The 249019-nt window shown below is 39.1% G+C and overlaps 2 protein-coding genes across 7 annotated transcripts; one reads left to right on the top strand and one right to left on the bottom strand.

Annotated features, from left to right (window-relative positions):
- The first annotated feature begins 18875 nt into the window (after nt 1–18875).
- SLC5A9 (solute carrier family 5 member 9) lies at nt 18876–39299 on the top strand. 3 transcript variants are annotated; one of them, XM_007164496.3, is made up of 15 exons: nt 18954–19038; nt 19209–19461; nt 21035–21106; nt 24014–24118; nt 24420–24584; nt 25739–25844; nt 26656–26736; nt 27063–27268; nt 27466–27601; nt 28430–28537; nt 31116–31266; nt 32805–32973; nt 34336–34551; nt 36911–37070; nt 37626–39299. In XM_007164496.3, exons 3-15 carry the CDS (start codon nt 21092–21094, stop codon nt 37832–37834), a joined length of 1827 nt encoding a protein of 608 aa, XP_007164558.1. In that variant the 5' UTR covers nt 18954–19038; nt 19209–19461; nt 21035–21091; the 3' UTR covers nt 37835–39299. The 3 variants fall into 3 exon arrangements, with proteins under 3 accessions (XP_007164556.1, XP_007164557.1, XP_007164558.1); XM_007164494.3 differs by lacking the exon at nt 19209–19461 and having other exon boundaries at nt 18876–19038; XM_007164495.3 differs by lacking the exons at nt 19209–19461; nt 26656–26736 and having other exon boundaries at nt 18876–19038.
- Nucleotides 39300–48971: 9672 nt separating this feature from the next.
- Nucleotides 48972–212198, bottom strand: SPATA6 (spermatogenesis associated 6). Of its 4 annotated transcripts, XM_057548122.1 has the most exons (14): nt 211949–212198; nt 189956–190076; nt 186974–187111; nt 185811–185859; nt 154211–154252; nt 153036–153160; nt 143009–143089; nt 138119–138412; nt 133634–133721; nt 127075–127115; nt 110265–110449; nt 106509–106608; nt 71156–71247; nt 48972–61821 (listed from the first exon to the last, which is right to left on the bottom strand). In XM_057548122.1, the coding sequence occupies exons 3-14, from the start codon at nt 186986–186988 to the stop codon at nt 61641–61643; spliced, it is 1293 nt and encodes a 430-aa protein (XP_057404105.1). In that variant the 5' UTR covers nt 186989–187111; nt 189956–190076; nt 211949–212198; the 3' UTR covers nt 48972–61640. The 4 variants fall into 4 exon arrangements, with proteins under 4 accessions (XP_057404105.1, XP_007164553.1, XP_057404103.1 ...); XM_007164491.2 differs by lacking the exon at nt 189956–190076 and having other exon boundaries at nt 106557–106608; XM_057548120.1 differs by lacking the exon at nt 189956–190076.
- Nucleotides 212199–249019: the final 36821 nt, after the last annotated feature.

Below are 249019 nucleotides of genomic sequence, written 5' to 3' on the forward strand. Positions count from 1 at the left end.
AAGAATATGAATCTATGAGAGCACAAAGCAAGGGGTGTGCACAGGAAAGTTCACTGGACAAAAGCAGCAGCATGTGCAAAGGCCCAGCAGTGGAGAGCCATAGCGTGTTGCCAGGAAACAAAAGACTACAGTGAGTGGAGAGCAAAAAGGAGGGAGTTTTGGGGCAAATGAAGCTGCAGAGTAAACCACATAGGCACCAGTGAACTGTGCTGACATTCCTGGAAAAACACTGGTAGGTTCTAAGCAGAGAGTAGGTTGCATGACATGCTCAGAGTTACATTTGGAAAGGTCTTTCTGGCTTTAGTGTGGAGAACAGATTGGAGGAGGGAGGAAAGGCCAGGTCAGTGGAACTGCAAACACTTAAGTCACTTAAAAACACTCCCTCTGGCCTGCTCCAGGACACACCCTTCGGCAGGACATAGCTGAGGTGAGGACTTGACCTCACACTCAAGCAGCTCTAGGTCTTTCCCTCTGTCCACGTGTGTCTTTGGCCCATCTATTGCTGCTTTGGGGAGACACCCCTTGGGATTGAGCCTGATAAATAAACCCTGGCTTTCATAATCGTCTGTTCATTTCTCTAAGCAGCGATCTGCCTTTAGGGGGAAAATAGTACAGGACAATCACCTCCCCCCCACACGCCCCCTTCACATTTTATTATTTTAACTTAAAAATCCTAAACCAGTTTTTAAAGAAACATTCTATATTTCCAGCAGAAAAGTCAGGCTACCACTGGGTTTATTCACAGCCAGGACTCCACTTCACACCATAAGTCACTATAGATTTTGTAGTCCCCATTTAAGTAGCAAGTGTAAAAGTGATTCTATCGGCTCTGATGTGGGGAATGTATGACCAGTGAGAGCAGTGGTTTATTCACCATAAAATCCCTACAGCAAGCACTAAAAAAGTTTGACTGAGACTGACATTATCAAATCAAACATTCCTTTCCTTTTCAACTTGGTTTTCCTGAGGCTAAATGCTACACTTTATAGCTCTCATAATTAAATACAATCTTGATAGAGTCAAATCAATTACAGAAGACAATAACTTCTTGGCTTTTGATTCTCTGAATAGCAATTTAGTTCTCTTTACCAAATAGGATAACCCTTTAGCCAATGTCTTTATTTAGATCATGCAGTACATTTGTTAGGAACATGGCCAAGAAGAGAGCTGAATGGTTAAGTTGCTAGAGACCTGCCTCTAGGTTGTCATAGTAGCATCAACTATCACAAGTCCACCAAACATACCATCGTGTCTCCAAGAGATTATGGAAAATGCCTTTTTGAAATCCCAACATGAAAAACTTTGTCTGCTGATCCCACCACATAATTGATGCCAAAGAACTTGATTGTTCCATCAATAGATTCTCTTACATCTGTTGAAAATACAGGCAAAAGAGTGAATCTAACATGACTTGAACTTCATGGTTCCCATCATTCCCCATGTCTCTCTCCCAGTGTCCACAGTTCATCTTTAAGAAGCTGGGAGTCTCCTTTGATGTTTAAGTGTACATGGGTATATGCTTGCACTCCATGAATTTTCCCACCTCGAAGGGAGACACCCTCTCTCCCTCCCCTCCTGCCCTCCACCGTGGGCTCCACATCCCTCCAGCCCTGTTTCGGGCTCTCTAGTCTCCCTCCCAGACCAGTGGTTTTAGATGATGTTGTTCCATGGATCACACCCTCTCAATTATCCCATAAGCACAGACTCCTCTAGTCAGGGACCAATCCCCTCTTCTTGGACTCAGCCAAACCTGTTACAAAGGAGAGGCCAAACCCACATTTTGGTTAATTACAATGTTAATGAGCAGAAAAAGCCCCCAAGATTTCTTGCCTCGCTGATTAATGCTATCCTTTTGCTTGGACTCTGTCTTCTCTCCTTTTCTACTAAAACCCTACTTATTCTTCCTGGGAGCTGAAACCCAAACTCCTTTAGAAAGCTTGAATAGTATCCTCACTCGATGTGATGTAGTCCTCTTTTAAGTTCCTCATAAGCATTATACAAAGATTTTAGAGTAAGACATCCATCTAGGTTGGCACCTAAATTGTCATAAACAAACCATTTGGTCACTCTGCACCTTGGTTTCCTCATCTGCAAAATCTCATAGGGATGCCCTGAGACCTAAATCACACTATAAAGTGTTTTGCCCCTGGTTAGGCACTCAAAAGTGGAAGCAACCATCAGTATGATTTATATCTCTTACTGTAGTAATTAGGCTTGCTTATATTATGGTGTTTATGAATTCATCTTTGCTTCCTCACCCACTTCCCACCCCTCCTCCACTGTGAGCCCCTTGGTGGACAACGTCACTAATTAATCTTAGCTCAGCCTCAGAAAGAGGCTGGGATGGAGAGTGTTCATTCATTCCTAGATAAACTGAAGTTGTCTGGAATTCTGTGCTGTCCAACCCAGAACCCTCTACCCATATGTAGCTAAATATTTATATTCAAATTAATTACCATTAAATTAAGTTAAAAAATTTTGTTCCTCAGTTGTACTAGTCACATTTCAAGTGTTCAATAGTCCTATGTGGTTAATAGCTACCATTTTGGACAGCACAGGTTTGGAATATTTCCTTCATAGCTGAAAGTTCTATTGGAACACACTAGTTTAAATGCTAAATACAGAGACATATTGTCAAAAAACAGCTCAGATTTCCAGCTGCCCACACAATCCCCACCAATGCCAAACACTGCAGGCAGATGGGGTCACACATAAGATGGTGTATGAAGTGCCACCAAAGGCTTTACTCCTCATCACTAAAGGTAAACTACAGTGCAAGATGCTGAAATCTGCTCTATTGCCCCAGCTTGTGTCCAACTCTTGATATTGCACATTCAAAGTAAGTGATTCATAGTGATAAATGCCTACGTTAAGAAAAAGATCTCAAATAAAGAATCTAACATTATACCTCAAGTAACTAGAAAAAGAAGAACAAAATCAGCCCAAAGTTATTATAAGGAAGGAAATAACAAAGATTAGAGCAGAAATAAATGAAATAGAGACTAGAAAGGCAATAGAAAAATCAACAAAACTGAGAGTTGGCTTTTTGAAAAGATAACAGAATTGATAAATCTTTAGCTAGGATAACTAAGAAAAAGAGAGAGAAGACTCATATAAATAACATCATAAGTGAAAGAGGAAACATTACAACAGATACCACAGAAATACCAGATCATAAGAGGCTTCAATGAACAATTATATGTTAACAAATTGGATAACCTGGAAGAAATGAATAAAATCCTAGAAACATACAACCTACAAAGCCTGAATCTGGAAGAAATAAAAAAATTAGAATAGACCAATAATGAGTAAGGAGATTGAATCAATAATCAAAAATCTCCCAACAAAGAAAACACCAGAATCAAATGACTTCACTGGTGAACTCTACCAAATATTTAAAGAAGAATTAGTACCAATCCTTCTCAAACTCTTCCCAAAAATCAAAGAGAAAGGGACACTTCCAGACTCATTTTTCAAGGCTTGCATTACCCTAATACCAGAGCCAGACGAGGTCACTACGATAACAGAAAATTACAGGCTGATATCCCTGATGAACATAAATGCAAAAATCCTCAACAAAATACTAGCAAACCAAATTCAAAAGCACATTAAAAGGACCACACACCATGATCAAGTGAGATTTATCCCTGGGATGCAAGGATGATCCAATATATGCAAATCAATAAAAGTGATCCATCACATTAACAAAATAAAGGATAAAAGTTATATGATTATCTCAACAGGTGCAGGGAAAGCATTTGACTAAATTCAACACCCTTTCATGATTAAAAAAAAAAAAACTCAGCAAATTAAGTCTAGATAAAAATGTACCTCAACATCTTTTTGTGATAAAAATTCTCAACAAGTTAGATATAAATGAAATGCACCTCAAAAAATCAGGTAAAGATGGAATGTATTGTACCTTAACATAATAAAGACCTTGAACTTAGCCCACAGCTAACAGAAGTATTCAACAGTGAAAAGCTCAAAGCTTTTCCTCTAAGGTTAGGAACAAGACAGGGATGCCCACTCTCACCACTTCTACTCAACATAGTACTGGAGTCCTAGCCAGAGCAACTAGACAGGAAAAAGAAATAAAAGACACCCAAATCAGAAAGGAAGAAGTAAAATGCCTCTGTTTGCCGATAACATGATCTTATATATGGAATACCCTAAAGACTCCACCAAAAAGTTGTAAGAATAATAGATGCATTTTGTAGAGTTTCAGGTTACAAAGTCAACATACAAAAATCCGTTGCATTTCTCTACACTAAAAACGAATTATCTGAAAAAATAAATTAAGAAAAAACTCCCATTTATAATAGTATCAAAAAGAATAAAATACTTAGGAATAAACTTAACCAAGGACGTGAAAGATCTGTACACTGGAAACTATAAAACGTTGACAGAAGAAATTGAAGAAGACACAAATGGGAAAATATGCCATGTTAATAGATTGGAAGAATTAATATTGTTAAAATGTCCATACTACCCAAAGCAGTCTCTAGATTAAATGCAATTGCTATAAAAATTCTAATGGCATTTTTCACAGAAATTTTAAAAATCCTAAAATTCTTATGGAACCACAAAAGAGCCCAAATAGTTAAAGTTTTGTTCTTGAGCAAGAAGAACAAAACTAGAGGTATCACACGTCCTGATTTCAAACCATACTACAAAGCTATAGTAATGAAAACAGTGTGGTACTGGCATTAAAACAGACACACAAATCAATGGAACAGAATAGGGAGCCCAGAAATAAACCCACACATATACAGTCAATTAATTTTTGACAAACACCAAGAACACAAGTTGGGAAAGGATAGTCTCTTCAACAGAAGGTGTTTGGAAAATTGGATATTCACATGCAAAAGAGTGTGAACCCTTATCTTACATCATGCCCCTCCCAAATCAATTCAAAATTGGTTAAAGCCTTAAGGGATAGATTTAAAATTGTAAAACTCTAGAAGAAAACAGAGACAATCTCCTTGACATTTGTCTTGGCAATTTTTGAATCTTGTTGGCAAAAGCACAGGCAATGAAAGCAAAAATAAATAATCAGGATTATATCAAAACCATTATATCCATTAAAGGGTTAATATCCAAAATATATAAGGAAACCTTACAACTCAACAGCAAAAAACAAAAAAAAACAAAACCAAAGAAACCCAAAAAACCACAAAAACCCAATTTAAAAATGGGCAAAAGACCTCAATAGACATTTCCCCCCTCCCCCCCCAAAATGGGCAAAGTACCTGAATAGACATTTTTCAAAAAAAGACATACGAAGACCAACAGGTTTATGAAAAGATCCTCAACATCACTGATCGGAGAAATGCAAATCAAAACCACAATGAGATATCACATTACACCTGATGGGATGTCTATTATCAAAAAGACATGAGATGGTGTTGTTGAAGATGTTGAGGATATACACCATTAGTGGGAATGTAAATTGGTACAACCATTATGGAAAACAGTGTTGAGGTACCTCAAAAAATTAAAATTAGAGCTCCCATATGACCTAACAATCCTACTTTGGGTATATATCTGAAGGAAACAAAATCAGTATCTCAAAAAGATATCTACACTCACGTGTTCCCTGCAGCATTATTCACAATAGCCAAGATATGGAAACAACCTAAGTGTCCACCAGTGGATGAATGGGTAAAGAAAATGTGATATATAGATGCACCCACACACACACACACACACACACACACACATGGGAATATTGTTCTTCAAGAAAGAAGAGACTCCTACCATTTGTGACAACATGGATGAACTTGAAGGGCATTATGTTCAGTGTAATAAGCCATACAGAGAAAGACAAGTACCATAAGCTATCACTTGTATGTGGAACCAAAAAGAAGTTGAACTCATAGAAACAGAGAATAGAATGGCGGTTCCCAGAGACTGGGGGATGGAGGAAATGGAGAGAGGTTTGTCAAGGCTACACACTTTCAGTTGTAAGATGCATGAGTTCTGAGTGTCTAACATAAAGTATAATGACTATAGCTAATAATACTGTGTTGTATACCTGAAGTTTGCTAAGAGAGTAGATATTAAGCGTTCTCACCAAAACAAAAGGGTAACTATGTGAGGTGATAGTTGTGTTAATTAACTTGACTGTGGGACTAATTTCACAATGTATACGTATATGAAATCATTGCTCTGTACACTTTAAATATAGTACAAGTTTATTTGTCAATTATACATCAATAAAGTTGGGGGGGGGGGAAGTACGACTAATCCTTGCAGGTCCACAGCCCCACAGAATCTGTAAAGGAAGCAATAATGTGGGCTTACACAAAGCGACTTCTTAAATGCAGCGGACTCTGAATACTTCCTTTCCATGTCAAGGGCTAATGAAACAAACGCATGAATCTCTCCATCCTCCGGACTCACATCTCACTTAAAGTCAGGGGTCATGGGCGTTCACCAGGCATTTTACACTTACTACCTTATACAGCCGCTAGTCCTCATAACAGTCTCGAAGGCTGCAGGATTATTTTTACTAGATTAGAAAAGAGAGACTTGGAGAGGGAAAAGCAATTTGCCAAGGTCACACAGTAAGATGAGGAATAGAGAATCAGACCCAGGTTTGACTGACTCCAAACGCCTGGCTCTTTTCTCTGTCTCCAGTTCTAGCTGAAACTTCCTGTGGGAAGGGCTCTGATCTCCACCTTCTTCGGAACCAAGACAGCTGCAGTCCGGAACTAGGAGGTGCAAATTCCTGGAGTTTAGCACAGATAGCACCTGTCTTTGTCCGATATCCACTTGCAAAATGATAACAAGCTGTTGTAGACAGATGGACTGAGAGTGTCTGAGATTCAGAGAGAATGTGTGCTGTCAAAGGGTAGAGAGGGTCAGAAAAAGACATCCACATAGAGACTTATAATTTTAGAGATTTATAGAAAGTCAGCATTTCAAGGAGTTTCAGAATATTTCAGCGAGATAGTTGGTGTCCCAAAAGTTTCAGAGAGATACAGAAAACTATAGATATTTGCATATTTCAGAGATATATTGGGAGACTTGATCAGAGAATGTGAAAAAAAAAATCAGAGCAAGATTGAAAGACTTTTCTGACACACTGACTCCTCTGTGCCAGGAATGTCTCAGAGAACTTTTGACATATTACTGCAGTTGAAAAGGCCCGTGAATCCCTCATCTATCTACAGATATTGTGTGTGGAAGTTTAGCTCTGATTATAACATGGGTGTGGAGGGAGTGAAGAAAGGATAGTCACCTACTGGATTCTCTGCCCAGAGGGACGGTGAAATGGAAGATGCTAAAATTTGTCCTATGTCCTCCCCCTGTGGCCATCCATTGTACTGCACATTCTGAAAAGTAGGATCTTTCAGGGCCCTAGTCCCAGACCCGCCAGGGTCCAAATTACCTGCTCTACAAGTCTAGGCCTTAAAAGATAATTCACACATGAATATCTCCCGTCTCTGAATTCCTATCTCAATTAAATAGTTATAGCTGTGTGCATTCATCCTGCATTTGACACTTAACCACCAACAGAGCATTTCCCGTGGATCCAGTAGTGAGCAAAGTGTTTTCTATTCTCTCCTTTAATATTCACAACAAGCAAGCCAGGTATCCTGAGCACTGAGCCTAAAAGAGGTGAGGTCACTTGCCTACAGTCACACAGTTAATAAGCTGAAGTGCTGTCATTCAAACCTACCTCTGTCTTACTTCAAGTCCCTCATTCTTTTCTTTGTTTCCACCTCTAATCTCTCAGCTGAATGCCCTTAAAGGAAGGCATCCAGGCTCCACTTTATTTCTGCCAGTCACAGGCCAAGCACAGGGTTGGATAGACAGTATAAACTTGGTGAACGCTGATAATTTAAAACTAACTGGTGGACTTCCCTGGTGCGCAGTGGTTAGGAATCCGCCTGCCAGTGCAGGGGACAGGTGTTCAAGCCCTGGTCCAGGAAGATCCCACATGCCACAGAGCAACTAAGCCTGTGCACCACAACTACTGAGCCTGTGCTCTAGAGCCCGTGAGCCACAACTACTGAAACCCGCAACAAGAGAAGCCACCTCAATGAGAAGCCCGTGCGCCACAACGAAGAGTAGCCCCCGCTCACCACAACTAGAGAAAGCCCGCGTGCAACAACGAAGACCCAACACAGTCAATATTAAATAAATAAATAAATATTTTAAAAAAAACCTAATTGATCATCGATTGATTGATCATTTATTGATCATTATTGATCAATGCCTAATTGAGGTCAGTGACTGCTTAGAAAGCCATCCTAAGACAAGCCAGATGGTTTCCCTGAAACCTAACAGGCTCGGTGAGGCTGCTGAGATATGGTATACCTCCATTTGCTGCATGATACGAAGGCAATTTTTTCCCCATCCCATTTGCCGCCATCAGGATACAGAGGAGCCAGGAGCCCTACAGAAGTGGGTAAACTTCCAGAGATAATTCCTGCAGAGAAAGGAGAGGAGGGATGAATGCCACAGACTAGCCAGAGCAGAGTCTTGGCTTCATGCAATGCAGTCTAACAGAGCAAGCATTACACACCTTACAAGGGGCAAATCTCTCCCTCGGTGAGACTCCCTCTCTCCAGTTGTTGAGACACGATGCCGACAGATCCTCACAGGTGATCAGGCTTCTAGCTGCAGAATAAAATCCAGGTGGGGGGGCCTGGTCTAACCTGGCAGGTAGTGGGGCCCAGCCAGGGTTTGGAGCAGTGGGAGTGGTCTGGAGGGCCTCCCAAAACCCTGTGCAGGAGGAGGCCCAGCTTAGACATCAGGAGACTGCGCTCAAGTCTCGCTCCGACACACACTTGCCTTGGACAGAGACTGGAACTCGCTGAGCCTCAGTTTTCTCACATGAAAAATAGGACTGTACCTTGCTTTCCATGAAAAGAGAAGTAACACTTTCTGATCTCAGAGCCTACACTTTTAGCTGTGCTACCACATCCCATCAAACATAAACACCAATGTCCTTTGTCTGAGGTTTGAACTCAGCCCGCATTCTCCAACCCCATCTCTGGTTCCGGACAGAAAACTGGAGGCTGGAAGAACCTGAGATGGAACGTCACACACCTTGAAGAACTGGCTGCCCGGGCTCTGGGGTCAGAGAGCTGCTTGTGCTGGCAACCCTCCAGCCATCACACTGTATTCTAAGCCTTGTGTAAAGACAGACCATGAGGTCCTCAAGAGGGATTGGATCTGGTTTCTCTCTGAGTGCCCCGTGCTTTCTGCACACACAGCAGGTGTCTGCTGGATGCTTCTTGAGGGAATTGTGAGGAAGGAGCCCAAGCTCTACCATTTCCAAGAAGCCCTGGGGCAAGATGATGAAGAGGAAAGAGCACTAACCTTGTAGCTGGCAACCTTGGGTGCCCATCTCAGCCCTGCCGTAACTCACTCTGCGGCCTCGGAAAACTTGCTGACTTCCCAGAGCCTCTGTTCCTTCCATTGTGAAGTGGGGACAATGCCTCTTATCCCCAAGTACCACGCAGGGCTAGTGGGTGAAGATAGTAAGAGACGGGTGTGCGATTTAGACTATAAAGTGTGGCATGGCCGGGACTCCTAATGTCCCCCCAGCATCCATTCTTCTCTGTTAATGAGAAAAAAAAGCTAGAATCTTGACAGGGCACAGGCCACCCCAAATAATGATAGCATTTCCTGTCTTTCCCTGCAGCTAGGTGTGATCACATGACTAAGTTCTGGGCAACAGGATATTAGCAGAAGTGCTGTGTGCCGTTTCCAGGAAATGTACACTGGAATATAGAGGCAATGGTTGGAATACAGAGGCAATGGCTGGAATTCCATTTTAAACAATGAGATGGAAGATGGTAGAACAGCAAGAAAAAAGCAGTTGAGGTCTCTTAAAAAATTATGAACCACCTTACCGGTCCTGTTTTGTGTATCTCTAGACATGAACGTGAAAAAAAACTTTCTTATTTAAGCAACTTTTAAGTTGCATGTATATCACAGCCAAACTCAACCCTAGCTGATACATGTGGTGCGGCTAGTGACAACTGGCATGGTTTTGAGTTTTTGAGTTTATGAAGAGCTTGCATGGGAAAGGAGGAAACGGATGTAATATGCATCCATTCATTTATTTGATGAAAATGTAATGAGGGTCTATGGTGTGTCAGGCCCTGCACCGTGTGCTAGAGACAGAAGTGAACCCGATAAAGCCCCTGCTTTCCAGGAGTCCCCCACCAGCAGGGGGAACAGACAAGCAATTATAGCACAGTTGGTAGGAGTTATAATGGAGGGGGGGACAGGCAACCGTGGGTACCAAGTAACCCAGAATCCAGAAGAGGACATGGCGGGGGCGGGGACGGGCCGGTGGAAGGAGCATGAGCCCGGGTGCCAGGCTCTGCCTCCAGTTGCTAATCCCAGGATCCTCTGAATCTCCTTGGCCTGTTTCTCGCGTGAGGCAGCAGAGAACTCACCGCCTGTTTAGTTTCTCCCCAGCAAGATCCGGATGCTTGCTGACGAGCGCTCCAGAGCCTTGCTTGGGTGGCTGCAGGCTCTGCTTTCTGAGGAGGATGCAGCAAGGTGGGTGACAGTGGCTCAGGCATGAAGCCACCCCCCGACCCCACTTGGGGCCTCTTGGGGCTCTGGAATTTGTCAGGACCAAGGACATCTCCAGGGGCCTGCCTGCTCTAGGTGAACACCAGGGCAGAGTCCCACAGAGCCATCTCGCCACACAGAGCCCAGTGCCAGAGACAGCGCTCGTGATAGAGCAGCCCTGCGCCGGCCGAGGGCTCTGTGCCTTGCACACGCTCCTGAGGCTGTATACCTCAGGATGCCTCTGCGAGGTGAACTTCGTTATCCCCGCTCTGCATACAAGGACATGGAGGCTGAGAGCACAACTCATGAGTACCAGGGCCGGGCGGGGTCCAGGGGTGCCTGGCCTAAAGCTATGGACCCAAGCCCTCACTGTTCTCCCACTTTTCAATCACAGCTCCAGCTGGATCCCACTTCCCGCAGGACTCTTAGAACCGAAAGACTAGAGGAGACCAGGTCAATAATTTGCTTTGTAGCACTTTAGCGCTCCAAGGTCATTACAAGCGATTCCAGACATCTTGTTTCACAGGTGAGGAAAGGCGCTCGCAGTGACGTGTGCCACGTGCATCCATGCATCAGGGGTCACCAACATGCTGGTGGCAGAAGCAAAGCTCTCCGGCTCCCGGGCCACACCTGTTTCCTCTGCGTCACTGCTGCCTTCTGCCACTCGGGCTCTGCTGTTTGCTCTTGGATTGAGCTCCGGTTCCTCATAAAAGTGACGTCTGCAGAGAAGACAGCCGATGTCAGGCACTCACCACCCTCCCGCGGTCCTTTCCCTGAATCCTCAGGGAGCGCCCAGGCTGCTCGGGGTCTTAGCTCACAGGGACCCATCAGAGCCACTGCCGCCCTAGCTGGGGACACAGCCAGGAACAGCCCAGTGTGGTCAGCACTGTGAAGGGGAGCACATGGCCCCCCAGCCTGGGCACCAGGAAAGGCAGCAGAGAGCAGCCAGAGGAGAGGAGGGGAGGCAAGAAATGATGTCTTGGTCAGCGGCCCCCCAGCAGCAGCAGGAAGGGCAAGGGCAGTGCAGCCAGGGCGTCTCGTGTGCCGGAGCAGGGACCCTCTCTGCAGCCGCCCGGCGGGCGCTGTCCAGCTTCCACGCTCCAGACCTTGGCCTAACCCTCTGCTGGTGTCACGCCCCCTTTTGAGATGTCCCCAGCCTAGACCATTGTTTTCCTTAAGTCACCAGGCCCTTGGACACACATAAAATTCTGCCATAGACCCTCTGACACTCTTCTCTCTTGGCTTCACTAGAGGGTGAAAGGGGCCGCCTCCTCACCCTGCAGATGGGGAAGAAGAGGGGTCGCCAGGTCACTCCAACAACTTTTTGCAAAGCAATTGCCACGGGGTTCTAGTGCAGTTCTAAGAAAGTTTCGGCTGGTCCAAGGAGTGTCCTCCAGCCAAAAATGCCCGCTATGTGAGCCACACGTCCTGCAGGAAAGGGCATGCACGGTGTCAGCTGGGCTCAGCTACAGGCTCAGAGCAGCCAGGTAAGTGAGTGAGACCTCAGGGCGAGTGTTCAATACCTACGGGGTCAGCTGGGGCAGCAGGGGCCCTGGGCTTAGCCACTGCCACGGCCTCTGTGGCGTGGCTCCCGAGTGTCCTGACTCACTTTTAGAATTGGGGTAAGGGTACCAGGCACCTGTTATATTGTCCTCACCCGTTCGACCTCAGCCAAAACTGAGACAGAAAATGTCCCATTTCAACATCTCGTTGCATATACTTGATCTCACTTAATAATCCCAACTCTTTAAGAGGTATGTATTATTTCCTCATTTTACAGATGCAAAATCTTGGCATTGGTGGGTTAAATGATTTTCCCATCACAGCGTAGCTAGTGAACAGGAGGAGAACCGGGACTCAAATTCCGACTCCAGGTCATGGCTCTGCTACTTCACGGACGCTGGCCTCCTCCTGGGAGCTCAGGGAACAGGGATGCCTCCTGGGTTCATTGTAACTTGCATTGTATAAAACATGTTCACAGCCACTGTTTTATCCCGTCTTCCTAACTACCTATGAGATAGTCATTGTCTCCCTTTTATAGAAGAGAAAAAAGGGCCTGAGAAATGGAAAATGCTTTGCCCCCATCACCCTGCTGGTGGGCGTAGGCGCCTACATGAGCCTGGGCTTGCCTGGCTCAAAGTTCTGTGTGTTCATCCTCACTACCCCACAGCGCTTCCTAGATAAGCTACTAGTCTTTTGTGTGTGCCTGCATGTGCGTGTGCCGGTCACACCTGTGCCTGAGCTGTGGCCCAACGCCAAGAGCTTCTGCCAAGCTCCAGACCATGCCCAAGTTTCCAGTGCCAACCCCACCCTTCCTCTTGTCTTGAGAAATGTGTTTGCCAGGTATGTGGGGACAATGGCATAGAAGCCACAGCAACTAACTCTGAGCTGTGGGCTTCACATTTGCCCCCGGGGGCCTGGAGAGCCCTGAGCCCAGAACAAGATCTCTTTCCCAAGGACAACATCAGCTAGCAAGGACAGGTGCTGTCCCTCAGAACCTTGGGCCCAGTGGGCTGGAGTGTGATTTCCGAGCCTCCCCACCCCCTCACCTGGGAGAGGAGCCAGGCTGGTCCACATCCTTGACTTGAGCTGTCAGAGGCCAGGCCAGAGTCACACCAGGCTGGGGAGCTGCTGCCCGGAGCTGAGGCCGAGACGCCAGGCCCCGGAGGTTTCGTCCAAGCCAGGCTGCCCAGGTAGGGGTCTGGCAGGGCTCTTTTAATAAGGAATGTGTTTGACTTCCTTCCTTTTCTTTCCTCTCCTTTCTCCATTTCCCGGATCTCCGTCACCATCTTTCTCAGTCTTACCCTCCTATATAGCAATCCCTTCCTCTTGGAATTAAGCCTCCAGCCTGCCCACATGAGCCCCCATCCTACCATACAGTGTGATCTGGACCTGGGAGCAGTCCAGATGCCTTGGCCCTTTGGTGGCTGGGGCAGGAGGCCCCATGAAGAAGTGAGTGCCTCTCCTGGCCTGTGCAGACGGAGTGGTTTTCTCCTCCAGCACAGCCCCTCCTCCAGGACCAGACCTTGCTTTCCTCTCGCTGCCCAATGCAGAGAGCACAGCCACTGCTTCCCACGATGCTGGGCACAACTGACGTTATATTCTTGGGAATGGTGCCCCCTGGAGTTGTGCAACGGGACAGGCATGAAAAAGGGCCCGGCCCAGAGTGTGCTCAGTGAGTGACTGGCATCAGTTAAATGGAACTGCGTTTGGATTTGACTTGAGAGGAGTATGTGAAAAAATAGCATTACCAGGCCACGTGGGCTGAGAGCTAGAGCAGTGGCAGGAATGGGACAGAGGTGGCCAGGGAAGGAAGGGTGGCTGAGGAAGGGCAGGAGAGGGGGCTGACAGGTCTCTGGAACCAGGACCCAGACCCAGTAGGGCTCTTGTCCCCAGTCCAGCCATCTCTGCGCTCTCGCAGAGCCCCCACTGGAAGGAGCAAAATGGAGCAGATTCCTACCCACCACTGGAAGGGATATACGTCCATCTCTCTCCCTGTAGACATAGGACTAGGAGAAAAGGGACGTGTGGTGTAGCACAGCTTTTGGAGTGAGTCAGGCCTGAATTCAGAACCCAAACAAGCCATAGTTATGGGATATCACCAATGAGCCTCAGCTTTTCACCTGCAAAATGGGAATGAGAAAACCAACTCGGGGACTCCCCTGGTGGCGCAGTGGTTAAGAATCCACCTGCCAATGCAGGGGACACGGGTTCAATCCCTAGTCCGGGAAGATCCCACATGCTGCGGAGCAACAAAGCCCATGCACCACAACTACTGAAGCCCGCGTGCTGCAGCTACAGAAGCCCGCACACCTAGAGCCGGTGCTCCACAACAAGAGAAGCCACCGCAATGAGAAGCCCATGCATCACAACGAGGAGTAGCCCCCGCTCGCCACAACTAGAGAAAGCCCGTGTGCAGCAACGAAGACCCAACGTAGCCAAAAAATAAATTAAATTAAAAAAAAAAAAAGTAAGACTACCAAATAAGAAAAAAAAAAACCCCAACTCATTCAATTAAATAATATAACAATTGTGATTGTATTTGGGATGTGACCTACCCAAATCCTCTGCCACATACTGGTAAATATCCCTCCTTACCCCTCATTGTTCTGGGAGAGGAAGTTCTCAGCAGGAAGGCTGGCTGCTGAGAGTGGTTTTTCAGGACGAACTTGCAAGTAGCCAGGGTGGGGCCAGCCAGAGGAACGACCCAACCTGAGCTGGTTTCTTCCTGGGGCTGGGAGTACCCCAAGGAGGAGGGAATGCCCAGGCGGCGGTGTGAAAGGGGGCTCCCCTCCACATGGAAAACTCAGGTTCCATGGCATGGGTGGGTGCACTCCGGGGACTGAGGTCCCCCTATGTATTGTCAGCGTTTCATCCTCATGCTCAAGAGCTCATCTTTAGGGGCTTCCCTGGTGGCGCAGTGGTTGAGAATCTGCCTGCCAGTGCAGGGGACACGGGTTCGAGCCCTGGTCCGGGAAGATCCCACATGCCGCGGAGCAACTAGGCCCGTGAGCCACAACTACTGAGCCTGCGCGTCTGGAGCCCGTGCTCCGCAACAAGAGAGGCCGCGATAGTGAGAGGCCCGCGCACCGCGATGAGGAGTGGCCCAGAGTCAGTCCCTTTGGGATTGGAAAAGACCCAGGACTGCTTCTCACTCACGGCTCCGTGTCAGGGATGAGTATTTGCAGGTACTGGGAGCTGAGTGGAAGGACTGCCAAGTGCTGGGGGCCCCCAACATGGAGGACTCTGGACCTTGGCATCACAGTCAGGGCAGGGGCCCCAGGGAGAGGAAGCCATAAAGGTCTGCATGTTTCCTGTTCAGTAAGAACAGCCTGGACCCTGTCCTCTCCATCCTTTCAACTAGGTCCCCGTCTCTGCCTAAACCTCTGTGCCAGCGTCATGCATGTGGCCCACACCTAGTACTCACACACACACACACACACACACACACACACACCAGGAAAACATCCACACATTCTTTGCCCAACCCCCCGGGTGCAAGCCAATCCCACACCGACAACTCCCGTCCACCCCCATGTGGAAGACTGCGGTGGCCACAGGCTCCTGCCCTCTATGTGATCCAGCCTGAGGCAGACCCCGTCCTCAGTGACCCCAGCTGCAGGAACGCTTACCAAACTCTCCAAGTTTCCCTGCCAAAGCCCCTCTCTCCAAAATCTTGGGACAAGTGGCAAGCAACCCCCTACACCCTTTCCCCTTCTTGTTGGGAAAAAACAACAAAGATTTATCCAAAGAAATATTCACAAAATCCTTTTATATCCTCCTCATGGAGCCTTTAGAATTGTCAGTCCAGTATTTCCTATGCAGATCGGCCCCTCACTTAGCAATTTTTATGTGTGTTGTGTCTTGGTGCCTCAGTGGGAACTTCCATTTTGCTGGCCTGTTACACTTCTGTTACACATTTTTTAAGGCCTAACTCAAACCACCCTCTTCCCTAGAAGCCAGGCCCAACCTCCTCCACTGGACTTTGTTGGGGACTCTTCAGCTAAGAGGAGAGGGGTGGGTGAATGGTGACCTGCGTTGTGCAGAGGGCTGCCGGGCTGGGAAGCACTGCATGTGTGTGCTGGTGCCCGGGGCCTCCCAGGACACCCACCTCCGGTAAGAATGACAACATGACACACCCTTCCATCTCGGGGGTTCTCTGAGAGGATTTCCTGGGTAAATGAGGCTGCTTCCTTGAATGCCAACACCTGCCTGAAACGTTAAACCGTTTTGAATGAAACTCTTCCTGCCTGGATTCATAATCTACGTCTTGAAACCCGTGGTGGGTGACTCTGGGTCATCACCATGTGAGTGAAACCTCAGCTGCCGTCAAAGAATGCCCTTGATTGAGGGTTGATTTGCCCTATTTTCTAGGTCTGTTCACCCCAGTTTGGCCTGTGTTTTGTGGCATCCTTTCTGCTTTGCCTGTTTTTTTTTTTTGTTTTTTTTTTTTTAAATAAGGCTGAACTCTCGGAGATGTTTTTTAAATTTATTTATGGCTGGTTTTAATGACATCTGGTGCACCGTGTGGCCATCAGTGGCCATTCTCCTGGCTGTCGCTGTGCAGCTCTGCCCACCTCGGGCAGCCCCTCTCCCGCTAAATTGTTGTTTCCTCTTTGCTGTGAGCTGGCGCACAAATGCCAAAGCTCTGCTGTAAAGTCGCCGGGCCCCAGGATGGGGGCTCGGGGCTCAGGCTCAGCGATACAGCAAAGTCTTGAGCTTTGAGCAGAGGCTTTACGATATCTTTTTAGGTGGTTTCACAGACTTTTGCCCCCTCTCCTGGCACTCTCTAGGCTCTGGAGGGCCATGTTGCCTGAGGAGCTAACAGATGGGTCACAGATGCCTTGGGGAGTGGCTGAAGTGAGCCCAAACCTGCTGGTTTGGGGTTGGGTAAAACGCGCAGGGGTTTGGGGCTCAGCCTCGGGCGTCTGCGATGGGTGGTTGGGGGACAGGGCACGTGGACAGCAGAACCCTGAGGGCCAGGGTGGGCCCTTTGGGAGGTGGGTGTAGGAGGAAGTGCAGGCTTAGGTCATCTCCCCGTCTACACTCACCTTCCCTTCTCTGGAGGAGTGATCAGTCCAGGAGCCCTCACTGTGGTCTAGGAGCCTGAGCTCAGGCCTTTGCCTCTCTCCCTGATTAACACCCAAGGATGTGGCCAGCTCCGTAGCCACAGCCCCTCCACACAGCTCACCCCCAGAGAACACGACGCCAACCACCTAAGGCTCCTGGTCCTTCCCATTTTCCCAATGATGCTAATGCTGTTCCCACTTCTCTTGCCCCTTTGGCTGATCTGAAAAACTCTCCTTCATCTTTAAATATGAGCATGAAAGACCCTTCCTCTGTAAAGACTTGGAGCTGATGCATCTCTGCCTTTCTGGCATCTGATGCTAATGGGCGCTGGACCCCCCTGAGCGCCCCCCCCCCCCAAGCTGGGATTACCCTGGCCTTCCTCTGGGGCTCAGCATGGCCTGTGCCTGATGTTCTGGGTCAGGGGAGCCAGGGGCCTGGGAGAGAGGCGTCCCAGAGCCTACGTTTCACTTGCCTTTCTCCAAAAGGGGAGGGAAGAGGGCCTGGCCCCCCACACCCAAGCCTGGACTCCTCATAGGAGGCTGGGTGGGGTGGGGAGTGGCAGTCAGCAGGGCCCCCTGACCTGCTGCCCTGCCTGGACCCCTGGCCTGTGTGTGTGCAGCCGGATGCAGAGCAGACGCTCACAAGACTGAAATGCCCCAAATTCAGCAATTTTAGAAGGACAGTATGAGCACGTCTGTGTGCCTGGTGCCTCAGGCCCTTGGTGGTTGGTGCCCATTTCTCGGTGTGAACCCCAAGAGCGTGCAGTCTCTCAGGGTTTGCAGAGGGTCTCAGGAGTGCATCCCAACCTCAATGGCACTTGAGGCCTCGCTCAGGAGGACACCAGGCTCAGAGTCACTTAGCAATCTGCCCACGGTCAGCCTGCTGTTGGGCGAGATGTGCAGGTGGAACTTAAAAGCAGGCTGCCCGGGTTTCAGGCCAGGCCTGAACCCCCGTCTCCCGTCTCCCTCCTCCCTGACTCAGGGCATCTGCATCTCAGGGCGGATGGTCTTCCCTGGGCCCAGGATGTCCTCTGTCCTTTTCGGGAGCACTCCTTTATCACAGCACAGGGCAGGAGTGTGGACCCAGCAGATGTGAATTCTAGCCTTGCTCTGTAGCTTGGAATAAACCATGTCTCTGCCCAGGCCTCAGTTTCCTACATTGTAAAAAACAGGGCAAATGACACCTGGGTGGGTTGGAGGTGGGAGCACGTGACATAGTGGACCCTTTGCGAGGGTCAGATCAGACCCCCCCTTCTCCCTGTGTCCCTTCCACTGGGCATAAGGAAAGTGCATGGATCTGCCCATTAAGAAACCCCGACTCCAGGCCCAGCTCTGCCTTTACTTCCCTGCATCCCTTCCTTCCCTCCCTGGGCCTCAGTTTCCCCTCCACACTGGCAGGAGCTTGAGCACCTTGGTTCTGAAGTCCCTCCCAGTCCGGGCTGCCAAGACTCTGCTCCTTTCTTTCTGCCCTTCCCCCTGTTCCTGCTCCTCTCCGGGGTGGCAGCGTGCATGCGTGCACATGCGTACATGTGCATGTGTGTGTGAGTGTGCAAAGGTGTGTGTAGTGGGGTCAGGGAAGGGGAGAGAGGCCTGCAGAAGATGGAGCTGGCAGTAAGGGTAAAAGGGGGGCCAGGACTTTACGTGCCAGTGGGGCTCAGAGCTTTCTCATTGGCCAGTGGCGCTTGGGGCTGTTTAATCATTAAAGGAAAGGAATGAAACCAGGAGCGCCTCAAAGTCCAGCCTGGTGGTGACTGACTGGCAGATGAGCACGGGGCTGGCAGCAATGGGGCCTGGAGCTTCGGGAACTGGGGTCAGCACGGCGACAGTTCCACGCTCAGCACTGGGTCCTGGAGTCAGCCTGCATGCCTACGACATCGCGGTCCTGGTCGTCTACTTTGTCTTCGTCATTGGCGTGGGGGTCTGGGTGAGTAGCCCGGAGGTTGGGGGTGGGCAGGGGAGGCAAAGGCAGGCTCTCATCAATGGCTGGTCATGGAGCTGGGGGCAGGGGTGGGCAGAAGGAAGGCGTGTCCAGGAAGCACAGGGGCTGATGTGGAAGGACCTTAAGGGATCATCCTCTCCAACCCCTCCTTTTAGAGATGGACAACTGAGGCCCAGAGAGGGCTGTGACCTGCCAGAGCTCACACAGCGAGCCCCAATCTGCCGCCCGACTCCCTGACCCTGTACATCTGCTCCTTTGGCCCCACGCATCCCTGGCCTCCCCGCGTCCCATTCCTGCCCTCCTCCACACGCCAGCATCCCCAGTTCTGCGAATGCTTGACTCCTGGACCCACCACACCTTCCACCAGATGGTGCCTTGACAAGGAGCCGTGCTTTCTAAAGAGCTGGGGTGCGTGTCTCACGGGAAGGGAGCCAGGAGGATCCCAACATGCTTCTGTTCTCCACCGCTCACCAGAGCCCCCATGCCCTGGACGGGCGCCAGGCTTGCAGGTCGGGGAGCTCTGAGTTCAGATGTCAACTCCAACAGGTAGGGCCGCATGGCCCTGGGAACATACGGAGCCGTAGTTTTCTTATCTGGACAATGAGAGTATAAAGGTCTATGAGGTAAAGTGACCCTGACCATTTAGGAGCATGACACATTTAAGGATCTGGCACAGTGCCCAGCACACAGCCTGCAGCAATAAATGACCGCTGTTATCTCTGCAGCAGTTGAGGGAAATGCCAGCACCTTTAGACTCCACTGTGAGGCAGAGAGTGATTTGAGCCCCAGGTGGTCACTTAGGAGGCTGTGGCAAGGTCAAGAACCATCTCTGGGCCTCAGTCTCCTCATCTGTAAAGTGGGATGAACTGTCCCTGCTTCCCAGGGTGTGTGAGGAGGAGATGGGCAAACAGAGGCTCGCTGGCTCCCGGGAGGTGGCCAGCCGTGAAAAGCAGAAACTCCTCTGTGACTTTGGACAAGGTGCTTCCCATTAGGGGACCTCCATTTCTTCACCTGTAACATACATTCTTTCTGTTCTTCTGTCCTCCCCAAGGACCAGAGGTGGCACAGGAAAGTCCAAGCAAAGGCTTGACAAGCAGCAAGCCCTGCACACCAGTCACGTCCTAGTGACTAATCTGTCACTTTCTCTTGGGGGAAGAGAAGCTTCTTTCAATTTCCCTCTCCCTTCCCCTCCTTCAGGTATTTCTCTTGTCTGCAGACCCAATCAGATGCCTGACTTCAGCATCTAATAAGGGCTTTAAATTTATCTTCCCCAACCCACTGCCCTGTACTCACCCCCTGCATCCGAGAGAAAGTTCTTTCATTCCCCACCCCCTTTCAGTCTTCAGAGTAATTCCTCAAACAGGCCACTACTGACCACCTCCCAGTGCAGGATAGGGCTTGCTCCAGGGTCATGGGTGGACCTCAGTGGTGTGGTCTGACATCAGGCTGGAGCAGGAGACGCCCCCCAGAAGAGTCCTGCCTCTGTCTGGGGCCCGAGTGCTTTGCATCCTCCCAGCCCCCCGAGTGGGAGTCTGGCTGGGTGGAGGGGACAAGGCAGTCTCCCTGCCACGGTAGCCTGAGGATGAGACCCCAACTCATTTCCTGAAGCAACGTTTGGACGGGGACGGGGGAACAGGATAGGACACAAGGGTGCGCAATGGCAATAATCTGTGCACATGAACAGCACCGTACATTCATGAGGGCGTTTCACTCACATACACACACACACACACACACACACACACACACACACCATTAGCTCCTTTGTTCTTCACACCAGCCCCGGGCGATGAGCACGGAGGCCGAGAGAGGAGAGCTGACGCCCCCAAAGCCACGTAGCTTAAAGATGGCGAACGCTTCAGCCTCAGTTCCCACCCCCTGTGTCCCCACAGTGCCTGCCTCGAGGGGCAGGGAATCTGGGGCAGAGGGCAGAGCCTGGGGGAGGCTCAGGAAATCCTCACTCTTGTCATTTCCTTTCCAGTCTTCCATCCGTGCCACCCGAGGGACCATTGGCGGCTACTTCCTGGCGGGAAGGTCCATGAGCTGGTGGCCAGTGAGTTGACCTTCCTCCCTCCCCTCCCCCCATCTCCCAGTTCCCGCCTCACCTACTCCTGCCTGGACCAAGGCTACAGCCCCCAAGGGGGTTCCTGGCTCTGGGCTCCTTCTCTCTGGTCCAGAGGCACCAGGCAACCTGAGAGATCTTGCAAACCCACAGCTGGGACCTGCGTGCCCTGGGCGCCTCCTAAGTGTGGGTCCCAGGCCGGACACTGGACCTACAGAGCCCACTCAGAGTGTTCCCGTCCTAGAGGAACTCAGAGCTGAGCGGGGCAGACAGACTCATAAATAACTTGATGGCTGCTGAGCTGGAGGGGAGCATGGGGCCTGTGAACGTTTGGGGGAGGCCTCTAACCTGCAGACAGTGGCAGTGGGATTAGGAAAGATTTTCTTGGGAAAGTGACACATAAATACTGAAGAGCAGTTAAATGAGGGAAATCCTAGAGGTAAAATCCCACCCACCACAGGAACTGATCTTTTGAACCCCAGTCCCTCCCATCAGGCCTCCCCGCTTGCTCCTTTTGGTCCTCAAAGCTAACTTCCTCTTCCTGAAATAGGACGGAGGGAGGTGAGCCCTGCTTCCAAACCAACAGCGGAGTCCTCAGCCCCAGGGGCCACTGAAGCTGGGCGCAAGCCCAGGCACGCACACCTCACACATGGCGTGTGAGTGCACACACACACACGCACACGCACACGCACACCACCGGCCCTCTGCACGTCCCTGTCTTTGTTCTCGCCTCCCTCCCTGCCCACCGCTGGCCACAGACTCACCAAAGAGCGGAGGAACCCAGGAAGCCTGCAGGGTTCTCTGGGAGGTTCAGGTGTCTGGGACAGGGAGAGGTGAGGACAAAAGGAGCATGACAGAATCCCCAGGGATGCGGGAGGCTGTGGGCCTGGCAGCTCACAGGGGCGGGGACAGGGTCGCTGGTGCCGTCAGACACCCCTCATCAGAAGAATGAAAACCCCTCGGAGGCCTTTCTGATCATCTGGTCCCCCCACCCCACCCCCAAATCACAGCCCTGGAAACGAGTCAGTGGGAGGCACAGAACTGGGACAGATCAGGTCTCCTCTGGTCCATCCAGGAGAACCAGTAGGGGGCCGTCCTGGACTGTCAGTCCTGCGGAGAGCAGAGCTCTGGGGTGTGAGGAAACCCTCGGCCTCCGAGCAGGAGGGGGTGCCCCAGAGATGGTGACGGAGCGGGACGTGGGCACGTGCACGTGGGAAGGAGGATGTGGCGGTGCCCTCCTCAGGGGGACGGGGCTGTGAGCTGAGCCGCCTGCGCTGAGAGCAGCTTCAGCCCAAGGCCGGGGCAGAACCAGCTGTGGGCGAGGGAGTCTCAGTCCCACTGCCCCGCTGGAACGTGTGTGTCTGGGGTCTGTGATGATCGTCCAATAGCTTTGCACGCTTGCCTACTCAGCCAGTCCTGAGAGGTGCCTCGTTCCCCTCCCTGTGCCCCGAGAGGAGTATGGCTGGGGGCTGAGAGCAGAAGGAACAGCAGCACCCCCGTCTCAGAGGGGCCCGTGGGGTCCCCTGCCGACCTTGTTGATGGCTCCCGGAGTGATGCACTGGGAGCCCTGGGCAGCGTCCTCGAGAGCAGCCTGGGGACCCTCTTCTTCCAGAGTAGGAGGTCCGGTGCTCTCTGCTGCGACTGAGTGATCCGGCCCAGGCTGCAGCATCCCCAGGAGCACCTAAGAGAGGGAGGGAGTGTGTGTGTGCATGAGTTGTGTGCGCACGGGGCGGAGGGGGGGCTCCAAGTCCTCAGCAACTTCCGGCCAATTATTATCTCTCTGCCTTTGCCCTGTGCTGCCCCTTCTCTGAATGTCTCGGTGCTTTTCCTCTTCTCACTTTCTACTGCCCAGCACCACAATTTTATTAAGGTGACACAGGATACAAGACTGGCTCTTCCCCTCCAGCTCCCACTCCCACACCCCTCCCAATTAAGGATCCCATCTAACAATAAAAGATAACACTAATGAATGCTGACTAAGGCCTAGCACCCATCAAGCAGTGATTACAGGAGGCAGATGGCCAGAGTCGAAATCCTCATTTCGACTGTCACTTATCAGTTCTGGAACTTGAGCAAGTTATTTGCCTGTGCCTCAGTTTCCCCGAGTAGATCGGGGATAATAGCAGAACTTTCCTCATGGGGTTGTCGTGAGGAGTTGGTGAGTTAATGTATTTAGAACAGAAGCAGGCGCTTGGCCATGCCGTTCAAGTACTGACTGCTGTGACTGTGGGCATCATCTGTCTAACTGGCACTGCCTCCTATTGCCTCAGAGTAGTTGGCTGCCTCCTGGAGAAAAATTAACTGGGGGGCTGGCCTGGGCTGTGCTCAAACCCGCAGCTCCTCCCGCTGCCTGGCCCTGCCCTGGGACCTGCCGGAACCGGGTGGCAGAGGGCCTCCCCCAGCCCTCTCGTGGGGGACTCCCCTTCTCCCTTCAGCTTCCTTCTCTCTGGAGGCCCTTAGATCCATGGCCCCAGAGCAGAGTTTTATCCTCCCTACACGGACCCTGCTTCCTATGGCTTCTCTTCTTTCCCAGTTTGCCTCTCACTCACTGGGTGGCCTGGAGCCAGTGACTTCATTTCTCCTAACATTAACTCTTTCCTCTGTAAAGTGGAAAGATTAATACCCATCCCTCCAAATATTTGTGGAGATTAAGTGTATTAGTGCCTATAAAATGCCTAGCACATTGCCTGGCATACAGTAAGTGCCTAATAAATATCAGTTCCATTCCTCTTCTCATTGCTCCCCCACTGCATCTCCTCCCTCTGATCTCACGTTTCCTGAGTTCAGGTTCTGCTCTCTCTCTGCCTCTTTCCCAGGTCCTGAAGCTCGTAGTCCTGACTACAGATCGATTCAGATGAAAACTGACCTCTGACCCTTGGCCCCACTTGTGCCTTGCAGATCGGAGCATCTCTGATGTCCAGCAATGTGGGCAGCGGTTTGTTCATCGGCCTGGCTGGGACAGGGGCCGCTGGAGGCCTTGCTGTGGGTGGCTTTGAGTGGAATGTAAGGAAGTTGGCATGGAGGATTCTCACGGATAAAGGAGGGCCTTAACCCACCCCACCCCACCCCATCCCCAGCCTTAGTGCTAAGAGGAACCTCAGAGGTGCTTGGGGAAGCTGCATGGTGAATCGAGAACCCATTTTACAGATGAGGAAACCAAAGCCTGGAGGACCTCATCAGAGGTCACACAGGACTGAGATCAGGCCTCTGGTCCCTTACCTCCCTGCCCAGGGCTCTCCTCTGCACAGACCACCCCTCCATCTGCATCTAGAACATGGATCCCTTTTTCTCCCCACTCTCCCAGGCAACCTGGCTGCTTCTGGCCCTCGGCTGGATCTTCGTCCCCGTGTACATAGCAGCCGGTGTGGTCACAATGCCGCAGTACCTGAAGAAGCGATTCGGGGGCCAGAGGATCCAGGTGTATATGTCTGTCCTTTCCCTCATCCTCTACATCTTCACCAAGATTTCAGTGAGTACCTGCTCCCGTGTGGCCATCATGTCTCTCTGAAAATGCTTAGGAGAGGGCACAGCTTGTTGCTGGATGGATGGATGGATGGATGAACGCATGGATGGTTAGAAGAGGAAGGATGATAGAAAGGGAGGATAAATCCACACCCTTCCTCACATGCTCCCCCTCAGCAGTAGGGTAATTAGAGATGAAGGATAAATGTTTGTTGAGTGAATGAGAGTCCCTCTATCCAAAGAACTCACAATCTAGAATTCATTCACTCATTTATCTTCCCATTAATTGATTCTTCATTCAGCACTGAGCATTAACTGCCTAGAATGTTGCCATTAGAAAGGGCCTATTCTTCCTCTGTTGGCCTAAACTCAGAAGGCAAACCCAAGTCAAGCAATTTGCCCAGGTCCACACAGAGCACTAGTTCTGGGGCTGGAACTAACATTTGGGTTCTGTGGCCCAGTTGTGGCCTCCTGAGGCTCTGTCATGTAGTAGCCCTTGTCATGGGTCACAAAACACTCATGCAAAGGGACCAGCAAGCATGCCCTGAAGGGAACTGAATCATTCAGGTTTGCCAGGTCCAGGGCTGGAAAAATTACAGCCTCTTGTTCCATCAATGCTTGTAAATAACCCTAAATCAGCTCAGGCAAAGACTGCAACCCCAAGTCCTCCAATAAACCCAAACATGTGGGTATCCAGGACCTGTGTCATCTGCACTGGGGCGCCTGCCCGTCAGGTCAGCCACGGGCCCATCAGGCAGCTGAGTGGGCCGGTGCTCCTTCAGGGAGCAGTCAGGGACCCTCTAGGTTCCCACCCTCTCCCCCAGTGGCCTCTTCCCCCAACCCCCCGACCACAGCTCCTGTCTCACTTCCTCAGTGTGCCACTTCATCCCTTCCCCGCCAGCACATGACCTTGGCAGTGCTGCCAGATCACACGGTTGTCAGGCTCAGAGCTGTCTTCGGCGCTCCTCTGCTTTACAGTCTCCACAGCTCCTCGGTGTTTGTAGGCCAAGCCCATCCTCCTGAGCATGGCACGTAAGGCTCATCTTCATCACACCAGGAGGGCCGACAGCACCTGGTATTGCTGAGCAGGAAGGTGACATACCCCGGTGACCACACAGAGGGCCTTGGGTGACCTGGACTCCTGGGTCGCTGTCTCTGCAGACTGACATCTTCTCTGGAGCCCTCTTCATCCAGATGGCCTTGGGCTGGAACCTTTACCTCTCCACTGTGATCCTGCTGGTGGTGACGGCCGTCTATACCATCACAGGTAGGGCCGAGGGGAGGTCATGTCGGGTGCAGGTGCCAGGAGCAGAGACAGGGACAGGTGGATAGGGAAGCGCCGGATGGCAGGGACACAGAGGCCCAGGGAGGGACAGAGCGAAAACTGACCGGGAGAGTGAGAAAGAGAAACTGGAGGGAACAGAGAGAGGCAGACAGAGATGCAGAATCAGAGGAAAAGGCGGAAAGACTCAGTGCAACAGAGGAAAGGGGAGACAGGAAGGGCAGAAACAGGAGGAAACAGAGCCAGCCCGAGAGAGCCAGGGAAGGAGATACAGAGAAAGACCGACAGCAGGGAATAAGGTGGAGGTCGGGGGACTGTCACCCGGGCTAGAGTCACCACGGGGTGCTCCAGACAAGAGCCACAAGCATGCCTTCTCCCGTCTCCTCCAGAGCCCCTCACACAGCCCTGGGCTCCCGGGACTCGGGCTCCGGCAGACTTACTCCTGGCTGAGGTGGCCTGGAAAGAAGGGGGAGTTTAAATGGGCATTAGGGTGGGGAGGGAGGGAGGCTTCCTGGTGGAGCTAACAGCACAGTAAAGGAAAAGACTTGGGATATTACCAAACAACAGCCGGAGGCCGTCGGGACAGAAAGAGAGGGACCTGGGGGCCTGCGACTGTACCAGCCCCTACCCCCTGGGCGGGCCCATGGAGGACGAGGGGCGGGGAAGGCAGCGGCCAGAGTCCATCCGCTGAGGGCTCCATGTGTTCTCTGGTCTCCCCAGTGTGGCCCAGCCCAGGGCGGGCACCCTGAGAGAAACCCCCTGCTGGTGCTGATGAGCCCTCTCCTTGGGTCCCCAGGGGGCCTCACGGCCGTGATCTACACAGACACTCTGCAGACGGTGATCATGGTGGGGGGAGCCCTGGTCCTCATGTTTCTGGGTAAGGAAGAGTCCTGAATACGTCCCACCCTCCCCTGTAAACTCCTCTCTGATCTCTCTCTGGCTGTCACCATCTCGGTCTGATCAGAACTTTGCAGAGCACAGGGCCATGTCCCCCCTCCAGGCCAAGGCTCCCAAGGAGCAGGATTCTCTCTACTCCAAACCAGGGGTCTTGAGCCTGAGTGCCACTCCGTCTCTCATTCCCAAGTCCCATATGAGTTCCAAGCTCAGCGGTCCCACACAGGACTGGGATCCAGGGAGCTGGGGCAAGTGACAGACCCAGTGGGGCCTCAGGGCTGTTTCACTCGCAGTGGTCTCTCCCTGCAGGCTTTCAAGAGGTGGGCTGGTACCCAGGCCTGGAGCAGAGGTACAGGCAGGCCATCCCTAATGTCACAGTTCCCAACACCACCTGTCACCTCCCCAAGCCCGACGCCTTCCACATGCTCCGGGACCCTGTGAGCGGGGACATCCCTTGGCCAGGCCTCATTTTCGGGCTCACGGTGCTGGCCACATGGTGCTGGTGCACCGACCAGGTGATGCCCTAACCAAGCTTGGCCCAGCCCACCACAAACTGGGGTGGGTCCTGTGGGCAAACTGGGCATGTGGATGCACAGAGGGCTGGGACTGGTTCGGGAACAGGTATGGGGCACGGTCACCACGCTGGGGCTCGCTGGAGCTGAGCGGAACCCGAGCAGGCCTGACTGGCGCTCCTGCACTGCTGTCTTTTCAGGTCATTGTGCAGAGGTCTCTCTCCGCCAAGAGTCTGTCCCACGCCAAGGGGGGCTCCGTGCTGGGGGGCTACCTGAAGATCCTTCCCATGTTCTTCATCGTCATGCCTGGCATGATCAGCCGGGCCCTGTACCCAGGTAAGAGCTAGTCTCCCTCGGGGCAAAGTTGGACCAGAGCAAGGGCCACACTCTATTAAGAACACATAGTAAGGACTTCCATGGTGGCGCAGTGGTTAAGAATCCACCTGCCAATGCAGGGGACACGGGTTCGAGCCCTGGTCTGGGAAGATCCCACACGCCACAGAGCAACTAAGCCCGTGCACCACAATTACTGAGCCAGTGAGCCATAGCTACTGAGCCCGTACACCACAACTACTGAAGCCCGCGCGCCTAGAGCCCATGCTCCACAACAGGAGAAGCCACCACAATGAGAAGCTCGTGCACTGCAACGAAGATTAGCCCCTGCTCACCTGCAACTAAAAAGAAAGCCTGCGCGCAGCAACGAATACCCACCGCAGCCAAAAATAAATAAATAAATAAATGTATATTAAAAAAAAAGAACACACAGTAAGTTCGTTAGGCTTTGTGGGCCAAACATACAGTATGTATATCAGTAGGAAAAATTTGTATCTGAATATCATTTTAACATCCTGCTTTCTCTCTATAAGGGAAAAACCAACTGAGGCATTCATGGTGCCTTGCAAGGATATTTGCCTTTTATTAAGATATAAGGCCTAAAACCCAAAGGAGTCTATCAGGTTTTGCAGGGTAGTTTGTGGTTGAGAAGTCTATCAGACACTCCTAAATCACAGGACCCAACATCCACCTGCCCTTTGGCCCTCTAGACGCTGACCCCTGCCAGAGTCACCAGTGAACACTTTCCCTATGGGGTCAGAAAGCAGGTATTGGGCCAGCCAGAGAAGGTATGGGATGATTTAGCTCTGACCGCCATCACTTCTTCTGCAGATGAAGTGGGCTGCGTGGACCCTGACATCTGCCAAAGAATCTGCGGGGCCCGTGTGGGATGTTCCAACATCGCCTACCCCAAGCTGGTCATGGCTCTCATGCCCGTGGGTAAGTCCCGTCCCCCCACACCACGCTGCACACCAGCTTTCCAGCCTCATCCAATTCCCACTGCCCAAGAGGGATTGCATTAGGATGGTCGTGGATGGGAAGAGAAAATGAAAACATTCACCTCCGCACCCCTGTTCCTAATACACATACACACACACACACACACTTTTCACTAGCATCTGTAGCGCACTACTCTGTGCCCTGGTTCTGGAGATGCAGAGATAAAAGGCAGGTCCCTGCTCCCGGGCTCAGTGCAGTCTGCAGGGTACCCAAGCAGAGGCACAATACAATGTGACCAGTGTGGGGACACGGTGGGGCTGAGGGCACCCTAAGGAGGCACCTGACCCACTTTGGAGGAATGTGGAGGAAGGTTTCCCAGAGGAGAGGAAATGGAGCTGAGTCCCAGGGAACGTCTTAGGCAGACAAAGGTGGAGGGACGTGGGAAATGTCATTCCGGGGATGAGGGCCCGCATGTGCAAAGGCCCAGGGATGAGAGAGTGTGAAGTCTGAACTGAAAGTCGCCAGTGTGGGCTCAGATGCAGCAGGAATGAAGACCGCCTTTGTGGGGAGGACTTGGCGGCCATGCCCCACTGTGCAGCGTGGCCTTTACTCTGAGGGCAGTGGAGGGTCACTGGGGGTTTCAGGCCAGTGTGCATGATTGGATGTGTGCTTTAGAAGGATCGCTCTGCACGGAGCGTTCAGCTTAGGGGGAGGCAGGGAGATAGCTCCTGAGGGGTTTTCAGTGGTCAAGGCAGTAGTGGTGGCTTGGACCAGGTCAGGGTCTTTAGGGATGGACAGAAAGGGTTTAGATGATATTTGTGAGATAGAATTGGCAGGACTTGATGACTGATTGTATTTGAGGGACAAGAAAGACAGAGGGATCCAAACAGGGCTTGCAGGTCTTGAGTTTACAATGATATTGAGACTGGGGATGTAGAAAGAAAGGCAGGTATATGGAGGGAAGTTGACTTATTCCCTCCCTCCAGTAGAACAAGAAATGAATCAAAGAAATAGTGGAGATGGGGGTGGAGGCCCAGCTATGACAGAGCAGCCACAGAGGAACTGGCTGAGGGAGGTGGGGTGGGAGGAAGGCAGAGGACGGGGTCCAGAATAACTTGGAGGTGTCTTGTTAGGGACCAGAAACATATCATTAACCAAAGGAAGAAGCAGGGGCCCCAGAGGAAGATGCTGGCCTAGATTTGGGACACTTTGAGTCATCCAGGGAGGCATGTAGGAGGTGGTTAAATATTTGGACTGAGGGGAAAGAGGACTGAGGTGAGGCTGGCCAGGGAGCCGTGTTTCTAGATGCTTCCTCATCAGAATCATAGAGACTTGAGATATCAGTGGGCCCCACCCTCCCTTGTTACAGGTTGAAAACAGGCCCAGAAAGGGTCAGAACTAATCCAAAGATCACACAGCTAGTTCCTTGCAGAACCAGGAAACAAACCCATGGCTTCTGACTGTGGAAAACAGTATGGAGGTTTCTCAAAAAACTAAAAGTATAACTACCATAAGACCCAGCAATGACACTCCTGTGAGTATATATCCAAAAAAACCCAAAAATACTAATTCAAAAAGATACACACACTCCAATGTTTATAGCAGCACTATTTATAATTGCCAAGATATGGAAGTAACCTAAGTGTCCATCAACAGATGAATGAATAAAGATGGTGTATTTATATGCAATGGAATATTACTCCGCCATAAAAAAGAATGAAATTTTGCTATTTGCAGCAACGTGGATGGACTTGGAGGGCATTATGCTAAATGAAATAAGTCAGACAGAGAAAGACAAATACTGTATAATATCACTTATATGTGGACTCTAAAAAAACCCAACAAACTAGTGAATATAACAAAAAAAGAAGCAGACTCAGATATAGGGAAGGAACTAGTGGTTCCTGGAGGGGGAGGACATTGGGGTAGGGGACTGAGAGGCACAAATTATTGGGTGTAAGATCGGCTCAAAGATGTACTGTACAAAATGGGGAATATGGCCAACGTGTTGTAGTAACTGAAAATGGAAAGTAACCTTTAAAATTTGTATTAAACATTAAAATAAATAATTAATTAATTAAAGTAAAACCTTCAAAAAATTCCAGGGCTTCTGCCTCACAGGCTGGGGCTTTAGCCTGGTATCAGAGCATCAATGAAAAAGGTACAAAACACTGAAAAAAACCACTCAATAATTAATAGTCACCCTCCTCCCTACCAGGGCCCACTAACCAAGTGTCTACAAGGTTTAAAACCCAGACCGAGATGTCCAGTCTGCAGAGAACCTTAAAGATCAGCTAGTCTCACATCCCTTAATGGTGCAGACGAGGAAACTGAGGCTCAGGGAGGACAGATGACTCGGCCAAGGCCACAGGGGGCGGCAGAGGTAGAGTGTGGCCAGAACCCGGCCTCTAGTGCTATGGGTCTCCAGGATTCCTGGTTGGGCACCTCATTCAACACCGCCCCCATCCCTTCCCCTCCCCTAAACTCCTGATTCTGCTGGATGCTGGCAGCCTCCGTGGTTGCTGGCAGAGCTGGCCTTAACGGGCCAGCTGTCCACAGAGACTTCATCTCTCCCCAGGTCTGCGGGGCCTGATGATCGCAGTGATCATGGCCGCCCTCATGAGCTCACTCACCTCCATCTTCAACAGCAGCAGTACCCTGTTTGCCATTGACGTGTGGCAGCGCTTCCGCAGACAGGCAACAGAGCAGGAGCTGATGGTGGTGGGCAGGTGCGCTGGCCCATCCTTCCGGAGCACCCCCCTCCCTGTAGGCAAAACCCCTCTCCCCTCTCCTCCCTGCCCTGGGCTACCCCAAGGAGATGCGGCTGGGTCTGGGCCCTGCACTGGCAGTCAGAGCCCCTGGTTCCTAGCGCCAACTTTCTACATGACCTCAGGTGAGTTCCTCCCCAGCTCTGGACCACTCCCCTCCCTCCAGAATAAGGAGAAAAAAATCTCTTCCCAGCCTGTTCAACTTTATCTTGGAACTGATTAAGAGGGTAAATGAGAGAAGCTGACAAAGCATTGAATCAATGAAAGATGAACTGTATAGATGGAAAGAAGTTAGCAAGCAGCTCGCCCCCAATGTCTTCCAGACCAGCTCTGGATGTCATCCCAGGATAACAGAAAGACTATTTACTCCCTCAGTCTCACCCCGAGCATGCATCCTGCATCATACCTTTGTGCTGGTGACACAGGGGCGACTCATATGGTCCTGCCCTGAGGGTGCACACAGTTTAATGAGAAAAGCAGAAACATGTAATGCAGTGAGGGGCCCGCATCGATGGAGGTGTTCATAGGAAGGTTGTCTCCAGAGGATGCAGGGCTTTGAACACTCAGCTGAAAATTTTGAACTTTATCTCATAGGTATTCATTTTATGCCTTTCAAAATATAACTTGGTGGCTATTTTTTCTTTTTCTCCCTGGGTTGGGCATTTATAGTTTACACAAAGTTAAGAGGCCCTTTCTGAAATCTTTGCTTCATAATTTAAGGCTCTATAACTCAGGTTTCTGGACTAACGTGTTCATTCTCTACTTGAGTTTAGATAACTTGCTCTTTTCCATCTCCCTGCCTTTGCATTCACTGTTCCTTCCATCACGATGCCTTCTGCCCATGGCTGCCATAGATCCCTACGGCCCCCTCATCTGTGCATCCCAGCCCTACGCACAGGGACTGACCATCAAAGGATCTGAGCGCAGGACAGATTGTACAAAGAGGTGGAGGATAAGAGGGGAGTGAACGGCAGGTAGCTCCTGCCGTTTGGCTGCTGCTCTGGTGTGGCCTGAGAGAGAGAAAATGGGAGGGAAAGGAGGGAAGAGGACAGGTGTGCAGAATCCTTTTATCTCTTTGCTCACCTGCCAAGTCTTACTGCCCCTGATTTCATCAGTCAGTGAGGTTTGGGCACCATCTCCTGGCAATATGCATCATTGCACCCAACACACCCAAGAAAAGTTTTTCCACCAGAGGCCATTTACTCAGGTGGGTGGTGAAGGGGAAAGGAATGGATTTCTTCCTGAAAGCAGATGGGCTACACACCTTCAAAGGGATCTAATTTAAAAAATTGGGGTTTTTTGGATTCTGTAATTCTGGTATTCTGGGATTTTAAGAGTCTAACTTTCTGGAATCTTTGCATTTGTGATCCTGTCTTCTCTGATTCAGCGACCATGCGTTCCCCTCCTTTCTCCCTTCATGGTTCCCGTACATCACCTTCACCTGCCCCCTGCCATGCCGCTCTGAGCGCTCTTCACAGTGCCCTGTCCTCTCCTGGCAGAGTGTTTGTGGTGTTCCTGGTCGTCATCAGCATCCTCTGGGTCCCCATCATCCAAATCTCCAACAGCGGGCAGCTCTTCGACTACATCCAGTCTGTCACCAGCTACCTGGCCCCGCCCATCACTGCCCTCTTCCTGCTGGCCATCTTCTGCAAGAGGGTCACAGAACCTGTGAGTGTGGCAGTGCACCTGTCTCTCCCAGAACACCAGAGGGTCAGGAGAGCCAGTCTGTCCATAACCTGGACTGCCCCCTCCAGGCTTCCGTCTCCCCAGCCATACATAGCATCGGGTCTAGATTTATTCATTCACTCAGCAGACATTAATCAATCCCACTATGGAGGCTCCAGGGATGCGATGGTTTACAAAGTTCACATAGGTCTGCCATCACTGGGCCGGCGGGAGGAAAGAGGTTTCGATATGCAATAATAGCAAAGTATGGTAGCTGCCATGAGAGCAAAAAGCAGGAGCACCTAACCTATGGGACGCCTGGGAGGGGGGGGGGTCACACAGTGACATCTGAGCTGAGATCTGAAGGATTAATGGGAGAGGAAAGAGTCTTCCAGACATGAGGAACAGTGTGTGTAAAAGCCCAAGCAGACGGGAAGCTCTCTAACACGGTAGGGTTCTACATGTCGGCAAAATCACAGCAAAGAGGTTGATGAAACAAAGTGTGAGCTTACAGGGGTGCGTGCACATGTGCCATTCATGAAACTGCACTGAAATCTAACAGACCCTGGGAGATACCAGGAGGGTAACCTTGGCCACTCTCCAGGATGGCCTAGAAAGGACAGGCCCAAATTGCTGGCTGTACCCTGGGGAGGTAAGGCGCGTCATGGACATGATTGCACAGGGGCCACGTGAGAGCCCAGGGCCATCATCAGGGAGACCGTAGAAACCCCTCCTCCAGTGGAGTAGTTAAGCGGGGCCTCTGCTGGGTCTACCGTTTGCAGAGCTCGAGTCCCCCCTGATAACTAGAGTGCACGCCAGGACTCGGTTGAATTCTGGAGGTTTCTATTCATTCCAGAATTTTTGAAAATATAAGCCTTCTGCCCCTTATACATGGGGAACAGGTAGAGGTTAGGGTCCAACAGTGCTACAGAGAAGATATAGGAGGTGCCAGAGCTTTTCTTTAAAACTAAAAAAGGAAGAGTTCTAATTCTGATTTCTGATTTATCCTAACAGAAAGCTGGGGAGGAAGATCCTGGCTTTCCCTGCTGATTACAAAAGCTAATTCCATGCTAGTTGAACATTAAGCACCTATCCTTAGTACTTATTAATTTGCTTATCATTGCATGTGAGTGAGGTCGAGTCACTGCTTCAGTCATTGTTCTGCAGTGGAGTCTAGTCTGACTCTGGAACCCACGCCTTTTCCAATAAACTGCTCTGCCTGCCTTTAGGTTAAGACAAAGCCTCGGCATTCATGGGCAACTTACTCAGGCAGACTTGCAGACACGGTGACAAACCAGACCGTGGCTTTTAGCTTCCTAGGGTTTCCCCGCTGGATCCCAGCCCTGGACCGCCCTCTCTCCGCAGGGAGCCTTTTGGGGCCTCATATTTGGCCTGGTGGTGGGGCTTCTGCGCATGATCCTGGAGTTCTCGTACCCAGCCCCAGCCTGTGGGGAGGCAGACCCGAGGCCGGCCGTGCTGAAAGACTTCCACTACCTCTACTTTGCACTCCTCCTCTGTGGGCTCACGGCCATCGTCATCGTTACTGTCAGCCTCTGCACAACCCCCATCCCTGAGGAAAAGGCAAGTGGAGTGTTCGGAACGAGGCCCCCCCCAAGTGTTCCCCTACCCACAGTGCCTGGAATTCCACCATCGACTTTCACTCCACTGAGTTGTGGTCACAGATGGCTGGGGACGGTGAGCTCCTTGGGCTGCTAATTCCCAAGTGAAAAGTAATTCATTCAATTGGAAAATTACTCAGCGGGCACCTACTCTGTGCCAGGCACTGTATTGGGCTTACGAAGATGAATGGTCCCTGCCAGCAACTGCCCATGGGGAGCAGGGATGGGGAGGGGGAGGAGGAAGACCCCAACACCAACAGTTACTCCCCCAAGAGAAAGCACAGAAGGACCAAGCTCAAAGGGAGCGGCCAAGGGCAGAAGGAGAGGTAGTCACCCCTGGGGGGAGGGCGAGGGTCCCCGACAATGTCACTTGAGTTGGACCTGGAAGAAACAGGTTTATGAGAAAAGAAACAGTCTAGCAGAGTAAGAGCTCGATTTGAAGCCCTCACCGCTCCCATGCTGATGGATTTACCAGTCCTCAGACACTGATGCTCAGTCTTTTGAAAGCTTTTTTCTTTAGAGCAGAAGGGTATTAGTTTGCTCAGGCTGCCATAACAAAGTACAACAGGGTGAGTGGCTTAAATGACAGGAATTTATTTCCTCGCAGGTCTGGAGGCCAGAAGTCAAGGGGTTGGTCAGGTTGCTTCCTCTGAGGCCTCTCTCCTTGGCTCATAGATGGCCGTCTTCTCTCTGTCTTCACGTGGTCTTTCCCCTGTGCCTGTCTGTGTCCAAATCTCCTCTTCTAAGGGCACCAGTCATATTGGTGTCTTTAGGGCCCACTCATCAGACCTCATTTAACCTTAATCACCTCTTTAAAGACCCTCTCTCCGAATACAGTTACACTCTGAAGTGGGGTGGGGGTAGGACTTCAACATATGAATTTGGGGGGAACAGTATTCAGCCCGTAAGAGAGCCCATGCCAGAAGCTGGTCCCTGAAACACTGGGTGGAAATAATTAATAACACTCCTTACCTTTAGAGTTCGCAAAATGACCTATACCCTTAGTGCCACGAATTCCTACAAACAAGCAGCGTGTTCACAGGTGAGCCAAGAGACTGACTTCCCCAGGGGCTCACTCCTGAAATGATCTCCCCCCACCGCTTGATCTTTCAGCTTCCCCGTTGTCTGCTGTCTCATTCCCACACTGAAATCCTTCCCAGTTAAAAATCCCCTCCCTGGCTCCTGTTCTCCTCCAGGTACAATTGTCTCCCTCTCTGACCCTCAACAGCACACTTTGTGAAGAGTGGTGTCCATTGCCAGCCTGCACTTCCCTCTCATCTACTCCTCAACCCACTGAGTGGGCCTGGTGTCCCAGTGCCCTCTGGCATTGCTCACACCAACATTCCCAACAACCTTGTTACTGGTCACTTCTCCGTCTTCATCTTAAGCGAATTCTGAAGAGAACCAGACACTACTGCCCACATCCTGCACCTTGGAGACCTCTCTTCTGCTCACTGTATTTTTTTCTACCCTTCTGGCTGCTCCTCTGTCATCTTCATGGGATTTTCTTCCTGCCCCTTAAATACCATTGTTCCGTAGGGACCCGTGGACGTCTCCACTCTGAGGTCCTACAGGCTCTTCAAGCTCCTGTTGTGTGTGTGTGTGAATGACCACTCCCCCGCCCCCAGGCTTTATCCTCTCACTCCCGCCATCACCAAGCTCACTTCTCCTCCTGCCGGCTCTAGCTCCGTGAGGGGCACCCCTACCCACCTAAAGGTCCAGGGCGGCCCTGAGAGCCACGGCGGCTGCTTCCAATCAGTCACCACGGCCTGCAGATCTCACTCCTCAACCTTGGGACTGCCCCCTCCTGTGACCTCAAATGCTCATTTTTTCTGGTTTCACTTTTGCAACTGTCTCCAGGCTGGATCTCATCAGTTCGCTCCGAGAGATCTTCCTAAAGCCCAGAACTTAGCCTCTTCCCTCTGCTTCCCGCCTGCGGTGACTCTCCACTGCCTACTAGTTTCACGTAGTCTCAGCTCCTCAGCCTGACCTCGGGAGCTGCTGTTGTGGGCCGCCTGCCTCCCTGTGTCCGGCCTTGCTTCTCCCTGTCCTGTCCGTGAGCTCTGGGAGGTCAGGGGCCCAGCCTGACCCGCGGTGTTTTCAGCCCCCCGCATGAGTCCTGTATGGAACAGGTGCAGGGAGTTCAGATTCTCCAAGGGCAGGGCAGTCAGGCCTCAGAGGCAGGCCTCGTCCTCCAGCCCTGTGCTCCTTCCTTGTTCTCCTCGCTGCTCTGCCGGCCTCCTGGGAAGGGGCGTTCTCTCTCTCTACAGCCCGACTTCCTTCCAAAGGTCCCTGAGCCGAGGCTGTTTGCTCTCCTCCAGCTCGCTCGCCTGACGTGGTGGACACGGCACTGTCCTCCCTCTGAGCTGGAGAAGGAGGTGCAGGAGAGCACAGCAGGGACAGCAGACATGCCATCTGGGGAGGGTCCTACAGGGGCCGGAGGGACAGAGAACCCCAGGCACGGCCAGGAACAGCCTGCAGGTAGGCTGGGGGCACATGGGGGGAGCGGTGGGGACGGACACCAGGTCATGGGTCCCAAAGACCCCATCTGGGGGGTTCCCAAGATATCACCCCTCCTCCCTTCCCAGATGGCTATTAAACGAGTAAGGCAGATGAGAGCTGAAATATTGCCCTCATTACTGATATAAAGCACAGTGCAAGGATTTGGTTTATATCACTGTGAAGTGCGCTTCCTCATGTGGAGTTGCTTGGTCCTCACGCGGGGCACGCGCTCTGAACTGGGTTGAACTCTGTTCGTTATCCTCGCCCCTTAACACCCCTCTCCCTGCAACACGGGGATGCTTCCGCTAGACGACGGTTTGGGGGTTCAGCGTGGCGCCCCAGCTCAGCGCCCAGCCTGCGGCTTGCACCCGGGCTAAGCTGACTGTTCCCCCGCCTCTGCCCCCTTCCGTGCGCCTCATTCCTTTCTTGGGTTTCTCACCAACTCTGTCCCGGCCCTGCTCTCTCATCATCTCCTTTCTCCAAGCTTGCCCTGCCGCTCCCCTGCCTTCCTCCCCTCTGACTTCTGTCCCTCAGCCCCACGCAGGTCCTGGGGACAGCTGCTCTGGGGCTGGCTGTGCGGGCTCTCGCGGGCCCCGGAGCAAGCGCTGAGCCCCGCGGAGAAGGCCGCGCTGGAGCAGAAACTGACCAGCATCGAGGAGGAGCCGCTCTGGAGAAGCGTCTGCAATGTCAACGCCATCCTCCTGCTGGCCGTCAACATCTTCCTCTGGGGCTATTTTGCGTGACTCTGCAGGCCTGCTATCAGCCAAGGCAGGTTAAACACAGCCAGGCCTGGCCGGCTAGAAACAGTCTCCCTTCCCACCTCGCTGCCCACACTGAGCCCTCAGAGGCTGAGACTGCAGGAGCCCCTAAAGGGCACCCCATCCAGCCAGTACACTGACGGGTGGAGCCAGGAGGCCCAGAGAGGGCCCTGGGTCTGCTCAGGCCACACAGTAGGACTCGCACTGGGTCGCCTGACTCCAACTCTTCTCCACTACCGTACCTTTCACTCCTACGTCAAAAACACTATTTCTGCCCTCTGGTGAGTCTGTCCAGGAGCTTTTATTCTACATGTGTCATGAGGTCAAAAAAGTGGAAGATACAAGAAAAAGAATGGCAAGAAAGTTGCAAAAATCCTCATGCATCTTTGCTCACCCGTATCCCTTCCTTGTCCTCCTTCTCCCTCCTTTACTCTCTGGCTCCCAATCCCCGGTCACCTATTTGCAGCGAGAATCTCCCCAGAAAGGCCTTATACTTTCACTGATGGCTCTGCACTGGTGGCTGTCAGACCCGAAGGAGCGAGAGACCAGGGTGGAGGGTAAACATGGTGGCAGACGGCATTTGGGCAGGGAGCTCTCCTTGGCACCCCTCAAATCTGCCTCTTCCTACCCTCACATCCAAACATGCACCAAGTCTCCAGGCCTCGAGGAACTTAGAGGCCAGCTGGAAAGACATGACTTGTTGGAGACAAGAGGAATCAGGCCGGGCTGCTTGGTGCTATGAGCAAGCCCTGCGGAGGGGCAACACGGACAGCCTAGGAGGCCCCACAGCTGCGCCTGTGCCCGCTCCCTCTGCCTGCCAGGCATCTGGCTACTCTGGAAAACACCATGACCTTGCCTGGGTGTCCCTCCTCCAGGAAGCCGCCCGATGCCCACAACTGGATCAAAGTCCCATTCCTGGTCGCACAGCCTCTGGACCTGCTTCTGCGGCAGCACCGATCACTGCGCTGTGAGGTTTGCCTCCCGGACCAGACTGAGCACTCCAAGGGGCAGGGACCAAGGACCACATCCCAAGTGACTTTGTACCCAGAAAGTAACAGGTGTTGCTTTAGTAACAGTAAACGTTGAATTGGTAATTCTCCAAAGTCCTGGTAGGCTTTGCACTGCAGCTGGCTGGGTGGTGAGCTGGGGAACCAGTGGTGGGGAGGAATCTCCTTCAGCTGGAGTTTACACGCTGAGCCTCAGATGTCTAGAACAAAACCGCAGCTTCATCCCATTGCCAAAGTCATCCGTGAGAATGTCCCTTCCTTTTTCTATCTTCCTGTCTAGGCTGTCCCGACTCTCATGGGATCCTCTTTAACGCTGCCTTTGATCATCACTTTATGCTAATCACTCATCATAATTGAATACAAATAAAATTCTTGTTTTGAGGGTTTCAATACATCTGAGTCTATGAATACCTCCTATTGCTGCTGCCCCCTCCACATTTCTGTGTCCACTGACCTTTTCTTGTTCTGTGTCAACTCACATGGCTGTGCGGTCCTCACTGTTTCCCAGTGACCCTTAATGGGAACTCAGCTATTTCCTCCAAACCATCTACACAAGGCATTTGTGTGCAACCGATTATTCTGAAGGTCTGGGGAGGGGAAGAATTGTAAACCACAGAAGCACAATTTAAGATTAAACATTGAACTCCCCTATTTCCCAGAGCTCCTCAGCAGCCTGCTCTGAGAACTTCCCACGGGTCTCACAGTGTCCAGCCTCCCGCTGCTCCTCGCCACGGTCCCCAGCGCCCTCTCCCTGCAGCTTCTTCTCTCACTGAGTCCCTCTACTCCTTTCTCTGTCGGGTGCCTCCCCCTCGGTTCCCCCTCCCTTTGTCATGCTGAGTCTCCTCTGGGCTCCAGACCTATCTGCTTTAACCCAAAGATTCACGAGCACGCTGTTAAACACAGTAGGACTTCAGGAAGGGTGGCCACTCTCCTTCCCTACACTCTTTGCCTGGTTAATTCCTACTCACTCCTCACATCTCAGCATAAAAGTCATGTCTCTGCAAAGGGAAGCTATGTCATCCCAGTTATGACCTTAGCTTGGCCACCTGCATCCCAGAGTGGATAAGTCTCCAGCACCCAACATATAGTCTCATGGTCCCCTGACTTTACCTTCAAAGAAAGTGTCAGAGTGACATATTTGTATAATTATTACATTAACATTTATCTCATCCTCTAGACTGTAAAGCCCCCATCACCTAGAAAGGTGCCTGGCCCATGTTGGGTGCTAAAAAAATGTGTTGTGAATAAGTGAAAGAATGAATTAATGAATGAGTGAAAGAGCATCCTTAGCAGAGGAACTCAAATATTCAAAACAGAGGTGGGGAAAATCATGGCGTAAGTAGGAAACAGAAAGTTGTTTAAAATGTCTGGATTGGAGGGAAGATTGGGCAGGGCCACCCCTAGTCCACATGGCTTCTCTGTGCAAGCAAGCAAAAGGCACCGCCCTTCCTTTTTGTATCTGTGACTCCTCACCAGGGCTCATGGTGGTAGCCAGAGCCCAGGCTGCATTTCTGCCCCGACTTGACCCTTGGCCAGGTGCGGTAGTAGCAGCCCTGCCATGTTGGGGAGTGGCTGGGGAGGTGAGTGGGGATTCGTCCAGGGAGCAGGATCCCTGCTAAACTTGGGACTTCATCATCTCTTCCCTGGATTATTGCACCAGTCAAAATACTGTTATCTCTGTTCTCAATCTCTCCTCCTCCAATTCACCCTATGCACGGTGGTGAGAGTGATCTTTGTAAAACGCAAATCTTGTGTCACCTACCTGTTCAAGATCCTCTACAATGTTTCCTAGCCTAGCATGAGGCCCTACCAAAACTGCCAGAAATACCCCCAGGGTTCAGTCCTTGGTCCCCCTTCTCTATTCCAGTGAAAGAGAGCTTATTCTGTGCAGTAGTTAAGAGCAGGGACTTGGAAGCCTGACCTTCTGGAACCAAATCCCAGCTATGCCATTTGCTAACTACGTGATACTGGGAAAGTTGCTAATCTCTATCCTAGTTTCCGTTCTACAAAATGGAGATGGTGATTGTAGCTACTTCATAGAGTTGTTGAAAGGATTAAATGAGTTAATTCACATAAATTATTTAAAACAGTGCCTGGAACAAAATTAAAGTCAATAAACATTAGCTATTATTACCACGATTAGTAGTAGGTGAGCTGGGCACTGCACAGTCATGTTAGAGCTGGCACGACATGCTGTCAGAGCAAAGTGGGAGAGCAATTAATTCTTCCTGAGGAATCAGGAGAGGACATAACAGAAAGTTCTTATTGGAGCTGGAGTTTGTAGGATGAATAGGAGTTTTCTAGGAGGTCATACAAGGTAGAGGGACAGCATGTGCAAAGCGGGTAACATGCAAAAGTGCATGCTGGGTTCTGTAAAATAGGGATAATATTTACTCATTTGCAAATACGAACCTGAACATTTCATCTCTCCTTATAAATCATGTTTTGTTTCAGCCTCTCACCTCTAAGGCAATCAAAGTTTATTGACCGGGGACAGGAGAGAATGAGCCGTTGGCCGGTGCAGCAGAGGGTGTCACTGCCCCACGCATATCCCCTTAGGCATGTTTGCTGGGTGACTTCCATTGAAAGACCCTGCAACTCTGCTGAGGGCTTTCCCAGCTGCAGAAAAATGCTTGACCCCCTGCATAGAACAGGCTGGAAGTGCTGGGGAATTAAGAACCTGGGAGTAGGCTTCAACCAACGACAAACAAGAGTTGGTGGGTAACTGTGGAACCACCAGTTCTTTGCCCCTCCAGTGGGACAACCCTGAGGCTTGTTTTAAAGCATCTCCAGAGGTTCTCAGGGGGATTGAGCCCCAGGTGCCCACAGAGTTAACGTGCTCATTACCACATCCCAAAAAGTTGCCTTCCCTTCCCTGTCCCATTTCCCCACTCCCCTGCTGTGTTTCCTGGGATCACCTCCTAAATAAACGACTTGCACTTGGTTTCATGTACTACTTCCGGGGAGACCAAGCTAAGAGAGTCTTTAGGTACTAGAAGGTACTTGTGTCCTGGCTCAATTTTGCTACTTGCTTTGGGACGCCCCATACCTCAGCTTCTTTGTCCTTAATAAGGGAGGTGCAAGGGTTTGAATCAGTTGAGATGAAATCTTGGGAGCCCTCTAATGCTGACATTGTGTGCTTCTGATTCAGTTTCACAGGGGTCTCCTCGGGGCGGGGGCGGAGGGGTGAGCGGCAGTGGAGGGGGTACAGGGAAAGCAAGTCACGAGCTGGCACACTTGAGTGGAAACAGCACAAAGAGAAAAACTGAAAAGCAGTTTTCAGAGAATTGAAATGGGTTTGTCATGAGCAATAATAACATTAAGAAGCAGCTTTGGACGGTGAAAGGACGATGTTTAAAAACAGGTGTTAAAAATACCATGAAGAAATGTTTCTTCAAGTGATTTGCAATGGAGCTTAGATCCCAAAAGCACTCAACTTAATATGTGAGACTATTAACTATGTCCCTGGGTGTAAGAGTTCACATCAGTTAGAAGGGGGTGGAAACTGCCAGAAGCCCAGGCAAAACAGTGTCAGTTTTCCATCAACCTAAGTGTCTCTCTAGACTTCCAGCCCTAAGTAAGATGACTGTAATTTCTTCTTTTCTCCAGGGTGAAAAGTTGGGAGAACTTCAAAAGCTGATATAACTATAAATCCTAGAGACCTTAATTGAGGTAGTTAAGTTTACTTTCATATTTCAAGATCAAATCTCAGCTTTAGCCAGGACTCACAAAGCAGAAATGTCAGATTTTTTTACTGTGATCTCACATAAACTCTACAACTTTCACTTAAAGAGGAAAGGGAAAAAAACACCATTATATCTTCCCCAGAATAGAATACAAAATCCTTGGTCCAGCTCTCAGGATAGTTTGTACGTAAAGTGTAGGATAATATACATCCAGAATGGGAAGGACCCTCAGGAGTCAGCTAGTTTAGCCTCTTTCTCTCCTCAGTCCAGGTCAGAATATCTCTGACAGCTTCCCTGACAGGCAAGGTTAGCCGGCATCTGCTCGCCCGCCTCCAGTGAAGAGAAACTGACGGCTCCCAGAGACAAGAGTGTCCACTGTCAGGTGACACCGACAATAAGAAAGTTCTTTCTTTTGCTGCCTAAGCTTTGCATCCCTGAATTTCCACCATTTATACCCCAAACCAAACAATGTTAAATGAATCGTTTACTCTAAAATTACACCCCCACTAGTTGTGATTTATTCTTTTTTTTTAATTATAAATATATTTTTTAAAAATATTTATTTATTTATTTATTTATTTATTTATTTATTTATTTATGGCTGTGTTGGGTCTTCGTTTCTGTGCGAGGGCTTTCTCTAGTTGCGGCAAGCGGGGACCACTCTTCATCGCGGTGCGCGGGCCTCTCACTATCGCGACCTCTCTTGTTGCGGAGCACAGGCTCCAGACGCGCAGGCTCAGTAGTTGTGGCTCACGGGCCTAGTTGCTCCGCGGCATGTGGGATCTTCCCAGACCAGGGCTCGAACCCGTGTCCCCTGCATTGGCAGGCAGATTCCCAACCACTGCGCCACCAGGGAAGCCCCTGTGATTTATTCTTAAACAAATAATTCGCACAACTGGGAACACCCTGCAGAAGTTCACATTTTATCTGGGAAGGGAAGTACACGAAGACTAATAAAATAGGTCATTTTAAAAACCCTCATAACTATCTGGTAAAGAGCACTTTCATTTCAATCGTCTCATTTAGCCCTAATCCCACTCTAGGATGCTGAACTATTTACAACTGAAGAAACAACTCAGAGAGGTGAAGAGATGTGGCCGAGGCCTGCCGCTCAGCAGCTGCGTCGGTCCTTGAAACCAGAATTCCGTCTCCACCTTCAGGCCTCTGCCCCTTGCACTACTCACGTAGGCAGCATTCTTTGGAAATGTCACTCTAGGTTCTGGGTACGTGAAATAAATGTGTAAAAAATCTACAGCCCCAGCAGAGGTCAAACTAATAAAAAAGGCAGACAAGTAAGTAAGTTACTGCAGTCCATTGCAATAAGGACTGAGATTAGAGGTAGGAAACAAGTACTTTGGGAGAACAGAGAAAGGAGCAACCAACTGCCTGGCAGAGTCGGGAGGGCTTCACAGACATGACACTGAACTTGGATTTTGAAGGGTGAATAGAGATTTCCGTGTGGAGAAATGGAATCAATTCTATTCCAAGCAGAAGAAACAGCACAAAGCAAGACAAGGAGGTCAAAGGGCATGGCGTATTTGGGGGAGACTGAGGTACATGGTGTGACTGAAGCATCTGGCGTGTAAGAGAATAAAGCAGATCAGCTCGGAGAAATAGGTAGATGTGATCCTGAGGACACAGAATGTCACTGTGAATTGGGCGCGTGGTGTAGCCAAGAATGGGATAGGGTCAGGGAGGGCGAGTAAAGGCAATGAATAGATCCAAGGAGCATCTTATTATTTGTTTTAGAAAGAGCATTATGGCCACAGAAAGAGAATAACTTAAAGGGTGAGAGGCTGCTAAGGGAGGGAAATTTATGAGGTTATTGCAATATCACTGAAAAGAAATAAGGAAAAGTCCATCGACAGATGAATGGACAAACAAAATGTGGTGTACACATACCCTAAAACACTATTCAGCCATAAAAAGTATGACATTTTGATGTATGCTATAACCTGGATGGGCCTTGAAAACATTATACTTGGTGACATAAGCCAGACACAGAAGGACAAATGTTGTATGATTCCACTTTATGAGGTACATAGAATAAGCAAATTCACAGAGACACCACATAGAATAGAGGTTACAGGGTTGGGGGAAAGGCAGGAATGGGGAGATATCGTTTAATGGGTACAGAGTTTATGTTGGGGATGATGAAAAAGTTGGCATAGATAGTGGTGATGGCTACCCACAGTATGTGAATGTATGTAATGCCACTGAATGGTACACTTACAAATGGTTAAAATTATGTTATCTATTTTACCACAATTAAAATAATAAGGATTGGTGGATGGATATCCTAAAGCAAGTATAGTAAAATGATGGGTTTAGATTTGAGCACACTGACGTTGAGGTATCTGCAGGATAGCCCACCGGAATTGTCAAAGAACTTTTTGTATCTGTGGATCTGGAGCTTGGTGAAGAGATCAGGGCTTAAAACTTCCTTAAAATTCTTGCTTGGGAAAAATGTAACCTACCGCATAGAACTAGTATTAGATCTGTGCTTCTGTGTTGGGGGTGATAGTACTGCCTAGCGGTGTGAAATAATTTTAGGACTGTGAGTTACTTGAGACTTTATTTTGTGGGGGGAACTGGGAAAGGGAGGGGGTGGAACCTCTCTCTGTCCAGTTGGCTTCCGGGAACTGGTTGGTTCACATATGTTAGAACGTGGAGGTGGGGGGTGGGGGACAAGGACAGCGCTTGTTGCCCAGCGGCTAGCAGTTCTGGGGGCAGGCAGCCCCAGCAGGGATGGCCTCAGCTGCACAGCTACCTGGCCCGGGGTCCCACCCTTCCAAGGGCAGCCCGTACCCAGTGACTAATAAGTATAAAGGCACAGCTATTTCAGCCACGTCAGCCTAACGTGAGGCAACTCTGATGGGTCATGTTGTTCCAGAGCCCCGCGCTGGGCTTGGCCAAGGCTGCTATCAGGTCTGCATCACAGCTCAACCACCCCTCCCTTCCACTGGTACGGATCCAGGGCACTCCCTCCTAAACACCCTGCACGTTAAACTCCGGTCTCAGAGCGTGAACCTCACCTGCAGCAGAGGTCCAAATGTCTAACCCAGCTCCTTTGACTTTACCTAGTATGGTACTCACTATAATCCCAAACTATGCTGACTAGATCCCTGAAGGCAGCCCCTAACTCTGGATTCTCCACATTTACTGGTGAGCAGCTAATGGCTGTTTTCTGTTTTATAAGATAGTGTTAACAGGCTTCAATTAATCCAGTTGGACAAGTAACAAAAAGACCATCATGTGTTCAGCAAATAATTCTATCCTGGCTGCCCCAAAGACTCCCCATAGCAAAAGCCATTAAACCTTAATGTGTTTTATTTTCTCTCCTGCAACCCTGAAGTGTTTGCTGACATTTGAAGTCTGGTAATAATCCTTGTCCCCCAGCCATGTTTCTGAATCTTCAGGCCAATTCATGGCTGTCCCATTTTCTGAATCAGATGCTCTAATCAACATTCTAAACAGCCTTGCTCCTGGATATAAAGAAGGAAGAAAAAATAAACCTCTTTAAACTTCAGGGTCACAAAATTGCACTAGAAAAAGTCCCCAGTGGAAACACTGGATAGTCACAGATTATAGGTTTTATTAATAAAAATCAATATAGTTGAGATGTTCATGCATTTGGCATGAATCAAATGAACCAAGACTGAAGACAAAAAAAAATTGTTCATTCAAAACCTCTTAGAGGGATTTAATTTTTGGGGTTTTGTTTTGCTTTGGTCTTTGTTTACTTCTTTCACAATACATTTTAAAGCCCAGTAAGTGAAGCAAAGTAAATCTTGCATTGTATTTAAAATAATCTCAGGAACACATAGATTGATTAACAAGGATACATATATATATAACCTTATAAAAAAAGGGATTTCAAATGCATTCATTCTTTAAAATTGTAGCTGCCTGATTAACAGTAGCAAATGTTTATTGAGCATTGACTATGTGCAGCTACCATGCTAAATGTTATATATGTATTGTCTTGTTTAATTCCCCTACCCACCTGAGACAGGTAGGGCGTCTGGGTACAATGTGAATGATGCCACCTGCAGTTGTACAACATGGTAGCCCTGGGGATAGGTTCATTTTCTCTTTTTCTGATGAGGAAGTGAGGCATGGAAGCACAGAATGATTCAGCATCTTGCCGCCAACTCACACAATTGGTGCATGATACTGATAGGACTCAAAACTAGGCTGATTTAACTAAGCCAGGGCTCTTACTTACTACATTACACTGTACCTTGTCCTCTGCTATAAGATACAAGAGCTCATTGTGGCAAAAGAGACAGTGTCATCTCTGTTATCACGACTTGCTCTTTGTCCTAGCTGTTCCCTTTGCCTACACTGTCCTTTTGCGCATCTCTGCCTCCCAAGATCCCATGCATCCATTAGGGTCCACAGAAAATGTCTGTAAAAATTTCCTGGACCCCCTTTTCCTGTAGCAGAATTAATGACACCTTCCCTTTGTCCCCAGAGTACTCTGTACCTGAATATTTTCTGGTTTTCCAAGATAGAGTAGTAACAGCAGTCAAAAATGTTTAATGAATGCAACTCTGGTATTTGTAGCACTGAGTTATTTATCTTGTTCCTTGAGACAAGAAAGGAGCATTTTCTCTTGTCCCTTTACCCACCCGCCACCCCCCACCTCTCTCTTAACTCTTCCTTTAGCCTCTAGAGTTCACAACTGGACTTGTTTATACTTACTATAGTATCTTCCTTGTTGAAGTGTAACCCACCTGTCTGTCCCTTTCTCCTTAGGACTCAATAAATCTTGCATCATAGGTTGTGTGATACCATAGTTAAAAACATGAATTCGAATCCATCTGAGGGTGGAAGGTGTATGATATAGTAAATCATCATATAAAGGAACCTCAGTGTGGTCTAAATGCACTTATGCTTCTCTCATATTAAAATTTATGTGAAATTAGAACATTAGGCCAAAGTAATTTTATCCTTAGACATTCAACTGGATTTGGAGAGACTGTTAACATTTACACTAACACCTATACTCTGGACACAGCAGTTCATCCATGTGAGGATGGAGCAAGAAGCAAACAACTCCTCGTAATAGTCAAAGTTGATGACATGAGATCAGTACCTAAAAGCTCCCGAACAGGACATTTTCATTCTTGTTTGATACAATCATATCAAACTGGTAACCTGGTCCCCAAGCCCACTCTACATCATAAATAGAAAGTTTGAGGAGGAAAGAAATTCTAAAATAATGAGACAAAGTTTCAACAAGGGAAGGACTAACACCAAAGCAGCATAAATGCTAAAAACTAAACAAAACAAGAGTCAGAATAGTGTGGAGGCGGTCATTGCTGGCACAAATGGCTCTCCTCTACCTTCATAGCCCTGCATTTACATTGGCTGATACAATAACTGATGCTCAGATTGGGAAGCCAAAATCATCAAGAATGCAATGAAATATATCCAGGATCCTTTGTTTTACGGAGGTTAGGAAATAATGTGAAAAATTTAGAAGATGTTCCAGTCAATAGTTAGAAGAATATTATAATTAAAGTATAACAGAACTATTGGAAAAATTCAGATATTCAGAAACCACTCATTAGGATTCAAATAGTAGAGGTTTCCACTTTGAGGACTTTGTACCATGGAGAATGTAAAGCCTATCCTGACCAATAGTTTTCTTTAAAGGCAAAGCGAACTTTCTAATGCCATCAGAGCTAATCCCTTTTCCAATTCGGATTCAACTTGAAACATCACTGCTTTTTAACTTAGTTCATCTCTGACTACACCTACTTTCAAGTGTAACACCAGTCATCTCAAAAACCACTTATATGGTGCAGACAATCCTGCAAAGAGACTTTCAGATGAGAGCATGATGGTGTGTGGCTGAAAAATAATCTGATTTTTATGCTTCCTGCCCCCTCCACACAATCTTCACATTTGGTTTAAAAAATCAATACTAAAGAATTGCAGTTTATATAATGTGTGCTCTTGCCAAGCAGCATCGATAGTATCTTAATTGTAATTATTCACATCTGGCAAGACTTCAGATCTCACTGGACACATTTTCTTTCCATATCTTATAAACATTAGGAACTTAAGGAAGGCTACATCCTTTAGCATCATGTATAACCTAACATGTCAGAGAATATTCGGTGTTTCCAGTTTGCTAGTTTACCTTCTGACAAGTTTTGTGAAAGAGACGGGAATAAAACTAACTTGCATTACATACAAGATGCTGCCCACACAAATACCAGAAAGGGAAGCAAAATGAACAGCCAGAACATATGGCATGAGCTGACAGCATAAAGAAACTAGTTCTGCATGAGTAACGAGGAACATCTTGAAATGTACAAGACATATGTGTTTTAGGAAGAAGGCTGAAGTGTTTCATAATAAAAACAGGACAAAGTGAACCACGAGTGCTGAATAAAGTTTTAATTAAAAATGGGTTTTTAGCCTTCAATGTGAATATACAATATGCTTCGCAGATGGATTTTATATTTAAGTCTTATCCAAACCAAAAAGTAAGTGAGAAAAATAAAGCTTCTGAAAATGACACAGAGGCTAAAATGTATGTAAACAATAGAGAATTCTGGTACAAACAAACAAGAATGGAAGAACAATCCTTCTGTCACCCATTTTCTGCTTGCACATTGCATAAGTAGATCATATAACCTACCTTTGGTGCAAACATGTTTCTTCTCGGTTTAAATACATAATAGACACACACACTTGGGAAACAGCTGAAATGTCCAACCACAGAGGAATGATTAAATTAATTCATAGCACATCAGTGCAATATTAGATAACTATTAAACATACATTTATGCATCATTTTAGAAAAATGAAGAAATGTGTATGTGTTACCATTAAACTAGTAAGATATGAAATCTGTTTAAAGAAACAAATGACTTTGTAGAAATGCACAGAATATTGCAATAAAATGTACAAAAATATTGCAAGTTACCTCAAGTTTTTATTGATACTTTCACATGAGTACTTCATAAATCTTCTAATTTTTATGCAGTATTGTTTTTTAAGATCATAAAATAATTAACATTTGAAAAGTCCAATTAAAGTTGCAATATTTTCCTAGAAAAATTGATATAAAAACAATGATTATAAGTTTATTGGAAAATGTTTTTATATTAATCTTTGATGTCTGACTTGTGGAACTTATCTATAGTTTTGTTCTGGTCCAAGGCAAGAAAGAATTATCCCTAAGGTTCACTGGCTATGGGCAAACAATGAATGAAATGCAGATATCTAGCAGACAAAGACATGACAATTATGCTCTTTGTGTACACAGGGCCAATGGCTACACTTTTCTGTTTTTTCCTTGAAAAAAAAAGTCTAAACCAAACATAAAAAGCTATCTAAAGCTCTTTCCAATGCATTTAAACAGCTGAGTTTAAGCTGGAAAATCTCTGGCAATGATTTTAGTGTTTGAAAGTATCTTAATGCCAGGAAATACTCTTCTATTACAAAATATTTATTTTTTAAAGTTCAGCTGCGGTTTGAGTTTTATGTGATATCTTTAAGATGGATCAAAAGCAAATTCAGGAATAGCCTTTCTTAGGAGGTTTTCTAAAGGTTTCATTTCATTTTGAAGCTGTATTTACTTATCGTCAATGCTCCTTCCCTACATGAAACTCTATCCAGGCAAGTGATCAACTTGCTGTCCTCAAACACACTTCCTGAACCCTTATTTCCACACCTTTATGCCACTGCTCAATTTTTTTCCACTTAAAGTACTTTTCTCTTTTCCTAGCTATTCTAATCCAACCCATGCTGCCGACTGAACTCATATCCTTCCTCTGTATTCATGAAGCCTTTTCAGACAAATGACTAGTTCTCTCCATCTTTTGAACCCTTATTACTCACTGACTCTTCAGTAATTATAGATTCCTATCTCTTTACTGTGGTCTTTTCAAGTATTTATGTCATCTGCTAAATTAGACTGAAAATTCCGTGAGAACATTTAAGAAGTATTTTTTATGTCATCGAAAGTGTTTGACATGCAAGTGCTCAATAAATATGCTGAAAGATGAAAAATGGCTGGAGAAACATAGGCTACAAAACTCTTTACCTTTGGTCTTAATATGACCTTTGGGATGTCAAATATATCTGCTAATGATATTATGAGGACAAAATGGCATTACTTGAGCCCCTAAATATTTTTTTTGGTTTGAGGACAGAATTCAAATTCTATAGTAAGGCATATGAAGAAGTGCCTTGATGTAATTTCAACATACATTTCCCCCTTATCTTGGGCCCCCATTTCACCCTACACCCTTGTACTCTAACCACAGTGAACTCCTTGCAGTTCCCTGAAGATGTGGTGCTTCTTTCATGCCCACACCAGCTCCGATGCCCTGCCCCTCCTCTTCTGATAAAATCATCCATTAAGATCAAGATGAGAGACTGATTCCTTTGTGACGCCTTCCTTCACTCATTAAGGACGTGGTTGCTTCCCTCTTCCATGCTCCTAAAGAACCCACCCAAACATCTCCTTCATATATTTACTTGTATTATATATTTATAATATATATATTTGTTTATATATATATATATCCACAATAAACATTTTATAACAGACCGTATTATAATGTGTCTGTGAGAGGTCAGGACATATTTATTTTTTATTTGCCCAATGCCACTCACAATATTTAGTTCATAATAGGTACTTGATGTTTGCTTAATGAATGCATAAATAAATGTATGAGCTTGATAACTGTTTAGATGAAGGGAGAAAAAACCCTGGTATTTAAAGGTTAGCCACGGATACCCCCCAAGGTATATAATTCACATGGAAATCAAGAGACAGCCATAAACCTTCTTGGAGCTCAAGGTATTTTGTGCCTACAATACAAAAACATTCAGATGATGAAGAGGTTAACAAAATGATAACATTTTAAAAGAAGGAGAAATTTAAACCAGCTGAAAAAAGGCCTTCTTGGGCTTCCCTGGTGGCGCAGTGGTTGAGAATCCGCCTGCCAATACAGGGGACACGGGTTCGAGCCCTGGTCTGGGAAGATCCCACATGCCACGGAGCAACTGGGCCCGTGAGCCACAACTGCTGAGCCTGCGCACCTGGAGCCTGTGCTCCGCAACAAGAGAGGCCGCGATAGTGAGAGGCCCGTGCACCGCGATGAAGAGTGGCCCCTGCTTGCCACAACTAGAGAAAAGCCCTCGCACAGAAACGAAGACCCAACACAGCCAAAAATAAATAAATAAATAAATAAATTTTAAAAATAAAAAAAAAATAAAAAAATAAAGGCCTTCTTTCTCCTTAATAGAGAGGAAGCCATGAAGAGGTGACAGACTCATGGTTCACCAACCTGGACAAACATCACAATCATCTAGAGAGGCTCAAAAACTCTTAAAGACTCTTTAAAAAAGTTAAATTTACTGCATCAGGATCTCCAGAGGCTGAGATGAGGAAACTATTTCTAACTGCTTCCTAAGTGATTCTCATCAGTCAGGATTTGGAAATACTGAACTGGAACACAACCAAAATCTTTACCAGCTTTAGATCTGGATGCTACATAGTCATGCCTGTTCCACTAATGAGATGAACGTTACATGCGTCTCAGATACTCTACATTTGCATCCTATGCCTGGGGAAAGGTTACGTCCAAATTATGACAATTTCCAATGATTTGTGGTAACCAGATCACTGAATTCTTTAAACCCCATGGAACTCTTTATTACTAAACCTTTCTAGTAGAGCTGCTAACTAGTTATAAGCTGGATAGTTTAATTTCCCTCACTGTTCAATGGACTGGAGGTGTGTTCCTAAGTGGGTGAATTGGCCAACAAGTAGGGACAGAGCAGGGAGAAGGAAAAACAAATGGCTGGAGCTATTTACAAACATATCAAAAAGTCTGAATAATGGAAAATAAGCCTCCTCCATATATAGTAGTGATCAATCACTGAGAATCAAGTATCGTCTCTTAAAATCCAATATGAAATCCAATACTTAAGGAAAATCAAGCAATAGTAGGAAAAAGTTCAACAGAATATTTATGAGGAAATACTAATATATGGGTTTAAGTCCTCATTCAGCCACTCATACCCCCCACTGTGTGACCTGCAAGAGACATTTAACCCAAATTTGAGTTTTCTCATTTGTAAAAGTGTAGATTATAACCCCTGCCCTACCTAATTCATAAACATGTACGGAGAAATACAAGGTATTATATTTATCATAAAGTTTAGTGGAAATAGTTTTTCTAAGGCTTTAAATGTTTGGTGGATAAAAATTCACTGAAGTCAAATGTTCTTTTTCTTCCATTTTCCCAACATAAACACTTGAAATTACTTTTAATTCAAAAGCTGGTATCTTTTCTCTCATTTAGCAAAAACAATTACCCCCCTGGGTTTCCAGTGGAACTGAAATTAGTTTGACAGTTTTTTGTTTAAGATAATCAACTAAAACCTCTCCAAATTATGCAGTTTCTATGCCAAAACACATTCTTTATGCTGCATAGCTGTAGGAATGTATCATAAGTGAACAACTGCTGGGCCACAAAGGAGAGTCAAGATAGAATATTTTTTCTATCCTCCAGGATAATGTGAAATATTTTTAACACGTTCTTCTTGAGTGGTAGATTCCTTTCAAATATAGTTTTTTATTTAGCAACAGAATATTATTATAAACAAGGGGAAAAGGGGGCTATACTAAATAACTGTTTCAGAAAACATACATGTTTCAGATGAGTCCAATAGATAGTCAGCTATGTAACAATAACAACAACAATAATAATTGTAGTAAATCATATCATTTATACAGCCCTTACCATGTTCAAGGCCTTGTTTTAAGCACTTTCTATTTGTTAACTAATTTAATATTCATAATGACCCCATGGGATTGGTAATAGTATCTTCATTTTACAGATGACAAAACTAGAAACAAAGAAATCAGGTAATTCGTCTAAGGTCACACAGTTATTAAGTGGTTGAAGTGTGATTGGAATCTAGCAGTGTGACTCCAGAGGCTGTGTATTTAACCACTAGGCTATTTTTCTGAGCAGTGAATAATTTATATGCAGTAAGATGCAATAACTAAAATATAACACTCATTAGCCAGCAATTTCCAAAAACATGTAAATATATTTTTAAATTTATTTTACGTATATCTTAGGTTGAGATCGCTAAAGAAAATTTTTGTAATTAACATTTTTTAAATTTAAGACTTCTAAAAAATTACCTGGTAAACATTAGTTTATTTAAAAAAAGTTTTGTGTGCATGTGTATATGTACGTAAGTGCACGCGCACACACACACACACACACACACACACATACATATATCTCTGTGACTAGTGTCAAACAGTATAGTTTTCTGAAACACGTGATTGCTCAATCACATTATTATAAATTCTTAAGACTTGCAGGGACGTGCATCTGGCTGAGATGATCCAGGGTTACTTCTATTGAATTAGGGTGATTTACTTTAACTTCTACCTCTAACATCCCCCAAATCAAAAGGATATGGTTAATTTACAAAACATAACTGTGCTAAATCCAAAATAAACAAAGGACAAAATAAACTTCCTACTATCAAAACTGGTTAATAGGACATACCCTCAAATTAAATTTATTTTTGTTTTAAAAATAATACCTTGACAAGTGAGAGAAGTCACATATAAAGTTGAAGTGGACAATATTCTCAAAGACTAAAGTCATGCGTTTAGTTTCACTTGCAAAATCTATGTAAAACCTCTACCAAAGTGCACAACATATACAAGGTTAACAGGATTTTAAATATTATAGTAAAAATAATGACGCTAAGGTAGCTGTCTATGCCTGGGTGGATTTATGCACAAAATGATGAAACTAATGAAAGGGAAAGGGTATTAAATCAATTTTAAGCATCTACTATTTTTCAGGTACAATGCTAGTCACTTTGCATCATTTACCTAATATGTTCTTCATAGTAACCATTCTAGGTAGGTATCATTCTCATTTTATAAATAAAAAAATTAAGGTCTAATATCTCCAGACAGCACCACAGTGTAGAATACAAACCCAGGTATATGACTCTTCTCATAATACTATACAACCTACATAAACTAAATAACTAGTAAATATAAGAGCCATACCAAAAAAATCTGAATAATTTGGTCTTGGGTCTTAAAATAATTTTGAAAAAATTTTTACATTTATTCCATTTTTTTTCTCCAATCAAATCTTCAAGATCGTTCAGAATACCACCTCTATATTGACTTGGAATTTTAGTTTTTACAGTTATACTTTATTGAGCACCATGCATTGTACAACATGTTCCACATGCATTAACTCTTTAAATGATCACAAGAAACCTATGAAAATAGCTTCCATTTTACAAGTGAGAAAACAAGTTCAGAAAAGTTAAGTAACACAGAGGTGACAAGGAAACAGAGAAAGAAATCTGAGGTCTCTTCAACTCTACAAACAACAGTATTGCTATTATGCCAGATGGAATATTTTTCAAACTGCAAATTTCTTTTCCCAGATCACTTCCAAAAAGTAATTAGGATAGTGCCTAATATATGTAGAAGAATGTCCACATTTACTTTCCTATTTAATCCTAATGCTCTATGAGAAATGGAGGGCAGTGTTTATTAATATCCTTTTTCACAGGTAAAACAAATGAAGTTCAGAAAAGTTGTGAAGAAAGTGCTTTTTCTACTATTCAGTGTTGTTGTCAATGCCCTAGAAATAGAACTTTCTGAAAACATATATACATAAATCCTTCTTCAACATTTTATTTGCATGTATCACTAATTTTACTAAAAAACAAACAAAAACTCCAGTGAAAAATGACTTTCACTGATAAAAGTAAGCCTCTAATAGGATACACTTAATCTCAATTCTATTACATATATTCAAAGGCATTAAAGATTTTCTCTCACCTTATTTCTGAACTATATCATAAACTCAGAAAGCTAAACTTCTTTAAACTTATACTGCAACAGAAATGTAGTGATGCTTCTGACAGTTAATGTCTATTTTTTCTGATATTAATATAGGCACCTATGCTCTCTTGTTTACTATTTGCATGGAATAGTGTTTTTCCATTCCTTCACTTTTAGCCTATGTGTGTTCTTAAATATAAAGTGAGTTTCCTGTAGACAGCATATAGTTGGATCTTGTTTTATTATCCATTCAGCTACTCTATGTCTTTTGATTGGAGAGTTTAATTAATTTATGTTTAAGGTAACCATTGATAGGAAAGGACTTACTTTTGCCATTTTGTTGTTTTCTGTTTTACATTTACTTTGTTCCTCTATTCCTCTCTTGCTGTATTCCTTTGTGCTTTGTTGATTTTTTTATAGCGACATTCTTTGATTCCTTTCTTTTTTTATTTTCTGTATCTTCTTTATGTTTTTGTTTTTGTTTTTTTTTTTTGTGGTTACCATGTGGCTTGTTAGAATGTCCACTACCCAAAGTGATATACAGATTCATTGTTATGCCCATCAAAATCCAATGACATTTTTTATAGAAATAGAAAAAACAATCATAAAATCATATAGAACCACAAAAGACTCAGAATAACCAAAGTGATCTTAAGAAAGAACAAAAAAGCTGGAGGCATCACACTCCTGATTTCAAACTAAATTACAAACCCATAGTAATTAAAACAGTATGGTACTGGCATAAAGACAGACAAATAGCAATTGAACAGAATAGAGAGCTCAGAAATAAAGTAACACATACAGTCAGCTGATCTTTGACAAGGGTGCCAAGAACATACAATGGGGAAAAATTGTCTCTTCAACAAGTGGTGTTTGGAAAACTGTAGTATCCACGTGCAAAAAAAAGAAAAAAAAAAAAGAAATTGGACCCTTACCTTATACCATGCATAAAAATCAAGTCAATATGGATTAAAGATTTAAACATAAGACCTGAAACTGTAAAACTCCCATAGAAAATATAGGTGTACATCTTCTTGACATTGGTCTTGGCAATGATTTCTTGGATATGACACCAAAAGCAAAGGTAACAAAAGCAAAAATAGACAAAGTGGAACTACATCAAAGTAAAAAGGTTCTGCACAGCAAAGAAAACAATCAACAGAATGAAAAGATGACCAATGGAATAGGAGAAAATATTTGCAAACCTTATAGCATTTCTATCTATTATAGTACTTCTCTCACCGTTAATAAGTAAATGTCAGTCTCCTCCCACAAACTAGGGTCAGGAACTAGGTTTATGTTTATCTCTAGATGTCAGTCAGTACCTTGCAGATTGCCTGAAACTGAGTAGACCTTCAATAATATTTGTTAAATGGGAGAATAGTCACAAGTTCTGGCTGTCTAAGGAACTTCATATAATTAAGCTCAAAGTATATCATTCAGAGATAAATAATACTCTCATAACTCAATAACAGAAAGTTGGCTTTTCCCTCTTACCTCTTCATTTTGTACATAAATTTCTAGCTAGTTAGACAATCTGGGATTGGGAGGAAAATATCTTTCTTAATTTCTAAAAGGGTGGCCCTCAAACTAACTCACTACCACGATGGCCTCAGTAGTAAGTAAAAAGCACAATTACTTGGTTTCCATTACTCTCAGGGCGCCTATTATGGTCACATACAAATTAGGACATGAACAACATAGAGCTTTTGTTCATTTTGATCTGAATTCATTATTTTGATCTGATTTCAAAAATCCATTTTGTATTCTTGAGTTCTCCCAAGTTCTAGATCTTTAACTGATTACTGGACATTTTCCTCAACCCCACCTCCACCCTCATAAAAGCTGATCAATATTGAGTTTATTCCATCTTGGTTTCCTGTTCACAAAAGTCCTTCCCATCTTTCAATGTCCAGCTCAAAGGTTACCACATCTAATGCTGCTCCAGGCCTGTTGTTCTCTTTGTGGTCCTCTTAACTGTCCCACCAAAGTGTTTGCAACCTTGTACACAATCTCTAGCTAAAGCACTTGGAGTTTCCTGAACAATCATGCTCTCTCCCATTTTCACACTTTTGCAGGTTCTGTTGCATCAAGCTAGCATGCCCTATCCTCATTCGTGCATTCTTATATCATAGAAGTTACCAAACCACTGTAAATGTTGAAATACACTGTTATTTGTCTCTCTCAATAGAATCTGCATGCTTGTGGAAAGATACATCTAAAAATTTTATACTCTATATCTAACACAGTGCTCAATAAATATGTGATAAATGGGTGAATGAGTGCTTGAATGTGTAACTAGCCTAAGTTCCTAAGGTAAGATAAAAATAAACCTAATAATTGTAAAATGGTTGAGTCACTTTGGAAAACAGTTTGGCAGTTCTTCAAAATGTTAAACATAGAGTTTCCATATGATCCAACAATTCCATTCCTAAGTGTATACTCAAGAGAAATAAAAAGATATGTCCTCACAAACTTCACAAATGTTAATAGTACCAGCATTTTTCATAATATCCCCAAAGTGGAAACAATGAAATGCCCACCAACTGAATGGATAAATAAAATGTGATATATCCATACAATGGATTACTTTTTAGTAATAAAAAGAAATGAAGTACTGATACATGTTACAACAGGGATGAGTCCTGAAGACATTATGCTATGTGAAAGAAGCCAGACACAAAAGTCACATATTATATAATCCCATTTATATGAAATGTCCAGAATAAGCATAGAAACAGAAAGCAGATTAGTGGTTGCCAGGAGCTGAGGGGAGAAGGGAATGAGGAGTGATTGCTAATGGGTACAGGATTTCTTTCTGTAGTGATGAAATATTTTATAAATAGCTAGTGGTTACAGTTGCACAACTCTGCGAATATATTAAAAACCACTCAACTGTATACTTTTAAAGGGTGAATTTTGTAGTATATTAACTATCTCAAAAAACCTATTATTAGAAAATGAACACGATAATGAGAATTCTCCATTTGGTCCAGATTTTTAATCAAGGGCATAATCTTTGAAATCACAACACAACTCTGCTGCCTAGAACTTCCTAATCTTCTATATTGATCAATTACAGAATTAGAAAAATGTTGGAACATTAAAAGGTCATTCTAAATTAACCCCTTCCTCACCTTACAGGTAAGAAAACTGAGCTCCAAGAAGGATAAATGACTTAAAGTTATACAAATAGTAGTGAAACCAGGGAGAACTCATTCTCAGTCCAATGACTCATCTTTTTTCTTAGTTGAATTAACATTTTCCTTCCTAAAATCCCAGGTTCTTTTTTTTTTTTTTAACTTAAAGGAAAAGTTACATTAAAAAGAAGAAGACAGACCTATTTATCTTTCATATTAAGCCTACTAACTATTACTAGATTTTAGGGGATATTAAAAAAGATTAAAAGAAAAAACTACTGCACCTTTCTGATTCTTTCAATGAGAAAAGGCAACTATTAGTACTTAAAGGTTTTACTCTTAAAAGATAATACAACATAAGAATTCGCAGTAACAGTTAAGGATAGCAACAAAAACCACTCTTTCCCCTAGGGAATGGAAATAGACACTTAGCAAAGATGCTACATATGTGGAAATTTACATCCGATCCTTCAGAGAGATGTCAAATTTAATCCATAGGAAAATGTCTTTCAAAATATCACTTTCTAAAGTTCCCCTTTGAGACCCATTTTTTGGTGGCCTTTGTATGACAATGGCAAATATACGTGCAAGAAGTAATTTTTGTGATACTTATTCACTCAGGAGATTTTCTATGAGAGCAAATATTTTCTTTAAAGTTCATATTTGTTCTTTTCACCAGAAGCAACTTTTAAATGGAGGAATTTTTCATTTGTTTCTACCAAAGGGGAAAAAATACTAAGTTTCATTGAACATATGATTTTTTTAAAAAACCATCATTCAATGACCTTCAAAAGCTTATACAAAACATCAACATATAACTTATAGCCAGAGGGTAGCTCAGTGATTGTGTAGTCCAGTATTTCCCTGACTGTGTCCACATGTACCTGCAGATGGCATTTCAGAGGAAGTATGCGGAGTTGGGGGAGCAGAATGGGAGGGGAAAGATAACCATAACAACAAATATTGTTACACACTCAATTTAGTTTAGGAAATTCTGGGTTAATTCAATAAATATGTAATGAGCACCAACTATGTGTCAGACTTTCTTCTAGATGCTAGAGCGAAACATATTTATGCCAGGATTTCTTGGAGCCTCTAACGTGCTACTGTTTACTATGACTAAGATGACCATATGTAGTTTGTCCGGACAGCTCCAGTTTACCACTATTTTTTCAGCATCAGTAGCACCCCTTTTCACTCCTGTTATCATACGCACGACTCTCTAAGTTTGAGGGGTGTGAATATAATGCATAGATTTTTCCTAAACTTACATGACCAATGAAATACTTGTATTTCCTATAGCCATCTCCTAGAACAGTGGTCTACAGAACATGGTTCAGGAAATGCTGACCTACTCCATTCTCTCCATTTGATAACTGAGGAAACTAAGGACCAGAGATCTAAAGCCTAGGACACCTGGCTCCTATCTCTGATGTGCTTTCCAATACCTTGCAGATTGCCACAGATAAAACACTCAAACACACAGTAAAAAAGTCTTATAACAAGTATTACGTATTTTCTCCTATTACAAAAATAAATCACCCAATTTTACATGCTGATTCCAATTTAAATAGAGTTTAACTCAAGTTTTTTCTTTTAAGATCATAACTATAAAATTAACCAAAGATGGAGTCAATGAGAAAACATTACCTTGTAGTCAACTCTTTAAGTTTATAAGCCAAGTTTACCATTTCCTATTCTCTGCTTTTCTTCCACTCACTCTGGTAAATACAAGGTAACTGATTTCTTCATATCTTCAAAGCCTCACTTGCCTCACAGGTGTGTTTGGGGCATGGGGGAGAAGCTAATTTTATCAACTAACAACCTTCTAGTACCAAGAGTTACGCTCTAATATTTTCCTCCCCTTTATGGTTCCAAGTGTCCTTTAAAGTAAGGATGCTACTTTCTTGGGCTATTTGATACCTATGAAAGCTCTAAAGAGATGAAATTACAATATAAGTCCCTTATTCTTTCTGAGTCTCTACAGGCTTATTAACAAAGGCTATTTTCTGATTCTGGATGCACCAAAGATATGGCTCTAGAAGAAAAGCATGCAAAAAATTCTGTCTTTAAAAATCAGTTATTTGGGCTTCCCTGGTGGCGCAGTGGTTGAGAATCTGCCTGCTAATGCAGGGGACACGGGTTCGAGCCCTGGTCTGGGAAGATCCCACATGCTGCGGAGCAACTGGGCCCGTGAGCCACAATTACTGAGCCTGCACGTCTGGAGCCTGTGCTCCGCAACAAGAGAGGCCGCGATGGTGAGAGGCCCGCGCACCGCGATGAAGAGTGGCCCCCGCTTGCCACAACTAGAGAAAGCCCTCGCACAGAAACGAAGACCCAACACAGCCATAAATAAATAAATTAAAAAAAAAAAAAAAGAACATTGTTTTAAAAAAAAAAAAATCAGTTATTCACATTGTGGATCACCCATGGCCATTCCTATTTCTAGATAACTGTTAAGCATTTTAAGTAACTTAGGTAGTTCTTTTTAAAAAGAGGGAGTGAATGATTATAGAAACTTTAAAAAGAAAGCTGTATCTTAGGAGCTAAGACATATCAATAACATTTTCTGAGGGAGCAAATGGTAGAAAATACTAGTTAAAACAGGGTTTAAACTCCTGGGAAATTCATCTTTGTACAGTATATCTTTTTGCTCATGACCAAGAAAAGGGAGTTAATAATAATAATTAAATCTTAGACAAGATAACCGGTCAAGTAGGTGAAAAGAAAATTACAAGGTGATTAAGGCAGAAGAACATTTCTAGAGAGAATCTGTGTTTGGATTTGTAGCTGGTGATATGAGAGAGATGTGACAGAACAGCCTTCTCAGAATCAGAATGGAGGTTGTGATTGTGTTGCAGAGCTTTGACTTTTAGAATATAGCATTCTTTACTGTGATTGGAAAAAGAAGGCTTGCCCATGATAATTTATCATTTGAAGTAATAAACTTATTCAAGTCTAACTACTGTACTCAATTAGAACCACCTGCTTAAAAGAAAAGGAATACAGATACTGATCACATCAAATGTTTTCATTGAGAAGTTGACAGGACACTCATACAGGTTATCACCACTGGTCTCAGCAGCTTTCCTGTGTATGAGAAACAGAACTACCGGCCTTTTTGTATAAGTTCCTGTACATCTTGTCCATGCTGTTCTCAAAGATGGGTCGGTGGGATTTTCCTTTATAAGAGGCTGCCTTGTTGGACCAGTATTCGCCATCATCCAAATGGACAGTGCCACGTGGCTGCTGACATGAGCTATAAAAAAGGATATAAAAGATTAAAACAATGGGGAAACAAAATGAGAGGTAGTACTATAGAAATCAAATATTTACTAAGTACTTTATAGGTGTGTGGTACTCTGGGCTTTGAGATATAAAATATGACAAGGCTTATGCCTTCAAAGAGTGACACTATTTGCATGCAACAATTACAAAACAATAAAATGAAAATGGTATGTGAGAGTTAGAAAGAAATTCTGAGAAGAGAGAGGTGCGGCAAGGTAAAAGCAGGGCACAGATGGTATGGTATGGCCAGTTATGAGAGTGCTTGGTCTCTGAAGTCAGGCAGACCTGGAACTGAATTCCAGCTCCGTCTTTGTAAGCTGTGGGAACCTGGGCGATTTATTCAATTGTCCAGGGTCTCAGCTTCCTTTACTGTATTTTTGCAGTATTGTTGTAAAAATCAAAGAGAATATATGTAAAGTGCATAGTACAGTGCTTACCTGGCACACAAAAGTTATTAAATATAAGGCATTAAACTACTAGGTACTTTATATATATTTATACATATTTATAAAAAATCTTACAACCCTCTGAAGTTGGTAACTGTGGAAACTGAGACTCAGTGAAGTCAAGTGACTTGCCTAAGACTATTCAGGTAGTAAGCGGCAGAATGGAAAAGGATACCATTTCTGTGGCTCTAATACCCTTTCCACTGTGGCATGCTATTGTCCTCAAGGAGCAGTAGAAAATTAGACTGAATATGAATCACTTTTAGAAAACGGAAGACAAGGTGGAAGAGTCTGTATTTGAAGCGATAGAGAAATACTGTTATTTTGAGGGTGTTGAAGAAAAAAGAGAGAGAACAGATAGAAGCTATAAAATAGACCAGGACTTGGCTCGTTGTAAGGGGAATGGAGAAGAAAAGGCAACTCTTTCTGAAGGCTTGATAGTGCTTTTTTTTATTTGCTAGAAATAAAACATTGACTTTTTAAAAGACTGAGTTTATTTTATTTTTTAAACAAATAATGAACCCACCTTAATAAATTAAGTGCTTGTTATAGATAAGACCTCTCAGGCATGTTAGAGATTATGGAGTTTGTGACATATAAAACTGTATGTCCTTGCCATTAAATGTTACAAATATTGTCTTCATATATTTGGAATCTCACTCCACACAAAACAAACAATTTCCTCCCTGACTTATCAGTCCCATGATGTTACTTGCGAATTGTGAAATAGGAACTCTCGGAGCTGGATATCTGTAAAAAGAATTTGCTATTTCACCTGAAGTCAATCTACCACCTGAACTCAATAAAAGTGGTCACAAAAAAAGGCACAAAGTGGCTGTGTTATCATTCTTAGAGCTTGCCACAGTGTCGATGAGGATGTAAAGTAATGAGAACACTTACATACTTACTTTGTAAAACCGTTTGGCATGAGTCAGTAAGGTTAAATATGCAACTTCGACCCAACCACTTGGCTCCTAGGTACCCTGGCAAAATTCTTGCATATGTGTACCAGGAGACATGTACAAACATGTTCATAATCACACTCTTCATAATAGAGCTAAGAATTGCAAGCAACCTAAATATCCATCTACATTAGAACAAATAAATCAAGTTGTAGTGAATGCATACAACGGTATAGTATACAGAAGAGAAAATTAACGATCTATAGCTACATGCATCAATATAGATGAAACTGAAAAATCAACTGAGTGGAATAAAAGGAAACACAATACACAGTTATAATTACATTTATATAGAATAGTTTAAAACAAGGAAAATTAAATAATTTATTGCTTAAGGATAGAAACATGTGTGGTGTAACTATAAAGAAAAAAAAGAGAAGGGTTATCAGAAAAGTCACAATAACAGTTATCTCTGTGGAAAGGGATGCAATTGGTTAGGGGCATAGGTGGCTTTATTGGTATAGGTTATGTTCTATTTCTTAAACTGGATGATGAGTAAATGGATATTCATTTTATTGTTGTTATTTAGGACACACAAATCTTAAGTATATTCCTCTGTTACAGTTGATATATTTTATAATAATATTAAAAAATTCACTTCTGTGAATCATGACAATAGGTCTATTTCCTGATGGCTTTGCTAAAATGGGATTCTACTTCATACTTTCCAGCAATATTACTAGATTCTATCAAACTTTCTTTACACCTGGTACCATCTCTTTCACACTGGAAAATTCTGAAAATAACAAACATGATTATCCTTACTTTTACTTTGTTCATTCAGCTTCAGAGAGGTAATTAACACAATTTCTAATAATGTTAGTATAATCTTTAAAATTTTTCAAAAGGCCTTAGCCAAGTCTCAAGGCTATTGTTTTCATATAGTTTCCACCTTTCTTTCATTAGCTTTGCTTAAGAAATAGTCTAGCCAACTGAATACAATTTCTTTCATACAATTTCTCACCAAGCCCTACTCCTGCCTAAAACAGTCACTCAAAACAGTTTTTTGGACAATTTGAGTCAAGTGATAGAGAAATCACACACACAAATACATTAATAGAACTTCTTCTGCATGTACTTTGTACTTCTGCAAGTATATCTACCAGCCTAAGTCCCCACATTTGCCTCTGTTCCCTCATACTACTTCAGGAGTCCCACACCTTGTGTTTTGTTTGTTTAGCTGTATTTGGTTTATTTGTTGCTTTCTTCGTTTTATGTCAAGTCATGCACTAATTAATATTTCACAAAACACAGATCTGTCCCTAATCTCCCTGTTGTCCACAGTCATCAACTTTACTGCATACTGATGGTCAGATGATAATATTCTTTTCTGAACTCTATATTTTCCTGGGCTAGTTCTACCACAATAAACCTAGACAACAGAAATTTGAATTTTTATTAAGCTACTACCCAAATCTCAGAAAGGTAAGCAATAGTAGGGCTGCTAACTTTAAAAATCATTGTGTAGGTTTTTCTGAGATTGTAAATCAAATTCCTAATCCCTATCATAAATTATCATATGAATGAATAAATGAATAAATAAAATTCAGAAATCTTTTTAGGAGCAACTGTGAACCTGATAAGGATCTGTAAAAAAGAGCTAAAGTGGCCAAAACAGACATCCTAATGCTTTTAAAATCTTGCAAATTTTGACAGGAAGTTTATTTCTATTTAAAATTGCAAAATTTTCAATTTAGTAAACAGTACTGTAGTTCTCTGGAGAGAATTTGGGAATTGGCTCATCCTAGAAGTCTGAATTACAAAATAGAGGTGTTTGCAAAACAGAGGTGTTTGCAGAACAGGTTCTAATACACATGGACAGGTGCAAACAACGAGTAGTAGAATCTTAAAAGCAACATTTACTTCTAGACATGGAAGTATTTGGCTATCTAACTAATAAACTGTGAACATATTGAGTCAGTTCTGATTTTCCATTATTGGGAATATTAATAAGTTTACAATGTGTAAGCAACACTTAAAAAGTCTTATTATAGTAATAGACTTCTAAAGACTACACTTCTGTATTTTACCATGAGTATCTCCAGCATTCATTCATTCAAAGCATTCAAAGTTCCTACTCTACAAAACACTGCATTAGTGCTATATAACATAAAATGGTTATCTTTAAAGCAGGGATAAAGTTGCTATTTTATTAAATGCAGTACATTTTTTGGCAATTTACTCTTGCTACTTGAATAGAGAGCCCTCTATTTAATAATGACAAAGCTATTAAGAAAAAAAAAGACAAAAAAGAACAGAGACCAGGATAATATCTGAGAACCGAGCACTTTCAAATCTTAAATGTTGCTAAGGTATAAATTATAAATTTATTTTTTAAGGCCTAGAAGGTCTCAGGCAGCTTAACATGGAGTAGGATACTAGTATTTTGCTTACAGAAGGGTAAACTCACTTGAAACCCTGACAGTGTTTTCTATATCAGTATGAAATGAAGACCAGGTACATACTACTTTACACATAGTTTTCAGATAAAATATCTATAAGGTGATATACATGAAAACGAAGGTCAGAGGGTAAGATGGATATGCCACGCAAATAATATTAATTCTAATAAATAACTGGAAGGTCATGAGAATAAAAAAGTTGGCCATTTGCCATTTGTACTCAAATAACCAGAGTTGAAAGTGACATTAAAAGATGATGATGCATATTCTATACTTTAAACTTGTGATCTAAGATTCAATACAAAGACATAATATGAGATGAATTCCTTCCCATAATACTCTATAAAGGTTCCTATCAAGCAAAACTTTGACAAAACATGTAGAATAGTATTGAGGATGTGATGTATGCTCTATAGACATTGAATGGATGGATGATGGATAGATTGATGGATGGATGGATGGATGGAATGTAGGAAGGAATATACTCAAAATCTTGGAGTTCAGAATAGATGATAGGGAGAGACTATACTATGGTCTAATAAAATCTGTAAAGCATTTTGTATCTTTAAATATACCACACAAAGATAAAATGTCATTAAAGACATCAAAATTTACTGATAAATTATAGCAGTAGTTCTCAAACTTTAATACACATCAGAGTCATCTGGAGGGATTATTACAACTCGCATTACTGAGCCTCAGCCCCCAGAGTTACTAATTGAGGATGTCTGAGATGGGGTCCAAGAATTTGGATTTCTAACAAGTACCAGGGTCAAGCTGATGCTGCTGGTCTAGGAACTACACATTAGAAAGCACTAAATTAGTGGCTTTTCTATAAAATTTTAAAAGCTTTGGGAAAAAAATTGCATGTTGCCATTCATCTTCTTCTATTATTTGCAGAAACTATACAGTAAACATTAATAGAAGTCTATTCAAATGAATATACTGAAGACTGGTTACTTATACGTTATTTACTTCCCTTCTCTGAGTAAGTATGTGCAGAAATGAGCCACTGACAACAAATAAGGTCTAACAGCTTTCATCATTATTAATTCCACTGTTGATTCCTTATCTAGAGATGTTATTAAATATCACAACCATAATATGTGATATTTAATAATAAAGAGTTTCAGCAAATGCAACTGATCATTATTAATAAAAGACTCAATTTTAATATTTGAACTGTTTTTTTTAAATTGAGCTCCTAGTACATGTCAGAGACGTTGATGGGCAGTCAAAAAACAAAGGTAAGCAAAACATCTGTGCCTCACACTTAACAGAAGGGGGCAAAACAGACATATAATGAAATGATCACTGTGAGATAAATATTGCTAATTGAAATTATATATGTGAGAGGAAGTGGCAGAATAAAGGAGAAAATGACTAACAGTCTGCTGAGGTCATAAAAGGTATCTCAGAAGAGGGAATAACTTAAATTTAGTCCTAAAGAATGAGTAGGCATTCACTAGATAAACAAGAAAACATTGGTTATTCCAGACATCATACTGTAACAGAACCAAGGCACAAATTAGTCTGAAATATCAATAAAAACACCAGGTAACACAAAATCCAAAGAATTCAAATTAGATTTGAGCAACATTTTCTCACTTAAAACTGAAAGCTTCTTCTTAGTTATTCAAGAGACTTTAAGTCTATATATTATTTAGACTTTTTTTCTTTCATTTATTAGTACTAAAGACATCTTGGTAAATTCATCAAGTTAATCAGATAGTGAGCAATGGGCTGGAAATGAAAACTATAGTCAATCTGTGTTATTCAAAAATATACAGTCAAAGTTTAAATTACTCAGTTTGAGATTCTGTTATAAACAATTTCATAATTAAAGCATTTATATTGAGCATATTCCTACTGTTAATAACCTGCAAAACATGCACAATAGAAAACAGTTTATATCAATAGCTAGTTCCATAAAAGAACAACACAGCTAAAAATTTGGGGCAATAGTCATAAACGGCCAAGTCATGTTCTAAACATGAAATTAAAATTATTTTTATCTTCTCCTCTCTTTTTGTAGCCAACTCCCATCTACATGAAGCATCATCTCATGTCTGGTCTTTAGTTAGGACTAATGCTCAAATTGAATAATGATGCCAGAAGTGTACTACAATATAGAGAAATTTCAACATCCTGAAAACTGAAGAAATTTGAAAAATATATAGAAGGTACTAAAAGGAGAAAGAGCATCCCAGGGCCCTGGAAACTGGCAAGGCTACCATAGCAAATGTCTAAAATTTTCTGAAACATAGGCAATATGAAAGTTGAAAAGGACGTCTTCATGGGTAGTAAATTCTTTCCCCAATCCAGCTCTCAAATCCCAAATTATTGGACGTAAAAGGTCACTTAATAACTCCTTGATAAGAGATTTCTTTCAAGTGAATTTCATTCCCAAAGGTGATGGAAGACACAGGACAGCTAGCATGGATAGGCTGATGCCGGGAAGATGAAATAACAAGCACTCTAATTTGCCATTCTGCTCTTCCCGCAGAAAACATGGAACATCTGCTGTACTCCATGGCTGATAGTCACAATGTATATCTAGATCATAAGATAAAGGATTGAGTCCTGGGCATAGTTTTTCCTGGGAAAAATATGAAAGAAAATCATTTCTATCTCTTCATGAATATTCTCTATTTGACTGTCATTATACTTCTCTTTAGTTCTTTAAACATAGCTGCTACATCCCCAGGGCTGCCTCAGGAGGTTTCTAGTAACTCATTTTTCATGTGTATGGATCACACTTTATGGTTTCTTTGTATGTCTCATAATTTTTTGTTGAAAACAACAATTTAGATAAAAATTGTAGCAACTCTGGGTTTTCACTCCTTACCAAGTTGTTTTTGATTATTTGTTTAGTGACTTGCCTGGACCTATGCTGTGAAGTCTGTTTCCCTTGCACTGTGTAGTTGCTGGTGTCTCTTCATTATTTTTCAATTACTGTTTCTATTTTTAAGCCTGGCCTTCTAGGGGTTGCCCCTGCGTCAACATAGCTTGATGACCAACAAATGATTGGTCAGAGTCAATAATCCTATAACGTTTCCATCTTTTGCCCGTGGACCTATGTGTGGCTTAGGGAATACATTCGAACTTTATCTGGTTGATAAATCTGCCCTGGAATTTGCTTTCTGCCTTCATAAGGCCTCACGCTCAGCCATGGAGTAGTGGCTCCCTAACATGCTCTCTGGTCTCTCCTGAACATGTTTACAGCCTTACACATACACATAATGTTCTAGACTGCCAGGGATACGTAGAACTTTATCAAGGACAACTGTGGCTATCTTGTCCTAGGATTTTTGTTGTCTGCCCCAGTAAGCAGTAAGTAAGACCTCAAGCCCTCCCTTATTGTTTGCCAGTGGGATCATTATTGTTTCCATTAATCCCCCCACACATGAAATTTCCTATGCTATGCACCATATAAAGTCAGTCCCCTCTGGCAGCAGAGCTGCCTGTCCTTTGGCGTGACTGCCCCGGTAGAACTTCTGTGCTGAGGAGCTGGGGGTTGGGGGGTGGGGACTGGAGCTCCAGGCAAGATGCCACAGACTCCTACTGCTCTTATTGAGCTTCAGGAGATTTTCTTGATAAACGCTTCTCAATTTGTTGTATTCCTTTGGTCAATTTCCAGAGTCCTTAAATTGTTGTTTTTGACAACTCTGTTCAATTTTGTTGCTTTCGGAGGAGAGGATTTGTTGAGCTCCTCACTCAGCCATTCCAGAGGTCCGTGCAGACTTCCTCTTGACCCTGTGTCAATGGATGTCTGCAGAGGGGTAATTTTTAGCCAAAATCTCAAGTTCCCTCTTGATTTCTGCTGATAGAAGCCTTAAGGCAAGCAAGTGGGTGACCACTTTGAAGGTGGGTTCTCTCATCTTTGAGATGGAAAGTAGAATGGGGTGACTTCTTGGCCTACTATATAATATGACTTGGGGATAAAACTAAAATAATACCCTGATCAGTTCAGTAGCTTCTGGGGCTAATATCAAAGATACTCTTATAAAATGTCTTGAAGCACTGACCACTGTGTCCTATTGGTCCAAGTATGTCCTACTGGTCCAAGAGAAGCAGCAAGGAATATAAAGGAATCTCAGAAATGTGTAAGCAGAACTTTCCTGATGCTCTGCTTAACTCTCTCACTTGAGAGGTACTAAAACAGTCTCAGGTGACCAAAAGCTTAGCCATTAACATTGCTTGGTGAACTGGAAAAAGAACCAATACTAAGGTTTATGGCAAACTTTAAATAGAAACCAGTGTTTTTCAAAATATGGTCCTTATATTACCTTCACTAGAATCATTCATGATATTTTTTAAAACGCAGATTTCTAGGTCACACCTCTGTATGTTAGGAACCAGAATCTATGGAGGTAGAAAGTAGAAATCCATATTTTTAAGAAGCATATTATACATAAAAAAGTTTGAAAATCAGACCCTTTGCTTTATCAACCCTACTCACTTCTCATCCCAATTAGAATTAATTACGTGGATACAGAACCCAAAATTGGGATGCTAATCCACATAACAGAAATCTAAGAATTAGAAGTTTAAGTAACAACAATAAAGGGTACAAATTCTTCCTCAAGGTATGCACTTTCTTGGCCCTTCCTTTTCCCATTTGGATTGCTTCTTCTTCAAACTCATTTAAAATACACTACTTTCCTTCATGAGAGACCCAGGTTTCCTCAAGGATGGGAAGCAGTAACTTTGGACAGGAGTTCACACTTAAACTCTGTGTAAGGGACAAAAGGAAAAGTCCTCACATGTTCACGGAATGCCTAGCCTAGCTTACCAGGGCAAAGATCAGAGATTTCAGTCCAAAACACCAGTTAGCAATAAAACATATTCCATTATCTGGAGCTTTTTTCTTACACTTGTTTTTCAGGAAACTCAGGAAGGTGGAAGCCATATAGTAATTAGTGGTAGAGCATCAAAGGCCTCAGAGAAACTTTAGTTATATAAACTCACAATTTACATTCAGTTTTTAATACCATACTTAATGGCAATTAACACAAAGTTTTCAAAAGCCTTCACGAGATTTGCTAGTATAATTTTGCAAAAATTGTATTATTACTAACATTTCTGAAATTTTAGGGTAGAAGAACTGAATTTCTCTTATGTTATTAAAAAAGGCTTACTCATGATCTAAATTATGAAACCTGCTGTTTCCTCATTTATTCAGGATGAGAATAAATACACCCTGAAATAAGTCCTGAATATGTGGATTTGCAAGGCAGCCAAATACACTAGAAATCTTAAGTAGGATGAAAGGCACCACCATTAATTGACTATATTTGTTTTCACTGAAAATTTTCAGTAAGGCAAACATTAAAATACTATAATAGGATTTTATATAGTTAAAATAAAATATAAATAAATAAATAAATAAATATTGAGTCTAAATTTGCCACAAATCCTGCAGATTAAAAACCAGGTTATTTTTATACTAACTATGAGAAGATCTCTATACACTGCATTAATCAAGTTCATACCTATACTCTGGGTCACTGTCATAGGCAGAGTCTCTATGTAAAAGACCTCTTTTCAGTTCCAGTTCATCTTCTTTCTCTGGGTCTCTCTCATCCTGAAAAATTTAAAGATTTCCATTAATTTACTTTATAATTAAAATGACACCCATGTTTCTGTGGTAATTGTTCTCCCCCTCCCCCAATGTAAGGAATGGAATTAAATGCTGGATTTCTTAGGAAAGAAACAAAAGGGTAAGTGAGAATTTACTATTCTGTTCAATAAAACTAATACAGTTTTATTATAGTATCACTAAAACTGCTTATCAAAGACTAGACACACAGTAGATGTTTCTTGAATCAATGAATAAATAGGAATGGATACTGTGTCAAGATATGTAATAAGATGTGTAGTAAGTAATAGCTTACACATTGTTATGTGGACTCCTAAAAGATTATACCTGCACTCTGAAAAATAAGTATTTGGGAAAACTATGTAAATCTAAGCATTTTAACACATACCTATGACTTACAAAGGAAGTGATTTAGAATTATTACTCGTATACCAAAATGCAGTAACAAGCCACAAGAAGTAAAAATGAAAGGCAGGGTAGTTGGAATCAAAACACATGGCTCCTCTTCCTTCTATGGGCAGCCTGTTCTTTACTTCTGAGAGATCAACTCAAGGGCATAAGAAATAGAATTCTAAAGATAGCTTTGTAAACTATGTCATTCACAGTAAGGATGTTCTTACATATGGTAATTTTATATAATTTAGTATCAAATATCTTTCTCAACTACTAGCTAATACCCTTGTTCTGCAGTCAAACAGGAACAGAAATAAAGAGAACTGATGGTAAAAGGAACCAGTAAGCCCAAACAGATTGCTGTAGGGATTAGTATTAATAAGGTGGTCATTCACTTTATGTAAGAAATCAGCTGAACAAAGATTATCAAGAAAAATGATGTTAAAAATTTGGTGATGGCATGAAATTAGGAAGAGAGCACTCAGTTAAAAAATGTAAGCAATAAATAATAGAGCAAGTTTAAAAATCACAGAAAATGTGAATATATATTTAGAATTATTATAACTTCTAGGTGAATTGAGCCCTTTTACCATTATGAAGAAACTCCATTTATTTCTATTAATGCTTTTTCCCTTAACATTTTTTTGGTCTGCTATTAATATAGCTACAATAACTTTCCTTTAGTCAGTGCTTGGATGATATATATTTGTACTTTTATTTTTAACTTTTCCTTATTATTATGTTTACATCTTTTTCTTAAATAGGATATAGATGGATGTTGCTTATTTTTGTTCAGTCTGATAAGCCAATGAAGTAGAACATTTACTCTATTAATATCACAGAAAATGTAATCACCTGTAATGAGTACAAAAGACACTGCAAAGGAAAGTGTAAGAAATAAGACACTATGTTAATATGTTTTCAATCTTCAGAAATAGAATATATTGCAAGAAAAACTGAATGAAAGAGATGTAAATGACGTTGAATTTTAAAATTCTATCTTTGGAAGAAATATTAATTTCTAGATTATATGATAAGTGATATCAGACATAAACATAAATCAATATTCCTTGTTTAATTTTGTCAATACAGTTGAAAAAAATAAGTTTTGACTGGGAGTAATAAAAAATATAGACTAAATTTTAAAAGTTTATATATGAAAAAAATACAAAAGGGCCTTAAAAATCTGAACCTCAATTATTCATTGAATAATACCCCTATTTTGAGCTGGGTACTTACTATCCTAGACTCTGAGGATAGAAAGATGACTAAGACATGATTCCTGCACACATGTGGAATAAAGTTTGTCTATTCTGTGAATCTCTATGAGTAGAATGGATCAACAGGTAGAATTATTATGAGATCTAATAAAGGACAAAATGAGGAAGAACTTCCTAATTAATAGAGCATTCTAAAAACAGAATGACTGTCTTAAGAGGGAGTAAGATCACAATCACTAAAGCCATTCATATAGAGCACTAATATCTATCTAGAATCAAGGAGTTTAGGGAGGAGAATTCCGCCCCAAGAAACAAAAAGGACTATATGGCCTTCATGGTTATTCTCTTCAAATTTTAAGACTATTTTGTGATATTTATATATATTCAAACACATACATATCTCTTATAAGCATCCTTGTATAAGCTTTTTTTTAAAAGATCAAGTTATACAAAAACAGAGAGGCAACAAACATCATACCTTATCATAAGCCATTAACTATGACTAAAACAAGTATTAGAAGAGATATATCGTTCCCATTAGTGCCAGAAAAATATATTTCCGGAGCATAGGGAAGTGATTCCCCTCTTATTTCTCACCAACATTCCCATTTGTCCACATGTAGATACAGGAAAAGATGGATGACACCAATATTTGTTCAGTTCCTTCAAGGTATCTAGGACTGAGTTAGGTACTTCTTAAATGAATATCTTGTAAGCCTTCAATAACCTTATGAAAAAGGCACTGCAACTTGGAAAAATTAACAACATGCCCAAAGATACAAGTTATTAAGTGGCAGAGCTGGAACTTAAACCCAGATCTAACTTTATTTACATTATACTGCCTCCTGCAATGCAAATAAGCTGGACTATAAAATCAAAATCTCCATTCCAAACCATTAGATTATTCTCCAGTATGAAAATTAAGCTCAAACTCTTTCAGCTAATATCTATTCAGTTAGTTTTTTATGAGGGTATTCTGAAATAATTTAGCCCAGAAGAAACTTTTTCAGGATTTCCATGAAGAAACATTTTTCTTTCGGTGAAAGTCATTAATAAAATGACGTATTATTAAAAGAAGCTGTGGGCTCTCCTTCCCTGAAAGTGGCAGTAAGTTAAATGTTCTCTTAAGATTCCTGTCATCAACGATCACCATCTTATACATGTAACTGACATCATTCTTAGAACATCCCTGGAACAAAGAAATAAAAGATACCCATACATGCTTGCAAACTGAAAAATTTAGGACAAAAGTGATTCAGTAGTCTATGATAAAGCAAGAACTAAAAGGTAGTCATCTCACTAATTAAATAGTAGTACTTAATAAAACATACACCTGTCATTCTCAAATGAAATTCTCATACATAGTTAAAAAACCTATAAGATGTGTTTCATTGCTATCAAATTCAAAACTTTATAATGAAGTGTGTACAAGAACAAGAATTCCAATAGAATTTAACCACTAGTTCTAATTTGCATTATCACCCTGGACAATTAATGCTTCAGTTTCCTAAATCATAATGTAGAGAAAATTTAGAGTTGTTCAAAGTCACAAAGATAAGAAGTTGCAGAGCTGGCCTTGAACCAGGTTTTTCTAATTCTATAAACTGATTTATATTGTAAGTATAATAGAGGATAATAAAGTTTAAAGGGAAGACCACTTAAAGAACACTTAAATGTTAATTTTTACAAACTTCTGGAGGCAGAGTGTGGAAAAGCATGTGTGATGGTTAATTTTATGTGTCAGCTTGGCTTAGCCATGGTACCCAGACATTTAGTTAAACATTATAATGGATAGTTCTGAGGCGCTTTTATGGATGAGATTAACATTTAGTGACTGGATTCTGAATAAAGCAGATTGCCTTCCATAATGTGGGTGGGCCTCATCTAGTCAGTTGAAGGCCTTAATAGAACAAAGACTGATCTCTCCCCAGGAAGAAGGAATTCTGCCAGCAGACTGCCTTTTTTTTTTTTTTTTAACTTTTTATTTTATATTGGAGTATAGTTGACTAACAATGTTGTGATAGTTTCAGGTGTAGAGCAAAGTGATTCAGTTATACATATACATGTATCTATTCTTTTTCAAATTCTTTTCCTGTTTAGGTTTTACATAATATTGAGCAGAGTTCCCTGTGCTATACAGTAGGTCCTTGTTGGTTATCCATTTTAAATATAGCAGTGTGTACATGTCAATCCCCAACTCCCCAAACTATCCCTTCCCCCCACTCTTCCCCCCTGGTAACTATAAGTTTGTTCTCTAAGTCTGTGTTCGTTTTCAGTTTCTGTTTTGTAAATGTTCATTTGAATCATTTCTTTTTAGATCTCACATATAAGGGACATTATACTATATTTCTCTTTTTCTGTCTGACCTACCTCACTCAGTATGACAATCTCTAGGTCCATCCATGTTGCTGCAAATGGCATTATTTCATTCTTTTTAATGGCTGAGTAGTATTCCATTGTACATATGTACCACCTCTTCTTTATCCATTCCTCTGTCGATTGCATTTAGGTTGCTTCCATGTCCTGTCTATTGTAAACAGTGCTGCAATGAACACTGGGGTGCATGTATCATTTTGGACCATGTTTTTCTCCAGATATATGCCCAGGAGTGGGATTGCAAGATAATATGGTAGCTCAATTTTTAGTTTTTTAAGGAATCTCCATACTGTTCTCCATAGTGGCTGTACCAATTTACATTCCAACCAACAGTGTAGGAGGGTTCCCTTCTCTCCACACACTCTCCAGCATTTATTGTTCATGGATTTTTTGATGATAGCCATTTTGACTGGTGTGAAGTGATATCTCATTGTAGTTTTGATTTGTGTTTCTCTAATAATTAGGCATGTTGAACATCTTTTCATGTGCCTCTTGGTTATCTGTATGTCTTCTTTGGAGAAATGTCTATTTAGGTCTTCTGCCCATTTTTTGATTTGGTTGTTTGTTTTGAAGATATTAAGCTGTATGAGCTGTTTGTAAATTTTGGAGACTAATCCCTTGTTGGTCACTTCATTTGCAAATATTTTCTCCTAATCTGTGGGTTGTCTTTTCGTTTTGTTTATGATTTCCCTTGCTGTGCAAAAGCTTTTGAGTTTAATTAGGTCCAATTTGTTTTATTTTGTTTTTATTTCCATTACTCTGGGAGACAGATCAAAAAAGATACTGCTGCAATTTATGTCAGAGAGTATTCTGCCTATGTTTTCCTCTCTTGACACTTTTATTCAACATAGTTTTGGAAGTCCTAGCTATGGCAAACAGAAGAAAAAGGAAAAAAAGGAATCCAAATTGGAAAAGAAGAAGTTGAACTGTCACTGGAGATGATATGATACTATACATAGAAAATCCTAAAGACACTACCAGAAAACTACTAGAGCTCATCAGTGAATTTGGTAAAGGTGCAGGTTATAAAATTAATACACAGAAATCTGTTGCATTTCTATACACTAGCAATGAAAGATCAGAAAGAGAAATTTAAGAAACAATCCCATTTACCATCGCATCAAAAATAATAAAATACCTAGGAATACACCTACCTAAGGAGACAAAAGACCTGTATTCCAAAAACTATAAGACACTGATGAAAGAAATCGAAAACAACACAAACAGATGGAGAGATATACCATGTTCTTGGATTGGAAGAATCAATATTGTCAAAATGACTATAATACCCAAAGCAACCTACAGATTCAATGCAATCCCTATCAAATTACCAATGGCATTTTTCACAGAACTAGAACAAAAAATCTTAAAAATTTGTATGGAGACATAAAAGACCCCGAATAGCCAAAGCAATCTTGAGAAAGAAAAACGGAGCTAGAAGAATCAGGCTCCCTGACTTCAGACTATACTACAAAGCTATAGTCATCAAAATACTATGGCACTGGCACAAAAATAGAAATATAGATCAATGGAACAGGATAGAAAGCCCATAAATAAACCCACGCACCTATGGTTAATTAATCTACAACAAAGGAGGCAAGACTATACATGGTGGAAAGACAGTCTCTTCAACAAATGGTGCTGGGAAAACTGGACAGCTACATGTAAAAAAATGAAATTAGAACATTCTTTAATACCATACACAAAAATAAGCTCAAAATGGATTAAAGACCTAAATGTGAGACAGGACACTGTAAAACGCTTAGCAGACTGCCTTTGGATTTGAACTACAACTCTCTCCTGAATAACCAGCCTGAATATCAGATTTTGGACTCACTAAGCCTCTGCAATCACATAAGCCAGTTCTTTAAAATTTCTTTCTCTCTGTCTCTGTTATACACATGCACACACACACACACACACACATCCTGTTTCTTCTGTTTCTCTGGAGAACTCTAATACAGCATGAGAATGAGAAACTCCTGACACATATTAGTTAGAGCCTTCAGTACCTCACTTTCACCAATGGATAGAACAATCAGAAGATCAACAAATAAACAGAAGACTTGAACAACACTATAGACCAATGAGACCTAACAGGCACCTACTGAACACTCTATCAGACAACAGCAGAATATACATTCTTCTCAAATATACATGGGAAACTCTCCAGAAGAGACCATATTATGTTAGATCATAAAATGAGGCTCAATAAATTTAAAAGGACTAAAATCATACAAAGGTGTTTCCTGGACACAATAAAATGAAATTAGCAAATTAAATCCATTATTGAAAACTGTCAAAGATGGGCTTATTTAAAACATTTAAGAAATAAATACTCTTATACAAACTCTTGCAGAGAATAATTGGGAATATTTTCCAACTCATTTGTATGAGGCCAGCCAAAACCTGAGAAGGACATCACAAGATAGGAAACTTATGTACCAATCACTATCATTAACTTAGATGTAAAAATCCTAGGAAAAATATTAGCAAATTGAAACCAGTGATATATTTTTAAAAAATTATGACCAAGAATTTTGTTCTAAGTATGCAAGTATGGTTTAACATTTGAAAATTAAGTAATTTACCACATTAAAATAAGGAGAAAAAGCACATAATCACCTCAATAGATGCAATGTGATAAAACTGATACATTTATAATTTTTTAAAAATGCTTAGACGATAAGGAATATAAGGAACTTCTGTAATCAGGAAAAGAATACCCACAAAAAATCTACAGAAATCATCATACTTAATGTTGAATTATAAAAAGCTTTCTTCTTTGGATGGCAAACAAGACAAGATGTCCTTTCTATAACCACTTCTATTGGATATTGGAAACCCTGGATAGTGTAATAAGGCAAAATAAATAAATAAATAAAAGGCATAAAGATTAAAGAGGAAGAAATAAAAATGTCATTATTTACAGATGTTATGATTACATATGTAAATACCCCAAAATTAACATTAATATGTGAATATAAGGAGGTCACTGGATACAAGGTCACTATACAAAAATCTATTCTAAGAAGTCATCATACCAAGAACAAACAGACGACAGAATTTTAAAAGATACAATTTATAATAGCATAACAAATATCAAACATCTAGGATTAAATCTACTGAAATACATGCAAGCCTTCCAAAATAAAAACTGTGACATAATTGGAAGAAATTAAAGATCTAAATTAATTTTAAAAGTCACCATTTTTATGGATTGAAAGACTCAATGCTGGTAAGATATCAGTTCTCCCCTAATCAAAGTACAGATTTAATGTAATCCCAATCAAAATCCTAGCAGGGTTTTTAAAACTGAAAAGTTGACTCTGGAATGCAGATAAAAATACAAAGAACCAAGAATAATCACAGCAATCTGCAAGCAAGAATAAAGTTGAAGGACTTATGCCATGGTATAAGAAGAGTTATTATAAACCTACAGCAATTGAGAAAGTATGGTATTAATACAAAATTAAACAATTAAACCAATGAAATAGAAGAAAATTCAGAAACAGACTCATGTATCTAAACTCCCAATCGAACAGAACAGAATCCAGGACTATCTCCATGTAAATACAGTGAGGAAAAGAACGGCTGTTTGGAGAAAGATGCTGGATCTTAATCATATGGGGATAAAATGAATCTTGATCCAAATCTCACATTATATATACAAATCAAATCCACATGCATTGTTGATTTAATGCGAAAGGCAACACGATTAAAGATTTTTTTGAGAATATTTTTAGAACCATGGTTAGCCAAAGTTTTCTTACATGGGGCAAAGAAAGTGCTAACCAAAGTACTAACCAAAAGAACCAAAGTAACCAAAGAACCAAAATAACCAAAAGTAACTGAGTTACATTAAATTAAGAACTTGTATTCACAAAAGGACTCTTGTTAAAAAAACAAATATGCAAGTCACAGTTTGAAATATATTCGTAATATAAAACATGCCCATCAGAAAATGCCCAGGAATGAAAATAAAAGACCTTAAGAGACATATGGCACACAGAGACCAAGTCTAATGTGTGCTTTTTGAGAAGCACTATAAATGTCAAACTGAATAAATACAAAGAAAACCACACCTAAGCGTATAATATTTAACTGCTGAAAATACATGACAAAGAAAAAAAAATCTTTTAACAATTGCCAGAGAAGGGTATTCCAGGAAGATGTTAGTGGCATTGTGGTGGGCAGAATAATGGTTCTCAATGGTGCCCATGCCTTAATTCCCAGAACAGTGACTATGTTACCTCACGTGGCAGCAGGGGATTTAGCAGATTTGATTAAGGTTAAGGATATTGATAAGAAGAGACTACCTTGGATTATTTGGGTGGGCCCAATCTAATCAAATGAATTCTTTAAGGCAGAGAAACCTTTTGTGGCTGTGGTTAGACAGAGGGAGATGTGACTAAGAATAAGAGTTAGGGAGATGCAATGTTGCTGTCTTTGCAAATGGAGGAAAGTGGCCACAAGCCAAGAAATGTGGGCGGTTGCCAGAAGCTGGAAAAAGCAAGGAAATGGATCCGCCCCTGGAAACACTAAGTAGAAAACAGACACCTTGATTTTAGCCCAGTGAGACACAGGTTGAAACTCAGGTCTACCGAAATGTAAGATAATTAATTTGAGTCACCAAATTTATGGTAATTTGTTATGGCAGCAATAAAAAACAAACACATAGAGGTACAAATCTCCTCATAAAACATACAGAAATTTTTTTTAGGTTAGGTGAAATAATTCAAGGCAGACCAATGCTCTTGCTAAAAACTAGAAAAGCCAGAAAAAAATAAAAAGTTTATATTGTTTAAGTTATTAGAAAGGTGCAGACAAGTGGGCTAATGATATGTACTTTTGTTTTTCCTCAACGCATTTGTACATTCTGAGCGTGGACAAGAGGCTGAGAACCAGGGCTTGGATTAGGACAAGGGTCACTGCTGTGATACAGAGAAACTAACAAAGCTTTTGATGGTTGTAGGAGAGTGGGGTGATGAAACTAGAGTTTTATGAGGCCTTAGATATACAACCAGTCTCTCAATCATGACATTTATTGATTTATGAAGCTGCGTGGGACTAACTCAAAAGTATCTGAAAAGTAGTGCAGATATTAGCATTATGGTGCTTAAGAAATAAAGATCTGCCAGGGCAAGAGGCCTTGAAAACACAAGAAGCAAAAACCCTAGAAGTAATATTGACACTTAAGGAACTGTATTTTTAAACTGAAGACTCTTAACAATCTGGACTAGCTAAGCTAAAAAACTTGGTCTTGACTCAGGCAAAGGTTATTTCTGGGGACAGAGCACCCAGCAGAATTTTTTTGTGGATCACACTAGGCTAGAGAGGTAAAACTGAAGACTAGAAGAGCCTCAAACACATAAAAAGTCCTTATCAAGATATTTGCTAAATTTTGAAGGTGTGCCAGGTTGGGGCCAAAAAGTTAATCCAAAAATGACTGAAAAGCAAAAGAACTATCTCACATAATCAGATGGTACTTAAAAGACAAACATCCATCAGGAAGAAAGACTTTGATAACATAGCAGGTGAGAGTTGAAAGCCCTGGAAAGTAGCGAATTGACAGTTGACCATTTGCGATCACATTTTCCCTGAGGACACCTATTTCTGAGAATAGCTGGAACTAGCCATAAAGCTGGTGCTGGTGGACAGAGAAACCAGCAGACATCTTGGTGACTATGCAGAACTGGTGTCACAAAAACAGAGACTAGAGGAGACTCAAATACATTAATAATTTCTGAAGCTCCCTGCTGTGGAAATGTAAGGAACTAAGCCTAAAACCTCTGACAAGCAGGATGGAAACTATCTCAGCTTCTTGGTACTGAGAAGACAAAGACATGAAAGGCTCTAAATTGAAAACACTGGAGGCTCATGCCTAAAAAAGAAGGCTGAACTGAGATTCAGAAAAAGTTTGATTAAAGGTAAACTGAGATTTACCAAAACATCAACATAGCCTCAACCCAATTCAGTCTCTTTTAAATCAAGGTTATCGGTCTATGATGCTACCTGCCTAGTAGAGGAAAGAGGGAACCATTTCATCACCTGGAAAAATCTGAACTTGTTTTAAACATAATATCTAAAATTAATTATAAAATAAGTGGTACATAAAGAGTCAGAACAACGTGACTTGTAAGCAAAAGTAAAAAGACAAAGGAAGCAGATCACAAATTTAATCCAGGTATTGGAGTCAGGAAACAAGCACTTTAAAATAATTATGATCAACATGTTTAAGAAAATAAATGAAAATTTGGACAAAATAGAAATAAAAATTAAGGAGTTCAATAAATTGGCATCTATAAAAATATATCAGAGCCATTTTATATCTAAAAATTAAGTAGCTGAAATTTAAAAAACTTAATAGATGGGTGAACAGCATATTGGAAACAGCAGAAGACAACATCAGTGAACTAGAAGATAGGTTCACAGGAAACATTCACAATAAACGACAAAACAGAATGATAAATACAGAAAGGAATGCAAAACACATGTGGGAGACAATCAAAAGGTATAACAGATGTAACCGGACACACAAAAAGTAAGGAATAAAGGAGCAGTCATACAAGATATATGAAGAGATAACAGACTAGAATTTCCCAAACTAATTTATGTCAGGAATTTGTGTATTCAAAAAGCTCTGAGCATCCTGAGCAGAGTTAATACATAAAACCAAATTTTTGAAAACAAAGGCAAGAGAAAATATTAAAAGAAGCCAGAGATAAAGGACATTACCTTCAACGTAGCAGGGGTGAGACTGACAACTGACTTCTCAAGGAAATGATAAAGCCATAAGATAACAGAATGACATTTTTAAAGTACAGGAAGAAAAACATCTGCCAACAATCTTTCACAGATTTAGTAGATATGTAAATAAATAATTAATAAATAATAAGTAAATGGAAATAAGCAAATTTTCCAACAGTAGGCCTGCATCAAAAACACTAAAGAGAATTCTTCAGGCAAATGGGAAATGATCCAAATTAAAAAAAGAATCCAAAAATAAAGAGCAACAAAAAAGATGAGTATGTAGATCAATACAAATATTACTATAGAAAACAATATAGAGACAAATATAAATGAACATAACTGTATATCAATACTACCAATGCATTGTGGGATCTAAAATGCATGGCAACAATAACTTTAAAGGGGAAAGTGATGTAAATGGGGTGTAAGTGTTCTATAATTCTAGCATTATCAGAAAACTGGAAAAATAAAAAACAGACTATAATAAAGGATAGATGTATTTTATAGTACAACTATTAAAATAATAATAAGCAAATATATACCCTAAAATTAAAGGGAAAAAAGGGAATAAAAAATCTGCTTGTTAAAGGAGGCACGAAGGAGATAAAAGCCCAACAATATCAGTAAATTAAATGATGACACCAAATAAAGCAGGGGAAAACTGAATAATAGAAAACCCAACTATATAAGACACATACCTTAAATGTAAGGACAGAGAAAGGGTGAAAGTAAAAGGATGAAAAATACTAAGCAACATTAACAAAAAGAAACTTGGTTGGCTATAATAAGTCAGATAAACTCTATTTGAAGGCAAAAGCTTTCCTAGAGATAAAGACATTTTACAACAATGAATAGGTCTATCAGTCAGAGCAAAAACACACTCTAAACCTGTATGCACCCAATAATAGTTTTAGAATATGCAAAACAAAACCATGAAACATTATCAATTCATACCCTCAGGAATAGCTATAATGACAACAAACAAACAAACAAAAAAAACCTAGAAAGTACAGTGAATTAGCAAGGATATGTAGAAATTAGAACTCTCAATCACTGATACTGGAACACTTTGAAAATCTCTTTGTCAGTGTCTTCTAGAGAAGAATATGCACATTCCTTATGATTTAGCAATTCCATTTCAGGTATATAATGAACAGGAATATGTACACATATGTTCATCAAAGAACATATACAATAATGTTGATAACAGCACTGTTAGTATTAGCCCCAAATAAAAAGTAGAATAAATTGATAAATTATGGTATTCTTATTAGAATACTATTAAAACAGGGGCTGACAAACTATCTTGTGAAGGGCCAGATAGTATATATGTTTTGTATGTTATGTGGTCTCTATCACAATTACTCAACTCTGCTGTTGTAGCTTAAGAACAGCCACAGATAACATATAAATAAATGAGCCTACCAATGTTCCAATAAAATTTTAAATGAAATTTAAAACTTTGAAATTTGCCTATAGGCCATAGTTTGCTGACTCCTGCTATATAGCAATAAAAATGAAGTATATGCATGTCACAAACATAATGATCAACCAAAGAAACCAGATCCAAAAGAAAAAATACTGTGTGATTCCATTTACGAAATGTTCAAAACCACACAAAACTAATCTATATGTGGTTGGATATTAGAACAGTGGGGCACATAATGACTGAAACAAGGCACCAGAGGCACTTCTGGGGTGTTAGTAATGTCGTGTCTCTGACTCAGATGCTGTTCACACATGGGTTCACTTTGTGAGAACCTATGCTGTAGAATTTAGGATTAAAGTATGTTATACTGAAATTTTTAAAAAGTTAAGGACCTAGAATATAGTACTTTAAAAAAATCCATGGAAAACATCTGCAACAAAATGAAGTGACAAGATATTCACATGAACCCCAAAATATGAGATGAGAACAAACCACAGTTATTAAAAGAGACATTTTGGTAACATTATCTCTGGAGGAGAAATCAGAGGAAAGCACTGAGGCATCTGATAAATCAGGTAACTTCAAAATAACAAAAGAGTTTCACTCAAAAGCTCAGAAGTGGGGAAAAAAACCCTCAGTAGGCCAATTTAAGAAGAGCAACGGGAAGAAGTTTTCCTACTTCCATAGTGATGAGTATGAAGGGTTTACAGGAAATTCTGAAGGAGCTAGAGCAGTCTGGGACCCATTAACTCTCAAAACTAACATACCAAACTCACCTTTCAAGATAAAACTTTACACTGAATAAAAACATCTGAGAAAAGAATCCAAATTCATCAGGGAAGCAAAATTAAAAGAAGAAAAATTCTATATAAAAGTTGGGAAGAAAAAGCAAGCCAGGAAATCTCTAAGTTGCCATATTTAGGAACAAATGACAAAAACAGAAGAAAAGAGCTCTCAAGCTACAAAGTTAGAAAAGTAAATCTAAATCATATGTCCCTTCTAAAAGTTCAGGAAAAAAAAAAAATTCACACACACACAAATCATCATACGTGGGTAAACTTCATAAAAAGTTTTAGGAGGGGAAAAAAAGACAAAAAATCTTCATTATGAAAACTAGAAAAGAGATCATTTATTTTATTTCTCAAATATGGACGGTGTCACAGAGAAAACAAACAGATGAAGCAGTTTCTCTTTTTAGAAGTATTCTAGAAAATAAAGAATGGACGTCAAAGCTGTAATAGTACCAGTTTTGTAAGTCCTATGCAATGCATCTTGGAATTGGAATTGCTATGAAGAGACAGAGAGACATAGAGATAGAAACAGAGATACAGAGAGAGAGAGAATATGAATGAATATGAATGGATCAGGCATTATATGGTCAATGATGAAAGACACAGCATGACTCTTGAAAATAAAAACTGAATCTGATTAAGCTTCTAGATACCCTGACCAATTTAAAGGTAATACTGAAGACAAAAGAACATGTTTAACAACACAAAGGGAATGATATCAGCAAAATCTTATGGGAAATTCAACAGGACAAATGATACAGTTCTTTCAATAAATAAAATATGCCAGAGAAAAATACAGTGCAGAACAAAAGAGAAATAGAGAAGGAGCTTATGGACTAACAGAAAATTAAAAGATACATTAAAAGAGGAACCAAGATGGTGGAGTAGAAGGACGTGCTCTCACTTCTTCTTGTGAGAACACCAGAATCACAACTAGCTGCTGGACAATCATCGACAGGAAGACACTGGAACTCACCAAAAAAGATACCCCACATCCAAAGACAAAGGAGAAGCTACAATGAGATGGTAGGAGGGGCGCAATCACAGTAAAATCAAATCCCATAACTGCTGGGTGGGTGACTCACAGACTGGAGAACACTTACACCACAGAAGTCCACCCACTGGAGTGAAGGTTCTGAGCCACACGTCAGGCTTCCCAACCAGGGGGTCAGGCAACGGGAGGAGGAATTCCTAGAGAATCAGACTTTGAAGCCTGATGGGATTTGATTGCAGGACTTCGACAGGACTGGGGGAAACAGAGACTCCACTCTTGGAGGGCACACACAAAGTAGTGTGCGCATCGGGACCCAGGGGAAGGAGCAGTGACCCCAGGGGAGACTGAACCAGACCTACCTGCTAGTGTTGGAGGGTCTCCTGCAGAGACGGGGGGATGGCTGTGGCTCACCGTGGGGACAAGGACACTGGCAGCAGGAGTTCTGGGAAATATTCCTTGGCGTGTGCCCTCCCAGAGTCTGTCATTAGCCCCACCAAAGAGCCCAGGTAGGCTCCAGTGTTGGGTTGCCTCAGGCCAAACAACCAACAGGGAGGGAACCCAGCCCCACCCATCAACAGTCAAGCAGATTAAAGTTATACTGAGCTCTGCCCACCAGAGCAACAGTCAGCTCTGCCCACCACCAGTCCCTCCCATCAGGAAACTTGCACAAGCTTCTTAGATAGCCTCATCCACCAGAGGGCAGACGGCAGAAGCAAGAACTACAATCCTGCAACCTGTGGAACAAAAACCACATTCACAGAAAGATAGACAAGATGAAAAGGCAGAGGGCTATGTACGAGATGAAGGAAAGAGATAAAACCACAGAAAAACAACTTAATGAAGTGGAGATAGGCAACCTTCCAGAAAAAGAATTCAGAATAATGATAGTGAAGATGATCCAGGACCTCGGAAAAAGAATGGAGGCAAAGATGGAGAAGATGCAAGAAATGTTAAACAAAGACCTAGAAGAATTAAAGAACAAACAAACAGAGATGAACAATACAATAACTGAAATGAAAACTACACTAGAAGGAATCAATAGCAGAATAACTGAGGCAGAAGAACGGATAAGCGACCTGGAAGACAGAATGGTGGAATACACTGCTGTGGATCAGAATAAAGAAAAAAGAATGAAAAGAAATGAAGACAGCCTAAGAGACCACTGGGACAACATTAAACACAACAACATCCACATTATAGGGGTACCAAAAGGCAAAGAGAGAGAGAAAGGACCTGAGAAAATATTTGAAGAGATTATAGTCGAAAACTTCCCTAACATCGGAAAGGAAATAGCCATCCAAATCCAGGAAGGGCATCGAGTCCCATACAGAATAAACCGAAGGAGAAACACGCCAAGACACATAGTAATCAAACTGGCAAAAATTAAAGACAAAGAAAAATTATTGAAAGCAGCAAAGGAAAAACAACAAATAACATACAAGGGAACTCCCATAAGGTTAGCAGCTGAAACTCTACAAGCCAGAAGGGAGTGGCATGATATACTTAAAGTGATGAAAGGGAAGAACCTACAACCAAGATTACTCTACCTGGCAAGGAACTCATTCAGATTCGAAGGAGAAATCAAAAGCTTTACAGACAAGAAAAACTAAGAGAATTCAGCACCACAAAACTAGCTCGACAACAAATGCTAAAGGAACTTCTCTAAGTGGGAAACACAAAAGAAGAAAAGGAACTACAATAACAAACCCAAAACAATTAAGAAAATGGTAATAGAAACATACATATCGATAATTACCTTAAACACGAATGGATTAAATGCTCCAACCAAAAGACACAGGCTCGCTGAATGGATACAAAAACAAGGCCCATATATATGCTGTCTACAAGAGACCCACTTCAGACCTAGGGACACATACAGACTGAAAGTGAGGGGCTAGAAAAAGATATTACATGCAAATGGAAATCAAAAGAAAGCTGGAGTAGCAATACTCATATCAGATAAAATAGACTTTAAAATAAAGAATGTTACAAGAGACAAGGAAGGACACTACATAATGATCAAGGGATCGATCCAAGAAGAAGAGATGACAATTATAAATATATATACACCCAACATAGGAGCGCCTCAATACATAAGGCAACTGCTAACAGCTATAAAAGAGGAAATCGACAGTAACACAATAATAGTGGGGGACTTTAACACCTCACTTACACCAATGGACAGATCATCCAAAATGAAAATAAATAAGGAAACAGAAGCTCTAAATGACACAATAGACCAGATAGATATAACTGATATTTATAGGACATTCCATCCAAAAACAGCAGATTACACTTTCTTCTCAAGTGCACACAGACATTCTCCAGGATAGATAGCATCTTGGGTCACAAATCAAGCCTCAGTAAATTTAAGAAAATTGAAATCATATCAAGCATCTTTTCTGACCACAACGCTATGAGATTAGAAGTGAATTACAGGGGAAAAAAACGTAAAAAACACAAACACATGGAGGCTACACAATACGTTATTAAATAACCAAGAGATCACTGAAGAAATCAAAGAGGAAATCAAAAAATACCTAGAGACAAATGACAGTGAAAACACGATGATACAAAACCTATGGGATGCAGCAAAAGCAGTTCTAAGAGGGAAGTTTATAGCTATACAAGCCTACCTCAAGAAACAAGAAAAATCTGAAATAAACAATCTAACCTTACACCTAAAGGAACTAGAGAAAGAAGAACAAACAAAACCCAAAGTTAACAGAAGGAAAGAAATCATAAACATCAGAGCAGAAATAAATGAAATAGAAACAAAGAAAACAATAGCAAAGATCAATCAAACTAAAATCTGGTTCTTTGAGAAGATAAACCATTAGCCAGACTCATCAAGAAAAAGAGGGCGAGGACTCAAATCAATAAAATTAGAAATGAAAAAGGAGAAGTTACAACAGACACTGCAGAAATACAAAGCATCCTAAGAGACTACAACAAGCAACTCTACGCCAATAAAATGGACAAACTGGAAGAAATGGACAAATTCTTAGAAAGGTATAACCTTCCAAGACTGAACCAGGAAGAAATAGAAAATATGAACAGACCAATCACAAGTAATGAAATTGAAACTGTGATTAAAAATCTTCCAACAAACAACAGTCCAGGACCAGATGGCTTCACGGGTGAATTCTATCAAACATTTAGAGAAGAGCTAACACCCATCCTTCTCAAACTCTTCCAAAAATTGCAGAGGAAGGAACACTTCCAAACTCATTCTATGAGGCCACCATCATCCTGATACCAAAACCAGACAAAGATACTACCAAAAAAAAAAAAATTACAGACCAATATCACTGATGAATATAGATGCAGAAATCCTCAACAAAATACTAGCAAACAGAATCCAACAACACATTAAAAGGATCATACACCATGATCTAGTGGCATTTATCCCAGAGATGCAAGGATTCTTCAATATAAGTAAATCAATGAATGTGATACACTATATTAACAAATTGAAGAATAAAAACCATATGATCATCTCAATAGATGCAGAAAAAGCTTTTGACAAAATTCAACACCCATTTATGATAAAAACTCTCCAGAAAGTGGGCATAGAGGGAACCTACCTGAACATAATAAAGGCCATATATGACAAACCCACAGGAAACATCATTCTCAATGGTGAAAAACTAAAAGCATTTCCTCTAAGATCAGGAACAAGACAAGGATGTCCACTCTCACCAGTATTATTCATAGTTTTGGAAGTTCTAGCCACGGAAATCAGAGAAGAAAAATAAATAAAAGGAATACAAATTGGAAAAGAAGTAAAACTGTCACTGTTTGCAGATGACATGATACTATTCAAAGAGAATCCTAAAAATGCCACCAGAAAACTACTAGAGCTAATCAATGAATTTGGTAAAGTTGCAGGATACAAAATTAACGCACAGAAATCTCTTGAATTCCTGTACACTAATGATGAAAAATCTGAAAGAGAAATTAAGGAAACACTCCCATTTACCATTGCAACAAAAAGAATAAAATATCTAGGAATAAACCTACCTAGGGAGACAAAAGACCTGTATGCAGAAAACTATAAGATACTGATGAAAGAAATTAAAGATGATACCAACAGATGGAGAGATATACCGTGTTCTTAGTTTGGAAGAATCAATATTGTGAAAATGACTATACTACCCAAAGCAATCTACAGATTCAATGCAATCCCTATCAAATTACCAATGGCATTTTTTATGGAACTAGAACAAAAAATCTTAAAATTTGTATGGAGACACAAAAGACCCCGAATCGCCAAAGCAGTTTTGAGGGAAAAAAATGGAGATGGAGGAATCAGACTCCCTGACTTTAGACTATACTACAAAGTTACAGTAATCAAGACAATATGGTACTGGCAAAAAAACAGAAACATAGATCAATGGAACAAGATAGAAAGCCCAGAGATAAACCCATGCACCTATGGTCAACTAATCTATGACAAAGGAGGCAAGGATATACATTGGAGAAAAGACAGTCTCTTCAATAAGTGGTGCTGGGAAAACTGGACAGCTACATGTAAAAGAATGAAATTAGAACACTCCCTAACACCATACACAAAAATAAACTCAAAATGGATTCGAGACCTAAATCTAAGACCGGACACTATAAAACTCTTAGAGGAAAACATAGGAAGAACACTCTTTGACATAAATCACAGCAAGATCTTTTTTAATCCACCTCCTAGAGTAATGGAAATAAAAACAAAAATAAACAAATGGGACCTAATGAAACTTAAAAGCTTTTTCACAGCAAAGGAAATCATAAACAAGATGAAAAGACAGCCCTCAGAATGGGAGAAAATATTTCCAAACGAATCAACGGACAAAGGATTAATCTCCAAAATATATAAATAGCTCATGCAGCTCAGTATTAAACAAACAAACAACCCAATCCAAAAATGGGCAGAAGACCTAAATAGACATTTCTCCAAAGAAGACATACAGATGGCCAAGAAGCACATGAAAAGCTGTGCAACATCACTAATTATTAGAGAAATGTAAATCAAAACTACAATGAGGTATCACCTCACACCAGTTAGAATGGGCATCATCAGGAAATCTACAAACAACAAATGCTGGAGAGGGTGTGGAGAAAAGGGAACCCTCTTGCACTGTTGGTGGGAATGTACATTATTGATACAGCCACTATGGAGAATAGTATGGAGGTTCTTCAAAAACCTAAAAATAGAATTACTATATGACCCAGCAATCCCACTACTGGGCATATACCCAGAGAAAACCATAATTCAAAAAGATACATGTACCCCAATGTTCATTACAGCACTATTTACAATAGCCAGGTCATGGAAGCAACATACATGCCCATCGACAGACGAATGGATAAAGAAGTTGTGGTACATATACACAATGGAATATTACTCAGCCATAAAAAGGAAAGAAATTGAGTCATTTGTTGAGATGTGGATGGATCTAGAGACTGTCATACAGAGTGAAGTAAGTCAGAAAGAGAAAAACAAATATCGTATATTAATGCATAGATGTGGAACCTAGAAAAATGGTACAGATGAACCGGTTTGCAGGGCAGAAATTGAGACACAGATGTAGAGAACAAACGTATGGACACCAAGGGGGGAAAGCTGCAGGTGGGGGGGCATGGTGGTGTGCTGAATTGGACGATTGGGATTGACATGTATACACTGATGTGTATAAAACTGATGACTAATAAGAACCTGCTGTATAAAAAAATAAATTAAATTAAATTAAAAATTTTTTAAAAAACCTAATACTTAACTTTCTTTGGGTTATTTGTATGGAAATATGTTAATATAAATGTTTCAGACATTACATGAAATTCCTACAAATCTTATATGTTCTGGTATAATGTTATAAGTCATAATTGTAGTTATTACTTTAAAATGTATATCTCAGAAATAACAAAATTTCCTTGTCATTTGCATTATTATGCACTTTCATCAAATCTTTAACCGTGGTCATTTTAAACTTAAAAGCTTCTGCACAGCAAAGGAAACCATCAGCAAAACAACAAGACAACCTACTGAATGGGAGGAGAAAATATTTGCAAATGATATGACGGATAAGGGATTAATATCCAACATATATAAACAGCTCATACAACTCAACACACACACACACAAATCCAATTTAAAAATGGGCAGAAGAACTGAATAGACATTTTTCCAAAGAGGAAATACAGATGGCCAACATGCACATGTCAACATCGCTAATCATCAGAAAATGCAAATCAAAACCACAATGAGTTATCACCTCACAACTGTCAGAATGCCTATCATCAAAAAGAACACAAATAACAAGTGTTGGTGAGGATGTGGAGAAAAGGGAACCTTCTACACTGGTGGTGGGTATGTAAATTGGTGTAGCCACTGTGGAAAACAGTACGGAGGTTTCTCAAAAAACTAAAAATAGAACTACCATATGACCCAGCAATTCCACTCCTGGGTATAAATCTGAAAGAAAAAGGAAAATCAAAAAGATACATGCACCACAATATTCATAGCAGCATTATTTACAATTGCCAAGATCTGGAAGCAACGTAAGTAGTCATCAAGAAGTGGCCATAAAGAAGATGTGGTATAGATATATACAATGGAATACTACTCAGCCATAAAAAAGAATGAAATTTTGCCATTTGCAACAACATGGATGGACTTGGAGGGCATTATGCTAAGTGAAATAAGTCAGACAGAGAAAGACTAACACTATATGATATCACTTACATGTGGAACCTAAAAAATACAACAAACCAGTGACTATAACAAAAAAGAAGCAGACTCGCAGATATAGAGAACAAACTAGTGATTTCCAATGAGGGGAAGGGCAATATAGGGATGGGAGAGAGGGATGTACAAACTACTGGGTGTAAGATAGGATACAAGGATGTATTGTACAATACAGGGAATATAGCCAATATTTTATAATAACTGTAAATGAAGTGTAGCCTTTAAAAACTGTATTAAAAATTTTTTTAAAAAGAAAGAAATGCTCACTTGGGGGATAATATTATAAAAGTAAATAAATAATTTCCATAAAAATCAGGATACTGGATTGTTCTTATGGATGAGGGAGGGTTGTGATTTTAAGGGACTACAGAGAGGGCTATTGGGATGGCTGGCTAGATTCTATATCCTGATGGGGCAGGTGGTTAAGAATGCTCATCTTGGAAAAAATCATCTAGCAACATATATCTTATGCAATTTTCTGTATTTGAGTTATAGTTATCAGTTTTAAAAGCATAAAAATTAAAAATGACGTGTTCAGGACTTCCCTGGTGGTCCACTGGCTAAGACTCTGTGCTTCCAATGCAGGGGACCCGGGTTCGATCCCTGGTCACAGAACGAGATCTCACATGCCGCAACTAAGAGTTCGCATGCTGCAACTAAAAGATCCCGTGTGCTGCAACTAAGACTCGGAACAGCCAAATAAATAAATGTTTTCTAAAAAAAATGACATGATCAAAGTAGCAACAATATGACCGATAACTTTACCAAAACAATAGAATGATAGCTTGAAAGTGCTGAAAGAAAATAACTGCCAACTTATAATTCCATAACCAGAAAAAAGCATCTTCCATAAACTGAGTTTAAAATAAACTTTCAAACAAAAGAAAAAACAAAACAATAAACCTGGGAGAATTCATCTGCAATAATGAATTGCAGGCTAAAGGAAATACTAGAATTCAATAATGAATTGCACACTAAAGGAAATAACTAGAGTATTATGAAAGAGGAAGCCTGGAGACGCCGTGCAGAATGAAGAGCCACAAAATGGTAAAATATGATTACATCTAAGTGAGCATCACCTATATAAAATATAATGATGCAATATGATGCTTAAAATATACAAACAATAAAAACAGGATAATAACAGTATGTTAAGTGAGGAGGGAAATAATAAAATTAATATGTTCATTTATATTCAACTTTAAAAAAATACTTGTTTTAATCTTTAATGTAACCATCAAAAGAATAAAAAAAGAAAGTAGCACAAGTTAATGTGGTAGAAAATTAAATAATACATGCTCAAGCCAAAAGGAGGCAAAATAGAAGGAAATACAGAATGTAGAATGAATAGAAAACAGTAGATTTATATCCAAATATATCAGTAGGTATGTTTAATATGAACAGACTAAAAACTACAATTAAAACACAATGATTGCCACATTGTATAAAAATGTCAATATATGCTATTTAAATTTATTTATTTATTTTTATTTATTTTATTTTTTGGCTGTGTTGGGTCTTTGTTTCTGTGCGAGGGTTTTCTCTAGTTGCGACAAGTGGGGGCCACTCTTCATCGCAGTGCACGGGCCTCTCACTATTGCGGCATCTCTTGTTGCAGAGCACAGGCTCCAGATGCGCAGGCTCAGTAGTTGTGGCTCACGGGCCTAGTTGCTCCGCGGCATGTGGGATCTTCCCAGACCAGGGTTCGAACCCGTGTCCCCTGCACTGGCAGGCAGATTCTCAACCACTGCACCACCAGGGAAGCCCCAGTATATGCTATTAAAAAATCCCCTTAAATATCAACAGAAAGGTTCAAAGTGTAAGAATGAAAAAATATATTTTCATTCCTCTAAAACACTAAACATATAAAGCTATTTTAGCTATAGCAATATCAAATAAAGCAGACCTAAAGAAACATTATTACTAGAAATAAAGACTTAAATAAATACTATAATTCCATTTATATGCATCTAATCACATAGCTCCAAAATATACAAAGCTTAAACTGTTAGCACAGGGAAATTAAAACAGGCAAATTATATTGGGAGATTTTAAAGAACTGTCTCTCAGTATCCAATAGAATTGGCAGACAAGAAAAAGTCAGTAAGGATAAAGAAAAACTGCACCACATTAGCAAACGTGACCTAGTTGTCAAGCACACTAAACTAAACAAAAACAGATATCATGTGTTTTTTCTTAAGTGTACTTGGAATAAAAAATGACCATATCCTGGGCATAAATAAGGTCTCAAAAATTTCAGAAGACTGAAAAATCAAGTGTTCTCAAGACACAGCAGAATAAAGCAAAAAATTTTTTAAAAAAGAAAAAATAAAATTCCCCCACCCAAAGAATGTTTGGAAATCTACCAATACACTTTTAAATAACCCAAAGGTAAAAGAAAAATTACAATGGAAATTAGAAATAGTAGTGAAAACATGACACTACTTAGAAAGAAATCTATAGTCTTAAATACATGTATACACTAGGAGAAAGCCTAAATTTAATGATGTGAATAGTCACCAAAAGTTTTTAAGAGAAAGATCAGCAAATTAATTCCAAAGAAAGGAGAAGAAAAGAAATGATATAGACCAAAAATTAATAATGTAGGAAAAATACATACAACAGAGAAATAAAACCAAAAGTTGTTTTTTCAGGGGAAAAAAGTAATAAATCTCATAATTCCTTTGTGAGACTTATAATAATCTCCCTTTTATTACCATCATAGATAAGTGATTTAAAAAAAAAAAAACAAGAGCAAACATTTATTAAACAGTTTCTATATGCCAGTGTCATTCTAAGTATGTTACATATACTAATTCTACTAATACAAGAAACCTATCAGGAAACTGTTAACAGAGAAGTAATTTGTTGAACAAACTGGTTCCAGACAGAGCCTTCATAAAACAGCACACAGCTGGTATGTAGTAGCAACTCAATACATCTCAGCTAAACTTACTAATCAACTTCAAACTATTAAAATTTAAACCATACTATTCCCTGGCAAATCACGTACCCTACCCTTCCTGATTTATTCTTTCATTATATTATTTTGGCAAATTTATATAAAAATCAGTACTTTTAAAAATAATTGGAAGATCTGGCAACATTGTGCCTGAATTCCTATATGGCAACACTTAACTAGGGCTGAGTAGTAGCTTTCTCCTCCAGAGAGGTCATCGACTTTCTCTATTGGTCACAGTACTCAACACCTCCCCTAACTTTTGAATGCATCTGACTTCGTGACTTCCTGGATTTCAGGATAAAGTCTATGCTTCCTATTCTGTTTTTTCCACGATTTGGCCCAACAAAAACCTTCTGCTTTAACTGGATTATACCTAACAATTTCCAGAATGAGTTTTATATAAAAACATGAATTTCTAGACAGTATAGGCTTATAGGATTAAGTCACATTCTCTTTATTTCAAAAGGCACCAGAAACTGGGGTTCAGATGTGATAGCAAAAGGACTGGGGTCTTTGTTGAAATGATCTTAGATTTTCTTGAATTAAGTCAAAATGCTGAGTGTTTTCTCCTCATTCAACTGGGTTTTATTTTCAATAGGATCTTTTGTGATCACTGACTTCCATTAGCTTGTTTGAGGTGGGTTCTCTTCATTTATAAATGATTGTCAAACTATGTTTTACACTTCTCTGTACTAATCAAATATTTAATGATTTTTGAAGGACTTTTTCACTGTCCCAGAAGAGGCTGATATTTAAATTCTTTGCGAAATAAAAATACTTTTTTACTTTTAAAAATTCTTTGTGACATAATTTAAAAAAACCTAATGTTTATATTTAATAAGGTCTACCTTTGTCTGTGAGTATCCTTCAAGTAGGACCAACATGGACTTTGGTCTGACCTGTGTCTAGGGAGTGTGTTTCAGTGTACAGCTCACAATGTGTGTCTCTGGTATGTTACTGTTTGTTTCTGAACATGGATCTTGTTTTCACATGTTTAGGTTTAGGCATATTATTAGGCTTATATGTATCAGATTGTACTTTTTGGGTTTATCTCTGTAGAGCTTAGTGGTTAAGATCAAAGAGTATTAATCTGGATTCAAATCTTGGCTCCAACCAACCTAAGTAGCCATGTGACCTTATATAGAAGTCACAACTTTTCTGAGGCTCAGTTCCTCATCTTTGAAATAGTACTTCTTAATAGTACTTACTTTGTAAGATTATTGTGAGGATAAAATGGAATAATAAATACATGCATAGTGCCTGGCCTATAGTGAATGTTTAATAAAGTTATTATTCCTATATAATCAATTTCAGTTTTTCTCTGGAAGAACAATAACATTTCCTGCTTATGCTTTTTATTCTTATACTTAATCGTATACTGTGCCACACTGTTTTAATCTTTCACACTCATTTTTTAGTTTATAAAATAATCATTGGATTATACAAGCTCCTTATGGAAAATCTGATTTCATGAAAATATCCCCAGTGCTTTGCATAGCGCAAGGTACAGAGCATGTAGATATTTGATGAAAAATGTTCAATATATACTTAATGAAAGAACATAGGCAAAAAAAAAAAAAAAGACTAATTTGAAGAGTTTGTGTTCAGGCTGCTCTTAATGTAAAACCATTTAAGATACTGAGATTTAGTGTCCAGTGTAAGCCAACATGAGCCACCTTACTGCCTTCCATTCGAGAAAGGCAGGTCAGGGACAAAACAAATTAAGGTAATTAAAAGAAGTGATGTGAATGTCTTTCACTTCTGAGTAGGACGGGGTTGTTTGTGTGTGTGTGTGTACATGTATACTTATATCTGTATTGGTTTTTTGTTTTTGTTTTTTTAAGGCATTAGAAAGCTGCTTAAACAACAGTACTAGTGATGCCAAGATTCTTGAGGGGAGAGGTGAGTTAATAGGCTGCAGCTGTTATTTTCCTGGGGTCATTTGTGGATTCTGAGAATAGAACAAAATGTTGAGAATCTATGCTTTGTCACAGGTCCACTGCCGGAGGACAGATAAACCAGCAGTGTTTTGGCAGTCTTACTATGCTAGGTGGACAAAATTAAAAATCTGAGAGGCCAAAACCCAATGAGACACGATGGGTGCAAAACTGAGCTGATGGGTCCCTCAAGACACTCGCAGAATGTCTGAAACTATGCACGGTGAAGGCACAGAAAAAAGCTCAGCAAAAGCCTCTGAAAAGCAGAAGGGATTTTCAGCTATGAGAAGGAAGGGGCCTAGAACCACACCAACTCTCAGGTAAAAGCCCAAAGGGCTGAAAATTAAGAACTCGACAGTTTTGGGGTTTTTTTTTTTTTTTTTTTTTTAATATTTAGGATTTAGAGAAAAGCTGCAAAGATAAAGAGTTCCTGTACACAGGAACTTCGCCCTTCACCCCGCTTCTCTTAATGTTAACATCTCATATAACCACAGTAAATTTTGCAAAACCAAGAAATTAACATTGGTACAATACTATTACCTAAACTGCAGACTTTATTTGGATTTCACCAGTTTTTCCAATAATGTACTTTTTCTGTTCCAGGATCCAATACAGGATACCATGTTGCATTTAGTCATCATTTCTCCTTAGTCTCCTCCAATCTGTGACAAGTTTCTGTTCTCCCTGTTTCTCATGATCTTGACATATTGGTCAGGTATTTTGTAAAAAGTTTCTCCATTTGGTTTTGTCTGATGTATTCTCATGTTTAGACTAAGGTTATGGGTTTGGGGGAACAATATGACACAGACGTGCCCTTCACATCCCCTGATATCAAAGGATACATGCTATCAACATGAGTTATCACTAGTGATGTTAATCTTGATCACTTTGATAATAAGGTGGTGTCATTTGTCAGATCTCTCCAGCTAAATTACTATTTCTTTTTTCCATGCTCTATTCTTAGACATAAATCAAGTCCAGCCCACACTCAAGAGGAGAAGAATTAAGCTCTATCTCCTGGAGTGGGCAATATCAACAATTATTATTTAGGATTCTTCTGTAAGGAAGATTGGTCCATTCTCACCGTTAGTCATTCATTGTTTCGCTTACATCAGTGTGGACTCATGGATATTTATTTTATTGTTCAGATTATAATCGATACTAATGCTATTTATTTTGTTGCTCAAATTATTCCAGAAATGGCCACTGGGGCTCATTCAGGTTGCTCCTGTATCCTTTTTTTTTTTGAATTTTAATTTATTTTTTATACAGCAGGTTCTTATTAGTTATCTATTTTATACATTAGTGTATAGATGTCAATCCCAATCTCCCAATTCAGCCCACCACCACCACCACCACCCCCACCGCTTTCCCCTCTTGGGGTCCATACGTTTGTTCTCTACATCTATGTCTCTATTTTGATATGCCCCTATTCCCCTCACCTTTTTTGAACAATTCCTCACTTTCCACACTACAAGATGTTCTGTGCTAATCTTCTGTTTTCCCTGCTCCACCCCGAGAATTAGCTATTGCTCCAAGAAAAAAGATATTATTATTATTATGATGATGAAGGGTTGTCACTCCTTCTAGGCCCTTTCAGAGGACAAAGACAGGAAATACGTGTGTATACTAACCCACGTATATTAATATATCTATATCTCTGAACTAATCTATCTATATATTAAAATAAACATGATTTAAAACTGTCATCTCAGACTCTAATCCAACTTCACAGGGTTCATTCTAGCTTTTTCCCATCTTGTCTCTTTATAACTTCTTTTTCTGACAATAAGAAACCTGGTTGTTTTATCCACAATTTATTTACTTATTTATCCAACTCTCATATACATGTATTTTCAGAATTGTTAATCCATATCCCTGTGTGAAACACATTTATCTACTAGAGCAGGGGTTGGCAAACAGCTCCCAGGGCAATTCTGGCCCTTTGCCTGTTTTGGTACGGCTGATAGCTGAGAGTAATTTTTACATTTTTAAATGACTGGGGGGGAAAAATCAGATATTTCATGAAAATTACATGAAATTCACATTTTAGTGCACATGGATTAAAGTTTTATTGAAACACAGTCATGCTCATTTGTTTATGTGTTGTCTATGACTGCTTTCGTGCCCTATCAACAGAGCTGAGTAGTTGTGACAGGGACCTTGTGGCACACAGACACACGAAATATTTACTATCTGGCTCTTTCCAGAAAAAGTTTGGTGATCCCTAAACAAGAATATAGTGATCATGTAGTTCTTTTTGGCTTTAGTGTTACAGTATCCAGCCAAAATAACATATTCCAAAGTAATTTAGATAAACTAATTTAAAGTCTTGTATTTTTAATACTGCTAGTTTATTATAATCTACATTAAATCTTCAGAAGACCCAACATCACACTTTTAATCTTTAATACAATAAATTTAACTCTTTCTAATGTACATTTTTCTAGGAGTTTTGACAAATGCATAAAATTATATATCAGTCACACCAGTATATCAGGCAGTTCCTGTACCCTAAAAATTCTCCTGTGAGGCTGGTTTCTTTGTAGTCGACAGCTTCTGCATCTCCTAACTTTTGCTATTTTAACAATGTCATATAAATAAAATCATACAATGTGTAGCTTTGGGGTTCTGGCTTCTTTCATTTAGCAAACTAAATTTAAGATTCATCATGTTGTAGCATACATTAATAGCTCATTCTTTTTTATTGCTGAATTATATTCGATTGAATGGCTATACCATAGTTTGTTCACCATTCACAAAGTGCATCTTGTTTGCTTCTAGTTTTTGGTAATGATGAATAAAGTTTCTATAAACATTCATGTACAGGTTTCTGTGTGAAGATATGCTTTCAATTCACTTGGGTAAACAGCTAAGAAAAGGATTGCTGGGTCATATAAGTGTATGTTTAAACTTATACAAAACTACCTTCAAACTGTCCTCAGAAGTGGCTGTACCTCTGAGCATTCCCACCAGCATTGAATGAGAATTCCTGTTGTTCCATATCCTTGACAGCATTTGCTACTGCAAGTTTTGCAGGGTTTCTTTGAGGGGTGGGGGGATGTTTTTGTTTAACAAATTCTAATATGTGTGTAGTGGCATCTCAGGTAGTTTTAATTTGCATTTCTGTAATGACTATTGAGCATCTTTTCATATGTTAATTGGATAAAAATATCTGTTCAGATCATGTGCCCATTTTTAATTGGGTTATTTATTTTCTTGTTGTTGAGTCCGAAGAGTTGTTTTTATATATTTTAATTATGCATATAAGTCCTTAATTATATATGTGATTTGCAAATATTTTCATTCAGAGAAGGGCTCCTCTTTCTATTCTCTTAACAGTGTCTTTCACAGAGCAAAAGTTTTTAATTTCAATGAAGTTTAATTTATCAATAATTTTGCTTTTCCTTTATGGATCATGTGTTTGGTGTCATATCTAAAGTCATTGCTCAATATAAATTAAATGGATTTTCCACTATGTTTTAGGTCTATGATATATTTTGAATTATTTGTCAAGGAGTTTGTTTTTGTTTTCGTTCATCGACAACCATGTGTTAAAAAGACAACAAATGCAAAGACTCCATTTAATTGACTTTGTACTTTTTTAAAAAATCAATATTTGTGTGGGTCTATTTCCAGAGTATCTCTTCTATTCCTTTATATCTGTGTCTATAATTTAGTCAATATCACAGTCTTCACTGTTATGCTTTACAGTAAGTCTTAACATTAGGTAGTGGGTCCTCCAACTTTGTTCTTTTCAGAACTGTTTTGGTTTTTCAAGTTCCTGTGCTTTTCTATACGTCCTAGAATCAGCTTGTCAAAATCTATTTAAAAGCTTGATGGAGTTTTATTATTTCATTGAATCTAGAGTTCAAACTGGGGAAAATTGACATCTTAATATGGAGTCCTCCAATCCATGCATATGGTATATCTCTGTTTAGTTCTATCTTCTTTGATTTCTTTCAACGGTGTTTTGTAGTTCTCAGAATGCAGATCCTGCATTAGGTATAATCCTGTTACAATTATACCTAAGCACTTCAGTTTCTGGTGCTATTGTAAACTGTATGGGTTTTCTAAATTAAAATTCCAATTGTTCAGTGCTGGTATATAGGAAATATTACTTTCTTTGTATTTTGTGACATTGCTAAACTCACTTATTAGGAACTTTTCTGTAGGTTGTTTGGAATTTTCTACATAGATAACCATATCCTTTGCAAATACAGTTTTGTTTCTTCCCTTCTAACCTTTATGCCTTTTATTTATTTTTCTTGCCTGTCTGCATTATCTAAGACTCTCAGTATGATGTTAAAGGAATGGTGAGAGAGGGCATGCTTGCCTTGCTTCTGAGCTTAGGGGGAAAGCATTCAGTCTTTCACCACTAAGTATAATGTTAGCTGTAGGTTTTTCAAAGATGGTCTTTATTAGGTTAAGGAAGTATCCTTCTACCGCAACTTTACTAAGAGTGTTTAACATGAATAGAGTTGAATTTTGTTGGATACTTTTTCTGCCTATTGAAATGACACTGAGAACAAATATGTATTTAATCTGTTAATAGGATGAATTTACACTGCATTTCTGGAATAAGCCCACATGATTATGATGTATTTTCATTTTTATATACTGCTGGTTCTAATTTGCTAATATGTTGTTAGGGATTTTTACATATATGTTCATGAAGGATTTTGGTCTGTATTTTTCATTGTCTGGTTTTGGCATCGGAAGAAATGTTGATATCATAAGATGAACTGGGAAGTATTCTTTCTTCTATTTTCAGGAATGTGTAAAACTGGCATTATGTTTTCCATAAAGGTTTGGTAGAATTCACTAGAGAAAGCCTCTGGGCTTAGGGTTTTCTTTTATGGAAGATTCCTAACTTTAAATTAAATTTCTTTAATAGATATACAACCATTGCAATTATCTATTTCTTTTTGAGTTAGCCTTGGTAGTTTATGTCTTTCAAGATGTTCTTGAAAGTTATGTCTTTCAAGAAGTTTCAAATAGTTTTAACAGCAATGTAAACAGAGCAGAAGACAGGATTAGCAAACTAGAGGACATTTCAAAAGAAAGTATCTAAACTAGAAAGAGAGAGAAAAAAAGAATTAAAAACATCAAAATAAGCATAAGATACATATGATATACAGTCTAAAGACCTTATATAAATGTAATTGGAAATTCCAGAGGGACAGTAAATAGATACTGGGGCAGAAGCAATGTTTAAAGAAAGCATGAGTGGGTTTTCCAAAACTGATGAAAGATATCAACCTAAAAATTTAAGAAGCTCTGCAAACTTAATGTAGAATTGATCCAAGAAAATTACATCTAGGTATATCACAGTACAATTACTAAACACAAAGTTGAAGAGCAAATCTTAATTGCAACAGAGGGGGGAAACCCCACATTACTGCAAAGGAATGACAGCTGACTTTTCAACTGACACAAATGAATGGCTTCTTTAAAGTGCCCAAGGAGGGAATTCCCTGGCAGTGCAGTGGTTAGGACTCCACTTTCACTGCTTTCACTGCCGAGGGCACAGGTTCAATCCCTGGTCAGAAAACTAGGATCCCATAAGCCATGCGGTGTGGCCAAAAAAAAAAAAAAAAAAAAAGTGCCAAAGGAAATAACCACCAACCTAGAACTTTATAACTTTATATCTAGTACACCCTACATAGAAGTAAAACCATGATGTTTTCAAACAAACAAAACTGGAATTCAAAGCCAGGATAATAACATGAAAGAAAGTACTAAAGGGAGTTTTTGGGCAGGAGGAAAATGACTCAAAAATCCAAATGGGAATATCGAATTGCAGGAAAGGATGAAGAATAATAGAAAGGGTAAATATGTGATTAAAATGAATAAACATTACTATGCAAACAAAATTTATTTCTTGTGTTTTATATATGTAGAATTAAAATTCATGATAATAGATGTTCAAAAGAAGATGTGGGTTAAAAAAAGAGTTAAATGTTTTTAGGTCCCAACATTACTGGGGAGGTCAACAAAGAAATAATTTGTTATATATGCAAGTTGAAATCTCTAGGGAAATGAATAACAGAATAGTAAAAAAATGAATAACAAGTTAATAAAAAGGAAATGGATAATTAAAAAGTTACTAATCCAAATAAAAGCTGCATCAATCTACATAAAAATTCTAGATGTTCATTATTGGAAAAAAAATCTCATGTGCTATTCACAAGATACGTACTTTAAATATATTGCTAAAAAGCAAAGGATGGAAAAATATACACCATGCACATACTAGGGAAAAGAAAGCTGCTATAACTATACAACTAGTAGACAAAACATACTGTGAAACAAGAAATACTACTAGAAACAAAAAGGGAACCTTGGGGCTTCCCTGGTGGCGCAGTGGTTGAGAGTCTGCCTGCCAATGCAGGGGACACGGGTTCGAGCCCTGGTCTGGGAGGAGCCCACATGCCGCGGAGCGGCTAGGCCCGTGAGCCACAATTTACTGAGCCTGCGCGTCTGGAGCCTGTGCTCCGCAACGAGAGGCCACGACAGTGAGAGGCCCGCGCACCGCGATGAAGAGTGGCCCCCGCTTGCCGCAACTAGAGAAAGCCCTCGCACAGAAACGAAGACCCAACACAGCCATAAATAAATAAATAAACCCAAAAGTTAAAAAAAAAAAAAAAAAAGGGAACCTTTACATAAGAGGTTTATATCGTAGTCTGAAATGTGTATCCAACTAACAATTTGGCTTCAAAATACATAAAATAAAATTAACAGAACTAGAAAGAAAAACAGACATATTCACAATCATAAAACCTGAAACTTTCATGAAATTTGACACCTACCTATCACTATACAGAAAAAAATAATTCCAACAAAAAGCCTTTAGAAGAAAACGTATGATAGACTCTTGAACTAGACTGATGGAAGAAATTTTCACATATTGAGGTATGGGGAATCATTCTGGCTTGAACTTTATGCTAACTAGAGTCAGTAGTCTTATGGTCTGTCAAATGTACATTGTACAATTGCTTTAACTAAAAACAACAACAAAAATGCACTTTGCACTTACCAGACTGTTTAGAATGTCCACTTGGAAGATAGGGATAAATGTGGGCCCTTTCTATGACACTAATGCTAGTACTCCTTCGAAGATGCGGTTCCCTTCTCAGACACTGTGGTCATGCTGACTCGCTGTGTATGTGCTAATCAGTCTCTTTTGAAACTTTAAGGACTGTACCCCTGTCATGTCTGATGTTTGTTCTTTGTTCTGACAAGCTATGAAATTGCGGTTCAGGCATCGAAAATGGAGCCAGGTGGTCACTGTGGATGTGGTTTCAGACATGTTCCTGCATTACTAAGACCTTGAAATTTTCTTAACTGTATCAAACTCAAGGATACCAGCCAGCTGCAACCTTAAGGTCTCAAGGTCTCCCCCATGACTCTACAGCCATTTCGGACCCTAACCAATCCTTACTTAACTCATCTATCTAACTGTAACTCTCCGGTTTTTGCTGATATAAGCCTCCTCCTCCACTTTGTAGTCTGGCAGAGCACAATTCAAGTGCTTCTCCTTCACAATTCAAGTGTCTTCAGCTATAGTCCTCAGTCTGGCTCTAATAAAACTCTTTTCTATTCCTATTTTGGATTGTTTATTATTTCTGTTGACAAGACAAAAATTGTAAAAATGTTAATAAAAAGAGATAAATTTGATTCATCGTACTTAAGAACTTCTTTTCATCAAAAGATACCATTAAGAGAATGAAAAGGCAAGGCACAGAGTGGAAAAAGAAAATTGCAAAACATATATCTGACATATCAAAAATCAATATGGAACTTTAACAAAACAAAAAAAGAGACAACTCAGTACAAAAATGGGCAAATAACTTGAACAAGTACTCACAAAAGAGGATATCCAAATAGCCAATAAACATATGTACTAGTCATCAGGAAACAGCAAATTAAAACCATGATGTGATAAAACTACTTCTCACTATCAAAATGCCAAAATTAAAATACACACACACACACACACAACCTATCAGTAGTAGTGAGGACAAACTGAACTCACACACGCTGGTAGTGGGGGTGTAAACTGTTAAAATCACTTGGAAAAGTCTTTGGCGGTATCTAGTAAAGCTTAATGTTTACATGCTCTATGAGCAATTCCACTGGTAGGGACATACCCAAATAAAATGTATACAATGTTACCCAAGGATACATAAGCTGTTCATAGCAGTTCTAAAATAGCTCAAACCAGAAACAACCCAAATGTCCATAAATAGAGGAATGCATAAATCAATGGTAGTATTTTCACACAATGAAACACCACGCAGCAGCAAGAGTGCAGAACTATATAACAAGATGTCTGTATTGCAAAAATGCCTGAATTGAAAAAACAAAATAAAATAACTAAGAAAAAAAGGGAAAAGACATGGTTGGATGTCATTTGCATAAAGATCAAAAATATACAATACTAATCCTGCTATTAGAAGTTAGGATGTTAACCCTGGGAGTGAGTCACTGGGACTATCTATATTACACTTTGAAAACAAATTTAATTTAAAATCAATATGCATACAGAAACTTTCAACAGTACAAACTGATGTCAATGTCACATAATCCAGTTATATCCCCAGGACTAAGCTTGGTGTCCAACATGACTCATGATAAACAACTGTTTTGGGCTTCCCTGGTGGCGCAGTGGTTGAGAATCTGCCTGCTAATGCAGGGGACACGGGTTCGAGCCCTGGCCTGGGAAGATCCCACATGCCGCAGAGCGGCTGGGCCCGTGAGCCACAACTGCTGAGCCTGCGCGTCTGGAGCCTGTGCTCCGCAACGAGAGAGGCCCGCGCATCGCGATGAAGAGTGGCCCCCGCTTGCCACAGCTGGAGAAAGCCCTCGCACAGAAGCGAAGACCCAACACAGCCAAAATCAATCAATCAATCAATCAATCAAACATACGCATCTGATTCAAGATCCTCATTAAAAAAAAAAAAAAAAAAAAAAAAAAAAAAAAAAAGGTCCACATCAAAAAATAAAAATAAAAAAAAAAAAAAAAAAAAAAAAAACAACTGTTTTTAAATTAATGACTGAAACAGGAAATCAAACACAAAAAGAATAATATACTGTAATTATTTCCCAGCTGTTGTTCATATATATGTTTATTTGCCTTATGTCAGAAAGTATTCTCATACTGATCTTCTCTAATATTAAACCTGATAAACCTGACCTCTTCTTTTCCTCTTTTAAGCTTTAATTAACATAAAAATCAGCTGGGAAACTTCTCGAAAATACATATGTCTCATCCCATCTCTCGTTCTACCATTTAATCAAATCTGTTTGCAGGAAATGGAATTGCTTTATTCTGGGCCACAAAACAAGGGTTCCCATATTTTGAAGGCTGTGAAAAAATGATCATAAAGTCACTACTTACTGACTCTTATGAGATAGTTATCACTAACATTTTTTATAGTTCACATGATCTGTGTCAAACATTTTGCATAATGACTCAGGTCAAGCAGGAAGTTAGATACATTGCCTTTAGCAAAACCACTGACTTCCATTAAATGGAGGTTGTATCTTTTCTATCCCTTCCCAGTGATTAAACTTTGCGAGCTTTAAGCATCTCGGGTGGTTTTCATGCCTAATTATAAAAAGCCTTCAAAAGAAAAATTTAGAAACTAACATATAAATGTCTCTGATGAGCTTGATGTGATTTCAAGACATTCTTTACCCGGTCATGGATCTCATCACAGTTTGAAGGTGAACACCAATCAGAATGGAATCTGTAGGCATAAAAAACAAAGGTGACTTGTAGCCAGAGGGAGAGAAAAGTAAATCTTTCCAAATGCCAGACACGAAAAGTTATTTTTTCTTATCTCTATGTGATAACATAAAAAGATTAAAATAACATATTTTCTTTCTTTGACCGGGGACGAGAGGCAGATATAAAATCAGGTACTAATTCTCAACTGTAGTATTAAGTCCTCACAATATGTTCAATTAACAGTCTTAATAATAAAGTTTGACATGTTTTGGGGAGAGCATATCTATATATCTGACCATTTTAACAATTTCCATACATAATTTTTTAGAGGTTTATCTTTAAATAAAGATATAAATTTTTATATTAGAGCAATAACTCCACCTATAGTGCCTTTAAAATTAGTTCTTATTTTCCAGTCTTGGAATTAAACATGTCAAAGAAGAAGGAAGCAACTATTCCTCTTTCTCATGCCCTTCCCAAACTCAAAACTGGCACTTGTATAATTAAGCTACTTTATTTGTTTTATACAAGTAATAATGAAAATTTCCACATCCATCTGATTATAATGCATCTATATGACATATTCTTGAAAATTCCTTTATAAAGGAATGAGTACTAAAATGTTAATAGGTTGCTTAAAACTTTCTAGCTCCCAGTTTGTTCTTACAAAGTTATAATTTTATGTGTTTACACAAAGTTTAAACTGTTAAGCAGGATAAATGATTTACATAATCTGTTTTAAAGAATGCAATCAATAATGGATGATCAACTATATATAAATTTTAATCTCCTGCATTTGTAATAGGAAGTGTTGCTGCATTTATGGAAATATATTGGCAGACCTTGCTATTTGCTACATATGTAACACATCTTGAAAATCAGAGACCCAAATATGCAGCTCCAAGATGATCTCTTCAATGATGCTATGAGAGGATCCACTAGTCTGTGCTGTGGTATAGGAAATGATTACCTAGCAATCTAACTCCATCTACAAAAAGCAAAACCTTTAGCATGATTAAAAAGAATATCAGCTCCTTTTAAATTAGATTTGCTATTATTTCTTAGTCTGATTTTAGCAATAACTCTACAAGCTAATAGAAATTATAAGTCATAATACTAATATTTATACTTTAAGGAGAAAACTGCTTCTGAAATGTAACACTTATAATCAAAATTGAAACCCTTGTATGGTGTGCTAACCCTATTGGAGATATTCTTTAAATAGGCTTAAAGCAAAAAGGACTTTCACTATAAATAAATTCATTTGCTTAGAGTCACTGATAAAGTTTTCAAAAGTCTGTTTATACATATACATGATTAAGGAGTCAGCTTTTTACAGCAAGCTTAGAGGAAAACTTATTTAATTTTAATGAATATTTACCCAGATAAACTAGAGTTGTATGTTCTGTCATATTCCCAATTTTGCCTGGGACATAAAATCTACATTTACATCAGTTTAAATTGTTTATTGATTCCAATGGATTGTATAACCATAGTATATTTCTCGGTGACCTAAAAGCCAGATCAGAGAATGTCTTATATTTAAAGATGTGGTACTGAGTGTGCTAAAAAGAACAAAATGTTTTTGTTCCTAGTAATGTCTTAAAGACATATTGTTTGACATATTTTACTTTCTTCTATGGACTAGATCTAGATCTTTTTTAGAAAATACACTCAAAGTAGAGGTGTTCTACGTTAGTGAAAGTAAAAAAGTTTATTTACCCTAGAAAGTACCCCAATAAAATTTTATTAACTTATTTAGATGTATTCAAACTAAATTGCCATTATATTCTTTTATTTTAAAAGTACCTCAAATTTCCTCAAGTCATAAGTAAAATACGTAATGTTTAATATTTGAATCACTGGTATCCTTCTGGCAAAGAACTTATTTATCTATATCTACCCTCCAACATCAACATAAATGTATAAATGCTGTTACCTACTCTAAACCATCCCCTGCATTGAAATATGAAAAAGGGACAGTTGACTTTAGCTATCTTCAATAAAGAATTTTTGAAAATAGCCTCAGTGAAGAATTTATCAACCTGGCTTCAAAAGCTGGGACAATTATATACAAGGATAAAATAACACAAGACTAAAATTGATATTTTACTATAGTAGTAGACAACTGGAGAGTTCTGCAAAATATGCAAAAAGGTAGAAAAATAAATCAATATTTATAAAAACATATCCAAGGAAATACAGGTAAAAAAATTCTTGAAAACCTATAGATATGGCAAAGAACCTAATCAAGAAAACCACAAGTGCTTAATTCTAAAAGTAGGGGAAAAGAGTGTAGCACCAACTGAATATCTGAACATCTGAGAAGACATGGAAATCAAAGAAAGTCCCTGATAACTTGAGACGCAAGTTACCAGACTTCAGTAGAAAAACCTCTCTTCAAGAGCTTCTCTTGAACTTTTAAAGCCTATAGATACACAGACATATATCTCCCTATGTAAATATACAGATGTATCTATCTATCTATCTATCTATCTATCTATCTATCTATCTATCTATGTATCTATCTATCTATTTATCTATCTATCTACCTGCCTACCTACCTACCTATCTATCTGAACTTGATCTCCATAGGCATAATTCTAATACACTTGAAGCAACATTCATCAAAATTCCCTATCTCAGGATGAGGGTCTCTAGCATACCTTCATATACCCATTTCGAATGCTTACAGGGCTAATGAGGAAACAGATAAATCTATCTGTTCAAGACAGAGATGTTTTAATACAGTTTCCAAACTGATATACTCTTGTTTGAATCATCAGTTTTGAGATGAACTTTTGATAGACTCTCTACAGCTAATTTAAACTTTCTTATTTATGCCTGATAGCCCTAAGTACGCTGTAGGAATTTGGTGTGCTACTTTAGCTTTTTGATACCATTTGTAAAGATAGGTTTTATTTCTATGTGTTGAAGGTATATCTCTTAGGTTTTCAAATTTCTATAAAATTTCTTAAATACCCAGGGTTGGGTTTTTGGTTTTGTTTTTTTAATTTATGACAACTCTTGTTTTCTATGTTACCGTGAGGGAGGCAAGGAATTTCCAATTTGGATTCAACAACAACAAAAACAGATGAAGAGGAATTATTTCTTTCACATTCAAATTATAACAAGTATCTAACTTTGTTTGCCAAAGCATTTTTAGAGGGAGAACTAGAATCTTTACATAAGGTTAAGATAGATAGATGATTAAGATTCTCTTGGCAAGTTGGGGGTAGGTAATTTGAGGAAAATAGGCGCCATGTACCAATAATATATAGTATCATCATTATCACTAAAAGGAAAATATAACCTATGCTATTTTTGTACATAAGCCATGACTATAATATTAAATCTCTATGAATCTACTAAAAACAAACTATCATATACTCTATTTTTCACTTTGGGAACTACAAAATTTAATTAGGGTTAAAGTGACCCTAATTAATAAACTCACTAATAGTTAATAAACTCACTTTGAGAGAACTGGGCTGGGGAGGAGTATCTAACATTGTATAATATGCAATATGTTGTAAACAAAAACAATTTAAAGTAAGTCTCTTAAAATCAGATTATCCCTTTACGAATAATCACATCACATACATAATTACTGCCTGCTCTTTTCTAATGATGATTATTCAAAAATTTAGTACAGAAATAGAGACCAAGCATTACCTTTCCCTGAGAGAAGCACGATTTAACACAGGGCTTGGAGAATGCTTCGGCATTGTAGAGGGTGCTGAATGAACGAGTAAGGTCCTGGATGAATGCTGGGGCTTGCTACATGACCTTGAACTCAAATAGTCATCACATCTTTCCAAAGAGTCATCGAAGTCTCTCCCATGAGGTGTTCTGATGACCTGTTTAAAATTTTTTTATATATATACATATATATAGATACACATACACACAGGATATATATAGTGACATTATACACACACACACACACACACATACCCTTTGTAAAAGTAAAAAAATCAAATATAATGCCACAGCTATATTTGAAGGTAAATTTCAGAATGTAGCAATCATTATTACCACTATATGACTAGACATTAACTACATCTGATTATTCATTCCACATGTCCAAAATCTACAGAACTTTATCAATTCCAATGGCTTTTGAGTAGGAATAGGGTAAAGGTAGGGATGTATATATAAAACAAAGGACAAATACACATGAACTAATGATAGTCTAGTTTATCTATGAGGCCAAACAAAACAGAATTCTAGTCCTCATACTCATTCATTGCTTCATAATAAATCAGGGTAGATAAATGAATAAATTTCTACCCTTGTAGAACTTACATTCTAGTAAAATTTACATTCTAGTAAGGAGAGAGAGATTTAAAAACACACACCTGGAGTCTGTCATACAGAGTAAAGTAAGTCAGAAAGAGAAAAACAAATACCGTATGCTAACACATATGTATGGAATCTAAAAAAAGTAAAATAAAATAAAAATGGTTCTGAAGAACCTAGGGGCAGGACAGGAATAAAGACGGAGAAGTAGAGAATGGACTTGAGGACGTGGGGAGGGGGAAGGGTAAGCTGGGACGAAGTGAGAGTGGCATGGACTTATACATACTACCAAATGTAAAATAGATAGCTAGTGGAAAGCAGCCGCATAGCACAGGGAGATCAGCTGGGTGCTTTGTGACCACATAGAGTGGTGGGATAGGGAGGGTGGGAGGGAGATGCAAGAGGGAGGAGATATGGGGATATATGTATATGTATAGCTGATTCACTTTGTTATACAGCAGAAACTAACACACCATTGTAAAGCAATTATACTCCAATAAAGGTGTTAAAACACACACACACACACACACACACACACACCTGCCCACCCAAAATAAATAGGTAAAATATACAGTATATCGAAAGATGGTAAATACCATGGGAAGAAAATAAAGTAGATAAGAAGTGCTGCTGGGTGGAGTGGCATGGGTATGTAGGGCAGGAGCTGTAATTTTAAATAGAGTAGTCAATGGGGACCTCACAGAGAAGACTGTCCTAGTAAAGATCTAGGGAGTAAAGGCCTGAAGACCCTAGTGAAGCCATAAGTCAGGGCGACATTTGTGAGAAGAACATTCCAGAAAGAGAGAAAAATAAACACAAAGATCCTGTGGATGGGGTAGGGTGCATGCCTGATAGTTAGAAATAGCAAGGAAGCCAACAGGGCTAGACAGAATAGTAGGAAATAAAGTAAAAAAGGTAAATTTTAAGGATTTAGCCTTCCATTCTAAACAGAGGAAAAATAAGCTCTTTTTTTTTTTTTTTTTTTTTTGTAAATAAGATCTCCTCGGCTACTGTATCGAGAAGAGTCTATAGTGGGCCCAAGGGCAGAGGCAAGGAAATCAGTTAAGAAACTATTACAACAAAGTATGGAAAGAATGCTGGCTTGATTCTGAGTGCTAGCAGTGGAGGCAAAAAGCGATCAGATTCAGAAGTCATCTGGAAGATACAGCCAACAGGATTTGCACAGACTGACTATCAATGATAACATCAAAGTTTTCTGGTGAAATCAACTGGAAGAGTTGAGTTTGTATGAATTAGCTATACCCTTCCAACTGGACAGGTGGAAGAGTAAGATATTAGGAGTCTGGTTTTGGACACGTTGAGCTTCACACATCTATTAATCATGCAAACTATTAGAGCAGAGGTTCAGGAGAAGAGGTCAGGATAAACGTACAAGCTGATAATTTCCAGAGTCTAAATGGCATTTAAAAGTATGGCACTAGGTGATATAACCAAGGAAGTGAGCATAAATAGGAAACACCTGAAAACTGAGCCCTGGGAAGACTCCATTGTTTAGAGGCTGGGAAGATGAGAAGGAAATAAACTGAGGAATGGCCAGGGAAGAAGTCGAAGAAAAAGGAGAATGTGTTATTCTGGAAGTCAATTAAATAATGTATTTCAAGGAAGAGGAGTAACTAGCTCAGTCAAGTACTGCTGAAAGGTCAAGGCAGAAAAGGCTAGGAATGAACTTCTGGATTTTAGCAGCAGGGGTGTCATAAATAATATTAGTAAGAGTAGCTTTGGTGGGGGCTTCCCTGGTGGCGCAGTATAACTGATATAACTGTATAACTGATGCACTTTGTTATAAAGCAGAAACTAACACACCATTGTAAAGCAATTATACTCCAATAAAGATGTTAAAAAAAAAATAAGACATTAGGTAAATACCAAGGAAATCTGAGTAAATTAAGGACTTTAGTTAATAATAATATATCTATATTGATCCATTAATTATAACAAATGTACCATACTAAATAAGATGATAATAATATGAGAAACTGGGTATGGAGTATATGAGAACTCTCTGTACTATCTTTGTGTTTTTTATGTAAATATAAAACTGCTCTAAAAAAAAAAAAAAAAAAAAGAACTGCCATTTAAAAACAAAATTAGAATTAAGCTATGCCAGGTAAAATTTTAAAATTTTAACTTGCCCTTTTTCTTACATTTATTTTCTTTATGCTTCCAATCCACCAATGTTCTTTTTGTTACATTTTTGTCTTATGGTTTTATCCCATAGTTCAGGTATTGTTTTATAATGCACATCCCTACTATATCATGTACATATCACAGAGAAAGTGGATTAGTTGTGTTGTAACACACAAAAACATCACCCTTGGGCAGACTTTTCATACCAGGCACATCTCATAGCCCCATCCTTTGTTGGTTGCCTTTGGGTTCCTATTCCTGACCCAATGGTGTCTGGATGATAGTGTTGATGTAACTCAAAACATGGTGACACATGGCTGCATTTTGACTAGAGGCCCCAGAGATATGGCAGTTATCTGGTAAACCTAACCATCCTAGATCCTGATTAGGGTAGACTTCAAACCCTCTTTTGTATCGACCCAGCTTTCTTATCTCTTCTCTGGCATATATTCCCTGCAAATACTATGCCAATGTATCCAAGACACTAAATGCTTCTAGAAAAAAAAATTAAATTAACCATATAGATTGGTTAGTTTTATTATGAATTTATTATTGTCAGTATGATATGGACACTCAAATTACTTTGACATTCTCTAATGCCAGCATCCTCATTGGAATTAATACATCCTTCCCATAATGTTCTTTAAATCCTCTGACACACTGTCACACAGATGTTTCTAACATGCTACCTCTGCTCTCCTGTGAATCTACTGAGTCCACACATGTATGCTCCCTTCTATCTAATCTCAGAAGTTTCTTCGATCCAAGAATAATACCTACCTCCATCTGTGCTTCATCCCCATTCTTTTTCACATCCTTTGAACTTCCCTCCATTAATTATTAGCATGCTATCTGTATTTCCAGCTTCTTCACTTCAACTGGCTCCCAACTTTTAATGCAATTCATGCCTGATCTCTCCCATTTTTATCTCCCTTCTTTTGTACATTAAAAAAAACTCATTGAAGGTGCAAACTAAACATATTGCTGCTATTTTTCTACCTTTCCTGTACTTATAATGTTTCATCAAAACCTACTCTTCCACAACTTATTTTATAAATCTTGTCCTTTCCTCCCAGTTCTCATACTACTTGGCCTCTGCAGCGTTTGTCACTGGTCAGTCCTCTTTTAGTCTTCTCTCCTGAATTTCTCCTCCTCTGTTTCCTTAGTCACCTCTTTTCATGGTCCAGTGGACATTCTTCATCCTTCATCTCATCACTGAAATCAGTGGCTGTTCTCCAATGTCACACTTTCTGCCCCTGTCTCATGTACCTTCTCTTTGGTTGATTTCCTTTGCTTCTATTATCAAGTGTATAGTAATCTCTGAAACACTTATCTCTGGACAAGACTTAGCTTTCCAAGACTTATCTCTGGAAATCCAGATCTGAATACCCATTTCTCTGTTAGGCAGCTCTATTTGGATTTTCCACATATAACCAAAACTCAGTAAATTTAAAATTTTTATCTCCACCATGCTCTTACCTCTGCTATTCCAGATTTCATCATTATCTTAGACCTAAGCTAAAAATCCATAATTCATATTTCCACAACACCAAGTATGGTCCACCTCTTTATTCACTCTAGAGCAAGCTATTTATGGGCAACATACATTTTAGAATTCTGCTGTCTTGAAATCTTAAATAAATTTAAGAAAATGTCAATTCTATCAATGAAAAAAAAAAGAAAACTGAGATGACTGATTGAAAATTTAGGGGACTTGTCAGATCAAATGAAAGAATTGAATAAATTAATAACTCTATAATATCATTTAAATGGAATTAGACATAGGAAAAAGTAGAATTGGCACTGGCTTTATCAAATTGACAACGTAACGTGCATAGTTTTGAACTTTCCCAAAATATAGTGAAAGAGTTAAAAATTCTCAGAGTAGAAAAATTATTGAAAGACAAAATAGAAGAAAAACTTTCCTGAACTAATGAGATACATCACGGGTGCTATTATGAACTAGCAACATCAATTAAAAGAACAAAAACACCACAAAAAAAAAAAAAAAAAGAGAGAGAGAGAATGAGAGAGAGGAACTGAGTTTATTTAATGAATATTTAACTTCCAGTCACCATGTTAAATGTTGGGATTACAACAGTGAACACAACGAAGTCCCTGCCTTTATGAGCTTATGTCCTAGCAGTTACTATCAAGGAAATATTTGACCTTTTAAGAAGGTCAATTTGACCTTTAATCTTTCTCAGACTCATTTCCCTTGTATGTAAAACAGGGTTAATAACAGCTACTTTATAGATCTTCAGTCATTTATTTAAAGTATCTTGCAGAATGCCTAGGTGTGTGAATTAGTTATACAACAAATATAAGTCCTTTATTATTAAGATACCACTCCAACACGGCTTCTTACTTCAACACTACCACAATTTTCACTGTTTTCCAGAATTACAGCAACATATGGTGAGCCAGCAGACAGCTGAATCAAGCTTTCATCCCAGAACCAAACAGCATGTAATTCAAATGACTCATTCACAGTCCCAAATAACTGACCAAGAAATATGTGATCCAGATTGAATAAAATAAAAAACTGAAAAGTGCTCTATTGTTAGCTGTTCACAGAGACAAAGTAAAAACACAGTGAATGTCAAAAACAAGATCAAAGAGGTCCATGACCAACAAATACAAGTATATATATTAAGAGACTGATAGAAAGTGCTATAATGCTATTTCTAGAATTATATCCAAATATGAGCCACTTGGCTTATAGTAGAGAGATTATTTTCTCTTCATTAATTTCAATGCCATTTGAGGCATGCTGGCTGGCAGACCATTTCATTTTTTGTTTACTAAAATTTCTCCACAAACTAGTCAGCAACGCTTTAAATAAAGCCTCTTCTAGGTGACTACAACTGACTTTTTTTCTCTTTATCAGAATATTCACTGAGAATCTCTTGAACAACATGTTAGCTAACACACAGATCTAGAGAGGTACAGGGATTTGAACTCACAAACCAGATGAGACAGGGTATTAACACAAAGAAAACTGACAGTGAGATATGCTAGGTGGCAAATACATCCTAACGACAATATCTGTAGAAGGACATTTATAGACTTCTAATGGTCTAAATGGTGGAGGTCTCATGGAGGAGGTGAATTGGAATCAAGACCGTAAGTAGAGAAAAGGGGGAAATAGGGCATTCCAAGTAGAGGAAAAGGCACAAGGAAAGATAAACAATGAGTACAGTCACTTGGCTAGTTCTGTAGGAAAGTAATCAGAGAGAATATCACAGAGGTGGAGAGGGGCCCACTGTAGAGAACCTTGAACGCTGCAACTCAATACTATCCGACATTTATTAAGCATCTTCTATGTATCAAGTACTGAACAAGGTAGGAGACAGTAGTCACAGGTAAATATAACAGGAGACTTGAAAGATATTACAATCCAGAATGAGAGACATGAAAAAACAAGTAATGATAAAACAATGAGGAAGGAAATTAGAACTAAATAGGTATACAATAAGTAATTGTGCAGTAGGGACACAGCTGGGATGTATTCCTTCCATGGAATTAGAATAAATATTTGTTTTGGAAAATTATTTATCTAAATGGGGAATGGAAGGTATAATAAGGGGGTAAATCTTTGATACAAATCCACTTCAAATCTTCAACCTTAAAACTCAGCTTAAGAAACGTTTTCGTAGCTCTTGTGAGTTTTCCATAGGTTGCTTATTCACTTCCAAAAACCAAATGGAATGTTATCTCTTTGGCTCATAACAGAAGAGTTACATTTCTTGATGACTCTTCAAGAACCCTGCCTTAGAGTGTTCAAAGAACAGGGTTCAAATCCCTGCTTGTTATGTGACCCTGAGCAAGTCACGTACTCTAAGTTTTCATTTCCTTCTCTATAAACTGGGGAAATCATCTTACAGGTTTGCTACAGAAAATAAAGGAGACAAAATTAGTACAAACACAAAGCAGAGGGCTCGAGTTATGAAAGACAACAGTATTTATTTCCTCTGTTTACAGCAACCTTCATATTTCAGCATAAACAGTTTTTTTTTGTTGTTTTACATTTACGGAAATAGTTCTTTAAATGCCATTTCTAAGATCTCAGAAATGTAATAATTCCAATATTGCAAATGTTGCAATGTATCAAGATAAAATCTAATATTTTTAAACCAATCTGAAATTGTTACAGGTAAAAAAAAAATTTCATACACCAAACTCGTAATTATATAAATGTAATGTAATTAAATGACATACTTTTCAAATATGTAATACATAATGGTTTGGTTATACCATACTTATGAAATAAGGTTCCTGAAAAGTTGTTTACACAATAAGTTCATAAGTTAAATAATATTTATGCCCATGAAAATTTTATATTTATAGGAACTTCAAGGTCAAATTAATGGAAGAGAGAACTACTAAGTATAAATAGGAACCAGGAAATTCACTTATCCAACAAATATTTGTTGAAAGCCCATTTAGTGCCTGGTACTACACACCATGCTTTAAAATTTCTCCTTTGTCATGGGACATAAAACTTAAGAAATAAATAAAAATAATTCTAATGGAATTTGCTGGGAAGTAGTTGAGAATGAAGACTATAGGAAAGAAGTGCAGTTGAGGTACTATTTTCAGGATAGTAAGAACAAAGCACAGTTCTGATTCAAAAGGGAGAGAAGCAGATATTGGCAACTGAGACCAGTTTCTCAATTTTGCTGAAAACATTCCTTCTGAATCCTACTGAAGGGAATGATCCATTCCTACCTTATCCAATTTAAAAATACATATGCTCAACTATCTGGTTTGGTTTAAAGAAAATCATTTCTTTACACTGAAGAAAAATTTAGAAGAAATTCCAAAATAATGCAATGAAAATAAGTAATTCCTAAGTATGTCCATCTTTAGGGGGTAGGGGGAAATTCCTCCCTTCTTAGAACACTCTTCAATGCACTTATATAAATAACTTGTTTAATCCTCACAACGACCCTATGTGGTATTTTTATTACCTACACTTTACAAGAGAGGAAACTGAAGCAAAGTCAAACAGCTATTAAGTGGTAGGGGTCCCAGGCCAGTGAACTATGAGAGATCCACGGCAGAAAAAAGTGGAAAATTCCCACAGCCCAGGCCTCACAGGATGCCTATGAGGGAAGTTCCACAGAAGATGCGCTAACAATCTGATTTACTAACAACCCAATGAAAAGAGCCAAGGAACAAACCGACAAACTATTCCCAAGGAAGAAATAAAATATCCCCCAATTAATTTTATGATGTGATCATAACATTGCTACCAAACCACTCAAGAAAAGTAGAAGAAAGGTAATTAGAGACCACTCTCACTAGTGAGCATATGTGAGAAAATATCTTAAATAAAATATTAACAAATTAAATTTAGTGATGTTCAAAAAAAGAATACAACATGATTACATGACACATTTGTACATTCAAAGAATACAAGAATGGGTTATCAATAGAAAATCTATTAATTCACTATAGAAAAATCATTATCAACTCAATAGATGCTGAAAAAATTATTCAATAACATCCAACATCCACTCATAATTAAAAAATATACATACTTTGCAAACAAGGAATTTCAAAGGGAACTTCCTTAACTTGCTAAAGCATATCTAACAAAAATCTACTGCAAATAACATTCATAGGTGTGAAAGCTTCGACATGATCTTATCAAAGACAGGATCAAGACAACACAGTATTAGTTCATGCTGCAGCATATCAGGCTGCATTGCAAGAGCAAATTAAGTTTGAAATTTAGTGGCTTAACATAATAAAGGTTCATTTTTCCCTGTGCTTTATGGTAATATAAGTTAGCAAGAGAATCACACTTCACAAAATTGCCCAAGGACCCGGGCTGATGAGACAGGCTGAACAACTTATAGCTGTACCATCTAGAACATGAGACCTCATTATCACTATAACAAGAGAGGGTTCATATCAATTCTTCTATGCTGCACCCTGGAAGGGATCCACAGAATTTACATGTAGAGTCCATTGGCTGGAACTAGTAGGCCCCATACACCTGCAAGAGGGCTTGAAAATATGGGAGAGGACATGAATAGCCAATAAGCAATAAATGTCTCTGCCACATCCTGATCACCACTTTTATTTAAGACTGTATTGAAAATCCTAGTAAGTCAAGACAAATAAATAATTTGAAAGGCAGAAATAAAATTCATTGTTTGTTGAGGATATGGTTTCCTCTATTAAAAAAATTCAAGAATATCTAAGACAAGAATGTTATACAAAAATGTATTGCAGACCCATACATCAGTAAAACACATAAAAATGTAATTTTACATAAAAGACCACTTACAATGGAAACCAAAACTATAAGGTTTCTCGGAATAAATCTACCAAAGTGTTAACACATTAGTGGAAAAGTGTATGTAACCTTAGTAAGACATGTAAGAACTGAGACCACCTACATTCACATGGCTTAGCTAACAGAACAAAAAACTGAGGCCCACCCACCTCAACATGACTTTATCATGAGTTCCGGGAAATTCTTGCCAGGAAAATAGTGCTATAAACCAGTAAATAGCTTCATTATTTGCTTCAGGACCTTCCCATAAATCATTTGCCTGAACAGCAGTCTGCTCAGTCATCAATCAGCTCCCTTCTCAAAACAACAGATTCTTAATCTGGGCAAACAGTCCCCTTCTCAGGACAAATCACTCAATAGGACAAATCCCTTCCCTATCAAATACCTGTTTATTTACCAAGACTTGCTTTAAGACTCTAACCTCTGTGTCCATTAATCCTAGACTTTTATATCACAAACTCTGCTAATTAGATTCCCTCATTAAAAGCCCTACCTTAAACTACTGAAGCCCAGACCCCAAAACTCTATAAATATCTACCGTTAACCTTTCAGAGATACTACAAAGACTGTAAAGGTGGTGCTCTCCCTTACTGCATCATCATAAGCTCTGCTTTGCTTGGTATCAACAGATCATTCAGTTATCATGGTGGTCCTTTGGTGAGTTGGCAGTTGACAACCCTGGAAGTCCAATAAGATCCAAACAGACCCTCCTGGCTGCCACATCTAAGACGTTCAACTTAAATAGAAATAGCTTTTTCCTCCGAGACACTTGGGCCTCCCTCCTGGGGATCTCTCTAACTACAATGGTGTTGTAAGTGAATCTTCCTGTTGAAGCTGGACTCTGCTCTCCTTTTGTTAAAGTTCCCAAATGCTGAGTTACTTTGTCTTGTAGGAATGCAGAGCCCTTGTCATTATCTGGTCAAATTTGAAAACTTGTAACCCAGGCGGAAATCTATCTTATTACTAACAATACTAATATGTCTCTCTCTCTTTGCCACTTTTTGCTCTGAGTCTGTAAGAGGAAGTTCATAGAGAAGTAACAGGCATTAGCTACTAAAGCTATCCTGGAGCCAGACCCAATGATTGACAGGTTCACATGTTCTCATTATACCATTTTAACATCCTTAGTAGAAACTTTGCCCTGGGCCACTTGTCAGAATATCATAAAAACTTTCCTCAGTTTCATCTTCTTTTTTTTTTTTTGCCATGGGAGAAAACGCTTCTTAGAGAAATCACTACCAAACCTTCCATCCTCCTAGAATTACAGATTTATCAGGTCTCCAATTTAAGAAACCAACCACTAAGTTGGGGCCCAAGACATAAGGTGTACAAGCAACATACTGACCGACACTGCCAGACTCTTATACCTGTGTTTCAGGTTAGGCCTATGCCCCCTCCAAGTTAGATTCAAACTTTCCATCATCTTACATATATTTATACTATAATTTAAAATTTTACACTTACTGTTCCAAATAGCATAATTTCACTAAGCATATTTTAGAATTACAGTGGCCACTTTGGACGGTTTTTTATATGAACAAAACTGTTCATGTGAAAGATGCATTAGAATAAAAAGGAGCAAAATCCTACACATCCAATGGTCTGCACTTCTTAACTGGCCTAACAAAAATTCCAAAATATTTTTGAGTCCACGAATTGCTTCCATAAAAGATTTGCTGGCCAAGGTAAATTTTTAAAAATGTGAAAATGTAAAACTATGTCTTGTTTAGATACCCTCACATCCCATTGAGAGAAATGGCTTTTATCCCACTATTTCTTATTTCCTGTCCTATCCTCCTCCATTACCTCAGATCTCTATCCTTCTTTCTGTCTGCTTTCATTCCCATCTGACCTGCCAGAAACAAAAGCTCAATGACTTCTTAAAATTAAATCCCTTTCAGAATACATCAAGTGCCATATGGTTGATTTTTAAGCTCTGGTCTGTTTCTGAGCTGAATAGTCAGACACTCTCCAGCATCTAAACAAGATAACCAGGAATTTGCAGCAGAATTTAGAGTTCTGTGAACTTTAAACTAGCCTTTGCACGCTTCCTATCCCAATAAATGGTGTCATCAAACACTGAGTTGTGAAAATTAGAAACATAAGAGTCATTCTTAACATTGCATGGCTAAGCCCCTTCCAATGCTCTCTGCTTTCAAAGTTTTCCTGCCTATTTTTACCTAGTTCCTGAAATTAAAAAAAAAAAAGCCTGGAGATATTTTTATTGAGATTTTGTTAATTTTTGAATTATCCTACATAGAAGAATATCTTTATGATATTGACACTCTTTCTCTAGGAGAACATAGTATATCTTTTCCATTTGTCAAGTCTACTTTTCTGTCAACATTAATCCTAAATATCTGTGTAATATCTCCACTGCAATCGACCTCCATTACTATCACCCCAATCCAATTCATCAGCATTTCTCACATTGACTATTCAATAGCCTACTAACTTGTATATTACTATCCATTCTTTTCCTAGTCCATACTACAATCAAGAGTAATATTTGCAAGGTACAAATCCAACTGTATCATCTTGTTGTTTAAAATAATTTCATTTGCTTTCCATTGTACCTAGGATAACTATCAAAATTCCTAACATGGCGAAAAGATGTGATCCCTATCTACTACTCCAGCCTCAATTTGTATCATGCACCTACCCATGTCTTTCACTCCTAGCAACACTGGTCTTTTAGTTGCCTAGCCACTGAACCTTTATAAATGCTACTTCCCCTTTTCCCTTGCACATGTCCTTCCCTCCTTTTCACACAGTAAATTCTTATTCACTTTCAGAGCTCAAGAGCAATCACCAGTCCTCAAGATCCTTTTTCCATTCTCCTTCACCAGATCAAATCCTCCTAATATATAACTAGTCCAAGCTAGCATGCATGTCCCCCATGATATTTATCACAGTTCCAAGTATATATTGATTTTTGTGATTTTATTATTACCTATCTCCCTCATCATCATGAAATATCCATGAATTCAGGCAGAGATAGTTTCTAGTTTTGCTAATTTTTTTATTTCTAGCATAATAGAGTTTCAGTCATATCATCTTTCCTAACGGTAAGAGAGAAGTTGGGAGTGGAGAGGGACAAGGCATTCTAGATGTGACAGAAGAAATGACTAGCTTTCCATCACAATTCATCTTTCCCTCCTCCAGAGCAGAATTACTGCTGAGAAGCAATCCTTGCATCTAGGTGTGGCCATCTGATTAGTTCTTGGCAAACGGAGTGTAGGTAAAAATGTTATGTGTCAATTCCAGGCCAAGGTTTTTAAGAAAGAGATATGCCTCTTCAGGTTCTCCTTCATTTTCCACCATGTGAAGAGGACAGCAAAGCTCTAGAGTAAGGCAAAGGCACAGAATGGGGTCACTGCACAGAAAAATAGTATGCAGATTAGAGGCACCCTAAATTAACTATTATGTGAATAAAAACTAAATTTCTATTATATTAACCTTCTGAAGTTTGTAGGTTTATTTCTATAGCAAATAGCATTACCCCAAACAATTCAGAAATCAGTATCTTACTGTACTGGTCTTAACATAGACCTAAATATGCATTGGCCTGTAAGTCAGGAGCAGGAAGCAAGGGAATGGATACTTGAGGATTGAAAATTTAAGATCCAATAATGCAGTAGCAAAATAAAACTGTGGCCTGCAACAGCTTGGAAGATAGACCACATAACTTTCAAGCTTATTACCTCTAGGAAAATAGCTGCAAAGGGCAAGAGATGTAGTGTGTGTTGACTTTTACTTATACTGAGCAAGGGATTTCAAGAATGACGAGCTCAGGAGAGATTGATTTGAGAGCAGAAATGAAATAGTATAGAAAAATTTTAGTAATCGAGGGCCTCTCAGGGCCAGGAAAAGTGAGTGTCAACTGCGTGTGGACACAAAATGTAGAAGGTTAAGACAGAAAAAGGCTTTGAGCTTTGAACAAAGGGCCATTAAAACTTTTTAAACAGAGAAACGAAATCCTAAGACAAAAATCAAATTGAGGAGGTTGCTTCCCATCTCAGCCTACTTCAAAGGGCCTCAAGGTAAGCCATTAAAAGGCATAAGAACTAAAGAAATAAATCAGACTTTAGAATTATATTTAGAGGGAAAAAAACAACTTTGTGTGTATTTACTGAAACATTAAACTGACTGGAAGCAAATAAATGAGAAGTTGATACTTGCCTAAGTCTATATTGCCTAAGAAATCAAGAACCTGGCCTTTAAGAGCCTAAGTCTATAAAATAGCTCTCAGGCCCCAAAACTTTTAACAGCAGGAAGTGGGCTAGAAAACTATGCAGTCCCAAGAGATCAAATCCTCCCAACCCATTTCAGAGAGGATAGGTCACTGCCATGTAGGATAATAAATGGACATGGAAAAACCAGCTGCAGGGTAGAGTCAGGGCCCATGGAGAGTAAGGTCTAAGAAAGGACATTCCTCTACTATCAGGGCAGCGGGGCACCTGCCTGTTAGGTTCACAAAGCTTGCCCAGCAGCATTTATCATTGCTGTAGACTAGTAACTGCTCTTCATTCTCTATTTCTCCCTTTTGCAAATAAGAGCACCATTTTTTTCCAGTTATCCTATCCCTGCTCTAACAAAAGACACCAGAAATGAGGTTCCGGTAGAGTGAGAAGGTGAGGGAGGGGAGAAGTAACTTGTCTTGGTTCACAGGTCACTGGATCACAGGGAGTCTATCTGGATCTGGCTTATCCAACACTCAAAGATCCTGAACTTCAAGCTAGATTCAAGTGGAACTTGAATGATGGAACTTCAAGTGATTTTCCTGGAAGAGGACAAGAGTATGTTCTGTGTGAGGGAAGAAAGGGATATTTGGTGGCCAGACGGGCAGATTATGACAGATATGGTCAGTGGTCTACTAAAATCTATGGCCCCTCTTCAGCGGGAAACAGCTGCCTAACTAGGATCCCTATTTGCTAGCCACCTTCCTCATCTTGCTTCTAGATGTGACTAGTTCTTGTCAATGGAATATAAGAAGTGACTTAATTCACTTCCAGGCTTTTTTTTTTTTTTTTTTTAACTAATTAATTTTTGGCTGCGTTGGGTCATTCATTTGAATGTCTAGCAATGAAAGGACAAAGAAACAGGGAACAATAAAGATATAGGGAGGCAGGTTGAGACGTGTGCTCTTTTTCTGGGAACTTTGTATTTATAGAACAGCTGATTATAATGCATCCAGGGTGAAGAGAGGTGACTTTGGCCAAAAGAACAGCTAATGACTAAGTAACTAGAAATCTTAAAGAGGGAGGCGGTAGATATAATAGGTATGAAGGAGTAGGAAAAATAGAAAATAAATATGTTAAATAGCCATTATCTCTCAATATATGCCCTCCACTCAAGCCAGACCAGTAGTTTCCCCCCTGCCGCCAGGACAGTGTACTTATTGTAAACTCCAAGGCTTTTTCATGTTGTTTTCCTTCTAAGACATTCTTCTCTCTCTTCCCTTGCCTCTGCAGAATATATTTCTCAACAGAACTCAGGCCAAGTCCCACTTTTCTAAAAAATTTTTGCAAGCACTCCTAGTTTCATAACTCTTCTCCTTGTAGAAATCCTATAGTGTTCCACTACCAGTTATTATATGCCTATAAGAAAATAGCCGTTTATTTTTTTCATAGAAAAGGCAGCGCTGTTCAATGTTGCATATGTATTGCTGTGAAAATCTACCTCTTCGATACAGAAATAATCCTGTGAGCTCACTTACCACCCACAGCCTTACAAAGGTAGTATGAATGATCAACTTCTACTCTAACTCTAAAAGTGAAGAATACAGAGGTGAGGGTGGGTGGGTATTAAAGATGAATAGAAGTGAAGCTCTTTTAAAGAATTCATTTAGAAAAGAGGATTCTAAATATATCACCTACCTTTAAATGGACCAGTCAATGTAGAATTGGATTATAGTTACCTTAGGATAAAGATTAGTGTCCTAAAAACTTTATACCTTTCTCTCCATTCTATACTTTTGTATATTTGGTTTACTTGTTTTCTCTTCATAATCCACTCACACAACACACATATTTTAGGAATCCACACTGTATATCAGACAATATCTAGCAATTGTCAATAAGCAAGATCAATAAGATCCTTGCCATTCTGGAACTTACAGATTAGTAAAAAAAACAAAGATGCAAATAAAGAAGAAAATAAATAAAACTGTGAAACATGACTTGAAGATAGGCTTGTCCTGTAGGTATTACAACTAAGGTAGCTTCCCTGAGCCCCATGCAAGACAACAAACATTATGCTTCTTGACACGTGTGTGTGCATGCGCATGCATGCACATATATATTACACAGATCAGTATCCATGTATGTGTTTGAATAAATTCCACATAATAGGGTAGGTCTGCACCAGGGGAATTATGCCAGGCCCACACTCCTCTAGGGACAGCCTTAAGCAAGGGCACGACCCTATACAAACGCTAAACAAGGAACGGTTCTATTCAAGTGCTATATCCACATCTATACTAGTAGTTCTCAAATGCCAATCCTTGGATAGACGGCAAAAGAGTTGCATAAGAATCACCTGGAAACTTGTTTAAAATAAAAATTTCTAGTCTACAGTCTCAACAATTTTAATTTAGTAGGCCTGGAATAAACTTTTATAAAGTTCCACCTCGATGATTCTGACACTCTGGTAGATCTGGCCCCTTAGTCACATGGTGCCTTGGCTTGTTACTTAACTGTTCCATATTTCTTTTATCACAATCAAAGCATGGCAAAGAGCTATGCTGTTCAGTGCCAGTAAGCATGCGATAAATTGTCTCCAAGTAAATAAACAAAGGTATTATAAGGAAAGCTATGTTTTTTGTTTTGTTTTGTTTTCCCAACTATGATGCCTCTTCTTATTAAGAAGCTTACACTTAGGGGCAGAAAAGAAAAACTCTGGGGCAGTACTTCTCAAAATGTAGAACATGAACTACTAGTGGTATAGCAGATAACTTAGTATGGTACCCAAAATGAATTTAGATGATACACAAGGTTATTTTACATAGCACATGGACATACACTAAAAGGTACTGAATCCCAAAAGAAAAAAAAATATATTTTCTTTTCAATTCTCTTTCAATCAGAAATCTTCAGTTAGCTATTGGTATGTCTCCTATACCTGTCTATCATTGCTTATCTCATTTTAAGAAAAAGAGAACATGTCTCAGAGCCTTTGGAAAACAATAGTTTTCTAGCCAGAATTTAGTAACGTTGTTTTGTTTTTGCTGTATTTTTAAGGCTATCATCCATTTAAAGTATATGATACTGATTTTTCATTTACACTGGTGAAATAAATAAAAACAAGGTGAATTTTTAAAAGACAGCATAAATTACATGCAGGTATTGTAAAACTTATGAGGATGCTCTATGAATGACTGAAATTTAGAAACACTACTGTGTGAGGTATCACTAAAAGTAGCAACCAATTTCTCTCTGTCTCTGTCTCTCTCTCACAGACACACAGATACACATATACACATACACAAACAAGTAATGAACAACCAAAAGTCACAAAACATTTGTAGCAAGACACTCAATGAAAAGTCTATCCTACCACCTGACAACATAGACAAAATAATGACATTCCATAATATGACAATTATTGTTTATAAATTTCTTGACTAAATGAATATGATAATATCTGACCATACATATAACAAATTTACTAATGTTCTAATCTGAAAGCCAGGATAATTATTGTTCTGCAATTTATACTACATACCTTATAATCCTTGGGTCGGTAGCAGCCAAGATGAGAATGATCTAAAAAAGGATGTACAAAAGAAACTATAAATATTTCCTATCAAAAAGAAGAAATTTGTCTTCATCTTTGACTTTTCCTACAATCACTCTGTTTCTACGATTATAATTCATACAGCAGTTTTCAGAAATATCTTAAAAATCCTTCAATAATGTTACAAAGATGATAAGCAACAAGTTAAAATCTGTATCAGTTCTTCAGCAATTAAGTGATTTCAAATAGTATTTTCATTAGAGTAGGAGATAACTGATACAGGTCAGATTAATTATTAGTTGATAAACCAATTTGTCTACATGAAATGGATAATTTTTAGTTGACAAACCAGTTTATGATGAAATGTAATTTGCATATATAGATTTAGATAGATACTGCCAAACTACACGTGTTCCTAATCTTGGAGTCCATGCTTGACTTAAGTGAGTGTAATGGAAACAGGACCAGCTTTAGAGGGCGGGAGCATACTGTCCTGTAGTGTACAGATCTTGCTGACAAATAGATGTGCATTACAGTTCAGGCTCCAGCACTTCCAATATGGCCCTGGGCACATTATCTAATCTTTCTAAGTCTCAGATTCCTCAATTTTCTAATGCAGGTGTCCCCAAGCCCCCAGGCCACAGACTGGTACCAGTCCTTGGCCTGTTAGGAACCAGGCCGCACAGCAGGAGGGGTGAGCAGCGGGTGAGTGAGCAAAGCTTCATCTGCCACTCCCTATTGCTCCCCATTACCGCCTGAACCATCCCCCTTCCCCACCCCCCCCCACCCCGCCACCCGGTGGAAAAACTGTCTTCCACGAAACCAGTCCCTGGTGCCAAAAAGGCTGGGGACCACTGGTCTAATGTACCTCTTTCGTAATATTGTTTTAAAGATTACATTAGATATTACATGTAAGGCAATACAATAAATGTTAACTATTATTACTAACAGCATTATCAACATCATTACTATTGAAATCTAAGTCAAACAAGGCCAGGTTCAACTTCCACCACTTATCATACATGTTAGTTTGGTCAAGTTATACAATTAATCTGTTTTTCATTCCTCATTTTAAGAGTATGAAGACAATGCTTACCTTACCTCAGAGAGTTATAGTGATGATTAAATTATACAATTTATAAAAGTACCTAGCATAGCATCTACAACAGTGGACTATAAAGCTATTCCAAATCTCTCCCTAAGACAAAGACCACTACATTGTAGATGCAGATTTGGGGTTTTACTCATTACTTGAAGGAGTCAAGTTTTAAGTATTATAATCTCTGTTATATTGATAGATAAGAAAATCAGAACCATAATTTGCAATTCTACTTCTTTACTAATACATTCCAGTCAAAAACATTCTAACATTCTATATTTTACCTTCCCAAACCGCCTTGTACAGAAAAAAAAAAATGCTATATGGATAGAGACCCAGGATAGTCTATATTTAGTCAATTAGCTTTCATTTATAGCACAAGATGTTTGTTCTCCAAGTGTCCTGAGCCATTATAAGAGGGTAGCTGAAATGTTAATGTCTTTTGCACAAGGTCAACTTCACCATTTAACTCAGTAAGATTCAACTTACTTCAACTGCTTTTCGAAATTCAAAATAAAATTAACTCCCAACCTAACTCCTCTTCTGTAAAGTCTAATGTACAACATGGCCACAAGTAGCAGAAGAAATAAAAGAATGATAAGGACACACTGAGTCTAATTCTCCAAACATGTTAACTTTGAAAATTAAGGTAATAATTTCTATACATAATATATATTCTTTCTGGTAGCTAATGTAATATGCAAAATATCAATATATTAAAACACAGGAATGTCTTCTGCTCTCCACAAACCATTTATAAACTTATCCTAATTCAGACAAATATATATAATTTTCTTTCACTTTTATAAATTAAGCTATTACTTTGATCTGAGGTTTCCTAATGTTCACATTTAATCACCTTCACCAACAATTAGGTACTTAACTATATTCTAAATGCAGGAGATAGAGGAGATAAAAGTCACGGCCCATGGTTGTGAAGTGCTTATAATTTACTTTAGTTAAGTTATACGAAGTTGAATAACAGCAGCATAAAAGAACAGGCTAAATCAGAATGGTATAGGCAATTAACGCTATTAAAAAGTCATATCAGAGACTGATCTCTCAAAGTTGAAGGTCATCAGGAAAAACTTCCTAAAGGAGGAAAAAGTTGAGCTGGGCCTAATGAATGGGTCACACTTAAGAAAAGTATGAAGATAAAGAGCTAATTTAGATCGTGTGTGTGTGTGTGTGTGTGTGTGTGTGCGCACGCACGCGTGCGCGCGTGCACGACCTTGAACAACTTACTCTACTTCCTTAAATCTCAGATTTCTTCATCTGTAAAATGAGGATAAACAATAGCATCTAAAATTCTTGAGGTTACTATGAATAATTAATCAATGAAATATTAAGCATTTAGAATAGTGGCTAGCAGAAAACACAATAATATTAGTTATTATTTGATTCTCCAATAATCTCATGAAATCAGTGTTACAAACTGAATATTTGTGTCCTCCCAAAATTCATATGTTGAGGCCCTACCCCTCAAAGTGATGGTGTTTGGAAATGAGACCCTTAGGTGGTAATTAGGGTTAGATGAGGTCATGAGGGTGGGGCCGCATAATGGAAAGAGTGCCCTTATAAGAAGAGACAGTCAGATCTTGCACTTGAGCTCTGGTGTGCTCACTCATTCACTCATGCTCTCTCTCCTCTTTTATTCTAAAAATAGATATTAGTGATTTCACAACTGTGCAAATTTATTAAAAATTATTTAATTGTAAACTTATAACAAGTGAATTTTATGATATATAAATTATAACTCAATAAAGCTGTTAAAAATGTTTTATAAATAATAGAGAATTAAAGAAACTAAAAAAGGAGTTCCTAAAAATGACACTCTGTAAAACAAGGAGGCACACAAACAAATGAGATATTTTGCTGGTAAGTATATACATGATGACTACATGCATTTTATTCAGAAAAGATTAAAATATTACCATTTATTGTTATCTACTCAAGATATGACCTATTAGGATTTGGGATGTTATTTCCAATTTATTTGACATAAAAATAATAACCATCAAACAAAGGGACTAGTGGAAGCTCATAAAAGATTACAGTCTTGTGTAGAATTGAAACTCACGACAGAATCTTCAAATGAAGAGAATAAGAGACGCTTCCTCCAAGGGGGAGACAGAGTCTAATATCTTTCCTAAATCCTAAGCGAATTTTAAAAAGGCCAGGATGTTGCTACTGATTTCCTCTTTAAAATGCACAAATGACTGGATAAAGCTTCCATATATTCTTGAGGTGTAAGAGATACTGAGTTTCTTCAAAAGGACTGCACAAATTACAGTTAAAATTATATATCAAGGAAATTCCAGACAGAGAAAATTTGAAAATTTTATTTAAAAAAATACACCTAAATGAAAGTAGGAAAAGTGGTAGGAGAGTGGTGGAAAAGAAAGGAAGTTGGGGTTAGAAGACCTGGGTTCTACACTGTACACGGCTATTCTGTAGCTCTCCAACATATCACGTAACCTCTCTAAGCCTCTGTCACTCTTCCTGATCAAATATAGTTACCTCCATCTTCACATTATTATGAGGACTAAATAAATCAATGCTGGTGAAAATGGTAACCTATAGGAACTTAAGAATTATTAGGCAAGATAATTTGGTAAGAAAATGTTCAAGAAGAATTTTCATTAAAGATAGTCATAAGTGAAAATTCACTATGTGTAAGAGATTCTATCATAAGAAAGTCACATATGTATTTAAATAGCTGATAAGAACCCAAAGCACAATTGCTCAACTGCCAACCAGAAAAAGAAAAAAAAACAAAAAAGTAGTCCAAAGAATAGGGGCATTAAAATTAGAGAAATGAGAAGGGAAAACTCTTTATAGCAAAAGGCAAATAATAAATGTATAAAGAAAAATGGAATTTTAAAAAATATTTGGTAAACATCACTGTAATAAATTGTTTCAGGCAAGAATCATCAATGTATGCTAAAGGGGTTGAAGTTGAAGAGTATTACATAGTCTCAACCTTCCCATAATTACAAAGGGAAGGAAGAAAATAGCACCTTCATGCTGGAGAAACTGAGCAGACCCCATCTTAATCAAGTGAGCAAATTAACATCACCAGTAACAAAGCAACATCACATACATCCTGACATGATGCACTGAGAGTAATACATCACTTCTGTTGTATTCTGGGGGAAAATGAATAAATCTAATCATGAGGGGAAAAAAATCAAACAAACCCAAATTGAGGGAGATCTATTTAAAAACTGGCCTTTATTCTTCAAAATTATCACATCATTAAACACAAAGAAAGACTAAGAAACTGATCCATATTAAAGAAAACTAAAGAGACATGGCAACTGAACCTTATGTATGTTGTGGAATTTCTTTTGCTATAAAGATATTATTAGAACAAGTGGCAAAATATGACTTAGGTTTATAGCTTAGTTAACATTGTATCATTAATTTCCTGTTTTGATACTTGCATCACATTAAGAAAACAACTGTATTAGTTTCCTCAGGCTGTCATCTACCATATACTAGGTGGCTTAAACCACAGACATTTATTTCTCATAGTTCTAGAGGCTGGAAGTCTGAGATGTGGGTGCCAGCACAGCCAGGTTCCAGTGAGAGCTCTCATTCTGGCTTGAGGATGGCTGCCTTTTGGCTGTGTCCTTACATGACAGAGAGAGAAAGCAAGACCTGTGGTGTCTCTTCTTATAAGGGCACTAATCCTATCGTGAGGACCCCACTCCATAAACTCATCTACACCTAACTACCTCCCAAAAGTAATGACCTGTCTCCAGATACCATCACTGGGGGGTTAGAGTTTCAACATATGAACTTTGAGGGACACAATTCAGCCCATGGCAATGTCCTTGTCAAGAAAAGTTTATACACAGACACTCATACAGAGATGGAGGCAGGGAGGAGAAAGAGAGAGAGGAAGAGGGAAAAGCAAATATTGATATTTGTGGACTCTGAGTAAAAGGTGTAGGGGAATTCTTTGTACTATATCAACTTCCTGTAAGTCTGAAATTATGTCAAATTAAAAAGAAAAAAAAGCACCTCATTATTGACCTCTCTGATTGTACCTCTACACAGGCAGCTGGCTGTTTTGATTAGAAGTTACTAGAAACTATAACAGTTCTGCTGGCAAATACATAATAATTGTCAAGGGAAATCAGACATTTAAGTGCATTCTAAAAACATCTTCCTAAGAAATGTCTATACTGAAGCTATTTTCAATTTTCTGGTTCTGAAAGCTTATTTACTCTATGTCTATAAATTTAGTCCAAGAGGGGAAACATCTGTTGGATGGGGAACATCCCTTGGAGGGGAAAGTCCAAGAGTATAACATCTGTTCCTAATTTCATATAATCTGCTATTCTGAGTATGAAAGACTTATTGATCACCCCATTTATCTCCCAGTTAGGGCTAAAAAAGCAAAATAAGCGAGTACAAACTGTTCATGTTCTCAGATAAGAATGTTTCATATCCCAATTTTTAAAAACAGACAGATTATACACTAGCGTTTAGAAACAAAAAGAGACAGAGCTCGCTACATGTTGATTGTATTTTTTCACTCTCACTTTTCTATACCTTTTTTTTAGTGTGCAGTAAATTAACTTAAAGGCTGCTGGTGAATACTTGGTGAACTGACTAGCTAATGTCTACAGATATTAACACTTACATATCTCTAATTATAAAACATTATTTAATCTTCTTCATAAAAATCATCTTCATATTGAACTTAAGAAACAACTTATCTAACCATCAGGACCAGGCCTAAAAATGAAAAAAAAATATTATAAACTAAACCTAAAGGATGTTATCTTTCCAGAAATATAAATAATAAGTATTTTGACAGCTGATATTTATTAAGTATCCTGTGTGCTAGAGCATTTTACATGGTAATATTTATCATGTTATCTTCATTCTTCAATAAATTAACTGATTATCAGAGTAGTTAAAGTGATTTGTTCAAGAATGCCCAGTTAAAAAAAAAAAAAAATGAATGCCCAGTTTATAAATAAGTGGTAGAGAAGGTATTCAAATATATGTGTAAATGTATGTCCAAAACCTATAAACGTGAACTCTTTTTACAACGGTGTTTCCCAAAGCCTGTTCCATAAACTAAGTAATGTATGTTAAGGAGAGGAAAAGGTTTCATGGTCAAATAAAATTAGAAATTGTTGAGCAAAACAAAATAAAACTTTTTTTTTTTTTTTACTAAAAGGTATCATAGTCTCTAATATGCTAATATGTGCTTTGAATCTCAAAGATGAAGATGGTTTATAGCAGCACAGAAATTCTATTATTTTTAGAGAGTACCGACATGGGTGTCCCACAAGTTGTAAAAAGGTGGCATTATACCATATTTTCCAATGCAGCAAAGATTCTGTTTTTATTAATTGATGCCAAGATAAAGACTTGCATGCAGCCAAGAGAACTAAAACAGATGAAGAGAGATAACTTGTAGCTTACCATTGTGCAGCCTGGACCATCCATCTCTTTCACAGTCTCTGCCAGAAGATCCAAATAAAGCATCAGCCCTGGGACTTGGGGGATCAACCTAGAGTTAGGAAGATTTCAATGTAAAAAAGAGCTTAAATATTTTTTTCAGTCTCATGGTGTCAGAAAATCAATTGAAGTACGTAGATCACATATCATCAAGTTAACATGATACTGCCTATACAGTTCAAGGATGTTCCAAGATCAGAGCTTAGCCGAGTATTTTGCTGTTTGTTTTCAAATAAAATTTAAGGTAAACTCCTGAAATTTTTAATTATATTTTGAATCCACTCTAAAATGAACAGATTTACAGTTGAAATGTCCATTATTTTATTGCCTAGTTTGCTTCCTATTACAAAGTTAAAAAAAGGGAAATCTTACTTTGCCACATTTAAAAAACAAGTTTAGCCATTTACTAATTATCTCCTTAGCATATAGATTTTGAATTTAGTGTCTTTACTTGGCTGTGTTCAGGAGTCAGCATTCTGAGTATAGTAATAAAAGATATTAACAGTTATCCACATTTTCTAACAAAAAAAAAAGTCAGAATGATATAAATCTGTGCAAAAAAGACAGCTCTACTTACCAAAATTAAAAACTTTGTACATAAAAGGACAATATCAAAAAAGTGAAAAGGCCACCCATGTAGTAGGAGAAAATATTTGCAAATCATTATCAGAAAAGGCATTAATATCCATAATATATAAAGAAACATCTAAAACTCAATCTAAAAAACTCAATTAAAAGTTGGGCAAAGGACTTAAGAAGACATTTCTCCAAAAGATATACAAATGACCAATAAGCACATGGAAAACCATTCAACATCACTAATCATAAAGGAAGTACAAATCAAAATTCTAGTTTACCCCCATCAGGATGGCCATTATCAAAAAGCAGAAAATAACAAGTGTTGACGAGGATATGGAGAAACTGAACCACTTGTGCACTCTTGGTAGGAATGTAAATTGGTGCAGCCACTATGGAAAACAGCATAGTGGCTCCTCAAAAAACTCAAAATAGGATTGTCATATGATCCGGCAATTCCACTCCTGGGTATATACCCAAAAGAATTGAAAGCAGGGCCCTGAATAGATATTTCTATACTATTTTCACAGTAGTATTATTCACAACAGCCAAAAGGTAGAAGCAACCTGTGTCCATCAACAGATGAATTAATAAACAAAATATGGTATATACATGTAAAAGATTATGCAGCCGTAATAAGGAAGAAAATTCTGACACATGCTGTAACATGAGTTAACCTTGATGACTTTATGCTAAGTGAAACAAGCAATTCACAAATTGACAAATATTGTATATATTAGGTAGCACTTATATGAGGTACCCCAAATAGTCAAATTCATAGAGACAAAAAGTAGAATGGTAGTTGCCAGGGGCTGAAGGGAAAGAGGAATGGGGAGTTATTGTTTAACAGGTACAGAGTTTCAGTTTAGCAAGATGAAAAATGTTCTGGAGATAGACGGTGGTGATGATTACACAACGTGAATGTACTTAATGTGTACACTTTAAAATGTACACTTACAAATGGTTAAAATAGTAAGTTTTATATTGTGCATATTTTACCACAATTTTTTAAAATTCAACTTTAAAAAAAGGAATGTGAAAAGACAAGCCACAGAATGAGAAAAAAATATTTGCATATCATATAACTGATAAGGATCTAGAATCCTAAATATATAACAGAAAACTTACAACTGAATTCAACAAAAAGGCAAACAACTCAATTAAAAATGGGCAAAGGACTTGAATAGACATTTCTCCAAAGAAGATATGCAAATGGCAACAAGCACGTGAAAAGATGCTCAGCATCATTAGTCATTAGGGAAATGCAAATCAAAACCATAATGAGATACCACTCCACACCCCTCAGGATGGCTACAATAAAAATAAAACAAAACAAAATGCGAATGTGGTGAGAATGTTAGCGAGAACGTGGATAAATTGGAACCACCACACATTGCTGGTGGAAACAAAATGGAGCAACCACTGTGGGAAACAGTTTGGCAATTCCTCAAGAAGTTAAACACAGAATCACCATATGGCCCAGCAATTCCACTCCTAGGTATTAAAGCAGTTGGGAATTAAAACAGGTATTCAAACAAAAACTTGTGTATGAATGTTCATAGAAGTACTATTCACATAACTAAAAGTTGAAAACCCAAATGTCCATCAACAGATTAATGGATAAACAAAATGTACAATGGATTATTCAGTCATAAAAAGAATCAAGTACTGATACATGCTACAACATGGATGAAACTAGAAAACACTGTGCTAAATGAAAAAAGACACAAAAAGCCAAACACTGTACGTCCATAGAGATAGTGAGCAGATTAGTGGCTGCCAGGGGCTGGGGAAAGAAATGGGGAGTGAATGCTTAATGAGCATGGGGTTTCCACTTAGGGTGATGAAAAAGTTCTGGAACTAGATAGTGGTGACAGTTGCACCACAATATGAATATACTTGATGTCACTGAATCATACACTTTAAAATGGTTGAAATGGTAAATTTTATGTTATGAGTATTTTACCACAATAGAAAAAAATCCTATTCTGCATAAATAAAAAAGCAAAGAATGCAGTTTAACTCTTATAGGATGGTTGTGCCAGTTTGGGAGACTACTAGTTAGATTCTTGAAACGGCTTCTTATTCTTTAAGATTACTTTTTATACAGTGTTTGTAAAATTAGAATGTCTTTCCTAAACGTATTACATTTTGCATATTCATGTATCAAATTAAAATTTTGTTTGGTTACCAATTTTGTTAAGTGCTTTTAAAATCATGAATGCCTATGGGGCCAAGAGAGGCATACATTTATAAATACAGTTGGAAAAAATCTAGTCCTATACAATAACGTAAGCAATTTTCTAACTATAAGCTTAGAAGTATGTATTTCTTTCTGTTCAATGGAAAGCTGAAGGGGAAATCATTTAAATAAAAATGTGAAGATTTATACCAAGCATTATTAAAATTATTCTATTTTGAACAGTGACATGAAAATAATAATAAACATTTTAAGAGCAGTTATTTCCCTAAGCAACTTTTATGTGGCTAACACTCAAAATATTCCTGGTTATCTTTGTACATAGGCATTTTAATTAAAATGCTAATATTCCTTCAGATTAGAATTTAGCATGTCCTTTCTTTTCAATTTAATTTGCAATTATGAGCAAACAGAATTAAAGGCATTCTGAAACTGCCGTCAAACAAGCAAGTAAACATATCTGGATGTTGTTCAAACAACAAAAAAATGTGACCAGAACCTATAAACAAGTTCTATAGGAATAAGACAAGTATAATCACAATAATCTCAATAAAATATTATCATTTAAAAGTGTCCATTATATTATAAATTTTCTTTTTTACAATAAAAAATCTATTACTTAGGCAAAAATAATAAAGGATTCATAGTCGAAATATGAAAATGGAATGAAATATTGCTTAAGGCACAGCTAAATTTTTTAAAAAAGGTATCACAAAGAAAATCTGAACTTTTAGGTGGTGTATGTTAAAAAAGCTATTCGACCATCAAAGGAGCATGTTTACATGTTTGTATTGATATTTACGTTTTAAAATTTGGAAAAAAATGCATTAGAGACATTAAAGTCAGAAAGTGTTTTATAGACATCCCAAAAAGTTGTTTTGCTTCTATAGGCACTTAAATCTTCAAGTTCATTATTATATAAAGCAATTTTATTAATTTGCAAGCTTTTCTTAAAGAAATACTTTTAAGGTAAAATATTTTGATAAAAATTAAAGAAATTATGAAGATTCTGAGAAAGTCTTTTATTAAATATTCTGATTATAGACCCTTAAAATTAGCCAGAGTCTATTTGACTATCATATGGACACAAGCTCTAAACTCAAACCATATCAAAACAGGCTTCCATATAGAAAGATTAGAAACTATGTTACCCTTGAAGTTAACTTGCTTTCAAAGGCCTTCCTCTTCCTATCAAATAAAGATTTACTTCAAAGATCCATTATATAAGGTTTATCCAAGGGACATAATTTCAAGAGAAACTGACTTTTCCATTATAATTTTTTAAAAGGCTGGGGGAGGAGGGTGTCTTCCTTTCCCCAAAGAAAACTTGGTCTTCTTTTAATTCCCTACTCTGCCATTTTAGAACTAATGTCAATTACATCTCAGTTCAATTTGTAAAGTTATTACACGGTCCACTGTATGAGAGGAAAGGAAATGGCTACTGAGAGGATTTAACATGGCATTCATAATGGAGCTTGATCTCTGTCAGGTTTAAAGGCTGCAAAAGAATGTTCTTTTATCAAGTTAATTTTCCATTTTAGATTGCTAGGCTAACAGTTCAGGAAAGAAAATTATTAATATAAGCTAGAAGTTGAAAGAAATTTGAGAATAATATTTTAGTGGAAGAACAGATTAGATCAGTTTCAAATGGAAATGTTTCAGAGAACACATACATGTCTAATCACAAATGGAGGTTTATCTGTTTCTTTTTTGAATTCATAGGGGCCCAGATTTAAATGGGCCAGCCGCTGCCTAGTGTCTTCAGATAGCTCACACATGCGTCTTTTTGTGTAAGGAGATGGAGAGTGTGATTTTGAAGAAATTGTAGGCTGTTCGTAGTTTTTTGCATTTATGCAATATTTATTTCTCTCAGGTGACTTGGATTTTTTCTTTTGTGACCTTGGTGTTCTGGTTTGCAGTCTGCCGTGTGATTTTTCAACTGGAGCCGTATGGTGAATAAATTTATCCTAAACATAAAAAATAAAAATTCATTTGGTCAGGAGAAATATATTTTATACATATTATGACCCTTGGGTAAACCATATACATATATATATATCTATATATGTAACTACAGGTAGAAAAAAACCTTAAAAAGTAATTTAAGGCACATATCTATCAAAGCCAACTAGATCAGTCTCTCTTATCCATGTAGATCCTGAGGAAAGTCAAATCCATATCCTCCTAAATAACTCTGTCTAGTAGTTAATAAAATATACTGTACCATACTTCTTAAGTATAACAAGTACTTTAAGAAAGTTAAAGCCCAATATTTAATCATTTGAAAAATCTAAGAAAAAAGTAAAAAAAATTATTTTTCAGTATACTAAAAAACTAATGCAAACATTGGTTTATCATTTATAATTATGTATTGAAATAATTGGCTATATAATTTAAGAGGGTTTGTTTAGTAATCTTAGCAACACACATGTGTAATTAGTTGATTATAAAATCTTTATGGATGGGGCTTCCCTGGTGGTGCAGTGGTTGAGAGTCTGCCTGCCGATGCAGGGAACACGGGTTCGAGCCCTGGTCTGGGAAGATCCCACATGCCGCGGAGCAACTGGGCCCGTGAGCCACAATTACTGAGCCTGCGCGTCTGGAGCCTGTGCTCCGCAACAAGAGAGGCCGCGATAGTGAGAGGCCCGCGCACCGTGATGAAGAGTGGCCCCCGCTTGCCACGGCTGGAGAGGGCCCTCGCACAGAAGCGAAGACCCAACACAGCCATGAATAGATAAATAAATAATAAAATAATAATTAAAAAAAAAAAAAAATCTTTATGGAGAAAACTATACGTTTCAGTCATGCTATTATGATTACATACATTTGCACAATGTGAAAATCTGAAGAAAAGCTTTATACGTATTTTCATAAAATGTATAATTTGGATTATACAAGGTGATTAGGATTTTTTTTACGATCTCTTCCAAACCAAAACTTTACAATTCAATGACAGATAACCATAACATCTTAATTCTGTATTTTTATAAAAGTAAAAATGTACAAAAGACATGTTACAAACTTTAATGACTAGTACTGTCTTCTAGTAAAACTGGCTAACACTCTAAAATTTTAAAAACAAATGATATTTCTAATTTTTTTGTGTTATTAGGATATTTTATTCAAATAGTCTCTGCCTTAAAAAAGTTGGATTACAAGTAAATAATTTAAGACCTCTTCAAGCTTTGTCTAGATTTATAAGCTTTCCAATATTAGAGAAAATGGACAGTTGAGAATCTTTGAATGTCCTCCTAACTTTATCACATTAAAAACCCACCAATCTTACCTCCCCTCTTCTCTACTTTCTCAATCCCCCTCCCTACTTGCTAAGGGTATCTATTTCTAAGTAAATAAAATACAAATGTGAAATAGGAGAAGAGTCAGGTATTTTTTAAAGTAGATAAACAGGAAAGAAAATAGGAAAACAAGAAAACATATTTTCCTGATTAGAAAAATAAGTCCACAAGTTTCATACAGACCAGCAGCATCAGATTATTTCATCATCTTTCTTTCTTCTCTAGCTCTTGTTATGCTCCTGGACCTTCTCCCACCTTGTTCAATGACTTCAACAAGTAATTCAGAATTTTTCATCCCATTTCACCCATCTCTATGACATCACACTGACTCACAGAAGCAGCATTATTAACACATGAAAAGAACCTTTGAGGTTTAATAAAATGTTCAAGCAATGACTCTTTCCAAGAACTTAGACTTAGACTTTCTATTTCTGAGCTTTAACTGTCTTTTTCTACTTCATCTTAGATTTTATCACTATACAGATCCATTGCACCCTAAACTCTGAAAACCCCTTGCTGACCAAACCTTTTCCTCAACCTACTTCTTTTATTTTCACTGAATTTGTTACTTGTCCTCCTCATCTCCCCCAGCCCCTAGATCTTTTTCCCACAGATCTTCATACATTTTTAGGATCTCTTACCTTTAGACCCGGATGAACCCATCATCACCTATTTCAGCAATGCTGTAAAGTTCCTTCTTGCCCACCTCTTGTTTATACCAAACTGAAAGGAACTCCATCTTCTTTTTTGATTACAGGTTTTGAATGCTGAATACCACTAGAGGAAGTTAGAAACGGTGCTGTATCTACCACAGATTGATACTTTCTAACCTAATCAATCCTTAATGCATCCTATTAATGCCCAATAAAACTTAAAATAGTGGCTGTTTCATACTGTTTTATACAAAATGGCTCCCTACATCGGCCACGAGGACAATAGCACTTGTGACAAAAGGAGACTTGAAAAGTGCTAGTCTTCTTTTACTCCAGAAAACCTTCCTGCCACATGTGAATGAGCTGAAATTAGCCTGCTAGATGATGAGAGTCTGTGGCCATCACCCCAGCTGAAATCAAGCCAAACACCAGGAATGTAAAGTCCCTCTCACACCAAGAAGTCAGCCAGCTGCCAGACATGCAAATGAAGCCCTCCTAGACCACTCAGCCCTAGCCTAGGCAGCCCAGACCAAAAGAATCACCCAGCCAATCCACACAACTGTGAGAAACATCTTATTTTAAGTTACTAAGCTAGTGTGGCTTGTTACACAGCAAAAGCTACCTGATATAGATTATCAAACATATTAATAAAGTTACTAGTAATATTTAACTATTTACTAATAAATTCTACTTTGCAGTAGGTAAAAGAGACTACATAGAAAACTAGATATATTCCAGAAAATCCCAATAATATATTTATTTTTTTCAGTCCATTCAATTGGTGGCAAAACATCAATTGTGACAAAAAATTTGAAAATAATGTGCCAAAAGGAATAAAGATCATTATAAATATTTATAAACCTGAATGATTTTAAAGAGTTTATTTCACTCACTCCTCTCTTAAAAACCAAAAATGGTTTGTCTAATTCTTAAACTGTATTTGAACCTGAAAATGCTGTTTTATAGCCATTAAATTTTAATTGTAACTAATATCCACTTGGAAAAAAAGTGGATTTAGCATGTTCTCAAATAAGATCACATAAGATTAAAATCCTGGCTGTTACCATTCAGAATTTTAATGTGAAAGTGTATACTCTTATATTTCATCTATGCCTTCTATATCTCAGTTACCTTAATTAAAAAACTAATAACCTAACAGCCACAAAATGTATTAATTATATGTTATGTGCAGACACATATATTCTCTAGTTTAATCTTTAAACCAGTCTTTTGAGGAACTTGAACCCAAATCTGTCTGATTCTCAAGAATGTTTTCTTAATAACACCAAAGCCTATTCTCTCACATCTCTGTTCAACAAAAAACAAATGACAAACATTGAAGTAGCAAGTTAGCCAAAAGCTTACAGTGGAAAATGCTAGTCCAATGAAACTACTAGTGGGGTGGCAGTTCTACATTTAGTAAGGAATCTTCCACCAAGCTGTACACTTAGAATGTGTGTACTCTTCTGTGTGTATGCTACACTCCTGACAAAAAAAAAATTTCTACCCACCCAGTAAAGGCATACCCCAGTGTGGAGAGGAAACTTCTGTGAGTCCAGAGGAAGCATTTCTGACAATTCACAAATGTGCACAGTGCATATCTCCAAACAAGTCAGTAACCCAGCTCTGCATTTGGCAAGTATGGGTCATTAGATCTCTAGTAGCAGTGTTTCGGCTTGCATTTAAAAGGTAAATAATTAGGCCAAACTCTAACATACCAAATGTCTTGCTAAACAAAATAAGAAAGATCCCCTTGATAATCTTACAATTATATTTTACCTTTGTTAGCTTGTCAAGTTACCACCCTGAGCAAATTCACTCTGAAGCTGATAATGCAGGAGATTAACATTCTACTTTTTCCACCATAGGTCCAGTTCTGCCCTGTTTGGGTCCTCTAGGATTTATATATTACTGGCTCATCATCACAGGATGGCCATTGTTACCTGGTCATAATGCAGTCACATATGTATGAGTGATGCCTAGACATTATTAGATAACCTGTGGTCAGGGTAGCAAGATGATCCTGGTGACTCAGTAGGAAGTTAGACCAGAATGTAATATTAGATCCAGATATCTGAGTTTACTGAAGGCAGTTTTTACAAACATAGAAGGTACTTCTTAGGCTGAAGTATCGAAGCTTCTCTTGATCTGATAACACTAGAACAGCCACCAAACTAAGCAATAGTCCCTTAAGGAATTACAGACACTCAAGAAGCTATACCCACTAACCACCTATATCCCAGCCTGAGAACCTCTGGTCCCATTTGCTAAAAAGGTATCCTTTGAACTTTAACTTCTTTAAGATTCATAGAAGCCTCCAATTAAGTTCTCTGTGGAACTTCTTGAAACCAACATCTTTCAGGAAGCCTGATTTCTTTCCATTAAAAAAAAAAAAGTACCATCTACCATGTATACCAAGCTTTTCACTTCCACACTTATTAACATGTAACCAAACTGCTAAATACATATGATAATTGTTTTACTTAAACTAGAGATTGATCAAAAAAATATGAAAAGAGTTGTAGGCAAAATAAAAGAATAATGCTTGCCAAATGCCCAGTAAATACAAACAAATAAATTAAACCATTAGATATTTTAAATAAATGATTTTAACCTGAGTGTGGCACTTCCTTGAACTTATCAGACATTCGGTAATCACTGAGGTTGTAGAAAATTCCAGCTTTGGAGCAATTCCCTGAGGAAGAAAGAGAGGGTATTAGACATTTTAATTTTTAAAAAGCTAATTATTACTGGTGAAAACACGACCTACAGTAACAAACACTTACCAAGGTTCAGCTGCTTTATTTGTTAGTTTGAATTTCTTATTAAGGATAAAGACAACAAACGAATGTTAAATGTTATCAAGAAACAGTTTCATTGCTGATGATTCACTTACAAGTGATTATATCACTTTTATGGAAAAATTCAGATATTTTTCATTTTCAAGTATTTCCCTGTCAATTTTTTAAAGATTTTTAATAATATTAAAGTCCTAAATATATGAAAATACTTAATGGATTCTGGCTCTTTTTACTTTTACAGATTAAGATGTACTTAACTACATAATCCAGAAATACTTTGCATAGTCTCCACATGTCAAAAAAAAAAAAAAAAATCACAGCTCCTGGGTATGCAGTTCTTGAAAACAGAAGAGAGATAAGTCTCTACCAATTCTTCCAACAGTTTTTCCCATAATGTAGCTTACATTCAGATATATGAATGAATGAATCTGGTTTCTATTTCTTGCAACATTTCAATCATCAGCTTAAACACTGTTTTGAGATAAGCAGAGACAAATAGTAAAATCCAAAGGAACAGTCAGAAAGCACCTGAGAAAATATTTGGAAGCACACAAGTTACATACTCACCAAAACACTAAAAGATACAGTATTGTCTGTGCCCAGGGCAGCTTCACTCTAATATATTGGAGGTCAGATATCTTACCCAGTCTTTGACCTACTAACTTTAAAGTTTCAAATATTACACACTACAAAAAGGTTAAATATGAGTTACCTATGAATTAAATGGACGACTGTTTTTCTGCAAACATACTTTTATTGATAATGTCCTCTATGCTTACTTGTTAGTTATCCATTGCTGCATAGCATATTACTTAGCAGTTTAAAACATCAGTACATACTATCTCACCTAGTTCCTAAAGGTCAGGAATCTGGCAGAGGCTGAACTAGTTGGTTCTGGCTTGAAATCTCTCATGAGATTGCAGTCAACATGTTGTTTGGGCTGTAGTTTTCTGAAAGCTTGACTGAGGCTGGAGGATCTGCTTCCTGAGATTCACACAGCTGTTGGCTGGAGGACTCAGTTCTTTTCTATCTTTTAGCAAGAGAACTCAGCTCTTTATTACACAAACCTCTCCATAGGACTGCCTGAGTGTCCTCATGACATGGTAACTAGTTCTCCCAAAGCAAAGCAAGGAGGAAGACATAATCCTTTTTATGACTTATTTCAGAAGTCTAACACTGTCACTTCTGTCACATTCTATTCATTAGAGTCCCTAAGTACAGCCCATGTTCTAGGACAAAGGAAACTACCTTTTTAGCAGAGGAGCATCAAAAATTTGGGGGACATGTTTTTAAAGCCCACAGTTCACTCTCTGACCACAAATTAAATTCCTCTCATGTGTAAACTAAGCTCATGCCCTACTGAAGAAAAAGGAAAAGGAAAGGAAAAGGGAAAAGTCTCATCCTTTTATAACTTCAGCTTGAAATCCAGGATATTGGCATCTAAATCAAATTGTTATTCAGCTGTCTCAGGTATGGTTCTTTAAATACAGTTTCCAGGATACGGTTCCTCACAATTAGAAGACCTATGAACTAAAGAAGCAAGTTATGTGCCCCACATATATTCAAAGTACACATGTGCAGCAGGCAGAGGATAATCACTATAGACATTCCTATTCAAAAAAAGAGAATACAAGAGGCAAATAGAAATCACTGGTCCACAGCAATTCTGAAATCAGCCAGGAAAATGTTAGAAGTTTCCCACTTAGAAGTGTAGTCCTATTTCTGCTCAGAAATAACTATCCATAGTTTTTGGCTCTACTCTCTGGGCTCTTGCTTCCATCCTTTGAATTATCATTCCTTTGCAACAAGAGGTAGACAATGTTTAGAGCTATACAGTGTTCTGAGCTTGGGTCCTGTCAATAGAATTTTGGGGGTCCAAAAGCCTTTTCATTTTGTAAGGTCTCTCTCAATTTCAGACCACGCTGGTGGTGTTTCTGCCAATATAATGCTCTTAAAAATTTATTTGGTTCTCATGTGAACATAATTGGAGTTCACTTCCTTAGACAAAAGCCACACCCACCTCTACAGGGCTTCTGCTGGTCTTCAATCATCTTCAAGAACATATGTTGAAGCAGCATTATTTACAACTGCCAAGATATGGAAGCAACCTAAGGGTCCATCAACAGATGAATGGATAAAAAACATGTGGTATATACATATATATATACACACACACACAATACACTACTACTCAGCCATAAAAAAGAACAAAACTTTGCTATTAGCAGCAACATGGATGGACTTGTAGGGCATTATGCTAAGTGAAATAAGTCAGACAGAGAAAGACAAATATTGTATGATATCACTTATATGTGGAATCTAAAAAATACAACAAACTAGTGAATATAACAAAAAAGAAGCAGACTCACAGATACAGAGAATAAACTAGTGGTTACCACGGAAAGGGGGGAGGGCCAATATAGGGGTGGGGAAGTGGGAAGTACAAACTACTAGGTGTAAGATAGGCTCAAGGATGTATTATACAACACGGGGAATATACCCAATATTTTGTAATAACTATAAGTGGAAAGTAACCTTTAAAAATGTGATAAAATTCTACATCTTTTTATGATAAAAACTCTGCCAGAAAGTGGGCATAGAGGGAACATACCTCGACATAATAAAGGTCATATATGACAAACCCACAGCTAACATCATCCTCAACGGTGAAAAGGAATGCTGAAAGCATTCCCCCTAAGATCAGGAATAAAACAAGGATGCCCACTCTCATCACTTTTATTCAACATAGTTTTGGAAGTAAGTCCTAGCCACAGCAATCAGAGAAGAAAAACAAATAAAAGGAATCCAAATTGGAAGGAAGAAGTAAAACTCTCACTATTTGCAGATAACATGATACTATACATAGAAAATCTTAAAGACACATGAGAAAACTACTAGAGCCCATCAATAAATTTGGTAAAGTTGCAGGATACAAAATTAATATACAAAAATCTGATGCATTTCTATACATGAACAACAAACTATCAGAGAGGGAAATTAAGGAACCAATCCCATTTACCATTGCGTGAAAAAGAATAAAACACCTAGGAATAAAACCTACCTAAGGAGGCAAAAGACCTGTACTCTGAAAACTATAAAACACTCTTGAAAGAAACTGAAGACAACACAAACAGATGGAAATGTATACCATGTTCTTGGATTGGAAGAATCAATATTGCTAAAATGACCATACTACCAAGGCAATCTACAGATTCGATGCAATCCCTATCAAATTACCATTGGCATTTTTCACAGAACTATAACAAATAATTTTAAAATTTGTATGGAAACACAAAAGACCCAGAATAACCAAAACATTCTTGAGAAAGAAGAATGGAGCTGGAGGAATCACACTCTCTGACTTTTGACTATCCTACAAAGCTACAGTAATCAGCACAGTGTGATACTGGCATAAAAACAGACATATAGATCAATGGAACAGGATAGAAAGCCCAGAAATAAACCCATGCACTCAAGGTCAATTAATCTATGACAAAGGAGGCAAAAATATACAATGGAGAAAAGAGTGTCTTCAATAAGTGGTGCTAGGAAAAATGGACAGCTACATGTAAAAGAATGAAATTATAACATTCTCTAACACCATATACAAAAATAAACTCAAAATGGATTAAAGACCTAAATGTAAGACCAGATACTATAAAACTCCTATAGGAAAAACATAGGCAGAACACTCTTACATAAATCATAGCAATTATTTTTTTGGATCCATCTCCTAGAGTAATGGAAATAAAGGCAAAAAAAAACCACAAATGAGACCCAATTAAACTTAAAAGCTTTTGTATGGCAAAGGAAACCATAAACAAATGAAAAGACAATGTACAGAACGGGATAAAACATTTGCAAACAATGTGACCAACAAGGGCTCATACAGCTCAATATAGCTCAATATCAAAAAACAAACAACCCAATCAAAAAATTGGCATAAGATCTAAACAGACAAACTGCCATCTGTATGTCATCCAAAGATGACACAGATGGCCATCAGGCACATGAAAATATGCACAATATCACTAATTATTAGAGAAATGCAAATCAAAACTACAATGAGGTATCACCTCACACTGGTCAGAACTCCCAAATTAGGAGTTTGGGATTAGCAGATACACACTACTATACATATAATAGATAAACAACAAGGACCTACTGTATAGTACACGGAACCTATAATAATCTATAATGGAAAAGAATCTGAAATAGATATATATATATATGTAGATATATAACTAAATCACATTGCTGTACACCTGAAACTAACACAACACTGTAAATCAACTATACTTCAATTATTAAAATTGTATGAAAATTTTTTAAAATTAAAAATTTTTTTTTAATGTAAAAAATAAAGTAAAATAAAACCTATGGGGGCTTCCCTGGTGGCGCAGTGGTTGAGAATCTGCCTGCTAATGCAGGGGACACGGGTTCGAGCCCTGGTCTGGGAAGATCCCACATGCCACGGAGCAGCTGGGCCCGTGAGCCACAGCTACTGAGCCTGCGCGTCTGGAGCCTGTGCCCCGCAACGGGAGGGGCCGCGATAGTGAAAGGCCCGCGCACCGCGATGAAGAGCGGTCCCCGCACCGCGATGAGGAGTGGCCCCCACTTGCCGTAACCAGAGAAAGCCCTCGCACGAACCGAAGACCCAACACAGCCAAAAAATAAATAAATAAATAAATAAAGTAGCTATAAAAAAAAAAATAAAATAAAACCTATGTTTAATTAAATTATTTTCTGAGGCAACATCTTGGATCTTTTGGAGATCTTAATAAAGGATTTTACAGTCACACCCTTGGTTTCAACATCAGACCAAAATTTCCTGAACATACCCTAGAATGATTTTTGCTCATAAGTCATTCTTTAATTTCAACATTATTTGCCATTGGGGAAGGCTGAGAATTCTCAAAAACAGTAAGTTCCAACTCCTTTTTGTGTTATTAACAGGCTTTCCTTTTGCTTCTCTCTCCTCTTCTATTTTGCTATAAGCAGCAAAAAGAAACCAGACAGCCCCTCTAATACTCTGTCTGAAAGTCTCCTTACAAAGACCACCCGTTTCATCAGGTATTTTTTTTCTATATCCCACATTCCAGCTAAACTTTACACCATTACATAACAAGGGCTCCTTTCTCCCCTAATTTCCAATAACATTTGCCTCATTTTCCTCCAAACACTCATCTGACAGTTTCTTCAAGGCTCTTCAAGCTTTCATACACACTCCAGCAAAGCTGTCCCAGCTTCTGCCCTCTCCAGAGGCTTGAGTGTCCTCACACATGGCAGTTGGCTTCCCCAGGAGTGAGTGATATAAGAGTGAGAACAAGGAGGAAGCCACAGTGCATTTAATGACCTGGTCTCAAAAGTCTAAAACTGTCACTTCACCACAGTGTATCTGTTAGAGTCACTAAGTAGAGTCTATACTTAAGAAACTCTGCCTTTGGAAGAGAGGAGTGTCAAATCATCTGTGGACATATTTTATAAGTACCACAGCCTGGACTGCAACTTATCACTTTACCCCTCCCCATATATTGCTGGTCATATAGTAAATACTCAGAGCTTTAGCCATTATTTTTAGATCTTTCAAAACCCATGTGTATCAATTGGGGTTTCAGGGAAACAGAACTAACAGAATATGTACACAGAGAGATATTTCTTTTAAGGAATTGGTACATGCAATTGTGAGAGTGACAAGTCCAAAATCCACAAGGAAAGCTGGCAGGCTGGAAACTCAGGCAAAGTTGATACTGTAGTCTTGAGTGTGAAATACGTAAGCAAGCCAGCAGGCTGGAAACTCAGGATTTCTATATTACGGTCTTGAGGCAGAATTCCTTATTCTTTTGGAAACTTCAGTTTTTGCTCTTCAGGTCTTCAATTAATTGGATGAGGTCTACCTACATTATCAAGGGTAATCTCCTACACTTAAAGTCAAGTGATTGTAAATATTAGTCAAATCTACACAATACCTTCGCAGTAACATCTAGCCACAACCTAACCAAAATAAATTTAACCATCACACATCAGAAATGTCAGTTTCCTCTATGAAGTCTACAATAAGATGTAATTCATTCAATTCAATCAAGAGTCATTTAAGTACATACAAAGATCTGTGCTAAGAGGTAAGATCAAAGATGAGAAAGTCACAGATTCTGATTAACATCACTGCCACCAACAACAGCCCCTTGTCATGACCTCCACGGCCATCATCGTATCACTAACATTTACTGATCATTCTCTATGTGCCAGGTACTAAAATAACCATTTACAAGTTTTCATTAATCCACCAAACAACGTTATCTCCATAGTACAGTGATAGTAGTAGTCTGTGATAGTGCCAGGATTTAACCCCAGATGTGACTTGAATCCTTGCCACAGTGATGGGTTCAGGAAGACAGCCTAAGACTCAGATGTCTATGCAGAATCATCAGAATTCTGAGGAAGGGTGCATTGTTGCCTGCCAGGACAGCAAACTACTGATTGGAGTGTGTTGTCCACTCACATTTAAATACAATAACTGATATGATTGAATTTACAACTGCTATTTTGCTGTTCAATTTATATATATGCCATGTCTTTTTATTCTTGTATTCGTTCTAGTGGTCTCATTTGAGTATGCATAGCTTAGTGGTCATCCAATGAAACTGTCAGGGTTCTACTCTTTGTTGATTATCTGTGTGTGGGTTGGGGAATGCACTCAAAGGTACAGCAGGTCTCTAGTCTCCCTTGGCTTTCACTTTTTGCTGGACTCCCACTGTCTCCCCTGAACGTGCATAGTTTCAGTCAGCCAGGAATGAGTGGAAAGCTCATCTCAGCCCTTTTATTGCTCCCTTACTTCCAGGGTCTCTTGTCAACTTTCTGGCAGGTGTGCTGCTCACTCTGATTGGAACTGCAATCGGCCTAGCAAAGCTGTGGGTTTTTCTCATGCGCTTCTAACTGAATCCACCACATTTAGCTGGCAAAGACACAATATTTGCCCCTATGATTGTGACACCAATTCCAATGTGTGGGTTTTCCAACACCACCAAGAAAAGTCTCTGTGACACCATTTGGGTGTCCTGCAATTTAACTCAGCTCTGACACTACCTGGAGATAGTGTCAGATCCCACAGGTTAAGGGCTCAGTTCCACAAGACTGCTCCTATCTGACTTCAGATGCTAATCACAAGTACAGGTTGTTACCCACAGGCTACAAATAAGAGGTTCCCACGACCCCTTCCTTGGGTTTGATCAATTTGCTACAGCTGCTCAAAGAATTCAGGAGACAGTTCACTTAGTTTACCAGTTTATATAAAAGGATATGATGACATCCAGATGGAAGGGATGTCTAGGGTGAGATATGTGGGAAGCGGGAGAAGTTTCTGTGCCCTCAACCAGGTGAGCCACTCTCCCAGTACCTCCACGTGTTCACCAACATGAGCTCTCCAAACCCCATCCTTTGGGTTTTATAGCCGCTTCATTACACAGAAGTGACATTAAGTCACTGGTCATTAGTGACTGAACTCAATCTCCAGCCCCTCTACTTCTCAGGGGTGGGGCTGAAAGTTCCAACCCTCTAATCACCTGGTTCGTTCCCCTGGCATCAAGCCCCCATCCTTAGGTTCCCAAGGAGTTTTCCAAAAGTCTCCTCATTAACATAACAAAAGACACCTTTATAGCTTTTAAACACAGGAACTTCCAAAGGTTTTATGAGCTCTGTGCCAAGAATGGGGCACGAAGACCAAATGTATGTTTCTTATTACAAATCACAGTATCACTGCCCAAAATTGATTCTGACCTCTCTGGTAGCAAAGCTACTAATTTTTGCAACTTGCCCCAGGCTTAGTGAAGCTACAATTCTCACTGGCTATGCAGGGTATGAGAGTTGTCCTAGGCAAGATGACCACATACTTCTGCCATTTTTACCCAAAGTTTTAGCAGCTATTCAAGCACGTATACTTCTTAATTTGTCTTAATTGTCTTAACTGTGATCAGTTTCCAGTGCCCTAAAACTGCGGCTTGTGACAATTTTGTCCAGTTTTATACTTGTGTGGAGAGAGTAATTGACAGCCCCTTCACACCATCATCACCAGAAGTCTCACTTTTTATATTGTTAAAAACAACAGGCCCAAAATTGAGTTGCTTACGCTAAGCTCCATGAAACCAAACAGATTTAAATTAATTACAGTTTCGGCTCTCCCAGAAATGGAATTTTAAACCAGTCAATCAGGAATTGCCTGACTAGCACTCACTAGGTAATCCATCTGATTAGACCCTCTGCCATCCCCTAAATGAAAGGAACCTTGCAATAATCAACACACTTTTTGGTCTAGTATAATTTCCTTGTTCCTGCTCCCTTCTGGATATAAAAATCTTTCATTTTGCACAGCTCCTTGGAGCTTCTTTCTGTCTGCTAGATTGGATGCTGTTTGAATCAAATCAATTTTTGCTCAAATAAACTCAAAATTTTTAATATGTCCCAATTTATCTTTTAACAATATATATAGACTTTTTGCCTTAGTAATCCAAACTTTTTTGATACATGTGAAAGTAACTCAAATTCAATAAAGAAAAATACCTGTTAATGGTCCATATTCTTATGTTTATATTGCCAATTTGGTATAATACAGCATTTTAAATTACTTTTAAAAAAACTTTAATTTTAAAATCAGATTTTTTTTCATTGCAGGCTTCTAGAAAGTCCCTGAAACATTCTTGGAAGACTTTTTGGGCTAATGGACACTGAAAATATCCCAAAGGAGGTATATTTTAATAGATTTACTAGTCAACTTTTATACTTTCAGCAAGCTGAAATTTGCTATTTCCTACAGGAAATAGAGGAGAAGTTACTTAATTCACCATATTGGCTCATGTAGCACCCCAATTTCCTTACTGCTCTAATATCTCCTAAAGTTAGTGAAAAATATTTGTCCAAATAATTTCAACCTAGACAACTTTTACTTTTTTCTTCTTTGAAACAGCAGGGGCTTCACTCAGTCTCTCTAGGCAGAAGGCATTTTCAGGAATAAAAATATTATTAATTATCCAATAAAACTGAAGAAGTTGCAGGAAAAGATGAGAGTTGGCTATCACTTAATGCAGCTTTCACTTTTAGGTGTATGGATACGTATTTCCATTACATGAACATATAATAATTATTCTATCCAAACTCCTACTAATGGACATTTCAATTATTTCCATTTTTCATTATTATGAACAATGCTACAAACGAACATTCCTAAGAAGGCTCTTAGTATGCCAGACAGAATATATCTTAAAGCTATATACCTAGAAGGTCATAGGCTATGAGAATCTTGGCCTTCACTAGATAATCCTGGATTGTGGTTGTTCCAATTTACATGACATAGCAACATATACAAGCTTCCATTTTTCCATGCTTTTGACATTTGTCAGATTTATTAAATTTTACCAATCTTATGGCTATAAAAATGAAATCATATGATTGTTTTAATCTGAATTTTCCTAAATGCTAATGGGATTGTGCATGTTTTCAAATATTTATTGGCCATTCTTTTGGGAGAAAAATAAAGAGAAGAGAGACAAAGACATAGGGACAGTGGGGAGGGGAGGAAAGGGGGAGAAGAAGAGGAGAGAAATCTGAAGAATATAAGGCAAAATAATGCTTGTTAATTTTGGAAGGTAGATGCATGCATTTTGGTAAAGTATTTTCATTTAGGTTTCAGTAAGTTTAAAATAACATCATAATTTCATAAAGCAATTATGTTTTAAACTAAATTAAACTTTGAATTAGGTCTTCACATTTCAGATATTGAGGGCTATGTGGTGGTTTTTGACAATGATCCTGCATCACGATTTGATTCAGAAAATAGTAAGCACTTACGCGAAGGCAAGAAATCCTCCTCATGGTAACCTGGCGGTTTGAGTCATGGTGTCCAGAAATTTGATTTGGACCCGGGAACATGAAATCTCGTGTATTCTCATCATATGTAGACAGTGTTTCACCCACTACAAGAAAGATATCCTATGATTCAAATTATAACAAAATATGCTATTTAGAAACAATATCATCAAGTACAAATATATAATGCCTGATGCCTTAATGAAATACCTGCTTCAGGGTCATGGACTTAATTTTTTTTCTATGAAAGGGAAATTAAAATAAAGTTATGTTAAACGAATTAACACATTTCCTTATTCAGAAATGTCATACATACTACTAATTCTCCCTCCCCCTTTTGTAGAAAGGGGATGTTCATGTAAACTTTTTAAGTACATATGAGTTCCTAGAAAAGAAAATCCTTTTAAACATATCAAACTGACATAACATTTATACATATAAAACTTAATTACCATCTCCAGAATTTTTTTTTTCTATCTTCCATTCTTTTCTACCTGCCATTATGAGATATTAGGTTACATATTAAAAAAAATATAGACATTTTATAGAATTTGTGGTTACCGGAATTAGGTATATACGTGATATTCAAAAATTTTAGACTACTAGCTTTCAACAAAATATAGTTCCCTATTTCTCACATAAAATAAGGATTTAAGATAGAGTCTTCTATAATCATAGAAATCAATAATAAAAATAAAACTATCCTTCAGATTTTAACTCTACCTACTGCAGGGAGCTGTACTGTTTATTAAATAGGTACAGTTTTAATTCCCCTACATTCCCAATAAAAGTTAATACACAAAAACAAAGATAATGAACTACTTTATCAGCAAAAGCATATTGGTTTAGAAAAACCACAAAAACTTAAAGAAGTTAATTTTTATGAATGTCACAAAATATGCTAGGATCATATCAGGTTATTTCCCACTTTAAATTATGACTATTCAATTTTAGAACAATGTGTTCAAATATAATTTATGTCAATCTTTCTGTATATATTATTTTGGCCTACTGACATTTTACACATAGTAGACCAATGCTAGAGACTCAACATTGCTCTTAATTTGGGAAGAAGGGGAAAACATGAGATTTTTTAAAAAGCATTTCATTGAAATGAGTTCAGATGTCAATTACCTTATCAAAATACAATACAGTACCTGGCGGAACTAGCTGAATCAACTCAAACAATGCCGTATCATCTGAAAGTTTAAAGAAAAATTTCCTTAAACAAATTTATAATAAACAATAACTAATTACTTTACCACAGAAGTACCTAAAAGCCAAAGTAATTGCTCAGTAGACTACATATATGTTTATATCTTAGTATACTGTGTATATTTTTTGGTTGCTATGTATCTTGTGGATTTATTAATCTCTGGTAGAAATTAATCTTTATAGGTTTTTTTCTGATTTTTTTAAGACCTTGTTTTTTTAGAGCAGTTTTATTTACATTGACAACAAAATTGAGAGGGAGGTACGGAGATTTCCCCTATGTCTCCTGCCCCCCAAAACATGCATAGCCTCCCCACTATCAACATCATTCACAGGAATGGTACATTTTTTCCCAAGGATGAACCTACACTGACAAATCATAATCACCCAAAGTCCACAGTTTACCTTAGGGTTCACTCTTGGTGATGTACATTCTGTGGGTTTAGACGAATGTATAATGACATTGTCCATCTTTACAGTATCATATAAAGTATTTTCACTGCCCTGCTCCTCTGCTCTCTGGTTATTTATCTCTCTCCTCCCTACAACCCACCCTCTGCCCACCACAACCACTGTCTTTTTATTGTCTCCATAGTTTTGCCTTCTCCAGAATGTCATATACTTGAAATCATACAGTATATAGCCTTTTCAGATTGGCTTCTTTCACTCAGTAATATGCATTTAAGTTTCCTCCATGTGTTTTTATGGCTTGATAGCTCATTTCTTTTTAGTGCTGAATAATATTCCATTGTCTGGTTATTCCACAGTTTATTTATCCATTTACCTACTGAAAGACATTGGTTGCTTCCAAGTTTTGGCAATTATGAACAGAGCTGCTATAAACATCCACGTGCAGGTTTTTGTGTAGACATAAATTTTCAACTCTTTGCATAAATACCAAAGAGCAGTATTGCTGGATCATATGGAGAGGGTATGTTCAGTTTTGGAAGAAACCGCCAAACTGTCTTCCAAAGCGGCTGTGCCATTTCGCATTCCCGCCAGCAATAAGTGAGAGTTCCTGTTGCTCTGCATCCTCACCAGCATTTGATTCTGTCACTGCTCCAGATTGTGGCAATTCTAGGAATGTACAGGTATCTCCTTTTAATTTGCGTTTCCCTAGTGACATATGATGTGAAGTATCTTTTCATGTGCTTATCTGCCATCTGTATATCTTCTTTGGTGAGGTGTCTGTTAAGGTCTTTAGCCCATTTTTTAAAAGGGCTGTTTGTTTTCTTATGGTTGAATTTTAAGAGTTCTTTTCATATTTTAGATAATAGTCCTTTATCAGATATGATTTTGCAAATACTTTTTTTCCAACCTGTGGCTGGTCTTCTAATTCTCTTGATTTTGTCTTTCACAGAGCAAAAGTTTTTAACTTAACTGCAATCCAGCTTATCAATTATTTTTTTCATAGTTTCTTTCAAAGACGACACTATGGTGTCTTTGGTGTTGTATCGAAAAAGGCATCACCATACCCAAGATCATCTAGGTTTTCTCCTATGCCATCTTCTAGGAGTTTTACAGTTTTGCATTTTCCAGTTAGGTCTATGATCCATTTAGAGTTAATTTTTGTGAAGGGTGTATGGTCTGCATCTGGATTCACTTTTTTTTTTTTTTTTTTTTTGCATGTGGATGTTCAATTGTTCTAGCACCATTTACTGAAGAAACTATCTTTGTTCCATTGTATTGCCTTTGCTCCTTTGTCAAAGATCAGTTGACTATATTTATAGAGGTATATTTCTGGGCTCTCTGTATATTTTTATAAAAATAAATGATGTCTATTTCTTAAGCAGAGTGGTGAGTACAGCTAGGTAGATTACATAACTCACACTTTTAATATATCTGAAGTACTTTATAATAAATTTTTAAAATAAAAATAAAATATAAATTATGCCCTTTCTACCTTCTAAGAACCCATGAATATAATTTTTTTCTTTCTTTAAATTCTGCTGGGCTTCCCTGGTGGCGCAGTGGTTGAGAGTCCGCCTGCCAATGCAGGGGACGCGGGTTCGAGCCCTGGTCTGGGAGGATCCCACATGCCACGGAGCAGCTGGGCCCGTGAGCCACAATTGCTGAGCCTGCGCGTCTGGAGCCTGTGCTCCGCAACAAGAGAGGCCACGATGGTGAGAGGCCCGCGCACGGCGATGAAGAGTGGCCCCCGCTTGCCACAACTGGAGAAAGCCCTCGCACAGAAACGGGGACCCAACACAGCCATAAATAAATAAATAAATAAATAAATAAATATTAAATTCTGCTATTTTCATCCAAGGGAAATCTCAGTCATTTAACCCAATACTTATATGTCCAGTTTTTGAAGAAATATTAAATATTCCTTGTAGCTTACCATTCGGGGCTGTAATAAGAAAAAAAAAAAACTGATAACAGTCCTATTCCTCAAGCACCTGACATTGCGTTGAAAAGGCAAACATTAAATGAAATAAAGACACAAATAAATATATAATTATAAACTACAAGTACAATAAAGGCATTCAGGTAGTGCTATAAGAGAGTATAACAAGATAATCTTGTCAGGGAGTCAGTGAAGGCTGAGGAAGAGCTCTTCAGGACTTGACCCATAGCATGAAAAGGTGTAAACTAGGAGTTAGGGGGGTGGGAAACTAGAGGTTTTCAAGCAGGAGGAACAAGATGTATGAAGGCTCTAAATGGAACATAGCAGGGTAATCTGAGAGATTAGAAGGTTCAAAAACAAACCTTCTGCTAAAATCGACTTGAAAAGGTAGATAACTAAAAAATCTGCTTGAAGGCAGGAGAAACCTAACAAGGTAGTAAAAAAATTACAAGTCTGAAACTCAGTATATGAAGTAAACACAGGACTTCCCTGGTGACGGAGTGGTTAAGAATCTGCCTGCCAATGCAGGGGACATGGGTTCGATCCCTGGTCTGGGAAGATCCCACATGCCATGGGGCAACTAAGCCCATGCGCCACAAGTACTGAGCCCGCGTACCGCAACTACTGAAGCCCCCGCACTCTAGGGCCCACATGCCGCAACTACTGAGCCTGTGTGCTGCAACTACTGAAGCCCGTGTGCCCAGAGCCCATGCTCCGCAACAAGAGAAGCCGCTGCAATGAGAAGCCCGCACACCGCAATGAAGAGTAGCCCGTGCACCACAATGAAGAGTAGCCCCCGCTCGCCACAACTAGAGAAAGCCCACGTGCAGCAACAAAGACCAAACGCAGCCAAAAATATATATATAAAATTTAAAAAAAAAAATCTGTATTATTTAAAAAAAAAGAAGTACACAGAGAGATAAGCCTGGTATTTGAGGTTACTTTTCCTTTTGGGTATCTGACAGTTCTGACAGAGGTAGCTAAGAGGCTAAGAAGCTGAGTATAGCTTTTGATAAGCTCATACAAAAATTGGAGTATCATGACCTTGGGAAGAGATGAGAAGGGAGGTCTGCAGGTAAGAGAAAATGGCCTGATAAAATGGCTAGGCTATAGGACTGAATCTTGAAAAGGTAAACCAATTCAAAAAGATACATGCGGGCTTCCTTGGTGGCGCAGTGGTTGAGAATCTGCCTGCCAATGCAGGGGACACGGGTTCGAGCCCTGGTCTGGGAAGATCCCACATGCCGCAGAGCAACTGGGCCCGTGAGCCACAACTGCTAAGCCTGCGCGTCTGGAGCCTGTGCTCCGCAACAAGAGAGGCCGCGATAGTGAGAGGCCCGCGCACCGCGATGAAGAGTGGCCCCCACTTGCCGCAACTGGAGAAAGCCCTCGCACAGAAACGAAGACCCGGCACAGCCAAAAATAAATAAATAAATAAATAAAATTTAAAAAAAAAAAGAAAAAAAAAAAAGATACATGCACCCCATGTTCATTACAGCACTATTTACAATAGCCAGGACATGGAAGCAACCTAAATATCTGGTGACAGAGGAATGGATAAAGAAGATGTGGTACATATATACAATGGAATATTAGCCATAAAAAGGAATGAAATTGGGTCATTTGTAGAGACATGGATGGACCTAGAGACTGTCATACAGAGTAAGTCAGAAACAGAAAAACAAATATCATATATTAATGCATATATGTGGAATCTGAAAAAATTGGTATAGACAATCTTATTTACAAAGCAGAAATAGAGACACAGACGTAGAGAACAAACATATGGATACCAAGGGAGAAAGGGGGATGTGGGATGAATTGGGAGATTGGGATTGACATATATACACTACTGACACTATGTATAAAATAGATAACTAATATGAACCTACTGTATAGCACAGGGAACTCTACTCAGTGCTCTATGGTGACCTAAATGAGAAGGAAATTCAAAAAAGAGGGGAAATATGTATACATATAGCTGATTCACTTTGCTGTACAGTATAAACTAACACAATATTGTAAAGCAACTATACTCTAATAAAAAAAAGTTAAAAAAAAGAGAGTAAAGAGTAAACTAAAAATAGATAACCAATGCTATACACTGAATATCTGTATCCCCTCAAAATTCATATGTTGAAATCATAACCCCCAATGTGATATTTAGAGTTAGGGCTTTTGGGAGGTTATTAGGGCAAAGCCTTCATTAAAGAGATTAGTGTCCATTAGTGCCACTGGCCCAAAAGACCCCAGAGAACTTCCTTGCCCTTTCTGCCACATGAGGACACAGAGAGAAAATGGTATTCTATGAACAGAAAGGGGACCCTCACCAGACACCAAATCTGCTGGCTCCTTGATCTGGGATTTCCCAGCCTTCAGAAGTATGAGAAATAAACTTCTATTATTTATAAGCCACCCAGTCTATGGTATTTTGTTATACCAGCCCAAATGGACTAATAAGACAGCCAACTAAGAACTTAGGCTTAAATCTGAATCATCCCAAATCCTGTCTAAATTAAGTTGATCCAGAATTGCTAGTGCCCTCTAGAAACAATCATAAATCTTGTCTGAAGGAAAATATCTTCATCTAAGGTTTCAAATTATTTCTAAAATTCTTACATACAAAATCTGACATTTAATGAAAATCGACCAGGTATATAGGAAAAAAAGGCCATTGGGATCAAAACACAAGAGAAATACAGGAAATAAAAACAGATCAACAAGAGATCCAGAAAAATTAGTTATCAGACTGCAACTTAAAATATGCTTAATATGCTCAAGAAAATAAAATATAAGATTGAGAATGTCAGCAGAGAACTAGAAACTGTTACAAAGAACCAAGTGGAATTTTTTTAGCTAAAAAATAACCAAAAATTAACCACAACAAACGGATTTACCAGCAGATTACAAATGACCCAAGAGAGAATTATGGAATTGGAAGACAAAAATAAATATCTTGAGAGAGGCACAGAAAGCCCAAAGGTTGGAGTAACAAAAAAAAGAAGAAAAAAAAAAAAAAAAGGATAGAGTAAGAGGATCTAACAATGTGCAACTGGATTTGTAAAAGGAGAGAAGAGAAAAGGGCAAAAGAAATATTTGAAAAGTTAATATCTCAGAATTTATCTGAAGAAAGATACCAAGATACAAACATCAGCAGAACAAATTTTTAAAACACACACACACACACAGAGTTGGGCACATCAAAGTTAAACTACAGGAAAACAAAGACATAAGAGAATATGCTAAAAGAAGCCAGCAGAAAATGACAAAATACCTTCAAAGAAGTAACAATAAGATTAACAGATGATTTCTCAACAGAAACTAAGGGAGCAAAAAGACAATGGAATAGTATTTTCTAAGGGCTGGAAGATAGTCATACCAATATTCAGCAAAAATATACTTCAAAAAAGGTAAAATAAAGACATTTTCAGATAAATAAAAATCAAGATATCTATCATCAAAAGACTATAAGAAAGGAATTATGAAAGGATATTCTTCAGAAAGACACAATAAACTGAGAAGCTCAAAAAATGAAAGGAAATAAAGAGCAACCAAAAAGGTAAAATACAGTTGTAAAGTGAAATGAATGATGCCTATACAATAATAGCAATAATATTCTCTGTAGTCTCATTGCACACTAAGTTAAAATGCATAACAAAAAATAACATATAATCTAGAAGTTAAGTACTTGTAGGTTCTTCACTGTCCTAGAAGAGGTTAAAATAAAAATATGTACACAACTCTGAAAACTCAAGCATGCATGCTGTAATCTCTATACTAACCACTAAAAAAACAAAATAAAGAACATGTACCCTCAAGCTAATAAAAGTGTAGAAATGAAAAAGCAAAAAAATAGTTAATTCAAAGAAAAGTAGAGGACTTCCCTGGTGGTCCAGTGGCTAAGACTCCGTGCTCAGGTTCTTTCCCTAGTCAGGGAACTAAATTCCACATGCTGCAACTAAGAGTTTGCATGCCACAACTGAAGATCCCGCATGCTGCAACTAAGGATCACAAGTGCCACAACTAAGACCTGGCGCAGCCAAATAAATAAATAAATATTTTTTTAAAACTATTAAAAAAAACCAAAGAAAAATAGAAAAAGAAAAGCACTAATATTCAACAATCCAAACAAATAAAAAGTAGATATCAATATGGTAGATTTACACCAAAATATATCAGTAAAAACATTTTTTTAATTTAACATTTTTAGATAATGAGGATTCACAACAAATTGTCAGAATACGGAGATCCCATATACCCTTTATCCAGCTTCCCCCAGTGGTAACACCTTGCAAAACTATAATAAAATATATCACAACCACTGTGACACTGATACAATCTACTTATTTTATCCAGATTAAAAGTTTTAATTGTACTCATTTGTATGTGAATGTGTATGTCTATATTTAGTTCTATACACTTTTATCGGGTGTGTAGGTTTGTGTATTCACCACCACAGCCAGGATACAGAATAGCTCCACCACCACATAATCTCTTATGTTGCCCTTTTGTAACCACATCTATCTCCCTCCCCAACCCATCCCTAATCCCTGATAACCACTAATCCCTATAATTATATCATGCATTTTTAGAAATACTCTAAATGGTCCAATTAAAAGACAGATTAGATTAAAACAAAACAAAACAAAACAAAAACCTCTCTCCAAGTACCACTCATAAGATACATGTAAAATGTAAGAATACAGAAAAACAGAAAACAAAAATATAGACAAATATATAACATGTGACAACTAAAAGAAAGCTGGTTTGGCTATACTATAAAAGATAAAGTCATCATTAAAGCAAAGGCATCAAAATAATAAAAGGTTCAATTCACCAGTTGATAAATGCCTGGCAAGACTGGTCAAGAGAAAAGACACAAACTACTAATATCAGGAATGAAAAGAAAGACATAGAGATATTTTAAAATCTTAAGGCATTACAAATAATTTCATGCTACAAATGTATTGAATGTGTCTTATCTGAATCACTGTCAAACAAACTATTATTAAACAATTATAGAACAATTGGGGAAATGTGAACTGAGTGGATATTTGATGATGCTAAGAAACTGTTAATTTTTAGGTGTTCCTTTATTTTAGATATCCATATCTATAAATGAAAGGATATATGATATCTGAGATTTACTTCAAAATAATCTGATATATTAAAAAGATCAAGTTCCTACAAAAAGGAAACTTAAAACTTATGCAGATATAGAAAAAACTGAATAGTTGTGTATATATGTGTGTATATACAGATATATGTGTAGATGCACACACACATACACAATCCATTATTTAAAACCTTACAACAAAGAAAACACTAAGACAGATGACTTCATTGGTGAATTTTCAAACTTTTAAGGAAGGAAATAATGTTGATTACATGCATACTCTTTTGCAGACCAGTAAAAGAAGGAACACTTCTCAACTTACTTTATAAGCCCAGCAAAACCTTGATACTAAAACCTGACAAGAACCTTACAAGAAAGGAAAATGACAGGCAATCTATTTCATAAACAGAAATGTAAAAATCCTATATAAAATATTATCTAATCAAATCCATCAATATATTAATATGGTTTAATATTAAAAACTAAAGCAACATAATTCACCACCTGAACAGAATAAAGAAGTATTTCATAAAAGTTAATAATCATTCATTTTCAAATAAAAACTTAGCAAACTAGAAATAGAAAAGAACTTTTTTAATCTAATAAAGGCTGTCTACCAAAAACCTAAAGCAAACATCATACCAAGTGATGAAATGTTGAAGCTGTCTCTGAGATCAGGAATGAGACATTCACTTCATTCACTGCTATCACTACTATCATTCACTTCAACATTTTATTGGAGTTCTGAACCAGTGAAAGCATAATAAAGCAATAAAAAGAAATAAAAAATATAACTATAACAAAAGAGAAACTATAATTCTCATCATTTACAATGTGATTGTGTACATAAAAAGTCCAAAGGAATCTAAAGACATTTTTTAAATCAATACATATAGCGAGGTTGCTGGAAACAAGGTAAATATGCCAAATAATATATTTTTTTATATATCAGCAACAGTTAGAAATGACATTATAATCTTGTTTAAAAGTGTGAAATACCTAGAAAAATAATGAATTAAAGATATTAAAGATGGCTACACAAAAGAAAAAAATTAACAGAGGAATACATGCTTGAGAGACATCAACCAATCATAATGCATGGACCTTATCTTTATCCCAATTCAAACAAAAGACTTATTTTTTAAGTTATAAGATAGTTGAGGAAATGTGAACTGAATTGATATTTAATATTAAAAAATTGTTCATTTTTAGGTATGATATGGTACTGTTCCTATATTTTAGATATTGATATCTAATAGATAAAAGCATATGATGTCTGAGAGTTGCTTCAAAATAATCTGGAAAAGGGTGATGAAGTAGAGAGGTACAGTTAAAACAACATTAGCCATGAGTTGGTAATTATTGAGCTGAGTGATGAGTACAAGGGGGTTCATTATTCTCTTTTAGTGTCCACTTTTGTATATTTATAAAATTTTCTCTAAAAAAGATTTTTTTGTGTTTTTGGTTAGAGAAAGTTGTGTGCGTGTGCTCTAATAGCATCACCGTGAGAGCTCCCATTATGCTGTTTTTTGTTAAAGTTCTCTTCTGCCTTTTCCATCAGAAATTCTAAAATAAGAGAACACACATTCTACATGTTCAACTTCACATTCCTCCTTCAAATGTTATTTAGTTATCTAAATAAAATCAGTTTAAAATTTTCAGAATTCCTCCATATTTCCTATAATTTGTAAACTGAACATATATTAATTTTTCTTTAAAATAACAATAATAAAAGTTTTAAAAAGAGGATAGTAGAAGCACTAGGCTCTTAAGAAGTTAATCCTCTCCTTTTAGTCTCATGCCATCTGATTTTGTCAACTGCTCATCCTCCTTCTTGCTACAATCTCTTAACTTCAAGTCCCTACCACTTTTTCACTGAAGATAAAACAGGCTTATTTTCCTCTCAAACCTAAGACTTGCCATAATTTTGAACAACGTCAACTTCCATGTGAATGTTGTATCCAACAGTTCTCTGACCTCCTCAAATCCAGTGCACATATACAAGGATTCTGATTATTTATTTACATGTCTGATCCTTATTTTATTAAGATGGATACTCATTTGAACAAACGGCCTATATTTTATTAACTTCTGAATCCCCTATATTCTCTCACAGTGACTGAATCTGCACAGGCAATCAAAAAGTTTAAAAAAACAAATTTTATCATAAGCCAGTGGATAAGCAACTTTTGTTTTGGAAGACTTTTCTATCACCCCTTGAATCACACAGCATATTCCATGAATACATCATGCTGTTTCTCATCCTATTATCAACAAATGGAAGAACAGAAAAGAACTAATGCTAAAGATGATACTGAAATAAGAGACTGGCATTTAAGAAACTTGGTCTATTGCACTTACAATAATTATAATATCTGATCACAAAGTAAAACCCTATCCTTTAGAAAATATCTGAACATAAAATTTTATTAGAAATCAAACAAATTAAGCAAACTTAGGATAAACATACTAACACTATATTTTTTCTGATGTCACTTATTCTGTAATCTCAACTATTTGAAAAACATTATTACAAAGCAGAAAACTACATTTTTTAAAAAAGGATATGGGTAGTCAAAATAATAGTATTTACTACCATTTAGAGAACATCTTCTGTGTGTCAGGACTGACTGAGTTCCTATGAGCTTCAAACAAATCCCTAAAACAACCCTAACAAGCCATTATTTCCATTTTACAGATAAGAAATAGAGACTAACAGTTAAGGTTACCAAACATAAATTCCTGAGCTGAGATTTGAGCTCAGCCTGCACTGTTTTCATTAACAACTCTACTAGAACTAGAAAGCAGTAATTTACAAAATATACAGTGAGGTAAGGAAGTTATATTTTGAATGAGGAGTAGAATAAAGAGATAGGATAGTAGCTAAATGAGGGTGAGGATGAAGACAGGAAATATTTTTTTTAAGATGTAAACATACAACATATTTATACAGTGTGAGGGTTAGCAAGAGAGACACTGCAAACACAGAGGGAAAAAAATCTAATGATCAAGATACTAGAGATGGCACAAGGAGATGAATAAGAGGGACAAGTAGAATAATCTTGAGCAGAATGAAGAAACCTCATCCTCCAGGACCAGGAGAAAGGCGATAAGAATGAGAAACGATGTAGATGACTTTTAGGACAAGGAAGCAGTAAACTGAAGTGATTCACTAACATGGCCTCAATTTTAGTCAGTGAAGTAAGAAGTAGTCATCTGTTCATCTTAAGAAGGCTGGAGTTTAAACAGAGACATCCAATAAGAGAAATGAATATGTTTAAAATATCTACAAGATAAATTAAAAAGGAAGTTCTCCAAGAAGTAAAAGGACTGAAAGGCAGCACTGAGAAATAACTTGTGTTAGCATCAATCTGAAGGTTATGAGAGCCCATCAGCAATACCAAATTAACCTAGTATAAAAAGCCAAGAAGGCAAGTTGTAGCACCGACCCACGAATGGACATTTATTAAGAATCTCCTATATGTCAGCTTTGATGTAATACCTGACATAATGAAATAAATAAGTTAAAGTACGATATAGAAAGTTTCAAATGTTTTTACCAACACAAAAAGGATATACCTTTCTAAGCAACCATGTCATGATCATATTTGATTCCTATCCCAGATGCTCAGGGAAAACATCAATAAATTCCAAGAAGCAGTAATATTATAGGCTACATGCTCTGATTGAAAGACAAATTAACAATATTTTTTAATATTTAAACTAATCATGGATAAATATTTGAAATACACTGAAAAGACATTAGCAGTCTTCAATATGAAGGTTCAGCAAAATGACTGGATACACAATAAATATTTTTATCACTTTCTTGTGTATCAACCATAAAAAAAGGGAAAAAAGGAAAATTAGGTGAAGAACCTTATTCTCTAAAGCCACAAAATATATAACAGTTAGAAATAAACATAATAAGAAATATATGGCAAGTATACGTATACACAGACACACACACACACACACTCACACACATACTCCAAAACCTTGGTAATATGTTGAAAGAAAGCATAACTTTAGTAATTCAATATACATCACCTATCTACATGGGAAGAATGAATAATGTAAAAATGCCAATTCTCCCAAAATATAATTAAAATTAAAATTCAAAGAGGTTCATCTTAGACCTTAAAAAATGATTTTAAGTTCATCTAGAAAAATAAACATGTAGGAATATAAATGTGTGTTTACTAAATGAAAAGAACATAGATTATATAAAGCTGTAATAATTAACTGTGCACTACTAGCCCAAATACAGATACTTAGAATAATTAAACAGATATAATGGGGGTGGGGGACAAATGGGAGAGTACACAGAGACAGGATGAGGGTAGAAAGGATATTAAGGGGAAACAGATTTCTGCCTCAGATAATGGCAATTTACATAAAGCAGACCAATCGTCTTACTAGGAAGACTAAGAAAATCAGGTCAAGTTATTTTTTAAAATCTGCTTGAAGGCACAGAGAAGATAATACAGCAGTGAAGAATTACAGGGCCAAGTTCTAGGAGAAGAAAGAAAAGCCAGGGAGATGAGCCAAACATTGGAGCTGCTTTCTCCCCAAGGGCATCTGCTAATTCCAGAAATGGCAAATGAAGGATTGATAAACTTAGCTGAGATTTTGATGGTCTCACAGACCTAGAAGCAAAATATCACTACAGGGGCTATACCAAGAAGGACAGGTCTTCATAAATTCTCCACAGTTTGTATAGAGCCCGTAAAAGACAACATCACAGGAATAAGGATGAACTGGAAATACCCTGGTGTTGTACACGGATTGAAACCCAGCGTGAAATCATCTTAATCTCTGACATTAGATTGACATGTTTGAGGATTCTTAGTGTCACTAGCAGCCTACCGAAGGGAAATAAAAGTCAAACATAAAGCCTACCTGGAGAATGATAGCATGATGTTATGCCTCCAATTACTTCTATAATTTTTCACATACAATGTTCAGTACTCAAAAGGAATTGTACAATTATTTTTAGGGAACTGTTCAGCAGTATCAACAAAAGCTAAGTATACACCTATTCTATGACCCAGAAATTCCACTCCAAGAGAACTAGTATAAATGTTTACCAAAAGATATTTATAAGAATATTCATAATAAGCCAAGACTAAAAACCATCCTCATTAACAAGAAATGAATAAATTACAGTACATTGATATAATGGAATACTAAAGAGCAATAAAAAAGAATGGACTACTGAAATACAACAACATAGGTGACTCTCACAGACATCTGGCTGAGTGAAAAAAAGCCATATTCAAAGGAATACATATTTATGATTTAATTTATATGAAGTCCAAAACCAGACAAAAGTAATCAATGCTGACAAAAGTCAGAATAGTGATTATCTTGAGGGGGGTTGTGACTGGTAGAGGCACAAGGAAACCTTTTTGGATGCTGGAAATGTTCTCTATCTTGATGAATGGTGCTCATGGATGGACACAAATGTGAATAATCATTGAAGGGTACACTAAGGATTAAAATCAGTATACTTTAGACACTAAGAACAGCTAAGAAAATCTTCAAAAAGAATAAACCTGGGATAAACAGCAAAGTCCTAACGTATAGCACAGGGAACTATATTCAATATCTTGTGATAAACCACAATGGAAAAGAATATTTTAAAAAAAGAATGTATATATGTGTATAACTGAGTCACTCTGCTGTACAGCAGAGATTGGCACACCAATGTAAATCAACTATACTTCAATAAAAAAATAATAAATAAGTAAAAGTGAAAAAAAAAAAAGAATAAACCTGGAGGGCTTAAACTACCAGATACTAAAACTAAAGCTCCAGTAATTAAGAAAGCATAATATTTATGCAAGAACCATGAAACAAAATAGAAGATCTATTTTAAAAAATCCACATGTATGTAGGCACTTAATTTGTGATAAAGTAAACATTACAGAGCAATGGGAATAAAAGTTTCTTCACCAAACGGTATTGCTCAATTAGATATACATAAAATAAAAATAAAATGTTATCCCTTCTTCATACCATATATAAAAATAAGAGCCAAGGGGACTGTAAATCTGAATGTACATGGTAAAGAAATAAGGTTTCTAGAAAATTATATAGAATATCTTCATAACTTGGGGTAGGGAAAAAAAATTCTTCAACATGACCCAAGAAAAGCACTAAACATAAAGGAAAAGATTAATAAATCAAACTACATTATTAAGTCAGACTATATTAAAAATAAACTTGTTCACCAAAAGAACAAGAATCACTAATGGATTAAAAATGCAAACCACAGAGTGAGAAGCTACTTGCAACACATATAACTGACATAAAGCTTATTAACTAGAAAATATAGAGAAGTCCTACAAATTACTAAGAAAGTAATAAACAACCAAAAGGAGAAATGAGCAAAAGACAAGCATTTCACACACAAATACAAAAAGATGTCCAAAAAAGATGATGTCATGTATCTTCACGGAAATGCAAAATGAAACCACTGTTCACTCACCATAATGACTAAAATGAAAAAGTCTGGCAATGCCAGGAGTTGGCAAGGATGTGGAGAACAGAACTTTCATCAATGGCAGAGTGTATATTGATAGAGAAACACTGGAAAACTGTTTGGCATTGTCTACTCATACTGACCCTAAGACTCAGCAATTCCGCTTCTATATATATATAACAAATAGGCATGCATGCTCATGAACATCAAGGCATGTAATCAAGAATGTTCATAGCAACTTTATTCATAACAGCAAAAACTAGAAATAACCTAAATGCCCATTAATATCTGTAAATAACAGAATAAATGAATTGGAGTAGAGTCACATAATGAAGATACTATATAGCAATAAAGATAAATGAATTACTTATCAAAACACAAATCAATTTCTCAGCAAAATGCTGAGCAAAAGAAGCCAGGAACAAAAGAATTTGCACATTACAATTCCATTTATTTAGTGTTCAAAAATAGGCAAAACTAAACGACAATATTAGACATTAAAATGGAAATTCCTTTGTGGAACACAGAGGAAATAGAGATTAGGAGGTGGTATAAGGAAGGCTTTCTGAAGTTTTGGCAATGTTCTAATTCTTGACCTAGGTTGTAGTTACATGGGTATTCACACTGTAATATTTCAGTGAGCTACAAATGAATGCTTCCAGTTAGAGATAATAGGTTAAATGTATGCATTAGCTTTTGTTCCCTTCTGAACCCTCACTAAAAGAATAAAAGGATTAAACACACACACATACCAACTCACAATGACAAAACTAAAGAGAAAACAGTTTGAACAAAAGTGGTAACTGAGTTAACAGCCTGGAGAAAGAATCTTAAGCCAATAGAGAGGAAAGCTTAGAAGCAAACCATTTTATACTAAGGAACTCCTAAGAGATGTAGCAATTGGTGGTGCTAGGTACCTCTGGAAATGACAGAATCAGTGGGGCTAAAAATCAGAGTAATAATTGAAAGTTGAAGAAGCAGTCAAACCCCAGATCCTTCTTCCAATTTACACTGCTAGGAAACTGCTCTTCCCCATTCCCAGGCAGGTGACTGGAAGTTATTCTCTAGAGAGCTGGAGGAGAGGCGGGAGGGAGGGGGGGAATGGAAGTTGATTAGGGGAAGGAGAGGGAAGAAGAGGGTTAGGAGGAAGAGAAGGAGGGAGAAGGAGTAGTAGTAGTAGTAGTAGTTGTTGTCTTCACTGGAATGGAAACAGCAGGTACAACTGACAGCAGGGGTAATACTATATGAAAACAGGTAGATTAAGAGTCTGGGCTATACAACGAGATTTTACTACAGCTTCTTCCACTACAAGGTTCTATAAACAGGTCGCCAAGTATATAGCCTCTAGGAGAAATATGTGAATGATTCTTCTACTGAATATGACCAGCTGAAGAGAAAAGACATAAAAAGATAGTGACATAGGGCTTCCCTGGCGGCGCAGTGGTTGAGAATCTGCCTGCTAATGCAGGGCACACGGGTTCGAGCCCTGGTCTGGGAAGATTCCCACATGCCGCGGAGCAACTAGGCCCGTGAGCCACAGCTGCTGAGCCTGCGCGTCTGGAGCCTGTGCTCCGCAACAGGAGAGGCCGCGATAGTGAGAGGCCCGCACACCGCGATGAAGAGAGGCCCCCGCTTGCCGCAACTAGAGAAAGCCCTTGCACAGAAACAAAGACCCAACACAGCCATAAATAAATAAATTAATTAATTAATTAAAAAAAAAAAAGATAGTGACATAATTTCCAATAAAATGACCCAGAGAAATCACCTACAATAAAGTACACATTGACAATCTGCATCCAGGAGGAACCCCAACAGACTTAGCAATTAGTGGTACCAGGCACCTCTGGCACATAACTTCCAAAAGCATTTCAGTCTTCTACTCTTAAATATGAACAGATGGCCAATAATTTGATGAAATATGAAAGGCAGAATATGAAAGGCAGAAGCAAAAACACAAAACACAAAATAAAAGCGAAGACAAGAGTTTTCAAGTCTCTCCAAACCTCCCTTCCATAAAAACATATGCAGCAATTACACAGCAGAAAACTACAGACAACATTTACAATAAAATAAGATGACAAGATATCTCCACAAACCCCAAGATAAAGCAGATGATGACAAACCACCAACAACCACAAAACCTGTGAGGCATCAGCATCTATCTATGCAGCAGAAGCAGAAGAAAGTAAGGGAGTACCTAAAGGACCTGGGAAGAGATACCCTAAATACCCAACTGGTACTCAGTAGGAAGCAGTAGATCAATCTGAGAAAAGCAGTGGAAATTGGAAGGGTGTTTGCCCATTCCAATAGCAGGTGAGTTCAAAAGAGTACAGTAAGGTCCAAAGGTGGTAAAGTAGTCTGGTAGCCTGTAAGAACTATAGAAACTGAACACCCAGGGTTCCTGGACAAGATGGGGCACAAGAAACCAGGAAAAACTGTAGAGAACAGAATGCAAAATAGACAGGATAAAAACGTAGAAAGAGAAAACCCAGAAAAAGAAACAACAGCAGAAGAAAACTAACAAAAGTGGAATGGAACAAAGGCAGAAAATTCCAGAAAGCAAGCCACCATACTTTGAACACTACATAAGGGAGCTTGGTGAAGCTATAAAAAATTGTCCTAAATCACGCTTCCTTCTAAGAATTCACGGGAAAAAATCTAAATTAAGAATGAGCAAAGAAAAGGATCACAGTCAAACACATACCAAGTTCTTGTTTAAAAGATAATAATAGTGAGCAAAAGAAAAAAGTTCCTACAGTGAAAGCATCCAAAAGACATGCTTGCAAAATAAATAAAAACTATAATCTACTACTTGAAAATGAAGGAAGTAATATAAGATATTAAGTAACTACATAAATCAAATTTAGAAAAACACAGAAGAAAGATGGTATAACTTAGGAAAGAAGCAGAAATAGAGAAGGAAGTTGTTTCAGAAATGAAGATTAAACTAAAACAAAAGCAAATAATCACAACAGATAGTATCTTAAAAGAAATAAAAGAACAAAAAGTTTTTTTAATCAAAAAGAAACAAAAAGATTTTAAAATACAAGTAAAAATAACAAATACTAAACATGCAAAAAATATCCAACATAGACCCTGATGAAAAACACTAAGGCAAAGAAAGAAAATAAATATTAAATGGTATATATAGTTCATGAAACTTTACAGAAATGAAAAAAGATTACAAACTACAAATGAAGGAGAATGCACTGTACCTAAGAGTACCAAGCCATAAAAAGCAACTTCAGGACATATTCTAGTAAAATTTCTAGACTTTAAAAATAAATAAAAAAATTTTAGGCCTCTAGGCAAAAAAACAAAAATGATTCATAAGTGAAAGAACATTAAACTGTGAGAAAATAATATAAATACCTGAGGGAGAATTGGGGTTAAGTTAAGCAAAAACAAAAAAACTAAAACTATAAAACTAAGCAAAGGAGAGAAAGTAATTATTAGTTCAAGAGAAAACAAAATCCTTGTAGAAAAAGTATGATAGTATATATACCACATGGTTCAGCTATAATACTTTTTTATATGATCTTAACAATATAATCTAAAATTATGATATAACTATTAAGAGAAGAGAAAGACAGAAAATGGGCATGTATATATTTTGAGAGCAAAGAGAGAACATATGAAAAGTATTTAAATCCTCATTTTCCATAAAGGAAAGTAGAAATAATGTCCAATATTTAAAAATCAAACGTTTCAAATTCAGTATAAGCATGTTGGGAGACACGGAGGTGAATACAAAGAAAAACAATTTTTAAAAAAAAGAAAAGTAGTCCTCAGGGGAGTAGGAAATGATGGAGGATAGGGATGTTACAGGACTGCTGTTTGCAATCAGCTCTGTAGACTATATGTAACTCTGCTATGAAGAAAAATAAAATAATTCTATAACCAATTAAAAATATAATTTCAATATAAGTAAAAACCAGACTTAAGGTAAGACATTAATATTTACATATATGCATATATATGTATGTATATACCTTGTCTGAGAGCAAGTCCTACAGAATAATAAAATTAATTGCCTGGTAGTTCTCTGGGTGAAAAGTTCTAACACCATGCGCACAATATGCTTACCCTTTCCAGTCTGAAGAACTTGCCTTGCTTTGACACTGCAAATTCAGTACTTGTAAATTGGACAGAAGAAAAAGTTCCACTTTCTTTTCAAATAAATAAATAAATATTAAAAACAAAAACCACTTCATAAAGGAAAGTAAAAGGCTAAAAATAAAGCCAAAGAAGGAAATAGCCCTTTTAGAAGGGATACAAGTGAAACAAAAGTACCCCACACTAGCCAGAATCATTCTGGAAGGGGCCAAACACAAGCAGAATATAGCCAATAAAACGTCCATCAAAATATTACATGGGTGTTTAGTATTGCCAGGTATTATTTCTGTGAACAATTTACAGTGAAGAAAGAAAAATAAACACAGCTGCTAACAAAATATATTTCCAAATATAGTTTTTAATTCCAATAAGTTTGCTAAAGGTATCAGTGGTCTCAGAAGTATCAGTGATCTCAAGAAGAGTATAAAGTTTAAAAACAAAGGGTTTAAATAGAAAACAAATTTAAGATTTGTGTCAATATACTATATACCTTCTGAATCTACCATTGACACAATGAATCACTGCCACACAAAGTGAAGTAATGAAATAAACAATACAGGTAGAATTGTTACTGAAATTCCTCAACTGTAAAGAAGTGGCCTGGACGGAACCAAGATGGCGGAGTAGAAGGACGTGCTCTCACTCCCTCTTGCGAGAGCACCAGAATCACAACTGGCTGCTGGACAATCATTGACAGGAAGACCCTGGACTTCACCAAGGAGGATACCCCACGTCCAAGGACAGAGGAGAAGCCGCAGTGAGACGGTAGGAGGGGCGCAATCAGAGTAAAATCAAATCCCATAACTACTGGGTGGGTGACTCACAGACTGGCGAACACTTATACCACAGAAGTCCACCCACTGGAGTGAAGGTTCTGAGCCCCACGTCAGGCTTCCCAACCTGGGGGTCTGGCAACGGGAGGAGGAATTCCTAGAGAATCAGACTTTGAAGCCTAGTGGGAATTGATTGCAGGACTTTGACAGGATTGGGGGAAACAGAGACCCCACTCTTGGAGGGCACACACAAAGTAATGTGTGCATTGGGACCCAGGGGAAGGAGCAGTGACCCTGGGGGAGACTGAACCAGACCTACCTGCTGGTGTTGGGGGGTCTCCTGCAGAGACAAGTGGTGGCTCTGTTTCACCGTGGGGATAAGGACACTGGCAGCAGAGGTTCTGTGAAGTTCTCCTTGGCGTGAGCCCTCCCAGAGTCTGCCATTAATCCCACCAAAGAGCACGGGTAGGCTCCAGTGTTGGGTTGCCTCAGGCAAAACAACCAACAGGGAGGGAACCCAGCCCCACCCATCAACAGTCAAGTGGATTAAGGTTTTACTGAGCTCTGACCACCACAGCAAGAGGGAGGGAACCCGGCCCCACCCATCAACAGTCAAGTGGATTAAGGTTTTACTGAGTTCTGACTGCCACAGCAACAGTCAGCTCTACCCACCACCAGAGCCTCCCATCAAGCCTCTTAGATAGCCTCAACCACCAGAGGGCAGACAGCAGAAGCAAGAAAAACTACAATCCTGCAGCCTGTGGACCAAAAACCACAGTTACAGAAAGATAGAGAAGATGAAAAGTCAGAGGGCTATGTACCAGATGAAGGAACAAGAAAAAACCCCAGAAAAACAACTAAATGAAGTGGAGATAGGCAACCTTCCAGAAAAAGAATTCAGAATAATGATAGTGAAGATGATCCAGGACCTCGGAATAAGAATGGAGGCAAAGATTGAGAAGATGCAAGAAATGATTAACAAAGACCTAGAAGAATTAAAGAACAAACAAACAGAGATGACCAATACAATAACTGAAATGAAAACTACACTAGAAGGAATCAATAGCAGAATAACTGAGGCAGAAGAACGGATAAGTGACCTGGAAGACAGAATGGTGGAATTCACTGCTGCGGAAGAGACTAAAGAAAGAAGAATGAAAAGAAATGAAGACAGCCTAAGAGACCTCTGGGACAACATTAAACGCAACAACATTCGCATTATAGGGGTCCCAGAAGGAGAAGAGAGAGAGAAAGGACCAGAGAAAATATTTGAAGAGATTATAGTCGAAAACTTCCCTAACATGGGAAAGGAAATAGCCACCCAAGTCCAGGAAGCGCAGAGAGTCCCATACAGAATAAACCCAAGGAGAAACACACCGAGACACATAGTAATCAAAGTGGCAAAAATTAAAGACAAAGAAAAATTATTGAAAGCAGCAAGGGAAAAACGACAAATAACATACAAGCGAACTCCCATAAGGTTAACAGCTGATTTCTCAGCAGAAACTCTGCAAGCCAGAAGGGAGTGGCATGATATACTTAAAGTAATGAAAGGGAAGAACCTACAACCAAGATTACTCTACCCAGCAAGGATCTCATTTAGATTTGATGGAGAAATCAAAAGCTTTACAGACAAGCAAAAGCTAAGAGAATTCAGCACCACCAAACCAGCTCTACAACAAATGCTAAAGGAACTTCTCTAAGTGGGAAACACAAGAGAAGAAAAGGACCTACAAAAACAAACCCAAAACAATTAAGAAAATGGTAATAGGAACATACAGAGCGATAATTACCTTAAACGTGAATGGATTAAATGCCCCAACCAAAAGATATAGACTGGCTGAATGGGTACAAAAACAAGACCCATATATATGCTGTCTACAAGAGACCCACTTTAGACCTAGGGACACATACAGACTGAAAGTGAGGGGATGGAAAAAGATATTCCATGCAAATGGAAATCAAAGGAAAGCTGGAGTAGCTATACTCATATCAGATAAAATAGACTGTAAAATAAAGAATGTTACAAGAGACAAGGAAGGACACTACATAATGATCCAGGGATCAATCTAAGAAGAAGATATAACAATTATAAATATATATGCACCCAACATAGGAGCACCTCAACACATAAGGCAACTGCTAACAGCTATAAAAGAGGAAATCGACAGTAACACAATAATAGTGGGGGACTTTAACACCTCACTTACACCAATGGACAGATCATCCAAAATGAAAATAAATAAGGAAACAGAAGCTTTAAATGACACAATAGACCAGATAGATTTAATTGATATATATAGGACATTCCATCCAAAAACAGCAGATTACACGTTCTTCTCAAGTGCGCACGGAACATTCTCCAGGATAGATCACATCTTGGGTCACAAATCAAGCCTCAGTAAATTTATGAAAATTGAAATCATATCAAGCATCTTTTCGGGCCACAACGCTATGAGATTAGAAATGAATTACAGGGAAAAAAACGTAAAAGAGACAAACACATGGAGGCTAAACAATACGTTACTAAATAACCAAGAGATCACTGAAGGAATCAAAGAGGAAATAAAAAAATACCTAGAGACAAATGACAATGAAAACACGACGACCCAAAACCTAGGGGATGCAGCAAAAGCAGTTCTAAGAGGGAAGTTTATAGCTATACAAGCCTACCTAAAGAAACAAGAAAAATCTCAAGTAAACAATCTAACCTTACACCTAAAGAAACTAGAGAAAGAAGAACAAACAAAACCCGAAGTTAGCAGAAGGAAAGAAATCATAAAGATCAGAGCAGAAATAAATGAAATAGAAACAAAGAAAACAATAGCAAAGATCAATAAAACTAAAAGTTGGTTCTTTGAGAAGATAAACAAAATTGATAAGCCATTAGCCAGACTCATCAAGAAAAAGAGGGAGAGGACTCAAATCAATAAAATCAGAAATGAAAAAGGAGAAGTTACAACAGACACCGCAGAAATACAAAGCAACCTAAGAGACTATTACAAGCAACTTTATGCCAATAAAATAGACAACCTGGAAGAAATGGACAAATTCTTAGAAAGGTATAACCTTCCAAGACTGAACCAGGAAGAAACAGAAAATATGAACAGACCAATCACAAGTAATGAAATTGAAACTGTGATTAAAAATCTTCCAACAAACAAAAGTCCAGGACCAGATGGCTTCACAGGTGAATTCTATCAAACATTTAGAGAAGAGCTAACACCCATCCTTCTCAAACTCTTCCAAAAAATTGCAGAGGAAGGAACACTCCCAAACTCATTCTATGAGGCCACCATCACCCTGATACCCAAACCAGACAAAGACACTACAAAAAAAGAAAATTACAGACCAATATCACTGATGAATATAGATGCAAAAATCCTCAACAAAATACTAGCAAACAGAATCCAACAACAAATTAAAAGGATCATACACCACGATCAAGTGGGATTTATCCCAGGGATGCAAGGATTCTTCAATATACGCAAATCAATCAATGTGATACACCATATTAACAAATTGAAGAATAAAAACCATATGATCATCTCAATAGATGCAGAAAAAGCTTTTGACAAAATTCAACACCGATTTATGATAAAAACTCTCCAGAAAGTGGGCATAGAGGGAACCTACCTCAACATAATAAAGGCCATATATGACAAACCCACAGCAAACATCATTCTCAATGGTGAAAAACTGAAAGCATTTCCTCTAAGATCAGGAACAAGACAAGGATGTCCACTCTCACCACTATTATTCAACATAGTTCTGGAAGTCCTAGCCACGGCGATCAGAGAAGAAAAAGAAATAAAAGGAATACAAATTGGAAAAGAAAAAGTTAAACTGTCACTGTTTGCGGATGACATGATACTATACATAGAGAATCCTAAAACTGCCACCAGAAAACTGCTAGAGCTAATGAATGAATATGGTAAAGTTGCAGGATACAAAATGAATGCACAGAAATCTCTTGCATTCCTATACACTAATGATGAAAAATCTGAAAGAGAAATTATGTAAACACTCCCATTTACCATTGCAACAAAAAGAATAAAATACCTAGGAATAAACCTACCTAGGGAGACAAAAGACCTGTATGCAGAAAACTCTAAGACACTGATGAAAGAAATTAAAGATGATACCAACAGATGGAGAGATATCCCATGTTCTTGGATTGGAAGAATCAACATTGTGAAAATGAGTATACTACCCAAAGCAATCTACAGATTCAATGCAATCCCTATCAAATTACCAATGGCATTTTTTACGGAGCTAGAACAAATCATCTTAAAATTTGTATGGAGACACAAAAGACCCCGAATAGCCAAAGCAGTCTTGAGGCAAAAAAATGGAGCTGGAGGAATCAGACTCCCTGACTTCAGACTATACTACAAAGCTACAGTAATCAAGACAATATGGTACTGGCACAAAAACAGAAACACAGATCAATGGAACAAGATAGAAAGCCCAGAGATTAACCCACGCACCTATGGTCAACTAATCTATGACAAAGGAGGCAAGGATATACATTGGAGAAAAGACAGTCTCTTCAATAAGTGGTGCTGGGAAAACTGGACAGCTACATGTAAAAGAATGAAATTAGAATACTCCCTAACACCATACACAAAAATAAACTCAAAATGGATTAGAGACCTAAATATAAGACTGGACACTATAAAACTCTTAGAGGAAAACATAGGAAGAACACTCTTTGACATAAATCACAGCAAGATCTTTTGTGAGCCACCTCCTAGAGTAATGGAAATAAAAACAAAAATAAACAAGTGGGACCTAATGAAACTTCAAAGCTTTTGCACAGCAAAGGAAACCATAAACAAGACGAAAAGACAACCCTCAGAATGGGAGAAAATATTTCCAAACGAATCAACGGACAAAGGATTAATCTCCAAAATATATAAACAGCTCATTCAGCTCAATATTAAAGAAACAAACACCCCAATCCAAAAATGGGCAGAAGACCTAAATAGACATTTCTCCAAAGAAGACATACAGACGGCCACGAAGCACATGAAAAGATGCTCAACATCACTAATTATTAGAGAAATGCAAATCAAAACTACAATGAGGTATCACCTCACTCCTGTTAGAATGGGCATCATCAGAAAATCTACAAACAACAAATGCTGGAGAGGATGTGGAGAAAAGGGAACCCTCTTGCACTGTTGGTGGGAATGTAAATTGATACAGCCACTATGGAGAACAATATGGAGGTTCCTTAAAAAACTAAAAACAGAATTACCATATGACCCAGCAATCCCACTACTGGGCATATACCCAGAGAAAACCATAATTCAAAAAGACACATGCACCCGAATGTTCATTGCAGCACTATTTACAATAGCCAGGTCATGGAAGCAACCTAAATGCCCATCAACAGACGAATGGATAAAGAAGTTTTCGTACATATATACAATGGAATATTACTCAGCCATAAAAAGGAACGAAATTGAGTCATTTGTTGAGACGTGGATGGATCTAGAGACTGTCATACAGAGTGAAGTAAGTCAGAAAGAGAAAAACGAATATCGTATATTAATTCATGTATGTGGAACCTAGAAAAATGGTACAGATGAGCCAGTTTTCAGGGCAGAAGTTGAGACACAGATGTAGAGAATGGACATATGGACACCAAGGGGGGAAAACTGTGGTGGGGTGGGGATGGTGGTGTGCTGAATTGGGCAATTGGGATTGACATGTATACACTGATGTGTATAAAACTGATGCCTAATAAGAACCTGCAGTATAAAAAAACAAACAGAACAACTAATACTAAACTTTCATTGGGCTATTTGTATGGAAATATGTTAATATAAATGTTTCAAACATTACATGAAATTTCTAAAAATCTTATATTTGTATTTGTATGGAAATATGTATGGAAATATGTTAATATAAATGTTTCAGACATTACATGAAATTTCTAAAAATCTTATATTTGTATTTGTATGGAAATATGTATGGAAATATGTTAATATAAATGTTTCAGACATTACATGAAATTTCTAAAAATCTTATATGTTCTGGTATAATGTTATAAGTAATAATCCTAGTTATTACTTTAAAATGTATATCTCAGAAATAACTAATTTTCTTGTCAACTGCATTATTATGAACTTTCATCAAATCTTTAACCGTGGTCATTTTTAAGTCTTTTGTCATTTACAGACAGTTCTGGGTGTACTCTGATGATTTTGCAAATATGTTCCTATAAAAGGGTTTCATCTTCAAGAAAGTCATGGAAAAGACTGACAAGTACAGGTTTCTGGTAACTGACTGTACTGCTGAACTGAATGAATAAGCATTTTCAGAACTCTAATGAAAAACTGATGAACTCATAAAAGTGCTAACAAAAGATCAAGATAAAAAAAAATTAATTACATGGGACTGAGTGAACTAATGAGGATGAGTATAATTTTTGTGACTTTCTGTCTGAATTCAAAAAAAAAAAATCCCACAAGGACTCAGAGGCAAAGAATATACAAATCAATTTTCACTGCAAAGTAAAGGAGCTGTTACAGTAGAGGATTACTGGACTGAATGTCAATATTATGACATAGTATGAGTGTGTTTCACGTTTGGTAATTGCAATCATTGTTGCTTTTGTTGTGGTCATCCATGTACAATACTTGGTGTAAGTCTATATATCTCTTGTAAAAATAAAATACAGTGTGTGTGTGTGAAAAAAAAAAAAGAGAGAAAAATAACCACTGAAAAAGAAAAAAAGAAAAAAAAAAAAACTTTTACCACTAAAGGCTGGGTCTGGAACAACCTAAATAAATGTTCCATTGTTAAAATAAAAAAAAATAAAGAAGTGGCCTGAAAAGTAATTGCTTGGGTTTAATTAGTTTATATTTTATCACAAGAACATAGATTAACTTCTAAATAGAAAACTATTTCCTAACTTCTATAAACAATTTTCTATTCTTTTATATTTAAAAATATATATTTTGGCAAAAATACTTCAAAAAGAAAAGACCTTAAATTATTAATGGAAAAGTTTTTAGAGAACTAATGTTCCTGGAAACCAAATAGTAGGTTCATGTAAATTACATCTCCTGAAACATACAGTATAATTAATCCAATTTTACAGTTGTTCCTTCTTATAACTAAATAATGACAATTTCCCTCCTTCTTCTGTAAAAATTGTCATTTTCACATGTACTTTCAACGCAAGTTACGAAGTAAATGTACTACAGTACTCCAGAAATCTTAGTCACATGGAGCAAATCAAAAGCTACCATAAACACCTTGAGAGAGAGTGCCAGAATGCCATTAACACTCTGTACCAGCAAGAGTAATTGCTATAACAATTTCCAATAAATGCCTATTTACCTGCCCTAACTGCAAGGGCGAACTGCTGGGAATGCATTTGCCATCATGGATTTAAAATATGAATCCTGAGTCCTACAAGCTCTCCTGACCACTGAGGCAGGGACTCTCTCATTCATAGACACTGAAGGATTTATTCTCAGCCTTCAAATCTTCACCTGAAAGCATTTTGAATACCCCAGACACCAGGTAAGCACTAATTCCCAGAAGCTGAAAAGCAGGGGCTATAATGAAACTGTTATTTTTCCCTACAGGCGAGAGAAAACAACAGGGACAGCTAGTAATCTACTGCAATATAAATAAAGATCGTATCTTCTCTTTATCCAAACGTTGAAGAGAATGAAGCCAGAGCAGCTATTATTATATTACAAATTTTCAAATACAAAATACATTTCCTAATCAAAGGATTATATACTACAGACAGGTATCTCTCAGTAGGACAGTTCCAACACTCATGAAAACAGTAATGAGAGGCAGTTATAGGATGCATTTATGATATTTTATTTAACTCCTTGAACATCAAATACCTAGTATGTGCCAAGTATTGTCATATGCACACAGCAGCTACAAAAAAGGAAAAGTCAATGCTCTTATGAAATTATCATTCTAATGAGAGAGAAAGTAAAAAATAAATAATATATCAGTGCTAGGAAGAAAAACAGGAGGACCGTTCATCCCTATTTGCCCTGAGCAGTACCCTTTTCACAGCTGTTGTCTTGGTGGAAATACTAAAAACACACTCTTTTACTCCCAAAGTATTCTGGTGTAGAAGATATAATAACCTTAAAGATAATGGGATAGAGATTGAGATATTGACCAAAAGGGGGAGCTATTTTTAAATACTTTGGTGAGAAAAGATCTCTCATAATGATAAATTTGAGGAGTGACTTGGAGAGAAGTGAGGGAGCAGGCAAATCCATATCTGTAGGAAGAGCTTTTCAGGTAGTGTATTTGTGGCAGTATGTAGCTGACCCCTGAACAATGCAGAAGCTAGGGGTGACCATCCTCCTGCAGTTGAAATCCGCATATAGATTATAGTCTGCCCTCCATATCAGTTCCTCCATATAAATGGTTCCTCCATATCTGCAGTTCCTCCGAATCTGCAGTTCAGCATCCACGGGTTCAACCAACCACAGATCATGTACTGTAGTATTTACTATTGAAAAAAATCCATGTATAAGTGGACCTGCACAGCTCAAACCCACATTGTTCAAGGGTCGAGTGTACTGTGTACGTGTGACAGAGTATGTTTGTGTGTGTGTGTGTGTGTGTGTGTGTGTGTGTCTGTAGAAGAAAATCTACAAACCTTCAGTGAGAAAGGATGAAAATCCAGTTTCAATAGAGTAGTCTATAAAGTAGAAAACTTTTCATTCTCTTTCTTGCCTAAAAATGGTTCCCAGGAAATGGCTTTAGTCATAATTAATTTTAGTCTGGTAGATTCCAGGATTAAAACCATTTCCCTAAAAAGAATGCCTTCTCTATGAATGTAAAATAGCTCTATTTGGCTTTTAATGTCATTGGCCCTTAATATCACTTTATATTTATATATTTCCCCAGAAGCTTGGTGATTCTGGGGTGCAGATACGGTATGAATGGAACTTGGCAGTTCCCCAATATTAAGAGTAATAATAATAACACACCACCAATAAAAATAAACAAGGGACATTTTAAGTGTTTACTGTGTGCCAAGGACTGTTGTAAGCATTTTATCTGAGGTTACTCAAGTATCTGACCATTTATCAGACTGCCCAATTAAGGGGGTCCTTGAATCTCCTTGAGCATTTGTACCATCTACCAAAGAAAAAATAGATTCTTACCTCTCAACATACACAAAAATTAACTCAAAGTGGACCATTGGCCTAAATGTAAGGGATAAAACTATAAAATTTGTAGAAGAAAAGAGAAAAATTTTGTGACCTTGGGTAAGGCAAAGACTTCGCCAAAAACATGATACATAAAAGAAAAAAACTGATAACCTGGACTTTATAACTTTTGTTCTTCAGAACACACCATTAAAAGAATGAAAAAAACAAGCCACAGACTGGGAGAAAATATTTACTAATCATATATCTGATAAAGAACTTATATTTAGAATATTTTTAAAAACAAAAAAAACTTACAACTCAGTAAGAAGACAAACTACCCAGTTCAAAAATGGGCAAAATATCTGTACAAGCATTTTGTAAGAAAAAGTTACATGAATAGCTCATCTGCACTTGGAAAGATGCTCAACATTATTAGTCAGTATTAAAATGCAAATTAAAAATACATTGAGATACCACTACACATCTATATATTCCAAAAAGACTAACAATATCAAGCCTTGGGGATGATATGGAAAATCTTCATACGTTGCTGGTGGTAATGTAAAATGGTACAGTAACTTTAGAAAACAGGCTGACAGTTTCTTAAAAAGTTAAACATATACTTAGGATACAACCCAGCATGTATCCATATACTCATAGCAACATTGCTCATAATAGCCAAAAACTTGAAACAATCCAAATGTTCATCAAATGGTGAATGGAAGGGGAAAAAAATTTCCATACAAGATGAATATTATTCATAAACAAAAAGGAATGAACTACTAATATGTAGAACAACATGGATAAACCTCAAAAACATTATTCCAAGTAAAAGAAGCCAGGCACAAAGGACTAAATGTTATAAGAATCCATTTATATACCATTTCTAGAAAAGAAAAATATACAAAGATAGAAAATAGATCAGTGGTTGTGGGGCCTGGAAGTGGGCATAGAGATTGAGTACAAGTAGGCGTCAGAACTTTTGGGGTGATGGAAACATGCTAAATTGGATTGTGATGACGGCTCATAACTATATACATTTTCTAGAAATCACTTAACTACAGTTACAATGGGTAAATTTTGTGATATGTAAGATATACCTCACTAAAGCTTTTAAAGTAAGGAAAGGAAAGATGGCACTACCTTTCCTATAAGAACAGTATTTCAGGGTCATCACGTTGCTGATAAGGAAAATATCTTTTATGGAAGAATTCCAGCTAACACATATAGAAAAAATTAACAGCATTAGAAAAATCACATTTGGTAACCCCTAATGAAAAGACGGGTCTCAAGGAATGCTGAAGCTGTTCGATGAAAGGCTGTAGAGGAGGTTAGGTTTATCATGGACGAATCAGGCTGATGCTGCCTGGAGCCAAAAGATAAATCTTAATATCACTAAACTTAAGACAATCAGACATTATATGCCACTTGATATGATGCAATAATAAGTACAGAGCACCAATTATGAAGGATTCTTGCCAAAAAAATAAAATAAGCCTGAATCGAACCAAACCTTTAGGTCTAATTATCAGTTTACATAATATAAGTGATGAATAAGCTAAACAACACTTTAAGGAAGTAGCAGCCAAATCCAAACTGTAGGACATTCTAAAGGACCTGATTTTTCTAACAAATTCACAGCATTAGGAAAAAAAAGTGAGGGACACTACTACAGAAAAAAATAAACTTAAAAGCTAAACAGCCATATACATATGTGAACCACACCTTGATGGGATCCTGATTTTTAACAAACCAACTGTATAAAGACATTTTGGTGGCAACTGGAGAAACCTGCATAATGACTAAGTATTCGATGTTATTAAGGAATTATTATTAATTTTGTTAGGTATGATACCAATGTAGTGGTTATATTTTTTTCAAAAAAGCCTTTATCAATTAGAGGTCATGTCAGAATATTTGCAGTGAAATAATGTATGTATAGAATTTGCTTTTAAATATTCCAACATTTTTTTAAGTGGCAGGGTAAACATATAATACAATGGGCAAAATGTCAAAAACTGTTGAAGCTGACAGGTATATGAGGCTTCATCATTCCATCTTTTCCACTTTTAGTATAGTTTTAATTTTTCATATTAATAAGGTTAGGGGACAACAAAAAACTGCAAAGCTGAGAGGAAAATAAAAGTAAAAGAAAAGGGGCCCAAAGCTTACAAGAGAGATCAGGGATAAAGACTGCTGTGGAAGTCATCAGAAGATAGGTAAAACATGAAGCCAAGTTTTTGGAGAATATATAAGGAGAAAGTAGAAACTAAGTAAAAAGAGATCAGAGAAGTGAAGCCAGAGGAATTTGAGAAAGATACCAAAAAGTGGAATGCCAGTGATGAAGGAGGAAACCTAAGAGAAAAACTGAATCAGGGAAATCAAGACAAGAAAGATTACAAATAATAATAACCACCAAGTACTCTTAGAGACCCTAAATTTCAAATAAAATAGGAAAAATTATGTTTTTTAACAAAAGAATTTCAGAATGATAAGGGAAATAATTATCTTCATATTTTCTAAGATACACAATTTCCCAGATACTGAACAAGATGTTCAAGAAATTAAAAGTCATTACGCACTGGTACCAAGTTGCCACCTCACTAGTCTGCCATAGTGGAAGACAGAATACCAAGTGCAAGAACAGCTATAAAAAATAAATACGATATTGACATTAGTCATAAAGAATTCTTTAAACTATTAACTCCCTGAAGGTAAAACAATGAGCCAGCCTTATTTCTACCCATATGCCCAGATTCTAGCATGGTTCCAGGCTGCACGTTTCTATATTGCTAGAGTCCCAACGGGGTGCAAAAGGTATGGAAGGGACAGTTGACATTGACGATGCTCAATATTGTTGGCGTTTTGAGCCACAATTATATATTAGACCAATATGGTAATCCCTAATCCCTTTCTGATTACAAGGATAAATAACAGAGCTTTTCATTTCATACTCAGAGCTCGAATAACGTATTCCCAAACGTATACCTTTGCATTGCTGCTCCTACAAAAAACTGGATCTTTTTATAGTTGATCCCTAGTACTTTGAAGAATTTACTGTTAACCACAGCCTTGAATACGTCACTTTCAAACAATTTATTAACATATTGCATATAATACAAAATGCAAAAGCATATATATTTTAAGCTACTATTACTTCCATCTTCTATTATTTACTCTCTTGATTTGCAACACAGTGAGGTTAAAGACATATTTTTGTTTGCAGGGCCAAGTCCCACCTAACATGAATCTCAGTTCTTACATCATTAACAGCCCATATCATTTTAATCAATAAATAGTTCAGATAAGTCTTTTTGTTATTCACAGATCAAACACAGAAAAAGGAAAAATCCCCCATCTCTCGCCAGCACATGTATTTTTTATTATTTCCACGTATATTCCAAAATTCTAAAAAGTGTAAGAAAATTCTCACCTCAAGATGTTTGAAGTTCTTGTTAGACCCTTTTTGACTTTTATCTAACTCAGGATTAAAGAGTATGATTCTAAAATCTCTTAGAATCAGAAATTAAAAGTTAAAAACTTACATTCAAGTTGTGCAACCACATCTCCAGGGTCTACTGCTTCAGGGAACACCTATAGTGAGAGAAGGCAGAGGGAAGCAGGATAGAGAAGAGAACATAAAAGGAAGACATATATGAAATAGTTTTCGTGTTTTCCTTCTCATTCCCAAAATATTCCTTTCCCAACCAAAGAAACTTCTGACATTATTGAGAACTGTCACTTCCTCTCTGCTTCCCATGATCACTATACAAGATTTTACCAACAAACAAAAATTACAGCTGGCTCTGCCTCCCTCTCCAATTTGATCTGCTAGCAGTCCTCCCTTTGTTACCATGGTCATACTTGCCTTCTTGGTGTTCCTCCAGCTCATCAAGCTTATTCCCAACAAGACACCTTTATATTTTCTGTTCCTCTGCTTAGAATGTTTTTATCCTAGACCTTTAAATAACTGATACTGTCTCATAATTCAGGCTCAGTTTCAATGTTATTGCCTTCTCTGACCACCCTTTAAAATAAACAATCCCCTTAATCCTTCTGTCCCCTTACCCTCCCTTTATTCTCTTCATGACACTTACTATTTACTTGATTATTGTCTGTTTCACCTATTACAACGAAAGCTCCAAGAGGGGAGCATGTTTGTTTTGTTTACCCAGTGCCTAGAACAGTGCATGGAACAGAGCAGGTACTCAGTAATTATCTGTGGAGAAGAGGAAGGAGAAAAAGGAAGGAAAGAGGGAAGTAGACAAGGAGAGAAGGAAAGAAAAAAGTGAGAAATACAATTGGTAATAATTACCCAAAAGCACCAGATGATTCGGGGGAAAAAAGAAAAGAGACTTACAGAAAGAAGCACCATATGACAGCCATAAGCAAAATATGACCTATTCTTACCTATTAATATCTCCCCCCTCTCTTTTATGAAAATGATTACTTAGAATTCAAGGTGCTATATTTTACATAAAGACCACTAAGACAATTTTAGAAGTAAACTGATCCATCCTGAAAAAGAGGCAACTGATTCAATGTGTAATATAATGCATATTTATCTTCAAGCTTCCAGATTTAAGTTACAAATCTCCTTTTGAATTAAATCAAAGTGCATAGTCAACAACAGTAATATGTGTTATTCAAAATTTGGAACCACTTTGATTTTTTATTTGTTAACATTTGATTGGATATTTGAACTCACCTTTTCAAACACCATTCTGGCATTGAAGACCAGTGGAAAATTGGCTGGGACACATTGTGTCTTTTTGTATTGGCCAAACACACAGATGCTAAGATAGATGTCCTCCTTGTCTTTCAGCACCACTCCTGGGCAAGTTACCTGAAAGAAATTAGACAGATGAATGTGACTGCTTCATGAATTCCCTGAACTACTGTACTAAAATAAACTTACCAAACATTACATAAAAACACTAGTCTGCTAAGCTAATAAAAATATGCACAGGTTAAAAAAAAAAAGAGAGATTCTAGTGTTTACAGAGTTAAATGAAATGCCTTTATAACTTCCATCCCTCTGAGAAATCTATGATTTTCCACTTGGTTCTTTGTGCCACATTGGAAGCTCTATGTACTGGCTCTTGGGACAGACACTAATAGTTTTAAACAGTAAGCCTCAGGCTCCCACTTTATGTAGAATGCTGACATAAACTTTTCAGCATCATTTAATCACAAAGGATTAAGACTCAGCAGAAATAAAGCACTATACTAGAGGACAAAAAAAATACCAAAAAAAGCACAAATCTGACCTGTATCACCCTAAGTCGCAGCCCATACACACCCTCATCAAAAGAAATATGACAAACTTTCAAAGCAAGCGAACTGTAAGTTTCTAGCCCAATGAAATATTTTTTAAATATAAAACTGCACTTAACTATTCTCAGGACTGACACAAAGTATAGGCATAAGATGTAGGGTTTCTAAAAAATACATAGCGCAGTCTCTCCAGTTCCTGCCATATTTCATTGTCAGTGATCAACCATATCCTTAGTAGGCTATTGAAGATTCTCCAAGATTTGAATCCAACTTATCACATAGCAATATTACTTGACACCTCCTAAAAATACAATCAAAGTATATTTGTTATTGTTTTCTGAACACACACATTACTTTCTTGCCTGGCATTCTTCCACTATCCAGAGTACTACTCATTTCTACTCCATGCCATCTCCTCCTCATCTACTTCTACCTCCCAAGGCTTACATTAACTGCCATCCCATATACAAAACTTCTCTTGTTCACCAACTATCACTATTCAATTCAATCTAATTCAAACATTTATTGTGAATTTATTATATTCAAGTAAATAGTTTTAAATTCTCACAGCATTTTATAGTTCTCTTAAGGCCCTAATTATTGTCTCTATGCATTTTAATGAAGTGGGTACACCTCACCTCTTTTATTTGATTATAAATTCTCTGAGAACAGAAATTCTAATTTCCTCATCAATGTATCCAGAAACACAGACTTTCCATATTAAGAAGCAGCTTAGAAATTATCTAGTACAGCTTCGAATTTTTTATATAGGGAAACAATAGAGCCCCAATAAAGTGAAGGTGATTTACTTACTTAGAGTCACGCAATAAATGAGTCAATACAATACATTCAAAGTGCTTAGAACAGTGCCTGACAGTGCATTAAATAAATACTAGTGGGCTTCCCTGGTGGCGCACAGGTTAAGAATCCACCTGCCAATGAAGGGGATATGGGTTCGGGCCCTGGTCCGGGAAGATCCTACATGCCACAGAGCAACTAAGCCCGTGCACCACAACTACTGAAGCCTGCACGCCTAGAGCCCATGCTCTGCAACAAGAGAAACCACTGCAACGAGAAGCCCGTGCACCGCAAAGAGGAGTAACCCCCACTCGCCACAACTAGAGAAAGCCCACGCACAGCAACAAAGACCCAACGTAGCCAAAAATAAATAAATAAATAAATAAAAATGTATAAAAAAAATAAAATAAAAAAATAAATACTAGCTATAGTTATTATCAGAATGAAAACCACTATCATCTACCATCTTAATATAGACTATTGCACTGAATAAATGACTAAGACTTCATGTCCCTCTGTATACAGCAGTTAAGGTTATTTTCTATGCTAGCTATTTTGACTCCATCTACCCCTTATTCTATTTCCTACTTTTGTCCTAATAATTCACTATTGATTATTAAAATCAAGGCCCTCAGAAATCTCATTCTGTCCATCAGCTTCATTTCCTACTCTGCCTCATTTAAACCAAACCTGTTAGAGTCCCTCTAAGTCTGTGTTATGTCTACAGATGTGGCTGGTCCAAATTGAGTTGGACAGTTAGTGTAAAATACAAGATTTTGAAGATTTTTGAAGACTTGTTCAAAAATATTTTAAAGAATTTTTACAAAAAAAGTGTAAAAATCTCATTAACAACTTTTACATTAATTACATGTTGAAAGGACAGTACTTATACTGACAAATAAAATTACTGTTAAAATTAATTTTATCACTTCTTTTAATTATTTAATGTAGCTAGGGGAAATTTTTAAATTATATCCTTGGCTCAAATTATACTTCTATAGGACAGCACAGCTCTAACTGTCCTCAATGGAAAATACTGAGTCTCTTTCCAATTTGTAGTATATTTAAGAAGACATGACATTTTTCCTTATCCACAGTTCTATAAATTCTGCCATTCCTTAAAGGAATACCATGGAAAGTTCCAAAAAGAAGGCATTAAAAGAAGGGTTAAAGAAAATGTGACGGAACAAATATAAAATAAATAGCAAACTGGTTGGCTTAAACCAATCATATGGATAATTACATGAATGTAAATGTCTTAAGTAATGTAACTAGAAGGCAGAAATTATTAGACTGGATAAAAAAGCAAAACACAATATGCTAGTCTGCAAAAATACAATTTTAAAGATTAAGACATACATAGAAAAAGTATTTTCATAATAGCAAATATCTCCAAAATCAGCCCCTCCACAGAGAAGCTGAATAGACATTTTTCCAAAGAAGATATATAGATGGCCAACAGGCACATGAAAAGATGTTCAACATCACTAATTGTCAGAGAAATGCAAATCAAGACGACAATGAGATACCACCTCACACTCCACAGAATGGTTATTACCAAAAAGACAAGAAACAACAAGTGTTGGTGAAGATGTGGAAAAAAGGGAACTCTCACACACTGTTGGTGGGAATGTCAACTGGTGCAGCCATTATGGAAAACAGTATATCGGAGGTTCCTCACAGAACTAAAATAGAACCACTTATAGGATCCAGCAATTCCACTCCTGGGTATTTATCTGAAAAAAAAAAGAAAATACTAATTTGAAAAGATATATGGGGACTTCCCTGGTGGCGCAGTGGTTAAGAATCCTCCTGCCAGTGCAGGGGACACGGGTTCAAGCCCTGGTCCAGGAAGATTCCACATGCCATGGAGCAACTAAGCCCATGAGCCACAACTACTGAGCCTGTGCTCTGGAACCTGTGAGCCACAACTACTGAGCCCATGTGCCACAACTACTGAAGCCTGCGCACCTAGACCCATGCTCCACAACAAGAAAAGCCACCGCAATGAGAAGCCTGTGCACCACAACGAAGAGTAGCCCCCCCATCACAACTAGAGAAAGCCCATGCACAACAACGAAGACCCAACGCAGCCACAAATAAATAAATATAAATAAATAAATAAAAATTGTTTTTAAATAAATATTTTTTAAAAAGAAAAGATATATGTACCATGTTCATTGCAGCACTATTTATAATAGCAAGATATGAAAGCAACCTAAATATCCATCAATAGATGAATGCATAAAGAAGGTGTGATACACACAAACACATCCCCCCACCCCCCCACACACACAGGGATATTACTCAGCCATAAAAAAGAATACAACATTGCCATTTGCAAGAACATGGATGGACCTAGAGGATATTATGCTAAGTGAAATAAGTCAGATACAGAAGGAAAAATACCATAAAAATAACAAAACAAATGAACAAAACAGAGACACACAGATACAGAACTGAACTGGTGGTTGCCAGAGGGGAGGCGGGGGTGGGGGGACAGACAAAGTGGGTGAAGGGGATTAAGAGGTACAAACTTCCAGCTATTAAGTAAATAAGTAATGGAATTAATGTGCAGCATAGGGAATATAGTCAATAATATTATAATAACTCCATATGGTGACAGATGGTAACTAGACTTACCCTGGTGATCATTTCATAATGTATAAAAATATTGAATCACTATGTTATACACCAAAAACTAATATTGTATGTCAATTATAATAAAAAAATTATTGTAACAAATGGTGAATATTTACTATGAGCCCTAAATTAGACACTATTGTTGTATAAATGCTAAATTTATTGTGTGGGGGAATTGTATTATAATTTATATAGGAGAATGTCCTTGTTCTTAGGAGATTTACCCTAAAATATTTAGTGGTAAAGTGTCTGAATGTAAGCAACTTCAAATGTTTCATCAATATATTTTTATGTCTATATCTCTACTTGTATCATAGAGAGATAAATAAATCAGATGTGAAACAAACAAAAAATCAGCCCTCTGTAAAAGCTATGAGAACATCAACAAAAACTGTCAAAATCAACTTTTTAGAGGTCTAGAAATTAACGAGAAGTTTGCAACGATCTGAGGAGCATTTATTCAAGAAAAATAGCTGAATTTTGGTAAAAACAGTGATATTGTGGTGTTTTAACATACTTTATTCCCAATCTCCTCTACTCAGGTCTGCTATAGCCTTGACAACCAAGACCCTTACAATCATGGTAGCCATGAAAACTAGCAGCCCTACAGCCACTGTAGGAAATCAGGTATAAAGCTACCCAAGAGCCCTACGCCTAAGGAATTGTCAACCCCCATTCACAGGGCTTCTCTTTATTTGACTTGAACCAGAGCTTAGTCACAACAAACATCCTTTACCTCCAAGGCATTTGTCAAAAAAAAAAAAAAAAGCAGCTATTGTTTAACATCATGGATGCCTGAGGCAGTGCCAGTTGGAGCAAACAATAAGTGACCAAAACACTTAAAAGGCAAAGCTGGAGAACTGTGTGTGTCTGTGTGTGTGTGTGTGTGTGTGTGTGTGTGTGTGTGTGTTGGGGGGCTGTCTTTGACAAGCTATGATACATTCTTGGCAATTTAGAAGGTCATGCACATGTGCAGGGCTATGAGCAAACCTAGAAATTACTTAAGGAAGCCCTAATCTCTCACCTCTGGTTGACCTTGAGGCTTTGAAAATGTTGGAAGTGAAGACTAAGACAGAGTTGTACATTACCTGCAGGGCATAGAAAGCATGTCCCAACATACACAGCAATAGAGATACTCAGCAAAGACTGGGGGACTCACTGGTTCAAAGCATTTAAGGAAATACAAGTCCTGTCATTAGAGGGCCATAAAGCTAACTGAGCAGAGACTTCAGTGGCCACACACAACAAAGAACACAGACTTTACAGAATATAGACATTGCCTCAGGAAAGTAAATAAACAAACAAAAAGCAACAACAACAGCAAGAAAACAATAAACTCTGGGAAATAGAGTAAGTCTGATTTACACAGTTCCATATTATATTATTTCAAATGTCCAGTTTTCAACAAAAATTATGACATGTAAAGAAACAAGAGTATGACGTATACATGGAGGAAAAGGCAGTCAGCAGAAAATGTCCTTCAGGAAGCCCAGAAGTTGGGCTTACTAAACAAGAGCTTTAAATCATCTATTATAAATATGTACAAAGGACTACAGGAAAACTTATCTAAAGATCTAAAGAAAAGTATGGCGATGTGGCAAAGACGTCTCATCAAATAAGGAATATCAATAGATAGACATTATTTTAAAAAATAGAAATTTTAGAGTTGAAAAGTACAAAACAAATGAAAATTTCACTAGAGAAACTCAAGAGCAGATATAAGGTAGCAGAAGAAAGAATAAGTGAACCTGAAAATTTGTCAATTGAGATTATCCAGTCTGAGGTACAGAAAGAAAAAAGAAAAATGAATAGTCTCAGAGACTTGTAGGAAACCATCAAGCACAGCAACATAGATATAATGGGAGCCCTAAAGTAGAGGAGAAACGGCCAGAAAGAATGTTTGCAGAAATAATGGATGAAAACTTCTGAAATTTAAAGAAAAACAATCTATACATCCAACAAACTCCAATAACTCCAAATCACACACATTGTAAACAGACTGTTCAAAGACAAAGATGAAGACAGAATCTTGAAAGCAGCAAAAGTAAAATGATTCAGTAGGTACCAGAAATCCTCAACAGGAATAACAGCCAATTTCTCATCAGAAATATGAAGCCAAAAGAAAGTGGAATGACTTATCCAAAGTACTTGAAGAAGACTTTCAATAGTTCAATATCCAGGCAATTCTCCTTCAAAGAGACGGAAAATTAAGACTTTCTCAAACAAAAACAGATAATCCATCACTAACAGAACTTCCCTGTAAGAATTATTAAAGAGAATCCTTCGGAGACCTTCAAAATGGCGGAGGAGTAAGATATGGAGATCACCTTCCGCCCCACAAATACATCAGAAATACATCTACATGTGGAAGAACTCCTACAGAACACCTACAGAACGCTGGCAGAAGACCTCAGACTTCCCAAAACGCAAGAAACTCCCCCACGTACCTGGGTATGGCAAAAGAAAAAAGAAAAAACAGAGACAAAAGAATAAGGATGGGACCAGCACCTCTGGGAGGGAGCTGTGAAGGAGGAAAAGTTTCCACACAATAGGAAGCCCCTTCACTGGCAGAGATGGGGGTGGCAGCAGGGAAGCTTCAGAGCCACGGAGGAGAGCACAGCAACAGGGGTGCAAAGGGCAAAGCAGAGAGATTTCCGCACAGAGGATCAGTGCCAATCAGTACTCACCAGCCTGAGAGGCTTGTCTGCTCTCAGTGGGTGGGGGCTGAGAGCTGAGGCCTCAGCTTCGGAGGTCAGATCCCAGGGAGAGGACTGGGGATGGCCACGAGAACACAGCCTGAAGGGGGCTAGTGTGCCACAGCTAGCTGGGAGGGAGTCCAAAAAAGTCTGGAACTGGATAAGAGGCAAGAGACCACTGTTTCGGGGTGCGTGAGGAGAGGCGATTCAGAGTACCGCCTAAGTGAGCTCCAGAGACAGGTGCGAGCCGTGGCTATCAGCGTGGACACCAGAGACAGGCATGAAATGCTAAGGCTACTGCTGCAGCCACCAAGAAGCCCGTGTGTAAGCACAGGTCACTATCCACACCTCCCCTCCTGGGAACCTGTGCAGCCCGCCACTGCCAGTCCCGTGACCCAGGGACAACTTCCCCGGGAGAACACACAGCACACCTCAGGCTCTTGCAACGTCACTGTGGCCTCTGCCGCCGCAGGCTGGCCCTGCATTCCATGCCCCTCCCTCCCTCCCCATGGCCTGAGTGAGCCAAAGCCCCCTAATCAGCTGCTACTTTAACCCCGTCCTGTCTGAGCGAAGAACAGACACCCTCAGGCGACCTACACGCAGAGGCAGGGCCAAATCCAAAGCTGAACCCCATGAGCTGTGCAAACAAGGAAGAGAAAGGGAAATTTCTCCCAGAGCCTCAGGAGGAGCAGATTAAATCTCCACAATCAACTTGATGTACCCTGCATCTCTGGAATACCTGAACAGAAAACGAATCATCCCAAAGTTGAGGAGATGGACCTTGTGTGATTTTCTCTGTATAGCTTTGCTTTTACCAATTGTCGAAGGGTTCTGTCTGTCCATTTTTTAGTTTTTTAGTATACTTTTTTAGCTCTTGTTATCATTGGTGGATTTGTTTTTTGGTTTGCTTGCTCTTTCTTTTTTTAAAACTATTTTTCAATATATTTTTTATTTTTAATAATTTTTTAATTTTTTAATTTTAATAACTTTATTTAATTTCCCTACCTTCCTCTCTCTCTCTCTCTCTCTCTCTCTCTCTCTCTCTCTCTCTCTTTCTCTCTTTCTTTCTTTCTCCCTTTTCTTCTGACCCTTGTGGCTGACAGGGGTCTAGAGCTCTGGCCGGGTGTCAGGTCTGTGCCTCTGAGGTGGGAGAGCTGAGTTTAGGACATTGGTCCACCAGAGACCTCCCGGCTCCATGTAATATCAAACAGCGAGAGCTCTCCCACAGATCTCCATCTCAATGCTAAGACCCAGCTCCACTCAACGACCAGCAAGCTACAGTGCTGGACACCTGATGCCAAACACCTAGCAAGACAGAAACACAACACCACCCATTAGAATATAGGCTGCCTAAAATCATAATAAGGTCACTGACACCCCAAAACATACCACCAGATGCTGTCCTGCCCACCAGAAAGACAAGATCCACCCTCACCCACCAGAAAACAGGCACCAGTCCCCTCCACCAGGAAGCCTACACAACGCACTGAACCAACCTTACGCACTGGGGGCAGACACCAAAAACAGTGGGAACTACGAACCTGCAGCCTGTGAAAAGGAGACCCCAACCACAGTAAGTTAAGCAAAATGAGAAAACAGAGAAACATACAGCAGATGAAGGAGCAAGGTAAAAACCCACCAGACCAAACAAATGAAGAAGAAATAGGCAATCTACCTGAAAAAGAATTCAGAATAATAATAGTAAAGATGATCCAAAATCTTGGAAATAGAATGGAGAAACATACAAGAATCTTTTAACAAGGACCTAGAAGAACTAAAGAACAAACAAACAACGATGAACAACACAATAAATGAAATTAGAAGTTCTCTAGAAGGAATCAATGGCAGAATAACTGAGGCAGAAGAACGGATAAGTGACCTGGAAGATAAAATAGTGGAAATAACTACTGCAGAGCAGAATAAAGAAAAAAGAATGAAAAGAATTAAGGACAGTCTCAGAGACCTCTGGGACAACATGAAATGCACCAACATTTGAATTATAGGGGTCCCAGAAGAAGAAGAGAAACAGAAAGGGAGTGAGAAAATATTTGAAGAGATTATAGTTGAAAATTTCCCAAATATGGGAAAGGAAATAGTTAATCAAGTCCAGGAAGCACAGAGAGTCCCATACAGGATAAATCCAAGGAGAAACATGCCAAGACACATATTAATCAAACTGTCAAAAATTAAATACAAAGAAAAAATATTAAAAGCAGCAAGGGAAAAACAAGAAATAACATACAAGGGAATCCCCATAAGGTTAACAGCTGATCTTTCAGCAAAACTCTGCAAGCCAGAAGGGAATGGCAGGACATATTTAAAGTGATGAAAGGGAAAACCCTACAACAAAGATTACTCTATCCAGCAAGGATCTCATTCAGATTTGATGGAGAAATCAAAACCTTTACAGACAAACAAAAGCTAAGAGAATTCAGCACCAACAAACCAGCTTTACAACAAATGCTAAAGGAACTTCTCTAGGCAGGAAACACAAGAGAAGGAAAAGACCTACAATAACAAACCCAAAACAATTTAGTAAATGGTAATAGGAACAAACATATTGATAACTACCTTAAATGTAAATGGATTAAATGCTCCAACCAAAAGACACAGACTGGCTGAATGGATACAAAAAAAAGACCCATACATATGCTGTCTACAAAAGACCCACTTCAGACCTAGGTACACATACAGACTGAAAATGAGGGGATGGAAAAAGATATTCCATGCAAATGGAAATCAAAAGAAACCTGGAGTAGCAATTCTTATATCAGACAAAATAGGCTTTAAAATAAAGACTATTACAAGAGACAAAGAAGGACACTACATAATGATCAAGGGATCAATCCAAGAAGAAGATATAACAATTGCAAATATTTATGCACCCAAAATAGGAGCACCGCAATACATAAGGCAAATGCTAATAGCCATAAAAGGGGAAATCAACAGTTATACAATCATAGTAGGCGGCTTTAACACCCCACTTTCCCCAATGGACAGATCAACCATCATGAAAATAAATAAGGAAACACAAGCTTTAAATGATACATTAAACAAGATGGAATTAATTGATATTTATAGGACATTCCATCCAAAAACAACAGAAAACACTTTCTTCTCAAGTGCTCATGGAACATTTTCCAGGATAGATCATATCTTGGGTCACAAATCAAGCCTCAGTAAATTTAAGAAAATTGAAATTGTATCAATTATCTTTTCCGACCACAACCCTATGAGACTAGATATCAATTACAGGAAAAAAATATGTAAAAAATACAAACACATGGAGGCTAAACAATACACTACTAAATAACCAAGAGATCTCTGAAGATATCAAAGAGGAAATAAAAAAATACCTACAAACAAATGACAATGAAAACACGTTGACTCAAAACCTATGAGATGCAGCAAAAGCAGCTCTAAGAAGGAAGTTTATAGCAATGCACTCCTACCTCAAGAAACAAGAAACATCTTAAATAAACAACCTAACCTTACACCTAAAGCAATTAGAGAAAGGAGAACAAAATACCCAAAGTTAGCAGAAGAAATCATAAAGATCAGATCAGAAATAAATGGGAAAAAAATGAAGGAAATGATAGCAAAGATCAATAAAACTAAAAGCTGGTTCTTTGAGAAGGTAAACAAAATTGATAATAACCATTAGCCAGACTCATCAAGAAAAAAAAAGGGAGAGGACTCAAAACAACTGAATTAGAAATAAAAAAGGAGAAGTAACAACTGACACTGCAGAAATACAAAGGATCATGAGAGATTACTACAAGCAACTATATGCCAATAAAATGGACAACCTGCAAGAAATGGACAAATTCTTAGAAAAGCACAACCTTCTGTGACTGAACCAGGAAGGAATAGAAAATATAAACAGACCAATCACAAGCACTGATATTGAAACTGTGATTAAAAATCTTCCAACAAACAAAAGCCCAGGACCAGATGGCTTCACAGGTGAATTCTGTCAAATATTTAGAGAACAGCTAACACCAATCCTTCTCAAACTCTTCCAAAACAGAGCAGAGGGAGGAACACTCCCAAACTCATTCTACGAGGCCACCATCACACTTATACCAAAACCAGACAAAGATGTCACAAAAAAAGGAAAAACTACAGGAAACACAAAAGACCCCGAATAGCCAAAACAATCTTGAGAAAGAAAAACGGAGCTGGAGGAATCAGGTGCCCAGACTTCAGACTATACTACAAAGCTACAGTAATCAAGACAGTATGGTACTGGCACAACAACAGAAATGTAGATCAATGGAACAGGATAGAAAGCCCAGAGATAAACCTACACACATGTGGTCATCTTAGTTTTGATAAAGGAGGCAAGTACATACAATGGAGAAAAGAGAGCCTCTTCAATAAGTGGTGCTGGGAAAACTGGACAGCTACAGGTAAAAGAATGAAATTAGAACATTCCCTAACACCATACACACAAAAAAACTCAGAATGGATTAAAGACCTAAATGTAAGGCCAGACACTATCAAACTCTTAGAGGAAAACATAGGCAGAACACTCTATGACATAAATCACAGCAAGATCCTTTTTGACCCACCTCCTAGAGAGATGGAAATAAAAACAAAAATAAACAAATGGGACCTAATGAAACGTAAAAGCTTTTGCACAGCAAAGGAAAAAAATAAACAAGATGAAAAGACAACCCTCAGAATGGGAGAAAATATTTGCAAATGAAGCAACTGACAAAGGATTAATCTCCAAAATTGACTAGCAGCTCATGCAGCTCCATATAAAAAAGGAAACAACCCAATCCAAAAATGGGCAGAAGTCCTACATAGACATTTCTCCAAAGAAGATATACGGATTGCCAACAAACACATGAAAGGATGCTCATCTTCACTAATCATTAGAGAAATGCAAATCAAAACTACAATGAGGTATCACCTCACACTGGTCAGAATGGCCATCATCAAAAAATCTACAAACAATAAATGCTGGAGAGGGTGTGGAGGAAAGGGAACCCTCTTGCACTGTTGGTGGGAATGTAAATTGATATAGCCATTATGGAGAACAGTATGGAGGTTCCTTAAGAAACTAAAAATGGAACTACCATATGACCCAGCAGTCCCACTACTGGGCATATACCCTGACAAAGCCGTAATTCAAAAGGGTCATGTACCACAATGTTCACTGCAGCTCTATTTACAATAGCCAGGACATGGAAGCAACCTAAGTGTCCATTGACAGATGAATGGATAAAGAAGATGTGGCACATAGATACAATGGAATATTACTCAGCCATAAGAAGAAACGAAATTGAGTTATCTGTAGTGAGGTGGATGGACCTAGAGTCTCTCATACAGTGTGAAGTAAGTCAGAAAGAGGAAAACAAATACCATATGCTAACACATATATATGGAATATTAAAAAAAAAAATGGTTCTGAAGAACCTAGGGGCAGGACAGGAATAAAGACGCAGACATAGAGAATGGACTTGAGGACACGGGGAGGGGGAAGGGTAAGCGGGGACGAAGTGAGAGAGTGGCACTGACATATATACACTATGAAATGTAAAATAGATAGCTAGTGGGAAGCAGCCACATAGCACAGGGAGATCAGCTCAGGGCTTTGTGACCACCTAGAGGGGTGGGATAGGGAGGGTGGGAGGGAGACACAAGAGGGAGGAGATATGGGGGTATATATATGTGTATAGCTGATTCATTTTGTTATAAAGCAGAAACTAACACACCATTGTAAAGCAATTATACTCCAATAAAGATGTTAAAACAAACAAAAAAAGAGAATTCTTCATATTAAAATAAAAGGACACTAGACAGTAGCTAAAATACACATGAAAAAATAAAGAACACCAATAAGGGAACTACACTGGTAAACCTAAGACAGTGTAAATGTATTTTCTCTCATTTAACCATTCTTATTTAAAATAAAATTACATAAAGCAACAATTATTAAACTGTGTTGAAGGGTGTATATGTATAAAGATGTCATCTGTATGATAATAAAATTATAAAGAAGAGGAGAGAGAACAGAACTAAATAAAAGCAAAGTTTTATGTATTATTCAAATTAAATTGGTATTAATCCATACTATACTGTTAAAAATTAAAATGTTAATTGTGAACCCCAGAACCATTACTAAGAAAATAACTCAAAAAATATAGTAATAGAAACAAGGGAATTAAAATGGTCCACTTGATAATAGTTAACACAAAAGAAGTCACTAATGCAGAAACAGAGAAACAAAAAGGACATTAAGACAGAGAAGACAGCAAAATGACAGAGGTAAATCCTACTTTATCTTACATTAAATGTAAATTGACTAAACACTCCAATCAAAAGGTAGAGTTTAGGAGAATGGATTACAAACTATAATCCAATTATATGTTGTCTACAAGAGACACACTTTAGATTCAAAGACACACATGGGAAAAAAATAATCTATGCAAGAAGTAACCAAAGGAGAGTTGCAGTGGTTATCCTAACATCAGACACACTAGACATTAAAACAAAAATTGATACTAGAAGCAAAGAAGGACATTTTATAATGATGTAACAATTAAAAACATAGGTAAATATATTCCAAGAAGACACAACAATATAACCATATATGTACTTAAATGAGCCCCAAAATACATGATGCAAAAACAAACAGGCATCTCTCTAAAGAAGATTCACAAATGGCCAAAAAGCACATGAAAATACGTTCAACATCATTAGTCATTATGGAAATATAAATCAAAATCACAATGAGATAGCTCTTCATACTCACTAGGATGGCTATAAATAAAAAGATGGACAAAACAAGTGTTGGGGAGGATGCCAAAAAATTGGAACCCTCCTACTGTGCTGGTGGAAATGTAAAATGGTGTAGTCACTGTGGTAAAAAGTTTGGTGTTCCTCAAGAAAAGTAAACAGTTACCACAAGAACCAGCAACTTGCTAGGTATATACCCAAGAGCACTGAAAACATACGTTCACACAAAAATAGGTACAAGAGTATAACAGCGTTATTCATAATAACCAAAAAGTGGATACAACCCAAATGTCCATCAACTGATGAATAAGCAAGATATGGTATATCCATACAATGGAATATTACTTGGCCATAAAAAGAAATAAAGTACTGATGTATACTATAACATGGATGAATTTTAAAAACATTATGCTAAGTGAAAGAAGCCAGACACGGAAGGCCACATATTGCATAATTCCACTTATAGAAATGTCCAGAGTAGGCAAATCCATAGACCTAGAAACTAGATTAGTGGTAGCCAGGGGCTGGGGGGAGAGGGAGATGACAGTAATAGGTATGGGATTTCTTCATGGGGTGATGAAAATGTTCTGGAATTACTGGTGATTGTTGCACAACTTTGTGAATATATAAAAATTTATTGAACTGTACACTTTAAAAGAGTGGATTTTATGATATGTGAATTATATCTCAATTTTTTTAAAACTTAAAAATTCAGGACTAAAGTAAACTTAGAGAAAAAGATACACCATGCATTCACTAATCATAAGAAAGCTGGGGTGGCTATCTTGATATAAAGTAGACTTCAGAAAAAGAAAGATTACCAAGGTTAATGTGGAACATTTCATATCGATTAAAAATTTGATTTATGAAAAGATATATAAAATTAAATTGTATGCACCTAATAATACAATGTCAAAGTAATGAAGCAAAAAAATATATAACTGAATTTTGACACTTCCCTGTCAATAACTGATAAAATAAGCAGTCAAAAATCATAAAGGGTATAGATGTGGACAACAGCATTCAAGTAATTTGACCTAACTGACATTTACATAATACTCCATCCAACAACAGAAGGATACACATTTTTTTCCAAGTGCACATGAAAACATTCATCAAGATAGATGATATCATGAACCATAAAACAAGTCTCAATAAACAAAAGGATATAGGGTCAATAGGCAAAAAAATCAACTTTATTTCTATATATTAGCACATTTTAAAACATTTAATACCATTTATAATATCATTAAAATCTTAGACATGTACTACCTAGGTATAAATTTAACAAAATATGTGTAAGACATGTATTCTGAAAACTACAAACATCATTGAAAGAACCGGAAAACCTAAACAGATGGAAAAATATACCAGTTAATGAATTGAAAGGTTCATTGTTAATTCTCCCAAAAGTGGTCCATAATCTCAGTGAAATCCCAAACACTAAGAAAACCAACAAAATTGACAATCAGGAGATAAATCCACTTTACGTGAAAATTAATTTACACAATCTGAAAATAATTTTAAAATAAGTATTTAGAGTCTTTCATCTAATAAGGGGAGAAAACTCCATAAAAAACAAAATTTATGAAATTAAAACAGGTAAAAATGTAAATATTTGGCATATGTTTAAAAAGAGACACTAAATGAGAAATCTTGGAATATGTAGTCAATGAAGTTAAAAATCTCAATAGAGAAAATTTAAAAATTTAATTTAATAAGTAAATTAGAATATAATACTGAAGAATTCTCCCAGAACAGGAGGATATAAAAATATTACACAAAAAAAAGCACTTAAGAAAGCAGAATAGATAAAAGTTCCAATATATGTCTAATAGCACTGTCAGAAGAAAAGAAAGAACAGCAGAAAAACAATATTCAAAGATATAAAAGCTAAGAATTTCCCCAAACTGCAGAATTCCATAAATTCTCAGATGGAAAGTACAAACTCAGTGGAAAACAACAAACAGAAATGAATCTATAGTTCTATAATCATAGTGTACTAGAATACAACAAGGATAAAATGAAAATACATTATGATAGTAAAGATTTTAATATCTCCATTACAATCTGGTAGAGGTTGCATGCAGACAAAAAATTTAATACGGAACTGAAGATATTTCAGAGAAAATAAATTTGATCTCATAATGGCAGATAGAGCCCTACAGCCAACAAATAAATTTATATATTATTTTCAAGTAAATAGAGAACATTCACAATAATTGGATTATTCATAAATATATTATATATATAATAATTGGATAATAACACATAGGAAATCACCAACAAAAATAATCAATATCACACAGACTTCATTCAATACCCCTAATGCAATTAAATTAAAATACTACAATAAAAGAGTGTATGTATGTGTATGTATGTATGTATGGCGGGAAGGCGAGGGGGAAAAAGAGTATATACACACATATAAATCCTATATATCTTGAAATTAAAACAAACTCCTAAATAGCTCATAAGGTAAAGTAAAAAGCATAAAATAAATTTTATAAAAATTATAAAATATCTAGAACCAAATAATTTTAAAACAGTTTCATCAATCCCCTTAGAATGCCAGTTAAGCAGCACTTGCAAGTAAATCCAATGCCTTAAAGACAGATATTAAAACGAGAAAAGCAATGAAAAATAGGGAGAATAACACAAAATTCAGAGTAGTGACTAGCCAAAGGAAGAAGGGAGGAGGGATTCTATTAGAAAGAGAGATACAGGAGACATAATTTTTTGTATGTCTGAAATATTTCAAAATAAATGTTTTAATAATAAAAAACAAAAGCTAAATAAGTATTTGACTTATAGAGCTAATATCTCATCTATGAACACAAATGAAAGATGCTAAATATAAAATTATGAATCAAATCCAACAAAATATAGTAAAAATAATACATCCTGACTAAAAAGAATCTATCATAGGAATGGAGAATGTGCAACATCACAAAATGTGTCCCTTCTCTAGAACATGGGAACAATGTTATATAATAATCTCATTAGACTGAGGGAAAAGCATTCAATATAATTCAAAGCTCAGGATATTTTAAAAATTAGGGGGAATTCTCTGGCAGTCCAGTGGTTAAGGCTCCGCACTCTCACTGCCGAGGGCCCAGGTTCAATCCCTGGGCGGGAACTGAGATCCCACGTCCCACAAGCCACGGGTGCAGCCATTAAAAAAAAAAAGGAAAAAAAAAAAAAAAAAAAGGAATAGAAGGGGACTTTCTTAACTCAATAAATGAAAATCCTACAGCCAATATTATATTAGGTTGAAATATATGAAATTGTCATTTTTTTTTTTGTCAAAAAATGGCCCATTGTTAGCAATTTCATAAGATTCAATCTAATACTGGTGAAACTTCAGCGGGATAACTTAAAATAATGACAAGTATATGTACTATTATTCCCACTATTTAACATTATACTGGGATTCTAATCAAGGACATAAGTAATAAAAAGGAGAAAAAAAGAAAAAACATTGTACAAGAGAAGTCAAAACTGACTTTATTTACAAACATGATTTCCCACATAGAAAATCCAAATAACTTATATGAGATTTCAGCAATGTTGCTGAATACAAAATATGCAACAAAGACATGTACAAAAATGTTCACAGGAGCACAATTTGTAATATCCCAATACTGGGAAAAAAATGAAAATGTCATCAACAATAGAAATGGATACAGAGGAACAGAATAGTTTTCCAAGGAAGACATACAAATAGCCAACAGGTACATGAAAAGATGCTCAACATCGCTAATCATCAGGGAAATGCAAAGCAAACCCACAATTAGATATCACCTCACACAAGTCAGAGTAACTATCATGCAAAGACAAGAGATAACAAGTGTTGGTGAGGATCTGAAGAAAAGGGAACCCTAAGACATTTCTGGTGGGAATGTAAATTGAGCATAGCCACTATGGAAAACAGTATGGAGGTTCCTCGAAAAATCTGAAATAGAATGACCATATGCTCCAGCAATCCCACTTCTGGATATACATCCAAAGGAATTGAAATCAGGATCTCATATCTGCACTCCCATGTTCACAATGGCATTACTCACAACAGCCAAGATATGAAAACAACCTAAGTGTCCGTCAATGGATAATGGATGAATGGATAAAGAGCATGTGATATATATGTACCAATATTATTCAGCCATCAGGAAAAAGGAAATCCTGCCATTTGTGACAACTTGGATGGACCCTGAGGGCATCACGTTAAGTGAAACAAGTCAGAGAAAAACAAATAACTGTAAGATATCACTTATATGTGGAATCTACAAAAGATAAACTCAGAGAAACAGAGAGTAGGATGGTGTTTACCAAGGATTCAGGAGGTGGGGGAAATGGGGAGATATTTGTGAAAGGGTATAAACTTCCAGTTATAAGATTAACAAGTCTGGGTACTTAATGTACAGCACGGTGACGATAACTAATAACACTGTATATATACTTGAATGTTGCTGAGAGAGTAGATCTTAATTGTTTTCACCACAAAAAAGAAATGGCAACTATGTGACAGGATGGAGATGGTAGCTAATACTATGGTAGTAATCATTTTGCGATTTATAAACCTATCAAATCAACATACTGTACACTTTAAACTTATACAATGCTATCTGTCAATTATGTATCAGTAAAGCTGGGGGGGAACAATAGAAAGGATAAAGAATTACTGCTTCACATAACAGCATGGATGAATTCTCACAAAGAAGTTATACGTAAAAGTGGAAGGAGGGAGGGAGGGGACGGAGGAAGGGAGGGAGAAAGAAAGAGGCTGACTTCAAAAGTTCAAAATTTGCTGTGATAGAAGTCAAGATAGTGGTTACCTCTGGGAGGGGAAGGGGGCCCGGTGGGGTGGCTGGAAGGGATGGAGCACAAGGAAGCAACCTGGGGTGCTGATAATATTCTAATTATCCATTTGGGTGGTAATTACACACTTTGGATTTGTGCACTTTCTGAATATATGCTATAGTTCTGTAAAAAGTTAACTTAAAGACTCAGCATTCTTTGTTTACCAGCAACAATAACAACAAAAAATAGAAAATAAAAACAAAAGGCATGACTAAAAAGAGCAAAAACAAAGTGAAAAAATAAGCTTCAACTAGAAGATCTTTGACATTTACATTACATATAACCAACAAAGGTTGGTGGTGTTCAAAATATATTTAACAAGAAAAAAATACTCTTATGTTCCTAAAGGGCAAAGGATATGAACTGGCTATTCACAGAAAAGGAAACCTCTAGGATTGGAGTTTGGAGTTATACAGCCACATTCTGGAAATGCCTGGAGACACTAAAAGCTAGAAGAACAAGGAAGTGTCTTCCCCAAGAGCCTTCTAAGGGAGCGCTGCCCTGCCAATACCTTTGTTTTAACTTCTGGGCTCCAGTAAATGTGAGAGAATAAATTTCTGTCTTTTAAGACTCCAAGTTTGAGGAAATTTGTTATGGAAGCCCTAGGAAATTAAACCAATTCCCTAAGACTTGGTAGTTCCATTTCTAAATCTATTCCCTAGAGCACTGGGTCTCTACAAGATCCAACACGCTCCTTTTACAACTAATATTTTGCAATTTACCCATACACATAACTAAAAAATAAACCAATGCCATAACTGAAAAAAATACAAAAATAATTTATAATAAATTATATATTTCTATGTGTAAATGCTCAGGCAGAACTAAGCTAGAAGATACAATATTTGCACCTATTCACAGAATCAACATGAACTGGTCTGTTTCAAAAGCAGAATGATAGGTGTCACGTATGGGCAGCTCAAACACAAGCAGAGTTGCCACTGATGCCATGATTTTCTGAAAGAGTAAACTCTTACCAGAGTTCCGAACAAAACAAAGTACACTCTTTCCTCAATTTACATGGTAACTGCATTACTGGACAATTCACTGTATTTAAAACATTTTTTTTTCCAAAAAAACAGACTTTGTGTTTACACATAAAACAGTTAGGTTCTTAATCTCTAATAATTATAAACAGGTTCTCATATACATATTCAATGGGACAGTCAAGTCATGCAGAATACCAGATAATCAACACCAATAGGACCCCCCCCCCAACCACTATGGCAAACAAGGTAGCCCACAAATTTCTAGAATGCTCCCTAGGGCACAATACCTGCTCTTGAGAAAAACTGACTCATGGACACCAGAAGGTATGTTCAAATATTCTCATTGCAACATTGTTTGTAATATTAAAAAAGAGGAAAACTGGTATTTAAAAGTCCATCAATAGGGGAATAAGGATTAAATCACTGTCATATAAATATACAGCATTACATAACAATTAAGGAAATTAACTAGATCTGTAAGAATCAATACTGACAAATTTCAGAAACAGTGAAGTGGAAAAAACAGATCTGCAGAAGGATACCTACAGTATGATACCATTTGTGTAAAGTTTTAAAACAGAACAATAGTATACGTAGTACGTAGGCGTACACAAATATGTAGTAAGCTTACAAAAACATGAATGAAAAGAATACACTCCAACTTCAGAATATTGATTATGTTACCTCTAGGAAGGGACGGAGGAAAATTGGCCTCAGCAAGAGGTGCAAAGGGGCCTTAACTACATCTGTAACATTTTATTTCTTAAAAACAAAAATCTGCAGGAAACATGTAAAATGAGGATTTATTAAATCAGGGTGGGGGGAGATCACAGTATTTAGGTTTTCTTTTTCTGTAAGTTTGAAGTACTTTAAAGTTTTAAAAAGTCTGTATTCCAGGGAAATTTACCACCAACTGCAGGATAACTGAGTAAGAAAACCAGAAAACGATCACGAATGTTCAGATGAACTGTGATTGAAAAGTACCTAGATCTCTTTGCCTCAATGCTATCAATAATTTGAGTGAGGTAACGAGGTGAGGTGAGTATAGAGAAGAAAAATGGGAATTATACAATACAGACTAACCCAAAACTGACACTATTCAGGTAAAGCAAATTGGCTGATTTTATTGCCCAGGCATTGGGCTTTACTCTTGTACCTCCAATTTCTTCCTTCTATATTCCTAAAAAAATCTCATGAAAACTTCACTACTGAATAAGAAGAAGAAGTTAGAGAGAAGAAGCAGCAAATATAGTTTTTCATATCAAAGATAAGATGCTTCAAATATTAAAAGTGTAAGTGATGGGAAATATAATTTTTGGCTGCTCTTTAAAAACAAGTTACTTTGGCATATTACATCATTCTCCCAAGATTCCTTGAGAAAAGTCACACTTTCTTCCCAGCAACATATTTTCTCTCAAAGCACGGCTCTGTTGAGCAACACAAAGTATTGCGTTATACACCAAAACCTTTCATGTTTACTATGTTTTTGCTCTCATATTACCACAGTATTAAACATGAGATACCACAAATACAAGACTGCAGCAGAAAAATAAACATGGAAAGGGGAGAATGGAATGAAGTGCCACACTTTCAATAGGCAGGTAGAAATAAAACACCTAATTTCCAGTTTAGAAGAACAAATTAAATATCACCACGATGGGAAAAAATTCAGACAATAACACAACATGGGATATTCTGTATCCGAGCCTGGTCTGAATGTTCATAGTAGCTTTATCCATGACAACCACAACCTGGTAACAAGCCAAATAATCAACAATAAAGAGAATGGGTAAACATGTTGTGGTGTACGATAGAACATGATACAAATCATATGATAGAATGCTACCCCACAATATAAAGGAACGACCGATAGGCACAGCACATGAATGAGTCTCAAAAATACAATGAACAAAAGAAGCCCACACAAAGTATTACACACTATATAGCTCATTTAATATGATGTTCAAGTACTGGCAAACTAATCTTCACTGATAGAAATCAGAAGAGGAGTTCCCTCTGCGTGGGGCTTAAAAGGGGGAACAAGGGAATTTACTGTGGCGATGGAAGTGTTCTAAATCTTGATCCAAATAATGGTTGTATGAGTGTATGAATTTAAATCCACAGGGGGGGAAAACATTGTGGGAATGAAAAAGTAGAACTGCTGTATGTTAAAATGGACTAAAACAACCTAACGACCAAATGCAACATGTAAACTCTGAATGGATCCTGGTCTGAAAAAGCTATCTATACAAGCCATTTTTGTGACAACTAGGAAAACTTGAAAATGGACTAGATACTAAGAAATTATGGATAATTATCTTAGGTGTGATAATAGTATTGTGGTTATTTAGAACAATGTCCTTATTTTTAGAAGATATATGCTGAAGTATTTAGGAGTCTCATGGCAAAAATTTACTTTCACATTTTTAGTAAAAAATATTTATTATTATAGATATACAAATATACAGATATATCAAATTAATGTACATAGGTCATGGAATATATTCATTATACTATTCTCCCAACTACTCTGTATGTTTGAAAAATGTCAATAAAAAGTTGAGGGGGGGCTTCCCTGGTGGCGCAGTGGTTGGGAATCTGCCTGCCAATGCAGGGGACACGGGTTCGAGCCCTGGCCTGGGAGGATCCCACATGCCGCGAAGCAACTAAGCCCGTGAGCCACAACTACTGAGCCTGCGCGTCTGGAGCCTGTGCTCCGCAACGAGAGAGGCCACGATAGTGAGAGGCCTGCGCACCGCGATGAAGAGTGGCCCCCGCTCGCCGCAACTGGAGAAAGCCCTCGCACAGAAACGAAGACCCAACACAGCCAAAAATAAATAAATAAATTTATTAAAAAAGAAAAATGTCTATTAGCCAGCAGCAACTTCACTGGATTCCTTCTCTCCAACAATATTCCCCCACCAACAATTCCACAAATAACTATGCCTCATTATTAAAAAAAAAAAAAAAAGTTGAGGGAAAAGAAGATGCCAACTTACCTAGAGTGATCTTCAGGATACATTAAGGAAAGAAAACAAGCAAAGTGCAGACCAGCTTATATAATATGCTACCTATTGTGAAGGAAAGTAAAAATATATATATGGGAAGGGGAGTGTACAGTGTGTGTGTGTATCTATTTGATTATATTACAAAGGGAAATACTAGAAGAATAAATCAGACACCAATAAAAATGGTTACCTACAGCAGATGAAAATAGATGGAAAACAGGTTTGAAAAGGGCTGGAAATGAGACTTCTCAGAGTGTATCATTTTATACAGTTTTGACTTTTATACCCCATAAATGTAAAGAATTAAATTAAATTGAAAAAAATGAAATTAAAAAAAAATGAAATTGAAAAGATGTTTAAAATATCTATGCTCACATTAATTCCTCTATTCAATCAAAGCCAAATCAATCAAGCTTGTTTAATGTGTATGGTTATTAACGGTCTTTTTTGCTCCTTCTGAGCATCAGAGTCATTTAATGGGGTTTTTGCTGGTCAGAAAACTTAGCATCTTGCTGCAGATCTGCCCCTAAATAGTTGCGCAAACCTAGAAAAATATTTAGTCAAGCTAAGCCTCAATTTTCTCACCCATAAAAAGAAATTCAATCCAATGAAAGCTAAGATTTCTTAGAACTGTAAAATTCTGTGGTTCAAATGTCTGTTGAAAAAAATGAAATAGGAATGTTTCCACCTGCATAATTTTTTAAGCCACGATGAACAACAAAGCTCCATTATACAGCCATTCACTTTCCGCCTGACAACTAATACTGGGGAGAAAGGGTAGTGAAATAACTTTTCTCTCTCTGACCCCTTCAGGCAGTAGTCAGTTACCACGAAGTACTTGCTCTAAGCAGGTCTGGACTGGCCAAGGAAGGAAAGCAACATCCGGCCTGTCAGGCAGCTGCTCTCACCAGGCTGCTAAACTGCATTGGTTAGCAGAAGAGGAAGAAGCAGCCGGTAACAAAGTCTAAAGAGGCTGAACTCCGGAGTTTTACTAACTGTCCCGGGCGCAGCGGCTCAGGAAGCTTAGTGTATTCTTCTGCCAAATGAATCCAGCCTTTACAAAAAGGCTGCCAAGCTTTGGCAGCTGTGGGATGAAAAAAACATCTGAAGCCAAAACTATAGAGTTTCTGACAGTGCAGTGAGTAAAATCTCTGCAGCCTTAAAGATAAAGCGACAGTGCCAGAAACTTTCTTCTCCACGCCTGCCTCACCCTCTGCCCTACCCGGCCTTCCTTTCTTTAAGACCTAGCCAAAGACCTAAAACAGTCCTGTGACTTCCCTGGAGGTTTCAGGGACTGTGCTACAGCGGCCTCATTGTAATGTGAGGAAAGACAGCAAGGAAAGCAGAGGATGCTTTGGGGTGGGGGGATGGAGAGCCTTGACTGCAGGGCGTGCAGGAAGGAAGTGGGGAGGGCTACTCTATGCAGCACCCAGAGGAATGGTGTTGGCTATTTAAGCACACACACGTGCACACACACACACACACACACACACACACAGTTTTGCTGGGAGATGAAAGAGATGAGAAATAAAAGGACTTAGAGAAGTGGAAAAAGAAAAAAAAGGACTGAAGGAGGAATTTTGTTTCCAAACTGCCTGCAGGTCTAAAATGGAGGTATGGAAAGACTTTTGGGGGGATTTCCTCTAGAAGAGAGAGGCTGGAGATTTCATCTGAAGAGGAGAATGAGAGGGTCCTGTAAAGAACGAGGGGGAAGGAGATCAAAACCCCTTGGAAGGGTCTTGTGAGATTATTCTGAGGGATGGCGTTTGCTCATGGCATGGGGAGGTCCAAGGCCCTTCACTTGAGGAAGGGCAGGGGGTCCTCTGCCTCAGCTGGATTTCCACAGCAAGCTGGGGGACACCATCCTCTTCGGCATGTCTGGAGAGTGACTGGGTGGGGCTGAAGGTCCTCTGGAGCAAGTTTAGAGAATTAGTAGTGTCTCTCTAAAAGCTCGTGCCTTTCTTGGAGTGAAGGGAAGGATAGGGGTTCCTTCTCAATATCGGGAGAGTTTGGGGGCTGGAGGGACCTGAAATGGTTTCCGAGGTATCGGCCCTGGGGTAGATGGCAAGGTGCTGTGTGCAATGATGACACATTTCGGTTGTGGGGTGTGGGGACTCTACTTTGAGAGGAAAGGCCCCTTCACTAATCAGAACCTTGTTAATCTGTCTGAAAGAATCCGCCAGCCGTGATCTGGGAGGAAAACCACCCCACCCCGCCCCCGAAGACTGGGGAAAAGTCGGGCCAGTAATACTCTCACTAAAAGAACTGGAGCAGAGAAGAGGAATTTTAAAAGAAGCCTCTTGCCCCACCCCAATTCACTGGAAAGTTAAGAGAGGAGAGAGGAGGACTTTCTAAAGTGGTTTGGAAAGGATTTGAAGGAACGCGAACTGGAAGCTGGGAGGAAGCTAGCGGAGCTGAGGTGGAGGGGTTCGGTAGGGGGCGTCAGGCCTCTGTGTGGCTGGAGTGGGAGGGCGTTCGTGATTTTGAGGTTGGGGAAGAGCCAAGTGACACGGGATCAAAGCTCCATAGGGATGATTCGGGGGTTGGAGAAGGTTTCGCGGTGACCCGGGGTTCTCGGAAGTGAACGGAGGCGGCGTCCCGAGTAAATTCCGGGGGCTGACGACACCCAGGCGGCGGCGATGGGGGCGCGACCGGTACTCACAGAGCGGATCTCCAGCGCCAGGGCGCACTGCAGCGCCTTCACCTTCGGCATCCGCGCAGGGCTTGGGCGGCGGGGCGGGACCCCGGCCGCGGACCCGAGGGAGGCGAGGAGACGCGGGTCGGGACGGGGACGTGGAGAAGACGAGGTGACGGCGGCGGTAGCAGCTGTTCCCCCAGGCCGGGGCCCGCGGTCCAGCCTGGGTCCCGCCCGAGCGGCAGCCGTGCGCGGGGCGCGGACTCGTTGTCATGGCAGCCGGGAGGGGCGGGGCCGGAAGAGAAGCTAGCGGGGACGCGCCGGAGCTGCCGCTCGAGGGCGAGCGGCTGGGGGCGGGACTCAGCGAACGCCGGGCGGGGCGGGGCCGCTCGAGGAGGCGGGGCTTCCTAAGGGGCGGGGCGAGGCGGGGTGGGGAGGGGCATTTCGTCTGTGACGTCAAACTATGGGCCCAAAGCCAGAAGACGAGAATAGCTGTATAAAAGGACAGTGCGCAGGTCAGGGTGCTGGACTTAGGAGCCCTGAGTTCCAACGTGACAGTGGCAACTTGAGCTAGTGGCGTCCCCCTGCGGCCTCAATTCCCCAACTGTAAAGAATAATAACGATTATTCGTTCTCTTATTTGAATTTCCTTACAGTGTTCAAAGCCAGTATGAGAAAACAGGATTGGAGAAGAGACGTGCTCAGTTCAAAGGCAGAACCAGGACTAGACCTCAGGAGCTCTCAAGTAAAACTCAGGTTGCCTCCCTGAGAAGAGGGGCCTCAATCAAATCACCTTCCTCTTCCAAGTCTCCTATTATGCGATTCTTTGTTAGTGCGTCGCCCCCCTCCCTTCAAGGTTTCCCGTCTAATCACCTGTGTATACATCTCAGTGTATATTGTTTTAAGTTGAACTGTCAATGAGGGGCCAAAAATAGGTCCAGTTGCAAAGTGGCTGGGCCATAGACCATCGATGATTAAGGAAATCTAAGAGATTGCCCAAGCCAATCGTTTTAAAAATCATTTTTAGTGCGAAATACATTACACATACAGAAGTATATAAAACAATTTCATCTTAAACAATAATAACAATAAAGCAAATACCTGTGCAACTAGCACCCAGCTTAAGAAATAGAACGTTACGAGCACCTTAGAAATGTCGCAACCATTGCATTGCCTTCCTTGCCCCGGAGAGAATCACTACACTGACTTTGGTACAATAATTCCCTTGCTTGTCTACATACTTTTGCAATTCATGATTGCATCTCTAAACAAGGTATTGTTTAACTTTTTCCTGTTATTGATGTTATATAAACATAATTAATACTATATGTATTCTTCTGTAACTTGCTTCTCTCACTCTTCTGCTGTAGGATTCTCCCAACTTTGATGCTGTGTAACAGGAAGTTTTTTCCATTGTTAGACAGTGGAATATGTCCAACATAACATATGAATATACATTGATTTATTTATGCTTTTTACTATTGATGGTTACTTGTATTCTTTCCATTTTTAGCTATTGTCAACAATGTTGTTATGGACATTCTAGTACATGTCTACTAGTGCATGTATGCTAGAGTAGGAGTGATTGGATATTAAGTTTTGCACATGTGGGACTTTAATAGGTAATGCCACACCATTTTCCAAAGTAGTTCTACCAATTAGTGTTCCTGCTGGGAGTGTGTAAGAGTTCTTATTTTTCCATATCCTCACCAACATTTGGCATTGGTATTGAATGTTGAATTTTTGTGTATTTGGACTTGTGTAGTCTAGGTATCTCATTGTGGTTTTATTTTGCATCTCATTACTTTTGAGGTTGAGCACCTTTTCATGGTTTTATGAGTCTTTCCATTTTCTCTTTGTGAACTGCTTAGTAGTTCTCCTGCCCATTTTTCTACTGGATTCTCTCCATCCCTCTCCCTCTCTCTCTCCTGATGTATATTAGTTCTTCATATATTCTAGATACTAATTCTTTGTCTATTATATGTTGCATATATCTTCCTAGTTTGTGCTTGGTCTTTTAATTTTCCATATAATGTGTCATGAACAGAACATAAATCAAGTCATGGGTTATGAGTATTCTTAGTTTGACCAAATAATTCTAAGTTGCTGTCCTCAATGCCACACCAGTCTACACTCCGGCAACCAATGCCTGAGTGTAACTATGCCCTCACATTCTTCCCAACCTTGGCATTATCAAGCCTTCTTGTTTCCCCTAGTGTAACAGATGTAAAGTACCATCTCATTGTTGAATTTCTCAGATTACTGATACGTCTGAGCATATCTTTACATGTTTATAAGATTTTTGCTTTCTTTACGATCAATCGTCTGCTCAGATTCTTTGCCCATTTTTCTATTGGAGTTTTTGTCTTTCTTACAAGAACTCTTCTGTACTCTAGTTATGTATCTCTTGTCAGTTTCAGACATGCAAATATCTTCTCCCTTTTTCATCTGTTTATAAACTTTATCCAGGGTGTACTTCAGTTAATAGAAATACCTAAATCAATCAGTCATTTTTGCCTTACATTTTGTGTTTGTGTTTCTGACATTTTAAGAAGTCTTCCTTATTCCTAGGTGACAGAAATATGTCCTATATTTTCTTGTATCAACTTCATAGTTTTACTTTTCACATTTTGATGTTTAATCCATCAAGCCTCAATTCTTGTACATGGTGTTAGGAATCCAGGATCCAGGTTTTATTTTGTTTTGTTTTTCCCGCTAGAGAGTAAGCTAGATTTCCCAACAATACCTACAAAACATTCTATACTTCCTCTCATTTATTTGTGGCAGCACCTGTATCATATATTAACTACGTAAAGTTCTGTCTTAAAGCTTCCTATTCTGTCCCTGTGTTCTATTTGTCTTTCTTCCAACAATATCACACTGCTTTATTACTGGACTTGATATCCTGTTCTGCAAGTTTCTCTCTCTCTCGCTTTTTCTCTCTTGATTGTTTAGTTATTTGTGATCCTCTATTGCTTCTTTTTATTTTAGAGTAAGTTTATTAAGTTTCTCAAGCAGCCCAACTGGAATTTTTATCATGATACATTAAATTTATAGAATAATTCGGGGAATTGACATCTTTGTAATATTGCATTATCCCATCCAAGAACATAAAATGTTTCTCTATCAGTTTCTCTTCTATGTTCTTTACTACAGTTTTCAAGTTTTCTGCATAAAGGTCCTACTTAATTCCTAGGTGTTTAATTATAGTTTTTTCTTTCTACTATTGAAAACAGTTTCTTATTTTTCATTATATTTGCTAGTTATTGCAACTGTAGAGAAAATTTTATTTTTATAAGTTTATCTGTCAAACCTATTAAACTCTTACTGTTTGTAATATTTTCTTTGTTTGTTTCATTGTTATTATTGATTTTTTTCTTACAGAGATGATATGCACTGTATTGGGTTTCTATTCCCGCCATAACAAATTATTACAAACTTGGAGGCTGAAAACAACCCAAATTTATTATCTTACTGTTCTGTAGGTCAGAAGTCTGACACAGGTCTCACTGGGCTAAAAATCAAAGGATCAGCTGGGTTCCTTTCCGGAGGCTGTAGGGGAGAATCTGTTTCCTTTTCAGCTTCCAGATGCCACCAACATCCCTTGGCTCATAATCCCCTTCCTCCATCTTCAAAGCCAGCAAAAAAGAGTCAAGTTCTTCTCACAGTGCATCACTCTGACCTACTCTTCTACCTCTCTCCTTCCACTTTTAAGGACTCTTGTGATTACCTTGAGCCCACCCAGATAATTGCCTTTTCTCAAGCTCATGTGATTAACAATTCTAATTGCATATGTAACCTTAACTCTCCCTTTGCCATTTAAGATAATACATTCACAGATCCAGGGATTAGGATACAGGCATCTTTGGGGGATTATTATTCTGCCTACCACAAGCACCAAAAGGAATGATAACTGTATTGCATCAAAACAAATCAGATGTGTTGAAAATCCGTGAGGTGGTAAAGTTACTCAAAGGGGCAAAAAAGCATGAGTCAGCTTTGGGTAATTTAAGAACCAACTAATTCTGAAATCTGATAAATAAAAAGAAAGAATCAAGCATTCATACTGAATTTCTTGTTGGAACTATACCTCAGGGTGACCAAAGAGTTGATGAGTTTTCTTTATAGAAAACTCCCAGCGGTAAATGAACAGGAAGAATAAAGAATAAGAATATTCACGGCTATTAAAACCATCAGTGAAAAGCTGATGAGGATTTTTATCATGTGTAGGTCAGTCTGACAACACTTAAACACACTGACCAGTCGTAACATCACAAAAAGAGAGATAATTAGACGTTATGCCCCTTCTGGGGTAATGCAATAAAATACCACCTTTCAAGCCAAAAAAAATCAAACTTGAATCTGACCAAGCATCCAAATAAATCACCAATGTACAGGAAATACAATATTTAACTAACTTGTTAAACAAAATAGGGATATAAGCAGCAAAATGAAGACAATATGATTTTTTTTCAACAAATTGCAAAGGAAAAACAAAAATAAAAACAAAAAGGGAGACCCTGTGGACCCTGTGTATTAAAAGAGACTAAAGAGGGCTTCCCTGGTGGCGCAGTGGTTGAGAATCTGCCTGCCAATGCAGGGGACACGGGTTCGAGCCCTGGTCTGGGTAGATCCCACATGCCGCGGAGCAACTAAGCCCGTGAGCCACAATTACTGAGCCTGCACGTCTGGAGCCTGTGCTCCGCAACGGGAGAGGCCACGACAGTGAGAGGCCTGTGCACTGCGATGAAGAGTGGTGCCCGCTTGCCACAACTAGAGAAAGCCCTCGCACAGAAACGAAGACCCAACACAGCCAAAAATAAATAAATAAATAAACCCAAAGTTAAAAAAAAAAAAAACTATGTTATTTATAAAAAAAAAAAAAGAGACTAAAGAGACATAACCTAATATAAAGTATTTATGAAGCAAGAGGGGAAACTTGAATGCTCACTGGATATATGAAGATCTTAAAGAATTTTTGATAATTTCTTTAGGAATGATAAGAGTGCCCAGGGTCTGGTTCTTAAAAAAAAAAAAAGGAGCCCTTATCTTTTATAAAGTCATACACACTGAAGTATTTATGGATGAAATATGATGTCTGGGATTTGCTTTAAAAACCTCCAGTGGAGGTGGGAGTTGTTAGTGATGGACAGTGGGTGAAGGTATGGATAAAACAAATCAGCCATGTAATTGTTGATGGCAGGTATGTTGGAGTTCATTATACTATTTTTTTCTTTTTTTTTTTTTGTATATACTTAGTTCTATATTAATTCATACAAAAGAAAGTAGGTTGTGAACAGTGTCAAATGCTTTTTCTACACTGATTATTGAGATAATCATATGGGCTTTCAACTTTAGCCTATGTGTGAAATGAATTACATTGATAGTTTTCTGATATTGTACCTTCCTTGTTGTCTTACACTTTGTTATTTTGTGAATATGCTTTTGTATTATGTTAGCTAATATTTTATTTAGGTTTTTGCATATATGTTCATAAGAAACTTGGACCTATAATTTTCCTTTCTTTGTTGTCTTGTCCTGGTTTGGGAATCTGGATTATAAAATAAGCATATATTAGACTGCATACTCTTGTCCACAGATCTCTGATGTTCTCTTCATTTTTCTTCAATCTTTTCTTTTCAGATCCTTTAGATTGTACAATTTCTGTTGATCTGTCTTCAAGGTAACTGACTATTCTGCCATCCCTAATCTGATGCTAAGCCCATCCAGTAAAATTTTCATTTCAGTTAATGTGTTACTCAGTTCTAAAATTTCCATTTAGTCTTTTTTTTTTTTTACTTTCCACATGTCTGCTGAGATTTCTTGCTCACTCATTAGGACCATATTTTCCTTTACTCCCTGAACATATTTTCCTTTAATTCTTTGAACATATTTACAATAGCTGCTTTAAAATTGTGGTATGCTATATCTGACATCTGACATCTGACATCTATACCATGTCGAGTTCTGTTTATATTAGCTGCATGTTTTCAAGACTATGAATCACATTTTCTTGTTTCTTTGTGTGTCTAGTGATTTTTTTAATTGAATACTGTATATTTTGAATAACACATTGTAAGACCCTGGATTCTGGGTTATCTATTATCTTCCCTCTGAAGAGTGTTGACTCTTGTTTTAGCAGGCAGTTTAATTACTGGCTGATTGCCTTAATCTGGTGGAGACTTAGCGATACACTTTGTTACTGCAGGTATGTGGAAAGCCCAAGATGTTTCTATAGCCCCTCTAACTTGGTAGGACCCAAATTTCCAAACCCTGTCTCTCCTATGGGTTTTGCCAGGCTTGGTTATAGACTTTGTTAAGGCAGGTCTAGTGTGGGCCTTACTATAGGACATGGTCCTTTCTTCTAAAGTGCAGCCTTTCTGGTGTATCAGCTGGATTCCAGGAGTATTAACAAAGTGTTAAAAAAGATCTCTTGACAATGGAAGGTTCAGAAATCCAGTGTCCTCTAGCACTGCTTGATCTCAAGTATCTCTCTTCTGCTCCCAACCCTGTAGCAGCTGCTAAGTGGCAAGCCTCAGGTGGTCTCACCTGTGCATGTAAAGCTCATCCCTCAGCCTTGAAGTTTTGGGGAAACCCCTCATCAGTTTCTGGGCTCTCTCTCTGCACAGCTCCTGTCTTAGTTCAGGCTGCTAGAACAGAACACCATAGATCGGGTTGCTTATAAACCACAGAAATTTATTTCTTACGGTTCTCGAGGCCAGAAGTCTGGTCAGAAGACAAGATCAGCGTGCCAGCACAGTTGGGTTCTGGTGAAAGCCCTTTTCTGGGCTTCACATGGCCATTTTCTCGTTGTATCCTCATGTGGCAAAGAGGGTGAGAGAGCTCGCTGGGGTCTCTTTTATAAGAACCCTAATCACATTAATGAGGGCTCCATTCTCATGACCTAGTTACCTCTCAGAGGCTCCAACCACAAATACCATCGCACTGGGGGTTAGGACTTCAACATGTGTACTGGGGAGAGGACACAAATATTCAGCCTATAGTGACTCGTTGGAAGGTGTTGCCTCTGTCACAGCCTTCAAGTTTCAGCCTCATACAAAAATTCAGCTGCCAATTTCTAAGCCCCACGTGTAGAATTTTTGGTGAAAGTTCTAGCAGGCCTGAATAGCAGCACTGTGAATGGCACCGCTGTAATTAATGGTATCTCAGGAAGATGTATAACTGCAGGTAGCAGATAAAACAGAAATAGTATCACTTCTACACTTCCTCTCATCCTCTATGAAATTTTATGGGAAGTAAGTCCGATAAAAAATGTAAGCTCTTAATCTTTCCCAGAGATCCTACCTCATTTGATGAATACTTGGTGGGAATAGATGAGAACATTTTTTTTTCCTTTTATATAGTCAACGTTGCATTTATGAAGTGAGAATGGTAACTTAGACTCCCTGGCTAAATGGTCAGAAGGTCAGAGACATTTTTAAAGACCTCCGTTATCTTTCATTCATGTTCAGTCTCCATAAAGGAATTGATTTAGTGGCAACAAAGTCAGTGTCTTCATTAGTTATAAGCCTAATAACAATAAGAATAGCCATAATAACCATTCAGTGATGGTTCATTATATACAGGCATTGTACAAGGTACTTTATATACATAATTATATATCCCACACATCTGTACAAGGTATTTGAATCCTCATTTAACAAACGAGGAAGCAAAATCAGAGTAAATACTTGCCCACGCTCACACAGATAGTACCTGGCCCAGCAGGAATGTAAACTTTAGTCTGCCCTATTCCAAAGGCAGTCTTCTTTCTGCTATAAAATGCTGGCTCTCATTATTTATTAGTTTAATATTATCAATAGCAAACATGCCACTTAGTTTAAGATACAATACAACCAGGTAATCATGATGACAACAGTAACTGTTATATTAATAGAATATGTTACATATGTTATTATTATCTTGCGTCTGAATATAAATTTGTGTTTCTGAAAGTACATTTCTATCACTTAAGCTGATTCTCAAAATGGTTCTGTGTATTTTAAAGTAGAACTATTTCTAAACCTCTAATGCTGGACTGTGGGCTTCTTTATTACTGAGAATGGTATGGAAGATTTACGAGAAACAAGACTTTTAAAATTTCTGATGGAGTTTGAAATGAAAAGATAAAGCAGGAATCACTCTGTGGTAAGAATTTTCTTATATAGAACAGTATGAATTGTACCCCTTGGAAAAATGTGTTTTGTCTTGATATGTATTATGCAGCTATAATAATACATACCCAAAAGAATACTTTGTTTTATTAAGCTTGTCTCCCTATGTAAGATATGCCAGTTCAGCCAATAATAATTAGATTGCCATTCCCCTGACTGAGTTTTAGAAAGTAACAAGCCAATGAGGAATCACTTCCCATTTCTCATATAACAGCCTTAGAGAAAATGGCCACGTAACAGGCCAGCTTACTTTAGAAAAGCAAGAAGTGGGAGTGGGAGGAGACACTGTAAAAGTTCTGAGCCCTAGTCACAAACTGGGTCTGCTGGAATTGGGATTACTTCCAACCTGGGGGGCAGCCTCCTGAGACTCAACTGTACTGGCTCTATTGCAGGAAAGATAAGGACCCGGGTACCCGTATGAGGGTCCCCAAATAGCTAGGAGCATTGCATCGATGGTAAGCCACATCCATCTTACAGAAGACTTCCTGAACAAGGAAGGGTCCTCTTGTGATGTTGGAGCTAGGTAGTTGTTGGGGGAAGGAGGAGATTCTGATGTAGGTATCATTTGGTTTTGTCCACAGCTACCAAGTTTTAACCTCCTGGAACACTGAGTCCTGGTGGTAAACTGAATAATGGCCTCCCAAAGACATCTACGTATGAATCCCTAGAACCTATGAATGTTGCGTCCTATGGCAAAGGACTTTGTAGATGTGATCAAGTTAATGACATTGAGATGGGGAGATTATGCTGCATTATCCTGGTGGGGCTTATGTTATCACAAGGGAACCAGGAGGAGTCAGAGTCAGAAAGAGGGCCATGTGATAATGGAAGCAGAGGGGAAAAAGGTGATACAGGACCATGAGCTAAGAAATGAGGACAGCCTTTAGGAACTGGAACCAGAGGCATCAGATTTGTCAACATCTTGATTTTACCCAATTCATTTCAGACTTATGACCTCCAGAACTGTAAGATAATAAATTTGTGTTGTTTTAAGCCACTAAATTTGTGGTTAGTTTGTTACAGCAGCAGTAGGAAACTAATGCAGTACTTGATTTGGTCAAATTGCAGGTGGATAGGGAATTCCCTGGCAGTCCAGTGGTTAGGACTGGGCATTTTCACTGCCAGGGCCCTGGGTTCGGGGAAAAAAAATTGCAGGTGGACTAAAAGTTAAAAAGGCTGACTGTGAATTTCTTAAACGAATCCAGAATTAATTTTGCAACAGAAATTACAAATTTAAAAATCATGACACAAATAGTGACCTCAGGGGACTTTTCAAGTCCTGCTCTCAGGAAACAAATAACTCCTGGGCAGTGTCTGTTGCAGGTGGTTTCCTAGCACACGAGGTGATAAGCAGCCCCTTGCAGTCCTTCCTAGGCAACCTGCAAGTTTCAACAAAATGTAAGTCTAACACCAGTCCCAGAAAATAAATCCGGCCTATTAATTGAGAGTGTAGACAGAAAACATAAGGCCATATTGGCACCAAATGACTGCCCTCCTACCCTGTGCACCCCTGGGCATTCCATTTTGGATATTCTTTCTCAAACGAATGTGGCTGCCAATGCCTCTGGGCGTCTTCATTTCCCCTTGTTCTTATAAGAAAGAAGAGTGGAGATGAGTTGGGTCTCTCCCCATTTCCTGAACAAGAATATGCAGCCTGACCCCTACACTGAAGACCCCTTTTTATACTGCTCCTTCCTCAGTGTCTACCCATCAGAACAAGCCTGGCTTCTCACTTCTCCCTCAAAGTTCTGGGGATTTTTAAAAATAAATAAATAAAGTTGGTTTAACCAACTCTCACTTAGAGAAATAATGGTTGACAATATGTAAAAATATATATCTGGTCCCACCCTGACTAATTAAATCAGCACCTTTGGGAGCAAGGTTTAGGCATCTATATTTTTAAAATTTCTCCAGGTGATTATAGTCAGGATTGAGAACCACTGATCAAAGCCAATCATGAACACCCTATTCCTGGCCAAATTGTAGTCACCAGTTTTATGGGCTGAATTGCGTTTCCTAAGATTCATAGGTTGAAGTCTTAACCCCCAGTACCTCAAAATGTGACTGTATTTGGAGAGAGGGTCTTTAAAGAGGTAATTAAGGTTAAATGAGGTTGTTGGGATGAGCCCTAATCCAATGGTGTCCTTCTAAGAAGAGGATTTTAGGACACAGACACACACAGAGGAAAGACCATGTGAAGACACAGAGAAAAGATGGTCATCTACAAGCCAAAGAGAGAGTCTCAGAAGAAACCAATCCTGCTGACACCTTGATCCTGGACTTCTAGCCTCCAGAACTATGAGAAAATAAATTTCTGTTGTCTAAGCCTCTCAGTCTGTGGTACTTTCTTATGACAGCCCTAGCAAGCTGCAATCAGTAAAAAAAATGGATCTCAAATCCATTGTACATTGTCATTCTAGGAACACTCATTTTCTGAACTCTGAACGTTAGCATGGGCTATACTTCTCTTATTTTCAATCATAATAGCCTTCGTCCTAAGAAAATACCAAATACTCAGGTAAATTGCTTTTACTTGCAAATAACAGAAAACTCAATTATCATTGGCTTACAGAATAAAGATATTTAAGAATTTCAAATAACAAGAAGTCTGGAGGTGGTCAGGAGAGGGATGTTGCAGATACTTACCTGGTTTGAAAACTCAGGCCTATCTTTCCTTTTCACTGTCTTTAGCACATTTTTGTGGATATCGTTGATGCTGTTTGAATTGTTTATTTTCTTCATGCTGGCTGTCTTCAGGCTGGTTGTACAAAGCCACACCAGGAAAAAGGAGAAAGGGCAGCACCCATGAACCAGCATGTCATGCCTGTCCCTTTTTATAGGAAAGTAGAAGCTTTTCCAGAAGGATCCCAACAGACCTCCATTTGCTAGGTCACATGGCTTCCTCAAGCTGTACAGGAGGCTAGAGCAGAACAGCTCACAAATGGGAAAAGAATGTTACTGTCAGAGAACCAGTGGGTCTTAATCCTGACTGGAATCACCTGGGGGAATATTTAAACTATAGATGCCTGGGCTTCGGTCTCAAAGGTTCTGATTATATATATTATACATATATATATAAGTAAATTAAGTTATACATAATATAAATATTACAAAAATATATAATTCTACTTAAAATTTGCATAAATATTGAAATAAACATGTAATGTAAATATATAAAATATAATGTTCACAAATATATAAATATAATAGTATTCATAAATTTAATACAAATATTAATATAAATATACAAACAATTTTATATAAATATTAATATAAAAGTATAATATTAATAAATGTATAAAGAAATATAATGTTAATATTTATAACATTTATATAAATGTGAAATATAAATATATATACAATTTTATATAAATTTATATAAATATGTATAATTTTTAACTCTACAGCTGATTCTACTGTGTAGCCAGGTTGAGAACCACTGGCATAGACCAATTATTGTTCATCCCATGGTACCACCTGGAACAAAATTGGGACTCAAATAGCAAGCAGGCAAGACAGGAAAATAACTGGATAGGAATTAACATCTTGTGGCAGACCCAACTAGAAATTATTTGCTCATAAAACAGGGAAGATGCAGCTGGATTTGGGCATATTTGGGTACTGTAAGACTAAAATGATCAATCAATCTCTTTCTCTGCTCTCTCTCTTCCTCTTTCATCTCCCTTCCTTTTCATCTCTCTTCCCTTCCATCTTCCTCTCTCTCCATCTCTCCCCCTCCCACTCCATTGTTTCTTCCCTTCATCTCCCTCTCCCTCTATCTCTAGTACATCTTCATAGCCAGGTTAGATCATTGTAAACAGGATTTTTAAAAATATTCCCTAAAGAACTAAAACAGATCATCCAGTCATTGGCTGAATGCTCCCAGTGACAGAAAGCTCCCTGCCTTCCACGGAGATAGTATATAAGACAGTATGAGTTATGCTCTGCACGAGGGCACCTGCCCAAAGTAGTGAGTGAGCGCTGAGTGCCATTGTGTCAGGCTTCAACCTGCTACAGAAAGAAGCACCTTTCTCTAATTCACATGAAGATGCCACAGAGGTTAGCAGAGGCCCTGGTGTTATGAGGCTACCCTTTCCACTGCTATATGGCTGTGACCTTTATGAAGTCCTCTTACAATGAGGCAAAACCTCCCTCTTCAGACAGTCCACTCAATAATCCATTTAATAGCTTGGAGCTGCTACGAACACATTTGCTTCTTCCTCTCCAGTCTCCATGACATCTTTTCTTCTCCAGGTTTCTCAGCCCCTGTTCCTCCTCCTGCTTTAACATGGCTCAGATTTCCTACCCCCGCCCATCATCTCCCCTTGCTCTTCTTTGGATACACTGTTGAGTGGTTAGTGGCCCTCTAAGCCGCAGAACCCTGGCCTGACCATTGTAACAGGGAGAGTCTGCCCACAGATGGGGTGACTTCATCGCTCTTGAAGGGGAGAAAGTGCAGGTGGAAAATCAGTGCCTCATTCACAGAGATCACCTTGCTGCTAGCCGTGAAGGAGGTAGACCTGGGAGGCACAAGAACAAGCAGCAGTTTTAGTGGGAGCCAATCGAGGAAAGGGTTTCAGGGATGGGGTGAGGACCATCAGTGCCTGTGCTGTTAGGAGTTTGGTAAAGTGAGTAAAGAAAGGTCTTAGTGGATGTGGAAACTGGTCATCGGTGACCTTCATTAGATAAGTTTCAGTTAATGGATAAATGCCAAATAAGGCAGTAGAGACAGCTCGTGCAGCAGAATGGAGAGCTTGTAGATGGCAGTTACAGGGGGGATATAGTCCAGAAGGTGGAGGGCAGCGGGTGTGTGTATGTGCTTAAGGATGGGTGAGGTCTGAGTGTGGTTATAGGATAAGCAAAGAGAGGCAGCAGAGAGTTGGAGAGAGGCTGAAACTGGGAGCAGGAAGATGATTATTGGAGCTATGCCTGGAGGACTCAGGAGAGTCTGAGGTCAAGGGCACAGGTGGAGGGACTGGCCCTGAACAGGTGGACTAACACATGTTCCTTAGAGCCTGAGGGAAGGAGAAATAATGTGCACATAGAAAAGGGGGAGACTTCTTTGAAATGAAGACACAGAAAGGATTACTTTTTACAAGACAAAGAATCTCAGTGCCAATATGTCCCTCAGTCTCTCTCTTCTCCCTTCATCAAATATTTATTGAATCCCTGCCCCCCAGAATTATGGATACAGAGAAAAACAAGACAAAGCCTTTGTCCTTGCAGAGCTCCCAGTCTGGATAGGGACGGCCCTGCTCTTCACTTGTCGTTCTTCACCAAAGGGACCCAGCCCAGCACTGCGCTTGGGCCACTTTCCGCAGTGCCCAAGACATCTTATTTCCTGTAAGTCTCTCTAGATGCTCTTGATTTCCTAATCATTTTGTCAAAGCTGTGCAGGAGAGAACACAGCTCGCTGAGATGGCTGGACGAGGGAAGAGGAAAAAGTCAGGGATAGACCAAGTGGGGAAGAAATAAAATGTTATTTTAAAGCTGATGGCCTAAGTCCCCTTCTGGAGAGAACTGTGTGTGTTTGGAAAAATAATTTCAAGACCTCTCTGCAGGTTTGAAAAGGGAAACCCAGAGGACACACGCAGGATAGTCTATCGCAGTGAAGAGGACAGAAGTGCTTTACACAGGAAGTGGGATGAGTTCTGAGGCTTGGGTGTGGGGAGGAGGGGCCTGAGAATGCCTCAGGTGTGAGGGGGGGAAGGGAGGGATGGAAGCACCTCGAGAGTAAGGTCTGTGAGCTCCTAAAAATTCATATCTGAATAGAAAAACAAGCAGAGTGCGTTGAGGGTTGGAAGTGAGGTAAAGACCCTGAACTTCCTGGTGACACTGTGTAATTGTTGGTTTGTGTATGAGACTGGTCCAGTGACCTGGGAGACCCTCAAAGTCAAGGGCCAGGTCTTGGCTATTTTACATGCAGTAGTTATTACTGAGTCTGAGTAGTTCGGGGTTTTTTGGACCCTGAAGCTTATATAATTTGGAGGTCCCTTTAAGAAAAAGAATACAAAATTTATAATGAAAAGTAAGAAAGTGAATATTTATTCAAAATGAAGGAACAAATCACAGACTTTTTTAAAATTTCAAAATCCAGAAAAATCACATTATTTTTATTAATTGTCTGATATACCTCTAGACTACCTTTCTCCAGTATTTCCTGGATTTTCCCTTTGATCATCTCTTCATATGACAACAATTTTTGTAAAATGATTTTCCTTTCAGAGAACAGAAAGATAATACGGTCTTTCTTCTAGCATGATTGATCAAAATTGGATTTTTGTTTTCCAGAATTCAGAAGAGTTCATTTTAGCTTTGGAACTCCTTATTTGTCATGTTTTGTAGAATTTTCAGACTGTTGCTTTAGAAACCTCTATTGAATTTCTTGTATTAGGTGCTATAAGAATTCAGGGCATCTTGCATTGCCTTGTGCAGTCCTAATCTGCACACTGTCTAGATTGACAGCACTCACTCATCACGTGGTTGCCAATGTCTTTGCTCTTGAGGCCCTGCACCTTTCGTGACAACGTTGGGTGAGTCGGTCCCGTGGGCAGTGACAGTATTCCTGGAAGCCATTCCTACACTGGGGATGGCTAACAATAACTGAACAGTTCACGGGGAGTGGCTGTGAATCACATAAACATAACCCATTAACCCAAACTTCAACTAGACTCCTAAAATGCCTATGGCTACCTCATTGCCTCTGCATTGGAAGGCAAGTGAAGCGAAGGGGAAATTGGAGTGGAAGAGACAATGGTCTTAGAAGACTGCTGTTAAAATCCTCATGCAATTTACAGAAACGTATCCTCAGGTGAACACAGAACAGGGGAAGGGTCTAGTGCTTCTTGAACATACAATAAATCTCTGGGTCTGGTACATAGTGGACAGGTGCTCAATGAGTGAATAAACATGAAAGGGAGGGAAAGGAGGAAGAAGAGGCTTGAACAGGAGCAATAGCGCTGACGCCTGAAAGGAAGGGGACGCCCGATACGGTTGGTTGTGGGTGAGGTGTCATCGGTACCTTGCCTGACCCCAGCCGGGAAGTTGGCTTTGCTTGTCCACTGGGGCTTCTGACCTCCTGGGTAAGCTGCCCGTGTTCCTCCCCTCCCTCCTCTTCACCCCTTCTACTCTGGCCACACAGAGGGCTATATTCTTATCCCTGTGACAGGAAGTTTGCCAGTCACCAAGGCCCCTGTGTACCTCTTTGATTTGCAACATTTAAAGGGCATGAAGAGATGCATTCAGAGGCAGGCTTTTAAATCTGAGGTTACCCTAGTGTGAGTCCCAGCTGAAACATCCTCGCTGGCAGGCACCGCTGAGCTCAGCTGGACGGATGGCAGCATTTGCCCTATAAAACATTGGATGCTTTGCCAATAAACTGTAAAGAAGAAAAGAAAGCCCCTGTCTAGTTTGAAGTTACAGGGCTGCCTTGGAATGCGCTGACAGAAGCAAAATGTGCCGCTTGCTCCATCAGATCGAAGTCCCCCTGCCCTGCTGATGAAAAGGAATATAGTTAACAGTAATGCAGGCCTCTGACACAAGTCCCCACTCAGCAAAGCCACTGGGACTCCGGAGCCTGCCCCAGGTCTCTCCCTTCCCCACTGAGGCTGGGTGGTTTAGGGTGCCCTCAGGAACTGCTGAAGCTGTTCAGTCTTGGGTACCACAGTCGCTCTCCACTCCACCTCTTTGTGGCCTTGTTTGTCAACTGGAGCTACTACCACCACAATAAAGAATGGCGATCGGAACCTCTGCAGCCATTACTGTCATTCTTTTAGAGCTGTTTCTTCACCTGTACCCTTGTTTTTCTGTTTTCCCTGTAACAGTGGTCTTTGAAGGGGAAGTCTCTCCAGCCAGTGAAAACCCCTTCAGTCAGACTTCAGAGGGTCTGGCAATCTACTGAAAACAGCTTTTTATAAAGTTTACCAAAGGTTAATGCCCTTTCTGATTTTCATATCTATTCTTGATCAGTGTGGCTCATGTTATCCAGGGTCCGGTTGGAAGACAGTTAAATGGTAGCATCCAGTATCAAGTGTAAAACACCATTCCTCCCAGCCAGCCCACAAACTACAAACATTCCAAGGCAGGAGCCATTGGTCTCCTACTTTAGGATGAATTCCTTGAGAACCTGAGCATTCTGCTGGAGGGCACCCTGTGAGATCCAGTTTACTTGAGGATTCAAGTGTCAGGAATCTGGGCTCAGCCATCGGGTTCAAGTCTCAGTCACTGTTTCTCCCCAGGAGACCTAAGAGAACTTATGTAAAAAGGATTCCTGGAAGCATTGCTCTCCCAGAGTTCCTGTCTTAGTTTAGGTTCCCCAAGAACCATCAGACAATTATTTGAGTATAAGTAGTTTATTGAGGGGGTGATCCCAGGAAACTAACCAGAGAAGGAAGGAGGCCAATAAAGGGTATGTTTTCAAATAGGTTCCCATCATGGGCTACTGGGGTTAAAGCCCACTCAGAGCCAATGTACAGTATACATCTTAGAGTTATCCTGTTCTAGGGGTGAAGAATCTGAGGTCTTTATCTATCCATTCCCATCAGCCATCGGTTGAGAGTGTTAATTCCAGCCCTTCTGGCCTGCCATGAGGGTTGAGTAGGCTCCAGCCACTGGAAAAAGCAGAGAATCACAGGTGTTGGCAGTTGGAAATCTGGCCAGTGAGCACAGACATGGTGCATACGAGGTAATAGTGGTGGAACACTGACATGTTCCCAAGGTGGACATGCAGGACCTCTCGTGATCCATAAAGAAGACCGCAATCAAGGAAAGGGAGTTTTCATGATCTTCAGAGTGTGATGATTGTCTGGATGAGACTCTTGAGTAATCTATTCAGGAAGGAACAGCTAAGAATATAGGAACTGGATCAACCCTACATCCCTAGGCCACTGTGCACTGATAAGAGTAAGGCGGGGAGCTGGGTTCAGGATAGAAATCCTAGTTCAAAGAGGAATTGGGATCAGAAGGAAGAGAAACTGAGGTATCAATCTGCATTGCTCTAGATGAGTGGTTCTTGATGAAGATGATATCACCCTGTAGGTATTTCAGAAATATGTGGGTCTTTTAAAAATGGCTATCACAATAATTGGGGGGTACTCCTGCCACTTAGTGGGAAATATTCAGAAATGTCAGGTAGTCCTACACAGCGAAGAATTGTCCAGCATCCCCAAATCCTATCCCTCCACATATTCTTAGAAGTGAAAAACTTATTTATAAATATCTAGAGTTTACAGCTCAACTTCATTTCACATGTAAAATCGAAGTCTTTTTTGCATGATTTAAATATGGAGCAGTTTTTCCCTAACCCTAACCCTGGGATAATGTGACTTCCTTTTAAATCAAGAGAAAACTAAATTTTGTTCAGAACTCTATTGAGAGTTATACAGAAGTTTAGAAAAGCACATCATTCTCAGTTAGTGGTAATATTTCAATCACCAACTCAACATACCTGCCTGAGTCAGTCTGCATTTGTAGGTCTGACATTAATGTAATTTTATAAAGAGATGAAGGCATATGCTCCTTTATTATATCTTTTTTGTAGTCCTGCCAGAGTATTTACATATGGAAAGACATCTTATTCTGTTTTACGTTACTCCTCTTTTATTTCTACTTTATAGTATGGTTAGAATAATATTTCTATTTTTAAAAGTTGTACATGTAGGCAAGTTTTATTTTCTGTGAATTTCATATAGATAAGAAAGTGATCAAATATTTGTTATAAAAAAGGAGTGTGGGGTCTGGTAGGGCTGAGACGCACTGCTCTAAGCTAAATACCAGGAAGAGCAAGAGTAGCTCCAGACGCCCCCTGCTGGTGGGGAAGCAGCAGCTGCTGCCATCTTCACCCTGCATTGTGCTGACAGATTCTGGAATTTGTCTTCAGATTTTGGTATCTGCTTTAAAAAGGCTGATCAACAAATCTGATAACTTCCAGATAAGAGTGGCTAAGGTGTCAATGGATCTGAAAACCTTAACCTTAAAAAAAAAAAAAAAAAAAAAAAGTGGTTGCCAGGGGTTGAAGACATTTACCTTGGAAATGTGATTCAGGAATGAGCAAAGGTGGAATGAGGGACCTAAATCCTATCATTTAATCTCTGAAGGGCTGAGATGGACAAAGTGATTCCGAGTTGGGGGGATAGGGGAAAGCTAAGACTAGTGGTCCTATGACTGGAACACATTCTTCCAAAATATTAGGGTGAAAATATGGTCACTTTTTCAAAAATTAAATCATCAAATTCTCCTTTCCCTCTCCCCTTAGATGAGTTATTTTCTGGAAGTCCAGTATGTCTTTCCTGAGTCTTCCCTTCATTCGTCTGCTTGTCTAAGTATAAACTTCAGAGATTGGTTCAAGATGGCGGAGTAGAAGGACGTGCGCTCCCTCCCTCTTGCGAGAGCACCAGAATCACAACTAACTGCTCAACAATCATCGACAGGAAGATACTGGAACTCACCAAAAAAGATATCCCACATCCAAAGACAAAGGAGAAGCCACAATGAGGGGTAGGAGGGGCGCAATCACAGTAAAATCAAATCCCATAACTGCTGGGTGGGTGACTCACAGACTGGAGAACACTTACACCACAGAAGTCCACCCACTGGAGTGAAGGTTCTGAGCCCCACGTCAGGCTTCCCAACCTGGGGGTCCGGCAACGGGAGGAGGAATTCCTAGAGAATCGGACTTTGAAACCTAGGGGGATTTGATTGCAAGACTTCAACAGGACTGGGGGAAACAGAGACTCTACTCTTGGAGGACACACACAAAGTAGTGTGCGCACAAGGACCCAGGGGAAGGAGCAGTGACCCAACAGGAGACTGAACCAGACCTACCTGCTAGTGTTGGAGAATCTCCTGCAGAGGCAGGGGTGGCTGTGGTTCACTGTGGGGACAAGGACACTGGCAGCAGAAGTTCTGGGAAGTACTCCTTGGCGTGAGCCCTCCCAGAGTCCGCCATTAGCCCCACCAAAGAGCCCAGGTAGGCTCCAGTGTTGGGTCACCTCAGGCCAAACAACCAAAAGGGAGGGAATCCAGCCCCACCCATCAGCAGACAAGCAGATTAAATTTTACTGAGCTCTGCCCACCAGAGCAACAGCCAGCTCTACCCACCACCAGTCCCTCCCATCAGGAAATTTGCACAAGCCTCTTAGATAGCCTCATCCACCAGAGGGCAGACAGCAGAAGCAAGAAGAACTATAATCCTGCAGCCTATAGAACAAAAACCACATTCACAGAAAGATAGACAAGATGAAAAGGCACAGGGCTATGTACCAGATGAAGGAATAAGATAAAACCCCAGAAAAACAACTAAATGAAGTGGAGATAGGCAACCTTCCAGAAAAAGAATTCAGAATAATGATAGTGAAGATAATCCAGGACCTCGGAAAAAGAATGGAGGCAAAGATCGAGAAGATGCAAGAAACGTTTAACAAAGACCTAGAAGAATTAAGGAACAAACACGTAGAAAAATTAAAGAACAAACAAACAGGGCTTCCCTGGTGGAGCAGTGGTTAAGAATCCGCCTGCCAATGCAGGGGACATGGGTTCGAGCCCTGGTCCGGGAAGATCCCACATGCCGTGGAGCAAGTAAGCCTGTATGCCACAACTACTCAGCCTGTGCTCTAGAGCCTGTGAGCAACAACTACTTAGCCCAAGTGCTGGAACTACTAAAGCCTGTGTGCCTAGATCCCATGCTCCACAGCAAGAGAAGCCACTGGAATGAGAAGCCTGCACACCGCAGCGAAGAGTAGCCCCTGCTCGCTGCAACTAGAGAAAGCCCGCACGCAGCAATGAAGACCCAACACAGCCATAAATAAATAAATAAATAAATAAATAAATAAATAAATAAATAATTTTTAAAAAAAAACAAAGAAACACAGATGAACAATACAATAACTGAAATGAAAAATACACTAGAAGGAATCAATAGCAGAATAACTGAGGCAGAAGAATGGATAAGTGACCTGGAAGACAGAATCGTGGAATTCACTGCCACAGAACAGAATAAAGAAAAAAGAATGAAGAGAAATGAAGACAGCCTAAGAGACCTCTGGGACAACATTAAATGCAACAACAGTTGCATTATAGGGGTCCCAGAAGGAGAAGAGAGAGAGAAAGGACCAGAGAAAATATTTGAAGAGATTATAGTCGAAAACTTCCCAAACATGGGAAAGGAAATAGCCACCCAAGTCCAGGAAGTGCAGAGAGTCCCAGGCAGGATAAACCCAAGGAGAAACACACCAAGACACATAGTAATCAAATTGACAAAAATTAAAGACAGAGAAAAATTATTGAAAGCAACAAGGGAAAAATGACAAATAACATACAAGGGAACTCCCATAAGGTGAACAGCTGATTTCTCAGCAGAAACTTTACAAGCCACAAGGGAGTGGCATGATATATTTAAAGTGATGAAAGGGAAGAACCTACAACCAAGATTACTCTACCCGGCAAGGATCTCATTCAGACTCTACAGAGAAATCAAAAGCTTTACAGACAAGCAAAACTAAGAGAATTCAGCACAACCAAACCAGCTCTACAACAAATGCTAAAGGAACTTCTCTAAGTGGGAAACACAAGAGAAGAAAAGGACCTACAATAACAAACCAATAACAATTAAGAAAATGGTAATAGGAACATACATATTGATAATTACCTTAAACATGAATGGATTAAATGCTCCAACCAAAAGACACAAGCTTGCTGAATGGATACAAAACAAGACCCATATATATGCTGTCTACAAGAGACCCACTTCAGACCTAGGGACACATACACACTGAAAGTGAGAGGATGGAAAAAGATATTCCATGCAAATGGAAATCAAAAGAAAGCTGGAGTAGCTATACTCATATCAGATAAAAGAGACTTTAAAATAAAGAATGTTACAAGAGACAAGGAAGGACACTACATAATGATCAAGGGATCAATCCAAGAAGAAGATATAAAAATTATAAATATATATGCACCCAACATAGGAGCGCCTCAATACATAAGGCAACTGCTAACAGCTATAAAAGAGGAAATCGATAGTAACACAATAATAGTAGGGGACTTTAACACCTCACTTACACCAATGGACAGATCATCCAAACAGAAAATTAATAAGGAAACACAAGCTTTAAATGACACAATAGACCACATAGATTTAATTGATATTTGGACATTCCATCCAAAAACAGCAGATTACACTTTCTTCTCAAGTGCTCATGGAACATTTTCCAGGACAGTTCACATCTTGCGTCACAAATCAAGCCTCAGTAAACTTAAGAAAATTGAAATCATATCAAGCATCTTTTCTGACCACAATGCTATGAGATTGGAAATCAATTACAGGGGAAAAAAACCCGTAAAAACACAAACACATGGAGGATAAACAACACATTACTAAATAACCAAGAGATCACTGAGGAAATCAAAGAGGAAATCAAAATATACCTAGAGACAAATTACAATGAAAACACGACAATCCAAAGCTATGGGATGCAGCAAAAGCTGTTCTAAGAAGGAAGTTTATAGCACTACAATTCTACCTCAAGAAACAAGAAAAATCTTAAAAAAAAATCGAACCTTACACCTAAAGGAACTAGAGAAAGAAGAAAAAACAAAACCCAAAGTTAGGAGAAGGAAAGAAATCATGAAGATCAGAGCAGAAACAAATGAAATAGAAACAAAGAAAACAATAGCAAAGATCAATAAAGCTAAAAGCTGGTTCTTTGAGAAGATAAACAAAAATGATAAACCATTAGCCAGACTCACCAAGAAAAAGAGGGAGAGGACTCAAATCAAGAAAATTAGAAATGAAAAAGGAGAAGTTACAGCAGACACCGCAGAAATACAAAGTTTCCTAAGAGACTACTACAAGCAACTCTATGCCATAAAATGGAAAACCTGGAAGAAATGGACAAATTCTTAGAAAGGTATAACCTTCCAAGACTGAACGATGAAGAAATAGAAAATATGAACAGACCAATCACAAGTAATGAAATTGAAACTGTGATTAAAAATCTTCCAACAAACAAAAGTCCAGGACCAGATGGCTTCACAGGTGAATTCTATCAAACATTTAGAGAAGAGCCAACACTTATCCTTCTCAAACTCTTCCAAAAAATTGCAGAGGAAGGAACACTCCCAAACTCATTCTATGAGGCCACCACCACCCTGATACCAAAACCAGACAAAGATACTACAAAAAAAGAAAATTACAGACCAATATCACTCATGAATATAGATGCAAAAATCCTCACCAAAATACTAGCAAACAGAATCCAACAACACATTAAAAGGATCATACACCATGATCAAGTGGGGTTTATCCCAGGGATGCAAGGATTCTTCAATATTCACAAATCAATCAACGTGATACACCATATTAGCAAATTGAAGAAAAAACCATATGATCATCTCAATAGATGCAGAGAAATTTTTGACAAAATTCAACACCCATTTATGAGAAAAACTCTCCAGAAAATGGGCATAGAGGGAACCGACCTCAACATAATAAAGGCCATATACACAAACCCACAGCAAACATCATTCTCGATGGTGAAAAACTGAAAGCATTTCCTCTAAGATCAGGAACAAGACAAGGAGGTCCACTCTCACCACTATTATTCAACATAGTTTTGGAAGTCCTAGCCATGGCAGTCAGAGAAGAAAAATAAATAAAAGGAATCCAAACTGGAAAAGAGAAAGTAAAACTGTCACTGTTTGCAGATGACATGATACCATACACAGAGAATCCTAAAGATGCCACCAGAAAACTACTAGAGCTAATCAATGAATTTGGTAAAGTTGCAGGATACAAAGTTAATGCCCAGAAATCTCTTGCATTCCTATACACTAATGATGAAAAATCTGAAAGAGAAATTAAGGAAACACTCTAATTTACCATTGCAACAAGAAGAATAAAATACCCAGGAATAAACCTACCTGGGGAGACAAAAGACCTGCATGCAAGAAACTATAAGACACTGATGAAAGAAATTAAAGATGATACAGACAGGTGGAGAGATATACCATGTTCTTGGATTGGAAGAATCAACATTGTGAAAATGAATATATTACCCAAAGCAATGTACAGATTCAATGCAATCCCTATCAAATTACCAATGGCATTTTTTACAGAACTAGAAGAAAAAATCTTAAAATCTGTATGGAGAAACAAAAGACCCCGAATAGCCCAAGCAGTCTTGAGGGAAAAAAACGGAGCTGGAGGAATCAGATTCCCTGACTTCAGACTATACTACAAAGCTACAGTGATCAAGACAATATGGTACTGGCACAAAAACAGAAATATGGATCAATGGAACAGGATGGAAATCCCAGAGATATACCCATGTATCTATGGTCAACTAATATATGACAAAGGAGACAAGGATACACAGTGGAGAAAAGACAGTCTCTTCAATAAGTGGTGCTTGGAAAACTGGACAGTTACATGTAAAAGAATGAAATTAGAACACTCCCTAACACCATACACAAAAATAAACTCAAAATGGATAGAGACCTAAATGTAAGACTGGACACTATAAAACTCTTAGAGGAAAACATAGGAAGAACACTCTTTGACATAAATCACAGCAAGATCTTTTGTGAGCCACCTCCTAGAGTAATGGAAATAAAAACAAAAATAAACAAATGGGACCTAATGAAACTTCAAAGCTTTTTCACAGCAAAGGAAACTACAAAGACAAAAAGACAACCCTAAGAATGGGAGAAAATATTTGCAAATGAATCAATGGACAAAGGATTAATCTCTAAAATATATAAACAGCTCATGCAGCTCAATATTAAAAAAACAAACAACCCAATCAAAAAATGGGCAGAAGACCTGAATAGACATTTCTCCAAAGAAGACATACAGATGGCCAAGAAGCACATGAAAAGCTGCTCAACATCACTAATCATTAGAGAAATGCCAATCAAAACTATGAGGTATCACCTCACACCAGTTAGAATGGGCATCATCAGAAAATCTACAAACAACAAATGCTGGAATGGGTGTGGAGAAAAGCGAATCCTCTTGCACTGTTGGTGGGAATGTAAATTGATACAGCCACTATGGAGAACAATATGGAGGTTCCTTAAAAAACTAAAAATAGAATTACCATATGACCCAGCAATCCCACTACTGGGCATATACCCAGAGAAAACCATAATTCAAAAAGACACATTCACCCCAATGTTCATTGCAGCACTATTTACAATAGCCAGGTCATGGAAGCAACCTAAATGCCCATCAACAGACGAATGGATAAAGAAGTAGTGGTACATATATACAATGGAATATTACTCAGCCATAAAAAGGAACGAAATTGTGTCATTTGTAGAGACGTGGATGGATCTAGAGACTGTCATACAGAGTGAAATGTCAGAAATAGAAAAACAAATATCGTGTATTAACACATATATGTGGAACCTAGAAAAATGGTACAGATGAACCGGTTTGCAGGGCAGAAATTGAGACACAGATGTAGAGAACAAACGTATGGACACCAAAGGGGGAAAGCGGTGGGGGTGGGGGTGGTGGTGTGATGAATTGGGAGGTTGGGATCGACATGTATACACTGATGTGTATAAAATGGATGACTGATAAGAACCTGCTGTATAAAAAAATTAATTAAATTAAATTTAAAAATTAAAAAAAAAAAAAAAAAAGAATCAACTTCAAACTAGGATCTGTTATGCTTTCTCAACCAAAGCGGGACAGAACCTGGCCGGGTATTCCGGTACTGCTGTGCGTCTTGCTCCCACGTGGTGGCGCTGTTGAAGACAACCGAAGGGAGTACAAAAGACATGTCAGGTTAGTTGCAGCATTGACCGCAATGATGGCCCTGGTTTTTTGAGGAAAGATAACCCTCACCTAAAGTAACCCCATACTTTGGCCCTGAAGTTTTCAGTTCTTAGTACTTGCTCTTTCAGATGAAATGCCCATTCCCCCTTTCAAGGAACAAGCCAGCCCTATTTGCACTGTGACTCTGGTGTCTGGCTCTTCAGACCCAAACTTCTATCCCTTCCCCAGCCCTAGTTTTCACCCTGGCTGTATGGCAGCTTTTCCCCTTGAACTCTCAGAATAAGAGTCTCATTCTCCCCATTTCTAAGAACATTTGCTATCCCTTCAACAGTTCCCAGCTCATTTCTATTCCTGCCTATTCTGTGCTATCAGTTTCTCTTAATACATGATTATGGTTATATAATAATTATACCTCTGGCAAAACATCATCTCTAGCTGGCACCTACCACAATTGATTCAAGGAGGGGGCAGATTTTAACTTAAGAAAGAACTTTTAAAATCCAGAGCTTTATAATGTCTGCCTCAAGAGGTAGTGAGCAACTCCTCCAGAAATACTTAAAAGAGGCTGTTTGAGCATCCCTCCAGACCAATATCCCAACAGGCAGGGAAAACAGAGTCACTTGCCATCATGATGCTGTCTGTGGCCCAGAGAGGACAAGGCTGGCCTATAATAACTGTCAAATCCCCCAGCCCCCTAAATGTGTCTACTATCACAGTTTCACCCCTCTTTTGTCGAAACTAATAAGTCACGATTCAAGTAATGTTTTTCTATGGCTCCAAAGCCATTTTGCTTAATGAGGTACTAAGTCTTCATAATTAGGCCCAGAAGGAAACGAGGACATGGGCCTTAAGAGCAATAATTATTTCAGTTATTTATGGTAATAAAAAATTGAAAATAGGAATTCTTCCTCACAATGCGACTACTTATTCTTTTACATATTGCCTAACAGGCAATTACCCTATTAAGACTGCATTTTGTTGCTAAAGACAATTAATTGAAATGCAAATTAAATGTAAATCAGCTAATTAAATTGATATGTAATGAACTTGCCAGGCTGGCCTCTCTGATCAGATGCATTTCACTAATAAACAAGCATTGCAGCTGGCCCAATGAGCAGCTGGGGCCAAGGGTGCCTGTGCTGTTCCCCACCAGACACTCTGGTGAGGAAGGGAGGGTCTGCATTACCCAGATCTTCAGGAAGAAAGGGGAACAGTTCAGTCAGGCCCCCAGAAATATGTTTTCCTTCCGATACCACTCCGTGGCCTCTTTTTTCTGTGGTTTCAGATGCAATGCTTTCAGATGCAATAGCTAGAGAATTCAACTCAAGCTGAGTCAGGTAAACGGAACAGCCAGCAGTAGGGTGAGTTTGGATTGGCTCCTTCAGGGGTGCAGCTCCACTTCTCTCTCTTTCAGCTGTGCAATCCCTGTGTTGGCTTCATCTTTAGGTTGGTATCTTCATAGACTACATGCTTATCACATGCAGTGGAAGGGCAGGGTGTGGTTTATACAATGACTGAAGGAAAATATTGTCTTGTGCCTATTAAACCAGGGCAGCTTTGCAGCTGGCATGCACTGGTACAGCTGTTCCAGTTGTTAAAATAGTGAAACACTTCCCTACAGTTGGTAAATAGCTACTTCCCCCAACAGCTGCTTTCCCTTGAATGGTCTCTCCCTTTCCCTGGTGTCTCCAGCTTCTCCCCCAGAACCCTTCAGCAAGAAAAGGATGAGGGTCTTCAGAACCCTGCTCTGGAACCACGTCTGGCACCTATTCTGATTGGCTGATGCCCTTGCTCTGCTGCCCGTTAGATATTTGGAAAAAATTTTCCATATTGGATCACTCCTAAACCAATCCCTGTGATTAGGGAAATTCCATTTACTGCCTAGCTACACCCCTGAATTCACACTGTGGCAACAGGAAGAGTTTTCCTTGATGACTCTAGACTCTAGAGCAACCTTGAATGTGTACCAGAATCATGTGGAAGACTCATAAAAATGCAGACTACTGAGCCCCACCCCCAGAGTTTCTGATTCAGGAGTGGGTCCTGAGACTTTGCCTTTCTATCAAGTCCTCAGGTGATGCTGATGCTGTAGGACTGAAGACCACACTTTGAGAACCACGGCTCTGGGTCTTGCCACCCTCAGGAGAATTGAGAGCAAGGTCATTCAAATCATTTTCTGTGTTGGGTCGTTCAAATGAGGAACCCGGCTGACAAAAGCTGTTCTAGTCTAGGCAGTCAGAAAACTATGGGCACAGGCCAAATCCACCCTATCCCATGTTTTTGTAAACAAAGTTGCTTTGGAACACATTCCAAAACATATTCATTTGTGTAGGGATTGTCTCTAGTTACTTCTGTGCTGTGGTGGCGAGCTGAGACAGAGATCTTATGGCCTGCAAAGTTTAGAATGTTTACTAACTGCCTCTCTCAGAAAAAAGTTTGCCAACCCCTGTTTTGGACTAATCAAGGTCCACCTCTGCAGTTGAAAGTGAAGGGTACATCTCATCCGTTAGTCTGGCTGCTACACAGCTGAAGACAAGTAAAATGGATGGAAAGAGAACAAGCCATGTCCACCATACTCCTCATCGGCCAAGTGGGTATGACAACCCTCGCTGTAAAGAAGGTTTATTTTGCAATCAAATGATCAAATTTATACAAGTATGAGCAGAAGCAAACAGAAAGGATTCTGTAGCATCAGGGATATGGGTATGAGGCATAGTATGACTTACTTTAGCACAGTTCCCTAGCTAGCTCAGAGACCCATTCACCAGCAGACTGGACTCTCGGCTCTGTCTGCAAATCTAGCACCCCACAGGTCTGGGGAACCTAAGAACTTCCCTCAGACTTCTTCTACATACCATGTTCTGGGGAGGGAGGCATAAGTGGTTCTTATCAAGACAAGACATATCTGAAAACATTCTTTTATTTAACAAATATTTACTGAACACCTACCTGCTTTAAGGAAAAACTGTTGAAGGGACGAGGGATTCAGCAGTGAACAAAATGGATCATCCTGCAGTAAAGTTCACAGGCGGTTGAGCTTTGCCCAGGTCCACAGAGCTTCAAAGCAATCTTTTAGTGATTACCCTTTTTAAATCTCATGTTTAAAACATAAAATGTAAGACATCCTGGTAAAGAAATAGAACATTTCCGGCATCCCAGGATCAGCCTTCAATACCTCCTACCCCTGTGACCCTTCCTTCCAACATTATCCTCTCCTTAGAGGTAACCACTATCCTGACTTTTATGAAATTACTTTCTTGCTTTGTTTTATACTTCTACCACCTAAGTGCATATGCCTAAATGATTCAATTTCGTTTTCCCTGTTTTGTAACTTCATGTAAATATAATCGCACATTATATGCTTTTTTGTCTTATTATTTGCAGTCAGCAATGTATTAAGATTCATCCATATTTTGTGAGTGGCAACATTATCATTTTTGAATAGCATTTCATCATGTGGATCTGCCACACTGCAGACATCCATTCTGCAGGTGGGATGTTTGCAGTTTGAGGCTATTGCAAATGGTGCTGCTATGAGCATGCTTGTGCATGCCTCCTGGACACTTGGGCATGGGTTTCTCTAGGGTATATACCCAGGAGTGCAATAGCTGGGTCACAGTGTAGCAATATCCTCAACTGTATTAGGTAATGCCAAATTGTTTTTCAGTCTTACCAATTGACATACTTACGTAACAGTGGAAGAGTGCTCCCATTGTTCCATATTCTTGCCAACACTAGATACCATCAGACTTTTAAATTCTTGCTAATCTGTGTGTTTAGAGTCACCTCATGTGGTTTTAATGAGCATCTCCCTGATTACAAAGGAAGTTCACCTTTTCGTATGAGTTTTGGCCATTTGGATTTCCTTTTTATGAACTGCTATTTAAGTCTTCTGGCCATTTGTCTAATGGGCTGGGATGCTGGATGTCTTTCACTTGCCCCTCCAGATCCACTCACAACTTCACTCTGCTCTATGTCCTTGGGGGCGACCCAGATGGATTGCAGCCATGGGTTCCCTGATCCTCCGACGTCAGCACTGGAGCACTGGAGAGCATTGGAGGGAGAGACAGAGGGAGGGAGGGAGGGAGGAAAGGGGGGTGGTGTGGGGGGTTGGGTATTTAGTTCCTCAATTCTCTCTCTGCTGAGTCACGAGGGGCTGACTGTATCCTTTGATCCAAGGTCACAGCTCCTGGCAGGCAGCTCTCTCCAACAGCTCTTTCTGTTTCTGAGTTCTAGGAACTGTTACCTCTCCTTGTCCTTTTAGACTTAGAGGGCTAATCTTGATATCCCTACACAATACTCTCAGCTTTGCAGATTGTCTATTTATAAGGCTTTCCACAAATTTGCCAGTATGACTTTGCCAGCTGTTTGCTGATACAGTTGATTATCATTTTGTAATGAATTTTCAGGAGTCCTTTATTGTGTTTGGGATATACTCCTTTGTTGGTTATATGTGTATAAGTATCTTCTCCCACTCAAATCACTTTCTTCATAGTGGCTTAAAAAAACTTTTTATCGTAAAATAAAATGCAGGTATAGAAAATCACATGAAACAAAGAATAGCTTAATGGATTGTTTTAAGGCGGACACCCTTGTAAATACCAGTTGATGTCAAGTAACAGAACTTTGCCAGCTAACTCAAAAGCTCTCCATGTACTCCATCCCAGTCACAGCCTCCTCCTTCCCTCTCAAAGTAACCATTATCTTTCATTTTTATAGTTTTTCACTCCTTTGCATTTCTTCAGAGGTTTATCATTTAGGGCGAATCCCTAAATAATTCAGATTAGTTTTGCCTGTTTTGTGTGTTTCGTTAGTCTCTTCAAACTAAAACTTCTCCCTCTGCCCCCACCTTTTGACTTGCAATTTATTTGTGAAAGAACCTAGGTTATTCGGCTTTTAGGTGACCTAAGTCTGGATTTTTACCTGCTTCCTCATGGTACAAGTTAATATGTTCCTCTGTCCTCTGTATTTCATGAAAATTGGTAGTTGAATCTAGAGGCTTGATCAAATTCAGGTTAATTAAAAAAAAAAAAAATATATATATATATATATATATATATATATATATATATAAAACAGAAGTTACATAATGTCTAATTTTCTCTCTTTTTGGTGTTAGCACATTTCCTAGTTTGTACAGGAAAGGCAGGTTAAATATTTCATTCTTTCCCTCTATTTACCAGTTTTTGAGATAATGAGTTTTCTGAGATAATGAGATTTCCTACCTTTCTACAAAATTGAACTAATTTTTTTTTTTTTTATAGCTACTTTATTTCTTTATTTCTTTATTTTTGGCTGTGTTGGGTCTTCGGTTCCTGCGAGGGCTTTCTCTAGTTACGGCAAGTGGGGGCCACTCTTCATCGCGGTGCAGGGACCGCTCTTCATCGCGGTGCGCGGGCCTCTCACTATCGCGGCCCCTCCCGTTGCGGGGCACAGGCTCCAGATGCGCAGGCTCAGTAGTTGTGGCTCACGGGCCCAGCCGCTCCGCGGCATGTGGGATCCCCCCAGACCAGGGCTAGAACCCGTGTCCCCTGCACTAGCAGGCAGATTCTCAACCACTGCGCCACCAGGGAAGCCCTGAACTAATTTTTTATGAACTAATAATGTATTTAAACATACTTGGTGTTTTCCAGCCAGTATAGTTGTTATTATCCTAAGCGAAGCCCATTCATGAGGGCTCCAGCCTCATGACCTCAGCACCTCCCAAGGCCCCACCTCCTAATATTATTCTGCTGGGCGTTAGGTTTCAACACACGAATTTGGGGGGACGCAAACATTCAATCTGTAGCAGATGATATGATTTATGATTTTTTAAAAAGAGGACTTTGGGGAAGGTGGACTGCAGGGGAATGAAGGTGAAAGCAGGATCCTTAGGGGAAGGTGTTGCATTCACACAGGTTGGAGATGGTGGTGGCTTGCTCTGAAGTGGCTGTAGAGGAGATGGAGAGAGGTGGATGGATTTCGGGTGTATTTTGTAGGACTGTTAATGTACTAGATATGAAGAATCAAAAGGGAAGTATCAAGAATAACAACAAAATATTTGGCCTGGGCAACCAGATGGTATTGCCTTTTGCATGGATAAGAAAGACAGAGGAGGTGATTTGGGGCAGGGATAAAAAAATACCTGGAAATCAAAAATTCTGTGTAAGTCTGAGATAGCTGGTGATCCACTGACTATATGAATCTGAATTTCTGGGGATAGTCTTAGGCTATAGATGAGAATCTGGAATTGGCACAATTCATGGGTTTGAAAGCTGGGGAACATCTAGATGGGTGGAGGTGTTATCATGGTGTCAAACTGCTTGGGCTTTGAAGCCAGACTGAAGTATGTTTGAATCTTCCCTTTACCACTTACTAGCGTTGTGGCCCTGGGCATGTTACTTTTCGCTTCTCCGACTCCTCATCTACAAAATGGGGACTGTATACCTTCCTCTCAGTGTTGCTGGGAAGATTAAGAATGCATGTAGGGCTTCCCTGGTGGCACAGTTGTTAAGAATCCACCTGCCAATGCAGGGGACACAGGTTCGAGCCCTGGTCCGGGAAGATCCCACGTGCTGCAGAGCAACTAAGCCCAGGGCACAACAACTGCTGAGCCTGCGCTCTAGAGCCCGCGAGCCACAACTACTGAGCCCGCTAGCCACAACTACAGAAGCCCACGCTCCTAGAGCCCGTGCTCCACAACAAGGAGAAGCCACCACAATGAGAAGCCCACACACCGCAATGAAGAGTAGCCCCCTCTCTCCACAACTAGGGAAAGCCTGCGCGTAGCAACAAAGACCCAACGCAGCCAAAAATAAAACAAATAATATTAATAAAGTTATTTTAAAAAAAAGAATGCATGTAAATCTCCTGGCATTAGTAGTAGAAGATGGAGGCATTGGCACCATCACTCACCTGGTGAAAGCTACTTGAATTATAGCCATAGTGCCTAGAAGTAAGTAAACATGCTAGTTTTTCAAACCCAAATTTTTGAAATATTAACTCATGCTCCATGCTACCAAAATAAAATCTAGATAAATGCTTACACAGGCCTGGACTAGGGTGGGGCAGGGTGTAGGAATCGGTGTAGATAGCTACCACTTAAAAATTTTTCTGTGCAGCTAATTCACACTTACCTTCCGGTGGTTGGTAAAGCTGTAAAATATCGACAGGAGAGAACACAGGGGAGAACAGTCTTATAGAATAAACATGGATTTTGAAGTCAGCCAGACCAGGGTTCAATCTCCAGTTTGCTTGACCTTACCCTTAAATGTGAACTTCAGTCGGCGGGGAAGGGCTGCAGAAATACTGACTTCCTATTGGTAACCTCCTTGGCATGACCAGCCTATATCGGCCCCTTCAGGAGCCACATATTTATTAAATATGTCAATTGGCATCTTTGTCATTTTTACTCTAATGCAGCTCGTCAGAATCTTAACATTGAGGAGCCCTTGAATTTGAAGCTTATGGAGCAAGTAAACTTCCTGCTGGGAGAATCCAGACCTGGAGACTGCCAGTGCATAGAGATAAGCAATTGTGTATTCATCTCCCTCTTGCCAGAAAAATGGACTGCTCCAAAGTTCATCAAGGACTTATATTTATTTTAATGAGCTGTATGTACATTGCATTCTATGTAATTAATCTAGAAAACTACTCAGCTAATAAACTCAGGGAACCAGCCCATCTTCTATTAATTTCCTTTAGTTAGCTATATCATCAGGAGAGCACTGAATGTCTGCCTGAAGTGATTCCTACCCACCTGATGGGAATGGTCAGTAATGCTGAACCAACCTTGGCCTTGCTGATAAGTAAGGTGCTGACACATCCGTGCTGTCATCTCATGACAGTGCTTTGAGTCAGATGTGGCAGAGAGCATTATTCCCATCAGATCCTGGAGCTCAGAGAGATGAAGTGACTTGCCCAAGGTCACAGAGAGGTTTCGTGAATCTGTAAAGCCAGGTCATTAAAAGTATGGGCTCTGGACTTAGGTACATCTGTGTTCAAATCCCAGCTCTGATGGTTACTAGCTATGTGACAGACCTTAGTGGCCCCGGTCAGCACCCATCCTTACCCCCTTGCCCTCATCACTGCAGGGAATGCTGCCCAACTGCTGACTGCCAGCCCCTGCATCTATGTGGCCTCCAGAGACTGCCTTGCTCCCTCCCCCAGCAGCCTAGAAGTGACAGGGAATTCAGGCTCCTTGGGGGCAGCCTCAACCAGGACTGACTGGAGTTGGTGAAAAATACCCAGCTCTCTCATCCCTGGAGTGGGATAATCCTGAGACATGTGTACACTGGCTCCCCGAGCTTCCCCAGCAGGGATAGGCTCTGGTTATCCACGGTGGCAACTTGCTCGCTAATGACCATTTCATTGGCTGCCCGCCCTCCTCATCTCATTTTCCATTTCTCTACTGTTTTTTCTTGAGATCCCTTCTTAAATAAATCCCTTGTACTTGGGTCCTTACCCCAGGGCCTGTTTTAGGGTAACCTGAACTGAGTAACCTTTAACAAATCATTTAACTCCTCTCAGATCCTCAGTTTCCTAATCTGTAAAAAAGGAATCTGTATAGTACTCACCTCATAGGTTTGTAGGGAAGTTTAAAGGACACATTGCATATGAAGGGTTTTGTACATGTGTGTTCACGCCAGCAACATTTTAACATTAAAAAAATGGGAAATGACCTAAATGTCTAACAAGAGAGAATGCAAAAATAAATTAGGTTTTACCCATATGATAGAAGATCACATAATCAGTAAAAATTATTTTCAGTGAATATTCAATGACATGGAGAACTGTATATGAAAATTATATATTATGCAATCCAACTGGGGAGCTCAAGGGGGGAAATGTCTACAACTGTTAATATAAAATTATCTAAATGTTGTTAAAAAATATTTAAAATACATTGAGTTATCTATCTCTTGGTGGTGGTAAGTTATTTTCTTTAGGCTTTTTCCTATTTTTCAAATGTCAAAGTTTTCCAAACAAGCAGTATTATGTTCATAATCAGGATAAAGGAAATGTTACTTATAGAAACTGATCAAGATTTCAACTATAATAAAAAATAAAGATGCCTACAAAATATATAATATCCCAACACTTTGTTTTTATTTGCCTTTTCCCCGGTCAAATGCACTAATTACTAAAAGGAAATTCAGCTTTCATGCAATATCAAAGTGGACGGTAAGTAAGGGCAAGGCTGTGCAAAGGCCTAAGGAGTGTCTAAATCTGAGGTCCTTTGAGTCCAAGCTTCAGGCTACTGCCCTTCCCTGCCACTCCTCCACCCAACACACACACGCGGTCTCTCCCTCTTTTGATCCTGCCCTGAGACTACTTTTCTTCACAATTTCATTTCAGCCACTCTTCTGGCTACCATTTGTGGTGTGGATTCCAAGCTGAAGTATCAGGTTGAGGCAACTTCGTCAACAGGTCCAGCATCAATGATGACCCATTTGGTGTAGCTCGCTTGACCCAGCTCTAGATTTATTTCTTCTGAGGACCCCTTGACCTACCTGCCCATGCCCCATGCTGATCACCCCGGTACATCAAACTCTATCTGCATCCCACCTCCCCCAGCCTCCATTTACCCCCTACATTGTAGGTAGAAATTACTCTTACAAAGGAGAAAGTCCCTCTGTCCATCCATATGCCCAGCTATCCATTCATCTATCCATACATACATACATACCTATATACATACATCCTTTCACTCAGCACATAATCACTGGGTACGCAGTGCTGTGCAGACACTTGTTAGATTCTTGGGATACAGAGTTGACTCAGACACTGTCCCTACCAAACTTACCAGCTGTGGGATAGCAAAGTCAATGCACTCAGGCCTCTCTCGACCTTCTTGTGCCCATGTGTGGCAGATGCCTGTGCTGCCTGCTTCACATCTCCTCAGTTCACCTGATTTCAGCACAGCCGTGGTGGACAGTTCCATGCACTTGGAACTGGGCCAGGGCTGCCTCAGGGATCAGCCTTACAGAGGAGCAACTAGGCAGTGAAGGGGAATTTACACCCAAGGGGGCAACCCTCAGTTGTTTCCCTGTCTTCTAGGGAGACAGCTCTGGGGAGTGCTTTTATACCAGTTCCAAGAAAGTTCCTGGAGGGATTGAGGCCCTTTCCCCTCAGTGGTAATTAGCTCATGAATACACACTTTACTGGGTTTTCTCCCTGCTCTGTCTCACTTTTGCCTCTCCCTTACATCTACTTCCAGGTATCACCTGGTGAACAAGCTGCTTGCTCTCAGTTTCTTGTCCAGGTCTCTGCTTTTGAAAGAACCCAAACGAAGATACCATGGCAGGCATTATGAATGGAAGGAAGGAAGGAAGGAAGGGAGGGAGGGAGGGAGGAAGGAAGGGATGGAGGAAGGAAGGAAGGAAGGAAGGGAGGGAGGGAGGAAGGAAGGGATGGAGGAAGGGAGGAAAGAAGAAAGAAAGAAAGAGAGAGAGAAAAAAAGAAAGGGAAAGAAAGGAAGATTGATGGTATTATAGTGAGAGGAGAGAAGGACACTGTTGGAGGTGGACGAATGACCACCTGCTGTTGATGAAGGAAGACCCTGTCACCTCAGTATCCATTCACGATAAGGGACTGTATCTTCTCTTGTGTGTGCCAGCCTGTTGGCTGGACTGATTATCTTAGAAATACTGAGCCTAAGAGTCATGTGAATGTGACTAATAATAATAGTTACCATCGAAGGACACTTCCATTTACCAGGGACTTTATTTACATCATGTCATTTATTCTTCACAAACCTCCTGTGACCCAGGCACTAATTAATCCCATTTTATAAGTGAGGAACCTGCAGTTCATAGAGGTGGCTCAAGGTCACACAATGGCAGAGCAGATCTCAGCTGGGTCTGTCAGATACCAGAGTCCATAGTCCTGTGCCCCCCTTTCTATATGAGTCTATTACAGCATCCAGTCAGGGTCCCAATTCTCCAGCTGCTTGGCAAGCAATTTATAACGCACGCTCTTGAAATGCAGGTGTGCCTTCTCACAGGGTCTAGGGCAGCCTTAGTAGGGCTGTGCAGTGAAGTGCAGTAAATAAAGCACAAGTCCATTTGTTACTCACCGTTAACCAACACTTAAGATAAAACTTTGCTTTATTTATTCTCTCTGGCAGCTCAAACACTCTCCATGGTATCTATTACATGGTGATGTTAATTAAGTCCACAGCACTGCACCTTCTGTATGCAAGGTTCGCCGTGTCACCCGCTGGTCTCATCTCTCCAGAGGCCTCTGGTTCAGCATCAGGTCTGAGGACAGAAAGAATCTTTGGGAGGCCCGCCTCACCACCAGTGTTGCTGAGCTGAGTATGAAAGTTTACTACCTACACATCCTGCCCAAGCATTGGTCTAGAAACCTGACATGGTTTTCAAGGTCGATATGAGATCATCTTTCAGGGTGGGCAACTGGGTTGGAGGGGTCCTAGAACTCCCAAAATGGCAGAATTGTAGGAGCCTTTAGGGATTGCCTAATTCAACAGGCTCATTTTATAGATGTGCGAACTGAGGTTGGGAGAGGGAGACTTACTTTTCTAAAGTTGCATAACTGCTAGTAGACTGGGATTTGATTCCAGATACTTTTGCTTCCGGTTCAAGCTCTTTCTAATGCATCATTTTGAGATCCCCTTGCCCTCAGCCCCCTGCCCTTATGTGGCTGTAGAATGGATGCATGTGGAGAAGGTTAGTTCCTGCTCCCCACTAAGTCCATTTCCCCTGAAGTTCCTTAAAGCAATCCCATGGATTAGGCAGAACACTCGTTTTTAATTCCATTCTGCAGGGGAGATTGAGATTCCGAGGGAAGAAGACAGCAGCTGAATCAGACTTACATCTAAGCCTCTGAGTTAGCGCTCTTTCTAATAATCACATGGTCTCCTTAAGGATGAATGAATGAGTGAACAAAAGAAGGGATGAATGGATGCTAGATGTGCTAAAGAATGAATTTAGCTATGCATAATGAATAAGGCTTAACATTTGAAAGTCCCCATCCTGTGTATTTGCATTTCAGCGAAGTCAAAGTCTCAGGGCCCCCTGGAGCTGCTCCGTGGAGCAACGAAGTGTATGTTCACAGTGGCGCACCCTCCACCAGGACTCAGCTACGTTAGAGCAGGCCCTCAGCGAGTGCATCTAAAATTAAACAGAAGAGAACGTTCTGG

Source organism: Balaenoptera acutorostrata, chromosome 1, assembly GCF_949987535.1.
Source record: "Balaenoptera acutorostrata chromosome 1, mBalAcu1.1, whole genome shotgun sequence".
NCBI lineage: Eukaryota > Metazoa > Chordata > Mammalia > Artiodactyla > Balaenopteridae > Balaenoptera > Balaenoptera acutorostrata.

Coding starts and splice junctions, on each gene's coding strand:
- SLC5A9 (XM_007164494.3), top strand. CDS start 18,877: ATGAGCACGGGGCTGGCAGCAATGGGGCCTGGAGCTTCGGGAACTGGG. Junction 24,585..25,738: donor ACATCTTCACCAAGATTTCA/GTGAGTACCTGC, acceptor CTGTCTCTGCAG/ACTGACATCTTCTCTGGAGC. Junction 25,845..26,655: donor GGCCGTCTATACCATCACAG/GTAGGGCCGAGG, acceptor TTGGGTCCCCAG/GGGGCCTCACGGCCGTGATC.
- SPATA6 (XM_057548120.1), bottom strand. CDS start 211,999: ATGCCGAAGGTGAAGGCGCTGCAGTGCGCCCTGGCGCTGGAGATCCGC. Junction 185,860..186,973: donor CCAGAATGGTGTTTGAAAAG/GTGAGTTCAAAT, acceptor CTCTCACTATAG/GTGTTCCCTGAAGCAGTAGA. Junction 127,116..133,633: donor ATGGTCCAGGCTGCACAATG/GTAAGCTACAAG, acceptor ATCCTTTTTTAG/ATCATTCTCATCTTGGCTGC.